Source organism: Cotesia typhae, unplaced genomic scaffold (assembly GCF_013202065.1).
Source record: "Cotesia typhae breed Kobodo isofemale line unplaced genomic scaffold, CoteBio_Ctyphae scaffold_45, whole genome shotgun sequence".
In the NCBI taxonomy this organism is placed as follows: domain Eukaryota; kingdom Metazoa; phylum Arthropoda; class Insecta; order Hymenoptera; family Braconidae; genus Cotesia; species Cotesia typhae.
The window spans coordinates 1,976,979-2,265,336 of record NW_027423777.1 but is presented as its reverse complement, the minus strand read 5'-3'; the positions used below and the strand labels follow the sequence as shown (position 1 = coordinate 2,265,336).

General features: G+C 30.4%; 10 protein-coding genes across 20 annotated transcripts; 5 read left to right on the top strand and 5 right to left on the bottom strand.

Moving 5' to 3' along the window:
* The first annotated feature begins 26,109 nt into the window (after positions 1–26,109).
* Positions 26,110–107,609, top strand: Pdm3 (POU-domain protein pdm3). Of its 3 annotated transcripts, none has more exons than XM_074257774.1 (13): positions 26,110–26,876; positions 36,580–36,881; positions 98,588–98,759; positions 98,836–99,000; positions 99,078–99,269; positions 100,192–100,353; positions 100,575–100,837; positions 100,965–101,184; positions 101,867–102,047; positions 102,564–102,620; positions 103,837–103,920; positions 105,328–105,464; positions 105,558–107,609. In XM_074257774.1, the coding sequence occupies exons 1-13, from the start codon at positions 26,651–26,653 to the stop codon at positions 105,671–105,673; spliced, it is 2,277 nt and encodes a 758-aa protein (XP_074113875.1). In that variant the 5' UTR covers positions 26,110–26,650; the 3' UTR covers positions 105,674–107,609. The 3 variants fall into 3 exon arrangements, with proteins under 3 accessions (XP_074113875.1, XP_074113874.1, XP_074113876.1); XM_074257773.1 differs by having other exon boundaries at positions 105,313–105,464; XM_074257775.1 differs by lacking the exon at positions 102,564–102,620 and having other exon boundaries at positions 105,313–105,464.
* A 790-nt stretch (positions 107,610–108,399) lies between these two features.
* LOC141536955 (UNC93-like protein) lies at positions 108,400–114,520 on the bottom strand. Of its 5 annotated transcripts, none has more exons than XM_074257776.1 (7): positions 114,367–114,520; positions 112,784–113,082; positions 112,234–112,520; positions 111,942–112,155; positions 110,429–110,588; positions 109,947–110,214; positions 108,400–109,791 (listed from the first exon to the last, which is right to left on the bottom strand). In XM_074257776.1, the coding sequence occupies exons 2-7, from the start codon at positions 113,026–113,028 to the stop codon at positions 109,523–109,525; spliced, it is 1,443 nt and encodes a 480-aa protein (XP_074113877.1). In that variant the 5' UTR covers positions 113,029–113,082; positions 114,367–114,520; the 3' UTR covers positions 108,400–109,522. The 5 variants fall into 5 exon arrangements, with proteins under 5 accessions (XP_074113877.1, XP_074113879.1, XP_074113880.1 ...); XM_074257778.1 differs by having other exon boundaries at positions 114,454–114,495; XM_074257779.1 differs by lacking the exon at positions 114,367–114,520 and adding an exon at positions 114,254–114,274.
* Positions 114,521–121,612: 7,092 nt separating this feature from the next.
* Glurb (metabotropic glutamate receptor B) lies at positions 121,613–222,394 on the top strand. 3 transcript variants are annotated; one of them, XM_074257769.1, is made up of 16 exons: positions 121,613–121,799; positions 145,354–147,692; positions 198,273–198,415; positions 207,189–207,359; positions 210,075–210,219; positions 214,003–214,254; positions 214,312–214,486; positions 215,692–215,798; positions 215,873–216,022; positions 216,092–216,225; positions 216,338–216,496; positions 216,584–216,750; positions 216,889–217,265; positions 217,366–217,517; positions 221,492–221,693; positions 221,750–222,392. In XM_074257769.1, the coding sequence occupies exons 2-16, from the start codon at positions 145,382–145,384 to the stop codon at positions 221,938–221,940; spliced, it is 4,836 nt and encodes a 1,611-aa protein (XP_074113870.1). In that variant the 5' UTR covers positions 121,613–121,799; positions 145,354–145,381; the 3' UTR covers positions 221,941–222,392. The 3 variants fall into 3 exon arrangements, with proteins under 3 accessions (XP_074113870.1, XP_074113871.1, XP_074113872.1); XM_074257770.1 differs by lacking the exons at positions 221,492–221,693; positions 221,750–222,392 and adding an exon at positions 217,947–219,051; XM_074257771.1 differs by lacking the exons at positions 121,613–121,799; positions 145,354–147,692 and adding an exon at positions 157,023–157,720 and having other exon boundaries at positions 221,750–222,394.
* Positions 222,395–223,452: 1,058 nt separating this feature from the next.
* Positions 223,453–225,147, bottom strand: Csn7 (COP9 signalosome subunit 7). Its single transcript, XM_074257532.1, has 4 exons — positions 225,039–225,147; positions 224,924–224,965; positions 223,979–224,654; positions 223,453–223,818 (listed from the first exon to the last, which is right to left on the bottom strand). The coding sequence occupies exons 3-4, from the start codon at positions 224,645–224,647 to the stop codon at positions 223,627–223,629; spliced, it is 861 nt and encodes a 286-aa protein (XP_074113633.1). The 5' UTR covers positions 224,648–224,654; positions 224,924–224,965; positions 225,039–225,147; the 3' UTR covers positions 223,453–223,626.
* Positions 225,148–226,747: 1,600 nt separating this feature from the next.
* Positions 226,748–229,076, top strand: LOC141536817 (uncharacterized). 2 transcript variants are annotated; one of them, XM_074257565.1, is made up of 3 exons: positions 226,749–227,046; positions 227,907–228,479; positions 228,669–229,076. In XM_074257565.1, the coding sequence occupies exons 1-2, from the start codon at positions 226,805–226,807 to the stop codon at positions 228,457–228,459; spliced, it is 795 nt and encodes a 264-aa protein (XP_074113666.1). In that variant the 5' UTR covers positions 226,749–226,804; the 3' UTR covers positions 228,460–228,479; positions 228,669–229,076. The 2 variants fall into 2 exon arrangements, with proteins under 2 accessions (XP_074113667.1, XP_074113666.1); XM_074257566.1 differs by lacking the exon at positions 228,669–229,076 and having other exon boundaries at positions 226,748–227,046; positions 227,907–228,525.
* A 2,580-nt stretch (positions 229,077–231,656) lies between these two features.
* Pih1d1 (PIH1 domain containing 1) lies at positions 231,657–232,982 on the top strand. Its single transcript, XM_074257608.1, has 2 exons — positions 231,657–232,624; positions 232,699–232,982. Exons 1-2 carry the CDS (start codon positions 231,773–231,775, stop codon positions 232,732–232,734), a joined length of 888 nt encoding a protein of 295 aa, XP_074113709.1. The 5' UTR covers positions 231,657–231,772; the 3' UTR covers positions 232,735–232,982.
* Positions 232,983–233,548: 566 nt separating this feature from the next.
* LOC141536843 (sphingosine-1-phosphate phosphatase 2) lies at positions 233,549–236,964 on the bottom strand. The gene is made up of 4 exons (XM_074257607.1): positions 236,128–236,964; positions 234,653–234,854; positions 234,317–234,541; positions 233,549–234,238 (listed from the first exon to the last, which is right to left on the bottom strand). The coding sequence occupies exons 1-4, from the start codon at positions 236,573–236,575 to the stop codon at positions 233,818–233,820; spliced, it is 1,296 nt and encodes a 431-aa protein (XP_074113708.1). The 5' UTR covers positions 236,576–236,964; the 3' UTR covers positions 233,549–233,817.
* A 136-nt stretch (positions 236,965–237,100) lies between these two features.
* Positions 237,101–238,840, top strand: LOC141536845 (gustatory receptor 68a-like). Of its 2 annotated transcripts, none has more exons than XM_074257609.1 (4): positions 237,101–237,190; positions 238,440–238,502; positions 238,563–238,652; positions 238,708–238,840. In XM_074257609.1, exons 1-4 carry the CDS (start codon positions 237,134–237,136, stop codon positions 238,771–238,773), a joined length of 276 nt encoding a protein of 91 aa, XP_074113710.1. In that variant the 5' UTR covers positions 237,101–237,133; the 3' UTR covers positions 238,774–238,840. The 2 variants fall into 2 exon arrangements, 1 of the variants encoding a protein (XP_074113710.1); XR_012480803.1 differs by lacking the exon at positions 237,101–237,190 and adding an exon at positions 237,246–237,865.
* A 78-nt stretch (positions 238,841–238,918) lies between these two features.
* Positions 238,919–243,754, bottom strand: Rpa-70 (replication protein A 70). Its single transcript, XM_074257610.1, has 13 exons — positions 243,722–243,754; positions 243,610–243,657; positions 243,327–243,520; positions 242,238–242,437; positions 241,943–242,045; positions 241,699–241,861; positions 241,398–241,602; positions 240,567–240,679; positions 240,324–240,490; positions 239,841–240,061; positions 239,665–239,750; positions 239,399–239,593; positions 238,919–239,324 (listed from the first exon to the last, which is right to left on the bottom strand). Exons 1-13 carry the CDS (start codon positions 243,749–243,751, stop codon positions 239,208–239,210), a joined length of 1,842 nt encoding a protein of 613 aa, XP_074113711.1. The 5' UTR covers positions 243,752–243,754; the 3' UTR covers positions 238,919–239,207.
* A 2,795-nt stretch (positions 243,755–246,549) lies between these two features.
* Positions 246,550–286,139, bottom strand: LOC141536795 (uncharacterized). The gene is made up of 6 exons (XM_074257534.1): positions 284,816–286,139; positions 267,291–267,564; positions 262,174–262,406; positions 249,481–249,686; positions 249,242–249,373; positions 246,550–247,735 (listed from the first exon to the last, which is right to left on the bottom strand). The coding sequence occupies exons 1-6, from the start codon at positions 285,866–285,868 to the stop codon at positions 247,585–247,587; spliced, it is 2,049 nt and encodes a 682-aa protein (XP_074113635.1). The 5' UTR covers positions 285,869–286,139; the 3' UTR covers positions 246,550–247,584.
* Between the last annotated feature and the right edge of the window lie 2,219 nt (positions 286,140–288,358).

The window sequence follows — 288,358 nt, the reverse complement described above, 5'->3', positions numbered from 1 at the left end:
TTTCCGTAAAAGAGAAAATAATAAAAAGAATTATAAAAATATTTGCAAAGCTTAAATTCTAAAACTTGAAAAGAAAAATAATTTGATTGAAAGTGTTAGCACGTGAAGCTTTACATTTAGTAGCAGAACAGGGCGGCCATAGATTATCGAGGAGATATTTCATAAAGATATTTGAATCAGGATTGTCCAATATGAAAGGATGATTTTTAAATGCAATCACTTTCAGATCGATATTGCTTGCAACAAAGCGATGGGGCCATAAAAAAGCTAAAACTCACTGAAAACTTATGATTATTTATTACAGTATCAACGCGGTACTCCTTGATTTTTGTTCGACCGCCTCCCGCCGGTCTTTTGTCAGTGTGTGCTCTCACTTGTGTGTAACCAGTTTTAAAAATCGAACGCTGGGCGTCGCCATTTCTGATTGAATCCAAGCTCGAGCTTATATTTTGTCATTTATCGGCGCCGTTCGGATATACACTGAGAGACAAAGAGGGGGACACTCGAGTGCTCAAAAAAATATTAAAAAAACTGGTTCACTATCGACAAAGACCAAAAGAATCAGGTCCCACCCCGACTGGGCTATTTGCCAAAATAAATTTAAAAATATAAATTCTTTTTGAAAAAGCTTTTACAATCTTCATATCGTTATCGACACATCTCAATTAAATATTAATTTAAATGTAGTCATACACGCCGGGGATGACTCTCTTATTCATTAAAAAAAAATCTCATTTGTTTTTACTTTAAATTTAATAAAATTTTTCATCAATCTATATATATAATATAAAAATAAATATTTTAAACAAGTCGAAAAAAAAAAAAATTGTAATTTTTCGATCGTTCGCAAATATCCAAAAAAATCAAGTAGCAACTTGCATCACATAGAAGGTAAAATAAACAGGCACTTGCCTTTTAATCACTTCATCCTCGGGTGAATTTTAAAGTTAAAACCCATCTCTGGTCTCTTGTAGCGCCCGCGGCACGTGTTGCTCCAAAACGGACAAAAACACAGACAGTACAGGTACATATATATACCCGCGGTATTTCTCTCACTCTCCCTACATACACATAATACCGTATAATACTATACATATCCAGTGAAAATAACTAAACGCGTATGCGAGATCCCGCATAGAGATCTGCATTACGTTAACGTTAAATATTATTTTTACCGGAACACATTTATTTGAAGGTAAAAAATTGAGGTGTCTCGCGAACAAAGTGATCTTGCGAACGTATTTCCGAAAAAAAATTTACACGGAAAAAATTATTGTTCCTATCAATGTACAAAGTATTATTGTGGAAGTTTTCTTATGATAAAAATATCAGTACACAGAAAAAAAAGTCTAGTGTAAATAAATAAATTAATTAAAAATGTTTAGTTATAAAACCATAACATTCTAATCGTTATTGTTATTAAATATTATTATTATTATCAATAAACAAATCATCAGTGAAAGATAAACCATATTGAGTTATTTAATTAATGTTCTTCAGTACCGTAAAATTAAATACCAAACGCACGCGGTGTTATTTGTAAATGGATATACATGCATTTATATTTATATTTATATATATAGAGAGGAGTTCAGGAAACATAACTCACCTAACACTTGCTCGCATTATCAGCCGCAGTCAACTAGCCATATTTATCTCATTTCTCCCGTCCGTTTAACCGATCGTTATTTTATTGCCATTCACCGCAGCCTCATTGAAAAGCTCCTGGGTTCTATGTAGTATACAGTAGACTGGGTAATCTTGTCCCTGGGTCTCGCTACTCTGTAAATTTAAAACAAAATTGAATTAATAACTCTCAATTTAATTTCAATATCTAAATTCGGGCATGCATCATACATTTCGAATTATAAATTTATATGTTAATTAGATTAGATTGAAATCAATATTTTTGGTAACAGTGTTGGGCGGTCATTTGATTCTCATTACTGATATTGCTTGTTTTTTATTCTGAATGCTAATTAATTAAAAATCAGTCAAAAAATTTTTTACAATTAAAAAAAAATCAAAATTCTTTTTAATAAATTTGAAATTTTTTTTTAAAATGTTAGATTGTATTTTCTTACAGATTATAAAATTCCCTTTAAAATGAGTAATTCTTAATTTTTTATATTTTTTTTTTTTTTGATGTAATTAATGAATAGAGATTTAACATAAATTTTGAAAAATAATATATGTAAATCTATTCTACCATATTTTGCAAACATATATTTTTTTGTGGGAATAATAATTTAAATATTTATCAGTTAAATTTACTACCTATAAATAAATAAATAACTTCTTAATTTTCCAATGTCTACCTTGAAAAAAAATCAAAAGAGTATTTCGCGTGTAAAAATTAGCGAATAGTTTATTTAAATAGAGTTTTAAAATTACGAGCTATTTTGTGCCACTTGTAACTTATTAGGGGTGATAGCATTATGAAGTGCCATACCATCTGTATGAATAATAAACTCGGTCTCTGTTGAATGACGACTCCATTTACAATTTACAATTTAACATATACCATTTACCATTACACATTATAACCATCCTCAAATTACTATTATCCTATCATGCGGTTTAACCAAAGCAACTTCTTTAAGCTTATATATACTTACGACATACGCACTGTCTATTCAAAGTGGCCTGTTCATTACTAAATTATCCCACCAAAGCTTAATCTCACCCATTGGCGCCCACTGACAACTCAAATAAAATTATCCTCATATATCTCACATCTCCTTATGATATTTCCATTCTACACATTGAAACTTTTGTGAATGACAAATTCTTAGATTTAACCTGTCAATTTTACGGATATTTTCAATGAGTTTAAATTTTACATGAGACATTTGTGAACCTCATCGTGAATTAATTATCGCGAGTGAGTTAATTTATAGAGACGTCGGAGATCGTTTAAGAATTTATCAAAACTCATTCTCCACCTTATAGCTTATTTTACTTCTATCCAATATTCAGTTTCTCTAAATTTTATTTCTCTTCTGGTTAAAATTATTTCTCCATGCTCATCAAATAATTAAAGTAAAAGCTCCGGTTTGTTATACATATACACCAAGCTAGACATTACGATTTATTTATCGCGTTTAATACTAATACTAGATCAATTGATTGAATGGAGTATCTTATTTTATACAAATGTTCATTTAATAAAACGTTTTTCGCTTAATTAATTATACTTTAACCTTAGTTGCAAATTTTCTATTTAAAATAAAACAAGTTATTTTTTTTTTTTTTGGTAAAGGCTTCTATTATTTAAGAAATGATGTTGTATCTTGTGAAATATTGAGATTTTTTAAGATGTAAGCTCATCCCGGCAATTTAACAAAATTCATTATTTAATTAAGTAAAAAAAATTTTTATTTAAAAGCAAAATTTTTTTAATATAAAATCCGTGGTAATATTTGTTCATACGGCTGTTCTCAAAAGATAACCATTTATAAACTGATATTTATACCTTAAAATCGAGAAATTTTTATCCCGAATTCAGCGTATCGGCGATCGTCCGGCTTTTAATAATATTTTCAAAACTTTTTTTTATTCACAATTTTTTTTTTTTTTAATTTTATTTATTTAGTTTTACCCTACAGAAACGGCTATTGGTGATATTTTTTTTCGCTGTTAATCTCAAAAGTATTGCGTGATTTTCGCTATGCGGATGCAATATAAATAAGCGGGTGATTTGAAATGAATTTTTTTCTCGATATTGCTTGTGTCCAAGCTGAAAAAAAAGGATGAAAAAATTGAAATTATATAACTTTTATTTATTTTACAGCTCAGTGTTTTATATTTGAAATTCGCTTTTTTTTTTCCGTCGCATATTTAAGGTGGCTCAACATTTTTATTTTTATATAATTCAGGATTGATGAGAAAAAAATTTAATTTCCTCCGGGGAAATTATTGCGATTTATTATTATAAAAAAAAATAGTTTAAAAAATTGCCAACAGGTGGCGCACAGTCGCTAAATTTTCTCGCTAGCAAAAAGTTAAATTTAAAAAATAAAAAATTATTTTTTAATTTTTTATTATTCTTACAATTGATTAATAGAGATTTCACATAAATTTTTATTAATAATGATAATAATAAAAATAAAATGAATGAAAAGAAATAATTAAATAATCTTGGAAAATTTTTATCCCGGTTGGACTTAATTAAACGACAAAAATAGATTTTATTATTTGCAATCACAATTGCGGCGGCTTCTCTGCTGACTAGCTTTAATTTTAACGCTTCGTATGGTAAAGGCGTCCATACGAAGCAGGGTTCCCGCAGCCGATGAAAAGGTGGAGGAGTAAGTGAATGAGAATAAAAGAAATAATAATACAAAGTCACGTAATCATATCGGCTTTTTTTACTCACTTTCAAGTATCTGTTTAAGATAATCCAATTGTTTTACTCTTTTAATTTATTTCATCTGTTAATTAAATACGAGGAGTTACCACAAAGGAAATGAGCTTATAAAATTCTACGATATTTCTTTTTTTATTAATTTTTATTTTTGAAAAAAAAGTCAGTGAATTATCGGAAAGATATTTTTTTTAAGGTTTTAATTTTGATTTTTTTTAATTAATAAAAACTAGCCTCGCGATTTCAGACTTTCGCTGGTTATTTTTTAGACTCTGTTCCTCCGGTTGAGCTTCAACAAGAGCTAGATAAATAAATAATTAAGTGAGTAATTAAAACAAATGATACAAAGGCATGAATAAAAATTAACGCCGGCGGTTAAATTCCAAGTGGTCACTTGACAGTACTTGGGTCTCAGTGCATTGCATATACTTTTATATGTAAGCATATATACTTTTCATTTGTTCCTCCGCGAGCTTAAGCTGCTAAACTATTGTCTTGAAACGACAGAGGAGAAGTCAAATGATGTTTCGATAAAAGGAAGTCAGCTTGATATTATTTTTTTTATAGTAAATAAAAATATTATTTAATAATGATTGAATGACACTTTAAAAAAATTTATTAGAAAATGAAAACAAAAATGAATATAATTAATTAGTGAGGTAAAATTTAAATATAAAATATTGAAGTGAAATTTAATATTACAGAAGGGAAGTCAGCGATTGCTGGGTCATGTCAAAGTTCAGCAGGAGGTGAAAAATATTTGAATACGCTTAGAAAAAATTTATATTTAATTGATTATGTGGAGAATAATTGGGTCACAAGGGTCGGTGGCAGTAAAGACAAGTGAAGTTAAAATTTTAGTCGGATAAAAAAATTTTAGTTTGTTGAAAAATTTTTCATTATTTAGTTTAATTTATGTGAGGTCAGTTTTTTTTTTTTTTTTTTTTTTTTTTATTAAAAAAAAATTCTAAAGTCGAAATTTATTCAATAGAAAATTGAAGTGAGAAATTTTGATGAAAATGTCTGATATTTTAAAAATTAAAAAGTATTTTTGTGGGTAAAAAAAAATTTTTTTTTTTCAATAAATTTAAAATTGTCTTTCAAAATTTTCAAAAACTTTTTTAATTTCAAACTTATTAAAAATAATTTTTTTCTTTTTAGTTTTTCAAACTATTATTTATTTGTCGATAATGCGGATTGTAGACTGCAGAGCCCGAGGACTGACGAGGAACGGTGTAATCATTAGATAGTAGACATCAAAATACGATAGATTATTTATTTAATTAATATTTAATTATTTATTATTTATTAAATGTAGCGACGGCGAGGTGCCGTATATTCCAGCGTGCATGAATTTTCGTAATGGGAGCGAACCGTAATTAATAATTTATCATAAACGCATGAGTAGCATATATACGTATATATAAGCGTATATACGTGCACAAAAACGATCGGTGCCTCGGGGGATGTTTGTCATTTCTGAAGCCATGATACAGTGGATTTCAATTGCTAGTATTTAAAACAATCAATTTTAGATTTTTTAATGTTTATTTATCATTTTTTGGCACTTTAATTAATGATTTTCCAGGGATAAATTCCGCCCCTTTAAATTTATTTTGAATGCATTTTTTTAATTACTTTATGAGTTGAAAGATTTTTTTTTGTAATTAAACGCTGAAAACTTTTGAGGGATTAAATTTTAAATTTTAGTTAAAAAAAAAATATTTTTAAAGAATAAATTTCTTTTATTAAAAAATATTCATTAATTTTTAAAATAAAATAGGGTTTTCATTAAATCGTTCTATTGATCGGGATCAATGAATATTCTAATTAGAGTAAAAATATCCAATTTGTAAAGAGCCCAGATTAAACGAATAAAAATGAAGTGTTCGACAATGACGACTATGAGCTAGCGCCACTATAAAGTTGTAGTCAATCTCGTTTGCATGTAAAAGAGAGAGTGGACACGGTTTTTTGGTCGTACCTCGATCTTGAAGTTTAATTCTTAATGAAAATGAGACTCGCTGAGCCAAAAGATTAAAAAAGAAGAAAAGGAGAATGACGATGATGAAGAGGGTGGAACGGCAGGGCTTAACAATGACAAGAGGGCCGTTCCAGTGCCTTTGGCCACGCAAGTGAGGAGCTTGACTATCTTTTTCCTTGTTCCTGCTTTTTGCGAGGAAGCTTTGAAATTGTCAGCTCTTGAAAAATTTTTTTATAGAGCTTCTCGGCTAAAATTTTCAAACTTGCGATATATTAATAATAATAATTGTTAAGACCTAATAATTTTTTGTAATATATTCATAATTGGTAAAAAGAAACTTATTAACAATGGTGTAATTAAATAATTTGTTAAATACTACTCAATATTTATTTTGTGTAAATAAATGAGCTTTAAAAAAAATTTTACAGTAATTGTAACTCAATAAATAATAAATTTGTCAAAGAAGATTTCTTAAAATTTGGACATGTAGCCAGTGGCAAAGCCTCATTATCTCTGACAAAAATAAAACCCTCAAACTAAAAAGACAAAATACAAAAAGAATTAATAAAACACACAAGTCATAGGCCTTATTGTTTTGTCGGAGAGTCAAAGGCTTGGAGCTTTGTCGTGGCTCGACAAAATAGAGGGTGGATCGCTACTGGCCACATGTACGTGGGTTCTTACTGACAAATATAAACATAAGAAGCAAGCAAGCAAGCAAGCAAGCAACTTGGAATAAAAAAATCCGAGGTACCCAGCAGAGACAGAAGACAGCGGGACTGAGCTAGAGGTTGAGGTAGAAACTGAAGAAGAATAAGAATAAGTAGTAAAGGGAAAAAATATACCTACACAGTAGGTACCTAGCTCGTTCATTTTCATCCCCTAAAGCAATTTCAGCATTGTTTTAAAATAGTACTTAGCAGGGTCATTGTATTATGCATACGCCCCTACTCTTTTAGCTTTTTTTAGATTTTTTACCCGGCAGTACACTAGTCGAGGGCAACGTTATGTGAGAACACTTGATTTCTCGCGCACGTGAGTCTCTGTTCTCTCTATTGTTAACCAGCACTGAAGCAGTGCTCCCAGAAGAGGGTTCCATTTTTTATTCTATATATTACCAGTACTGATATTGCTGTGCATGTCCAGTGATTTTTAACAGAACCCCCCCGTACTAAATATACATATCCTTATTAATTATAATAATAATAAGTTTCAGTTATAGTGCCTTATTAATCATAAAATAATTTTTTTTCAAAAAAAATTTTTTTTTTCTTTAAAATTAATAAAAATTTTATTTTAAATTATTATAATTAAAATTTTCTTATTATAAATTTATTAAAAAATTTATCAATTAAACTTTTTTAAAGAACAAACTTAAAAAATTGATAAATAAATTTCTACCCCATCAATTTACAAAAAAAAAATTCCATGGTATAAAAATAAAGCTTTTTACTAAAAAATGACATTAAACCCCCAACAAATTGCCATAAAAAATTATAAAAAAGCAAACTCACTTATTTAAAACAAAATTACCGGGGTCGTAATAATTCACTATGTTTATGCCGCCATAACATTAAACAGTTTATTTAAAACGATAAAAAAAAAAAAAAAAAAAAAAAAATTGGAAACAACGAACGTGAAAAAGCAAAAGGCGAGGTCCCTTGTCCCTTTTGTTGTAAACGTAACGTAATTTTTGAAGTCCGAGTATCGGCGAGGAGAGCAAGAAAATTTGGACACACTATTAAAGCAATTATTCGCCATCAAACATTTTAAATGCCCTCGTCGTCTGTCTCGTCCTTGAAAAAATATTTAAATAGCTTGCCAATAGATTGAATTATAAATAAACAAAGTAAATAGAGTAAAATATATCAAAGTAGTAATTTCGGAGGTAAAATAACAAACATTAACACTCTGCACTGGGCTTACGTAAACACAGCAAGTAGTTTGCCGATAATTAACCTTCGTAAATGAGAGTTGTGTTAAAAGTTTCAAGGGATGCTGATATAATATACTGCAGTATATATTATACATCAAAGTTAATGTATAATGTGTACTATTTAGCTTGTATTTTCTCAACAGTGTTTAAAGTTGTTGTATATTCACTTTCTCGGCGCAAATGCGGTGTTGTATGTAGCGTTAACTTCTATTCCCTTTATAATTGTACTTATATGCCCTATAGGCATAATGTTGATGGCCGTCCTCGCGTGAAACCAATAATCCTCAACTACTGCCAGGGGTAGTAGATTAGAAGGGGATTTAGTTCGTTGCGAATATGCCCACTAATATCTACGGTAATGAGAGTACTTGTACATGTGCATTGTAACAGGGCCCCTGACATGTAATTTCATCTGGTTAAAACCTATTTATTAAAAAATAAATTATAATTAACTTTTTGTATTAAATATTTAACACTTTTATGTGTAAATTTGACATTTATTGTGTGAAATTAATACAAAAAAAGTGTTAAAATTTTAACAAAAAATTTGAAAAAAAAAAAAAAAATTTTTTTTTTAAATAAAAAAAAAATTTTAATGACAAATTTTTATACGAAAAAAAAAAAAGTTCTTGCACGTTATCATAAACACATATCGCGATAAATTCCATCTGTATAAATGTTTAACAATTAACACGAGCCTTAATAAATTACCGCATATGATAATTAATAAGCAGAGCAAATATTGGTTTAAAATATTTTTATTTCGATCATTAGCTCCCGTTAACTGTCATCATGAACACCAGCACACCCCAGTCCAACATCTAGCAGTCGGACGTTCCAGTAATGCCACCGATATACGTATTGATTTCCACAAAGTTTACTATTTACCGTAACGTTAATGAACCATAATTCTGTAAACTCAAATATTGTTTCGATTAAACATTGTTGTGGTACAAAGCCACCTACATAAATTTAAATTAATATTTATATTTATTTTTATTTACGAATTTATGGATGAATATAAATACAAACGTAAATATATAATATTCCACTCGAGAAGCTAATTACACATATATTTATCGATTCCAATTAATATCAGGTATTTACAGCGAAATTATAAAAGCAAACAATCCGTTAGAAAAAAATATACTTATTCGGTCGTATAATTAATCCCGCGTTTTTAAATTCATGATTGATCGCAACACGGGGCTCCGTAATAATAAATATACGCGACTACAATTGAAATAAAAATAAATAATATAAAGCTCGTAAGTGAAATAAGGGCACCAAAGAGTACGCGAGAGTTAGTAATAGCAAGGCGAGTAATTAGTGAGAACGTATCGTAATTAGAGAAAATGCAACGTTTAATTGCTAATTGAGTTTCTGGCCGATGTGAGATCTAATTTTAATCACCTAATTACGTACCTACAGCCTGCGGGCTACGAACAGCCTTCATGCTTTATCCCCACTGCTACTGCGTTACCCCTCTCCCTCCTCGGCTGTACCTTCCCGCGCTAAAGTATACCGTCTGATCACTTTTAGCGGCCTCTAGTGGAGGCGTCTGTAAGCTATAACTATTTTTGAATTCTATAATTGTTAAATCGATTTTTATAGCCATTAATTAACGTCTTGGTTTTAGTTTTGCGTGACTTATGTATAATGTAGTTATTAATTCAAAATTATTATTATTGTTATTAATTTTTTTTTTTTTTGATAAAAAAATTTTTCTTTTTTTTTTTTTCATAAAAATTTTTCTCAATCAAAAAATGTTAAAATATTTTTAATTTAAAACAATTAGTACTCGTAATTTTTAAAATTGGAAATTTTTAATTAAAATTTTTTTAAATAAGTAAATTTTGATTATTTAACAACTAAAAAAAAAGTAGCAATCCCACATTTCATTGCTCATCACAAAAATGATTATTGTTACAATAATTGAAGTTGTTTTTTTATTTTAGTGTAATTTTGTAGCCGGGAAAATAAAATTTTCAATGATACAATTAATGATTGTTAGATGAACAGCTCAACAGTAACTGAAAAGGGTATACTAATGAGTGAGGAAAAAAATCGTTAAAATAATTGGTGCTATCGAATGCTATCGATTCTCGTATCCACCAGATTGAACTATAATAATGAAACTGATTTTCGCGGTTCACATAACCAGCCCTTAGTCGCTGGAATATCATGTACGCGAATTGTTGAATCAAGAGTTCGCGTGTAGTTGAACCGCCGAGTGCCTGAGTCACCTTGTGCCTTATGTTATTTTCATGTGTATACATACACGCACTCTATACACATTACTGATCCTTCAAACTCATCAACAAACTAATTAAAACCTCAATTTTTATTTTAGTCTTATGAAAAATTATTTTAAAAAATTTATGACATCAAAGAGCGATAAAAAAATTTTTTTTCATGTAAATGCAATAAATTATTATCAAAATTTAAATTTAAATAGATGCCTTAAAGTTGCGGCTGGCCCGACAAATGAGACCGTTGTGCATCAGTAGTGAGGGGGTGTGCATGCATGTGTGCTAGGAAACTCGACTGTAGTAGTTAAGTCTAGTCGACTGACATGAGACTATCATCTCGTATTACAATGGAGGACAAAGCACTGCAAGGGTACTTATGTCGACTCGATAAAGGAAGAATAGCTCTGGAGAGAGCGGGAGCGAGAGGACGATAAAGATGAACCGAGACAAACGTACCCGTGATATGATAGTTATTATACGCGTATATTGCAAAGTGCTCGGTAAAACCCAATTGCTATTCAAAACATAAAAACCATTTAAAAATCTAATACCGGGATGGCCAGCTCAACAAAAGTACTCGAAAAAAAAACCAGACAGAAAACCAACAAAACGGTGATCCGACCAGCTCCTGGTGTGACTCTAAGTAAAATATACAGCCAAGTGGAAAGCTTCGGTCAAATAATCGTGATATATTGCTCTAAGATTTTTTAAGCTCATAAAAAATATTCAAAACTTGTATTGCTTAGTTTTACGGGATTATCAAACGCTAATTTTTAGATTCTAGCAGTAGAAGTTGAAAAATTATACTTGAAATAAAATTTTTTGGGTTGAAAAAAAATTTGTTAATTTTTCTTCGCCTAGCGACTGCCGTTTGTTAGTAAGTAATCAAGAGAAAAAATGATTACCTCAAAATCAGAATCATTCGGGTCATTGGTGGGTTTATAAACTCGCGGGGTTCCCATTTAAAATCACAGCGCGCCACAGGGTGTGCAGCGATCACAGAGTGTACAGAGACAGAACAACAGCCGAGGGAATAAACGCGAGCTAATGACACGAGTAAGACGAAGACCGCGAGTATATAATAAAGGGGGTGATGGCGAAGGAGTGTGGGTTCCCCATAAAACAATGCTCCCACATCTGTCAGCCTCTTCTACTTCCTCCCCATGGCCACCCTTCGAGCCCCTAATTATAGCGCCCCCGTTCCCTGAGCCGCCTCTCACGCCCCCCCCCCCCCCCCACCTTCGCCGTATAATGCTAGCACATATAGAGCACTGTTTGTATTATGCGTACGGAGCACTTGGGCACGCACAACTTAGGGGACACACACCCTTCCTGTTCACCCTCTCTCCATCGGTCAGATTTGTAATTTTTATATTACATTTTTAATTAATGTCTTTTATTATTCACCGAAATTTATTTTTGCGAAATTTTTAATCGATTAGACTGCCAATAAATTTGTCAATTATTTATCCAACTCTAATTGATGTTTTTTCGTTAAAAAATTTTTTAATTAAACTTTTAATATTAATTTATTTTTTTTAATGACTATGGCAAAAATTTAATGAATCCGAATAAAAGTAGTATGCATGTATTATATGTAGATGTTTTATGCCGAAAAATTAACCGGGGTATTTTTAATGCAAGGGATATATAATTGTATGGGCGGTGGAATTATAGAGGGGTGCTATCGTGAAAATAGGGTACCTCAGTGACTCTCATTCCTATTTAATGTCACGACATCAGTCCTTTTTTTTTTTTTTATTATTTTATATATTTTTAAGAAACTTTTTTAATTAATTTCAAGACTTTTTTGTAACTTTCAAAATTCTGGGTTAAATATTAGAAAATCATAAGACACTTTTTTTTGTAGAAAATTTAATTTTCTAAACAGAAAAAAAGGTTCAATTGAGCCAAGAAAATATTTTTCTTCTTAATTATTTTCTTGACCAAAAAAAAAATTTTCCTTATCAATTTCTATTTAAAAATTACATTATTATTTCACTGAATTATTCTACTTTTAATTTCTTCATGTGCATTGATAAAAAATTAGTAATATTTGACTGCCAAAAAAATCCTTAGTGGCTCGAAAAAAAAAAAAAAATCAAAGTCAAACTCTATAATTATATTCTTGCCTGTTATTAAATTTGGTAAATTTGGGAGTCCAATTTAAAAGTAGAATAATCAGAAGCGGAGTGCTGCCGAGCAAAAACGTGTTCAGTCACACCTCTCATTAGGTTTTTGACAGCCCTTCATACATACGCGGATCAACCCACTCTGTGCATCCGCCTGAGCTCTAGCAACCCTCTAGCCTGTAGTCGCAGTATGATCACCCCCCGCCAAACTGAAACACATCATCACGGGTCCTTTGTTCTTATTTGAATGCACGGACCCTCTGAATCAAATGTCTCTGAGAACATTTGTCATATTTCGAACGCAAAGTTAATTTATAAATTTATAAATTTATAAACATGCGTTAAGATCTTGATAAATTGTTTCCCGAAATAAATTAAAAACTTCGGGCGATAATTCAACTTTTGGTGAGACCGCACGAGCAATAATTCAATCTTGGCTGAAAAAACTCCAACTAATAAGCAAGGTGTTAATTTATCGCGCAAAAAAGAGTTTATAATAGGCAACAAGGAGCCAAATGACAATGACAAGTCGAGAGTTTGAAAGTGTCTTACTTACCAGCAAGAAAATAACCGCGTCTGCTTCGAATAAGGAGGAGGTCCGTGCAGAAGGGGGACTGCTGAAGAAAATATGGTTTGGATGATGTATATACAAGAACCACGAGCGACTACACCAAGTGCGTAGCTTAATTTCCTGCTAAATTACTACTTTAATAGGAAAGATGAACGCCGTTGATGAGGAGGGTTAGTTGGAATATAAATAGGGAGAACGTCATAGTCACCGAGCAGAGCATTGCCCGAACTGAATATAAACCCTTCCGAATTTTATATCTATCTCATTTCTTACGCTTGTTATTATCGAGCCTCCCCTAGAGTCGAAAACTTAAAACGGCTAAGCACATCATCACTTTTTACTATCACTAAGCACCGATCGAAAAGTCGCCCTTCGATTTCAAATTTAATAAGACCTAAATTTTTATTTCCTTATTACTGTTATTGCGTCAAGTATTAATATTATTATCAGAGAAAAAAATAAGCTGCAGAAATTTTCGAATTTTTTTATAATCACACTAATAGTTTGGAGACTTTTTAAATAAATTGTGAAAATCCCTCTAATTTTCTCTCCATGTAAAATTTTGATTAGAAACAGACGTAAAGTCGATACGTCGATTATGTATCGAGAGACGGCGGAAAAATTACCGGGTAATTTGGTTATCGTTTGTTGAGTAGATTCGAGGAGCTGGGATGGAAAAATCCCGCCACTGAATATGTTGGCAGACAGTAATAGAACGTATCTCGTGGTTGTCCAGTATGACGGGTTTTTATGGGTTTACGATGCGCGGATTCATGATTCGATATATTACAACCACCTACGATGTCATCAAGTTAACTTAACGAGCTCCACCGTCGCGATGTCCTTTTTTATCTGCCGGTATATTTTTATTATTTCATCGAGACAGCGCAGTTTGTAAAAATAATCGTGTATTTATCGATTAACATACTTTATTAGGTTTTTAATAAGGATAAATATTTATTGAGTACTTAAAAAAAATGTTTTTTTTTTTAGTAATTTTTAAACTAAAAAAATTGCAATAAATTTAATAATTTTTTCGTAAAAATAAATTATTTGAAAATAATAAAACTATTTATAAACCATACCAGCATTTTATTTATCTAATTACTGTTTATTTGAGTCTATGTTCTCTTAATTAGTAATGAAATAATAATTAGTCGAGAATCCAAGGACTCAATTAGGGCAAATTAACTTGATAGCGAGCGTATCTGGGTAGCATCGATGATATATATTATACAATTATTAGACATTGACGTAGACTATTTTACTTTTGTTAATCAATACAACACAATAAGAGTAATTAGTTGTACAAGTGGCCTTAATCGACGGAAGACGTTATTATAACCTCATCTACTTTATCCATTTATATAACTCATTATCATCATTATCATTAACGTTATTATTTTTTCAAAAGTCGCTTTATAATTAAAAAAAAAAAAAAAAAAATTATTTACACCATTATTGCAAAATTAAATTTTTTTCCAATAACTCAAAAATATTAAATTGTAAAAATTAAATTTTTTTAATCCAAAAAATTAGCTGCTCGCTAATAATTCATCTAGACGCTGACAGTGTGAAAAAAGTGCCGCCGAATTCCCTTGATCGAAATAAATTAAGTCAGTCGAAATAGATAAAACAAATAATGGGCTGGATGAAAAAGGTTTGGAGAAGTTACACGATCAGTCGAAAAGCGATTGGCAACTGGCGTCAATCACCACCTCCATATACAGATATAGAAATCAACAGCCGCGGAGATGTATCTTGTGCGTTGTATATCTGTATAAATATATATAACTGCGGGATAGAGTCATAGAGAGAGAGAGTTCGTCGACCCTCGCGCTTCGATTCTTATTGAAACCCTCACAAAAGGGCGATTGTAGCTTTATCTGCAGTTTGATTGTAGATTATTGATGTTCCTCCCCGTGTTCGTTCATCCACGCAAGCGAGACCCGTCGCCCGTAAAAAAACCCGAAAAATCGACAGCAAAGGCTCTGAGTTTGGGAGCTCGAGCGGGCACCTCTTTTTTTCCACTCCCAAAACCCCGCTCTGGGTCCTGGCACTCTCGTTATACGGAAAAAAAACGGATAAAAAATTCACATAAAAAATAGGTAATAAAAAAAAAAGTAATAGGTGGTCACACGCCCGAGTTTGTGTTGGAAAAGTGTCGGGCCGCGGGTATATACGCGTCGGCGCGGCCAACTTTTACGCCCTATAGTTATAGAATTCGCTGGCCCTTGTTTTGCACCTGTGTAATCTCCATTCACAATCATTTCACATACTTTTCCCATTAGAACCAAAAACTCACAAGTGAACAAACAAAACCTCTTCTATGGTTTGTTTTTATGTACGGAGATATATTTTTACTTATTTCAATATTGTTTCACTAGTTTGTTATTTTTTATACTAAAATTTTCCGTAAGACAATTGTTTTTTGCAATATAAAATCTTCATATTTAATTTTCCATATTTTTTAATTTAATTTTTTAAGAAAAAAAAAATTTTGCATGGCTTAATTTGTCCCAATTTTACTTAAAATTTGTATGTATGCCCATATTTAATTTTATATTCAATTTAGTTCCAAAAAATTTCGACAGGTGACGCATGGTCGTTAAATTTTCTCGCTAGTGGAAAATTAAAATTAAAAAAAAAATCAAGTAATGAAATAAAAATTGTATTTTAGGGTGTTTTAAGATGATTCTTTTATTTTAATGAAATTTTGAATAAATAATGAAAAAAATACAAGTGTGAGCCAACAAGTGGCTCAAAGAACAAGATTGTTTTAAAAGTTGAGCGACTCCAAAAGGGCTGGAAGTTAAAAGTAGTGTAGCCGTAGTTTGAGAGACTCTTTTGAATTGAGGGTTCCAGGTTCTCTATGGAGACTCAGTTCGACAATTAATGCAGGCGAATCCTTTGCCAGAATGTCAAACCACCCTCTTATTTCGGGTGGGACGTAACGGGGACAGTAACTAACCCGAGTATAACTCTCGAAGACCTAACACAACCCCTTTTACACAACTACTCAGTGATTCGATTCGCGGAACCTTTTCTCCATTTACTTTTCTACTCTCTCTTTCCGCCAGCGAGACTCTGATATGCTTTCCCATTCTTTTGTTAACGTTTGAGTATTTATTATGTAAATGAGATCTGGTGTATGTGTGTGTTTGCAAACCTCGGCTATATAAGGCCGTCGGGGCGAAGGGAGCAGATACTTTGTGCAGAAAGGGGTTATAAGACACGGCATGCAAGACAAAAGATAAAAGACAAGACAAAACTTTTGAGATTAGACGAGAGTGAAGAGTGAAACTTTATCAGCACAAAGGTACAGTCCATTCTTCGACGACGATTCGTAATGCTTCATTACAAATGCTATTTAAATTATAATTTTAAATTTTACGCTTCATTAATTAACGCCCGGAACAAAACAAATTTTAATGCGCTGTTAGTCGACCCTTTTGTTTTTTAACTCGCTGAAATTTTAAATAGGTTCTTGTTTATTTGAGGTAAATATTGTTTGTTAAATTAGAACTTAAAAATTGCACTTTCATTTAAAAGAAAACTTGTTTGAATAATCAAGAATCAAACATCTCGAAAAAAGGGTCAAATTTTCTATAATCTTCAACTTTTTAGAGCATTTTAATGAACCATCGAGTCGAAAAAACAAAATAAAAAAATTTAGACTAAACCGATTAATTTTAATTCATAAGAATTTATACAACTGGGTTTGTTCTCATATTTATAATCCTTTTTGTAATGTAATTTACGTCATATGAGTATAAATATTCACTTGGAACCGATGTAAATAATACAAAGCAAACAAACAAATATATAAAACAGATTAAATGGATTGAAATACAAATCAGTTAAGTGTATAAATAAATGAGCAATAGGGAGTTAAATCAAGTGGATTTAACATTTTCGAATTCGAAATTACTCAATATTAACGCGAAAATAATGTTTGAGACTTAAATTTAAATTTAACTCCATACAACTCCAGAATCTATAACATTATATTATTATTGTCCATACATTTTTAGTGTAATGCGAACTGCTATGGAATAAAAATGTGGATGTAGTGATGTAGCGTAAATGATTGCCGATATTCCCAATTCAGAGTTCGGCAAAAAGTGTTATTTTTATTTTTAATTTTTTTTAAGGACTGTAATAACTAATATTTACTAGTGTCCGATTTCACGAGCGTCAAAAGAGTCACGAGTCCGACGGTTAAATAAAATGTTCACGTTTATATACGCCCAGCGGGAGACACAGTTGAGAGTTCAGAGTACAGAGTTGGAGTATGCAGTTGAGAGTGTACTCAACTCATGTTCGTTTCGGAAGTCAGACATTGTAAATTTTGCGAGCGTATGCACCAGACAATAACGCTTGGACTCGGATTCCGAGACAAAAAAAGATCGATTTGATGCATATCTCATATTTTTATCCAGTTGTCACCGTGTCGTTGAAATATATAACACTTTTTTTATGTAATTATTATTATTAACATCGTAATTCATTAAATATATGGTAGAAAAATTTTCTATGCTCATATAAAGCAACAGAAAAATAATTTCTTATCAAAAAAAAATTTTATTTAATTATTTAATGCCAAAAAAATAATATATTAACAATAAATAAATTTTTTTAAATCTTATAAGTCCCTAAAAAAATTATTTTTATTTTATTAGTCAATTTATAAAAGTGAACCGTCTGCTAGTGAGAAAATTTAGCGATCGTGCGCCGCCTAGCGGAATTTTTTAGAATTATTTTTTAAAAAATTTTGTAGGTGGGTTTTAAGATACATATGGCTTTGTATGGCGAATTTTGTATGCAAAAAATCACATATTAATATGTTGGAAATTTATGATGACCTGTACATCAAACTGTTATGCCGGCATTAAACTAAAATAAACATAACAATGCAATCTAAAGCGTAATTTACGAGGTTTTATAGTCAAAACTGTAATTCCGAAGTAACGACCGCGAGGTTTATTTCTTAGCCACGCATAGATATTACACCGATTTTTTCTCCGTAATATGAAATAGTAAAGTAACAAAATATCGTCGTTAAAATTTAGAATTACATCGAAAGTTAAATAACGCGGAAGTAGCCGGGTAAAAGGGTGCAAAAATGAGTGTCTATCGTCTTTATTGCCCATTGTGCTCGAAATATTTTAAAAATCTTCTCTGCAAATGATGAATCCAGAGTCGCAAGACCAGAAGCCTTCTGAGATAAAGTTACTCATAATTTCTCGCTCATAAAGGCATAAATGCAGTTCTGTTTTATGCATTATCCTTAAAAGTCGATGGGAATTCTCAAAAGTGAAGTTGTAAAAAACTTTACTTGAAGATAGAGTAATTTTATGAAATAAAAGTTGGTGAAAAAAATAATTATGAACCTTGAAGAACATCAAACCGATTGTAATCGTTGAAAAGCTAAGTTGTAACTAATTTAACAGCAAAATAGGACAACAAAAGACCAGAGATGATCATGGGTGTCGTAACAACGTGGTTATCAAATTGATCAACCCAAAATAATCTAGACGAGCGGCTGGTGTCGCGGGTTATGTCCCATAAACGCTGAATATGAGCTTTATATCCTTCCACTCCCGCTTTCGATCTACACACATATTATTTTGGATTTAATGTGTCGTCACAACTAGAAAACTTGTGACTCCTTTTTGGAATTTAGTTTCATTTAATAAGATTTAGTAATAGTTACTAAATCATTTATTACATCTTATAGCTTTAGTGGTAGTTATTTATTAAATTATGTAAAAATAAAAATGAATGTTTGGAAAAATCGTAAAATTTTAGAGCTCCAATGGAGTTTTGAGAAATTAAAAATCTAAAGAGTAATTTACTGAAAAGCGGTCACTGATATCTTCTTTAGCTAACTCGGATAAAATTTACGAGCGAGCGTAAACTATATTGAGTGGACAGGTGTTTCTTTGGAGAAAAACTATTTAGAGTCTGGCCTCACACTCCCAGTAACTTTTGGTACCGCATTATATCGAGAGGTACCAGCACACCAGCAAAGTGCCGAACAATGGAGTTGAGAGGATACTAGTAACTAGAAAGCAGACCGGTATAAAACGTGTATCCTGGCTCGTATATGGAGACAGGCGTGAAGGGTGAGCTCGAAGGTGGTGTGGAACTATGTCGATAAAGTTAGAACCCGCACCGGTGAACGATATGCAGCAGGGGCCGCGTAATGACAACGCACCGCGTCGTAAACGCGTTTATGTCCAGAGTTGCATTACAGTAATACCTGCCAGCACCCAATGGAAATCCAGAGCTTCCTATACTCTCGCTGTTACACTGTCGCTCATTTACGACCATAAGCGTTTTGCTCCCATATTATGCTCATGCACTTATTCCCACTCTCTCCAGCTCTTCAGCTCTTTCTCCGTTTCATTTTTCGGGGACTAATAAATACGGATCATAAAAGTACCACGGGTATTTTTAAATATTTTTTAAGGATAAAGACCACCTTAACATTAACATTAAATGATGCTTGATCTATAATTACACTTTACCGCCCAGTTTATATTATTTTATGGTTTGAACGGCGTAATGACTTGATTTTGGAGCTGCTGCTGCTGCTGCTGCTACACTGATAGAAGGATTTAGTACGGAGTACTAAAATAATTTAGTAACAAAATTTTTAGTCATTTATTTGGAAGAAAAAATTATTTTTATCAGTGTATAATATTAAAAAAATAATTTTAAACACAAGTTAATTTACATCAGCATATAAAATGACTGAATTTTAGGTTTAGGGTTAATAAATCTCCGAGCACAACAATGTCGAATCGTTAAATCCCTGGTCGCAATAACACTCAAGCTGTTGGATATGGAGTGCGGGATGTGTGTAAATAGCTAAGGACAGAGAAATTAATCAATTCTAGTGATCCTAGCAGTTACTATGACGACCTTAGGTGTCAAGAATAAGTAGAAGAGCGAGGGAGATAGACAAGTTACGCTTGGAACTGTCAAGGGGCAGTTAAACGTTAACTGAGCTATATAATCCGGGGAAAAGTATACTGAAGCAGACTACGAGGAGTAAACTCTTATTACAGTTGTACTCTATCCACAATAGCGAGCAGAAACAACTGGAGGAAACAGAGAAGCTAGAGGGTGGTCTCGATATTATATGGAGTTTGCTGGCGGAAGCACGTGATAAAATAGTAACAGTGGTTGAATTTCCCAACAATATGATATGTTTTGTGTTACACCGTATATACCTTGACCGTGTGTTTTCAATGCGCGATGATAGTATCAACTCGCGGATTGTCACATTGTCAATATTGGAACTCGGTTTTATGGTTTCACGGTATTGCGATCCATTTCCGAGAAACGTTATGTTGCGTGTGGATTATTCTAGCTTCTAGCTTTCTGCCTTCTGTTGGTGGTCATTACAAGTTAACAAAGTAGTTGTTGCCAATCAAATGCTATTTATGAGGACATCTGCCCTGAGACCGCGGGTTGTCGATTACACTAGTGGACTAGTGTATGTAATTATCCTTCGCTTTTTGATCTTGATTGCCGTTCAAAGTCACTATTTGGTCAACTATAAATTAGGTTGCAGAATTTTTTTTGTTTAATAATAACTTAGCAACCTTGCAGTCACTTTGTGACTGCCGTGACTTGTAAACTAAAATTTTGCTTTGTTAAATAATTAATTTTGTTAAATTGTACTTCTTAAATATTGACGTTTTTTAAAATATAAGCTCGTCCCGATCTTACACTCATCAAGAGCTTTTATCTCATTACCCACATGTGTTTTTGATATATTTTTCATATATACATATATATAAAATATATAAATATATGAAAAATTGATGTGGGTACTCAAATGAAAGGTTTCGATGAGTATAATATCGGGGTGAGCTTATATTTTTAAAAATGTCAATAGTTCTCAAGATACAAGGTCATTTCTTAATTATATCTCTAGAGATAATTTTTGAATGTACCCTAAATACTTATCATAATAAATTAATTCTCTTAATAATATAGAATTGATTGCCTTTTTTTTTTTTACTACAAAAATTACTTCAAATATTGCTATTAATAAGTTTTGACAGTATTAGAATTAACTTAAAGGCAAGTTTCTCCCCCTGGGAAGAAACTGATCACTTTTAGTCGGACAAGTTTCATCATATAGCTTAATATTTGCACAATATTATTATTATTATCTCAAAAAATGAAATTATGTAATTTGAGCAATAATTTTTTCGACTATATAAAAATATTGACCAATAAAAAATCATTATGTCATTAAAAAAAATATTACATTGGAAGATTGAGAGAAAAATTGTTGACCTCCGACGAAAATTATTGTGATTATCGTGAAAATAAAATATAAAAAAAGAAATAATCTAAATTATCGCATGTCCGAGTTGACGTGACAAAAATTGACGAATTGTCATTGAGAATAAATTTGAAAACAAAATACGTTGTTGAGTGACATGAAAAAAATAGCCAGTTTAATGGATAAAAAAGTAAATACTAAGTTTCATTTATGAAAAATATATTTATGTCGTATGCATAATAAAACTTCAGAATGACACGCATTATTATTACTCTAATATTATGCATAAAATTTGCATAAGTAATATTTTTGATTTCGGTTTTAAAAAATATGCAAGCGGTGGAATATTTTTTTTTATTTTTTTTTTTTGACAAAAAATCTCAACAATGTGGTATCTCTCGAAATTATAGGCTCGCGAATTCTTGAGATTTTTATTTTTGGGTGTTTTGTTCACTCACGGTTAGACTGTCGCTTGTATTGACCGCACATATAATAATTTTGTGATGAGCAACATCCGGATATGCATTATTGTGTTATTTTTCGAACTCAATTTCCGAATGAATAGAAAACGATCGCGTGTTACAGAGGAATTTATTTAAAAACAAATTCCTTAAAATTGCCGAAAAAAATTGTTATACGCTACTTTTTGCTTTTTTTTTTTTTTAATATATCTTTATGTCCTTTCATTTGGTTGTTAAATTAAAGTTATAAATAACTACACGAAAATTTATGCAGACAATTATAGTTGTTCGATAAAAATATCGTTTATTTATATAAATACGAATTTACTTTTTAAAAAAATTCAAAGATAAAATTTTTTTCAAGTTAATAAAATTTTATAACATCTTAAGAACAAATTGTTATTTTTTTTTAGGCCATATATTTATAACAATAATAATAAACAACGCTTGAAAGTCTTAAAAAAAAATTTTTATCACCATTTATAAGGTTTTTATAAAAATTAGTACTGAAAATTCCCGATAAGTGGCGCATGGTCGCTAAACTTTCTCACTAGTAGAGAGTTCACTTTTATAAAATGATTATTAAAATAAAAAATCGGTGTTTTATATTTTTTAACGAGTATATCTGTTATAAATTATGAATTTTCTCTATTTTTGTCTTGTAAAATACAATAATTGCGATCCATTTTTTATAAAATAAATTTTTTATTCGCGTATAAAGCCATATATAATTAACTTAACCCATATCAGAAATTTTTTGACTAACGAAGGCAACAATTATAAAAATCAAAGTTTTGATGAACTCGAAAACTTTCGATATCGCAACTTAAAGATCCTAAAGGAATTTCAGTAATTTATCTTACTCAATTATTTAAATAACAGTATTTAAAACAAGATAATAATAACGATTAAAAGTATAAATAAAAATAATAATAGAATTTAAATGTTGATGTTTCTAGAGCTGGGGCAAGGCCCGAAGGCGATCAGCCGCGTGTTTTAGGGCTAATAACAGACCGAATAAAGTCAAAACGTCTTTACGATCTCGGTTCTCAGAAGTATAAACCCACGGAACTAAATGACTCTGGTTTGTTATATTCGCGGGTTCAAATTATGGCGATCCGAATTTATAAATTATAATATTTACGCTTGCAATCAGTAATTAGTTGAGTTGTACGAGGGTACTTATTTAGTTTCGGGGCTCTGTTGCGTGCAGTAACCTTAGACTTAACTCGGAACTTTGTTGCTAATTAATGCTACAAAGTAGCCGCACTTTTTAAAAAAGTAAGTGCTCTTATTGGCACCCGATCCGCGTGTTCACCGCACACCGGACCGCGGCTACTCTTGCACGTGTAACGTGCATAATGAAGTGCTGGAGTTTTTTACGGGCAAAAAATGTGAGGCTAACCGCGGTATCGGCCCGGAGGTGCGAAGAAAAAATTTATAAAATTCTAGAGAGCCAACAAAAAGAAGAGCGAGAAGGTAAATTAAATGCCGGGTGTAAAAGTGGATATATTTGATAAATTCTGGTATTTTTGTCTAGAAATTTGAAAAAATTGATTTTATAGAATTAATTTAAAAAATTATTTTAAAAAATTTATATAAGACAATATATAAAAATTTATAGGGTTTTTAAAAAATTAGTATTAAAAATTTCCGATAGGTGGCGTATGGTCGCTTAATTTTTTCACTAGCAGAGAATTCATTTTTACAAATTAAGTAATAAAATAAAAAAATCATTATTTTATCTTTTTTAACAAGCTTATTTGTAATATTTATTAATTTTCTAAATTTTTGACATAAAAAGAAGCCAATAAAATCCAACAAAAGCTTCAATACAATCGAAAGAAGAACACAATCGCAAACTGGACAGCAGAAATCTATCCTGGACATCCATCCTCGTTTGTCGAATGTTTGTGAGTGAAAGATAAGATCGCTTATCTCTTACCTCCACATGTGGTGTCTTTCTCACCACAAATATGTGTCCCAGCAAGAGAAGCGGAGCAGAGAAGAGTAAGAGTGAGAGTGAGGGGAAATAAAGACACGGGAATAGCAGTTGAGACTGGATGTACAGCATGAAGCTGAATGAATGACTACACCATCTAACCATAGAACAGACGCAGAGGGTTGCCGTCGAGAGCCAGGATAGAGGTGGAAGCTGCTCCAGATACTACGGCACTATACACGCTGTATGGCACCCAAAAGGAGTAAAAGCTCGCAGAGAAGGAGGAAGAGCAGAGCAAGAGAAAGAAGAGGGGGATTCGATGTTGCTTTTTGAAGCTGCGACTCTTTTCAAAGAGTGGGACCAAAACGACCCGAACATGGAACCGGAGAAAAGGGGCAAGACACCTAACCCACATCTCGCACTCGTGTTATATATATAATCCCTCTGTGGAGAGGCTGCTCTTGATTCCTGCAAGTTTCAGCCAGCTGGTTCGCCCTCTCTTTCCTCCCCTCGCGTGTCATGGGGGTGAACCATCCTCTACAGGGTAGACGCTAGACGTAGAAAGAGAATCTTTATATTCCCGTCGGAAAAGGACGGAGAGAGTTCATTCATTCATTCATTCCTTTTCGTGGCACCACGCACACCTAACCGACCTAAGCTAGTTATTCGACACCCACACCATACTCCTTTTTATGTCCTTTCTGATATAAGGTGCTCAATGAACTTTAATAGCTGGGTGCTGATTAATTTACGAGCTCCTAATTTCGGCCACTGATCATGATTGACTATTTTTGGATCCTCAGTAATTGGAATTGTAGCTTTTATTGTCACCAAAGCTATTTTGGGGAGGTTATTTTTGGATTCAAGGGGTTAAATTTACTTTATATGGTGACTTAAATGTAATACTTGGAAAAAATTTCTTCAAATTATTTTTAACTCAATTTATCAGCTCGGAAACTTGAGAAGTTTAATAAAAAAAATTTATTTAATCTTAATTTTAGTAAATTTAGTATTTAAAAATTTGCTTAAAAAAATTATATAAAAATTTTCTAGGAGGTAATTGCTTACTACTGAGAAGATTTAGCGACCATGCGCCACCTATCGGATTTTTTTTAATATTAATTTTTATAAAAACCTTATAAATGGTCATATATGATTTTATTAGGATAGACATGAGCTAAGGTAATATTATTTTTGTATAAATATAAAATTTTGAACTATTGAAAAGTTCAAAAATTCAAAAATTAACCTAATAATAACAAAATATCTAAAAATGATATTTTTGACGAAATTGTCTTCAAAATTAAATATTTTCTTCGTATAAATTTTCAAATAAAAAATTTTTTACCTAATCCAATAAAATTTATGAAAATAATATTTTTTCAAGATTTTTAAAAATAAATTTCTCAATTTTTAAAAACAAACAACAAAATTTCTAAATAAAAAAAAAAAAAAAAAAAACATTTATCACAATACTCTAAAGCCTTGTAAAAACTGAAAATTTCGATCAACCTAAGCCGAATCGCAAAATAAAAACAACCCCCTAAGACCCCCCACCCGTTTAAATATCAGGAAATTCCGGGTATTGTAATAATAAAACAATCTAATAAAATAAACAAGAGAAAAAAATTTTATTGACATTTCGGGCGTTGGCTAAACATCCGGCCATTCGTATTTTTTTCCAATTTCATTTGTTACTTTTTTTTTATTATTTTCTATTCCTCCCCCACTATTTCTCCACCAGGGAGCTCATCTTGTTCCCCAAACATTTGGGCGTTAAATTAAAATCGCGCGGGAACTAAAAAGTTCTGTTCTTTGTCTCTAAACTTTTCACAGTTTTCTCGCCCTCTCCCTTCTGGTGTAATTTTTTAAATAATTTTTCTTCCCGACTTTCTTACGGGATTTTTGGCCTAAAAAATCTCAATAATTTCTCCGAAACATCCTCAAAAGTGATAACATCTCTCAATAATGATAACAAGAATTCGCGAGTAGATTTCGCGAACAAACAGGACCACCTCCGCGCATCGTCCCGCCTTCGACACGCCTTTTGATCCCCCACCAATTTATAATCAAGAGTGCGCAGCTTGAGTCGCGATTTTCCTGGCCGCCTACCCGCTAACCGTGTTTAAGCCGAGCCGGCGACGACACAACGCAGCCAGACTGCGATACGCGAGGTTCTAACTGACCGATAAGAGTTTGCGCGGTATTTTTTAAATATTTTACCGCGCACGTTGCCGGCTCACTCACGTTTTATCTTTAACAAAATAAAAACAAATTTTCCGGCAAAATAATTAATAGAAAAAAGTGATTGTTGATAATTAAATAATTTAATTAATTAATTAAGAATTGTTAAGACTTTACGTGAAGAATTTTGTGTTGTGTTAATTTTTATTTATGTTTAAAATTTATCAATAATTACTGATAAGGATTGATTAATTTTTTGAACAGTTGAAATAATAATTAAGTGCGCTGATTTATTTTTTAATTGAATTTGTGTGAAAGTGACATTTTAGAAAATTTTTGAATAAAAAGACGGTGAATTGTGCGATTTTTGAGGATTTTAGCGCTAGCTCTGATGAGCTGAACCAAGGTGGAGGTTTGTTGGAAAAAATTTTTAAAAACGGAGCCCGTTAAACCGGACCGGGGGTTCTCCTATTGGAGCGATGACGTGACTAGTGAAACGTGCAGAAATTTGTTTATGTTTGGAACGTACAATAGTAATAATCATAGTAGTATTGTTGAGGGCAGTAATAATAATAATATTGATAGGGTTAATAATAATAATAGTACTATTACGGATAGTGGTAATAATATAGATAGTGGTGGTAATTTAGATAGAGAATCTGATGCTGGGGGGCCGAACGACGGCGAAACAAGAGAGCCACACATCGAGGACACCAAGAAATTGCTAGGCATTCAAACAGGTAATTTTCCGGGTTTTCTTTTTATTTTTTGTGGAAATTTTGTAGTTTTAAAAAATTTTAGGATTTTAAATTTTAGTTAAAATTCAAAATTTTTTTTTTTCACTCGACAAAATTTGTTTTTCTTAATTTTAAAGAAAAGTTTAAACCCAAAATAAATTATTAAATGTTTGAATAAATTTTAAACCGTGAAAAAAATTTTTAATAAAAAAAAATTAAATAATTTCCACAAAAATTTGTATTAAGAAATTTTTCAAAATATTTAAATAAAGTTTTGATAATTTTAAAAACTAAAAAAATAAATCAATCTTTGACTTTTTTTAATAAAAATTTTAACAATAAAATTAAAAGAAAAAAAATCAAATAAATTTCTTAAAAATGATGAATTCAATCAACCCGCGAATATGTTTGTAGAGAAATGACAGCGCCTCTAATATCCTAATTATCAGAATAATTACATCGCGCACGTGACCGTAGTGATACAAAACCACTCGGCTAGGAATTCTTGGAGTCTCTCGGCAAAACCGCCTCCACACGCAAACACACAGACAAACTTAGAGATACAGAGTGTTTTTCAGCTGAAATTATACGTTTCAACGCCAGCCGAGACAGTCTCGGTAAACATTAACCGAGCTCAGGCAAATAGAATAATTAAAAGTGTATTATAAAGCGGTCTTATTATATACATCGTTATCTCAGACCGCAGAATAACTCGCAAATAAACAAACCGGAAAAAGATTTTCTTATATTGCATTATGCATTTTAATAAACACTAAGTGCTAAATTCACTCGCTCTCACTGAATGTAATTTCAATTCAATTATTTTCCAAGACTCTATAAAAAAAATTTTAAAAAAACAATTTTTTTCAATTTTATTTTCAGTCAAAAATAATTAAAAAAAAAATAAAAAGACATTTTAAAAGTAATTAAAAAAATTTCTAAAATTGGTAACGCCAAAAATCGCCGCCAGGTAGCGCAAAAAATAAACATAATTTTTATTGAATCATTCAAATGATTTTTTGATTATTTTTAAGAAAAATGATTTAAATATTAAATATTAATTATTGTTTTTAATATTAATGCATTTTGATATATTTTTGAAAATATATTATATATAAGCTCATTCCGATGTTAGCCTTATCAAGAGCTTTCATTTGAGTACCTACTTGCATTTTTAATATTTAATAATTTTTTTTAATTTAGAATTTTTCTGGTCAGTATTTTCTATTGATTTTTTTAAGGTAAAAAAAGTCGATGGCTTTTAAATAAACCAACATCTGGCTGATATATATTAATATATTTATACATTGGTAGAATTATATATACAGAATAAATGTATATGCAAAGAAACAAAGAGCTACGTCATTGAAACGCCCCAGTTACATCAGTCACTTTTCGAATGGAATCAGTTAACTATTGGATTAATCAAACATTATTATTGTTCGCGTTATTGTCACCATCGGGTTATTACGGAGCTAATATTGATAATTGATAGGTCATTTTCAGCTAGGAAATAACTCAAGTCCATAAATAATATAGTACTTATATGTCAAAGTAAAATTAATATCGCGACTAATATCAAATATTTAAATTTATATCCATATCTAAGTTCATGTTTAATATTACCGTCTAGAATATTAAATTCGTCTCAATCTCGATTATTGTTAATGTTTAATTAACACTTATCTTATTTTGAGAATATCAGAATGAAGAATGCTTGAATCAGAGATTATGTTTATTTATATTAATTCATCATTCATGATTCATTATTCAGTTTTTAATGTGTGAATCTTTATTTATTTTTACTTAAAAGCTTTTTGGTGTTAAGCGGAAATTATCACTTTAAAATATTAATCTGTTAAGTCGCGAGTATAATTAATTGTTTAATGATTCTGTAATGTGTTGAAAATTTTAGTCAATTTTATTTAACAAAATTTTTTATAGAAATTGACTTTTGTTCAATTGCACTGTACTTTCTTAAATATTGACGTTTTCAAAGATATAAGCTTATCTTGATGTTACACTCATCAAGAGCTTTTATTTGAGTACCCACATGCATTTTTGATATATTCTTCATATATACATATATATAAATATATAAAATATATGAAAAATTGATGTGGGTACTCAAATGAAAGGTCTCGATGAGTGTAATATCAAGATGAGCTTATATATTTAAAAACGTCAATAGTTAAGAAAGTACAGTGAAATTTAACAAAAGTAATTATTTAATAAAAAATAATTTTATTCATTGGTACGAAATATCTCCGGAACAAATAGTAGTTACACCGATAATTTAGCTCCGTTTAGCAGCCTCTCAGTAATTAGCCGATAATAATGCACCGCCGGATAAGTGTATAATGAGTATAAGTCGAGCTGTTTAATTGTAACAACCGTAAAGCGGTAGTAGTGTGACCTGGGAATAAAATGGTAATTGAAGAATTGGAACTCCGGTAAATATGGCTCTCGGTCACGAGTCACCAGTTTCTTAATTTGTGTCAAAAGTTTTCTGGTAAACTATCGATTAATCGGAATTAACGTCTTAAATATTGTATAAATTCTCACGAGAGTACAAATCAAAGAATTTTAAATACAAATGTTACTACACCGTAATAATTAATTTGTAAAATCAATCGGATATTTTTACACTGACCTCACCTACTTTTTCCGGCTGCACGTGAATCACGAAAAGATAACAAATTCACGGTAAATTTGAAGAACGAGTTATTGGAAGAAACTCGAGGGTTGTACGTGATCGTGTGTGTGTGTGTGAAGGTATATGTAAGTGTAGGGTATGTGGGGTTGAGGATCGCCGACGGCATAAAATCCCAAAGGCTGGGGCACTCGACTCGCGATATTGTTGGGGTAGGCACTCGAAAAGTGGTCACAAAAGGAAACGACGTTGTGTCAAAGCTTACGAGGGTGAATTTTGCGCGGGAGTTACTCGAGTTGTACTTCAATTTTTACTATCATTTTTTTACTTTGATTTTTTTTTTTTATAGAATACTTTTACTTTATTTTTATTTTTTATCATTTATCTTTGAGTATTAACATTAAAAAAAAATAATAATAATTAAATTTTAATGTTTAAATAATTTTTTTTTTAATTATCACAAAAAAATTTTTCGTTTTTTTTTTTTTTTTTAATTATACCGTAACGAGAAAAAAATTAAAAAAAAAATTTGATTTTTGACGATTTTTGGAACTTAAAAAATTTTTTTTGAGCTGTCCTTTGGAGAGGGGTGTGAGTACTCATTTTAAAAAGAATTTTTTGATCTACATGAAAATATAATTTATCATTTTTTTTTTTTTATAAATTGTTAACTTGAAAGGTAGTGTTGTCTATCGCTGGTTTAAGTGGGCGAGTTCTCGAGCGAAAATGTTATCGTTGGCAGATCGTGAGGGTTGCTGTTGGGGTGGCTTTTGACGCTCGCCGACAAGCTAGAGGATCGGGGGCAGCCAAGGGAGTAAGTCGGTTACAGATTCATCCGATTACCAAAATCATTTTTTAAAAAATATCTTGACCTGGGTTCAATTTGAATAAATTTTCGAAATTTGTCAAAAAAATATTTCCTCCACTATTACTTTAATTAAAATTAAGATAAGAATAAATTAATGATGGTAATGACCTATCAAGTAATTACAATTATAATTATAAAATTTGGACATTGCTCTAGAGTCTTATCGGTCGTTGCCGGTTAAAATACAAGATATATACAATAGTAAAACACAACAGCACGTTTTATTTTATAATGCTAAAGATAATGATCGCTGATAATTAAATATCTTGAGAAATTTTTGTTTATTTCAATTAATAAGCCTATTATGTACGTTATTTCGTTAGGTAATCACTTAATCTAGGTAAAGAGTAATCTTACGATCTATCGATTATTGCAATCTTCAATCTTCAATCTTTCAGTTGTTTACGTGTATTTTTTATTTTAATCTTTTTAAGACTTGAGTTTAATTTATTCAAATTTAAGCGAAATTAATTAAGGTGATATATATTAAAATTTTGTTGGTTAAAAAAATCGATATTTTAACCCTTACTGTTGAAATTTTTTAAAGGACATTTTAATTACAACTATTAAAATATATTCCAAAAAAAAAAAAATAAAATTTTAACTTGTACTCTGAACAATCCCTTATTCTCACACTCGCCTTATTATAACGTACAATACTTATTACAATAATTTGTATAATGACAAAACCTTGATCGCGATAAATTAAAACATGATTCACAATTGAAGGACGTGACACGAAAGCGTGCGCTGTCATTAATTCGAATAATTTATAAAAAAGTACGCACGTGCGTAACGCCCCGGCAGCTTGCGTCTACTGCAGTCCTTACGGTGCTCTTAGAATAGAATAGAAGGGGTTACACTGATTACACTTACAGGACTCACATTTACAAGACCTCCAGCAATATTATATGACTCGAGTGTTTTTTGTACTCATCATGTCTCTAATAGAGGTAATTTGCGTTTAAAAGCACGCTTAGACGCGACACACTCTCTCTTGTCTTGGATAAAGTCCTTAATGACGTCTCAACTTTAAATTCACCCCTCTATGCCCGGTCACGTGTCCTTTCACTGGCTTAGGTCCGATTGATTCTCCGATCATCATTGTGCTTCATTGATTCTACTTCAAATTAAAAACTGACTTTTGGATTTTATTATTAATTTATTAAATTATTCTTTCAAAATTTTTTTTTATTTCTATTAATTTTTTTAAAGAATATATTTTAATAATTATAATTAAAATATCCTCAAAAAAATAAATTTTTAATTTCAAAGCCACAAAATTCTTTAACATTGAGCTTTGATACACAGCATAATACATAAGTTGGGTTGTTGGATTCATGGATGGAGCATAAGTAGAGATAATGCTCGTTTCGTGCGATACCATTATGTCAGAAATCCACAGGGCTTTTGTTCCGAGTCACGAAATACAAGGATTAAACACACAGATGTAATGTCAGTAAGTGTTATATGCTCGCTACGATACTCAACGACTCACACATCTTCACTAACATTAGATCAATGTATAGCACATAATATGTTAGCGGAGAAATAAAGATGTGCGTGCCAACGCCCAATGTACCATATTAATAGAGCCAATAAATTAGGCGAGCAATTAAAAAGTAACTTGGAGTATTGACGGATCTGTATCTAAGAAAAGTAATTGTTGATGTGTGCGCTTGCGGGCTAGAGCTGTAAAATTCAGGAAGAACATTTCATCTTTTATGAGCCGAGACCTTACCAGGGGATGTATGTTTATATTTATATAAATGAGGTTGGGCTAAAAATTGTAATTGCAACTGGACGAGTCACATTATTCATTAGACATTAAAGATTGTACATGTATCGCGAGTGTATGGGTGCATTAAACTTTGAATTACCACAAATAGAACAAATAGAACTTTTAAGCATGCACGCAAGCCATTATAATACTAAAAACTCCCCTACTGTATTTCAGATGCTCGGGCTTATATATAGGACGCATTTAGGTACGCTCCCAACTGCCGGTTTAATATCTCATGCTGTGCTAGAAGCGTGTGTGGTAATTTTACATATGGCTTGATCGTAATTTTTCGATTTCTAAATTAAATAATAATTAATCTAGGTGAAAATTTCTAATACAACTATTGTAATGCTGGACTATTATTGAAAAATAAATGATAACTTAAAAAATAATTTAAAATTGATGTGTTATAAAAATAAACGATCAAAAAAATAGTATCTTACTTGAGAAACTTATTAATTTAGTGATATTAATTACTATACTTAACAATTTAAACCTTCAACTGTCGGGTATAGCATAAATATACACGTATAGGAGAGATAGAGTAGATTTCAGCCTCAAGCAATTGTACAATCGAGCAATCCCGTGAGATATATAATAGCAGTTATTTGGAAACTGGATCAATTAGTAAAGCCGATTTAAATGCAATAATGATTGCGGGGCGTGTGCATGTATGTATGAGAGTATATGAGTATGTATTTCATTATTGTATCAAAAGCGGTCAAGATTTAACAACGCGATGCGTCAGATCTCATCTGATAGCGACTATTAAAAGTGTATCTTAACCATTTATATATATACTTATACATAGACATATGTGAACATAAAATTATACGGTCCATCCGTAGTTAGATAGACCCATGTCAAAGGTGTAAGCTAAATTATAGGAGTGAAAAATGACAATCGAATAAATCTAACGGGTAAATAACAATGTGCAAATATCACCTAATTAAAGTTGTAATTTTTTTTTTTATCAAAAAAAAATTATATTTATTTTTATTTAAAATTCCGGCATTGATAGTTGAAAGGTCACTTTTTTATATTTTACTTGTATTGATTTATTTATTTTTATTTTACCGCGATAGTAATTACGTCAATGTTGAGCGATCGAATTTTTATTTTATAGATATTTTATTTTATTTTAAATGAAGAAAAATTATTCAGATTAAGTTATATATGGCCATATTCTGCCATATATGACCAGATTTTGCCATATACAACCAGATCAGATCACATCAGAAAAAAATCAATTGATTAAAAAATTTTCTAGAGTTTATTTTCATACTTGAAGCTTCAAGCTGCAATTACAAGATAATTAGTACGTTCAAAGGTCATGATACTTTTGTTCTACGGAATTTAATTATTTATGTGGGAGAGAGCTAATACTATTGAAAAAAAATTTTAATTTCACTTTTTTATAGAAAGATAATTAATTTTTTTTTTTTTTTTTTAAATAAATTTAAAATCAAAAATACAACAAAGAAATTTTTGTTACAATTAAAATTTTTTTCCAATAATTCTTGTGTATAAAAAATAAAAAAAAATTAACAAGGGTACTCCTAGTAAAATATAAAATTTAATCTCGTGTAGAGCAACATCGACCGCATCATCGTCAGCAATAGCCGGAGTCGTCTGCAGTACTATATAATTAAGGGGCTTGATTGATGTTAATTCAAAGGGTAATTAAGAATGTTGCGCATAAAAATCCAGTAATTTATGGTCATTGGGGATAATTATATGTTGACCAGCTTGTAAATGCAAGCACTCGATATGGCTCCGACAGAATACTGAACACACTGAATCCTCAGCTCCTCTTATCCATCTGGTATGTTATATAGTGAGTTAATAAATACATAGTAGATACAAAGTCATAGTAGGCCTTTTTAATCCAGCCCTTGAATCTGGCTCTAGGCGCTGCTCTATCGTTATTTATGGGAGCACTCTCCCGACAATCCACTGAATTATTTTTTACGCTCGAGCTGCTTCAAGGTCTAGTCCCGGGCCTTATTATTTACTTCAATGATATTAATTGCGATTATTGGGATGCTATTTAAATATGAATATGTTCTTAGGTTATATATATTGTTAAGTTTTATCCCTACCAGCGGTGAAGCTGAGACGACCAATGAAAGTCACTCAGCAGAAGCAGTTGGCAACCGCCCATTGCGACTTTGTCCACTCCTGGTATTATTCAAGTACTTTTATTATATTGTGTACGGCCACCGGTAATCACTGATGAGAGTTTGGAAATTATTTTCAGGGTTTTAAGACAAATAAATCATTAACAGATGGAGCAAGTCATCTGGAAAACTTTTGTCTTTGTTGTTAGTTATTGTTATTATTATTCATATTTTAATAAAAATTTATGTATGATCAGCTATAAATAATTTTATTAAAAGTAAAAAAAAAAAAATCATTGATTTCAATTTTTTTTTCTAATTCGCGGATTTTCGCGGATTGATATTTTTAAATAAAACTAGGCGTGTGAGTACTCATTTTAAAGGAAATTCTATAATCTATAAGAATGTATAATTTATTGTTATTATTATTCAAAATTTTTTTTAATTAATTAAAAAAAAAATTTTTTTTTTTTAATATCGACTTAAAAATATTTTTTTCAAAAAAAAAAAAAAATATTATATTTAATTCATTATATAAAAATTTAATTTTTTTTTTTAATTAATTTTAAATTTGTATGAAAAATAACAATCCGCAGAAAACCGCGGATCGGAAATAAACTAAAAAATTTTTATATATTTTATCTTTAACATTTTATATATTTTGTCCGCAGGGGTGATCGAATTAATTACCAAATAAAAAAAAATTACAATAAAAATTAACCGATAAAAAGTATCTAATTCGAGGTGAATCAACTAAACGAGTTTTAAATAAATAATAAAGAGAGCCGTTTAGCAGATGAGCCAGACTCTTTGTGCTTCGACTAAACAAGGGAGAATCAAAGCGAGTAAAATTTTTATTATAACCAAAAAATGACGTTGTGTTTCTACTTGATGAAGCGATTAATTGACAGCATTATCAATAGACAGCATTATCAAAAGAATAACGAAATTTATTTAAAAAATAATACACCGAGAAAAAATATAAAAAATTAAAAAAGATTCGATTATCGAGTCGATGAGCCATTTATTTACGTTCTCAAACACAGTCACCGCAATTCGTTTACCTCGGAGCGGTCAATGACGCGGAAGATTTCCTGCCTCGTGTGTGTTTCATCGAGGGTATCCCGCACTATATACGTAGCCATAGTTGTAGTTAAGTATTAGTACTATTTAAATGTCTGGGTGTGTAACTGTGTATGTATACAGTGAGCCGGCAAGCGCCAGCACGAGCAACAACAGGCCAAACACTCGGCTCGACCAGTTGCACTCGTGACCTTTAATTCCCAACACACGCGCAATGATCCATCTGCCTGATGGTATGCTCTGTCTCTAGATTCCATGTGCGAGCATTATTAATAAATTTACGCTTGCATTATGATTATTACCTCTTTTTATTATATTTCATTTAAAAGTTACTAAAATCCTGGCGAACCGCCAGAGTTCGGAGGCTTTAAAACTCCAAAATAGCTCCAGATGCTCTTCCCCGGTGTCCATCCACCCGTTTCCCGTCTCAACATCATCCCAGTCCCGGTTGAGGACTCGTAAAAACCCAAATAAACATCATTTAACGCCAATGAATTACTACTTGCCCTTGAATACAACCTCGCTCTTGCTGAGTCGCTAAATATACGCTTAGAGAGTAGTACTACTGAGATTTAGACATATCAACGGATCGCAAAATTTATAGAAACTGTCAGCTAGGTCCATTAAAAAATTTTTTGGACCGTAAAAAAATTTTTTTTATATGACCTTGTATGAAAATTAGCCATATATACTGTAAATATTTAGATTATGCCATATATGGCCAAATGAGGTCATATTTTTAGGAAACATAAAAATTTTTTATCCTCTTAATTTTTCTCTAACATCAAAGTTATTTTTTTCTTAATCGTTAAAAAACACGTGCCAGTGCAAAAAATCGTGAATCTCAAGACACATAAAAATACAATAAAGTTTTAGACAGAATCCTCAAGCGAACTTGTTTTAGCTTTGAAGTTGACAAAATAAGATTAAGAGGGTGCTTCTGGTCCTTTAACAGCTGCTCGCCGATTTTTATAGCCTCCCCAAAGACATTAGCGATTTAATTACAATCGTTTTATGACTCAAAGTATCTCTCAGTTTTATTTAGTCTCCGGCCATTACGATTGTTTTGTCTGCCTAAATAAGACCCTCCGGGACATTAAGAGCCCGTAGGGTCATTAAATAGACGCCCAAGCATTCGGTTAATAATTATCATTATCGGGCTAATTATTTTTATAAAAAAAATTTTTTTTTTTTTGCAGACCTCGAGTCATCGGGATGCTCGGCTGACATGGCAGAGGGCTCTGCTGAAGAAGAACAAAGCAGTACCGCTGCTCCGGCATCACCTCCCGCGGATTTGCGTACGATAACCACCCACTTGTCGCCATCGCCGTACCGCAGATTGCAGCCGCCCCAACCCCAGCAGACTCACCACCGCCCTTACTCCAACATGTTGGCGACTGCAGCACCCATGAGACATAACTACAACATGCTGTCCCACGTGAAGACCGAGGCCGCGGACATTGAGCCGCCCTGCGACGTTCCGCTGAATCTCAAAAGCGAGGTGAGTCTTTATTTCTTAACTCTCACACAGAAAAAAAAATTACTTTACTGGAGAACAAAATTCTTGACTCAAAGAACTTTTTTTTCTGTGCGCAATTACACCAATAACACTGTCAATAGCTAAGTACGTTGACCTGGTTAATGTGCCATTCATTAATAAAGTCTTTGTATGTCAATGACAATCAATTAGAATATACGAAGTAGCTCAATCCAAATTAATCGCGTCTAATCAATTGGAGTGTGTCTCTCGGGTCAATGACTCCGCTAATTTTTAACTAATTTTATTTCTTACTCCTTTGAGATCGTCTTGATTTTTTAAATCTTTCAAGATTATTAAATGATAATCATTTCCGCAGTCCATCGGTCGTTCTCTTGTCACTGGAAAACCGATCCAACAATTGACACTGATATCTTATGGACAGTTTGATCACCTTCCTATTAAGAAGTTTTATGACCTTGGAATCTTTTATAATTTTTAATAATTACGGAATACAAAAAGATATTTTAAAACCGAGATAACATCAATGAATCAAACAGTTTGTGTAAACAGATAGATTAAGCTCCGTGAATCTCGTAACGGGATGTGTAGTATGCAGCACACATGCGACGATAAGACGAGTGAATAGTAGTTGTTTGCACTCAGCTTAAACGCCCACCTTTGGGACGGGCAACCGAACACAACACGGAGGTTAAACATCAGCTTCTGTGCTTGTTGGCGAGCAAACGCTGGAGCAGAATGAGCAATCAATCGCTCAATATGTTAATTAGTGCTGCAATTTTTGATGCGTTGGAAGATTTTTTGCAAAATTTATCACCTGGGTTGAAAAAAAAGCAAATGTTCGAGTGGTAATCACCTGAAGGGGCTGTCATTCATACTTGACGCGGCTGAAGATCGCCCGGTGTGTAACGAGTCTGACTAATCGCCGCTGCGTGTAGCTTAGCCTGGAGGTAAATTCCTGCTTTGTGGGGTGAGGCACGACGTTGAGCTATAATTGTAAATCCAACTGAGATGTGATTGAAGGTATCGAGGAATAAGGATAAACAAAATACGGCATGCGCGATCTCATTATACCACTCGGAAGAATTATTTTCTCGGTTACAATTACACCAAGATCGTATTTCACAATTATATCATTTTTATTATTATTCGTCGCCTTGTTAGTGGGATGTAGTAAATAAGTAAGGAAATAAAAGGCGGGTTGACTTCGCCTGGCACATTCGGCCATTGGAATCCGGTTACTTTATCGTGCATAATAATTATGTTTGTTTTGTTGTTGTTGTTGTTGTTGTTGTTGTTGTTGTTGTTATTAAAGGGGGGCGATATCGAATTACTGGATCGGCTAGGGACTAATGTTTTATGATGATTGGAGATTGTGTTTAAAAAAAATTCTAAATTTCTCAAAAAAAAAAATTTTATCGATTTAAAAAATAATATTCTTGATCAAAAATAAATTTTTAGTTTTAATTCATGAATTTTTAGATCAACTCTATGCATTCTTGTGTATTATAGCCTAAAAAATAAGAAATTGGCACTTTTTACAGAAATTAGTTCTTGGTTTCACCGATAGGTGGCTACGCTTTCTCGTTAGTAGAAAATTTCTACCAGAGTATATTTAAGGGACTGAATTTTTGTTAAAATTTTTTTTATAGAATTGAATATTTTTGTTGAGTTCGTCCAATAATTAAAATAATAATTCAGCTGGTTGGTTTGTTTCGATAAAATAATAATGCAACAATTGAATTAATCAGGAATGAATCCAATAATATATATGAGGGACAAGAAAATAACGTCAGCGGTGAATAAAAAAAGGAGGGCGATGAGTGAGAATTGATTGCAATTAAAAAAGAATCAATGCGATTGGTGGTTATAATGAAAATCAGGAAAAAAGCAATATTCCTGGGTGTACGTTGGTGAGTGTCCATTTTCATCGACGCCTGATCGTACACCACTACCCGTGTCTGTGTCTGTGTCTGTGTCCGTCTGTGTGTATTATATATAAAAAAGCTATAATACGTCTGATATTCAGTAACCGTACAGCAGTAGTTCTTCATTGAAATTGATATGATAGAAAAATGTTTCCCGATAAATTAATTTCCTAGAAGCACGAAAAAGTTTAAAAACATCATCGTGATCTCTTTGTACGATTAAAATCTCAACATATATATCTATCTGTATAATACCTATCTATCTATCTATCTGCAGATATGTTATACGTTCAATCAGTTATATAAATTCATGGTTGTGTACCGTACCACCTTGTGTGTGGATATGTGTTTTACTCGAATGTACCATCAATAGATTGGGCATTTTTCCATTAGATTGCAACGTGATTAAATTGAAAATCTGTCAATTCGCGAAAAACCCTATCCGACATTTTCTGGGTTATAACCGCTATGGTCTACATCAGAACATTATTTTACTGTCTGAAAATATTACTACCGCTTGTCTGTAGTTTCTTATTCGTGTAATTGCTCAATTGTTAATTGTATATTTGTTTAAAAAAATTTTTTTTGTTAAAATTTTAATAAAAGAATTTACAATTTATTTTCGTAGAAGATCTTACCAACTATTAAATAGAACTAAATCCTTAAAAATCTCCAGACACTATAACTAAAATACATTCCCCAGAATCTGTTACACAGAACAAAAAAATAATAAAACATCAGTACAAATGACAAGGGAATTAGTGAGGTCGTTACCAAGTATGGAATTATTAATAACGATTTAAAAACAAAATGAGCATGTCCATTACTCGTCACCGGATTATGCCTCGGAAATACGTGATCGTTATTAAAAAAAATAAAAATACCGTGTATTGTTAAACGATACGTCCGTCGCAAGTTGTTGGAAATATTTAAAATTACTGCTAATTATGAGTGACGTGAATTTTACCTGTATATGCACCTACACACTTGTATTTGTATATGAGTACCGGTAATGAAAAAAATATAAATTCAGTAATGTACCAGGAATTATTTTCCACGGTGGATAAATATCTGGATACGAGTCGACAGACAACTAGAGCTCGGTTGGTCGTTACTAATTTAATTTCAGTTTGTTTAATCTTAACGAGGTTCCGAGAATTTCATTTTAAAACACGGCAATTAAATGTTCAGTGACTTCGATACTTAGCGAGACTGCTGGGCAACTCGTTACTGGATCAGTATCCAGCTATCCCCCTATCTAGTCTTTTGTCTCTCTCCTGGACTCGGTCCCTCGTTCTCTTAAAGAAGCAAAAAAAGCACCGAAGATTTCAAAATAGAACAGGATAATAAGATTCGATTGAGATTAAGCAATGTCTCTCGATCGCAAAGCATTAGTTAGCTGGTTCAGCATAATCTTGCTCCTTAAAGCTCTTTATTTTATTTAAAATCTTGGGATTAATTACCCGACAGCAAAGACTATTTAATTATCAACTTTATTAACGAGTTTACGACTGATGAATTTGAAGGTTTACACACATTGTTCAGCCACGATAAATACCAGCTGAAGAAGTTTACTGGAACTGGTAGTTCGCAAAAGATATATCCACACTAGACCCACTAGAACCTGTCCCAGGCGGTGTCAAATAACAATGTAGAATCTCATAAACAAGGAGACAAGACAAATACCCGCTGGTCAGTGCTCCTGCTAGAGGAGATGAAGGAGAAGTGCTGCTGGACACTGCTAGACTCCGTTACACTCCCCCTCGCACACTCAACATCCTCCCAAGCATGAGAGAGACTCTACTGGTAATTTCACGGTGTCTTGCATCTCTGAGCTAACCCCTTTCCCAGAAGCCACCCTGGACTTGCGACTGGACCTCAGCAACACTATCATTCAACGCGTACATTCACCCTGTGTGATCTGTTATACGGTCAATAATTCCAAGGAATATCTACATTTGTTAGCAAAAAGCATTCTTGATAAAAGCTTGAAGAGAATCTATAGAAAAATTTTTAATTATTTAAAAAATTATTAATGAGGTTCTTTTGGAGTCCTTTGGCTTGAAAAAATAATTTTTTGGAGAATTTTTGGGTTTACTGCAAGAATAATGGGGAATTGGTAAAAAATTAGTTCTTGGTTTCGCCGCTAGGTGGCTACGCGCTCTCGCTAGTAGAAAAATTTTACTAAAATATATAGAAAGAACCAAATTTTTGCAAATCAATTCTTTAAACGATAAATAACCCAATACTTTTAGAGTCCTTTGTTTTAACCTTTGAGCAAGCTCCAGTCCAATTCATCATGACTTTCTTCCCGCTAAATGGCGACAACGTAAATTTGTCTTGGGTATCGGACAAATAGCGCGGACAGTTTTGAGTCTGGGTTGAAAAGTTTTTCCAGAAGCTAACGTCGAATCATAAATCAAATTACCCGAAGAGATTAGATTTCTGTTTGGTTGCGGAGCATGAACTGGGGAGTAACCAAAGTGCCGTTGGAAAGAGTCCTCAGCGAGGGCTTTAAGGCCTTAATTTCTCAGAAGGTTGTACTTGTACTTGTCCGAGGAGCAGAAGAGCGCCTTCATCGGCGCCTCATCCTTCTTTGGTCATCCTGCCGGTCTCTTCTACTACCAACAGTAGCAGCAGCAGCTCCAACATTAGTTAACGATTAATCAAGGCGCTTGTAGCTCAACATATATCATTAAACTAGTTAGCGAAGTAGGGTCGGCCAAGTGTGCTGACCACTAGCCAGCTCCAACCCCCCGTAATAATCTCCCGGAGGGTGACCGGGTGATACCTTCCCCTGACCCCCCCCCCCCCCCCGTCTAGGTCTACGTGCTCGCGTACCAAACCAAAACTCTTAGACTCACACCCTCGCTTCTACACACTCTTACTGCACTACCCTCGTATCCTGGCGCCCACTGGTCCTTTTGACCCTTGCCAGTTACCACTCTCATGTATATTTCGGGTAGTTTTATACTTCCTCGTTAAATTAGTTGCCGAAAGACTTTGTCACCTCATCTCGGCTCACTTTGACTCAGAATACTTATTTTCCGGGTAAATTAACACCATCATCTTCATTATTTAATGTCACGTGACTGTTCTGATTAATCAAGCTATCGGATTATTTCTGGAGCAAAGTATCAGTTATTAGAGCTTAAACTTTCAGTGTGGAAAGAAAAGAGCGATAAAATAATGTATCAGTTTTTTTAACCAAATTGACTCAATGACTGATCAATAGTGACCCAATTCAGCGTCATCATAAAATGCTGAGAGGAAAGGGAACTATGCAGAGTAACCACTCATTCAACAAATATGTCGCGTTATAAATCCTCCAGAACAACTGGACACTAATGTACGACTGTTTGCGGGCATAACTTGCCCTCAACATGAAGGATACGAAATACTGATAGTGTGGGTTAAGCTCGGACTAAAGGCTTCTGCAGACCAAGCTATTCCTCTTCGGCCTTTAGCAATCTTACACCTCGGGTTCAGCTTGCTGTGTCGGCTTCTTATCCCAGAACACAACTGCGGTTACCGTAACTGGTTGATTTATTGACACATCTCCAGTCTCTAGAATTTTCATTTAAACGGATTCATTTTTACTTTCACTTGAACTACCTACCGACGAAAAGCTTCTGTTAATCATCAAACTATCAATATCAATATCAATACCAGTTTCATTATTTGAGAATAGTTTTATAGAATATCAAAACCAGTGGAGAGTTACTTGAGAACTTATTTGACCACTATTCATCGGGATGTTGGCTAGTATTAAATCTCGTGTTGGTAGTAGTGCTGTAGACAGACTTGTAACCAACCGTCCAGGGCCTGAGAGTTCCAGAGGAGCCACCAGTGTCCGGCGGTGTCGTCGGCAAACGTTTGCTCAACAAACAAACTCCACCTATACATCCACAGATTCACACAATTTCATCGTTTGCCTTCACATTCTATATGTACTCGCCCAGAACCACCACCAGAATCAGAATCAGAATCAGAACCAGAGTACCGGTCTGTTTTCCTATATAAATGAGATGCTGCTGGTAAATACAGAATAAAATACAGATTACCAAGTTGAATCACACGAGTCACTACACAATTCAGGTATTTTTGGGCGCTATTTTCACAGAATCAGTCGCAATAATATGCATCAGAAGTAATTGATAATTACTTATCGCATAAATGCAGTTGTAATATTTATTATTGTGGTTAATTTATTACACTAAAGCAGCAGCAGCAGTAGCAGCAGCTTGCACGAATAAAATATTGAATTGGGTGTAAATGATTAAAACTGTTTGAAAGTTTGAATTGGGACATTTGATACCCATTGGTAAACATTTAAACGAGGGAGACACTTGTCTATTCAGCAGTGTTTGCAGATGGCAGGTGAAGAAGGAGCTCAGCAAAAGAGAAAGCTTGGATGAAGTTGGTAGTGGTGGTGGTGCTCCTCCACCTCCTTTACAGATCTAGCACGGTAGACTGGCGATGTGAATGTTGGGAAAGTTACCAGCGCGTCACACTATCCCAAGAATAAGATAATCCTCGGGTACACAGTGTCCAGTATTCAGTATTAATGTTTGCCCGCGATAGTCGTTACCAGATACTACCACCACTTTATCCGCGGTCCGTCTGGATACAGATGTTGGATGTATATGTGTACAAGCTTTACGGCTGTTTGAATATCAGCTGACCACTGAGATTAGGAACTTAGTTCGGACAGGCTCGCCACCGTCGTCTCGGTAGTCTGCTCCGTGCCATCTAAGTTCATCGGTAATAGAACCAGCCGAGATAGCAGAAAGAGATGGCGATGGGGAAACTGGAGAGGGATTTCAGAAAGCAAATTGCAAGCTGGTGGCCAGCCAATCTGCTGCTACGGTCAGCTAACCCCTTAGACAACCCGGCTCTGCTAAACTCAAAGATTCAAGCAACTAGAATCCCAACGAGTTTTACCCTAAGCTTCCCCCTTTTTTGACCACTTTCTAACTACTTTCTAGGGAGGGTATTGATTGCTTTTTGGCGCTCTGCTAGCACTGATACAACCAGCTGTTGACGGTGTTATCGTTATCTCGTTTATCGCGAGTCATTTACTGCGAGTGATGACACACTATTGTTATCGCTCTTCTATCTACACAGTCATCACACCGCGGCATACGCATGCGTTCCAATCACGCGTGTTGCTCGTGCTTCATTATTTTCACGGTTTATGCTTTCTTGCATTGTTTAAGTTTGATTTCAAATTTCGGAAAAAGAAAGTTAATTGTAATTGAAACTGCTTCTTTCGATTTTCTAAGAACATAAAATCTCTTAGACTCAAATTAATAACTTTTTCGTCCACATGTCTGTCAATAAAGGTTAAACGTCACACACCAAAACTTATGAAGCAATCAAATGAATTGAATAGCAATTCTTGATACTTCAATTAGTCGCTCCATGCATCATTTAATTTACTTCCAGATCTAAATCCTATTGAGAAGTGTTCAACCCAGATCGCAAACAAATTGCTCCTTTCGATCAAAAATATCCTTCTTGAAATGCCAATAAACATCAATAATATCAACAGCTCGAGCTGACGTCATTTGATATAACATTCTTGAAGTTTTTTAAATAAACTACTATCGACAATTATTACGTTTTTTGACGTTAATTAAATACCGTACATATCGATGACTATTTGAGACGCTTCAGTCGTACCTCAGTTTTAAATAAACTACGGCGAATGTGTCATATATGAAATCACACTTCAAAAAAGACACCGATCTCAAAATTCATCTTCGCGACAGATTTGATTACTGTATCGCCTCTTGGCCCACTCTTGTGTCTTTAATAATTTCGAGACCGATTCGAAGGAACTTATCGATTTTTATTTATAAAATAATTAAATAACAGAGTATCTTCGAGATACAATTAGACTATATCATTTTAGGTTCGCGATATTGATTTTGCAGAAAACTCCCGTAATAATTAATGACAAAACTTTTCTTCATATTTTATTTTCGGATCTATCTAGTACTCCAAACTTTTCTTTCATTATTTATCAGCTTGTCAACTTATTGATCTAAATTAGATAAACAACACTTTCTTAATTTGCGAAGTTAAAATTAACAATTTTTCAAAATTTTTTTGAATTTTCTAAATGACGGATTGTGTTTTTATTTATCTAATTAGTTATTTTTGAATTAAAAAATATTGAATCATATAAAATCAGATATGAATGTCATAAAAAAAAATGCATGTTGGTACTTAAATGAAAGCTTTTGATGAGTGTAATATCAGAATGAGCTTATATCTTAAAAAACGTCAATATTTAAGAAAATACAGTGCAATTTAATAAAAAAAAAATCTTTCCATTAATTTTACGACTTGATAAAACAATAGTCAAAGCACTTCTGGGTCCTCAAAGTGCAAGATCTTAGCACCAAGGTCCGTATTTTGGCAGTTTTGTATTTTTTATTAGCATATCCTCCGGAATAGCTCCGGTATTACATAACCTTCGGATCCGTATGTATGTATAGGTATATAGAGCGAACACCCTCCGATTTAACAGAGCTCTGGTATGAAGTTAGTTGAATGTTAGTATTGCTGCAGTACCAGAGAGTTTAGTATATAGCTTTAGTATGAGCAGAAGTGCGTATTTACGAGCGTTCCCGTCCATAAAGCAACCTCGCGCCTGATTTTGATACATTCTCCATCCTGGGTACTATCTCACGCGCGAATACGAGCTACGTAGCCATACCCCAGGATTTATGGAGATACCATCGTTGTACCGTTGCAGAACCTCGAATAGCATATCACCATCACCGTCAGTAGTTTTGTTTCCTCCAATACCTCAGCTGGCCTCTACCCGCCTCGCAATTGCCATTGCCATCACCAGGAGCTGAATGCCGAAAAGATTAAACACCCAGATACTTTAAAAAACCATTTTGAAAGGCCAAACAACTTATTTGCATACTCATTTTTCCTTTATTTACTTCCAGTCACTTTCGACATTACACCTCCCCGGATGTATATTTACGGCCGCTTCGCAATCCAATATATTTTTAGTCACAAAAAAAAAATCAAAGATTATTATCTCAAATTATTAAAACTTCTAAATAATACACATTTTAATTTATCCCGGCAATTTACTGAACAGACTGATCTCGGAAAATAAAATACTAAACGTTAAATTGAATTTACGTCCTTGGATTAAGTATCAGAATAATATCCGTCGTAAAAAGTCCCTCGTAAAGAGTGCGTACGTGAATAATACAGGGACAGTCCTGATCAGACGTTAGCCAGTATAACCCATTACCATTATACTGCACTCAATCCCTACTCTCTTATTTTAACGCCAAATATGTGAGGATAAAATACGAGGCATAAAACCGCATTAGCTTGCTAAGCTTAAAATTTTTTTTCATTTTTTAATGTAACTCGATATAAGTTTCATTAAACACTTCTCTTTTTATACTCAATCAACAATTTAAATGTCTTGATTAAAAGGAATATGAGTTAGGTGTGTGTACTGGTGAAAAAAATTTTTTATATGGCTTTATATGAAAATTTTGCTTATCAGACTAAATAAAATGCTTGATATGACCATATCTGATCTTATGTGGTTCAATATGTCAATATAAAATTTTTTATATTTTTTTATAAGACTTATTAAATTTTTTTATGACTTTGATATGATGATCACATAAAAAAATATTAAAATATTTGGTACTAAAAATTGATTAATACATTGTTGTATATAATATCAGAACGTTATGAGTGATGAGGAACATAATTATCAGGCTTGTCGATTCCAATAATTGGTTTTGTGGCGACGACGTGACCGCCGTCGAAATGAATTGTGGGAATGCAATTTCACATTAAGTACAATGTATCTTTAATAATTATACCGTCGAAATGTATCGACTTAGAAAAGGGGAAGGGGGATGAGAATTAAATAGGAAAAATTAATAAAAATAGTTTTAATTGAAGAAGAAAAGCTATATTGAAGACGGGTAGTATTGATTGAATTTGAGTTAATTAACTTTTGGGGAGAGGGTAAGGTGGTATGCGATGTTAAATAGGTTGTATGCGAAAGTGATTACGACTCTTCGGTAAGATGTTTCTTGTGAAAGCGACACTCAAGATGAAGTGCCTGGTAAAAGAGGAGAGAAGCTTAGTGCGGTATATAATGCTGGTGGTAGTTGGTACTCCTGGATTTAAATAAGTTTGTAACAACTTTGGCAATTATGACGATAATTGCAACATACATTATGCTAATGCAACCCGGGCCCATTCATTTAGACTCAGCATTATAACACCCGGCATCTACAGCGAGAAGAAACCTTCAGGAGCTTTTATGCGCTGTTCAGAGTTTCTCAAGCACACGCCTGCTTAAACTCCCTTTTATTTATTGCTTATTATTATTTAATTAACCATTCAGCTGGTAATTAATTACTAGTGGGGCACTTGGGTGATTAATTGAATAAAATGACAGCAAAAGTCACTGAGAAAAATTTTCTGACGTGACTATTTTGAGAACTGGACGAGAATAAGAGGAGATAAAGAGTGATGTGTATTACATATTCACCCACGATTGCTGTGCAGATGAGTGCGGTCATTAACGATGCCAAGAGGGCTACTAATCGTCATCAGAGTCGCATTCATTCGTTGTCGGAGAGCAATATTGTGTGTATATGTGTGTATGTGTGTATGGTTATAGATAGAGGAGGTAAAATTGCGCCCTCGACATTCAATGCCACTGTAATGATTATTTTTTCTGCTATATAATGAGTTGCGGTGGTGGTACATATCCACGTGTACATCATATAAAACCAAGCTGCATGTCTACCGATTTACCGCAACTTGCAACTCATATGCATCATCTGTCCTCTGTAATAATAATTCCTAAATAATAATGACAATAATCACGGCTATGATAATAGTAATAGTAATGGTAATGGTAATGGTTATGATAATCCGGTTCATTGCGAAGATACGTCAGACTCAGACGAATGATACATTCAGGTCAATGGTGGTTTAATGAGCGGGAATTCATCAAGGATTTATATCCGAGTTTATTTCAATATAAATATAAAGAAAATCAGTAATAATACTGTTTGGTTTAATTAAATAGTATCGAGGATATACGTGTGTCTTCTGCGCTCCCTTTTAACGCTCATCGAACAATGCCGTAATAAATATGTCATTTGCAGCGATTAATTGTGTGGATCTTTCCGAGATATTTTGTTGCGAGATTCAGAAGGAATTTTTAGGTCTTCAAACGATTTATGAGTCGTAAGGCCAATTTAAAAGGAGCTAATGCCTAAAATAGATATTTTTTGTAGACTTCATCCAGAAAATTTTAATCGAGCTTCTGTTGGAAAAAATTAGAGTCTCCAGGTGTCTGCTTTGAAATTGATGTTCAATTTGATAGAGTGTAACTTAAATTGATTATTGCAAACGGTTCTTTGTTTCCAAGGTAAATTCAATTAGCTGAAGGCATTTTACAATCTTTCTTTATTTTTAAAGAATTCGATTGTATTTAAATTAGGAATTCACGATAATTGGACCGTCAGCTGTCTAAATGAAGCTGAAGAAAAAGAAGCATAGGTATGTTGCTTTGATGATGGAGCACTAGTGGATACTTAACGTTTTTATAAAACTCTTAATCGCAGCTAAAGACTCAGCTGAAAAGAGATAAAATGCGTGGGAAGGAAGAGAGAATAATCGGTGGTTGTCGAGCTGTCGTCAACTCTGGTAGTTTCTACTCCATCACTCGGCTCGAACCGGAGCACCCGGTGAATTTGTCCGTCCACTCGTAGACTTTACTTCTATACTTTACTACTATAGCGCAGTTACTGCCGAGAAAAGAGAAGCCAACAAAATAGACCGACTGACAGGAATTTACATCCTCTCGCGAGCAATCTGCGTGAGTGAATTGTGTCGTGTTACCAACGCTCGGAGAATTAGATCCGGAAAATCCGTAATAATTACTCGAGCAACGGTTACCCAAGTACCCTCCCCTTTTCCCTCACTTTTTTCCATCACTCTCCGCGAGGTAAACTTTTATTTTATTATTTTTCAGTTGTCTATTCTTTTTAGTCGGCTCCACTCATTGCTCACTCCTCGTCTGGTTGTTCACGCTTGCTTGTCACCCCTTGCTTTTTATTTTCCCGTTCCATTCTTCCGCATCTCGCCAGTGTATTCTCCAGTAAAGTAAACCCCGGTAAAGCTTAAAAACACTAAAATAAACAATGATTCATGAATCCAGATAGACGTATGCCGACGACCAGTAAAATGCATCATCCTCTTTTCGCCCCATCTCTCGTAATCCTTCTTTTTTTTTTTTAGATTTCCATTTTACGGCGATATGCATTGACAGAATACTAATTCATGTTAACATACGTTTATGGATTTAGCTTCAATTTATTTTTAAAATTCGTAGAAAATTTTATGATGGGTCTCCAAACCTTGATAAGTCCCCACTTGACTCAATATGGCCATAAATGACTTTTAAAAAAATTTAGTTCCAAAAAAATCCGATAGGTGGCGCACGGTCGCTAAATATTCTCACTAGTGGAAAGTTAATTCTAAGATTTTTAGCTCTAAATTAAAAATAATTTTTCCGGAGCTCATTAAAAGGCTTTCTGTCATTAATTTTTAAAACCATAGAAAAAAATTTTCCTGATTGAGAACAACAATTGAGCATGAAAACTTATAACCTCGGATTCGCATCGAAAATTGATGATTCAATTTCGAGAGAACGATAATGAAGCGCAGATATTACTGGGACATAATGTGAGCTGATGAATAACGAAGTAGCGAGACAAATAGTGAAGCTCGTGAACAAGCATGTCGATGAAAGCTGCCTAGAGGAAGAGAGACATCGAAGGATTAAGGGGATAGTCATTTCTGCTCATGTGTGTGTATCTTTGATTCCTTGGTTCATCCCTCTCATCATTGTGCAAACAATGCTGGGTATCATCTCCATAATGAATGCTTTTCTCCCTTATCCGCCCGCCTTGCACATCTACCATCTAGCGGATACATATGCCTGGCTAGGTATCCTCTTCTAGAATAGAGCAAGTCCTAGTAATGAGCACGCAGATTATGCGTAGTGATTGTTGCTCGATCCATACAGCCCCAGGGTTATGTACATCAGCACACAAGAAGAACTGGATAATCATGATAAAAATTATGATGATGATGACGATGATGATCAATGCATACGTTGCAGAAACAATCATTAGGATTGTTGTCGGGTGATTTTCTGAGGCTTCAATGTTTGATATGGCTTCATCCTAAGTCTGTCAAGCTCATCACTAATTATGATTACAATTTTTAATCAAACTTATCAAAAATTTTTCAGCAATGTCTCTGCTTTGGACAGCCACTCGATAATCCCTCGGATTCGCACACGCGCCTCGAGCAGATATCCATTCTTGCTGCTGCTATTGTTGATTCAGTTCTGAGTATACACCCTATGCATCTTGTTGATGTACATGCGTGTGTACATTTACATTGGCAAACATTATCCCAGGGTCCAGATCTATTCCTGGAAGATTGCATTTGGAATGACTCAAAATTGAAGATTTGCTATTAAGTATTGAACATTGATGATAAGTTCAGCCAATTAAAATATCGAAATCATCGAGAATCTAATCAAAATCAGTTTGATTTTAAAATACGACAGATGCAAGGGGAGTTAATTGTCCAGTGGATGATAATTATCCTGTAATTGGAACACGTGTACGGAAGTACGTGACGATCCCAGAGCTGGGTTGTTGTACATTGTGATTGTGATCGACGCGATGATAATCGCAATCAGCACGGAGTTTTTATGTACTTACCACCCGAAACATCAGACGAGCTACGGAAATCTTAGAATGTGTTACACGCACTTGAACGGGTGGTGAGGGATTTTTCAATCATTTTTTATTTAATATTTTAAATAATCAGATAATCAGTCAAATGCAGGATTTTTTTCTGAATCAAATAAATCTTCTAGATTCTTTAAATTGATAAATAGTCCTTGGAGTAAAGGTTAAAAGCAAAGTTAAAAGTCTTGTAAGTACGACTTATTATCAATTATTCATTAGCGGATAAATATAAATGTGGAAACATGTGGATCTAAAACGAGCTTGGTGTAGCGCTAATTGCAGGGAAATTTAGTCCTTACAAGTGTATATTCCAGTAGTGGTGTGTCGGATTTGCAATTTGGCGACGTGAGGGTGTAAGGCGGTCTTGGGTTCGCAGTATGTATATTTATTGTTGTGTACCGCATCTACCGGTCCGGGCTTGGGATGGGTGTTATAGAAGGGTGTATAACACCCGCTGACGACGGACAATAATGAACGGCCTCGATCTCTCTCTCTCTCTCTCTCTCTCTCTCTCTCTCTCTCTCTCTTTCTCTTGGTGAGTATCGCGATGCAATCTGTGCATACTTAACGATGAAAACTGCATATTCATGTAGTGCAGAGCCGCGAACGATGGTCGTACGAGGCGCGACTACCATTCGCGTTTTTTCCTTTTTAATTTAAAAAAAACTCCAGGAGGAGGAGGAGGACTTTAGAGCTGTCATCCCGCAACGATACGTAGTACGTACTACTATGTAGACTGCAGTCCGGAACTCAGCCCAGGGTAAATATTTCATGTCCCACTTGGTTTGCCACCTCCACCAAACTTCTGTTTAATATTTGCATTTATATCGTTTACCGCGGGGTTTTAGAGGAAGTTAAGGCGCCCAAGTACTCGTTTTGAGTGACTTTTTATATTTCACTTTTTTCACCCCTGTCCTGTATGCTCGCCTGTTTTTGTTAAGTATTTACACTTTTTTATGACAACTAAATGGACATTTGAATTTAGGGTTGTTGTCCTTTGGTTATTTACAAGCTTTGCGATAATAAGCTATTGATTTTTTTAAAGAGATGTTTGTTGGGGAAAGTTTGTAAAGTTTGTAAAGTTTGTAAAAGGTACAACTCACTTAGCATAAATTACTTGATAAATTTTTTATTTTGATTTTTAAGAATTAAATTTGTTTTGAAAAAAATGTAAATTTTACATTTAATAAAATTTCCTCCAATAATAACGCAAATTAATACGGATGTTTACCCAAAACATTGCATCGAAAAGCTTTTAACGGTTGATCGAGTGTGACATTCTGAAAATACTTAGAGTTGTTACTTAAAGCTCGACTGTTGAACATTTGTTAGTCGTTTAACCCAGTGATTCTTCGGATGATAGTCTAGCCTCAGTAAAGCTTTGAGAATGTCTCGCTCGGATGAGGACCAACCGCCGCGTTTTCTTCCAACTACACACAAACATCCATTCGACTCTTAAATACATACATACACATAAATTTGTACGACTACTTAACTCTTACGACGCGCGGAAGAAAAGGGGTGAACAGCGTGGCTTTAAATAGACGACCGGCAAGCTCTGGTGGGGCTTTCACTCTCGACGACGCGACCCGACGCGACGCCGTATTTCCAACAAGAAAACTTTCGACTTGTCGGCCAAGTTCAACTCGTTTTCATTCACCAGTGACTCTCACGATTACTTTACTCCGTCACTAAAAATACCTACTGATCATACTTTTTATTTTTAAAAGAAAAAACTATCACAGTAGTTACAACTAGCAACCTTGCAGTTACTATGTGACTACCGTGACTTTTAAAGTGTAAATAAATAAAATTTTGCTTTAGTAAATAAGCTTATATCTTTAAAAATGTCAACAGTTCACAAGATACAAGGTCATTTTTTAATTACCTATGTACCTAGAGATCATTTTAAAATGCAACCTAAATGCTTATCATAATAAATTGACTATCGCGAGAATTATTGAAACAAAAATTATGACAGAAGGGAAATTAAAAATATAAAATACGACAACACAATGCGGACAGCTTGACGTATTTTTCATGTATCGCTTATTGATTACCCATATCACGTGTCAATAAACTCGAAAAAAAGGATATTTTGTTGATATGATTAAAGGGCGTACCAAAAAAATAAACACGGGTGAATCACTCACTCACTCTCGATAATTATCCATTCTCAGCGGACTCATTGACCTCGTAAGTATTGATTTTTTGTCGAGACACCCTCGGTGGCAAGGCATCCGCATTTAAATCGATTGTACCTACGCGTAACACCAAAGAGTATCAAGTAGTTTAAACAATGTTGTGTATCTGTTACAACCTACTGATATTCCACTATATATAGACATAAATTTGCCATCTAAGCCGTTCCTTTATCCATCCGTTTGCTACCGCGTCTTACAGCCGACTGGCGCTCTCGTTTCCCCCACTGCTGACTCTCTACTACGTTACAAATCCCCACTCCGCGCCTCTTGAGCGGTTCCCCCTCCACCAATTGCTAGTCCCAGTCTTTAATAACTATTTCTTTCTCCGTGCTTATGTTATATTTGTATCACATATGTGATAATGTAAATGCAAATTTTTGTATTGAGAAGAGAGCTTTATAAAAAGCACAGTGCAATGGAATGCATGGAACGCTGGTCCTCTCGTGAATTGAAATCGCATTCTTTTGTTGTGTACTACAATCGTGACATTTTTTTCCGTTTCTTTCTTCGCTTAAGCTGGGGTGAACATTTTCTCTTCTATTGAGTTGTGCTCTCGTGTTTTCTGTTTACAAATAGAAAATCAGAGTATTTTCTAAACAATACCGGGGAAAATGATCATACGATTACGGGAATTTTTTTAAAACTTGGAATTATAATTTGCTTTAATTGCTTCTTTATTGAACGAGAAAATTCGCTTAATTAGGGCATTTTAGGTCAAAAATGTCCCATTTTGACGGAATAAAATAAACGGGAGATCGAAAAGTGTTGAATGAACGAGCAACCGGACGAAACTTGATTGAGACTCGCGATTGCAGTTCGAATAAATCAGACGCTTATCGCGCTTTCACCGTGGGCTCCCCTACTACCGGTTAAACATTGTGATGTAATATTTTCCGTTCTTAGCAAAAGTGTTTAAAAAATAAATAAATAAAAGGGTACTCTAATGAAAGCTCTTGATAAGTATATAACTTTAAAAACGTCAATATTTAAGAAATTACAATGCAATTTAACCAAATTGATTTTTTTTTTTTTTAATTAATTATGGTTGCTAAATTTTTGAAAAATAATTTTTTGTTCTCAGTAAGTTTGAAACAGCTCGTAAAAATAATGTTTAAATAAATAAATTTTTTTTGCAATATGTCGGAAAGTTTTTAATGAGAATGAGGGCGTATAAAAAAATTGAGTCAATAAAATTTACATGAAAAAGAGTTGAGTGTGTGGATGGAAAAAAGAGGTGAGAAGCAATAATATACATGTAGATGTTGAATGTACGTAGTAAGTGCGATTAATTGACAGAATTCAAGCGACGTAGTCGGGCTCGACGGATAAACACATATATATATAGTGTGTTTGCGCGTATAAATGAGACAAAAAATTAAAAAAGCTAGGTCTATGGTCTATGCGCTGTGGTGCAACGGTGTCGGTGTTTGCTCGACATATCAATCTCTGCCAACTCTGAAGCTCTACTTCATCGTTGCAACTAAATTGCTCGGGCCTTTAATTGAAAATAGATTAAAAAAAAAAAAAATAAATAAAAAAAATAAAACTGAGTGGAGAAAAAAATTCTAAAACTTGCAGGTCCGACCTAATCCAATTGTCGGATTTCAATTTAACATTTTTAGTTTATATTATTTCAATTTTTTATTTTTTAATTAATTTTAGTTCTAATTAATTTTGTCGGGAGTTATTGTCGCGGATTAGATGTAATTTAGACGTGATATGATATGATTAATGTAAGCATATGGAGTCAAAGTATCAGAGTTTAAGCGCGTGTGGCATGTGCGTGGCAAGCTTTCGCGCCGTTCGACTTACCGCGTGCGCAAATTAGAGTTAACTCAGATGAGTGTACACATTTGTTCTCTCTGCGTATGTGTGTGGTTTTGTAGGTGAGGGAGTAGCGAGAACGGACGAAATTAAAGAGAGGGTTGATTGAAACGACGCGGCACCGTGAAACGAAGATGAGTGGAGCAATGACAGACATGCTTAAATTGCGTTAAATCCATGACTCAGCTTTTAATTATTTAGTTTTTTACTTTGTGATTTTTTTGAATAAATTATTTTTATCATAAAGATTTAAATTACATTTTTACATACTAAAAAAGTTTGTTATTTATTTAAATAACATTTTTTGGGGTTTTAATATTTAATAGTTCATTTTCGACATTTTTTTTTCTTTTTTTTACAAAGAAAATTACATTATTTTTTTAATTATTATTATTACTATAAAAAATTACTTTTTATGGATGTAATAACGTGAAAATATAAATTTTTTAACTGTATTTTTGTCTTTCTTTTTTATAAATAAATTTGAACAAAATCTTCAAAATATGACTAATTTTTTAATGAATAAAGATTTTGAATAATTTTTAATAAAAATTTTGACTAATTTTTAATATAATAAAAAACTATTAAATTCCAACAAGGCTTCGACCTGTTTGTATCTTATAGAATTCACGAAAATGAGCTTAAAATTTTTCATTGATTAATTCGGGGGAGTATCAAGGCCGTGGGGACGTCAGTAAAATACTGGTAGGTGTGTAAGTACTCGGTAGCAGAGCTGGGAGGATGAGGATGAGAATGAGGATGGAGTTGTTGATGGAGGATGAAGAGCGAGGGTTGGTAAATGTAATTAATTATCCCAGTAATGACTCTGACTGATGAGCGGCTGGACAAGTCCACCCAGGTTGAAATAGCCTGGCGGTGATGCTTCGAATCGATCTAATTTTCCACCGCTAATTTTTCTGGCTGGTTTCTATGTAAAATTCAGAAAGTCAAGTACCAATTATCATAATGATAATCGTAATCGGAGGAAATTTGAATAAAAGAGTTGTATATTAAACACTTGTTCCGCGGAATGAAATTTCTGGATAGAATGTGTTTAGTTGGGCTGATGGTTGATGGTACAGTATACAGTAGACAACGAGAGTGTCGCGATGATAGTCAGGGCCTGTGCATGACAAGGTAGATTTATTTTTTTCACACCCCACGCTACTCGGACTCCCCAGGGCTGGATGAGGTGTTTTAATATTTTAATAGGACGATGGAATGGCCGGTTTCGTGACTCGCCGTTTTATAATGATATTCTCTCGGGCGTTTCCGCTTCCATCCCAACACACGCCACACGTGCTCGCTCTATGTATTTATATTTATGTCTAAAGTATATACTGGTCTTTCGTGCTCTATGCTGCCCAGAAAATCATCACCTCCGAATGTATAATATTTTGTTTTGTTATCTCACACTATCTTACTTTTATTTTCGCTTTTACGACTATCTATATCTTTAATTTATTTCTCGCATCAATCATTTTATTAAACACGTAATTTTTTAATATTTAAATTATACGAGGTATTTTTTATTCCTACAAAAATTATTTATAGCCAAAAAATTTTTTTTTATATTTTTTTGTCATTATATCAATAAGAAGTATTTTAAAAACCATTTTTAATAAAAATAGAATTTTTTTATAAATTTTTTAAATAATTGTAAATTTATAAAAAAAATCCCTTAATGACATAGTTCAAGGTATACATTACACTCTATTGCATTAGAGTCTCTGGGAGGTGGACAGAGCAAAAACGGTTAAATAATTCCGTGAAAAAGGATTCGGTAACAAAATGAACCCATCCATCAGACATCTTGACTCTCTGGAAGTTCTGTTTAAAAGCAACAATTAGACAAAATAAAAAAGCGACCCTCGGTTAAAAGACTCTGTTGGTTTCCGAGCATCATTTCCTTTCTCATTAGGCGGGAAAAAAATAACGCTGTGTATCGTGTTACTAATTAGAAAAGAAATGAGGCCTTGATGTCGTTTGCAAACTATTAAAATATTCCTTAAAAAAAAAAATTTTATTTTTCGGATTAATTTAAAAAGTGCAATTAAAAATTTCGTAATTGTCAATGTTTTATATTTAAATCGGAGCATTTATACTTAATAAAGTACTGGTGTAATTGCCTGAAGTTTTTAAAAGTTTAAATTTACCCGAAGTTTTCTTTACACTGATATAAAATTGAATATGTTATGAATTTAAAGATAGAATTTATAAAGAGCGATGGGTACGCCACCTGGCACTCACAAGAAAGGGGCTAGTTTTGTCGTCTATAATCTACTTGATATCACATACATGTAATGATCGAGTAGCTTAACAATGGGTAAAGTGTAATTATATCTGCTGGTAAGACTGGAGTTGTAAACCACGGCAACCTCCGTATCTACACTGGACTGGCACAACCATGTCATTGACAATTCAGTTTTAATCACCGAGCAGCAATTTCAAAGAAAATTGCCCTCCTTCTATCTTTGTCCTCGAGTATAAAAGACTAAAAAGGGTTTTTGATGTTAAATTACACTTCGAAACACGGACAAGACCCGTAAATTCACCTCAAGCAAACGGACTCATCAAAATATTCCCTTTATTATTTAAACAGAGAAAGTGTCTACTTGTTGGACTTTCCAAGAAGAGTTCAAGCTATTATCTATTCTATCTTATGTCTTATTTTATCCTATTTGCCGCGAGACACACGATCGAATAGAGTAATAATTTTTTTCTCTTTAATTCATATTTTAGGAGTCATTTTTGTAGAAATCAGATAGTGAACGTTTCAAATTAGTATATCTCCTAAAATATTGAAAATAACTCCATAAAATAATAACGTTTTTTGTAGGAAATTTTATAAGCTACAATTTTAATCTCTTATGGTTTTTTCCTAAAATCAATATTTGAGGAGTTATAACCAATTTTTGAGTGACTAAACAATAATTTAGTAATTGATTTAAAATTTATCTTTTAGATTATCATAATTAAAAAATTATTATTAATGTCCAAGTATCTAGACTTTTAAAAACAATAATCACAATTTTTTCAATGTTTAATAATGATTATTATTAAATTAATTGAACAAGGATAAATTTTAACACAATGTTATCGTAAGTGGTTGTGCAATAGATAATTAAAAAAATAATAATAATATTTAAATCACGTGCAAAGCTCGTAAACCTGATCTACAATCACCTACTTCGAGACTCGATACACTTAATAGAAGTCATGGGCGTCTGTACGGAGTATTTAAATTTCTACGTTGCATCTATTACATGCCCATTTCAATTAAATAAATATGCAACCTCTAAGGTTAATAAATTTCAAATATCAAATTTTTTTTTCACAAATAAAATAAAATTTAGACATCTTTAATTTATTGAGAATTAAATTTCTAATGATTAAAATAAATCATTTTCTGTTAATAATAAAATTATATTCAATAAAATAAATGTGAAATAAATAAAAAAAACTTCTTCCGACGCCTATGCACACTTAAACTCATTACACGGTTAACCAGTCACAAGATCTAAAAAAAATTAAATCATAATTAAGTTCACCTATGAGTTTAATCGTGCATATAAAACTTCATTAATTTTCTAATCTTTAATTACTGATAAAAAGTTAACGGTTGCTTTACGAGTTATTTATTAAATTTTTAATTATTATTACTAATCTAATTTTTTTTTCGATATCATTATAATTATTTTAATTGCTGATAAGCGAAAACATATGGCTTTATATCAAATTAAAACTAAATGACATTTTTATAATTTATTATTTTTTAAATTAATTATATAATTAAAAAAATAATAATAACAATTAAATACTTTCTTAAATTTGGAATTTTTAAAGAGGTGAGAATAATATATTAAAATTCAAATGATTGGGTAATAATAAAATAAATATATAAAATATTATTATTATGATAATCAAAAAAATAAATATGAAGAATGTTTTATTCATTAAAAATTATAATGAGCATTGATGCAACTTGCTGGATGATAGAGAATAAGAATCTCTTCCTCCTTGAAGGAAGAGATTGGTATTCTAAACGCAGGGCGTCGCATCGGGGATAGGAGCAGCATCAGCAGTGGTAATTGTAATAATTGTTATTATTCGGTGTATAATTAACGCAGCAGAGTCTCACCAAGTAGCCGAATGAAGAAAGCGAGATGCGGGATTAAACGCCGGTAGGAAGCGAGACACCTGAGAAAATACAAGTCCAAGATCTCTCTCCGAGGAAGAGAACCCCAGAGCTGAGGTTACAACTGTTGAAGGATAAGAAAGAGAAGGACGAGATATACATTTGCGGGAGTGAAACGAATAAGGTCTCAAACGAAAAGTTTAAGCATGGAAGCCCGGGGCCATTTGCATAATTAATTAAAGAAGGAGCCGAGTTTTCAACAGATTTTCATTCTACACCGTGACCTCTCGCTACTGAATCCTTTCAAGGAATTCAACGGCTATGGATATAATACTCTGAGAATATTCTCCGAGTAAAGTGCTAAAGTCCTGCTTTGATTGTTTCTTTTTATGGTTAATTTTTTGGAAATGCTTGCTATTTTATTTTTTTGATCTTTGATTCAATTTTCAATAAAAAATTATTTTTTTTAAGATTAAATTACAAATTAATTAATTAATTAAAATTTAGTAAAATTTTTTGTTTCTGCTTAAAAATTCAAAGAAACAAAATAAAAAACTGAAATGATTATCATATCATGACTCCCGCAATTCCCTGCTGCGTTTTCCCATCAAGTTGGTAACTAAAATCGAGGGAGTGGAAAAAATGCCGTATCACAATCTCGTATCGACGCTCAATCACATTTGGAATGCAGTAATTTTTTTTATTTTATCCGTTTTTTTATTTCCATAAAGCTGGATTATAATTGCACCGCGAGTTTGAGTCGCGATCTATAAAAAACGAATGGACGTAGGTGGTGGATTGGTGTTAGTGCGCCGATAGCTGGAACGGAGCAGGGGAATACGAGAGGGATGAATCACAGCAAGGGGAACTTAAAAAAAAACTGATCAAGTTTGGAGCCGGTTGATTGGTAGATTCCGGATACCAGAAAAGGTACCTTCATGCCGCGCTGCCGATCCACGTGCATTTATATTAAAACTAAAACCTAAACCAATCCATACCACTCTATGTCCATCTCGGACGTTCCGATTCTATTCTACCAATAAAATCCGCGGATTCATAACCCCCGACCCAACTCCCCGGTCGCTAGTTCGATAAATGCATCGTTAATCACTCGGACAGTTACCAAATTATCTCCAACTTTTCGTCCGTCGTCTCATTACTGTCCAACTGACCCTGCCTTACACAAAAAAAAAACAAAAATTTCATGATAATAAAAAATCATCAACTGCGTTGGAATTCTGTCCCAACTCTCGAAAAGTCATCGGTTATTGGTAATCGGTGACCGATTGTTGGCCCGCTGGATTTTTACAGGGGTGGGTGGATGTTTGCACACACGAACGTCAAAAATCCAGTTATGACATACAAACATCAGGGACAATCGGACATTCACACGTATGCATTGTTGGTGATCGGATTGTATGGATTTTTTCCGGAGGCATCTCCCACCCTTTAGACGAAAATTGGCACCCCGTTGGACGCGAACCGCTTCCATCATGTTACTTCAACCCATACTTATAATTTTTACCAATGCTACTTTGCATACTTGTGAAAATAATTGTTATATTGGACCTAAAATGGCAATAAAGCCATATAAAAAATTTTATATTTTTAAAAGTATAATGCAATAAAAAAATTAATTCTTTTTACAAGATCTGTATTTGATCCGGTAAATTAGAGGGCTCAACAACTACCGATTATTTATTGAAATATTGACTCAAAAAAATTATTAAATCAAAGACACTCGTGTCTGAAATTCCCAGTTCTGAATAAATAAATATCAGTCGGCCATATTACACAAAGGATCGTTGGAAATAGTTCACCCCTTTTCCTCCTCGACCTCCCCCTGTTTTCGATCCCCCAGAATTTTTTCACTGTCCTCTTACCACTGCCCTACCACCGGCGATGGCTCAATGGAATTCATAACGTTTGCGCAGATAAAAAAAACCTCGGAATATAAAAAAATAAAAATAAAAAAAAAAAAAACAGGTATAGTATAGTAAAGCGTAGTACAGTGTAGTATGGGACTGGATGAAAAAAAAGTTTGCTCGGCTACCAATAGGGTGGATCGTCCTCCACATCGGGACATTACTCATAGTCCGGTGTTCGCGCAATTTTTCGCTGGAAAATAAATTATCATTATTGCAAAGGGATACGCATTATAGAGTGGACCGTCGGCATCCAGCTTGCTAGATTATCGCACACTCACATACGACACGTACTTTATTTATTAATGAAAAAATCCATGGAATCCATGGAACATGTCCCTGGGTATCGAGCAAACAAATATATTAATAGAATTTTTGTATGGTTCTTTGTTTCAGGTGAGTACACAATCGATGACTGGAAGTTGAATTGGTTTCGCAGATGAAAGCCAGGAGAGAGGAGTAGAATAGCGAGAGGAAAAGAGAGGGTTGAGTGAGTGAGTACCGCTAGTGGTAGTAGCATGCTAGCATTAACAATTGATCTTGATCGAAAAGCTCGTTTCCTAGATTTCACGACATCCGAGCGCGACGTTGAAGCCCCATCAGACGTATAGTTGAATTAGGAGCTTAATGAGGAAGGAGCTACATAGCACATCCTACCTCCCCTCCATAAAGAGGGAGGGATTGTTGTGTTGGTTACTAAGTACGGGGTAGCATCATTAACGTGATTAATGCCGAAATAAATCAGAAACTGTGCTACGGCACTCGATAAATCCCGTAATTGCTGGATTATCATAAGTAAATAGCTAAAATCGATGCGATGACATATCCGGCTATTCGAGCACCTGTTATTAGATATACTCTTCTATACCATGTAAATATACATATATATTTCATCAAGTAGAAGCTCTACATTTCCCACACAAATATTTAATGATTCAACACCTTGCATAAGCTAACAGTTTTATCGATTTAAGCTTTTGTTTTTCAAATTCATTTATTATTTAATAAGCTTGCAGTCTTGGACATTGTTTTCGGTTAAATTTTTAAATTTCATGTTCTTAAATTTAGCCTCATATAGCAAGCTATTACATTAAAATCACATTAAGACATATCTGGCTTGATATGGCCGCAAGAAATAAAAAATGCTCCCCTAATTTGAAATTAAACAGACAATGATACCCACATTGAGATTTCGAGGTATTCAAACCGCGTTTGATGATGATGAGCAATGGAAGGAAGTGACATAATAGCAATTCGGTGTCATTGAAATCCAGTGCTCGAAATAGGAGACAGTGGGGTGGGACCGATCGGCATCTAAATTCCTCCTGACCTCCCATGGCCGGTATTCCGCCCCCCTTAACGCTTATTCATCCCCTCGTCCTCACCCTCCACCCTAAAATTCGACGTCAAATGATGATGCCTCCTGAAGCGAGAAGCTGGCAAGCCTAATATACCATGATCAGAAGCCTAACGGTGTATTGGTAGTAGAGAAGCATTTCGCCGCGTCTAATCCGATCGTTGCTTACGCGAGCATTATGCGGCTATAGAAATTTCGTGGTGCTATTCATATATATGTAGATTGTACGGGTGTGGCGGCGGCGGCAGTACTCCTCCTGGTACTACTAGCGGGCTGGAGCTGGTAGTGTTGCATGTCCAATGCAAGTTTAACACGTACAGCAACACTGAGCAAAGCTCCCTGGACACCTAGACGACGTGTCCGATGGCAAGTTGTTGCACGGACAATGACGCTATAATGACTAATGATCATATCATTTAATTAACATCGTACTCAACTAGCCCGGCTTCATTAGCTCGCACGGCGAGGCTTCCACTAATGGTAGAACTCGGTAAAGCTAGACAACGCGATCGCATGGACTAACATTAAGCCTCCAGACGTTCGCGCATCATCATCACCATCATCATCATCGTCATCGTCATCCTACTTATCGTTTATACTCCAGAACAGAGTGTACTACGCTTATTATGTATCATCCAATGGTGGTTGTCTCGCCGGTGTGTTTAAAGGACAGTGTTAGTTGACACGGTGTGATACTCCCTGTTGTTGAGGCTCATCCTCTCTGAGGGTAATGCCCACACGGGACACGTTAAATTCCATATAATTCGGTATGCACATACTCATGCCAAGACTCATACATACCAGGGATAAGTTCGGGATGTTTTGATGCTCTTCAAGAGCTACTACCTACAATGTCCGGTTCTCTCGCCACAATCTATATCATTGATCTTCTTAATTTAAAAGAATCTGATACCACTTAATCTGATCATACGGCCATGGTAAGCCATGTATAATGATAGAGTCCTTTATAGAATCCTTTATAAAACATCATTTTTTCACTTAGTTCCTTAAAACTAACTCTATGGTAGCGAGAAAATTTAACAATCATGCGCCATCTCTTGGAAATTTCCAAAACCTCGAAAAATATTTTTTTTTTAATAGAGTTTCTCAAAACTAACTGTTTGGTAGTGAGAAAATTTAACGATCATGCGACTCGTTGAGAATTTAAAAAATTAAATACAAATATTATTTTTTTACTTAGTTTTTTAAAATGAACTATTTAGTAGTGAAAAAATTTAGCGATCATGCGACACCTGTTAAAAATTTTAGAAACTAAATACAAAGATTCTTTTCTTACTTAGTTTCTTAAAATTAACTCTCATGCATTGAAAAAAATTTAGCGATCATGCGCCACCTATTGAGAATTTTCAAAACTAAATAAAAAAATGATGTGTTAACGTAAAGGAAAATTTAGAACGTTATCGATGTATCATGATTAAATTTGATGAACCACATTTTAGACCATTAGATCGTTGTCATCATAGGTGTCGGCAATATATAATAATTAATTGGGAACAATCTAGGGCATTTAATAATTGCGATAATGTAGAACATAATGAGCCCGCACTTGGGTACTTAGATGGCTTCGGTAATTAATTAACCATTACACTACACTAATCAGCAGTGGTATTCCATGTCTCGGCTATATAATATCAAACTAGTTATTTTTTATTTCCCGGGCTTACAGCACAAAGAATCAGCGAATCGTCGCCCGACAATGAGAAAATTTCCGAGCATGACACAGTCACTTAGAATACGTACAGACGGATAATCCTCTTCGAACATATAGTCGGTAATGTAGTGGTAGTGGTGGTGGTGGTATAACGACCCTCCAACATCGTTTCGCTGTTCTGTAATTTAATACACGCACGGAACTGGAGACAGTAATGACTCGTACGGTTTCAGGCTTAAAATTAAATGCGACTATCCGAGTTAGTAAAATTCCTAATTCGTCCCTGCGTACTCTCTATATCCCGAAGGTAAAATGAAAGGAGCAACCAATGGCATTTCCGTAAGCATACATTTTTCGTGTGATCTTTCAAGGCTTCCTACTCTAGGTCCCAACTTCTGGAGCTGGACAACTTCCAAATTAAAATTAAAATATAAAAAGAGTGAATTACCTTCCGTACCGCGAAACAAATTGATATCTCTTTTTTCCTTTTTGCAAGTCCTCTTATCCTGTCCTCTGTGATTCTTTGTCGTCCTAAATCTCTAAGCCCTGAAATAAGAATTTACAGAGAAAATTAAATAATTGCAGTTACTATCTAGTTTTGGTAAAAATCATCTAGGTAGTAGATTTCTTAGATATGTATCTAGAGATTTAAAAAATTGGAATTACAAATTTAGTATAATAAATCCGATAATTTAATATTCTCCGTGTGCAAATTAAACCCTTACCCGCATGGCTTGCTTCCTTCAGAAGGTTGCAGGATGCGGGTGGCTATTCTTTTTTCGAAAGCATCTGGACCAACAGGTCCTTCAAGCCCACTATTGATCAATTTAAAAAAAAAAAAATAGTCCTCGAAACTGAACAAGACAATGCTATTAAATTAATACAGACATTTGATAGAATAGCAAGTGTTTGTTTTCATACATCAAGTCCATCATACAGCTTGGAACTTCAGCAGTCGGAGATGGACTAAACTATGTGGTTAAGTAGTCAAGGCAGCATTATGAAGCCCCTTGAGCATTGTACCTCGCATATTTCCCGGTACATACTGTCTAAGGTTTCAATAACCTAATGAACTCAACACACACATACTCGAGCTGGTGCTTGAACAGAAACTACTCTGCTATTTCGACTGTGTACTGAGTCCTCTGGTCCTATGGTTCTCTGGATTTTTCTAGCCAACTTCTCCATCAAAGCTCTTTATTTATCATGATTAAAATATTTGATTGGGCGAAGCCCAAATGCGTAGGTCGTTAATCCACATCTTAGGTTTGGATATAAGTAGGCCCGTGGAGAACCTCCTATTCAGCATGATGTTTACTACATTAAATGTCGTATCGCTGGTTTAATTTAAAATGCTAAATAGCAAATACGCCTAATGAACACGTACATTCGACGCGCGATCGTGTATATCTTCATTTGTAACCAACGATCCGAACATTTATCATTTGTGGTACTTCAAGCCTCTAAAGATTCGACGATTTTAATTGCTCCGTCGCTGAATTAGCTAAGTTATTTATTTTTTTTATTCTAAGGAGAGTAATTAAGTTATTTAAGGCTCACGATTAGAGATACGGAGAAAAACCTTTTTTGTAGAAGATTAAAGGTTTATTATATTTTTAGAATTTACCCCAGAATTTTTAATTAAAATCTTTAGAACCGAATTTTTGCCGAAAATATTATAAAAAAATATTCACTTGAGCCAAGAAAATATTTTTTTTCTTAATTATTTTTTTGACAAGAAATTTCACTTATTCCAATAAAATTAATTTTATTACTTTAAAAAATAAGTATCTTGATCCAAGAAAATTTATTTAAGTCAAGAATTTTGTTCTCCAGTCAAAAAATTTTCTTTCTATGTATTTTTCTAGTTTTTTATTTTGAATGATTTTGATCATTAAAAAGAACTGATTGATATTGAAAAGTGACTATCATTGAATAAAAAAGCCCTCGACAAATAATTAAAAACTAAGTATTTTCCAGGCCTTCAAGTGCGTTTCCCAAGTATAATATATTTCGCGTGATACCCGGGAAAGAGTACGAATGTTATGCATGAAATGCTGAGGCCATAACGTTAATCAAGTGTATAAATTGATCAAAATATTGTAATATTAATGTTAATTATCAAAATCAATGATGTAATCATGGAGAGTAAAATGTTAATTAATGTGATTATATTCAAAACGGGAAATATTTCGGTTTGAGAGAGTAGATATATAAAATTACCATTGAAATGCGATTAAATGCTTTTGTGGATACTAGAAAGAGAGGCTGAAAGAGTGGAATGGAGGACTGGGTTGATAAACTATCGATAGCGTAATCATCAACACCATTATCATCATCATGATTGAGCTTGGTTGTATTTATGCTGGCATGTATGTATTAAATATATCGAGGGTGGTTGGTATACAGACGTAGCAGGTATTCACGTCACCGCGGAATCCCCTGGAGCTTTCTTCTTCCCCTTTTACCATTGGAAAATGCTTTGCATTTTGTTGATCGCCCACATCCTTTAGTGGTACGACGGGGCTCGCGTTTTTACAGGAAGCATCAATATTTATATTGCATAATGCATCTGTAATTGCCAAGCATGTACACTCTATTTGTTTTGATTTTGTAATTCCATTAAAATTTATGAACCAATAGATGCTATTATTAGGAGTTAAATGCAAAATAAGAGTCAGCCTCCAACAGCTCTCTTAAATATTTAACGTTACCCGAAAAAAAATTTTCTTTAAAATTTACTGTTAAAAATTGTATCAAATGTTGCTTTATTAAATTATGACTTTCTAGAGATATTTTTGAATGCAGCCTAAATACTTATCATAATAAATTGACTATCGTTGAGAATAAAACAAAGCCTTGTATTACATTTTTAAAAGAGATGAAAAATTTTCAAAAAGTGTTTAACAGCTGAACAATTTAGAACATCAAGTGTCTCGTCAGACAGCGAGCGAGAATTGCAAGAGCACAACTTGAGAATTGGTTGATCAAGGAAGGAGAAGGGGAAATCAAACTCACTAGTATTTCTGGATGAGAAATCGCCGGTTGGATTCAAAGGCACTCGCCCGCTGGTTGAATTTATCGACAACCTGTATACACAAGTATAACCACTACTAGTTTAGTCCACTGGAGACTAATGTAAGAGCCCAACAGCACCATCGGAACCGAGGATGGATGGAGGGAATTTCGGGAATGGAGAAGGAGATGCTTTTGGGTAATCCCGTGTAACACAAGGTCGAGGAGCCAGAATGACCGCTTGCCAGCTATTTCAACCAGACACCCTTCTTCAATCCACGGAGGGTTGAAAAGCTTCACTGCCTTCCAACCTCACTCTCCTTACGAGGGTCCGAATAAGTTATCTTCACTGAACAACCCCTTCTTCACCTCCTTCTTCTTCTTCTTCTTCTTCTTCTTCTTCTTCTTCTTCTCCTTCTTCTTTGGAGTATCAAGTGGACAGCTGCCCAAGTGAGACGCCTACAACTCGTACCATCGATCGCTTACATACTTTCAGGCGTCGGTAAATCAAAGAGTATCCACTTTCTTGTTAAAAAATTTTCTTGTATGATCTTATATGATTTTTTATATGATTTGACATAAAAATTTACAATATCTGTCGTGATATGATCTTATAAGTTCATATATGGCCATGAAAAAAATTTAGCAAGCCCACATCTGATCTAATATAATAGAATATGGTCATATATGATTTTTTATATGACATAATATGGTTTAAATATCAAACTTAACAATATCTGACGTGATATGATATGTCTATATGTCTATATATGGCCTTGAAAAAATTTGATAGGTTTATATCTGACTTGATATTAAGCCATATGACAATATATGAACATATAAAGCCATATTAGGTCAGATATGAAGATATCAGATCATGTAAATAATTTTTTTTTTTTCAAAGATTCTTTTTAACCGACCATTAAAATCGTAGCGAGTTAAAGGACAAAATACCGAGATTATACATCGATAAAGTTCTCATTCAGAGGGTTAGTTTCTGGGTAGAACCTATTGCCTCTGGGAATAAGCGTACTAAGAGGAGGCTGAGACCGAGGGAGGCAGGGAGGCCGGGTGATAGTTGTAGTCGTCGTATCCGGTGTCTCGGGTGCGACGGTAGGGTGATTGTGGCCAGTCACGAGGGGGTACTAGCCAAGGGTGAAGAGAAACGGGCTGTGAGCTCTGAGAAGAGAAGTGGACTCGGGTGGTGTATAGTTTAGTCTCTTGTACACGAGCCTGGAACTTGAGAGATCAATAAACGACCCTCCTGGACATCCTCGTCAAGGACCTTCGTCTGTTCATTAGCAACTTTGGCAATTCCGAGCAGAATATTCGTAGAATATTCCTAATATTCTTTAATTCTGACTCTTATTTCGTTGAAAAGTGGGTCGTGGTTTTATTCGATACCCAGTTTTGGAGGAATCGAGGGCGCAAGAAGAGACAAGGAGGGTAAGCGAGGGTAAGAGAGACTCGTAAAGAAAGAGAAGATAATAGCGACACACTAGATCGGGAGTTTGGGACTTTTACGGTCTGTGTTCGCGGCGGCTGCTATAGAGTATCAGCAAAGAGGGTGAGGAAGCAAACAAGCAGCAAGGTTTGCGGATGCCGCGAGCAACTGGTGGTGGAAAAACACCCTCGTTCGCGCTGAACTCTCCCCACACCTACCAACGACTACGACTACGACGACTATCACCATCACCATCACCAGCCAGGAACATACCAGCATCTCCTTCTCTCCCTTATCCATTGAACAATTCTTTCTCCTAGCAGCACACTCTCAACGACACCCCGTGTATATGTGTGTGTTGTTGAAAGCTTGTCTGTATCTGGTGCGCTCTCTGTCGCGCCGCCGCATTCAACCACTGCAATTCTTCGAGCTTTATGAACACATAAATGCCAAAGGATATAATACGCGTTTATACAGAAAGGGAAAGTTAAACGTTTTCTTCTCTCCCCTTTTACGCCTCGATTCCATCTAGTTAGCCACTTGTCAACCGTCAACTCTTTTTTATTCCTTTTAAAACCTTTTTTATCTTTCAATTTAACGTCCACTGTTTATTCAATCCTTTTTATTAACAGATGTTTTATTTAGAAAAGGAAACTATTGAGCTTATCCGGCTACTGGACTGATGTGTCAAAGACAATCGATTCAAATAACAAATTAAAATAACATTTGGATTACTAGATTTTCTGATTCTTTCGGAAATGAAAATCCAGACGAGCGCCTAATTCCCGGCTGTTCATTAGACCTCGCAATATTCACGGCCTAATCCCTCAGATCAGTGCCCCGAAGCTTAAGCCATCATTAAGACTCGAATAATTCAAGTTAACAGCCAGCACCAACCTCGGATAATCTGAATTTGCATTTTCCTGTTTGTGAATTAGATTTTTTTAACAATGATGTGTATTATAAAGTAGAGCAGATGTCAATTTTTGAAATTAAATTCAAATTTTTATTGTTGTACACATTAAAATAATGTGTTGGAGCCAATAAAAAAATTATCTAGTGAACGATAGACATTTTTAAAGATATAAGCTCACTCTGACATTACACTCATCGAGACCTTTCATTTAAGTACCCACATCATTTTTTGATATATTTATAAATATGTATAAATGAAAAATATATCAAAAATTCATGTGGGTACTCAAATGAAAGCTCTTGATGAGTCTGACATCGGGATGAGCTTATATTTTTAAAAAAGTCAATTTTTAAGAAAGTACAATGCAATTTAACAAAATTCATCATGTAATAAAGTTTTAATTTTTTTAATTTCACATAGTGACTGCAAGGTTGCTAGTTTATAATTAAAAATACAATTATTGGAAAAAAAAAAAAAAAAAAAAAAAAGTCTCTTAAATAATTTTATTTTGTACGTTGAATATTTATCTGTTCTGATAAATAACAAATTGCCGAGATGAAAGGACCGTTGTAGTTAAAAAAGGCCGGGAAACAGTGAAAAAAAGTATCACAATCTAGTATTACTACTAAGCATCCTTTACATCCATCGGAATCGGATGAAACGTCTGGCCAAATGCATTTTGTAAATCGAATAGAGTCGACGGCGCTATCAGCCGTAACAACTATTCACCGGTAACGTGACGGCAGGGGGTGCCACCAGGCAAGGGTAGATCACCAGCTCGAGCTTTGAAAAATCACCCTTTCCCAATTCACGAGCCCCCTTCGATCGCTCGTCATTACTTCCATGCGTTTCATTCTCTCCGGTACAACGCGAGCGGTAACAAAAAAAAAAATAAATAAAAATACGCTAAAAAAAAATGGGAATGCTAAAAAAGAGAAGTAATTCCAATAAAAGGTTTCCTATCGTGTGTTTGTTTCAAAGGTCATGTTATACTTTTGTTGCTTTTTAATGCACACATCACACATGTCTGTGTTTTGCCGTGTTCCATCAGGCAGAATAATATTCTTCAACAATTATGTCAATATTATCAAAGCAGAGTTGAAAAATAAATAATTGCTCTGGATATTGGATCCAGACTAGTGTGTGAAGAATTACAGAAGCAACTTTAACATTCCCCTTCTCTAGTCAATCTGCAGAATGATGGCAGAATCTTAGATAATACACTGATAGAAGGATTTTTGAAAAAATAGTATATTACACCCCTTGGGAAGGAAAATAAGAAAAGCCTCAGATCACATGTAATTGTTGGCCGAGGCGAAGCCGAGGTCGACAAACATGTGATCTGAGGTTTTCTTTTTTACTTTCCAAGGGCTGTATACTATTTTTTTGTCCGACGAAGGCGGAAAGCGGCAACTTTGTTTAGCGTAGCGGGACGAAAGTTGCCACTTTCCGCCCGGAGGGCAAAAAAAATATTTTTCACCCATCAATATTATTTTTTACAGTTTAATAAATTATTTTTTTACCCTAAATAAATTATATTAATACAAACAAAGCTGTAAATATTTGTTTCTAAATTAGTAGTTACTAAATAATTATTTAATAAAAATAAATAGGCTCTAATAAATAAATTATTTATTTTTATCACCGAAATTTTCTCGAAATAAAAAATATACAATTTAAATGTCTCTAATAAAATTTTCCTCTTATTTATAAATTTATTTATCAAGTTATTGATTCAGTATATTTATAAATTTAAATCAAATATAAAAGTGAAATACCCTGACACTTCTATTGTGGTATGTATCTAAAGCCACAAAACTAATTTCTGTAAATGAATTATCATTTGACACAGTTATATCGGTTCTTTTTTAGTCTTCTAAAGATCACCAAGCTCGGCATAATCCATCCTTACAATCAAAACCCCCTTGACTCTTAAACGTCTGCAATAAATCGCGGAAATATATTCAAGCCTTAAAAGCATAATTTGATGATAAACGTAAAATTATACAAAAGTAAAATGTATGATAAGGGCTATTGGAATGTATAGATTAACTCTGAACAGAAACAGAAGCATCTATATAGTATAGATTGGGTAAAGCATGTCGATACTTTAGTCCCAGGAGACATTGATGGACAGCTCGTATGCTTATATGAGTATTCAATATAAGAGGGAAGAGCCTGTACGTCAATGTACGTTTACATATTTATGTTATGACCGTCCTTAGCTCGCTTTCGATTTAATTGACGGAATAGCCATAAATTTACGATTGCGTTCATTTAAAGCATGTTTACTGAGAATACTTCTGGCTAACGATTACTTAAAGATGACATTTTAAAAATTTTACATAAAAAATTCCTAACGGATGAAAAATAAGACAATGATAGAAGGATTTATTAACTATTAATAATTTAATTTATTTAATTTATTAAATATTTTTTAATATTCAATAAATATTTATGATGTTAAAAAATCACTTATTAACAGTTAATAAAACTTATTAAATCTAAACAAATCCTTCTATCAGTGGAGGACAATAAAACCTTGTCAGGATGATGTAGACGCGTATAAACTGGACAAACGTAGTTCTTTTTGTTCATCAGATCAGGTTTTTGAGAAAAATGGAAAAGAGTCTAGTTTATTCGAGGGATAATCCAAATAAATGCACTCGGCGGCTCAAGAGTAAATAACATGCAAATACCGTAATGCTGCTTGACTGATGACTCTCTTGTTCTCTCTTTTCGGTCCAGTCTCTCCATAAAGCTTCTAAAAACGGACTTTGGCGCATCAGAATGATTTTGAAGACATATTGACCACCGTTTAGCCGAATGTTAACATAGAATAGCTTGACAGTGATAACTATTGGTTGAGAGAGGCTTTTTCGCGCAATGGGCTGGTACTAAGACGGTCAATAAGAAGGAGGTGTTGCTGGGCATGCTAGGCACCTCCAGATGGATCCCGTCTTAGCTCGGGTACTTCAACCACAGCTTGGTTAGCATCCCGGGTACTTGTAATACAGTTCTACGCCGATAGTCGAGAATCTCATCACATTTTGGGCTGGGGGAGACCTCCCCGTCTATTCGACTGCCTCTTGGCTATTTCTCCCGGTTGACCACCACCTCCTTCTAGTCTGCGATCACTAATACCAGCGAAAGCTCCTATTGGAGTTTCCTGGGAAGGTAGATCGATTGTTATGCATAGTCAGTATTTGCCCGCTCAGAATTCGCCCAGCTACGACTGACCGATCCAGGACCGGGCTTCGCTTGAGCTATTGGACCGGTCCTTAGCTAACAACTGTATCTAAGATTCTGTCATCATTCTAGCGAATAAGAGGAGGGGGATTGTTAAAGTTGCTTCTGTAACTCTTCACACACTAGTCCGGATCCAATATCCAGAGCAATTATTTATTTTACAGCTTTGGTAATATTGATATAATTGTTGGTCAAGAGTATTATTCTGTCTGAAGACTTTTTTTTTTAATTACTAAAATAATTACAACTCTCGAAAAAATATATTAATTTTAATATGTATTAAAATTAGAAAAAAAAATTTTTTTTTCCAATGTTTTTGTTTTTAATCGCGAATTTTTGCGGTTATCCATGGCTTAATATTTTTAGATGAATCTAGACGTGTGTTTACTCATTTTAAAGGACATTTTATTATCTAAATGATAATTTGACTTAAATCTATTAATATTATTTTTTTTAATAGATATAAAAATATTCCATTTTATAAAAAAATTGATTTTTAGCCTCAACATTAATTTTCTACAAAATTATTATAGTTTTGGCAATTTTTTGATTAAATAAAATAACTATAATTAAAGAAAAAAAAATATGTTAATTTTAAAATGTTTGAAAATTAATAAAAAAAAAATTTATTAATTAATTTAACTTTCCTAATCAATAAACAAATGATAATTTCCCGAATTTAGAACCGAAGACGTCCGGATATGACTCTAGCAATGCGAGTGGGGTAAACCAGCGTTATAAAGTTTATAGCGGGCCAGGGGAGAGTACCACGAGAATTGAAAAGCCAATTTTGTCTCTATACAATCGACTTGCTTCTGTACTGTAAGACAAACTTTGTGAATGTGTCTCATTAACACTCGACAAACCTCTTCTCCAGTGGGTGTTTAAATGTGTGTGTGTGTGTGTGTGTGTGTGTGTGTGTGTGTGTGTGTGTGTGTGTGTGTGTGTGTGTGTGTGTGTGTGTGTGTGTGTGTGTGTGTGTGTGTGTGTGTGTGTGTGTGTGTGTGTGTGTGTGTGTGTGTGTGTGTGTGTGTGTGTGCAGAAATATCCAGGCAGGTTGTGCAGATGGGTTGAAGATAAGAGACGGTGTAAATAAAGATAAAGCGAATAAAGAGAAGGGATGAAGGGATCAAAAGAGAGGAGTGAATGTACATAAGGCATCTGGAGAATGGATACTTTCTCTATATATATTTCTACATCGCGAATAGCGAGTAAAAGTTGCGACAAGAACGGCTAATCTAAATAATGAAATACAGTTAATCAAAGGATTAATGAGCACCAAAGAAGCATAATGAATTATGAATGACATTTATTATTCGAGAAAAGGAGTACTGAGCTGGGTAATAACGAAAATTATAGCTGCAATAATATTATTATTTGATAATAACAATCATAATGAGCATTATTATTACTATTCCAAAGATTATTATAATAATAATGATAATGGCGCTGATACCGAATGGACGGCCAGACAAAGGAGCAGAAAGAGACAAGAGTCTAAGTTATTAGATTGTTAGAAAGAGATAGGGTGGTTGGGGTTAAAACTTTCGGTCTCGCTTCTATTTGCATTTAATTCCTCTCCTCGCAGAAGATAATTAAATGAAACTAAACAAATAATGTTGATGCTAAACATTAATTACATTCGACTAAGTGCTTCCCACTGCTTGCTGGATCAGCGAGAGTTGAATTAAAATAACATACGATATTGTTGGAATTATTATGGGCGGGTGTGTGTTTGATTGGTTTTTTTTTTTTTTTTTTTTGGAGAGAAAAAATGTTTTTTTTAATTAGTTACTTGAAAAATTTTTTTTTATGATAATCAATTTTTTTGAATAAAAATTAATGATGATATGATCAATAAAATTACCATGATCATCGTTGAATAAATTTGAGTGAAAGCAATCTTTGATGTATTCGTATTTGTTATCTCACTAACAGATGCATATAATTATATCATCGGAATAGAATCTCAAGAAGCTCAAATACCTCGAATATAGCTCTTGAAATCAGATGAGTACAAGAGGTAGGTCTTGCATTATTCATTATCGATTGACAGACGTGCATTAATTGTCTTACAATTTCTTTGACAAGTTTTCAATGTAACTGATGGTAATGGTAACGGTGATGCTGATGGGAAAATATTTCAAGAATTCACCTCAATCAATTGATTACTTGAATTTACCATGATCATTAACAACCACACATGTATCAACATATAAATTCACAATCAGTTGATTTAAATTGACCCGAGATTTAGTGAATAGTTACTCGTAAATTTACAATAAATAAATAATTTTATAAACTTGTAATTTTTATCGATTTAAATTGAATGCACTGGCACCCCCCCAATCCCACTAAGTCATTTAAATTTATGCGGGAGCGGTAGTGTGTGTACTTGCATACAGTATCTTTCACTTTTCATTACTGGATCATTTGTCATACACCCGTAGATCCCTTATCACTCTCGGATCATAAACAACCCAAGCATAAATTCAAACTTTAAAGCACAACCTGACGCAGAGCATCGAGAGAGAAAGACCCGTGTCAATAATTCATTATTTCAAAACGACCAACACATCACACCTCCCCAGTAACTAAATCTCCGTTCTAACTACTCACCATTAAATCTTTATCATTATACGCATTTCATTCTTGTATACACGTTCAAAAATTTTTGATATCGTTTAAAAAATAAAATAAAATGATTAAATTAAATCATTGAAAAATGTACCGAGTATCGTCAAGCGGTCTCGGTGTATTTAAACAAAAAACGAAAGAAAATATAATAAAGAGTTGAGGGAGAATAAAGCCTGGCAAAACTAGAAAGTAAAATTGAAAAAGTACTTTAGCGGCGGGTAACGCGGAGTGTGTATAAGAGGGTTAGCTATTTTTATTATGATCATCCGGGTTTAATTTAAGCGGCGTTAGTCGGTTCCGTCATGGCTCCAGGTGTGAATTAAGCGTCGAGTTCGCGTATACTCTTATGGTAACAATGCACAGCATAATTAAATGTGTGTTATAATAAATGCCCCCATGAGTAAAAGCGGTTGCTGAGTTGTAGTTACAGTCCCTCCTTCTATTCCTTCTATTCTCTCTCACTCTTGGAAGAAAATGATGCTCTATTTTAACCAGTAGTGGTTATTATATTATTATATTACTAACAAACCTACACTGCGACAAAACTTCCCGTCTCTGCCAAGAAATCCCTCCCCGGAGCATTTAAATATAAATATTTAAACTTTATCTAAGTAATTTTGAGATAACTTAATCATCGATTGTCTCGACGGTTTATAATTCACTTCTTAAATATTTCCGTCGAAAAAAAAAAAAAATAAAAAATCAATTGTCAGATTTATTCAACAATTATTCGTATTCAATTTTCTTAAGTTATTTCTGGTAAAATTGTCCTAGTTATTAATGAAATTGTACTGCTGTAAAAATATGTATGACTTTTTTGTTAATGCTCTCAGTCTTTAAATATTTAAATTGAACTTTATTAATATCTTATGGATATCTTCTTACCACAGTTTTGTCACGGTTAAATATTTATGTGACCTAGCCCCTGATAAACTCGAACATATAAGAGTTAAAAGAAACTGATCAATGTTCAGTTTTTAAATATTTCAATCAAAAGTATTTAATTTAAGATTTTATCATTTTTCTTAAGAATAATGGTAAAAAAAATTTTTACAGAAAATTTTTAATTTATTAAAAAAAATTTTTATTTTTTTTAATTTTAAGAAAAAAAATTTTTTTTTTATTGATTTGAATTTTTATATAATTATTTTATTGAAATTTTCATCAAAAAATAATAAATCATAATAATGAGGACAAAAACAGTGATAGAAAAAAAGAAAGGGCTCTTATATCACAACAAACCGCGCAATTATAAAATAAAGACTCGGATTTGGGCAGTAGTAGTAGTAAAATAAGCTCCGGGCATTTGTAATTACTTCGAAGTGAGCTGCTTTCGACTTCTAAAGCCGTCGAAACTTTCGAATAAATAGGGTTTCCTTTTACAGGGGCTTTATACATTTAAAATGAGATAACAAATGTTAACGTACGATAATTATTTCCATTGTTGTTTTTTTTTTTTGCTATCATTATCATAATTATTATTTATAATTTCAGGGGCCTTTAATATTTGAGGAACGTTTAATTTAATTTTTTATTTTCCATCACTTTGAATAATTCAGTTCATTATACCTTTCGTTTGGTTTTTTTTTGTGTGAGAATGTAATTAAAAGACAAGATGGAAAGTTATAATTATAGAATATAATTAGTATTATACTGTAAGAAGGAAAATTTATATATCTATATACGTATTACAAAGAGAGATAGATGAAGGAGGGAAACAAAGAGAATGAGAAAGACCAGTGAGTACGGCTCCAAAGGAACCTACTCAAGAAGGTTAATTAACTTCTTAAAATAACTTATTCTCGTACAACCTCTGAGCTATTGACTATTCTTTATAAATTTATCAACATATATTTATATTTATATATATTCTTTTATGTTTATCCATCGACCTTCGGTACATTTATTTGTTATATTTTTAGGTCAATTTATTTTACCCCCGATAAATAACGTAATAGCTTTATTAAAATGATGGAGTTATAGTTTGTCATTTCCTGCTGTTTATACTCTCTGTCTTTCATACACTAGATTCATTACCACGCAGAATTGAATTAATGCTTTCAATTAATTTATTTCCAGACCTATACTAACTATGTTTTATTATAAGTACGGAGATAAGTTTTCATTACTTTTAGATATTTATTTTTTTATTAATAACACATGTTTTTTTTTTTAGAGAAATTTATTTTTAGTTATTGTTTAAGTACGTAGTCACTTTATTATTGTTATTGATAAAAATCGAAGTAAAAAAAATTTTAATTTGTTGAAAAAAAATTAAACTTATGAAAATTAAAAAAAAAATTTTTTTTTAAGAAATTTTTTAATTCGCGGATTTTCGCATACTTATGAAACAATACTAAAGAAAAATAAATAATAATCACGATGAAACATAAAATAACTCCGTGAATCTGGTGATTCTAGTGAATGGATTTTAATGAGCCAGTTATACATTACAAATTCGCTTTGTTCGGCACTTAACATCACCTTTTTTCGGTATTACGGTATAATAAATACACTTGAAAAATTAAAGAGCGATATTACAATCACAATAATGATAATACGATGGTAATAATTATTAATAAAGCAATAAAGAGACGATGAATAATAAAAGGAGCCGTTGATTTCTGGGAAAACCTTGAAATGTATATAATTTCTTAAGAAACGTAGCCAAGTTATTAACGAATGCCTGGGTGTTAATGAGCGTAATTTCACATATTCCAATGACGTTCGAGCGCTTATGTATCATACATGTACATACATATTTTATACACCAGCTCAGCCGCGAGCGTACCATCAAGGACGGTTTACTTAAGATAATCAAGTCGCTGTAAGACCTTAATTTCATATAATTATCAATAATAATAACATGCATTAACACAAAGGAGTACAGTTTTTAAATTAATTGTAACGGTTATTAATTTTTTTAATACACCCGACATTAATTACACATTAAAATATTTTTTTAGCGTAATAAATTTCAGCCATTAAATCGCGCTATTTATTAATTAAAAATAAACAATTTTTATAGTTAACTTTTAATAAATTAAACTTTGAGCATAAGATTAAATATTAAATTAACAAGAGCCCTGTTGTGACTCGCAGAGCTCTTTACGTCTCAACATTGACTAATAACCAGCCTTTTGAGTGAGCTAATTTCCATCTCTTTGATTTTTGGCATTCCAGAGATATGATTTAGCACAGCACACCTTTGCAGTATTATAATAGGCATTTACTGTTTAGAGGAACACCAGACAAACAGAAGAGTCGGTTTTAAACGGCGGGGGTGTCACAGCTCGAGGCCTAGATGCTAAAAGACTGTATCAGTGAGCGCTAAAAGGGAAAATAGGCGACGTGAGAAAACCGAGAGGGTGAGGAAGATAGAGAGATTGATGAGGCCAAGAAGAGCACTTTGCTGAATTTTACACAGCATCGTCAAGGTTATAGCACCCGATCTAATAAAGAGACCCTCTTAATATATACCATTTGCTCTTTGATGTTCTTCGGATAGATATACTTTTTAATTATAATAATAAAAATCATGGACATTTCCCGGATGGATGGAAAAAATTTTTTTAATTTTTTATTATAGTAGCTAAAGCGATAGAGCAACCAACATGCCTTCAGAAGGTACAGGGTTCGATCCTAGTTCGAGCTATCCAAATTTTTTTTCACAAAAATATTATTGAGAAAATAAGCGAAAAAGTACTTGGAAGAAATTTTATAAAAACCTAAAGAAGAAAAGTAACCAGTGTTGAAATTAACCCTTGTAATAACAAAAATGTTAATAGAGAACCGCTGAATGATCGCGTGCTTAGAGCCATATAAATTCTAATTCTGCAATGAACGGGTATATATAATCGGAAGATAGTTCTAGGCCGATCCTAGACCACTAATTCCAACTACCGGCGCCCAGCCCTACCCTGCTTCTTACATATATTTACCCGACAGTTGATAATGGGCATAATCAATGGTTATAGCAGCCCGCGATAATAATTACGTAAAACTGAATGGTGATAATGGGTGTACATAATAGCTGAATTTGCGAGCGAGCCGCAGGTGTCATATCACGAATCCACCCGCTGACGGGCTGTTGGCTGTTGGCCGTAGTAACCCGGGCATAATCGCCGTTAAATTAACCGGAAATCATGCATCACAACAAAGCTGTAATGAGTCCGTCCAAGTTTGCTAATTATCGGGCAAAGCGATACTTAGTACTCGCGAGCAGCAGTTGTTTTTAATTGGAGCAAAGGCCTTACCGGGTGTGTGTGTGTGTGTGTGTGTGTGTGTGTGTGTGTGTGTGTGTGTATGTGTGTGTGTGTGTGTGTGTGTGTGTCAGGGTTGGTCGCTCGGCTTGCTTATGTTATGATAAAACGTGTGTTTAAGTTATAATCAATAGCAGATAATTATCCGGATGTACCTGCTAATGCCAGGAAAATCAATTCGCCGTTGATGGAAGGGGTCTCCAGCCAGGAAAGCAGACGCTCAAGTCGTGAGAGCTTCAGTAGCAGTTCCACCAAGGGTATAGGGTATAGAGGTATAGAGTATAGTGTGTGATAATTATATCAGAGACTAATGGATATAGTTAATTGCTAATTATGAGGCCTGCCAAATGATCGATAGTACGGGCGCTAGGTAGCAAGGCACGAGGATCCCTCGTTGGAAACGACGGGCGAATTACCAAGAGTGTCACTCGGGCCGTCTCTCCTCCTCTCTACCCAGTTCTATCCACCCTTTTCCCAGCTCTCAACCCCCTCGAGGTCATATTAAAGCTGTGATTAGTAATTAGAGATTATGAGTTATTAATAACGACTTGCTCAAAATCAGCATCAATTGTCAATTAACTTTTTCGTAATAGCCTTTCCATGTCGTCGAACTCTATGCTAATTGTCCAGTCATTTGTCTGCGAGGTCATTTTTCACCGTAAGAATATGTTCAGTAATTTTTAGTAATTTTTTTTGGGAAAAAAAATATTTTTTATACATTAATGTTATTTACTACAGTTATAAATGTCTTAAATAAAAAATGATAATTTAATGAGATTATTTTTTTTAAATCTTATTAAATAGAAGAAAATTCTTTTACTATTGTATTGCCGGAGGCAATGTCAAAAAGTCCGATCCAAAATCAGCGACTCAATTAAATCAATTACCATCACCGATAATGTCTCCCGTAAATTAGAGTCCTTGAAATGACAGCGGAATATTGGGATCGAGGGGAGCAGAAAACAAGATATTAAAGTCTACAAAAGGGAAAAATGTTTCTGGCATAACCCAGCGGATATGTTGAGACTGGACCGCGATACTGATAGAAGCAGTGGTGGTGGTGGATGTGCCAATACACATACGAATGTAATGAGATTTTACAGTGCAGTTCACATAAAGCATGGATGTGCAATGTAAAAAGAGGAGGGTGCCAGCCAAAAGGGTGGCTAAAAACGGTCGCGGGTGTACGATAAAAAACGCTTGCGCCTGAACGCATTACTTTTAGCCCCTCACCTATGTATCTGTCTCTGTATAGAGTCCCCCTCAGTTGGTAGTGCTCCACATGGAGGCTGTAATGTCCGCCATTCGCGTCCTGTCCATACGATAATCGTACTTTCCACCTACACTACTCCCGACTGTGCTTCTCTGTTGGCATTGTTCCTCTGCTGTATGATCCCCGAGAACCGTCAGAGCTGGAACTATAACAAACTACAACTACGATCGAGTGGATGCCAACTCTGTAATATTTTTGAACCCTATTAGAGGTGGAGCGAGGCGGTTAATTCCAGACCATCAGACACTGTCGATTATAAAAAAATTTTATTTCGTTCTTCTATCGACTGGCAACTACCGAGTCCGTATTGAACCCGGCTGTGATAAAAATGAAGAGCTGAAGGGACACAACACCGACAATATGTCTGATGACAGCAAATTTAGACAAAGTCCATTCAAGTGAGGGATTTTGTTTAAATAAACCTGTCGTGTGATGAGAGTTTTACGGGCAAATAAACGTCGTCAAATGACTATCTGCAAATTTGTAAATGCACCTGGATTTATACCTATAGCTACCTATGTTGCTACCTATCATATCTATTGGATTACTGATCCAGTGGTATAATGATCAAAAAATTATAAACAAAAGATTCCACGGATGGCGAGTCTTTTTCGTGGGTCAGCGAGGCGAACCTTTTTGTCCAAGCTTTGATGGTAGTTTAACCAATCTCTCTAGAGATATATATGTTTAAACATAACGTCATGATGAGCGTACCGGTTGTTTCACTCTATTTTCTCGATACCGCTGATGGAATACCCAAACTAATGTGGCTATATTTAAATATTCGAACCACTCTTCTGGAAAGTTTATGCTCAAAGAGGTTACAACCAGTTTCCAGTTTATTTCAATTCTCTTACTCCATTTTCTGTTATTATAATCGGCTAGGTTTTTTATAATGCGGTCAAATAACCGTGAAATTATTTTTAATAGACCTCATATGCCTACATCTAGCTTTATACACTCATATCAGACCATATATGGCCCAATATTAATTTTTTATAAAATTTAGTTCTGAAATTTACCGACAGGGGGCGCACGGTCGTTAAATTTTCTCGCTTCTACAGAGTTAAATTTTGAATTCTAAGTTTTTTTAACTATTCTAGAGGTCTTATTTACTAGAAATTTTTCAATTACTCAACAACTAAATTGATTTTTATTTAAAAATACAATAATTAATTTTTTATCTCAAAATGAAAATTCTGAAGTGTAAAAAATATTCCCGTTATTTTAATTTTCATAATGAATGAATGAATTAAATATATATTGTAATGGAAAAATTTTCAATTGAATGAGGGTAGCGATGAGGGATTAAATTTAACGCATGAAAAGAAACCGGGGCTGTTCAAAATATATTGATCATCATTTTTTGCCGTCACTTGTGGCTGATGCTTTTTTTGTTTGATGATTTCTAGGTCGAAAAATAAAATTTTTTTTTTATAAAAAATTGCAGGGGTGGAGAGTGGGGGGGGGGAGATAAGTAAATTTAGTATAAATAATGGAATAATATTTAATTATGATGAGGCGTTTAAAATAAAAGGGAGGTTATTAATGAAAGTCGAAGGATGTGGCGAAAGAGGAAACAACTGAGAAGACAAATTGTCGTGTGTAATAAAGACGGGCAAGTGTGTAATGAGTGGGAAGGAGAGAAGCTAGCTGGCAGTAAAGGAGTAAAAAGTTAAATAAAATAAAATAAAAAGAAAGCGTAAGAGAGAAAAGTAGCGGACGCGTCGGCACGATATGAAACGCCTTTGTCTTGCAAAAACCCGCTGACGTATATCACACGAGTCCACAAGTACTGGCATTGTTTTACCCCGCATAATTATCGTACCTCACAATTTAAAAGTTTAAATTTACCAAAAATAAAGTTTTATGTATTATCATGTAGTCAAGTATTATGCGCTGGAGGGTAACACCGCTTTTTCTTTTTTTTTTTTTTAACTTATAACCACCATTTAAATTTACTTTTTTATTTTACAGATTAAAAATAGACAATACAAGATTAGATAAATGTCTAAGGGGGCAAAATAAAATATAATGCATAAAAATGTGACATTTGTGATTGCGGAAAAAGAGAATAACTAAAATTACTATTTTTATTGCCTGATTTCGGTAAAAAAAAAAAAAAAAAATAAAAATGGTTATTTGTGTGCGTAACTATTCTGCGGTTCGATGGGGCTAGAAAAAGAGTTTACTGGAAACGATCGGCCTCGCTCGAGGATTATCAAAAAAATAATACTTTTTGCCCCAATATCGTTTGTACCAAAAAAAAATAAATAAAATTGTACACACAGACCGTACGATTTCTTCTTTAATATTTACCAATAAATATGTGTAATAAATGTTTCATGAACTACTCGATAATCATGATATATTCCAAAGCAGCTGGATTTTTAATAATAAATTTTTATTAAAATTTTTTTTAGTTACATCTAGAAACCTTGCAATCACTTTGTGACTGCTGAGACTTGTAAAATATAGATAAATAAAATTTTGCTTTAAATACTTATCATAATAAATTTTCCAAAACAACGAAAATGATAACAACAGAAGCCAAAAAATCAATCCTTTTTTTATCCGAAATATTAAAAAGCCTCGAGTGACATCGGCGTTAATCCTCCGGCAAAAATGAAACAATCAAGACGTTAATTTAACGTAATAGAAATAATTTTCAATAGCAATTGAAACCGTATGATTCTCACAATCGGAATAACCACCCAATTCGTCTGGAGCGTTCACCAGCAGGAATAGTAGCAGCAGCATTACCGAGAGCAGCACCAGCAGCAGGCATTCCTAGAACAGTAATCTTATTAAATTTACATATTAATCAACGGATTTTAATTATCCCCAGCCCCTGCTGGGAGGGGCCGAGAAGCGTGGTGAGGAAGCTTGTCGGGAAGGGGGAGGTAGTTGGTAGGGGGAAGGATGAACAGGGAGTACGAGAAAGGTTTGTGCCAGCGGTGTGGCGAAGAGGTGAGATAGGTAAAGCGAGTGGGTACGATTAGTCGGTACTAAGAGAGAAACCAGGAGAGAGAGAGTGAATAACCGAGTTTCACCCTTGTGCAGTGGTGCCGGTGGTAGCGGTGCCGGAGACCGAGCCCAGCTCTCGTAATTTACATTAATCCAATAATTGCATGGAGGTTTCCTAATTAGAAATTCAAATGAGGTGGTGGCAGCCAGCCTGGAAGGGCTACCAACTCAGCGGTGCGAGTACCATCGCTACTGAGCAAGGTCCAAGGCCTCCTTTCACCCATCCTTTGAAACCACCCCCGGTTTTGCTGGAGCTGCTGCTGGTGATAGTGGATTTCAACTCTCCTGTCTCCACTGTCCTGTTTACCGTTCTTATATACACACTTGGTTTGCCTGTGGAGCTCAACACACCACCAACGGTAAGTAATATCTCCGTGGAACGTCAAACGGCTACAAAATGACCGAAATCTGCATTAGTCTACGATGATCCCCTCCGCTTCATAAAGACCTAGACCTGCAAGAGCTACGGATCATCAGCAGCTTCAACATCAGCAGCTATTTGGTTGAGATAATACAAACTACTCGAACAACTCACAACGTCCTACTCTCTGAGCTCTCAATCCCTCCTCGCCCACCAGACATTGTAGACTTATTCACTGGCTTGAACTTTTCCAAGAGATAACTCAAGGGATTTGCCTACTGGAGATATATTTACTACGGAAACTACTCGCCGGCTGATGCTTATTAATTAACTCGAGATCATGAATAGAAGTATTGAGGGTTATTATTTTTACGCGGATGAATTCAAGAGTTTGCTGGAAGTTTTATTGATTTTTGGAACCAACCAAGCTATTTTTCATCAATCCGATGTCCAGTAAATGCAAACAGAGGAAAAAAGAGGGATAAATTGTTTTACAAAAGCAATTTCCTAGGTGACAAAGGATGTCCAGTGACACGGTACCTGCGGTCTTCTTGTTGTCTCTGTTGGAGGTACTACAACCCTAACATGTCCCTAATATTCTGTGAGCAACCCCTCTTGCAGTGTATCACATTGAATCACCGCTGAATTCTCCCCAGAAGACGACAAGTCTCACAGAGAAGCAGACTCCGATTAGTGGTGAGCGAATCTGTGAAAGTGATATTACAGAGACGCCCCACCAGATTGAGATTCATCAAACTCGAGGATATTATAAATTACAAGGAACTTTTATGAAAAACTGGATTCTGAAGCTGTCGAAACATTAACCAATGCGGTTTCCAACAGAGTTTAAGTCCAGTTTACACGAACTTTGGTAACTTTATTCGTGCACAATGTGGATTTATAAGGCAGCAGTACAGGGTAATAATGATAACACGGATGACTGTGTGTGTGTGTGTGTGTGTGTGTGTGTGTGTGTGTGTGTGTGTGTGTGTGTGTGTGTGTGTGTGTGTGTGTGTGTGTGTGTGTGTGTGTGTGTGTGTGTGTGTGTGTGTGTGTGTGTGTGTGTGTGTGTGTGTGTGTGTGTGTGTGTGTGTGTGTGTGTGTGTGTGTGTGTGTGTGTGTGTGTGTGTGTGTGTGTGTGTGTGTGTGTCGAGAAGAGGTTATGTGGGCAACCTCGACAGCTTCGTGCATTTGTTCGGTTAGTTCTGATATCGTCTGTGTTTAAACAGCAAGTCAACTATGGCAGAACCCTTCCCTTTCTCGACAGAGTTCAGGGTGTAGCTAGTCTGGGTTTTGAGATAGAAATGGACTCAAAGATGAAGAAGAAGAAGAAAATGAAGAAGAGGAGGATGACTGTGGCTGGGACGAAGACGCACCAGCGGAAGGAGAAATGGAGAAACGTGAGAAGACCGACGCCACGGAGGAAATCTGCATAATATAACCAACTATTGTTCAAATAGACAACGTTCCGCAGATTCAATTACCATTGTGATACAATTAATGTTGGAAATTTCATCAATTCGGATACACTGGGCTAGTCTTTTATGCATATGCATAAGAAAATATCGAACGTTAAAATTATTATTATCAACCAAGGTTAAATATTTGGTAAATAAATATTTAATTATTATAATTTTAGAATGTTTTATCAAATCAGTGCTGAAGGTTTATACGAAAAAATATTTTTTTTAATGAGTCAAAAAAAAAAGTCCCTTCAGTTTGATCAAGCCCTCTTAAAAACTGCAAGAGTTATCGATGTTAAAGTCTGACAAATTGTCCTCAAAACTGGCAACAAATTTTGACTATGCACCGGATGATCCAGTAAAGACCAATGATAATCGAACGGCTCGCGGAAACGACAGCATAAAATCCCTGGTACGATATCTCTTTATCGTTAACTAGAGCTAGGACGTTCATTCAAAGCGATCCATCTCTTTCCCTCCTCTCCTATGGCATACTTTACGCCGTGGAGTAAAGAGAGACGGACAAACGGTTTAAGCTCAGGTTGGCAACGCGACCGAGAGGTTAATGGCGCGTCGTTGCGTATTCCAGCGGTGTTTGTTTGCCCCGCAGTTGGCAATAAACTAAGATAAATGAATGTTGGGTAGGCCGGGCCACTATTATTCCTTCGGCCACTGCCTACATTAAGTCGCATTAAGGCCACGAAACGGTCCACACCCTATCCACCCACCGGTACCTATCTACCTATCTACCTAGTGCTACCTATTGCATCAATTAATGGATCGAACACTCGTCCGCACATCTACACAACCCTAGGCCATGATATTAACAACTTTAAGCCCTGCTGTGTATTCTCTCCCAACAGTTATTTACAAAAGACCTATTTCCATTTAATTCGCGTCTAATCCGCTCTACCCTCCGGCTTAAATCTCTGAAATTCAGGATGGAGAAAAAAACTGATCAATTTAATGACAAACGTTTTTGAATCTAGATTTCGAATGGGTCAACTGGGTAAATTTTGGTAACTTTTGGTGATCTCAATACAAGGTGCTTATATATGTACAGTGGCATAAAATCCAGTGAGGTCGTATCAAATTCAAGTAGAGAAGGATCAGCTCTGGTGTGGAAAGCACAGGAAGATGCACAACGGGATATTAAGGCCATTATCGCCGTTGCATATTCATGCGGTATTATAATGAAAATACAGTTTATTACTCAAGATTAACAGCTTCTTACGCAGCGTTGGGAAGAGATAGTACCTCTTATGCTCTAGCACCAGCATCCCCTTCAACTAGCTCGGCGATACCACCAACAACCTCGATTATAAAGTGGGCGTACTCTGCTCCGATAATTTTAGTTCGCGGACTAACGATTTCTCCAGACGCCCGTCTTGTTTCTGACAATCCGTCCTCACCCTCACATTTATAATTACAACCATTACGCAGTGAACAGTTAACTGTCTGTTTTAACGTAAACTCTGGTTGAGAGTAATGAAGCTTGCATTTTTAACATCCAGAGAAACTTTTTAACAGCCCTAGCTCGGTCAGGAAATTTTTTGGAATGACAGGTCGGGAATAAAAAGTTCCCGGGTGTTTACGGGCTGTAAATAAGTAAATAATTCAAAGCTCAAGACAGGCTAGAGCTTCTGCTTTAAGTGCTGTGGTAGAAGCTCGTAAATGTGGATCGGGAAAATAGTTAAGAAGTGACGAGGCCAAAATCTGCATAATATCTGTAATGCTGAGAAATTAAAACCGTTTAGGTTTCCTGTTGGAAGTTTCCCGTGATCTACAACTATGACTACGTCAACAGTAACTTAATTATAATTAATTAACGCTGGTAACTAAGTCCAGAAACAACTATTGCTTGCGAATTATGTTACCAAGTCTTAAACACCAGCCCCGGGAATTCAATAATTATTGATCGCCGGATTTATAATTAATTCACATCTTGTATTTTAAGAATTTAAATTCAAACTAACCTCTCTATTCAATATTTATAAAAGAAAATAACTAGCTTTGTTAATTATTACTTTACTTACTTTTTTTTTTAATTTACAATTATTGTTTTTAGGTTATTACTTTTCACCTCGATAAATATTCACTTGAGGCTGTTAATAATAATAATAATAATTAGAGCTTTTGTTATTTAAAGTTGCGGAATTATAAAAGACATTACTTTTCAAATTAAATTAGTAATAATATTTTGGTTATTATCGATGCATCGGTTTCATTTATTTAAATCGGTTTCAATTATGATTCCGCTTAAATAGAAATCTTAGTTATTATAATAAAATTAATTTCTGATAAGATATATCATAAGAATAAGATGTTATTATTTATTTTAGGGGATTAAATCTATCTATTTTTGATAATTTACAAGTTGAATAATAAATTTTTTATTAATTTAGTAATAATGCGGATTAAAAAAAAAAAAAGGTCTGAATAAAATAATTTTTTAGTTTGCTTTTTAAAAAATTATTTATCAAGAAATTTATTTTATTTTAAATTTTAAAGAGAAACAGCAAGCTTAAAAAATATCAAATTAATATTTTGTGCCCAAAAATCCAGCTAAGACCTTGGCGCATCTAATAAAAGAATGTCCCAACAAAATCTTTAGAGAGAAGATCTCTAAAGAGCTTTTTTTTCGCTGTAGCACCCTCGGCCATTATTTCTCTAATTCACACTATCCGTTTCAGTCGCCCGAGACCAGAGAGATCCTCTGGCTGCGGGTATACAGCTCTGGTTAACTTGTTTTAGTCTATTCCGGATTCTCGGTTTTCAGTCGACCCTACTCCAATCCAAACAGAACCCCATCAGCCTCGCTAGAAACACATCACGTGGTAGTAAGCGCTAATTACCTTCACCACCTGGTTGGCATCACTTGTTAATATGTTTTACAGGATGATAAAGAGCTAAGATATATATCATTATATCTATTATAATTATGATTATTACTCTGGCAGTGGCACTGGTGGTGTTGCTGTTATTTCAATTATACTCTTGCTGCAACTGCGAGTTCCGATCCATTCCCCAATGCTTTGCTTTGCAGTTACTTGACGTATTTCAATTAACCTTATTGCTGTGGGCAGTTTGTATGCCCGTCAAATTATATCATGTATGCTAAGTTCGGTCACAGAGATAAAATTATCGAAATAGCTTCTGTGGGCCCTCGGGAAAACTCCACGGTGTAATCTAAGAATTATTTGGGCTTCTGGGAATTTATCCTATTAATTATGGAGACCGTTTTCGGTGTTATGCTATCATTTTCAGCTTTGACATGTGCATGTGTAGATCATAAATATTAATCCGCAAAACTTTTAATAAAAATTAATTTTTAATAAACAAATAATATTATTGATATCAAACTATTCCTAAATTTAAATTTAAAGAGATAATTATAATTGCTGGTATTTAAATATTTTATAAAAAACATTTAAAAAAAAAATTTATTTTTAAAATAAAAAGTTTAATAAACGCCGATGCGGTCAGAGACAAATTTAAAGCTTCGGTCCCGATAATTCTTGGTGACATTTGACTATTTCTTCTTTATATATCCAGGCGGATTCCTTCTCTTATTCGCAGTCACCAAGTGCCTGACTGGGGTATATTTTTAATTAATCGAATTATTGAACTGTATCACAATTGGATTGAATTAAGTGCAAAGCGTAGTGTATAAGCTACTGCACCAGCAAGTGGGCAATTTTATGTCATTACTGTTGCCGAGTACGCTCACACCCGCCTCCGTATACTCACTCGAGTAACGTCACGTGCATACCCAAATACACATAAGAACCGTTTGATAAAGCAAGATTAAAAAATAATTAATATTATAGATTCCATTTAATCGCCTCCATAAATTATTTGCTATTTATTTTAATATTACTTTACTTTTTTTCTGTTTGATCTTTACTTTGAATTTTTACTTGGAATAAAAAATAGAAAATTATTTTTAATTAGTTTTAAATAAAAACAGTTTATTGTAATTAAACTGTAAAAAAAATTTTTTTCCCCAAATAAATAACTAAAAATTAAATTACTCCGTATTAAATCCTTCTATCAGTGTAAGAGATTTAAAATCGGCTTTAATTATAATTAAACTTTTTGATGGTAATTATATATTTAAATATCTTAATAATGTTTAAGTGTTTGTTCGAGCTGCGGTTGCAATGTTTTAGCTCGATTGGGTTCTATATATATATATATATATATATATATATATATATATATATATATATATATATATATATATATATAAAGGGAGTAGAAGATCCGCGCCGCCGAGACTCAAGTTCTACGGGCAATTACAATATGAAAGGCGTATAAATCAGATGGTTTAATTAACGCGTTCATTATTATCACAACACCGGTATGATACCAGAGAGCTGCGAAAGCCCGCTAATATAAGAGTAGTCAGTATAAGAGTTGGCGAGCGTACCAGCCAGTGGAAAAAGGGTTGACAAATAAAAAAAAAAAAAAAAAAAAATGCTTGAGATAAATAAAAGTAAGTAAGGACATTATAATATCGAATGAATGATTCGTAAATAAGCGTGTTTATCATTCTATTTTATTTTTGTTCCGATGCGACAAGTCGAATCGGATATCTGAAGGCCGAGGTATTGGATAGAACGATTGGACGGGACGATATTATTATTCATGAAGCCACTCTGTGGTGTCTCTCGCACGCTGGATGTGTGTTTGTAAGACGGGTTGAGTTGAGCTCAAATCTTCGGTGCGAATAAAACCCGAGAGCACTCAGACTACAAAACAAATCGTCCATTCACTCGATTTATTATTGCCCGATTATTATTTTACACGAGCTTCGGATCACCGAGGATTACGCTAATTCTACTTAATCTTATTAACGACTACTTGTTTTTCTTTTCGAACGTTTTAGGAGAAAATTTTTAGGGATTTTATTTATTCTGCTGGATGTTTAAACTATTAGATTGGGAGTGATTATTGTTATTTTAATTAATTTTAGAGAGGTAGATCATGATTGATGATAAGTAAAAAATTTTTTTAATGATGAATTTTGTTAAATTGCACTGTACTTTTTCAAATATTGACATTTTTAAAGATATGAGTTCATCCCGATGTTAAACTCATCAAGAGCTTTCATTTGAGTACCCACATGCATAATTGATATATTTTTCATATATATGTAATATATATAAATATATAAAAAATTGATGTGGGTACTCAAATGAAAGGTCTCGATGATTGTAATGTCGATGTAAGCTTATATCTTTAAAAATATCAATATTTTACAAGATACAAGGTCATTTCTTAAAAAAATTTTTTTTATTCTCTTAATAATATAGATCAATTCATATAAAGTCAGATACGGTCATTAATTATATTAAACTACATAAGAACCGATAAAAAATTATACAAGAACCATATAAGGTCTTATAAAATTAATTTACAGATGAAAATCATTAAAATGAATTAATAAAGTAAGTTTAATGAGTTTCTTGGAATGAAAATGAATAGAGTTACAGCTTAAATCTATTCGTGCTTTCCAGTCGGTTGTTTAGGGGCTGGTTGAGCTCCAAAGCTTGATAGAGAGTGGAAAGGGATGGGGGTTGAGGGGGTGAATAAAGAAGAATAGGGTGCCGGTGATGTTAAAGCGTGGGGGATGACGGGATGACGAAGGAAGAGAAGGCCTGCCCGATGTATGAATATACATGACCTTACTGCACAACCCTTACACCACAACGGAGCTCTGCTTACATTATTGTATATCTAATTCCGCGGACGGTTCTCAAATTCTCAGTGGAGTGACTCGCTTTAGTAGGAGGGCCGGGTGTCGCCCGAGCAAAGTGTCGAACCCCGGAGTCCTGACAACCACTGTCCTTCTATTCTGCGATATTATGCAAGCAGTCTACATATTATACATTCGGACTGGGATTCAATTAAGTTCGGTTAGACCATTCCCTCCAGAACTGTATCCATGGCTGGAACGCCCTCTGGTAGGGGAAATGGTACTACAGTCCTGTTTCAAATCATGTCCGAGCTACTAACAATACACACATTAAGTTTTGGAGCCTGTGGCATTAACTACCGGGCAATCCTGCAAGATGATCGCTTACCCTTTTGCTTTTATTTTATATTCTCACTTAATATAAATTTTTTTACTCTTGTTTTCTTTTTTCTTTCGCTTTCTATTCGGTTCTTATTCCGTTCTACTGTGTCATAACTAATTCATGGGGTTTAATTTATTTCTTCGAGTTTTATTATTTTTAAATTCATTAAATTAAAGGCAAAGGTGCCAAGATATTTTGTTCTTTATTTTTAATCAACTCCGATTTGAATTCCGTCTTCAGCTTGTTTTTTTTTTTTTTTTTGCTTTTTTGTTTAAATATTAATGAGGTTAATAAATTAGGGGCGAGGTCATCTTAACTAGAAATGAACCAGTTATTATTTACCGAATATAATGTTGTTTTATATATTTGCAATGTAATTATAAAGCTTTAGAGCGAATGAATGCGCTTCATTACAGACCGGGAAAAGACATTACATTCATGCGTTAAATTAAATATTATCCTCAATGGTAACATTCGCCGTATGTATACTTTCATTAATATTGTTCTCGAGGTTTCTTTTATTTTATTAATTCGCTTTTTGATCCAAGAAAGGAGTTAGATGGTTTATACGGGCAATATTTTTTTTAAGATATCGTAGTTGAAAAAAATTTTAGTAATTTTTTTTCAAAAATTTTTAATAATTTATTTTTTTATAATTTGATAAATAAATTATATAATTTGATAAATTTTTTTCTTTTTTTTTTTTTATAAACGACAACAATGTTAAAATCTGACCCTAGAAACAAGTCCAAGTTGGTCAAATAGGTGATAATAATGATAAAAAACGAGCTCCGTAACATACAAAGGAAGATTCTTGCGTGCAAACTGACAAGTCCAGCTAATTAACAGACAACGGCTGTTAAGAATAGATCGAATATTCTAAATGGAGGAGGGTGTAGGGTGTGCTGTTAACCATCCATACATATGTATAGAGTGAGTCTTGGCATGTAGGCGGTATTGGGTGCTCAAAGAACCCGCTCCAGATATAACAGCACCCACACGGGGTGATGCTAGAAGAGAAGGAGAAGGTACGAGTACAAAGTACAATAGAGTGTACTCACTACTCTGTATAATGCTGTGCGGCCTACTACAGATAATGACCGATTTATCGCAACGAGGAGAGCGTAGCAGCGAGTAGACAGACCCCCATCAACCTACAGGGGTAAATTAACAACAGACAAGCCACTTGAAACATTACCGAGCGTTCGTATACCGGTGGCCCGCCACCAGCCACCAGGAGCTCAAGCAACACGGCTCAGGGAGGTGGGTGGTTTTAGGGAGGAATCGGCGCGTACGCTCAAGGAGTTCCTGTTTGCTGTGGCTGTGGTTATACCTTCGCCAGGGAAAGGGAGCTTTTCGCCTGTTACCTTACTCAACATAAATTAGAACCGATAGAAAGGGTAGATTGTACAATGTTAACTGTATAACAACCTCCACTGACTGGTGGGGTGGAGGCGGAGGCCCGAGGTGCTGCCTGTGCTCTCTATGAGACAATATTTATGTACGTCGGCTCTCTTCATTTCATATCAACCGTGAATTATCCGCTTACTGATACTTAACTCACGAGTTGCCTGTCACACTGCTGACTCACTCACTCCTAAGGGTTCTATTTGCTTGAGGATTTTTTCCTGATTTCTGGGTCAAATTAAATTTTTTTCACAAAAACCGCGGATTAAATTAAAACTTTGCATACTTATATTTTTGTCTAAATTTTATAATAATTACTTAGCCTTAAAGAAAAAAGTCTCAATTTTTTAGTTAGAAATTTTTAAATTGTATTTACCTGACAGTATTTTGAGCGGAAAAAAAAAACAGTAACAATAGAGAGTAGACCTGATAAGTAAAAACGAAGCTTAAAAGGTTGATCACGGCGGTAAAAAAATATCCAGTTGATCTCACTAATGCGAAAAAGTCCGGAATCGGAATAGCGGGAAAAGGCATTAAAAAAATTTCAGCTGGAAAAAACGCCGGGATGAATGTGTCGAGGGTAGGTGAGACCGAATGCTGGAAATGTAACAATAAACATTACTTATCGGTGTTGGCCTTTAACAACGCCGGGGAGGGCCGGTAGGTACCAAACTCATACTCGTAGTGATCCTCATCCAGAAAAACGCAACTTTGCCTTTCTGGTGTTTATTTTTAATCCTCTCCCATTCTCTCTCTCTCTCTCTCTCTCTCTCTCTTACTCCGTCAGCCGTTTTTTTTAGCAATAAAGTAATTTAACTGTTTGAGTTATGGGTAATTCCTATGGTGTCCCGAGTCTGTCCATTGATTAGTATTAATGACTTAGCTGGACTCATTTCGTTCGAATAAAAGTAATTGGATTTGGCTTAAAACCGTGTATTCTCTTCGCCTGGATGTGTGTTCCCTCGTTTATTTATTTATTTATTAGCTTTTTTTAATACTTTTTCCATATCACCCACCGCCTACATCACTGTGTATAACTGTGTGCGAAAAAATACATTAATATCCGTTTACGTTTAATAAACGATACCGGCATTGTATCTCAGACTTAATGGCCTTATACCAGTCCACGTTCAATCGATAATTTACACGTTTTATCACCTGCAACTTGATAATATTTTAACCAAACAGTTGGAATGTTTTTAATATCAGCTTGTAAATATTTTTCGCGGTCAGAGTTTTTGTAAATGCGTAATGAGATCAACTTCCAATAGTTAATTTTTATTTTTTAACCAGTTAAATAAGCGGAGAGCTTTGTAATTAAAGCTCTTTATTTTTGGTAATTTTAGAAGTTATATTTAATTTATTTAAATTATTACCATTACGGACTACTGTAATTATTTCAATTGATTACGTTTTTAGTAAAATAATTATTTGGCTAAAAATTTTATTGATTGAAAAAAAGAACAAAGATTATCATAATAATGATTATTAAAAGCATTTGTTCTTTGTTTCTTGGTAAAAGTAATATTTTAATTTGATTATTATTTCACTCGCGCTTTTAATCTGTACGACTACCAGCTGAGGAGTTTATTTTAATGTTGCATTTACATAAAATGGATATTGAAATTAATGACTGTCGCCCTATTAAGAATACGAATCAGTTGGAAGAAATAAAGAGAATTACGAATAATGAACTTTCAAGTTGAATTTAACTTTTAAATCTTTCTTTCTCTCATTATTATATTTCAAACATCTCGTTATTTTAATCAGCCATAATTTATAAACTACAATAATATTAAGTACTACGAATTTTTTATTTATTTTTTCAACGATAAAATCATTATTATTAGCTATTATTCAATGAATAATATACTATCTGCAAGTTATACTTGAGTAATTGTTCAGCGCCGGGCGATTATAATTATAAAATATATATAAATACTCTAAATAATAAAACTGATGATCAATAAATGTCTGGAAGGTTATATTGTTGTGTATTAACTGTGTTGAGCATTAAAAAAAAAAAAATTTAACCTCGGGGTAGGTTAATTACAAATGAAACCTAATAATAAATTTCTCTGTAAAAATAATATCCAGAGGTGAGAGCACTACTAGTATTATGTACACACTGTTGGGGTGGTTCACTTGGCAATTATCGCGTGGTCATTGCAAACCAGTGTTATCGGTAGGAGCAAGTGCGAATAACCCTGGCCTGTCCTGTGTACAACTCCGGAGCTTTGTCTGTAAGTGTAATTAGTCGGAGCGTCTGCACGGTTAATGGGGAACGGGGGTGAAGAAAAGGAAGAGCCAGAAGAACCCAAAGAAGGGTTCCATTCCATCCTCATGCACACACTTTGCTTTATACAAGTGTGTGTGTGTGTATGTGTGGTTCATCTAGATCTCGCTCCCCGGTTGTCCTCGACAGAGCGCCATTGCTCTTACATCCCCTTTCGTTTAAAACTCGTCCACCACCGCACCAGTATTCCCCACCTTATTTATATGCAAATGAGCTTCATTTCGCGATATTAATGTTTCACCCGGGCCACCGGCGACTTCCCGCAACACCATCAGACTTTCGACTACTCTTGTAAGCAAAAGCTTAAATTCTTTTTTTTTTTTTTTTTTTTTTTTTTTTTTTTAAGGTAGTACATCAACTAAAGAGTTAAAATGATATATTTACTTTGTTGTTAGATTTTTTGTAACTATTAAATTTCTGTTTAAATTATTTTCTTAGTATAAATATATATATTTATAATATAAATAATTGACTAATGTGATATTCCCATACGAAGTCACCGATGCTCGGAAAAAACCGATGATCGGCCAAGACTAGGCTACTTATGCTAGGCCGAGCATCGGTACTCTATCATCGCCCTATGGCTGGGACACCATTGGCCACCGATTGATACTCTTACTAACGACATACGATCATCAGACGTTGCTTGGCCGATATGATAAATTTTCTGCTATGCATCTCCTCTAAATATCACATCAGCTGTTTCTTAAATTTTATTTACTAGCATTATTGAATATATATGGGAGATAACAAACATTTTCAAACAAATAAGTTAGGTGATAAATTTACCCTTTTTATTAGAGAAAATTTTTCAATTAGTTATTCATTAATTACTCATAAAAATTGAGAAAATAAAGTACCTATAAAGCGAATTATTGGTATGCATTGGAATAAAATACTTGTTGATCATTTAAATAACTAAACTAAATTCTTTCTGTTAACTACGGCATGCAGCGCAGTTGGTAATGTTCGAGACTTCCACGCAGACGGACCAGGTTCGATTCCCATCGCATTTTAATCTTAAAATTTTTGAAGTTATACTTCTTTAGGCGCGTTATGAAAAATTGATGAGAGTGAAATTTTACGATGCGCGCGCACACCGTGACACAAAATTAACAGAAATGAAGTTGCCCACTAAATCGCTCATTAAGTTGAGGAAAAAATGCTACCAACAAAACAGAAATAGAACCTTTATTAGTGGCGCATGTTGGCACGCACGCCGCTTGTGTTCACTGTGTATTTATATTTATATTATTTATCCACATGCTTTGAGTTTCTACATTTAAAACACGTGTTATAATCAGAAGTGATTTGAATTAAATATTTAAATCAATACTAATTAATATTAGAAAATATTTGTGAAAAAACTGTGCTCATCAACCTTCCTAAGTGCTCCAATACAATTTAGATTAACTCTATCTGTATTATTTAGTAATATAAATGACAAAATTATTATTTAATATAATTCATACTAAATATTATTAAATTATTAACGTTAAATATTTATTATTAATTATTTAATATTTAAAAAAAAAAAAAAGAAATAAATTTAATAAAACATTAAGTGAAAAATTTGTGATAAAAAATTAAAATTGAACATCAAATTTAAATATTAATTTCTAATATTTATTATTAAATTGAGTGAATAATATAATAAAATAATTAATAATTAATAATAATAAACATAATTTAAAAACAACATTCGAATAATAATAGAATTTATGTTACACTTAATGTAAGAGAATAATAATAAATATTTATTTATTTAATTTTTCAAATGTAAACTGAACTTTATTGACTATAATAACTCCTTTTCCAGTCTTGGATTATTTTATTGTAATTAATTATTTGCATACAATCAAAAACTATTTTTTTTTAAATGTTAAAAGTATTAAAAAACTATTAAAATTATTATGCCAAAGAAGTATAACTTCTTACACGTGTACATAAGTACACGCACCCTTTTTTTTTTTCAAGGAACATCGAAAAGCTCGCCGCTTCGGTGCAACCTGGGGACGAAATTAAAAATCTACATAACAATACGACTGAAAAAAATCAATAATTTCGCGATACTTCAGCCTGATTTAAAAATTATTTTTCCGTTTGAATATGCTCAGCCGATGATCAGCCGATGCTCGGTTACTATGCTCGGCCTATGCTTAGTTGCCAGTCTTGGGACGATGTTAACATCCGATACCCAGCCAGCCTTGGCCCAATGAAAAATCCGATTCTCGGCCGATCATCAAGGATCGGATGCCTATCATCGTCCAATGATCGACCGATCCTTATTCTTTGTATGGGTTTTTAAACTGAATAGAATTTTTAGACAAAAGTTAAAATAATCGTTCTAAATAATATTACTCCCAGGATTTATCCTTGCAAGTAAATTACAATTAAATAAATTATTTTTTCACGAATAAATAGCAAAAAAAAAGGCATTCAAAGACCAAAGCTATGCTGATGAATTCCAGCGAATCGTAAAATTTATTTCATCCGATCAGATAATTATTTTATTTGCTCATTTATACACCACCACATTATTTTAATATGGATAATAATAAAACAGTTTAAAAAAGAAAAAAAAAAAAATAGCTGGTACGTTTGAGCTAATCCCCCTTTGCCTGGCCATTTAATATGCAGTATACACAGTGCACACTATACCCATATCGTCGGACATCGTTTACGAATTTACGCGGAAAAAATTCAACTGCTCCTCTTTTCTGTTGTCCGTTTAGTTCTATAGCCGATTTTCATTCGTTAGCTATTGACCGGGCTTTATCGTTTTTTTATTATTACTATCGCGACTATTATTATTATCATTTATTTTTCACAAGTTTTTGTTTCATCCGATCGAGCGTCACATCGGACAAAGCCCGGACGGGTCGCGAACCTCGATAAGAACGCATCCTCCCGTGCATAGGCAGTTCCACGCTATCTAAATGATTAAAACGAAAATATTTACAAAAACAAGAAAATCCTTTTTTTACCCGACTCATAATTCAGTTTAACGTCACACGTCTATCACCGATTGATTTATTTGCACAAAAAATTTGTTAAAAAATAAAAAATATAAAATAATCTAATCCACGCCAAGATAAATCGTTAATTTATATTACTTAGAGTAATATTGAGAAATGTGTGAAATTAATCGGCGAAAGTGGGTCACTCGCAAAGCTCTTGGAGCTAACCCCAATTTCCTCGATCGATTTGTCCTAATTAGGATCATCCGCTCCCCACCCGATCAAATTCTTTGTTCTTATCAATTATTATTATTAATAGGATAACAAGATTAATCTGATATCTGTTTCCAATGTCGCGTTTAATGATAATTCGACATAATTAATTGATTATTTATTTTTTATTAATTATTTTGTTGTAGGAGAGCGATCGCAGCAGCACTGGAAGTCCCGAACCAGCCTCCGGAGTCCTTCATGAGCACCACATGCTCATGGAGGGGCTCAAAAACTCTCGGAAGAGGCGACGTAGCACCTCTCCTGAGAATATGACCCATTCCAAGTTTCCGAGATCGGACTCGCATTTAAATGGAACTAGTAAGTTTATAAATTCTCTTATAACAAGTAGATAAATAAGGACTAACTATTAGATAAAAATTAATTTTTTAAATAGTGGCAGGTATGGTGACGCTTCAAAACTTACAAAACCTAGCAAACTTGCAACAAAACCTCCCGCAAGTGACATCTCTGGCAGCAGGACTCCAGGCTGGAATGTCCAGTGGACTATCAAACAATCAAATGATCAACACGCCGCTGAATCTAACAGTCAGCGCATCGGGTAAGTAAACTAAAAAATTTCTAATAATTTTTTATGGATGTTTAAGAAAAATAAATTTTTATTGTAAATTCTTAAAGGAGGAACAGCGCCCACTCCATCAAGCACGACGTCATCGCCACACCTCTTGCCCTCAAGCTCAGCACCGATGGCCACGCTACCCCAATTACTGTCGCAGCATCAGCCAGTGTCAATGCCTCAATTTATTTTAACCTCAGGTCAACTGGTCCAGGGGATCCAGGGCGCTCAGCTATTCATTCCGACCTCCCAAGGCAAGCACGACATCCTTCATCCTTATTTTCAGATCGCCTTAACCCAAATAATTATGTTACATTGTATCACATCAATTTGGACTCCTCTAATCGAGACATAACTCGATTCTTCCTCAAAGTTACTGGGTCCATTTGTCCATTAGCTTCCAAAACTTGTTTACAAGACAATTGAATCGAGCGCTATGAGAAATAACGGGACGCGACGGCGAGCTGTCCAATCGTAATTGGATAACCAACTTCAATGCCACAATTTGAAAGAGAGTTTTTGCAAGATCTTAGATCGGGTTAGATTGAAAGCTAAAATAAAATTTTTTGAGTATTTTAGAACAATTTCGGTGATTCAAAAATGGTTGAGAAGCATTGAAAAATACTTGAAAATTAAACAATTTTGAATAAACAATTCCAAACTAAAATCCAACCAATAGATATCCTCGGAAGCTGTCAGATTCGCTTAGCCAAGCTATTAAGTATATCCACATAGGCAGTGAAGATCAGTAATCATATTAAGCTTATGTATAAGATAATCTGATTAGGGACTAGGAGGTAATCTCGAAACTATTCTAAGTATGATTAGCCAGCTCAGTCTTTCTCTTGCGGCAGTTCAAGTCCGGTAGCTCTCACTAGTTTCTATTATATCTTGGGTATATTATATATAATAATATAGCTGGTGAGACTTAGTGCACCAGCATGTACTATTCCTCCCTGGTTTAGACACCCTTTAAAGATGGCGATAATAGTTTCGAAACTATATATAAACTAGCTGTCCAAGTAACCTGCCCTATAGGTTGCTTAATAATCCCTCTATGAGACTTGAGTAACTTTGAGAGCGATCCGGATGAGGAGTCAACGATACACCCCCGCTGATTGTCAATTTTTGGTTTGATAGATCTTCTAACGACCAAGTTTATCATCTTTTTTACAGGGCTCGTCACGCAGACGATATTGACCATCCCTGTTAACCACGTGACGAATAATCAGATGGTTAATTTGGCTCTTAGCAATGGCCAAGTTGTCTCTACTACCCTTGCAAATCTTCAATCAATAGCACAACCACAGAACCTCATGAACACCCCAGCGAGTAACGGTAGAGTTATATTTTTTATTTTATTAATTATAATTATTGCAAAGAAAAAAAGAAAAAAAATGTAAATTTTAAATGGGAAGATGTAAACTAAACATGGGGAAAAAATGTTTATTTATGAGGAAAAATGTAAATTTACATGGAAAATGTAAATGATCTCAGTAATGATTACAACCAATAAAATAAAACAAAATAACAAAACTGATATTCTGAATTTAAAACAGTACCAACGAGTCAAAGCCTGGCATCGGGATTGGGTCTGAATCCGGCGTCACTGCCGCACTTGCTGGGCAATAATTCAGCAAGTCAACAGTTACTCAATGCCATGCAACCGCAACAGCTTCTTCAAGCAGCACAAGCGGCTCAAGCCCAAGCTCAAGCTGCTCAGGCAGCCCAAGCTGCTCAAGCATCGCAACAACCTCTGCTTGCTACGTCGCCGCAACACCAGCACACCCATCGGCATACCTCGCACCTCAACCACTACCAGGTATACCAACAATTCTACAGCCGTTTAAATCCCACTCCATTTCCTTACCAATTCTCCGTTCTCCATTCTTGAATATCATGCTAGCCAGTAAGTCACGCTAACCGTGAATCTTTGATATCCTGAGCAGCAACCCTCTGATAAACATCATCGGGAGAGGCTGGAGCAGTCGTCACCCTTGAATAATCCAGCGGTTTCGACAGCATCCGCGCTTAATAGACTGGCTGCTACTAATGGGGAAATCACTATTACTACCACCCATGGACCAGGTAATCCTGGGATGAAATTATCACCTGGAAGTAGGCTTAGTCCCAAGGAAGATGATGATGATTTGCTCAGTGATTCTCCAAGTGAGTCTTTTAATTTATTTTGACCAAATTTTAAGTCAATTTTTCAATAAAATCATTAATTTCAATGTTTTTTTTTAATTCGCGGTTTTTCGCGGATTTATATTTTTAAATTAATATAGGCGTGTGAGTACTCATTTTAAAGGGAATTTTATGACCTAAATAATAAAATGTAATTATTATTACTTTTCAAAAATTTTTTTCAAAAATTTTGTTTTTAAGGAAAAATTTTGCCCTCTCTAAAATACTAAAATTTATATTTATTATTATCATTATGATCATTAAAAAACAACCTGTCAATGTTGATAAATCAGAATCACCATAATCAGGTTTAGAAACATTCTAAAGACAAACCTCGTAACTCAAGGCGTAGTTTATAGCTCTCCAGAAACGCACAGCATTTGCAATATAATAAGTCACATGGGTACTAAAACTCTGTTATTTATATATATATATATATATATATATATATATATATATATATATATATATATATATATATATATATATATTCAAAACGGTGTGTTCATTCTGTTAAAGTTGATAGATTTACGACAGAAATCCCGTATATCACAATCTTTATTAGAATAAAATAAATTTAGATTTTTATTTCTCCACAACCTAGCCATAAGAAAAAATATAAATTTATTTCTTAACTTTTATAACCGAAAATTTGATTAACTAGATCAACCGACAATCAATGAAGCTACGAATAACGTTGTGGATGGAATCAATTTAGACGAGATTAAGGAGTTTGCAAAGGCATTTAAACTTCGACGATTGTCTCTGGGATTGACGCAAACTCAAGTTGGACAAGCGCTGAGCATAACCGAAGGACCCGCGTACAGCCAGAGCGCAATATGCAGGTGAGCGTTGTTCGCCTCCCTTAATATAATAATTCCACATATTTTTACTCTTAAATTATCAATTTATTATTATTTTAATTTATTTGAGAGATTTAAATAGTTTCTGCCAGGCCACTGGAAATGGCATTTAAATATTAGCAGATATTTATACTTCTGTCCATTATTTATCGAGTCGGTTTTTAACCGATAGTGGAATAGAGTCAGGATTATTTATTATTATTCGCCTACATCTGTATAAATATATAAAGACAGAAATATATAGTGTATGGCTGCTGTTAAAGCCCAAGGTTTCATTTCAATTGGTAAACTCAGTAAGACTTTATGTAATTATTATTATTATTATTATTATTGTTATTGTTATAAATAATAATTGGATGACAAAGTAAATAGAGTTTATTATCAAGAACAGTTGGAATCAAACCTTGTGTTGCTCTGACAATATATATGAGCACCAACAACAAACAACTTAGATTATTATCGTTTCGACTAACTTAAGCATTGGTGATTGTTCCCCAGTGCCCTGGCTACCCAGATGTACGCTGCCTCGCAGATTGCCTCTCAGCAGCAAGCTATGTACGTTCACCCCTTATTCATGCTACATACTTTATTTAACCTAACTATATATAGTACAAATCTTACAAATTTTAAATTTTAAATCTTAGCAGCTACACCCACTTATTTTTTTTTTTTGTTACTGATCATTGGTTGCCGATTATTCTGCATGATTTTACGGAGAGTGGGTTTAGCTGTAGGATACGCTTTCGAGATTTTTTAAGGAGCACTCAAACAACTTAGGCTCTACTTCCTCTGTATTTTTATGTTTCATTACTGTTTTGTCTTCTTATACATTGTTTATATGTATCATTTTATATATATATATATATATATACCAGCGATGGATATGTGTGTATTAGGGTGGCTTGAGAAGGGATTGTTCGGAATTAATTCTTTTTTTTTTTTAACGTAAGCCGTTCGAAAAAATTTTTGAAACTTAATTTTAAGAAAGATTTTATTTTTAATAAATTTAATAATTAATAAAGAAATTTTTTTGTCAATTTTATAAAAAAAAAAAAAAAAAAAAAAGGATTTTAAAAAAAAAAAAATTCACATGAAAAATAATTTAATATTATTTTACTTTTTATAAACTTAAAAAAAAAAATAATTAAAACTCTTTCGCGGGATAAAAATAAAAAAATAAATAATAAGTAGCTTGGCCACCCTAATATGCATATATAAATATATAAGTATAATAATTAACTATGTATTTAATATTATTATATCTTGGAGCCAGGGCATTGGCAAGCTTGGGCATGGTGTCGCCAACACGCGATAAATTTATAAATTTATATCAATTAACGTCCATCGGTAATTCCAGATGACTCTCAACAATAGTTGTTGTTGTGATTATTATCAATATTAATATTAGCATCAATGTTAATGTTAATAATATAACTGCCTCTAGTACTGCTATTTTTATTAATTGATAACTATTGTTGTTACTGTAATTACAACTGTAACTAATCCAATTCGTAAAGAGGGATATATATCAACCCGTTGGCAACATCATACGCGGCATCACCAAACCTACACGCATGCACGCATTGTCAATGTCCTGTTTTATTGTAAATTTTATTAAATTACACATTAATTATATGCATGACTCTTCACACTAGTTTTAGTGCTCCTTTATTAATTTTGCCTTTTTTTCTTTACAATTTTTTAATTGACAAAAATGTCAGTTGTAAAATATATTAACTTCAAAGATAAGGAACGATTTTTTGGGCTCTAGGTTCGAGAAATTGGACATTACGCCGAAGAGCGCGCAGAAAATTAAGCCGGTGCTCGCGAGGTGGATGAAAGAAGCAGAAGAGAGGTGAGTTTTATCTAATTTATCCAATAAATATTTTTCTATTTAGTTTTTATCTAACCTCGAGATTAGAACCGCTTATTACGCCACGCTTTATTCAGACGCCGCGTTACTGACCACGTGCTTGCTAATTGGTAATCCGCTAATTGAATTTACCTGATTAATTGCGTATTCTAATGAACGGAATGTTAATTAGAGGTTAAATATTTTCTTCCTGGTAATTATCAATTGTTAAAAAAAAATTTTTTTTAAGTCAAAGCTATTTTGATATTTTAAAAAATTGATAAAATTTGACAATAAATAAACATGATAAATATTTAAGACTATTTTATATTTTTTTTAATTTTTTATGACATCTAAAAAAACATAATAAAAATCCCAAAAATTTACCCTTCTCCTTAAAAAAAAAAAAAAAAAAAAAATCAGTAACCCATCTCTTTCTCATAAAACAAGTAAAATTATAATTGTGCCCCGTCGTCACCACTCAGGACTATTTACCTCCATAAATATATACTTACTCTTTTTACCAACATACCTTTTCTCGAAAGAGTATACGGAAAAATGAAAGCTAGTTTATGCGGTGCACGTGCACGATTTATCGGATTAGTAATTAAACTGTGGACTAATTAAAATCAGGTTTTCTGATGTACTCTCCCCTGTCCCCTCCTCGTCGCCCCCACAGTACACCTTTACTTAGTCTTTAATTATTTTCTTTGTCTTTTCTTACGCCCGCATGTAAAGCTTTTTCTCTCCAGTTGTTATTGTTCTAAATAAACTTTATATAAAATTAATATTCTTCGGCATACTCCGCGGTCCATAAATTCTTCGGTTACTTTAGCGGTAATTATTCCCGCCCGGTCAATTGATGGCACACTTGAATAATAATAGCCCGATTGAGAAAACGGTCAATATTAATACCGGAGCTCAAAAACTCCATTAGCATATTGTTTAAATGCGCGATAAACTATGACCAATATCATTTTTTTTTTTTTTTTATTATTATTTTTGTTTTTTGTTTTCCCGGGCTTTGTTTTTTATTTCCCGGTGCCTTTCGATGCTTTGGTCATTCGACGTTAAATTAAAAACATAAATTTATCTCAATGTCCAAACTGTGCGTGTATATAGGTATATATCGGTTTATTCTAACAACGAAAAGTTTGAGCTGTTGCCAGTTGTTTTTCGTTTCATTTATTTCCACGACTCTTTTTCATTAATTTTATTTATTTTATTTATTTGTGTATCTATTGTAATTTTTTACACTAGAATAAATATTTTTAAATGAAGATTAAAGTGTAGAAAAATTCAGCTGTTTATTTGTTTTTTTATCTCTGTCTTTATAATTGATAAATATAATAAAACAATTGGGATAAATAGTTGCCAGAATTTTAGTGAGAGTAGTGTTTATGATTATAGGTATAAAAGCGGTGCCAATAATCTTACGGAATTTATTGGAGTCGAGCCAAGCAAAAAACGAAAACGACGGACATCGTTTACTCCACAAGCTTTGGAACTTCTCAATGCACACTTTGATAAAAATACACATCCTACTGGTGAGTATTTTTATTTTAATTTTGAACTTTGTTTGGTTGAAAAAAATTTTTTTGAACAATTTTTAATAAATAAATAAAATTTTCTAATTTCAGGTAACGAAATAACAACACTAGCGCAACAATTAGGCTACGAAAGAGAAGTAATAAGAATTTGGTTCTGCAACAAGCGGCAGGCTCTAAAAAATACAGTGAGGATGATGTCTAAATAAATGACTCTAAAGACTGCAAAATAATGAATAAATAACAATAATTACAATAAATCTAATCCCGATCCCAAAAGTAATTTAAAAAAATTAAAAAAATCCTTGACAAGATACCAGACAACTAATGAAGAAAAAAAAATGGTGAATTAAATGCGTGGGACAATTGACAGTTGACATTAAATGTTAATCAATAAATATAAAATATCGGGACTCATTACGCCGAGGCTGTGGCATGTCAGATGTCAGCAATCTTAACGTTTTTAGTTTCAACGTTTCGAACTTGACTTCTTTGCGTCTAAGTATTTGCCTATGCTGAACAAATAAAATAATCATAATTACTATTAATTATAACACAATTATTATTAAATATTGCATAATTATTGAAATAACAATAATCATAAAATAAAGATCACAAATAACTGTATTGACTTTTGACAGCAATTGTGATTATGAAACGTATACGCGTGTATTATGTGTAAATAGTTAATGACTTACGACTTGTGATTCGTATGAGTAGAGCTAGAATTTAATTATGTTTACTATTAAATAAAATAATATTAAATTTAATGATGATGCAGATGACAAGTATTTATTAACAACTTGTTGCTTCGGTGATACCAAATGACGGATTGCGTTTTTATTTATTTTTTAGTAGAAAATATTATTTTTAAAGTAAAAATTAAATCATTTTTTTAGAAAGATATTTATCGAAAAATGTATTAATATTAAAAAAAAAAAAAAAAATAACAATTTTAGTGATATTTATTTTGACCAAAATTGCTCTCAAAATTTATGGTAAGAATTTTTTTAACAATTTTAAATTAATCAAAAATTTTTATTAATTTTAATTTAGTAAAAAAATTAAATTAACAAAATTAATTGAATAATGTTTGTTAGGCTTTAAATAATTTTAAAAATTAAAAAAAAAATTCCAGGGTATTAGACTTTATTAGTTTATAAAAGTAAAAATATTAGCACTGAGTGTTTATTAATAAAAATAATAATAAATGCAATGCGTCCGCTGGGTATCAATTTGACTCGACGTCCAGGCTCAAAGACTCTCTAGGATAATTACGCCAACATAAGAGTAAATATAATATAATATTAAATAAAAATTAAAAGATTAATAATATTAATATTAATATTAATAACACTTAAGTGTCGATTTAAATCTAAATCGTAAGGTATAAAGCGCAATAACTTCTGTGAAAGTATATATTACTATATTTAAAATGAACTTTTCATGCACTATTAATCATCTATAAATCTCGACTCAGCATATGAACTAAGGACGATGATATGTGAACAAATATAAATAAATTTACGAAGCTAGTCCAAAACTACTATCTGCCATACGATTTAATTATTCATTAATTTTTATTTACCTCTATTTTATTGTTATTACCTAATTGTATTTTGAGAAAGTGTAAGAGTAGGTTTACTTTATTTTTATATTTTAGATTTAATTATTTTTTTTTTAATCCATTTTTTCGGAGGATTTTTCACGGATTTTTTGGTAGCTATTAAACATTCCAGTGTAATAATTTTAAGAATTTTTTTAAATATTTTATCAAAAATAAATTTTTGTTGGGTTGCAAATCATTTTATTTAATTTAAATAATGAATTTATTGGAAAATTTGTTAATCAAATGTTTAGAAAAATTAATTTTAAAAAATTGAAAAAATGATCAAAATCGAGTGTAACATAGTTTGCAACCCTACAAAAAAATTTTTTATAATTTTAATTTAAAAAAAAAAAATAATAATAAACTGGCTGAAAAAATGTTACCAAATAAATTCCGAGTAAATAAACCGATTATGGCGATAAAAAATCACTGATAAGTGTAATCCTTTGTATATAATAAAAACTAGGTATTGTAATAAAAGTACCTTTAATATATTATAAATATAAATAATAAAAAAATATATTGGAGCTATAAAATAGCAAGACATATGCAAAGAAAATTTACATGGTTGATAAAGTCACTGAGGACTTAATTAGTGTAACCTAAATAAAAATAAAAGCAGCGTGTATAATAAATATATAAATGAAAAATTCAAAATTCAAAATTTGGATCTTTACCAGAGAGTTATTTTGGCTTTTTGATAAACAAAAAAAAAATAAACGTTTGTACAGAGATGTTCTGGTTATTAAATTTTGTTATGCGACTAAAATGTATGTAGATCATGTGTATTTTCTTCGTAAAAAATTAACTTGTAGGCTCATTATAAGATAATGATATGAGTATTAAAAATTATAAATTCAACTCACGTATTTATGAGTGTCATACTTCTAGGAGAAATATTAAGAAAAAAATAAAAAACAAAATTATTATTATTATTATTATTATTAATTATTAAAGTAATAATTAAAGTTTCGTAACAATTTTCAGCGGCAGAAATTGTAATATTAATAATAATAATAAATAATACAATCGTCAATAATTCATCAAATCACTTACATACACATTGTACATAAATATATATTTAAATAGACTGTTACACAATATTATAAAATTAATTTAAAAATTATAAAAAACAAATCCTCTCTTTACTATGTTATAGTTCCTTATTCATTTTTTTATTTTATTTTATTACTTATACATAAATTAATATTATGGATGATAATATAAAGAATAATTAATTCATTAACTCATAGTTATAATTATTATTAATTACCCTTTTTATTTATTTTCCTTTTAAAAGAAGCTAAAAATCAATTCTTTATTTTTTTACTTTAAATTTAAATTTTGGGGAAAAAAATGGAAATTGCTCAAAATTAATAGGAATATTTCTCGTAAAAAATTTAATTTTTTATAAAAAAAAATATCTGCTTCTTTTATTGAAAGTATAAATTTTATCATTTAAAATAATAAAAATAAATGTATATATCTTAAAATTGTAATGATTTTTGAGAAATTTGGAACACTAGATCTGAATAGTTAATGAAAAAATACAATTTTAGCTAGTTCGATTCAGATAAATATTAATATTCACTAAAAAATGCATCAGCAAGAATCAAACGGTGATAATAATTTTATCAGGTGAATTATAAATTACTTTTCAATTGAGAAAATTATTGGGTATTATTTAAAGGCATTTATAAAATTCAAATTTATTATTTATAGCGGTTTAAAAGTTTTATTAAATCAAGGTAAGTTGGTTTTATTGGAACGCGATGAATTATTAATGGATCCCTTTATTCACGATAATAATTGTTCGATTCTTGCGAGGTTTTAAGGAAGTAAAAATTTCAGTTGCATAATTTACGGTTCATATGAAACAACTTGGAATAATGCTTATTCAACGTACGGATGTCTATTAATTACGTTATTAATACGGAAAATTTACAAATTGAGTGCATTATTTAGAGCAGCTCAACGAGTCTTATTAATTAAACTTCGCGATTGTTGATTAATAAAGTACGAAGTTTATTTTAATGGTGGCATGGTAATTTTATAATTAAAGCCGTTTATTGAGAGGATTTTTAAATTTAAATATCAATTTTTTTGTCAGCACCTTTTGAGTAATTTTAAATCATATTTATGAACACTGGGGTAAGTATACAGGGGTAAGTATACTCATTTTTTAAAGAACTATACTACTTATTAATGATTTAGAGCTTTCAAAAAAAATTGAAAAAAATTTTTTGTATCTTTATAAATTATTTTTTCTTCATTTTCTAAATTTCCGAATTTTTTTTTTAGTCTAAAATTTTTTACTTTAATCTCACCAATTTTTTTTATTAAATCCGCCCACAAGTCAATCAAAATTATTCCGACATATCAAAAACATATATTTATTTCTCCATCCTAAATAATAATCACAAAAAATTTCCACCTAAAGTTTTCCTAATTATTTATCATGCCCATTTTCCCTATTATCAACGAGCTCAAAGTCAGTTTTAGGATCGACCAATCTAACTTTCGAAACTTTTCCCGAAAATTCAATGACTCCATAGCAAACAACGCCCACTATCAAAATTCCAATGAGTACGTACAACTTAGTGCTGGTACACAAGTAAGAGCTGTAGGAATAAGCAACAACAGAGCCGGTGGCTTCCCACAGCCGGAAATTCGAGTAAGCTGCTTCTTCCATCCCAGGAAAGAGGATTCCGCTTAAAGCTTCAACAGATCAAGGAAATTACCAACAAATCTATATCTTACCGACGTTCTATCTTATCATCAGCCGGTACAAAGTCTAACTACTTCCTTGTCCGACTGTTTGATAAAGCAGAACTCTAAAAGTAGATAAATTAATGTTGCTATTTAAAAGTTACCATTAACTTGGACCAGCCAGATCGCATCGCAAATTCCCCACAGTCCCGACATCAGGAAAAATATCAACCCTTGCTCTGGCGTCGGCTTCCAGTAGAGAAGAGCGACTATTATCAGCAAGTGGAGCAGGAATGCAAAGGCAACCACTGGAATTCTGCCTGTTAATTTTACGATTGACCCTGTCGCTAAAGCTGCGATTGCATTCGCGACTCCGTAACAAATCATGACGTAGCCTATGTTGCTTATTCCGTAGGCACATGACACGAACGACTAATTAGTTTTTTTTTATCATTAAAAATATAATTATTGATTTGAAAAGAAATTTAAAATTTTAAACAATTTTTATTTTTTAACAGAAAAAATAAAAAATTTTTTTTTATCAAAAAAATTCCTGAGAAAATTGTTTAAAATTTAAAACATATTTTTTGTTAAAAAAAAACAAGTTTTTTTAATGTAAAAAAAATTTTTTTAAGTAAAAACTCACAGCATTGTAATCAGCAAATAAAAAAGCTTGTTCAGCGCCGATGAACATCGTGATAGGCAAGATAAGCAATTGTCGCTTTTCTTTGAGCAACTTAAGCGTAACTGCCAGTAATTTAAGCCCCGATTGTCCAGTAGCTGAGCCAGTTCTCCCTTTATCATACCTGAAACATAAAACAATTGTTTTAATTAATTAATTTTTTCTTTAGCAACAAATTAATGTTTTGATTAATAATTTTGATTGTTTTTATGAATATCTATTTTTATTTGTTCGTCGGATGAGCAGCTCCGCGAGTAGAGACTTGAGGTGATGCTAGGATTATTTATGAGCCTGATTAACATGCGCTTCGGCGGACGCTAATACTAATACTCATAAATTAGTGATGAATAATGCCGGATGATGATAATGATTGATTGTATTATTCTTAGAGATAAATTAGCAACTGTGTGTTCGGTTATATAATGGCAATGCTAATTACTTTGGAATTAGCTTCCTTCTTTGCTAATTGAGTTTTTTATTTATTAAAAATTATTAAAAAATAATAAGTGGAAAATATAATGTTAAATGAAGGGTCCTTTTTCTTGATCTGAGCGTTGAATTTATTATCGGTTTTATTTCAATGAGGATAATAAAATAAATTTTTAGATTTTAGATCCGATTCAAAGTACTTACTTTGAGATTAAGGCAAAAATTTTATTTTTATTTAAATTATTACAGATCCTAATTTATGAAAAAATTATATTTAACCTTTTTATAGAAAATTTTATTGCCTAAAAAAAAATTTGCAATTTAATTTTGTCTTATTTTACTTTCTTTCTTCAAAATATTCAAAATACTAATTTTAAAGAGAATCCTTTAGTCTACAAGATGAAATAAAATTTTCTCATCATTATAATTGTTTTAAAAATTCTTCTATCATTAATTACAACATCTAAAAAAAATTAAAATATCAAGACAGACGTCGTTAAACATCAAATTTCAAAATAATAAAATATCTAAAATTCCAATCAATAATTACACTAATAAATTACTTTATCAATGTCAGTGTTATCAATGTGGTGAATGACCCGTACACGGAAAAAAGAAAACTCGAAAAATTAGATTATAAATAGTAATAAAAGTGTCCCGTCTTCTTTTTTCCATGTAGTTTGAAAATAAAATAAATAATCATATAGATAAATTATTTTTAATTAAACATTTCATCTATCTGCAATAAATTAAAGTAAACTTCGATCCACATGAATTAATTTACTGTAAATAAATAATTTATCAACACAATTACTCTAAAAATCAATAAACCTACGTTTAACGCTCCTGTATTCATAATTCGGGCTATCAATAAATCTCAAGGCAGTAAATGGAAATTTATTGAAAAAATTTATAAAAATTTATTCGAGCAATTTAAATAAATCTAACAATTGACTGAGTATGTATTATATTACATCGAAAAGCTCTGCAAAAGACAAATCGAGTGCTTAAAACAGTCAATGTTTCAAATTGCATAATAAATTTGTACCTTGATAAAGAGTCGACTCCAAAAGCGACAATCAAAGACGCCAGGACCATGCAGCCAAGATAAATTCCGGAAATTAAATGAATTCGTTCGGGAGCTGGCGGAGCTAAATTTGGATTTTCCTCAACTATTTGGCAGAAATTAGCTCCGCAAATTTCCGATACTTTTGTGCTGTTCAATTCTACTATTGGAAGGTCTTCCTTTCCATATGACAAGACTTGAAAAAATTATTATTGTTATTTATTATTTATTATTTATTATAAAAAAGTTAAAGATAAAAATAGAGAATAAAAACCTGCGGAAGATATTAAATTTCCCCAAACCTGTGCCATTTGATAAAACATAAAAAATAGCCCGAAAAATCGGGTTACAAGAACATCAGCCCTTAGCTCAGATACTGTTGCATAAGCCTCAGCAACCACCGTTAAATATGTGCATTTAGCGCACCACAATGGCCCACCGCCCAAACCAACGGCTAGACCAGCTGGAATCATTGTCATGAACTTCGGGTAAAATTGTGCCGCTATAAACGGAATATATGCGATAAATGACAATGAAATCGTCCATTTACATCCTAACCAACTGCAAAGTACAACATTATCACCTCTAAATATTAATTGTTTAATTATTCTCATCCTCGTAATTATTATTTATCATTATCATTATCTAATAGTAATATTAATTTAATGGAATTTTAATCAAATTAGTTTGAGATCAAATTCTGGCAATAAATTAAAAAAATTTAGCCTTTCAAGAGGACACAACCCCTTGAGGCAGTTGAAAAATAGAAACAAAGATAGCACGACGGAGATTTCTTTTTAAAAACTAAAATTTACAATGCATACCTTATCATGAGTACAGGTAGGAAAATATTACTAAATATGAGGCTGCCATAGATAGAAGCGAGCGTGAATGTCCCTAATGAATCATCAGCGTTTATCGAGCTCTGGAGATTGCTGGCGCCCATGAACGCCGTGAAGTGAATCATGAATGCAATACCGATCATAAGGATGTTTTTTAATATTCTCCATCGCTCTTTTGAATTGAAATTGCTCCTCGTGGCAGCTGCTGTTGCTACTATGTTCGCCATTGTACTCAAGCAATTAACTTTTCACCTTCTGGGAAGATTTTAGTTAAAGAATATCTGGAATATATTTATAAATATATAAACCATAAGCCGGCAGCTAATTAAATGCAAATATTGAGAATTTTATCCGCTAGAGCTTTAATTAAAAATAATAATTAGCTGCTTTAATTTCCGAGAAATTAGGTCACTTCATTTTGATATCCAGGATTTGTAATTTAGCTTCAAGTTAATTATTGTGCAATTTACTATTGCTATTTTCCAACTGAAAAATTTTCCGATCGTTTTATTGTAGCGCTATAATAAAAAATTTATATAAAATTTGATGGACTTTTAATTAATTACACCTAGATAGTATTTCAATTGAAATTTCAACATTTAAATCAATTTGATCTTTAAATTGTTTGAAAATAAATTGATAATATTTTTTTTATTGTTTTAAAAATTTGTTTAAACTTTGAAATTTTATATCTCCTTCCAGAAGCATTTTATCTTAATAATATAGATAATTCAAAAGTTTGAATATTTATAACTTAAAAAAAAAGTACACTTAAATCCATTGAAGTATCATGATATAAAACTGTCCAGGAAGTATCTCATTACACTTGACCCTTTTATATATAACACTTTATACTTATTGAAGATAACTTGTCCCGAAAACCCAGCATTTCAATGTAACTGTAGCTCCAAGTATTCTCTTGGATTATTAATATCTAAATCCACTGTTATAAATAAATATAATAATAATAATAATTGTTGAATTCATTTACGATGAATCTGGTAAGCGTTATAAAACTAATTAATGATACAGAACAATGCAGTAAAAAATTTAATGGCTGTACTAAAGGAAATACAAAAATTTTACCCGCCATAAAAAATTTTACTAGTGAGTTATTTTTTTAAAAACTGCTCAAGCCCGAGAACATTAAATACTTATAACTCAAACTTAAAGCTGTTTGACAATAAAAAAATTTTCTATGAAAATTTGTGATATAATATTTTTAATTAAAATAACGTTCGAGATTGATGCTAATTAAAGAACTTCAAGTTTGAAAATAACCTTCTTTGGTAAATTTCACTGTTTTAAAAATGCAAAATAAAATTTTAATATTATTATTACTATTATTAATTAATATATGTACCAACAAACGAATGAAAGTACATTATAGCCATAATAAAAAAAAAAAATGAAAGTGCAGTAAGCCCTCATAAAAGTAATCCTATTACATACGTATTTATAGTTTTAAAAATAAATACTCTCACTTAATATAGTCTTTTGACATATGAAAATATATTACACTATATATTTTATAATTATTACAAAGTTGCAAGATTTTTCATTACCAGTCACTAAAAATCCCACATTCAATCAATCAACAATAAATAAATAAAAAATAAAACCAGTAAATAAAAACAAAGTTTTTCAATTACATATCAGACTCCATTACAAACATGTCCTCAAGTTTTAACGGCTTAAGTAGCAACTGATCTCGCGAGTTGAATTATTACTGCTGGTGCAGTTAATAAAATTCATGTGGTTATCTCTCCTTGGACATCTATGATCTAGCGTGGCGTGGAGCATACCTTTCACGTCTACAGATAACTTATTATAACATACATTTATTTACATACCAATAATATTTTCTAGACCAATCTCACTTTAAATTGTCCGGTTTATCATATGAATATCCTGGATACAATATTTTTCTTATTCTCTTAATAATATAAATAACTAGACTTTTTATTTAGATAAATCCGCATAACTCTCGGTCACATTTATTTGCATTATTTATCAAGCTATCAGCTTTGCCATCTCAAGACTGAATAATTAAGAATAATTATTAAGATACAATCAACATTTTAATTGTTTAATTTTTTTTTCAAGCGTCTTTAAAAAATAAAATTATTTTTTTCCAGTCAGAGAATTGATTTTTAAACACATCCAATGCCACAAATTGCAAGTACAAATATTTAATCGTCTCCTTGTAAACTTGATCCTAAATAAACTAAGCTACGTCACTATAGATAAACTTTACTCAATCCGTCTACGAACAGTTACATCTAATAAAATTGTCTCGTTAAATTACCATCAATTGTTTGTACTTATTTATCATAATAAATGAAAAAAAAATTTTTTTTTAAATAAACAAATTTTTCAAAAATTAAAAATTGTCCCTTGAGTTTTAAATAATTTTCTATAAAATCCGATAACGATCAGTCAATTATTTAAAACGTAATAATGGAATGTCAATACTCTACATCTGGACATTCGTCATTACAATCATAAATTACTCAATTGTCAATTTATCTCAATTATCTCACTTGCAGCGATTTATTATCGAATACTTCTACTGATAAATATATGATACGGTAATTACTTGTTTAGAGCTCATCACACTAATACGTTCTGGCATTATCTTTCGTAGCTTCGGGATACGATAAACGATTCAAAATGCTATTTCAAAATTTTTTTGAACACTTTTGACGCAAATTAAAATTTTTCAGGTATATCCTACAGTAAATACGGCATCTACAGTATTAGAAATAGATCTCTAGAACCCCAGGATATAAAAGTAAGACTTTTTTTTGGGTAGTCAGTTCAACATAAAATTTCTTCAAGAACACTTGGTTGTGTCTTAAAAGTTAAATTTTTATAATTTAAATCAGTTTTAAAATGAACCACACACTTTTTGTTCTTTTTGTCCTCTGCTGCGTCTTCGCTGTTGTAAGTTTATTAATTATTATTTTTATAGTTGAGCTTTAAAAGTTTTTTTTAAGTGAAAAGTTATGAAATTCTTAATTAAATTTAGTTTTTTTTTTAAAACAAATTTTTAATTATAAATATTCTAGTTATCATTTTTTATTATCTATTTTTTCTATTCGGTGTATTTATAAGACAAAATGATTTTTTTAAATATAATATATATTATAAATAAAAATTTGAATATTTTAAGGATGTTGCGCACCAGCCGCCGATAATTCAGACGATGATTTCATAATGAGTATCTTTCATTGGGTCCAAGGCTTATTCGCAGCGATAGGAAAGGACTTAAATACTGCCTGGAACGCAACTATCGAATTCCTTACCGGCGCGGAGGAACCACAGATGATGCCAGAAATGAGTATTCAATAATCAATATTATCTTTGTAAAATAATAAAACTTAAGACTGCCAATAATTGCACTATTGTAAAGTTTTTTATTTATGTATATTTATTTTAATACAATTGCTCTATATAACTAACACTCGCATCGATTTCATTAATTGCATATACACGTACACCTCAAAGGCGACTTATAAAAGGAGTTATTATTAAATTAGAGAGCACACCCTCGAGTACAAACGTAAAACGTAAACCGGTTATTTAATCAGATGTATTTCTTATTCTTGACAGGAATTACCAAAGTTTATGAGCAGTAACCTTCATATTACTGTTCAGATATATTATATCGAGAGAGGTAGAATCAGTGTTACATGTCACTGGGAGTGTGTGATCAGATTACATAATCATTCCTTTTATTGTTTGAGTTTAAGATAACTTTTTTGTTACTTTTAATTATAATTTTAATTAAAAATCAATCAAATTATTAGAATTAATTCATTTAAAAATTTTTAATTGACTTTTATTTCTGAAAATTTAATTTTACAGTCATTTTTTTTTTTTTACGTAAAAATTTCAAAAATTAAAAAAATTTTTTTTTTCAAAATTAAAATTTTTTTTTTTTATGGTACGAAAAAAAAAATATAAATTGCATGAGGTTGTCGGGCAGTAAATTTCCTTTGAAATAAATACCCACACGCCTAGACTGTCTTAAAAATATCTAGCCGCGAAAAATCGCGAAATAAAAGAAAAGGTAAAAAAAATTTTTTTTTTTTTTTTTTCAATTCTTTTTATGTACTGTTGTTATTATCTCGACAAAAAGTATTTTTAGATACATTTGCAAAGATAATAATAATATTAATCTAAAAAAATAAATTACAAGGTTTTGTAAAAATTAATTGCATTACATGGATATAATAAGGATTTGCTTGAAGCAATTAATAAATGCATTGCTATCTGAATCTCATAAATGATTTATTTCTGATGACTCGATAAATGCCAACAGACATAAAAAAAAAATCGATAAAATAGAAAAACATTAGAAACGATTAGGTTGGTTATTTATAGAACGAATTGTCGGTGCAAACTTGGCGATAGAAAAATCCATAGCAATTTATCAAGTCCTACCGGAATTAATAGTATCGATACAACTATTCAATTGCTTTTTGTTATTGTTTTTTATGGTGTAAAAGTTTCAGAGTTGGTAGAAAAATTTAATTCATCATTCATTTAAATTATTTTAGTTGAGAAATTTTTTAATTATTAAAAAAAAAGAAATAATCATTATTATTATGATTATAATTATATACCAGAGAAATTTATCGTAGGTATAGACAGTAGCATTGAAACAGAACTTTAATGTCACCGATTCTACAAACAGCTTTGAGCAAAGAAACTTTAAGTCGTCGGTTTCCGGAAGATTAAGGAATATTTATCTTTCGACGAATGTCGGAGTTCCTGTGTAAATACCCGTTTCTTATTTGCAATACTATTATTTCTGGTTCAATGAATATCAATATGTTTACGTAATATACATATAATTTTTGTAGTCAGTTCTTAGTTTTGTTAAAGTCATATTTGATTTTATAAAATTGTTTAAATTTTTTTATTTTTTATAAAATCTATATTATTAAGAGAATAAGAAAACTTTTGTGTCCACGATATCTAAAGATATATTTATTATAAAAATATTATTTAATAAATTTAAAGCTTCTCATTAAAACTGCATTACAATTTGAATTGATAAAAAATTGATGTTATGTCACAGTAAGATCAAATCAAGACTTATATTAATAAATGTAAAGTCTTTTAAAAAATTTTTAAAGCGAGTAAAAAATATCAAACTCGTTAAATTCGAGATTCCCGCAGTAATTCTATCTAAAACATTGCTTTAATTGAAATATGATACCTCTTTTTTTTTGTTCTGACAATCGACAGTATTTTAATCCAGCTCTGTCGAGAATGTCGTCCAGAGATTTCCTTGAGAAGTGAAACTCAAATAGAAACAATAAAAAACAAGATGATATTAATTTCTTGTGAATATTGTAGGAAGCTTTTAGTGCCAGTAAATCACATCAAGATTGTCAGGGTAGTGTGCTAGTGCCAAGGAACGATTAAGTACGAATTAACCAGTGTGTCCATCTTCCTTTTATGAGCTGAGATAAAAGCTACGGTCAGAGTAGTAACTATAAATGTAACTATAAATTGATGGTTTATTTTCTGACAGCTTTAGTTTTGTCCCGAGAGCCTACACGAAGAAGTTTTGGTGAAATTACAGAAAAATCTGGTGAACTTATAGTTTTAGTCTTGATAAGATGTAATTGATAAATTTTTAATATTATTATTGTTAGAAATTTTTAAACTAAAAATTTTGAATTTAAATCAAAATTACATCAAAGAAAATGTAAATTTAATACTGAGCTTTGCAACAAATAAATTAACCAAAATTGTTCAATGAAGAGATATTAATATAAAATTAAAAAAGCCACGACTACATTAAATGTATAAAGTATTTACAAAGCGCTCAAACTATTCCGTAGCGAATTTACATTTATTTATACATGCTTCCTTGATGTTGTGTTCCACATGTTAAACTTTTATGGACTTTGATAACACTCATACTCAGTTCATCAAATAGCTTAATGTTCCGCCTTCAGAGCTTGTTTCTCTTTCCTATCATGGTCATGAATTTATACAAAAAACATTTCAATGAAACTACCGCAAAAAGTAAACAGAAGAATTTTTTATGGAAATTTAATAATTGCACTGATAAGTATCATAAAGTAAATACTTTTGTTAATTTCAAAAGATCAAAGAAAAATTTTTAACTCGAATAAAATTAAACATTTAAAAAAATCTTAATTAAATTTTAGTAAACAAATTCAAAAAATTTAATGACAATTTTTATCAAGCAAAATTTTATTTATTTATCGTTCACAAGTCACACAGTGACTGCAAGGTTGCTAGTTTTTTATTAAATTATTAATTTTGAAGAGAAAATTAGATGAAAAATGAATAAAGTGTTGAAACAAAAAATTTCCATGTGAAGAATTTAGCAAATTAATGTTGTATGTTGTATGTTGAGTGTTGTATGCTCAGTACTTCCCTGGGGGGACATAAGTTTGAAGAACTTTAGTGTCCACTAAAAACAAGGGTCTCGGAACGCAGACGGGTAAATTTTTTTTAATGCCCTCAGGAGGAATCCTTTTATAACAGCGATCCTTACATTGAGTCGCGATTCGCGAGGACTTCTCTAGCACAAACTTTTATTGTTGTTTTCCAGCAACACAAAAAGACAAGTGGAAATTATTTCAGTGTATCAAAATTTAATACTTTTAAAATTTAGCGTTGTTTGCACCGAACAACTTCTTAGGAGCGTTATTTCACAAATGGTTAGATTAAATTACTATTTACCGGCAAACTTTTCTGTTTCTCTTCTCTTATTTTATTTCAAAATCTCCCAAAATTTATTTATGATAGACTAAGTTTTCACCCGTAAGCTCTTTCATTAATGGAAGACTTTTAAATCTCCCCGATATTTTACCCGCAAACTTGCTAGTTATAGCGAGAACATGCGCTATAATTTCATTTGCTAATTAAGAACGTTGGTGTTTATTAAAGCGAGTGCAGCAGGTAGTTAAAATCCTTTAAATATGTGTTACCTTTATATTATCTCTTTTGCGGTGCAATCATTTTAATTTTCCTCCTCATTTTTATCGGCGTTATAATTTAAATTTTTCTTACTTTCGTCGACATTGGAGATTGTACTTGTTACTTAGAATAAGCATTAGCATTTTTATTCGACATTTAACTCAAAGTCGCTACCTAACTCTCGTTTTCTATCAATTTTCATAGAAAATTATTTAGTCAGTTGCGTCGACAAATACACTTGCACAAATTATCTAATTCTATTAAACCTTTTTTGTATACTACAAAAAAATGTCATCCTTCAATTCTAATTTTTTAAATAAATGAATCACTATGTTTTTAATAAAAAAATTAAAATAATTGTCTCATTATCAAGAATTTTCACTCAATAAATATCAATTATTCACCCAACATAAATACATTAATAATAATGATCTCATGAGAGCATCTTAAAGCAAATATGTCCTTTTTACTCCTTGAATTCTGACAAGGCATTACTTCGAGAGTAATTCTCATTATCATTATCATTCTACATTACTAAACTCTAAAATTCAGGATGCCGGAGATTAAGTTGATAGCGCAGACATTTAAGATAACGGTGTCCCAGAAAAAAGCTAAATATTAAATATACAATATTACATTGCAAAGTTCTCAAACGAGGTAATTCAATATCATGAAATTAAATGGAAAAACGTAAATTAAGGGCCATCTTGCCTTCTAAACGCATCCCGATTGACGGGTTATGAAAATTAGCTCTTACTTTGAGAAATAACAAGCCCGCAGAGGAAAATGAGTCAGTTTTTCATGAAATAAAAGTTAATGATGCATAATCATGCACGCGAGGAAAATTTTTTCTCCAGGACTTACTTTGCTTTTATTACCCCTATACTTCCTTTTGAATTGTCCTTTTGACCTTTCTAGCATCCGAGCACAGATATATTTAAATTTAAAAGTTTATAAAACTTTACTCCACGCGGGATAAACAAGTTTTATTTTCATTGCATGCATTATAATTTTTTTTGCATCAAAATTTAATTGAATACATTGGAAATAAAATAGATTTTGAATTTTAATTTATTTGCGCCTTGTTAAAATAATTTTCCATTAATTTTTAATTTTTTTAATTACTTAAAAAAATATTATTAATTAAAAATGAATAATTTCTGTGATTTTTAATTGAAAATTCTAATTTTTGAGTCACTATAACATATACAAATTCCTTCTCAATGAAATTTGATGCAAAATAATTTTTTTTCGACTAAAGTTTCAAAATTTTTCAACAGGTGGCGCTTGGTCGCTACATTTTCTCAATACTAGAGACTTAAATTATGAAATAAATTTTCTTTGACTCTTTTAAAGAGATTTATTTTGAATTTAATAATTTTTTAACCTAATTTTGGTAAAAAATTTAATTTTTAATTAAAATTTATAATTTTAGATTGATAATAATATGTAAAAAATTCCTTAATTAAATTTTATTAAAAAAAATATTTTAGCAGAGAATTCTGTCCTCTAAAGGTCTATTAAATTCCATATTAATTTAATACTGCTACCAATCGAACAATATTAAATATCAGTAATAAATCTGATTCAGTAAATTTGATTCAAGTTATTAAATTTCTGACAAAAGCACGAATTTAAACAATAACGCATTGTTTGAATAAATATACCAAACATGTACATTTACGAAGCTGAAAATAATATACCGAAGCGATTTGGAGCGAATGCGCGGTGTAAGGATTCCGTCCTTGCGAAATAAAAGAGGGGTGCTGGGAAACCGCTTCTAACCGATACGGGAAAACTTAGTTTTAGTATACGCGCGTCAGCATATCGTGCCGGACATTTGACGATACATTTTAGAATATTTTGCGTTTTGCGGGAGATTTATTGTTGCAACTTTTTGATTTTATTTCAGAGAATTGGTTATTATTATTATATTAGTTTTAATTAGTTAAGTTCAGTGATTTTGTGATATTAATTGAGGATTTTCATTTTTTTGTTTGTTAAAAAAAAGGTTTACTCATTTTTGGTGAGTAAATTAATTTTTAAAAAATTTTATCATCTATATTATTAACAGAATAAGAAAAATTTTGTGTCCAAGATAGTCATATGATAGAATTTTATTCATCTAAATTTCACAAGTTACGGCAGTCACATAGTAACTGTAAGGTTGCTAGTTTTTTTTTTTATTTTTGGTAATTTAATTAATTTTAAAAAAAATTTCATTTTTATTTTGTATTTTTTTTTTTTTTTTAAATTAAAAAACGAAATTTATAAGAGCAATTTGAAAATAATAGCTTGCAAAATTGAACTAAAAAAATTTTTTTCAATAGTTTATTTGTCGAAATGAAAGTAATAAAATTTCTTTTGTATGAAACAAGAAATACCTAACGAGTCATAAACAATATATATACTTTATGAAATGATACCACCATCAAATTCTGGTATTAAACTATTCATGATAAAACTTTTACAATATATCTCCGTCCTGTTTACACAAAAAAATTATATATAGATATACATATATATTTCCAATTATTTTTTGTCATTTCTTTCATAAAGATCAATACTCTTGAATGAAATTATATTTTATTATGTCTTGTAAAATGAAATGAAAACAAATTCTCTTTCAATTTAAATTTCGATAATTGTCTTGAATATTTCAATATTAAAAACCTCGACAGCCACTTTTTGTTTTCTCTTTACATAAATGGCTGTTATTTATTCTGTCGGACTGTTAATAATTTATCAATTTGTTAATTAAACATCCGAATGCATAATTGAATAAATCCGAACAAAAACAGTTTCACTGTAAAAAAATCGCGCCAAGTCCACGTTCATAAGCCTATTAAGAAAAAAAAATTTTATTTTCTTACAAAAAGATATAAAATAAACAATTAAAAAATCCAAGTAACCGATATGGTTGTATATGATTTTCGAAAATTAAAAAAAATTTTTTTGTAAATTTAAAAATTAAAAGAAACAATTTTGGAACGTATTTAGTGTGCGTAGTTACGAAATATTTCACTTTTTATGAAATTCCTAAAATGTATCTACTAGGACACTTAAAAAAAATTCAAGTACACAATAACGCACACCAAGTACGTAATAAAAAGCATGAACTACTGTTATAAAATATCATATAAAAAAAAATCAAATTAAATTTGAAAAAAAACTTGTAACCTCAAAAAACCGTTCTGCTTACGGTATATACACACTCGGTAGTCTAGCTTGAGAACGGAACTTGGTGCCAGATTCTACCGAATCTGTTGATGTCGAGTTGTAGCTGATAAAACAAAAATAAAATGGAATATTGTCTATCTCTGGAGCTTTTTGAATAATTTATAACATTTTCTGATTGAACGATTTGAATTTTTATTTATTTTGAATTTACAATTATTAATTTATCCAATCATTAAACTAACAAAAAGAATACATTAAAATAAATCCTTCTATCAGCGCCACCTATCGCAAGATGACTTATCTAACTTATAGAACCCGAACTTCTATTAGAAAAAATAGAAGATGAAGTTAATGCTTTAATAGAAACACAATATCTTAATATATACAACTAGTTTCAATAAAACCGATAATTTACCTAACGATAACTATCATAACTCAATTACAGATCTTGATCCAATATCGGAAAAGATGGTACCGAACTCTCCGGAGGAATCTTATTCTTGCCGTATCCAATATGTATAAATTTATCGGACGTGAAGAATAATAATATAGAACAATATATATTTCCTTTTATTTCGTCATTTCTAGCTTCTCGTTTTCTCTATAATAGTTTATTCAACCAATATAATTCCCATTATTGGTTTGCTCATTTATTCTCATGCCGTAGACAGTTTCTTGTAAAATATGTCTCACTTATTTACATATTTATCATATGTATTACATATGTATTTACATATTAATATCATCACACAAAACCGCATAAAGATCGAAATCATCGCTCCAGTACTGTTGAATTTTCTTACGAGCTTTCCTACTTTTTTTTTTATGTATGCAATTGCTTTAAATTATTTACGACAAGTCGTAACTTGTGCCAAGTTGTTCGGACGAGCTGAAAACTGCAACAGAGCTTTCATCTGAGAAGATATTTTCTTTCCAAAAAATAACAGACAATGAAACTATAAAAATCACTTTTGACAGGGAGTTTATACTTTTTATTCAGTCATAAAAATTATGAGCTTTTAATTGATGTTTGTTCATCATCTCAAGGCTATAATTTTGCTCGATTTATTCCATAAATTATTTTTTAAATGGTTTAATATGACCAAAAACGATTTTTTGACTAAAGTTTAAAAAATTTCCAACAGGTGGCGCATGATCGCTTTATTTTCTCAATACTAGAGATTCAATTTACGAAATAATTTTTTTTGATACTTTTAAAGAGATTTATCTTTAATTTAATAATTTCTTATCCAATTTTCGTAAAAAAATTTATAGACATTTAATTTTTAATGTCATATTTAGCCTCAGGCGTTTTAGGAAAATATTTTTACAAAAATTAAGGTCGTAGATTATGACGTTAAAATTGTTATTAAATTATTCTTTGTTCTCTTCTACTATTATTTTACCGCAGATGACTGCTTTGAGAACAAATAGCGACTAAATTTAATTATTTGTAATTTTTAATTCCGAGTTTCCTTGGCTGAACTGTAACAATTGTTCAAAACAGTAGATTCATTTACATTTGGAATATTTAATATGAGCATTATACATACAAATACATTATACCAAGTAAGCTTGTTTTATAAATGTATGAAGAGCTTTGTCTCTCATTAATAAGCAGTACAAATACATCCGGTGTTACCGAAGAATTTTAATTAAAATTGTTATTAAATTTTAATTCAATAAAAAATAAATTCTCCGGTGAAACTCGCAGTTTCTTTAAGCAAATAGAAAAAAAAATTACTGTAGGTACTAATTTAAGTAATAAAGACAGTAATAAAGAAAACCACAAAGAATTTTCCGATGATAATACTCTAAAACTCAATTAACATTTCATCGTCAACTTAATTATACCGTAATCTTATCTTAAGCACTTTAATCACGATACACCGAGCAAATTACAAATTTTTGGTGCTTACGATAATAACTCCCAGCGAACTTTACCAAATGAATTACAGATATTAAATATTATATTATGATGGTGATGGAAAATAAAGTTTATACGCAAATGAATCGAGAGATATTGATCGCTCGTGATCGTAATTTATAATTCGTAATGGAACTTTTATGAAATCGCTTTCTGACTCTCGTTTTTAATGAAAGTCTGGTACTTATCCAAATATTTGCATTGTTCATAATGGTATTAAAATTTTATTCATTTTTCAAGCTACGGTTGTTGAAATAAAAAAATTATCGGTTGCGACTACTGACTAACAATTATTAGAAACGACTAATTGTTTGGCCCAAAATTTCATAAAGTTAAATAATTTTTTTTAAAAAAAAAATTTCCACTTCATTCAAATATTTCAATTCCTAAAAAAAATTCTAATTATTGTCCCGCGATAACATTTCCGTCACAGTATATTAATAAAATAAATCCTAAAGGAAGAAAAAACGAAAAATCCATTACTCTATCCCAAGCAGATGCTAGAGTTAGAATCACCGGTCTCAGTCTGATTGTTGATTAAATCCCTCAGCAGGTCCCTCAGCTCCGTAGACACTAACACCCTTGAGGAAATGAGAGGGTTGGAGTTAGCAACGGGGAAGGTGTAAATGGGTCAAAAACCTATTGCTGTTCAACAATTATTCTCCTTTCATCAAGCTCGTCCTTCCAACCTAATACCTTCATTCATTATTCACCAACAATTAAGGAGCAAATATAAATAAAAATAATGTGAGAACAGGAATTTAATGGCGTACTTGTTGATCATATTCGACGGTTAATTGTCTGGAGATTGCCCGGATGTTAACTGCCAAATTCTGTTTGGTGGTTCAACAAACAAACAGTCGTTACTGTATGAATGATGGATATGCCCATCAAGGCTTACTGGTTCAATATAAAGCTGTCGAAACTAATCACGCATCTAGTGCATTATAAATCGCTAATTAGAGCTTTTTATCCGCAATTAACGACGCTTAAATATTTAGCCGGGTTTAATTAATTGCAAAAAAAAAATATTGCAAATTTGCATTGATTTTTTTTTTTTACAAATCCAATCATAATATCGCGAGTAAATTTTAAATCGAACTTCCGACCCCAGGAAAGTTATAATCGAAGTGTGTGACAAAAAGTTCTCAAACTATTTCATTTTATTTAAATAATTCCGGGGAGCGAATAGAAATGAAACTTAAAATAACAAAAATAGTGTTCTCAAGACTTTTTTCATTTCACAAGCGGGTACATGGAAATACTCTTATCGTTATTAATCATACGTAACTCGATCAATATTTTTTTGTTCTACTTCACTCTAAGTTTAACATCATCAGTGGAGGAATATTAAAAACATTTATGCGTTTTATTCTATTAAAGTAATCCAATTATAATGAAAGCTTTCATTGTTTCGTTAAATACTGAAACAATAAATACCAGAGTGTAAAATAATAAAATGGTATTTTTTTTTTTTTTTATGTATCTTTTTTTGGTGTAACATGTATAGAATTACTCCCGGTTTTGTTTGTATAAATAGCAGACATTTTATTATTCTGAGGCGCAAAATGTTCAGCTGTTATCGGCGCGGTTGACTTTTTTCACCGAGTTTGAATTACCAAAAGGTTTTCCTCATTTTTTATTTCTGTTGTTATTTATTGTCCTTGTATTTTCGCAGCGCGCTTTTGCTTGCTGTTTTTTGCTTTTCTTCTGGTTGAAATAACGTCTTATTACACTTTCCGGTTGGATACGCGCATACTCAAGAAATCTTACGAATCCCGCGGGCTTTCTTAAATTATTTATTTTATTGTAGTTTGTTGGAAAATCCTGGAAATTTAATGGTAATTAGAAATTACCATTAGATTGCGGTCTTGTTTAGATCAATGGGTTTGAAAATTCTAAATTGCACAACTTAAATGATTTTAAGTGATTTTATCATATAAATACACTAGCCACAAAATTTTGTTTATTATTTTAATAATATATATTATATGTATCAATTTTTTAAATAAATGTCCTGTTGTATGTACTAAGCTCCGGATTTTCTACTTATTACGCATGAATTTTGTCGAGTTGCCGGACGGCTTGCTATCGTATGCATATGTGTAAATACATAAATTTAAATGAAATAGAAATTTAAAGATAAAAATATTTTTACATTCAAATATGAAAAATTAACTGAGGAATTTTTTGTTTTTTATATCCGAAAATTATATTTAAATATTTAAAAAAGAGAATTAACGCCCATTACTCCAATTAAATTATTTAGTCAAGGATTATAATTTGTTTGGCTTGAAAAAAATATTTTTACCGACAGTAGATCGTTCTTTTAAATTAAAAGTACTTACCGACTGTAGATAAAAAATTTTTAATCAAGAATAACAATGTAAAAACATAGAGAGTAATTGGAGCGAAATTTAATATTATGAATATTTTTTAACAAGTTCAGGAAGCTGGTTAAATTAATAGAGTCTTAAGTAACATCCGGTGTTAATTTCAGAGCACTTTAATGAGGGTAATGAGTCAGAAAAGTTTATGAAGAGATTCAATACTGAATTTAATGAATGCTAAGAAAGTTCCTTAATGCTTAAGAACTTTAATACGTTATGCATCTCATTCATTTCCATATATATGTATAGCGGGTAGTACAATAAGTACGTGGAGAGTCTGAGCGCAAACAGGTCTCATGAGAAATTTATTATGCATGACATGCTTGAAAGCAGCGCCAGTTCCTCACAGCACATTTGTAAGCTTGTTTATCTATTCAAACATGGATATTTCCTATTGTGAAATATACTATCATAATCAGCACAAATTTTTTTTTATTTAATTTCTTTTTTTATGTGAACTAAAAATAAATAAAATATTTCTATAATTTCTATAATTTAAAAAATTTATAACAAATAAATAATGGTAAAAAATAAAAAAAAATAAAATATCTCTAAAGTCATGGCAGTTACATAGTTGCTCGTTAAAAGTAAATAAATAATTTCCTCCTCTGTAATTGAAACAATAATTTCTTTATTTCGAAAAAGAACAACATCGATTTAACTACGAAGCACACTGTGGAAAAATGAAACCATTTTCTCGTTTTATACACATACCAGTTTCTTTTCTCCATTCCTGTTCAATTTCCACTCTTGATTTTATTATTTTATCAAACTCTCTCTTTATTTCTTTCCCGGAACGGTTTATAAAAGAAAACAAAATGCATACAACTATTTTCTCCTGCAAGTGTCTGGAAAATGTATCGGAATTATTTTTATTGCGAATATATGCATCGAAAAAACTCTGTGTATATATATGATCGAATTGTCGCGCTATTTGTTTTACATCGATTGAAGAAATTTGATTTTTAAACTTTATGTAAATTTCTAATTAATATTTTGAGATAATCAAAAATTAATTAATCAGAAATTTAAATAAAGTTTAAAAAATTAAATATGCCCATATGATGCCAGATTAGAACTAAAAATGAACTAGAGGTTAGAAAAATTTTTTTTTAAGAACAGAAAAAAAATTGTTTAATTTTTTTTTATTTAAAATTGTAAACTAACTTCATTTAAGAAAAACTTCTGAGTAACTAAGGGCAATTATGTTAACAAAAAACTTCATTTGATAATAAAGATAAGTTATCTGAAAGTCTGTCCAACTGTGAGGTTGCGACATCTTGACGCAATACTTTTTAGTGCGAACATCTTCGAACTAGCACAATGAAAGATACAATATATAATTTATGTATTAAAGAAAGTTTTAAATCGCGAAAAGTTTATAAATCACACTGAGACAATTTAACTCGGAGAAATTATTCGTGTAATTTATTTCTGTTTCTAGCGTTGTTTAAACTCTGCGATTTTGAATCTCGAGAAACGTTTTTTCACACTCTATATGCCCTGAGTCCTTACACTTAACAATACTCTATATACTTGCACGATATTTTCTTGAATTACTCAAGACACTTGGCGCCTTACACGTTTATTTTTCTGCCTCCAGTCTGCACTCAGCTTCGCTTTACATTAGCACAATTTTTATCTCGCACTCACATTTCCTCTTATCTATTTTTTTTTATTCTTCTAGTACATAGTCACATATTTCCGCACTCATCTCTTCGAAGTTTCTGTTGTTAGTTTTAACTTTTTTTCAGTTCGGAGAATTTTTTTTATAAAAATGTATGCCTTCTATTATATTTTATCGGTTCCAATTTCGTTATTTAAATTAGTTCATCATTGCTGGGAATATTTGATTGGTCCAACTAATTAAACTCCATGAAAATTTAATTTACTTTATAGATGTTTGAATTTTATAAATTAAAAAAAATATTTTTACAATATAATTGATCATGTTAAAAATTTAGTTCGTAAATTGAACTTTTTTACCCCGAGGGACTTCATGTATGATGTTTGTTAAATAATACTCTTAAATAAACTGTTCTTTATTTATTTCCGGCAGTATTGTACTTTTTTTTGTTATTTTTATTGCTTTTTTACTTGAATAATTCTTCTTAGTGACTATTGTACGTTTTATAGTTTTTTTATGTACATGAAAATTTGTAAAAATTTTTTTAAATTATGTAAAAATTTTTTTTTTCTGAAAATTTGACATATTTTTTATAATTTTAACTTTTTTTTTGCATCGAAAAAATATGCTGAAATTGCAAATTTTAATATTAAGCCTTATAATGACATATCAAAATATATATTAACGTCAGAAAAATTTTTCTACGTACGAAGAATATAAAACCGAAGAAAAAAATAAACTGACATTCTCAGAACTATATTTAATATCAATTCCCGTATCAGTAAAATAAAACTAATTCTCAGACACCATTGATCCTTTTTCCCACTGACAAAACTAGGATATCCAATTGAATTTCTAGGGTCAGGTGTTGAACATATATCCTTATTCACCTTTCAATGCATTCTCGATGAGCTGCAGATATTACATTTTCTATTTCTCCATTATTGCATTACCTATACGTATTATATCTTACATTTCATGCATTGTATGTAATAAAAATTCATCATAACCCTTGTCCTTTTCTACTTGACACACCTTGAATACATATGACAAATCTATATATATATATATATATATATATATATATATATATATATATATATATATATATATATATATATATATATATATATATAATTCATAACACAAGACGTTACTTTCATACAGTTACACACGATAGACATTTATCTCTAACTTCAATTTCAATCTATACATGCCAATGCACATTTATGGAACTCGAGGATGAGGCTGTTGAGTATTCATGAAGCCACGAAATTCAAATCTGCTTGCCAGCGAAAGCCTGGACATTTATACCGCCGAGGAGGCATTATGTCCAATTTAATACCCCTGACAAATCCCCCGAGTTTTATTACTTTTTTTAACAATACTTTTTTTTTTTTTTTAACGATTTAACTTTCCGCTCGAAAAAAAAAAAAAAAAAAACATCGAATAATTTTATGCAATTTTTACGAGCAAATTTTAGCGTCATGTTTTTGGTTAATATAAATTTATACTGATCATAAAAACAATTGATAAAAAGTTTGTCGCTGTTGCAGCACATAACATTTGTGATGACACTTTAACAACTCAGTGTCTTAAATCTATGCGAAAGTTGGGAAGTAAAATGAATAATTTATTTTTGAAAACTCGGAAGATATGTTAGTTTACAATATCACTCGATATTTTCTGGAAAATTTATCTTTTAGCCCTGACAAAGTTTTGTAATTTATAACTCATCTAAATATTTAAAAAAAAATATTTATTAAAATTTAATAAATTAAGTAATCGTTTTTAAATCAATTAAATTATTAATATCGATGCTTATTTAGACACACTATTGGTCGTACAGTCTGCCAATAATATTACTCATCGATTTTCAATATCTATAAAAGTTTGTCTGATGTTTACTGTTTACCTGCCGTATTCCATACTCTACACTCAGCTCGGGAATATATAAGATCTAATTATCGGAAAAATATTAAATATATTTTAAATTCACATTGTTATGTTATTGAAAGAATAAAAATGTCGATAACTTGGCGAAATGTGCTATTAATTGAAGAAAACGACGAAACAGTATATAGATGAACAGATTTTATCGAAAAAATTGCACTAAATTGGTGTTATTTATTTAAATTATTAAATTTTTAATTGCAAAAAGATTATAGAGAATTGTAAAAAGAATAATTCTAGAAATTTTTAAATTGAAAGTTTACTCTTCCGAAGAAACTTGTCATGACTTTTGCAATTGAATTTTCTTTTTTTGACTGAATTCTGCGATGCTTTGGTTGTCAAAGCTTTTTGCGTTGACAATCGATGCACAAACCACCGGTCGCATTGATTTGAAGTTAAAGGGCTGCTTTGGAAATATCCTTTGACAATACAAGCCGGGAACTAGCTTGCTGCAAAATTATTCTTTTAATGTCAAGAATAATATTTCTTTTTGATATTACTCAAGTCTTTGAAGTTTATTTTTCTTTGGATATTAAATTAACAAGAAAATAGATATTTTATATTGTTATTTATTAAATTAAAATTAATTAGAGCTCCAAATATTGATGTGTGCATTCGCTGATAAATTTTAGCGATCAGAAATCCAGTAAACTTTTAAAAGCCTAATAAATATTAATCAATTCTGTAAATTTTATGAGCGACTATAAATTTTGATTTAAAGTATAATAAAAAATAAATAATTACGAAGTATAAAATTAAATTACTATTTTTTAAAATCAAATTGCTGCCTGGTCAATATTTGATTCCTTAAAAAATTTTTATTATATTTTTTAATGATAAAAAACATTAATTAAAATCATCCAACTGTTTTAAATTTACGAAGACGTAATAAATGTTTCTCTGAATTTCATTAGTAAAATAGATTTTACGAACTGGAATAGTTTAGGATACTCTTAGCTAACAGGATAATAAATTATTGAACTTTTTTTCCATTAAATTGGAACCGAATATAAAATCGAGTGAAATGTTGAGTATTCAATAATTTTTCGTTAAAATATTTATTAAATTTCAATTCCTTGGTATCAATAATTCGAATTCCGTTGACACTGCCAAGATCCATTGGCAATCTTGTGAACTCTACAATCCTACTGTGAATGCCCGAGACCAGTGGGAAGATTCCGAGCCCTGTCCATACCTAAGATAACTTCTAATATCTCGAGAGCTTAGATAGAATCTCTGATAATTTAAAAAAATTTTTGATTTTTTTTCATTTAAAAAAAATTAAATAAATAAGACTAAATTCGGCAATATTAGCTATTGAGTTCATTAAAACTTCTGGAAATTTATTTACACCGTAAATATTTATTTTAGCTTAATAACTGTTGGTAGCAATCTATTAAAGTTACAAAAACAACAAAGTTGTAAATTCTATCATCACCTGCCTGACAAGTTTACAGTTTAATGTGTAATTTTCATTGAAAGTATACAAAAGCGCGTATAAAATTGCTACACTGGAGTGTTATCACAATCCTTTCGAATGGAGTACTCTCATTTTCAGAGTACTCTGAGGACAAGTTTTAATGGTGATATAAAACAGTAATGTCTGAATAACTATTGCGGAAAACTATAAAATCATATTGTGATTTAAGATGTAATTAATTTAAAATGAAACATGTTGGACGTATGGCGCGAAATATTAGAATTTATTGTTCTTAAAAAAATTCACCCAAGTTACAATTCATCTGCGGATTTTTTTTTTATGAAAAAAAAAAAAAAAAAATAATAATATTGATTTTATATTATTACAAAATGTCCTAAAAACGTCTCTATAAAATAACTGATAAAAGATCATAGAAATTTTTCACATTATTAATATTTAATTATGTAATTAAATATTAAAATTTTAAACTACTATCGTTGAATAAAAATCTTTTTTCTGGGTTTCAAAATATACGTCGACAAGCTGATAATGTTTTGAGATTTTTTGTTAATGAAAAAAAATAAAAACTCCTGCAGTAAATTTAACTCTGGGGAGCAAATAAATGAAAAATTATTCATCTGCAATCACTCGGTAGTTACTCCACGTTTATCCTGCAAACTCGACGCTGATTAAATAATCTACTGATGAGCTTTTAATTCCAATCTGTGGAAGTGTTTTATTTTTAGAAACGAATCGAAGATTTTATTATTATTATTATTAAAAATACCTATAATTTATATCATAACCATAAAATACAATAAAAAAATTTTTAAAGTAATTTTATTTTGACCTTTTTTCAATTCCGCGGTTCGTTATTTTTAAGACAATCTGGACATGTGAGTATACATTTTAAAAGAAATTTTATTCGCTATAAATTAATAAAATTCTCAATTTATTATGACTATTTTTTTTTCACCAAAAAAAAAAAATACTCCGTTAATTAAAACTTCCTGAATTTAGCTTTAACTAAAATATAATAAAAACACCGTTAGCGAATAAATAAAATGACTTTTGCATGCTTTTGATTAAAGGCTTTAAATAAGTGAAACTGAAAACCCGACGACCGAATGAAGCAATAATAATAAAATAAATCCAGGTGTTATATAAAGTTGGGTACAAAGTGAAAGGATCCCTGTAGTGTGTGCTTTTTTTATTAGAGCTCGAACGTATTTGAAGCTTGCACTTGATTCTAACACGGCACTCAACTCGATTTCACTTGACTCTCTTGAATACACGTTTTCCACATCCTGACACAAGCGCCAAGTCCAGCTCGGTCCAGTAAGTCACTGTTAAGTTTTACGTTGTAGCTTAAAGAGGTTTTAGTGATTTATTTTTAAAGATTAACACGCCGAGCACGTTATTTACTCGAATACATGGAAAAAATGTGTTTGCGAGGATTTAAATCATCCGCCCGTCAATCCTCCAGTTATCCACTTTATTTGAATATTTACTGACGCTGGTTATTATTTATTATTTAATCAATAATAAGCCAAATTATTCGCGTTTATTTATCGCGAAGCGCGGTTGAGTTTAATTAATTAAATCTGATTATTGACAGCGATTTATTGCGCCAATATATATGGTAATTATTCATTAGTACGATAAAGTTTTATCGATCCTTGAAGTAATTAATAATTTTCTTTACATATCAATTTATTTTGTAAACTGTAATTGCATTGACAAGTTAATACGTTGACTAGCAACTTTGCAGTCACTATGTTTCTAGAGATTATTCTCTTAATAATATAGATAACTTCAAACTAGGAGATGTTTTAAAAAACCTTCTGTAACATTATTTGTTAGTTCGACAGGTTTTGCCCCAAGCGCTTTTCATTGGAAGCGTAGTCGGTTATTGTCCGTCTCGGTAATATTTTGCTTTATGTTACCCTAGATATTGGGTAAATATTGTACAATTTCACATTCTGGAGTTTCAAATGATAGTGTTGAATATAATACTTCAAGCATAGCGCTTATTATTACACTGTAAAAAATTTGCGGAGTGAACGCGGAGTAAACGCGGAGTGAACGCGGAGTGAATGATTTTTAATTGATTCACTCCCAGCGGGAGTGATCTTTACTCCGAGAAGGAGTTAATTTTTATTAATAATAAAATTCACTCCGCATTCACTCCCAAAATAAATGAATTTAGAAATAAATAAATTTTTGTAAAGAAAATATTTTTATAAACCCTTTTTATATTTAATTATTAAAAATTTAATTTATTATTTTTAATAACATTTAATTTTAATTATTATTATAATGTTTTTATATTTTTTTTTCATAAATTAATTATAATTAGATAAAATTTTGCTTTATTAAATAATGATTTTTGTTAGAATTGCACTGTACTTTTTTTAACTATTGACGTTGTTAAAGATATATGCTCATCCCGCTGTTATACTCATTAAGAGCTTTCATTTGAGTACCCATATGCATTTTTCATATATTTTTCATATATATATATATATATATATATATATATATATATATATATATATATATATATATATATATATATGAAAAATTGATGTGGGTACTCAAATGAAAGGTCTCGATGAGTGTAATGTCGGGGTGAGCTTATATCTTTAAAAATGTTAATAACTCACGAGATTCAAGGTCATTTCTTAATTATGTATCGAGAGATAGAGTATTTTCGACTGCAGTCTAAATAGTAAATACTTATCATAATAAATTGGCTATTGGTGAGAATAATATGAAACCATGAAAAGGCACAACTCCAAGTCAATACTTTTCCAACGATACCAAATTTAACCATAAAAACCCATTTCATCATATAAATACACTGACCACAAAATTTTACTTATTCTTTTAATAATATAGATTATTATTATTATTATTATTATTATTATTATTATTATTATTTGTTGATTTATAATAAATCATTTATAGTAAATTAATTTTGAAATTTTTTTGTAGAACGAAAATTCATCGTTATTTTATTTTTTTTAAAAACTCCAAACGCGGATGTTTTTCGGAGTGAAATCCGGAATCACTCCGGAATCACTCCGCAAACAAAAACTCCGGATTCACTACCTACGTGGAGTGATTAATTACTTCACTCCGGAACTCCGAGTGATGGGAGTGAAATGGGAGTGAAATTCACTCCCGATTCACTCCGGATTTTTTACAGTATATAGATTAATATTAAAGCAGATTTTCGGACGGATTTTAATGATTATGGACTGTAAACTTTGTGGAGTACACTCTGTGTATTATCATAAAGCTAATTACGGATTATCAACCAGAAAGAGCGCAATAGACTGCTTTTAAGGCAGATATAGTTGTAGAAAATTTAATTTGAAACAAATAATAATAAAATTTAATGATAATATGTTCCGATGCATTCACAAAAGCAATTTTGTATTTAGTTAAGAAGACAGACATAACATAATGGATATTACAGTACGTATGTGTTTATATGTAGATGGAGATATATATAAAAAAAAAATCATGAGTTTAAATCCAGTGCTCCGTCAGTGGATTCCCAAACAAAAGTAACTCTACTTAACTTTCAACACCGAATAGATTAAACTCAATCTCGTTATCAAAAAGAGTTCGTTTATCAGGTTTATACGGCTTTGTTCCAGCATTTTCCGGATTTACATGGTTGTAACAAAGACCGAAATCAGATATGTAAATTAGGTGCTAAAAAAATCCACTACCCTTTTATTATTCTTTTTAAATTTAAAACCAGCCCCGTTAATTTATCGCTCGGAAGCGTGTCAGATTAAGAGTAAAATAAAATGATATATTATTCGGCTCCTCCGTAATTTTATTTAATTACAGGTTTTATTAAAGTTAAGTGAATTGAATAAAGAGTAAACGAAAGACATTTAAAATGCTTAGCCTTTAATAAAGGTAAACTTTAAATAAAGTGAGAATAAATTTAAGTAATTGCTAACTTTTAAGAATAAAATATGTCCTGAATAAATATCTTTTTATTTGCATTAATTTTTTTTTGTCTCACATATTTCGCTCTCCGTTGTAGAGAAATTAATTTATTTTTTTTTTTATTTTAACCCGATAATTATCTGATGACTGATGAGTACTCAAGTCTGATCAAAATAAATTTATATTACTGAAACTTAAATAATTGCAAAAAATTTGAATTAAAATTATTAATAAAAAATTTTCTATCAACTTTTAAAATAAATATCTCTTCTCCGATTAGAATAAATATATTTTAAGAGATTTGTTTATCATACAAATATTATTTACTAAACTTTACATGTAATTAGTTCTCCGCGAATATTTCTGATTCCGTCGACTGGATCAAAAGGTCAAAACTCAAATATTTATTCTACTTCGCTCATCAGTTATTAAAAACTCCAATTACCAGCCGTTGTAATAAATACTCATAGAATTATAAATATAAATATCTATCAAGGATGATATTTCCGGTCGATTTTCATTAGTAACTACCGCGTGTAGAATATTTTTCCCAGTTTATTCATCTTATTTGCTCGAAAATTATGGAGGTTGTTTATTCGCCTCTTCACTGGCGAGCCTGTATGAAAAACTAACATTTTGTAATTTTATTAAAAGGTAGAACTCATTACTCTAACGTTACTTATGAAATGTAAAATTTAAAGTAACTGTCATTCATAAATTATCACGCGCTCGGTTTTTCACGCTCTATAAACAGTAAAATAATATTTTTAGCTGAAACAAAAAAAAATTCATGATGGTTTTTGAATATTTACTGGTAAATCCAACCACGCGAAACGAGAAAATTAACAACACTCTTTTACTAAGAGCTGAATTTTGTGTGCATATTTTTAATTCAATTTATGGTGATAAAACTCTTATAATTTAATTGAATTTTTTTTTTTAATTTTTTTACTACAAAAATTAAAAATTTTTATTAAATTTCATCTGAACTTTTATCGCACCCGACTTAAATCTTCCTTCTCGGACAAATATCCCTTCGGTCCTGGGGCTTTGACTTGGTCATTCCCTAGGCAAGGAGACATCGAGAAACTGGATTTACCTTAACTTGTATTGCCAGCAAGTTGTCCCAATAGTCGAATCCCCACAATGCTCACCCGGAACCCTTGAGCTCTCTGTTATCTCGGTCACCTCAGTATGACGTGCTATGTTTAATGTATTGCCATAGTTACTCTGTTTGATTTTGTTAGCCGTTTGATAAGTAAACTGACGGGATGGTGACATATATATCATTTCATCATAAGAGATACCGCTTTAGTTTCAGAACTTACTGCTCGGATTAAACTTGTCTTATTAATTTGATGTATATATCTAACAGCGAGTAGGGGAGACTTTGTCCAATTGAAACACAAACTTTCAATAACTTAATATTAATATCTTTCTGAAAATATTTTTTTTAAATATTCTTTATAGCAAAAATTTTTCGATTTAAGTAGTAAAGATCTGATTAAGTCAGACGGAAATTTTTTTATAGATATATTGATGTAACTTTGAGTTAAATAGAGTATCTTAAAATAGTCAGACGTAAAAAATTAAAATATTAATATTTCAAAAATCATTAAGAAAAAAATTGGTAAAAAATTCAAATTTTTTGCAATTATTTAAATTTCAGCAGTATAAATTTATTTTGATCAAACTTAAGTACTAATCAGTCATCAGATAATTATCGGATTATGATAAAAAACATTAATATTCTTAATAATATACATTTTTTTATATGATGTCACATAAAAATTGGCTATATCAAACCATATAACAAATAAACACATCAGAAAATTTTTTCGTGAGTATACTTAGTCTAGCAACATTCACAAAAAAAAACTACTAAAAGGTTCTCTTTGAGTTATTACTCTGAATATTTCACAGCATCCTTTTATTTAGATTATTTTTTTTAAGATAAACTCACATGAGAAAGATATATCTAAAGTATACTAAAAATAATAAACACAATTGTATTTTTTTAAAAGTAAGCAAAATATCGGATAAATTAATTTTCCGGTGTTTAAATTAATTTAAAATTGAAAACATTATTTTACCACAAAAAATTGTAAAAAAAATATTTAGCATATAATTCAGAGTACACTTTTTCTTATGAGAGGATCTCAGAAACAAGTAGTTATATTCAGGATCGTGCATTATCTCTTACATTATTTATTCACGCGGGTATTTTCTCGAGTAGAGTGTACCTTTTACTATACTCGATCTTTGATGATGTTTTTTCAAAATTTAAGACGATGGAAATAATAAATACTTATTTTGTCAACAAAAAAGAACGAGTCTGATGCCGTTCTGAAAAGTTCTTTGAAATTTTTTACGCTCTTGAGAACATACTTTATTCGATAAAGGTACTCTGAGGATTCACAGTCAATACCAGGAGTAGCCTCTTCACTTTGGCAATTGAAGCTGTGATCTCTTTCAATAAACATCCATTCATACAGTGCATTTTAAATCCATCAATCTTCTTTTCGGGTCTCTTTTCGACTTCTTTCAAGTATTTTACTTTGCACCGATTAAATCTCTCTTGAGTTATAGTGAAAAACACTTCAAAGCTCACTTTTGCAGTTAATGTTTAATGATAAATAGGAATTTATTAAGAAATATTAAATTTTTTCAAAAATTAAAAGCATAAATCTGAAGCTAAAAAAAATTAAAGTTGATTTATCTAATCCTTCGAAATATATCGCGCTTACAACGTCGAAACAAATTAACAAGCATCTCTTGTTTCCATTGGTCCGGTTTTAATAATTAATTTCTGGTTCCTCGCAACGTAAATTAAGACACTAAGTCTGTGTAGTGTGTGCTTAAAAAAGTGGGTCAAAATGAATTATTAACTATTTTTACGGGCAAGCCAAAATAAAAAGTAAAGCACAAGATGCGAAAAAAATACGCAATACATCCCGAGGAGAATTGGACCGGTAGTTGGCAAAAAAAAATTGGACATCTGTGTAAGTGTACAGCAGGATCATCTGTAACTAGTTGAGCGTGAGAAAACGAAAACGTTTACCTTACTCTGAAACAGACAAATAACACGTCTGAATTTAAAGTCTTACTTTTTTCCACTCATCGATTTCGATTCCGAGTAATGCTCAAGCTTCAGCTCTTTCTATTTATTTTTTACCGCTCTGGTAATTAGCCACAAAAATTAACACCCGTTGATTTATTGACCCTCATGAATCTTAAGTTACGATTATTTTTTTTTTTTTATTAGTGATTAAATTGGAGAGCTTAGATGGAATCTAATAAAAAAGACATTTAGCAGCGGAACTAGAAGCTTAATTCAGTACATTATTAAAATTGATTCAAAGCCATTTGAAAGCAAGTCACGGAGCTGTTTTTTGTTATTTTGAAAATTATGCAGAGGAACCATTGCTACGATAAAATGTTATTTAAATTAACTGCTCAAAAATGCATGGTTTTTTCAATGAGTTAGTGTTTATAAAAGCGAAAAAATTATCAACATATTAAGAAATTTTTTATATTATCAAGAACATATTTTGAAATTCTGAATTTATTATTTAAAAAAAATTTTTTTTAGGTTGCATCGAATATTATCGAGTATATAAATTTAAAAACATGATTTCCTTGGAACGGTATCAGATATCAAACCTAAATTAAATCATCAGCCGTCAAAAAAAAAATATATATATATTTACAAAATATGATATCTTTTAAAGGAAATGACATTTGCTGTCCATAAAAATGTAAATCGAGGATTTTTTCATCACCAATCTCGTCGGATATTAAATTTCCTATGCTGAAACATCGCTTATTATCTCGCTAGAAGTAGCTTTGCTCCAGATTATAATAATTGGATTTTTTGTGATTTTCTGCAGCTTGAGCAAATTTTCTGGTTAAAAGCAATAGAGGTCACTTCCGGAGAATTTTATAATCTGAAGGGCTATCGCGATCGGTATAGGACCGATAGATTAGAGTTTACTAGAGAGATTATGAAATATTTGGTTGAACCCGGCGCAACCGACCCCATTCATCTACCCCCTGCCGGTCTCTCGTGTCACATAAAGTATTTATGCTTGTGGTCTGCCATACAACATGTTACACAGTACAACACTCCCTTCAGATACACATAATAGTCCCTTGCCAATACGATCTATTGATTCCGCACTTTACTTTTCATTATCAGGTTTTCTTTACATTTTTCCTTGTTAAATATTAAGAGCTGTGAGAACTTGCAATTGTAGCAATAATTTTTTTATCATTATTAAAAGAAGCAGCATAACAATTTAATTTAAAAAATCTGGTAATTTAATTTTTTTATTACAAGTCCAATTTGTTGAAGCAAACAACAGTTAGTTGAAGAATGTTTAATTAAATAATGAGTTGATATGAAAGACATTACGATATTTAGCGATAGTTATCAAATAATTAAATGCTCTTGGGAATAATACAAGCGGTTATCATATTATATATCTACCGGGTAGAAATAGTCTTATTCCAGACGTATTAATGGACGGAAAATCCTCTGGGATTCAATTGATTCCAGCTTGGTGAGCATAATAGGAAGCTTAGGTATTCATTAGTCTGATTATATCACTGCGGAAGTTTACTCATTCACGATTGCTTTAGCCTGAATAGTAACTTAATACAATTAATAACAATACAACAATTCGGCAGAGGTATGACGGTATTTGAGAAACCGCATCAAGACTTATAATTTATGTTATTCATGACGTAACTGTTTAATCTGTACTGATCGCGGTTCTATCTATTATGTTAATAGCGATAAGTCTCACAAGATAAACTGAGGACGTAAGATAATATTTTCTCTGCTGATCAACGAATAAAATGAAACGGATTGAGGATAGCAGTTAATAGAGCGCAAATATCAATAGAGTTATTTTCATCTTTTCTGTCAGGGTTTTTATTAAGGATCAATAAATTTATGATTTATCGTTGATACCAAATCAAAAATCAAATTAAAGCCAATAGCTCCCTGAAGCAATGGTCTGTTTAATTCAACCTTGAAAGAAATTTACTAAATAAATCAGTTAATTTTATTCAAGCTCGATTTCTCAAAATAATCTATATTATGAGTGTAACATCGGGATGAGCTTATATCTTTAAAAAAAAAACGTCAATATTTAAGAAATAAAGCAAAATTTTATTTATTTATAATTCACAAGTTACTACAGTCACATGGTTACTGCAAGGTTGCTAGTTATCTGTCCTTATAAAATTAAATATAGCTGTAATTTAAATTAATCTAAAGCACGAGCAATTATTTTGTCTTTCTGCAGTTAAATGTACTTGATCGACAGTATTTTTCGAGGTAAAAAAAAATGAGATTTAGAACAAAAGTAGTTACTTTTCATTATCATTTTCTCTTATTCTTTCATATTTTTATTCAGATGGCTCAGGCTTGCTCTCAAGTACAGGCTCTATTTTACCGTAATTTTATCTCAGGGTACTAAAGAATGGAAAATTATTCTTTATTAATATTTTATATCTATTCTATTTTAATATTCACATCCAAGCTTGTTTCGATTTTAAAATAAATATTTTTTTAGTAATTTTTAATGACAGCAATTTTTAAAAAGTGCAAAATGATTTTAGAATAGATAAAAAATTTTTTTATTTATAAATTTAACTACATAATTTTATTTTTTAAAATATTGCAATCAAATTTATGAATTAGAATTGATATAAAAAATTATTGCTAAAAATAAATATCGACATTCTTGCAGTAAATTACCTAGCTGAGTAAGAATGGAGTCAGTGAACCACAACAAGAATAACAACTCCTCGATTTTCCCTACAATTCTTTGGACCAAAATATATGTAACCTCTAATTAAAAAGTGAATCCGGCTGAACAATTTGCCAACTGCTTCATTACAGTAACAAAAGGACTAAAAAAAAGTGAAAAAATACGATTGATTAAATTGATTCGCATAGGACATGTGAAATTGAACGATATCAATTTTATCTCGCCGGTCGTTACAAACGACAAATTGACGTGAAACGCACTCATAAAAATTCTCAAGCAACAAATAGCTATATTTTTTACTATTTTGTTAAATCAGAGGTTTTATTCTATTTGTTTTCCACTCATGGAGCTACTGCATACAAAGTTATGAATAATCTACGGATTGTTTAATTAAAATTAAATTATTTATTTGAAGTCGTGGATAAAAGTTTACCAGAATTTCTTTGATGGCTGTTGTTAAACTCGAATTGGATATTCGTGGGCATAAACGACTGGTTATATATTTATTCTATGGTGAATCAATATAAGAAGAAGATAGGCGAAGAAATAAAGATATCTTAAAGTTTATTTATCACCGATCCTTGGAAACAATTGAAATTTATACCCGCAACGTTAGAATAAAGTGGGTTCTCGTAAACTCTCTGAGTGCAGGGGCAAGATGCTTTAGCAATTCTGTAATAAATAACGCTGAATTATATTTCTGTTTAAATTCTTTTCAATAATAAGATTTAGTAATAGTTACTAAATAATTTATTGCAGCCCAATTATTTCCATCAAATAAATATTCAGTAGTATTTAATAAATGATTTATTGCTACGCAAATTACAAAATGGTTTGTATTTATCTTAGAGTATTAAGTATCCAGTGATTGCTGAAATTTAAAGAGCTTCTTACATGAAAAATATCACATATCACTCGGTAAAAAACAAGCAATCGACTGAACTTTATTTTATTTATACACGTGTGCTTTTTAGGTTTCTGATTGGCCAATAGTGAATAAAATATTTCCTGCACGCAAAAGTATGCATTTATTTCCGAAATTTTTCATATGAAAATAAAAATTTCAATTGAAATATTTAAATATATAAAGAAATTTTATATTCTGCAGTCAGTTTTATTTTATAACTTATTCAGCTGTTCAAGAAATCCAATCTTGACGATCATTCGTTGAACTTATAAGTTTGTAATTTATAATTTACGCAACTATATCGGAATATTATAAATTAAAATAACTATCGCCCCAGTTGGAATGGAATTTATTAATAAATAATTAATTTCACGTAGATAAATGTCGTAATTTATATGTTTAATTAATTCGCGACTGTTTAGTGTCAATAAAAACAAGAGTAAAGAATAAAACATATTAAAATGTTGTATTTATTCAGGTGTTAGTAATGAAAGGCGTTTCCGAGCCGGTGAACAAGATCAATGGTGATAATATGCAAGCATATACTGGGAATATTGAAATGGATAATCGAAAGCGTCTTAATGGAGTATTGTCAGCCCGTAAGAGAGTCCACTATACGCAAAATCCTACCTTGTTAAATATATTTGATGTTTGTAGCACATGAATAATTCCTGGCTTAAACATCTTCAACCACTTGGCTTTATGAGCTTGAAAAGTTTCTCCCGCATCCGCTGGGACGGAATTCCCATTGTCGGCAATCTGTTAATTTCAATTCTTACTTATTTTCTGTGCCGAAAACGATTCAGGCTTTTTTTTTTTTCCTTCTCGAGTAATGAAAGTTACTTTTCAGATGTTAATGTCATTCATTTATTTACTTTCGTTGAATAAATTTCATCAAATAACTTGATAAGTCCATAAATGATTTTTTTTAATAAAATTTAGTTCCAAAAAATTCCGACAGGCGGCGCATGGTCGCTAAAGTGTCTCGCTAGCGAACTAAATTTTTTTTACTATTTTAAAGCGTTTTATATAACAATTTATTTTTTTTTATTTTAATAAGATCTCTAATTCATAACTTGTAAGAACCTGCGATATCTCATCTATATCCGAAACTACAATTATAGCAAAATACAACAACCAAGGTACATATTCGCAGTCACGTTTCGCCTAATGTAATTGCCTTCTCTTTTTTTCGGATCGATACCTCCTACACGAGTTAATTTATCGCACATTTATACGGCCCCAGAAACAAAATATCACTTCCTTATACTAATTATACACCCGAGCTCTGATCAATTAGGTGGAAGAAATAAAAAAGGAAAGAACAAAGGGCAAAAACAGTAAAGTCGAAGAATAATTTCCGGAAAAACTTATCGCTTGAAGAGAGGAATCGTTTTATTCTTGTCAGTGGTTAATGTAGGCCAACTTAGACGAGTAAGTATTACAGAAAAAAATTTACCGATGACAGTGAAGGTTTTAGAAAAATTCGTGATTGCTTTATATATTTTATCCGAACAGAAAATCTATTAAATATAAAATATAAAAAAATATTTTCACCATCGGAAAATGCGTCGGAGGAAATTATTTGCAAGTGCAAGAGCGAAAAAAAAGCCTATTTTATTCACTCGTAAAATGACGATCTTCCGACAAAAGTGGATTTTTATTTATTCACTTTTTATCTTACTACACTCATATTTTTTTCATTTTATATATCTGATTTTTTTTGTTCTCATTCATTCCAACCGTACGAGGCGGCATAAACACTTTGGCCGTGTCTGAAAAGGATTTTAATGTCAGACTTATTCTGATCACAATTGACAACATATATGTATGCTGTATTAAAATTCACGTGAAAGAGAAGTATTCAATCATCACAGCGATGAATTGATAAAAATTTAACTTACAGTCGTAAATCCACGAAAATTTTTATAAAAAAATGTAAATTGTTCGAGTGATTCTAAAGCAGGGGAGCTAAAAAAAAAATCTAATGAAATTGTATCGCGCGGGTGCATAAAATATAAAACTTATTGACATTAGTTTGACGGTGAATTTCATTAACTAAAAAGCTGGTGTAATGAAATTTATCGTGTGGTTTAAGTATCAGGGTGTCATCGTTTAAATTTTAACTCTCTTTGTCTGTTTATTGCCACGTTTCTATTGTTAGTTAGATTAACCAAACAAAAGTGTTGCGTTTTAATATTCTTCACTTTTTTTAATACAAAAAAATATCGCTTGAAATAAATGGTTTAATAAATTTGATGAAACCCTTTTAAAACGGGAAATTACAAAGATTTATTGTTGAACAAAAAAATTTTTTTTTTAATAAAAAATTTTTTTGAGATTTATAAAGCTATTTTTTAATATTTTTTAAATCATTTTGTAAACAATAAATAGAATTTTTAAATAAAAAATTAATTGTTACAGGAGATGACTCGGATATCATCAAGGTGATATGCAGCAAAATCTGATCTGGACGGCCCTAGCGGGCGTGTGGATTATTTTGATTGTCAGCCAAGCGAAAGAACAATTTTATTACGACAATGGAACGATAGAAACCGCGATAAATTATCCAATAACTCACGATGAATCAGTTTCGCCACCATATGATTTGTCATCCAGTTCGTCGATCACATTAACCAGCTCACCAACTCGGAATTCTATTGCCGTTAAAAGCTACCGTGTTAATATAACTTTGAAAACGCGTAATCAAATTTTCAGCGACACATCAGAAGCGATAAATTCATCCGTTGAAAAAATAGTGAAAAATATCGCGATTAATGGTGGAAACAAAGTGAATCCCAGCGAGGATAGATTAAAAGTATTATCATACCCGCGGTTGAATAAATTTAAAACAATTGACACTATCATCCCAAAAACAACTAGCAATAGTATGACCACGATAAAAACTAATTTTATTGAAGCATCAACGGACATTCCCTCAACTGAGGTTACTGCGTCGATAAAATCTTCCAAGCAACCGCATAACATTCTGATTCAAATTCATGAAAATGTGCTTCAAGTTCCCTCCAACGAAATCACGCATTCAGAAAGTAAACTGAAAAGTAATAAAGATAAAAATAAACCTGAGAATAACAATGGATTGAATCCTACGGATAAACATGTTACGGAAAGTATTGAATTTAGAAAAAGTTCGGAAACGTCAGAAATTCATAACAGTGCATTACTTTCGTTCAAAAATGATGAATCTGGTGATCTGATAGAACATACTGAGGATTTATCACCGGAAACTTACACTGCTTTGCAAAACCCGTCCGCCAGTACTAACAATACCTTAAAAAAGTTTAAGGAGCCGGAAAATGAGCATCAGAAACAGAAAAACAGAGAACTAGGTAGTAAAGTGCTGGGGAATTTGTTTGGAAAGTTGATACGTGATAAACCGCCAACAAGCTCGGCTAATGAAAAGTCTCGAAGTCACTATTTGGAGCCTGGAGTGAAACCATTTGTTACCAGCAAACCGATTCAGTTAATGCCTTTCGATGCTACCATCTGGAAAGTTGATAAAAATAGCTCGATAAAGTCTGTAGCTGATAACCATCGGATATCGAGTTCTGCTAATTATTTTCCGAGCAGTGACATAGATGATGTCCATAATAATGATGCCGCCTACAGACCTCCTGTGACTGATATTCCCTTCACTGCGTCGGAAATCAATGAAGAGACCGAGGGAAGCGATACGATAGAGATCTTCATCACTGTGGATGAAAGTGTAACCAGCCAATCCGAAATCAATAGCTCTTGGCGGATTAGAGCCGCTGATTCTGAGAAACCGATGGAGGGTTTAAGGTACAAGAAATCAGAGAATCTGACGAATGTCGTCCTTGACAAGACAATAATCAGCGAAGCCTTGGGAGCTCGAAATAACAAAGAGACATTGCTACCAAATAACGGAGGAACTATCGGAGTGACTGACGGAAAGCAGCTTCCGGAAGCTAAATGGAATTCCGGCAAACCGCTGTCAGAAGTTTTGAGCTCCGACTTGTTGAATTCGGAGCTAGAATCGCAAACTCGAGCAGAAAATTCGTTACCGGCGAACAAAGCTACTTCGACAGAAGCTTTCAACTCACAAAGCTTAGGAATCAATGCGACTGAAAAGGAAAGTCCTGATGGACATCCTTCACACAATAACGCCTCTGGTACTTTAAAGACCGGTCTTCTTGATCTGGGGTATTATGAGGAAAACGAATTCCAATTGTCCAGCGTTTCAAAGGACTCCCTGTTGGACACCGAAGGAAATGGCGAAGATCTTTTAGTGTTTAACGAGACCAAGAGAAACTGGACCGAAGCTGATCGTGCTGTCCAAGGACAGAATGGAAACGTTGACTCAAAATCACGCGGAAAATTGGCTACAAGGGTTCCAGTGTCCAGCACTGATTTGAGAAAGAGCAACGAAACTAATCTTGGTGCTATCAAGAGCACTCAGACTGCACCAGAAACCGGGAAAATAAAGTCAAATGGAAACCAAAGCCTTGCTGCGGTAAATCAATGGCCGGTGAAGCACAGCGTTATCGTCGAGGGTGATTTGGTGCTGGGAGGCTTAATGATGGTCCACGAAAGAGAAGACACTATCACGTGCGGTCCAGTTATGCCGCAAGGCGGCGTTCAAGCACTTGAAGCTATGCTATTTACGTTGGATTGGCTCAGCAAACAACAATTTATTCCTGGTGTTAAAATTGGCGCACACATTCTCGATGATTGTGATAAGGACACTTATGGCTTGGAAATGGCGGTTGATTTCATCAAAGGTATTTAATCTTGATTTATGTTAGTTTTAGTAGAATTTTTAAAAATTTTATAAATGATAAGTTTTATAATTATGACGGAAAAATTACTAAACTTGTAATAGAAGGATTTAGTAGGAAATTTTGATATTATGACTAAAATATTTATTCTGTAGAAAATTTTCTAAGAACTAAATCTTTCTATCAGTGTAATAAAAAAATCTTGACAGATTGAATTTTAGAGCAGAAAAAGTTTTAATCGATAAAGTTTAGCGTAGATTATTTTTGAATAATAAAATAATTTAACTTCACCATCAGAATTCATAATTAATTGAACATCAGTCAAATAATTGTTCTTTCTCCGGAAATATTTAGCATTTTCTTAAGACCAATTTAGCATCAACCCTCCCCCGTATAGTATTATAAAATATCCCTCAGGGGTAGTTTTAAATTTATTTATAAATTCCAGTAATATTAATATTCTTTTGAAGTACATTCGAGTTAAAAGATATTTATCTGGCTAAAAGCTTTCATCAATATTCCCTTTCTCATTTCCTATCGGTCCTACGATTCTACATGAGTTTGGCCCGGCAGAGTACTTTAAAATAATAAACCTTCGATTTAATCCTTATCTAACGAATTGTTCACTCATTAAACTTCCGATTGCTTTTTTGGTAATGAAACTGAGACGTTTGCTCTCCAGTTAGAATTGATCAGTCAGCGCATCACTTAACTAGATTTTCATTAAGATATATAACATCTCTGTTATATTCTGTCTTTTATAGTGCTCATAAAAAACTACTACCTCGACATTCTGTATTTATAACTTTACACTCCCTTGTGAATTAAAACTACTGCTCCAGAAGAAACGCCAGTTTTATGGCTCCAGTAAAGAAACAGAGAAATTACAATGCTCCATTTATTTTTTTTGATTTTTTTTTTTCAGTGTCTGAATTTATAATCTTATAAAAAATTTTTTCCAATTTTTTTCAAGTGGAAAAATTTTTGCTTAATTTAAATATTAATAATTCGGACAGTTATCTTGTTTGGTAATAGTAAAAAATTTCATTACTCACCGCTGAAAGCTCTCTTGTTATCGACATTATGATATTATTTAGCCGAGGACGGGTAAGAACGGCAGACAGGAGTTGATATTATCGGCAGACGCTGAATAATAGATTTTCCACGGTACTGGCGCTGGAAAATGAAAATATTGATGTTACATTTTAATAATTGTTCTTTTTACTGTCGAGCTTGTAGATGTAAAGAGCGTAAGAAGTAATCATTTTTTCATTGCTCGTAAAATTATCTTTTTACTTTATTACATAGAGCTTGCTCTATTAGTTTTAAGAAAAGGAAAACGAGAAGCTGAGTTACATGCATTTGACAGATGTTTCATCAAATTTTACGACCTAGGGATTCTATTATTTGATATGATCTTTGTAATGAGTAATTAGAATTTAGATTGCTATCTTAAGTTGTTCCTTTGAGGACTTTGAGGAATTATAGTTGTTATTGCTATTAAATAAATAATAAGACTTAATAAAATTTTAAATAAAAAAATATTATAAAAGTAATTAATAATAGTAAGAACACATAAATTTAGAGTAAACAGCAAAGTTAAGACAAGAACTCATTACGCTTGTAGAGAGGTAGTTTATTATTACATAGGGTGTCATAGAAATCGACCGAAATAATGAGATTTTGTGTGGCATTAATAGACGGCAATTTGTCAATCCGTCACTTTGAGCTAACTTACTACAACAACCATTTTTCAATCTTTATCGCCCAACTTCTCACGAACAAATGTAATCTTTTTTTTGTTACAATCAAGCTTTCTTATGATATATAATCAGATAATTACTAAATCGAACATCTTCGTTTCAGCGCAAAAAATTTATATCATCAAACGTTTACTTCCTCTCACAAACACAATCAAATGACAACCACGTCGAAACTGTGAGAGATGGGTGTTTGATAATACAGAAACAAACAATACATTAGCAAGAAATTCCGCATGAGAAAGACAGGAATAATCGTAAGTCCTGAATTCGGATATCAATCGCACCGTACAAAGTGTCAATTGTGGGTGTAATAGGACGATCGATCCAGCATAAATCTATTTCAATGACAAGTCATTAGTCGACACGTCATTTTCATGCTGAATATCATCTTCGTGTGCATTGTTCTGACGTATTTATCACATATCTGTAAATATGTGTATACATCATGTTTGATCAATAATTGTCTTATTTAATCGTATAAAAATAAACATTTTTTTATATAGTTTAAATAATTTTTTATATAGTCAAATAATTTCCATAAATTACAATCCTATTTTTTTTAATATCACTTTTTTGTTAAAGTAAAGCAGCAATAAGGTTATTTCGAACTTGCGTTAATTAACGATGTATATTCCCTATCATATCTGTTCAATGCTCACCAAACGAATTTATCTTCACTGAAGTTTACATCAATAAAGTTCACGTGAAATGGAAGTTGTGAAATTTTCATGGACTTTGACTAAAAATCCAATCAAATTAAATTCTTAACTGGAATTTTGAATCAAAGGATCAAAAAATTAGAAATTATAAAATTTATTAGCGCAAAAAGTATCATAGTAAATAATATTTTCAATAAAAAAAATTTTTTTTATTTTTAGATGTCGGAATAATTATTTTTTCTTTATTATACGCTTTGAATTACTTAACAAGTACTTCTGTTTACAAAGAGAGAATTTCTAAATGAATTTATGCGTTGTGATTAAGAGTAGCGAGCCCGTATCGCGATTGACAGTCAATCATAATGACCAAGGCCTCGAGAATGCATATTGATGCAAAAAAGCGCATATAAATGATACATTAATATAAAAATACCGAGTTGTAATCAAAGAGAATTTATCGGGCGTTATTATTTACAGCACGCCACTTCATAAACGGTCTCGTGTTACTTCTGTTGCGTATTAGCAGGATGTATGTTAGTATTCTGGATTATACCTTTAAGCCTCAGTCGCTACCCTAGTAGGGAGAATTTGGGTATAAATTTTTAGAATCTGCGGTAGTAAAATACCTGCTATAAAGTTACTACGTGACCGGAGATTCCACTTTGTCCTCGTATCCGTGTTGTAGTCGTGTTAAAGTTATTTACTCACCGATGTTTAGTGTGTCATCATTTTTCACCTTCACTCATACCGCCGTTTAATTGAAAAAGTCACTTTATTACTCTGTCATCCTCACTGTTTTTGGCTCAATTATGAGTGATTAAAAGTCATGTCTTGTAATTAAACGGAGTTTATAATTAAGAAGAAATTTTGAATAAGTTTTATATTTTATTATAAATATTTTTTTATATTCAAGAAATATCAAAGTCAAAAATTGAATTTTTTAATCAAAATTTGTTTTTTGTTAAAAAAATAGGAATATTTTATTTAAGCTTAATTAAAGTAAAATTCATTTAAATGGCTTTCACTAAATTAAAAAAAGAGAGAACAGAAGTCCTGGCGTTTACAGAATTTTAATTACCAATCTTATCATTAAATCAGAAAGTGAGACATCAGCGAAAAGATATCATTTGAATAGTGATTTTATTTTAACTTACATATAATCATGATAAAGTTAGTAATAATAATCGATTTATCGGATCTACACTCTACGATTTGAAATGAAAATTTATCCACTGGCAGAGTTGCTACAGATGTATATCGAGGGTAGAAAATCGAATCACTTATTTTAAAGTTTGCTATTTGAAAGGATTCGCAAACGTAGCAACGAATTAAATTTTCATTTTCATCGCTGTTTTAATGTTTGGAGTTTAACAACTTATAGTAAATTATAATTTCTACACTTGTTTTATTTTGTTATTTTGTGGTAAGTTGTATATTTAAAAAACGCCTACGCGCTAAAAATATCGCAAATAAACAACTATTCTTAAATGGAATGCAGTGGAAGCTAACGTGTGGGAAATTTAAAAACCGATTGGTTAGGTGGTATGTGTATTCTGAAATTTATTCGCTGGTTATACTCAAGTCCATTGAATTTTCATTGTAACTGTTTTAATGTCGAGTTATTTGTGGTGACTGGGTTTGAGAAAGTTACAGTTTAAATTTTTTTTGTCGGTTTTAGCATATATTTAACATATATTTAATTTTTTTTTTAATATCATTAATAAACATATAAATAATAGAAAAAAAAATTTTTTTAATGTTGAGTATCGATCATTGATGTTCAGCTTTGTCCGCGCCGGTGAGGAATGCCAAAATTGCGTTCCAGGTAGTATTAAAGTTCGTACGTATCGCTCCGAATAGGCTTTGGAACCAATTATTGATACGCACTATCAAATCATCGTTTGGTTTATCACTGGTTGGTGCGCAACATGCCTAAAAAATTCAAAACTTTACTATAAGTAATAATTTCTAATTTTTAATAATAATCATAATAATGAAATTTCATTTTACGATACAAAATAATTTCTTAAATAATATTAGTTAATTAAAATAAAATAAGATATGAAATAAAAAATTATTTAAGAATTTCATAACTTTCCAATTAAAAAAAAACTCCTAAAGCTCAACTATAAAAATAATATTTAATTAACTTACAACAGCAAAGATGCAGCAGAGCACAAAAAGAGCAGAAAATGTGTGATTCATTTTGAAACTGATTTAAATTCTAAAAATTTTACTTTCAAAATACAGCCAACTTTCCTTGAAGAAATTTTATGTCGAACTGACTACCCGAAAAAAATGTCTTACTTTTATATCCTGGAGTTCACTATATCTATTTTTAATACTATAGATAGATACCGTACTAACTGTAGAACATGCTTGAAAAATTTTAATTTATGTTAAAAGTATTACAAAATTTTAAAATAGTATTTTTAATTGTTCGTCGTTTCTTGAAGTTTAGAAAGATAATGTCACAACGTATTAGTGTAATGAGTTCCAAACGAGTAATTACAGTGTCATATATATCAGCAGAAGTACTAGATAATATATCGATGGAAGAGATAATTGACAATTGAGTAATTTATAAGTGTAATGACGAATCATGTATTGACGTTTCAAAAAAAAATTTTTTTTTATGATAATTAATAAGAAAATTTAACCTTGATAATTTTTTTTAATGACAATAAACAAAATTAGAATATTTTTTAAATAAATGTAATTGAAAAAAAATAATTTTATTTTATAAAGACGCTTGAAAAAATAAATCAATTTATAGTCCCGTCTACCCAAATACAGATTCTACTACTTGATTCTAAATTATTATTCAATTAAAATTCCATTACATATTTTCCTAACATCCCTCGAAAAATAATTAACCAAAATAATTTATCTCTACTACAAAACTCTAATTTCATTTCCTCTAGCTCGTAATATATTTAACCTTTCTCTCCCTGTTGAAGAAGAAGAAAAAAAAAACTCAACTACAGCTCTTGCAACTTTTCCCAGATAATTATCATTTTACGATGATATAATTATAATTAATGAGCAAAACTCATAAATCTCAGTAAAAAGTGAAGACTCTAAATTCAAAGTTCGAAAATAAAGTTTGAGGGTGTGATATCCCGTCGTTAACTTGAATCACGCGACAATAATAGCAGGGAGTTGCGCGGTAGACCCGCTAAATCTATGGGATAGGAATTGAAATGAGCGAGACTAGAACAGGGACAAGGGGGGTTGATGTTGTTTGAGCAAAGGTAGTAGGTAGTAGTAGGTGGAAGTTGAGGTGGTGGATAGAATAGTGGTGGAAGTACCACTAGCGGTAGCTTCATAATATTCAACGGTTACGGTAACAACCTTCAGTGACTGCTCTGGCACAGAGCCGCGCGTTTCCTTCTTACTCACATCTGCCCTCACATGTTATCGTAATATTACGAGACTTCCGCTAAAGATCATCGCTCTCTTAAATTTACTTAAGCTTTTTTTTACGCAATAAAAAATTGTGATTTTTTTTTAGTGATTTTTTTATTTTTTTTAGTGTAAAAAAATTATTTACGGCTTTGAAAATTTTTTTACCACTTTTATTACAAATTCCTATGGTTTGATTGTTTAAAAAAATTTTTTTAAGGTACAAAAAATTAAACCTTAATTTTTAAATTAAATTTCATAAAAAAAAATTTTTTTAATAATTAAAAAAATTAAATTTCATAAAAAAAAAATTTTTTAATAATTAAAAAAATTAAATTTCATAAAAAATTATAAAAGTGATCGTAAATATTTTCTTAAAAAATGACTTAGTGTGTAAAGTACTCGTATTTCCCGGAGAAATGAACTTGCACTCCATAAAGGTCGTTATCATACCCGACGTGAATTCGATCAGCTTTTTTGTTCACCTTCGTGATTCCTTGTAGTATGTAGTACATCACCGGTGAAATTATTTTCATTATGCATATACATATTTAATACATACGGGAACTAAATTATAGTCTCGTATGATTTTGCATACAAAAGGTACAATGTACTTGAAAATTTTATGAATTATTCATTGGCAATTCCAATTACCTATTAGATTTTTTTAAACCTTGATTATGACATTAAATTCCCTACAATTCAGCATCCACACTGTTAGAAGAATTTGTTTATAATAAATGAGCTTTATTACCTGATAATAAATTATTTTTTATTATCATAGGTTTTAATATGTACCAGCAACCTTGCAGTCATTATTTGATTGCCATAAATTGTGAACTATAAATAAATAAAATTTTTGCTTTATTAGATAATGACTTTTGTTAAATTGTACTGTACTTTCTTAAATATTGAAGTTAATAATAAATAATTATTAAGCATTTGTAAAATCGCTTTAACCTCACGAAACCATTAAACAGTTTATTTCCAAAGCAATTAAACTCCTTTCATTATCTTTAATTACAAATGCAAAAAAGTTTCGGCACGATCTAAAAAGTGTATTGCCATGACATATTTGTCTGAGCTATCCAGAGAATTTATCGGCAAAAAATTGTCCCGAGTTTACATTAGGGAGTGTTCAATTGTAAATTAATTAGATTAAATACCAAAGACTGGAGCAACAACTCGGCATTATTAAATTCTATCTAAAATAATTAAGATTGTTAATATTTTCTGCAATACTTTAACTGTTAATTAAACCACGAGAACTAATTACCGTGAAATACCACAAATAGCTCGAAACGTTTAACTCAACGAGGAATACATCTTAATCAACATAAATAAATAAGAATTTTTTTCGTTTTAATTTAAATTGATTTTAAAACTAACAAAAATAAATTAATGATAATAGAGAAGTTATTACTCTCAATAACATTTAAGTAAATTTTAGTTGCCATCGAAACCTCATTATAACTTTATAACTCGGCTATACATCAAGCGTCAACTTGGTAGTTTGTATTACTATCTACGCAATCATCTTAATGCATATTAATTAATAATTATAGTAAAATTAAGTTTAACTTTTGTAAGAGATAATAATTGCCAATACATTTAAAAAAATTAATTTTTGTTGACGTTGCGTTTATTAACTATTGATTAATAAATTTTTATGGTGATTGCGATTACGTAGGAGCGGAGCTCCACCTTCTCTCTTGTAGCATACCCATTTATTATTTTTATGCATTGAAAGCTTATTTTTAGCATTAATTAAGAATTAATAAAATTATTTAAAAAATAAAAATGATTTTTAATTTTTTTTTTTTTTAATATAATAACGTCAGAAAATAAACAAAATAAAATCCAAGCCCGGTAATTTAATTTTTAATTATTTCCCGGTGCATTATTTATTAATTACCATTATTAAATCTTGCTGCTCATCTCTATAATTGAATTTGTCTTAGATAATAAAAGAGAGCTTATTAAAAAGTAACTTTACAAAATATATATCCACTAAAAAATAAAATTACCTTATTATTATCAACTCTGGAGCTTATTTTAGGGTAGTAGATATTCTGATCGCTTTATGTAAATATACAGCAGTTCGATAATCCAGTTGCCATGATAGGGCTGACTCGAAAGATTGTAAAAGCTTTTTAGCATAAAAATCTGATCGCAATTTTTCAGCCTAATTAGAGTTTCAAGTCTCTAAATTGGGTAGTCTGGTATAGAAATTTGAAAAAGTTGATTTTTTTTATATTTTCAAAGCTTTAAGAATGTCTTTAGGAGGATTTTAGAGAATTAAATTTATTTTTAAAATATCCCCTTAAGATTAAGGCTAATCCATTCTGACCAATTGACTGTAAGTTAGGTTACATTAGTAAGGTTCCATAAATTTCATTACTCATGATATGAGATAGTTTCAACTCGAGACAGGATCCATCGGCAATGTAAACCTTTGGGCGGGCATAAACTTGGATGTAGTCCGATAATAATACCCACAAAGCCAAAACAGTTCAGTGATCGCTGCATCAACCCGATAACAATCGGAGGTGGATTGTAACTAACCCCATGAATCTATTAAGGAGCTTCGAGTCCCAACAATTGACCTGACCGCTTGTTAACGTATGTATGCTTCAATTGTCCAAACGTTACATTCCGCCCCCATTGTGAAGAAATTATTAGTAAATCGTTAAAATAAATTATTTAGTAACAATCAATGAAGCTTATTAAATATAAACAAATCCTTCTATCAGTATAGTTTTAGTTTTTGAGAAGTTTTTTCTATATTTCTAACAATTATGAGCAACGTTATAGATATTCATTAGCCCGGAAATATTAATACGCTAGAACGATCAAATAACTTCTCTATAACCGTATTTTTTTTTAAAAACTCAAACTGCATTCAACGATAACGTGATGAAAAACTCTTTTATTTGTCGATATATTAATTCAACAATATGTGATTTGTCGGCTATTCATCCGGATTTTTTTTATTGACAGATGAGTACTTTATTATCAACGAAAGAAAATATTTTGGATCAATGAACATGTGAATAGTTTATCGAAAATGAATTTATTAATTTACTAACTGTAAAAAAAAATTTTTTTAAAGGTCAGAAAATTTTCTATGAAAGATTCGAATATTAAAAAATTCTTAGCATCAACTCGAGAATAAAATATTCTCGAAGTTCGCCAAGATATAAAATATCCGGCCAACTATTTAATCAAAGTAGCGCTGAAATTTATATTCTTATAGTCTCGATCTTATCGGGAAAACAATAATCAAAACTAAAAGTTATGCACCGAAACGAGTAGTTCAATATTTTGCACAATAGATTATCGAACAATAAATAAAGTTGCTCTCGTTAAAAATTTCTAACATTATCTCATTACTGTCAGTGATAGTTTTAATTATTAAAAATTAACTCAATTAACGGAAAAATCAGCGGATTTCCACTAATAGAAGGATTCAGTACAGAGTAATAAGTATTCTAAAATAAAAATGAGAACTCAGACATCAAATCCAGCAACAACAAGAACTAATTCGATAGAAACAAGCCTTAAGGCCTCGGAGTGAACGAATAGTCAAATGAAGCGTCGCGCAACTATGACGTCATGAAGTGTATCCTCCTGGTGTTGTTTTTCGGCTGTGTTTGCCTTCCAAAAGGCTTTTACTGCAGAACAAACAGTTACAAGTCGAGCAATCACAGCAAAGCACTGAACTGGATTTCAAAAATCAAGAGACACAACTTTCTCGGCAATGAGACGCTCCACGCCGAGGACATCTTTGCCGACTACTTTCCGTCGATAATGTCGGAGGGCTTTGAAAGGAGGATCGAAGATGGAAGACACTTCTACCTGGAAAACCCGATAACTCATCACGTTATTCGTCACAGCGAGCGGCTTTTCCGGTCGATAGAGCAGAGTCCTCGAGGGGCGGTCAGCTGGCCCATTAAGAAGGAGGCGGTCGTCGAGGGCGACCTCCTTTTGGGAGGACTGATGATGGTCCACGAGAGAGAGGACTCTATTACGTGCGGACCAGTGATGCCTCAGGGTGGTATACAAGCACTTGAGGCGATGCTTTACACCCTCGACTGGGTTAATAACAACGGGACGGTACCCGGTGTCAAGATTGGCGCTCACATACTAGATGACTGCGATAAAGACACATATGGTCTGGAAATGGCCGTCGATTTTATTAAAGGTCAGTATTCTGCTATCTGTATCTCCGATAAGAGATTGAGATTTTAGATTAAATTGTTTTGTCTTATAGACACTTCATTTGTAAGCCCATAATTGGGTGCCAACTTAGTTATAATTTTTTTTACGATTTTCCGTGGAAAAATTTTCTTATATAGTCATATTTGCTTAAGCATCAGCTAAAAAATTAATTTATAATATAAGTTATAAAAATTAACTCTCCTACAGTGAGAAAATTAAGCGACTATGTGCCACCTGTTGGATATCCGAGACACTATTTTTTAAATTATCTTATTAAAATATTATAAAGCCTCATGAATAATTCCGTAACCAGAAGGCCAGTAAATGAAAATCTAAATAATAAAATCGTTAATCCATATTTTTTCTCCTACATTGCTATATATTTATAGAAGGTTCGCTCTGATAAAGCAATCACTTCTACCCCGAGAACATTTTTTTAATCTATCACATCTCTGAAGCGGTTTGCAGCACAATAGATCGATTTTACAAATAAATTTGCTCCTCCAATAACCGTCAGGAAAAGAGACAACAAAATAAAATTAGAAGCACTATTCCCTTTTGTCGCGGAAAAAAAATCACAAATTATTTTCCCAGACTCGGAAACCTTAAACCTCATCCACTTTACCCACAATAGGTTGTGGAAATCTAAAAGAACTTGTCTTGAACACTCATTCGACGACAAGAGGCTTAAAGTAGTCTCAATTATAACTATTGACCCTTTTAAACAATCATTTAATGAATAAAATACTCCAAATTATTTTATTTGAAAAAAAAAAAAAAAAATTTCTTTTTTTAAATTGCGTTCATGAAATTTTTTAATTAATTTTATATTAAATGTTTTTATTACATTTTTTTAAAATTAATTTAAAAAAAATGTACTGAATAATTTTTTGCAAATATCAATTTGTACAAAATGCACTTATTAAATATTTTCATTAATTTAAAAAAAATTTTATAAAACTCCAAAATACAACTTTTTATAAAATTGCATCGCTTCCAAAGTTTCGCATAAAAATTGAATTAACTAAGAAATAATTTAGATGCGCAGCTAAAATACATCGACCGTGGGATAAATTCTCTAAAATCGAGTATCAAGCATTCAATTATCAAGCTTGGTGTATCAAAGCTAAATAATCATCAAAGGTTTCCGGCATGCGTTCTTAGCAGCGCAACGACACATTATTTTCAGGAATTCCGGGTGTAAATAATCTTGGAGATAGATTTATGCTTTTCGACGGGTGCATTATGATCACATTATTTCCTTACAGTCGGCTGTATATATTGCATTACAAATGTACAATAATTGGTAGCCAATCTGATAATCCGAACGGCGAACAAATATTATTAATGACTTTTCTTAAATTTCACAGTAATTTTTTAAATATTGACGTTTTTAAAAATATAGTTGATAGTTCTATTCTATTACTTATAATTGTATTGCTTATCTCTCTTATTCCTTATCTAAAAGAATCTATAATTTACTATCATTATTATGTCTTCCCTATCTTGTTGACCGCTTCTCGACTCAGACGATACCGACCGAAGATAGAAAATTTTTTGTTATTTTCCTCAGCTCTTGTTTCCTCGAGGTACAGCTTTTATTAGATAAATTATCTTTTACTTTTATTTCAACTCAGTAAAGTGGAAGAGAAAACTAGTTTATAAAAGTTATTAATACATTGTATGAATGTTCGAGCTTGTACCGATCGATTAATAAATGCAACTTTTTATAAAACGAGGTAATAATTAATGATGTGTATCGTGACAAATTGTTCTTGTGTTTAATTTATAACTTTTTTGCTGAAAAAAATAAGTTTAAATTTTATTTTAAAATACCAAAGGGCGAAATAAAATTTTTTTTTTTCAAGATCAACATCTCTAAAGTTTTTTTTGATTAATACTAGCGGTCTTACCTCCGCGGTTTTCTTTAACAGGCACTCGAGGTAGGCGTTACCAAATGTGACCGCTCGAGGTAATAAATGATAATGGAATATTATTGAAATTATTATCATGAAATGCGAACCAATTCAAAATAGTTAATTCGTAATTATCATTCATTAAATTTTACCTAGTAATTAATTTATTTAAACCAATTTAAATTGTAATTCAACGTTACAATTGAATCAAAATATCAGTGCAGTGTTTAATCTCGGAATTGGATTTATTAATTTTGTTTTTAATTAAAATAGATCTGGTTCCATCACATGGGAAATTTAATTACTAACAAAATTATCGATTTATTCGAACCTTATTGACCTCAAATATTTTGTTGTATTCTCTTGTCAGAGATAGTTGATGGTAAAATATCATTTTTCTTCTATTATTTGACGAAAAAAAATAAAATTTGATATCGTAAATTTAGATTTTATTTTTAATTTACTGTTATTTAAATTTTATAAAGGCTTACTATTTCAATCGATAGCTATCAATCAAATATAATCAATTTATCGAGATAAAAAAAAATTGAAATTTGATGCAAATAAAATAATAATAATAATTTATTTAAATTTAAATTTTAGAATTTTTTCACCAAAAAAAAATTCCTATTTGTTTAATTTCCGCGAAACGAACAATCCTCAAGTATCACTTCGGATACATATTTCCGTATCCGAGCAAGTACTTAAAAATATTGATTCTCAGTAGTTAAGTACGTGGTAATTACGCTCCGTATATCACACACAGTAGACTATAGACGATAATATCAGCACTTGCTTTTAAAACGATGATTCGTAGCCTGAACCAGGAGATGCTCACTTAGATTTCAATGAATGCTCTGTACGTACAATACACGGCTCTTGATTCATGATGCCTAGTTCTCCATTCGCTCTTCACTATTTATCAATCACACGAGCGCTCTCCACCCCCGCGGTTCATCTCTTTTACCCTTATCCGTGTTACCGGTAGAATTTGGCATGCATGTACGTATACAATTGTCATTGTTTCGGAACAATGCCTCGTTGAATTTCCGGCTGTTGTATCCTTCAATTGCCACAGACAAAGCTTTGAGGTATTTTTCTCCATCATTTGCAAATCACCTTTCGCTCTAGTTTTTCCAGTTCGGATCGTTCCTAAACAAGAGAATTCCCCGCAGATTTTCCTGCAGCAACTCGCAAGAGTACAACAATTTGATTGATTAATTATTTAACACACGTTTCACTAAAGACAGCTCGACTACAATCGTGTTTACTGAACAATCCGTCTAATGTTTAACGTTAGCGTCGAACTAAGTGAAAACAGAAGATAAAACTTCGCATCTTTTCTGTATTCTATGCTCTATTCTGTTCGTGCTGATCGTGATCGGCACTTGAGTCTTCAGTGATTGCTTTTCTTATCTCCAGAGTGTTTTTCATGCTTTTTATCGATACATCGGAGATATTTTTCTACATGCAGGGCTTCTGTCGCTCCTCGAACAACTCGAGTATTTTGCACACGTAGTTGCTGCATCCTTATGAAAAATATTCTACAATTTTTATAAAGTAACATCTGTCAGCAAAATTTCTTTATGATATTTTTTTCGGTTAATTTATTGTTTTATAAAAAGTTTCAAAGAAATATCAATGGCTGATAGTCACCATTTGTAAAGTTATTTATAGATTTAGTTAAAATTGAAACTCTATCACTATAGTGTAACATTTTTTTATTCCATTTATCCTTACAACTGAGAAATATTAAGTGAGAATCTATAAAAGATCCTTGAACATTTTAACCGAATATCCTCAAAAACTCTCTTTACGAATAAAGTTCTGTGAAGCCAGAATTTTTTTTTTTTTATTGCTCTCTTATTACAGAAAAAAAATTTAGATGTTATTTTATTATCCTAAAGTAGATGGATGTTTAAACCTCAAGTACCGTTCAAGTGATTGATAGTTTCTGTTTAAGCGTCATTGAGCGCCTTTTTTCGCTAATAAATCCTCGGAAATATGTTTAAAAAAAATATAATAATAATAATGATCCGCGGATCACAACATCGAGGATATTGGAGGTTTTCTTACAACGCGGAACGTCATATTGCAATATTGATGTTAAATTTTTCCGTAAGATAAAAAATATTTTGTGGAATATGGAAGGTATTTATTTATATTGAACGAGAAATTTTCTTCAGAATTTAATAACATCCGACAATAATTGCAAAGACTGAAAAGGTTCTAGGTTTCGAATTTCATTGAAAGGATTCAGAATTCTGATAAGAGCAATTGCTTATTTTTTTACAACGAATAAGTAAAATTCAATTGATAAGTTTATGAATTTGAAGCTTGCAGCTTTTAATTATTTTTCCGGACTTTGTATCTACTTTTAATCTATCTATTCTTCTTCTTAATTAATCAATTCGGAAGGAATGAAACTAAAATTAACTGAGAATAATTTTAAATAATATATTATTTGAAAAGATACTGAGATTATTATTATCACAAAAGGCGATTTTCGAATAGTGGGTAAGAATAAAAAGGGATTACGGTTGTCATGATTAAAAAACCGACCCCGCGGGGGCGATAGCAAAAAAAGAGGAAAAAGCTCCCAGTAGTATTATCCTGTAATGTCTCCTAGATCTCTAGAATCTATTGCAGCTAACTGTAATCTACCGATTCAAACTCTTCTTATCCACACGAACTAATGCTATGAGACTTTCTCTTATTTTTTTGCTAAAAAAAATCAATGTTAAACGATAATACAACTTTTTTTTTTTTTAATTTTCGTGACTAGAAAATTTTTTTCACGGGCTTAGTTAGGAATTAATCTTGTAAAGAGATCTGTCACTTGCAAATTTAGTTCACTTGAAAAGGATCTTGCTGAATTTTCACCGAATTTGATGGACATTAAAATTTTGATATTAAATTAAACAGTCATATCTCAGAAAATCACCCTAGTGATGTATTAAAAAGGGTCTCATCGATTTTGCAAGAAATATGTGGGATATTAACGTCCAAAGTTTATCCCCTGTTATATTTATGAGCTTTTTCGGATCAGAGTTATTATTAAGTGATTTTCACTCTCATTATTTATTAATACTCTTGAAAGTTATAAAAATTATCTTCCTTTAGTCAATGAAAGCTCCATAAATAACAATTCCCTATAAATTATAACTTTTTTTTTAGCGAAAACAGTTTCAGTGATTTGTTTTTAATCAAAGTTTAACGACTTGAACGGGGTAGCACTGAGTTCTGGAGGTGATAGAGGTAATATTGTGGTTATAGTATAACATAATATCCATCTTTAGTAAAAATAGTGGAGGGTTATAATTTGTTATCGCTTAACATTTCCCAATTATAGCAAACACGCTATCGTGACCAAGTTCTCGGGTGTCGGTCGTTGCTATTATCGTTGTTGTTGTTGTTTCTGGGCAAAATACAGCTCTGGGAAGCTCTTGCTCTCGACTAACTCATTGTTCAACTTCACCAGACGTTCGTACAACACGCGCGATTTTATAACAAGCCAGAACTAAATAAGTGACGCGTTGTTCGTTCCGGATGGTAACAGCAGTTCTCGGGTTAAATATTTACTACTGATCCCCTTCCCTCTACTAATGTAATGAGAACCACCCGTTGGTACGGTGCAATAACTATCATTTCATTAATAATAATCTTATTAGCTGTATTAAAAATAACAATAATTAAATTCAGACTATAAGCTTTTATGTAAAGCAAAGTCAAATTTATTCTTTAAAATTTTATTTAAATAGCAGTTTTGCAAAAAAAAATTTTTTTTAATTATTAATTTATAAAAAATTAAACAAGTAAAAAAATTTTTATAAGAAGTAATTATAATTTAATTATATTACAAACAAAATTAATTAGTTAATTATTAATGCATTTATCCGATAAAATGAATCTCAAGTTCTAGACTGGACTTACTCCAGTTTCCGCAGATACAATTCTAAATCTAGCGAGAAAAACTTTCGGATCTCTTGGGTACAGAACTTATAATCTCGAATTCCGTCTTGAGACAGGTACGTTTCCAGAAGTGACGTTTTGAGAGATTTCAAATAATTTATAGGTTCTTAAGATTATTTAGACGTGGAGCGACGTTGACAAATTTTGTTTAGATCTCAAAAAAAAAAAAAAAACTCGATATAATTAATCTGACCTATCATTTAATATTATTATTATCGAAGAAGTTATTTCGGAAGAATTTTAGATAACATTTCGCAAAAGAACTCTCACAATACTCTTAAAATGATCTACACAAAATAACAATGCACACATGCACTTTTTGTGCTTTCCATCTTGTGCACTCGTCTTGAAGATATGTACTGAAATAGTAGTTTGAATAATAATGAAAATATTCAGCAAACTTCCCAGGGCACTTTTCAAGACTACATATCCGTCTGTTATTTGCATTTTTTTTCACTTTATGTCTCGGAGCCCTTGGCAATGTTGTCTAAGTATCAAATAACGGTAATAATGGAAATAGCTTCCGTAAAAGTGTTATTAATAATAACACAAACACTTTATAATGATAAATTTGAATTACTGTGACTCGTAGGATATAAAATTTCTTTTAAAATAAATACACACACGTCTATATTCATTAAAAAAAATGTAATTGAAAATAAACATTACCAAAATAGATTTTTTTTAAATATTCATACGTTTAACTTTTCATACAAATAATTATAAAAAATTTTTTATGAATTTTTTCAAATAATAACAACAATAATAAGAGTATTGAGAGTTACAGTATCGATTGTAAATATTAGCATGTATATTAAAATAAATATTTCAACAACAATGTCACCTAGAAAAGCTCTTACTGTTGAACTAATATTTCACTGTCAGTTTTATACGATCGTCTGTTTGATATTGAAAGGATATCACAAGAATATCGTAATTACGATCTGTCTACCTTATCTATAACCACAATATAACAACTGCTTATATATCTTGTCGCTGCTTCCAGAATTGAAAATAATTTCAACTTTTTGTAGATGAAATTGATATTTTATTAAAAAATCAAGTCAATTAAAAATCAAACTACCAAAAGTGAGTTTATTATATTCAACTCAACCGAATAATTCCCCGAAACTGAAACAGTAAATATCAAATTTCATGGAGCAATAAGAACCCTATTCGAAAATTAACGCAGCAATTAATATCAGCTTACCTCGCTTTGAATAAATTAATAATCATCTGTTGAACCAAGTGGTGTAGAGCAGAGGTATGTATCGGAAAATGATACGTACAAATGGCGAGAGGTGAAAACAAAGCGAATTTTACGGCATGATCATTTGTTAACGTGGTTATAGATAAATTGGTTTGATATGTTCGAACAGCACAATTGTATTATTAATACCGGCGCTTGCCCATGCTTAATAATTTATATTGATAAATCTGGTATGCAGAGCTCAATAGACCGAAGCTCTTGCCGATTCGTTTTAATGGGCTTATGGAAATAAATCCTCGCTACATTTCTATTCCTATATATATCATATCAACTTCTGGCTCAAGTTCAACTTGTAGTATATACATGGCTTTTTTTCCTTATAAAGTTTTTTACATCGAGACTACTGTCAGTTTAAAAGTTTAAATGAGATTGTTGGAGGAAAAATTTTTTTTCGCGATTTTAAAGCAAAAAAATCTGTAAAATTTAGTTTTAGTCCTGTCAAATTATAACTGGAAAAATTTACATTCTTTAAATATAATTTTTTTGATTTAAAAATTGGAAATTTTACATTCTATAAAATTAAATTTTACACTTAACTATTTTTTTTATTATTAAACACAATTTTTTCTCTGTAAAATTATAAAATTAACAAGTGTGTTAAAACTTGAAATAATTTATGTGCATACCTGCCATTAAATTAATAAATGATAAGATTGATAAGTAAATCTGATTATAAAACTGAGTATAAAAAAAATAACCCGACGAGTAAGAGGTTATATACGTGGGTACGTTATTTAATATTTCCGTGAATCGTGAGTGACGAAGCATTCATCTCGTTAGAATGTTTGAAACGAAGTCTTGCAACGTGAATTAGAACTGATGCTTCTAAAGATATTGTAGATAGAGTTGTACATCGCACAAACATGATATGTGAAGGGTATATGGCGCAAATGTGCAAACATGTATAAAGCCCGGGAGTTGGGGTGAATTCTGAAACTAAACCGACTAATGTATGTAGCCAAGCAGAAACCGTCACTGTGGTGAAACAAAGTACCGGGTTGTCGAGGAAACTCGAGAAAAAAAGGGAAAAGTATTATAATAAAAAGAAAAAAGATAATGAGGATAAAAAGTATGAGAACGACGTGTGTCACAGGCGTATCCTCAAGCGATATCTTTTTGTTATAAATGTTTTCAACTTTTAAAGTTGCTAGTCAAGTATTAAAATTAATCTTGTCGATTATTTAAAAGTTAGTTAATCTGACATCGAGGCGCTGGTGTAGAGAAGCAGCTGGGACCCTCGATATTAGAATATTGAAGAAAAATTATTTATTTTATTGAAAGTTGAGGGGAAGTGTCACGTCGATAAGAAATAGAATATTTAATTAAAAAAGTTGCTAGGATAAATTATTTTTTTACGAATTTATTGTTATTATTATTATCACGACCGCAGTGACCTCAATGATTAGTATCAAGCACGTTTTATTAATTGAATCGCAATTTGATTACTTGTCAGATAAATCGGTAGTTTTAGAATGATATTATAAATATTAAATTGATGCAAAGATTTACTTTCATTGGACGCTCGTTTGATGGAAATAATAAATTTTTTAGTGCTAGTGGTCAGTAAAAAATTTCATCAATGGATTATTCATTTTCGCTCATGTGGAATAGATACGCTCGGTACATGACAAAAAATCTGCCATCGAGTGACTTTGTACATTGAAAGTAATAATAAAAATACGGAATCTACATCTATTGTTCGACATGGAATTATTATTATTTTTACAACAATAGTTTGGTTTTCATTATTCATGAATAGATACAATGATGCATCGGATTTTGATTCGAGCGTGAATTTAGGTACCTGCTTTTAAAAATGATGATAAATTTTTTCGATATTTCTTGTTTACACTGGCAATAAAATGCAGGAAGCCTTACAGCACTTTTAAACTTTAATATTTTTTACGGGTTAACTGGCTTTGAATATATCTTTGTAATTTGATATTTTACTTAAAAAAAAATTAATCCGTCCATAATAAATAATATTATTAGAGTACTGTAAATTTTAATAAGTAGATTACCGTATCTTTTTATATTCCATTGGATTAAACTCAAGTTGCATAATCTAATAAATTCACTATTGAATTTTTAACTTAGATTTATGTTAATAAATATTCAGATTTATATTAAAAATATAAAATAATTTAAGGATTATTTTAAAAAACGTAATGCATATTTGTTAATTTTTTATCAAAAATTTACGAGTAAGATTTTTATGCAACAAGCAACAACTAGTCAAAGTAATTGAATTCGGTGTCATTGAAAGGTCTTTCAATATGTCTGCTCGGCGAAAGTTTAGCAGAACCCTTACAAACTTGCCTGGAGGTGATCAGTATCTCATTCTGGGTGAGTTTCACGAAATTCTGAAAGTTTTTCCGAAGGCGTGCGAAATGTAAACTATGTCAAAGATCGAGTTAAGACTTTCTGCACATCGGATGTCAATTCCGATCATGCATCTTCGATATATTCACTGGAAAGATCTCAAGAAATTTAAATTCTACGATTGGAAAGTTTAATTACATAGTGACTGCAGGTTGCTCGTCATAATTTATCTGACAACTCCATTGATATACTTGATATCAAGCGGAATATTATTTTGCAACCAAATCGACGAATACTCGTAGCTGAACTCTACAAATCAACTTACTGAGTCACTTTGTGCTCTGGTAAACGATAATCACCAATTAAAAATTTAACCAAGACGGAATGAGCTCACTGGATTGGTTAATAGCGAGCAACTCTCGTTGAATATTACAGGACATGTAATCAGTTGAAATATTTGCTCTTTAATATTGATATTTATTTTTTTTTTGTTATTAAAAAAAATCATATGCTGGTACAAAATTGGAATTTTGATTCTTCACTCTGAAATTCAATAACAATATGACATGCGATGCTTGGTGGCCCAGCGCGCCATGACACAGAAATGAATCCGTCAAACATGATTATAATATGGTGGCTGATCGATTGTCATCCGTGATTGTTTCAAATTTTGCCTCTCTGAGAATTTCATTTTGCCCCAGGCTATAAATAATTACTTTAGTAAATTTGATCCAGTATTTTTGGAATATACATCCGATCCTCGAATAATCTTCGGAAAGCACTCGAGAAAAGTTTAACTGGGGAATCTTCTAAGTGCATAGCACGAAGTATTGAACGAACGGTATCCCATAACTCACAGCTCAACAGTAATTGTATTGGACAGGTGATTGAAGGAACTACTAGAGTTGTTCATAGGTCAAGTCCGCGGTGAATTTGAATATTCAATAATTCTCGGTCGTTTTAAAAGTTTTAAAACATGAAATTTAATTATACGAATGCATAAACTCGGGAGAATTATTTTTGCCTCAGGTATCCAGTTTACAGTCTTGGAATCCTGCGATAAATTCTTCGTAAATACTTTTTGCTCTTTCATGAATATTTTATTGGAGAACTAATTGAATAACCTCATTGACTATGAAGTTTGTAAAACGGCTCTAGTTAATAAAATACAGATGAATTTATTAAAAATTCTGTTTACATCTAAATAGTTGTTGAAGTATGTTAATTTTATATTTTTCTAGCTTTGAAAACTAAAAATTTTTTTCATGATTTACATTATAGAAAAATCAAATTGATGAAAAATATTTAACAGACTTTTAAAGTTTACTAGATTTCAGCTCAAAAACTAGTTCAATAAATTTACAAATAATCTATTTATGCTAATTTCATCTAAATTGGTAAATATTTAGAGCCTTTAGCTTACAAATTAACGAAAAATGCCAAATTTTTTGAGCCTTAGGAAATAATCAAGCTTCTTCGAGTAAAATTTTACAATTGTAGAACCTCGAGCATTTATGTCGAACTTAAAAATCGTGGATTGAAAAACGAATTTCTCGAGCGAAAATTCTTTGAAAAATAACAAAACATTTATCCGGAGCGAGTATATATCAATGCTTTACTCCACAAAGTCGGTTAAAGCTTTATTTCTCCGTTGATTTATTGTAATGAATGTTCCATTTACTGAGGCGTCTGTTCTCCCGGGACTATTATGTCAATCAGTTAATGTATCTAACCGAGCTCCAGGAACTTTTCTTTCATCGGTCGATTTAATAATGAAATATATTGTATTATATTCAACAATCAACAAAACAAAGCACTTTAATAATTAGTCTGCTCGTTATCGCGATCAACTTACTGTTCATATTTTTATTACTCCCGCTAAAAGTACTGGATACTATAAGACGGCTGAAAAGCGGTTTTTGACTAACATAGGGCTCGAGTTCATTGATTTCAACCCACTCTCTGCAAAGCATAGCGTATTGTTAGCTGAATTTTGATCTAGAATGGCCTGTTTTGCGCCTAAAGTCATTATTTTCGGAGTAATGGCCACTTTTATGTTTTGGAGTCAAAAATTTGATTTTTCGGTTTTCGAATTTTTTCAGAGTGGTCAGATTGCATTTAAAAAATTATTTTTGGAGTTATGAAACCACTGAAAGTTCCGTAATACAGATTTCAGGACAATTTAGAATGGTCTATTTTGCCCCTAAAGTCATTATTTTCGGAGTTATGGCCACTTTTATGGTTTTGGAGTCAAAAATTTTAATTTTCGGTTTTTCGAATTTTGTTCAAGTCTCTATATCTCTAAAAAAAATTTTTAGACTTCTAAAACGCAATGATTCTTGTAGGAAATTTCCCGAGGAACAATTTAGAGTGGTCAGAATTGCAATTAAAGCATTATTTTTGGAGTTATGGGTACCCAGAGTCAAAAATTTTAATTTTCGATTTCCCGAATTTTCTCCAAGTCCCGATATCTCCGAAAAAAAATTTTTTTAGACTTCTAAAACGATGATTCTTGTAGGAAATTTCCCGAGGAACAATTTAGAGTGGTCAGAATTGCAATTAAAGTCATTATTTTCGGAGTTATGGCCACTTTTAGGTCCGGAGTCAAAAATTTTAATTTTCGGTTTTCCCGAATTTTGTTCAAGTCTCTATATCTCTAAAAAAAATTTTCGATTTTTCCGAATTTTTCTCTATATCTCTAAAAAAATTTTTAGACTTATAAAACGAAATGATTCTTGTAGGAAATTTCCCGAGGAACAATTTAGAGTGGTCAGAATTACAATTAAAGCCATTATTTTTGGAGTTATGGGTACCTTTATGGTCCAGAGTCAAAAATTTTAATTTTCGATTTCCCGAATTTTCTCCAAGTCCCGATATCTCCGAACAAAAATTTTTTAGACTTCTAAAACGAAATGATTCTTGTAGGAAATTTCCCGAGGAACAATTTAGAGTGGTCAGAATTGCATTTAAAGCCATTATTTTTGGAGTTATGACCACTGAAATATCCGGAAATACAGATTTCATTTTTCGACAATTTAGAATGGCCTATTTTGCCCCTAAAGTCATTATTTTCGGAGTTATGGCCACTTTTAGGTTTTGGAGTCAAAAATTCGAATTTTCGGTTTTTCGAATTTTGTTCAAGTCTCTATATCTCTAAAAAAAAATTTTTTAGACTTCTAAAACGAAATGATTCTTGTAGGAAATTTCCCGAGGAACAATTTAGAGTGGTCAGAATTGCATTTAAAGCCATTATTTTTGGAGTTATGACCACTGAAATATCCGGAAATACAGATTTCATTTTTCGACAATTTAGAATGGCCTATTTTGCCCCTAAAGTCATTATTTTCGGAGTTATGGCCACTTTTAGGTTTTGGAGTCAAAATTCGAATTTTCGGTTTTTCGAATTTTGTTCAAGTCTCTATATCTCTAAAAAAAATTTTTTTAGACTTCTAAAACGAAATGATTCTTGTAGGAAATTTCCCGAGGAACAATTTAGAGTGGTCAGAATTGCATTTAAAGCCATTATTTTTGGAGTTATGACCACTGAAATATCCGGAAATACAGATTTCATTTTTCGACAATTTAGAATGGCCTATTTTGCCCCTAAAGTCATTATTTTCGGAGTTATGGCCACTTTTAGGTTTTGGAGTCAAAAATTCGAATTTTCGGTTTTTCGAATTTTGTTCAAGTCTCTATATCTCTAAAAAAAAATTTTTTAGACTTCTAAAACGAAATGATTCTTGTAGGAAATTTCCCGAGGAACAATTTAGAGTGGTCAGAATTGCATTTAAAGCCATTATTTTTGGAGTTATGACCACTGAAAGATCCGGAAATACAGATTTCATTTTTCGACAATTTAGAATGGCCTATTTTGCCCCTAAAGTCATTATTTTCGGAGTTATGGCCACTTTTAGGTTTTGGAGTCAAAAATTCAAATTTTCGGTTTTTCGAATTTTGTTCAAGTCTCTATATCTCTAAAAAAAAATTTTTTAGACTTCTAAAACGAAATGATTCTTGTAGGAAATTTCCCGAGGAACAATTTAGAGTGGTCAGAATTACAATTAAAGCCATTATTTTTGGAGTTATGGGTACTTTTATGGTCCAGAGTCAAAAATTTTAATTTTCGATTTCCCGAATTTTCTCCAAGTCCCGATATCTCCGAACAAAAAATTTTTTAGACTTCTAAAACGAAATGATTCTTGTAGGAAATTTCCCGAGGAACAATTTAGAGTGGTCAGAATTGCAATTAAAGACATTATTTTTGGAGTTATGGGTACCTTTTATGGTCCAGAGTCAAAAATTTTAATTTTTCCAAGTCCCGATATTCCCGAATTTTCTCAAGTCCCGATATCTCCGAACAAAAAATTTTTAGACTTCTAAAACGAAATGATTCTTGTAGAAATTTCCCGAGGAACAATTTAGAGTGGTCAGAATTGCATTTTAAAGCCATTATTTTTGGAGTTATGACCACTGAAATATCCGGAAATACAGATTTCATTTTTCGACAATTTAGAATGGCCTATTTTGCCCCTAAAGTCATTATTTTCGGAGTTATGGCCACTTTTATGGCCACTTTTAGGTTTTGGAGTCAAAAATTCGAATTTTCGGTTTTTCGAATTTTGTTCAAGTCTCTATATCTCTCAAAAAAAATTTTTTAGACTTCTAAAACGAAATGATTCTTGTAGGAAATTTCCCGAGGAACAATTTAGAGTGGTCAGAATTGCAATTAAAGACATTATTTTTGGAGTTATGGGTACCTTTATGGTCCAGAGTCAAAAATTTTAATTTTTTCGATTTCCCGAATTTTCTCCAAGTCCCGATATCTCCGAACAAAAATTTTTTAGACTTCTAAAACGAAATGATTCTTGTAGGAAATTTCCCGAGGAACAATTTAGAGTGGTCAGAATTGCATTTAAAGCCATTATTTTTGGAGTTATGACCACTGAAATATCCGGAAATACAGATTTCATTTTTCGACAATTTAGAATGGCCTATTTTGCCCCTAAAGTCATTATTTTCGGAGTTATGGCCACTTTTAGGTTTTGGAGTCAAAAATTCGAATTTTCGGTTTTTCGAATTTTGTTCAAGTCTCTATATCTCTAAAAAAATTTTTTAGACTTCTATAACGAAATGATTCTTGTAGGAAATTTCCCGAGGAACAAATTTTCGGTTTTTCGAATTTTGTTCAAGTCTCTATATCTCTAAAAAAATTTTTTAGACTTCTAAAACGAAATGATTCTTGTAGGAAATTTCCCGAGGAACAATTTAGAGTGGTCAGAATTGCAATTAAAGACATTATTTTTGGAGTTATGGGTACCTTTTGGTCCAGAGTCAAAAATTTTAATTTTCGATTTCCCGAATTTTCTCCAAGTCCCGATATCTCCGAACAAAAATTTTTAGACTTCTAAAACGAAATGATTCTTGTAGGAAATTTCCCGAGGAACAATTTAGAGTGGTCAGAATTGCATTTAAAGCCATTATTTTTGGAGTTATGACCACTGAAATATCCGGAAATACAGATTTCATTTTTCGACAATTTAGAATGGCCTATTTTGCCCCTAAAGTCATTATTTTCGGAGTTATGGCCACTTTTAGGTTTTGGAGTCAAAAATTCGAATTTTCGGTTTTTCGAATTTTGTTCAAGTCTCTATATCTCTAAAAAAAAATTTTTTAGACTTCTAAAACGAAATGATTCTTGTAGGAAATTTCCCGCGGAACAATTTAGAGTGGTCAGAATTGCATTTAAAGCCATTATTTTTGGAGTTATGGGTACCTTTATGGTCCAGAGTCAAAAATTTTAATTTTCGATTTCCCGAATTTTCTCCAAGTCCCGATATCTCCGAACAAAAAATTTTTAGACTTCTAAAACGAAATGATTCTTGTAGGAAATTTCCCGAGGAACAATTTAGAGTGGTCAGAATTGCATTTAAAGCCATTATTTTTGGAGTTATGACCACTGAAATATCCGGAAATACAGATTTCATTTTTCGACAATTTAGAATGGCCTATTTTGCCCCTAAAGTCATTATTTTCGGAGTTATGGCCACTTTTAGGTTTTGGAGTCAAAAATTCGAATTTTCGGTTTTTCGAATTTTGTTCAAGTCTCTATATCTCTAAAAAAAAATTTTTTAGACTTCTAAAACGAAATGATTCTTGTAGGAAATTTCCCGAGGAACAATTTAGAGTGGTCAGAATTGCAATTAAAGACATTATTTTTAGAGTTATGGGTACCTTTATGGTCCAGAGTCAAAAATTTTAATTTTCGATTTCCCGAATTTTCTCCAAGTCCCGATATCTCCGAACAAAAAATTTTTTAGACTTCTAAAACGAAATGATTCTTGTAGGAAATTTCCCGAGGAACAATTTAGAGTGGTCAGAATTGCATTTAAAGCCATTATTTTTGGAGTTATGACCACTGAAATATCCGGAAATACAGATTTCATTTTTCGACAATTTAGAATGGCCTATTTTGCCCCTAAAGTCATTATTTTCGGAGTTATGGCCACTTTTAGGTTTTGGAGTCAAAAATTCGAATTTTCGGTTTTTCGAATTTTGTTCAAGTCTCTATATCTCTAAAAAAATTTTTAGACTTCTAAAACGAAATGATTCTTGTAGGAAATTTCCCGAGGAACAATTTAGAGTGGTCAGAATTGCAATTAAAGACATTATTTTTGGATTATTTTCCGGAGTTATGACAAGTCCCGATATCTCCGAACAAAAATTTTTTAGACTTCTAAAACGAAATGATTCTTGTAGTCAAAATTTCCGAGGAACAATTTAGAGTGGTCAGAATTGCATTTAAAGAATTTTTGGAGTTATGACCACTGAATATTTTGTTCTCTCTATAAAAAAAAATTTTTAGACTTCTAAAACGAAATGATTCTTGTAGGAAATTTCCCGAGGAACAATTTAGAATGGTCAGAATTTGCAATTAAAGTCATTATTTTCGGAGTTATGGCCACTTTTAGGTTTTGGAGTCAAAAATTCGAATTTTCGATTTCCGAATTTTGTCCAAGTCCTATATCTCTAAAAAAAATTTTTAGACTTCTAAAACGAAATGATTCTTGTAGGAAATTTCCCGAGGAACAATTTAGAGTGGTCAGAATTGCAATTAAAGACATTATTTTTCGGAGTTAGGCCATTATATTTTGGAGTTTGAATTTTCGACTTCCCGAATTTTCCCAAGTCCCGATATCTCTACAGAAAAATTTCATTTCCCGAGGAACAATTTAGAGTGGTCAAATTACAATTAAAGACATTATTTTCGGAGTTAAAGGTTTTTATGGTCCAGGAGTCAAAAATTTTAATTTTCGATTTCCCGAATTTTGTCCAAGTCCTATCTCTAAAAAAATTTTTTAGACTTCTAAAACGAAATGATTCTTGTAGGAAATTTCCCGAGGAACAATTTAGAGTGGTCAGAATTGCAATTAAAGACATTATTTTTGAGTTATGGGTACTTTATGGTCCAGAGTCAAAAATTTTAATTTTCGATTTCCCGAATTTTCTCCAAGTCCCGATATCTCCGAACAAAAATTTTTAGACTTCTAAAACGCAATGATTCTTGTAGGAAATTTCCCGAGGAACAATTTAGAGTGGTCAGAATTGCATTTAAAGCCATTATTTTTGGAGTTATGACCACTGAAATATCCGGAAATACAGATTTCATTTTTCGACAATTTAGAATGGCCTATTTTGCCCCTAAAGTCATTATTTTCGGAGTTATGGCCACTTTTAGGTTTTGGAGTCAAAAATTCGAATTTTCGGTTTTTCGAATTTTGTTCAAGTCTCTATATCTCTAAAAAAAAATTTTTTAGACTTCTAAAACGAAATGATTCTTGTAGGAAATTTCCCGAGGAACAATTTAGAGTGGTCAGAATTGCATTTAAAGCCATTATTTTTGGAGTTATGACCACTGAAATATCCGGAAATACAGATTTCATTTTTCGACAATTTAGAATGGCCTATTTTGCCCCTAAAGTCATTATTTTCGGAGTTATGGCCACTTTTAGGTTTTGGAGTCAAAATTCGAATTTTCGGTTTTTCGAATTTTGTTCAAGTCTCTATATCTCTAAAAAAAAATTTTTTAGACTTCTAAAACGAAATGATTCTTGTAGGAAATTTCCCGAGGAACAATTTAGAGTGGTCAGAATTGCAATTAAAGACATTATTTTTGGAGTTATGGGTACTTTTATGGTCCAGAGTCAAAAATTTTAATTTTCGATTTCCCGAATTTTCTCCAAGTCCCGATATCTCCGAACAAAAAATTTTTTAGACTTCTAAAACGAAATGATTCTTGTAGGAAATTTCCCGAGGAACAATTTAGAGTGGTCAGAATTGCAATTAAAGCATTATTTTTGGAGTTATGGCCAGATTTCAAAATTTTAATTTTCGATTTCCCGAAATTTTCTCCAAGTCCCGATATCTCCGAACAAAATTCTTTTTTCGAATTTGGCCGATTTTATGGTCCGGAGTCAAAAATTGATTTCCCCTGTTTTTCGAATTTTGTTCAAGTCCCTATATCTCTAAAAAAAATTTTTGAGTTAGACTTCAAAACTGAAATGATTCTTGTAGGAAATTTCATTTTTCGAACAATTTAGAATGGCCAGATTTTGCCCCTAAAGTCATTATTTTCGGAGTTATGGCCACTTTTAGGTTTTGGAGTCAAAAATTTTAATTTTCGATTTCCCGAATTTTGTCAAGTCTCTATATCTCTAAAAAAATTTTTAGACTTCTAAAACGAAATGATTCTTGTAGGAAATTTCCCGAGGAACAATTTAGAGTGGTCAGAATTGCAATTAAAGACATTATTATTAGAGTTATGGGTACCTTTATGGTCCAGAGTCAAAAATTTTAATTTTCGATTTCCCGAATTTTCTCCAAGTCCCGATATCTCCGAACAAAAATTTTTAGACTTCTAAAACGCAATGATTCTTGTAGGAAATTTCCCGAGGAACAATTTAGAGTGGTCAGAATTGCATTTAAAGCGATTATTTTTGGAGTTATGACCACTGAAAGATCCGGAAATACAGATTTCATTTTTCGACAATTTAGAATGGCCTATTTTGCCCCTAAAGTCATTATTTTCGGAGTTATGGCCACTTTTAGGTTTTGGAGTCAAAAATTCGAATTTTCGGTTTTTCGAATTTTGTTCAAGTCTCTATATCTCTAAAAAAAAATTTTTTAGACTTCTAAAACGAAATGATTCTTGTAGGAAATTTCCCGAGGAACAATTTAGAGTGGTCAGAATTGCATTTAAAGCCATTATTTTTGGAGTTATGACCACTGAAAGATCCGGAAATACAGATTTCATTTTTCGACAATTTAGAATGGCCTATTTTGCCCCTAAAGTCATTATTTTCGGAGTTATGGCCACTTTTAGGTTTTGGAGTCAAAAATTCGAATTTTCGGTTTTTCGAATTTTGTTCAAGTCTCTATATCTCTAAAAAAATTTTTAGACTTCTAAAACGAAATGATTCTTGTAGGAAATTTCCCGAGGAACAATTTAGAGTGGTCAGAATTTATCGACAATTAAAGACATTATTTTCGGAGTTATGGCCACTTTTAGGTTTTGGAGTCAAAAATTCAGAATTTTCGGTTTTTCGAATTTTGTTCAAGTCTCTATATCTCTAAAAAGAAATTTTTTAGACTTCTAAAACGAAATGATTCTTGTAGGAAATTTCCCGAGGAACAATTTAGAGTGGTCAGAATTGCATTTAAAGCCATTATTTTTGGAGTTATGACCACTGAAAGATCCGGAAATACAGATTTCATTTTTCGACAATTTAGAATGGCCTATTTTGCCCCTAAAGTCATTATTTTCGGAGTTATGGCCACTTTTAGGTTTTGGAGTCAAAATTCGAATTTTCGGTTTTTCGAATTTTGTTCAAGTCTCTATATCTCTAAAAAAAAATTTTTTAGACTTCTAAAACGAAATGATTCTTGTAGGAAATTTCCCGAGGAACAATTTAGAGTGGTCAGAATTGCATTTAAAGCCATTATTTTTGGAGTTATGACCACTGAAAGATCCGGAAATACAGATTTCATTTTTCGACAATTTAGAATGGCCTATTTTGCCCCTAAAGTCATTATTTTCGGAGTTATGGCCACTTTTAGGTTTTGGAGTCAAAAATTCGAATTTTCGGTTTTTCGAATTTTGTTCAAGTCTCTATATCTCTAAAAAAAAATTTTTTAGACTTCTAAAACGAAATGATTCTTGTAGGAAATTTCCCGAGGAACAATTTAGAGTGGTCAGAATTGCAATTAAAGCCATTATTTTTGGAGTTATGACCACTGAAAGATCCGGAAATACAGATTTCATTTTTCGACAATTTAGAATGAGTATTTTGCCCAAAGTCATTATTTTCGAATTTTAGGTTTTGGAGTCAAAATTCGAATTTTCGGTTTTTCGAATTTTGTTCAAGTCTCTATATCTCTAAAAAAATTTTTTTAGACTTCTAAAACGAAATGATTCTTGTAGGAAATTTCCCGAGGAACAATTTACAGTGGTCAGAATTGCAATTAAAGACATTATTTTCGGAGTTATGGCCAGTTTTATGGTCCGGAGTCAAAAATTTTAATTTTCGATTTCCCGAATTTTGTTCAAGTCCCTATATCTACTAAAAAAAATTTTTTAGACTTCTAAAACGAAATGATTCTTGTAGGAAATTTCCCGAGGAACAATTTAGAGTGGTCAGAATTACAATTAAAGACATTATTTTTGGAGTTATGGGTACTTTTATGGTCCAGAGTCAAAAATTTTAATTTTCGATTTCCCGAATTTTCTCCAAGTCCCGATATCTCCGAACAAAAATTTTTAGACTTCTAAAACGAAATGATTCTTGTAGGAAATTTCCCGAGGAACAATTTAGAGTGGTCAGAATTGCATTTAAAGCCATTATTTTTGGAGTTATGACCACTGAAAGATCCGGAAATACAGATTTCATTTTTCGACAATTTAGAATGGCCTATTTTGCCCCTAAAGTCATTATTTTCGGAGTTATGGCCACTTTTAGGTTTTGGAGTCAAAAATTCGAATTTTCGGTTTTTCGAATTTTGTTCAAGTCTCTATATCTCTAAAAAAAATTTTTTAGACTTCTAAAACGAAATGATTCTTGTAGGAAATTTCCCGAGGAACAATTTAGAGTGGTCAGAATTACAATTAAAGGCATTATTTTTGGAGTTATGGGTACTTTTATGGTCCAGAGTCAAAAATTTTAATTTTCGATTTCCCGAATTTTCTCCAAGTCCCGATATCTCCGAACAAAAAATTTTTTAGACTTCTAAAACGAAATGATTCTTGTAGGAAATTTCCCGCGGAACAATTTAGAGTGGTCAGAATTGCATTTAAAGCCATTATTTTTGGAGTTATGACCACTGAAATATCCGGAAATACAGATTTCATTTTTCGACAATTTAGAATGGCCTATTTTGCCCCTAAAGTCATTATTTTCGGAGTTATGGCCACTTTTAGGTTTTGGAGTCAAAAATTCGAATTTTCGGTTTTTCGAATTTTGTTCAAGTCTCTATATCTCTAAAAAAATTTTTTAGACTTCTAAAACGAAATGATTCTTGTAGGAAATTTCCCGAGGAACAATTTAGAGTGGTCAGAATTGCAATTAAAGACATTACTTTCGGAGTTATGGCCACTTTTACGGTCCAGGAGTCAAAAATTTTAATTTTCGGTTTTTCGAATTTTGTTCAAGTCCTATATCTCTAAAAAAAATTTTTAGACTTCTAAAACGAAATGATTCTTGTAGGAAATTTCCCGAGGAACAATTTAGAAGTGAATTGTCATTATTTTTGGAGTTATGACCACAATTAAAGACATTATTTTCGGAGTTTAGAATGGCCTATTTTGTTTTATGGTCCAGGTTTTTCGAATTTTGTTCAGTCAAAAAAAATTTTTTAATTTTCGATTTCTTGTAGGAAATTTCCAATTTAGAGTGGTCAGAATTTTGTCAAGTCCCGATATCTTTTCGAATTTTGTTCTAAAAAAAAAATTTTTTAGACTTCTAAAACGAAATGATTCTTGTAGGAAATTTCCCGAGGAACAATTTAGAGTGGTCAGAATTGCAATTAAAGACATTATTTTTGGAGTTATGGAAATTTTCTCAAGTACTTTTTTCCGAACAATTTAGTCCAGAGTCAAAAATTTTTTAAGTTTTCGATTTCCCGAATTTTGTCCAAGTCCCGATATCTCTAAAAAAATTTTTTAGACTTCTAAAACGAAATGATTCTTGTAGGAAATTTCCCGAGGAACAATTTAGAGTGGTCAGAATTACAATTAAAGACATTATTTTCGGAGTTATGGCCACTTTTATGGTCCAGAGTCAAAAATTTTAATTTTCGATTTCCCGAATTTTCTCCAAGTCCCGATATCTCCGAACAAAAAATTTTTAGACTTCTAAAACGAATGATTCTTGTAGGAAATTTCCCGAGGAACAATTTAGAGTGGTCAGAATTGCATTTAAAGCCATTATTTTTGGAGTTATGACCACTGAAAGATCCGGAAATACAGATTTCATTTTTCGACAATTTAGAATGGCCTATTTTGCCCCTAAAGTCATTATTTTCGGAGTTATGGCCACTTTTAGGTTTTGGAGTCAAAAATTCGAATTTTCGGTTTTTCGAATTTTGTTCAAGTCTCTATATCTCTAAAAAAAAATTTTTTAGACATATAAAACGAAATGATTCTTGTAGGAAATTTCCCGAGGAACAATTTAGAGTGGTCAGAATTACAATTAAAGACATTATTTTTGGAGTTATGGGTAGTCAAAAATTTATGGTCCAGAGTCAAAAATTTTAATTTTCGATTTCCCGAATTTTCTCCAAGTCCCGATATCTCCGAACAAAAATTTTTTTAGACTTCTAAAACGCAAATGATTCTTGTAGGAAATTTCCCGAGGAACAATTTAGAGTGGTCAGAATTGCATTTAAAGCCATTATTTTTGGAGTTATGACCACTGAAAGATCCGGAAATACAGATTTCATTTTTCGACAATTTAGAATGGCCTATTTTGCCCCTAAAGTCATTATTTTCGGAGTTATGGCCACTTTTAGGTTTTGGAGTCAAAATTCGAATTTTCGGTTTTTCGAATTTTGTTCAAGTCTCTATATCTCTAAAAAAAAATTTTTTAGACTTCTAAAACGAAATGATTCTTGTAGGAAATTTCCCGAGGAACAATTTAGAGTGGTCAGAATTGCAATTAAAGACATTATTTTCGGAGTTATGGCCACTTTTATGGTTTTGGAGTCAAAAATTTTAATTTTCGATTTCGAATTTTGTCAAGTCTCTATATCTCTAAAAAAAATTTTTTAGACTTCTAAAACGAAATGATTCTTGTAGGAAATTTCCCGAGGAGTGGTCAAATTGCAATTAAAGCCATTATTTTTGGAGTTATGAGTGGTCAGAATTTTCGACAATTAAAGCCTATTTTGCCCCTAAAGTTATTTTTTCGGAGTTATGGCCACTTTATGGTCCATAGTCAAAAATTTTAATTTTCGATTTCCCGAATTTTGTCCAAGTCCCGATATCTACTAAAAAAAATTTTTTAGACTTCTAAAACGAAATGATTCTTGTAGGAAATTTCCCGAGGAACAATTTAGAGTGGTCAGAATTGCATTTAAAGCCATTATTTTTGGAGTTATGACCACTGAAAGATCCGGAAATACAGATTTCATTTTTCGACAATTTAGAATGGCCTATTTTGCCCCTAAAGTCATTATTTTCGGAGTTATGGCCACTTTTAGGTTTTGGAGTCAAAAATTTTAATTTTCGATTTCCCGAATTTTCTCCAAGTCCCGATATCTCCGAACAAAAAATTTTTTAGACTTCTAAAACGCAATGATTCTTGTAGGAAATTTCCCGAGGAACAATTTAGAGTGGTCAGAATTGCATTTAAAGCCATTATTTTTGGAGTTATGGCCAGTTTTATGGTCCGGAGTCAAAAATTTTAATTTTCGATTTCCCGAATTTTGTCCAAGTCCCGATATCTACTAAAAAAAATTTTTAGACTTCTAAAACGAAATGATTCTTGTAGGAAATTTCCCGAGGAACAATTTAGAGTGGTCAGAATTACAATTAAAGCCATTATTTTTGGAGTTATGGGTACTTTTATGGTCCAGAGTCAAAAATTTTAATTTTCGATTTCCCGAATTTTCTCCAAGTCCCGATATCTCTAAAAAAATTTTTTTAGACTTCTAAAACGAAATGATTCTTGTAGGAAATTTCCCGAGGAACAATTTAGAGTGGTCAGAATTACAATTAAAGCCATTATTTTTGGAGTTATGGCCAGTTTTATGGTCCGGAGTCAAAAATTTTAATTTTCGATTTCCCGAATTTTCTCCAAGTCCCGATATCTCCGAACAAAAAATTTTTAGACTTCTAAAACGCAATGATTCTTGTAGGAAATTTCCCGAGGAACAATTTAGAGTGGTCAGAATTGCATTTAAAGCCATTATTTTTGGAGTTATGACCACTGAAATATCCGGAAATACAGATTTCATTTTTCGACAATTTAGAATGGCCTATTTTGCCCCTAAAGTCATTATTTTCGGAGTTATGGCCACTTTTAGGTTTTGGAGTCAAAAATTCGAATTTTCGGTTTTTCGAATTTTGTTCAAGTCTCTATATCTCTAAAAAAAAAATTTTTAGACTTCTAAAACGAAATGATTCTTGTAGGAAATTTCCCGAGGAACAATTTAGAGTGGTCAGAATTACAATTAAAGACATTATTTTTGGAGTTATGGGTACCTTTATGGTCCAGAGTCAAAAATTTTAATTTTCGATTTCCCGAATTTTCTCCAAGTCCCGATATCTCCGAACAAAAAATTTTTTAGACTTCTAAAACGCAATGATTCTTGTAGGAAATTTCCCGAGGAACAATTTAGAGTGGTCAGAATTGCATTTAAAGCCATTATTTTTGGAGTTATGACCACTGAAAGATCCGGAAATACAGATTTCATTTTTCGACAATTTAGAATGGCCTATTTTGCCCCTAAAGTCATTATTTTCGGAGTTATGGCCACTTTTAGGTTTTGGAGTCAAAAATTCGAATTTTCGGTTTTTCGAATTTTGTTCAAGTCTCTATATCTCTAAAAAAAATTTTTTAGACTTCTAAAACGAAATGATTCTTGTAGGAAATTTCCCGAGGAACAATTTAGAGTGGTCAGAATTGCAATTAAAGATTTCATTACTTTCCTATTTTGCCCCTAAAGGATTTTCGGGTTATGGCCACTTTTAGGTTTTGGAGTCAAAAATTCGAATTTTCGGTTTTTCGAATTTTGTTCAAGTCTCTATATCTCTAAAAAAAAATTTTTTAGACTTCTAAAACGAAATGATTCTTGTAGGAAATTTCCCGAGGAACAATTTAGAGTGGTCAGAATTACAATTAAAGACATTATTTTCGGAGTTTCCCGATGGCCATATCTCCGTTTTTTATGGTCCCCGAGAGTCAAAAATTTTAATTTTCGATTTTCCCGAATTTTGTCCAAGTCCCGATATCTACTATATCTCTAAAAAAATTTTTTAGACTTCTAAAACGAAATGATTCTTGTAGGAAATTTCCCGAGGAACAATTTAGAGTGGTCAGAATTGCAATTAAAGACATTACTTTCGAGTTATGGGTACTTTAGAATATGGTCCAGAGTCAAAAATTTTAATTTTCGATTTTTCCCGAATTTTGTTCAAGTCCCGATATCTCTAAAAAAAAATTTTTAGACTTCTAAAACGAAATGATTCTTGTAGGAAATTTCCCGAGGAACAATTTAGAGTGGTCAGAATTACAATTAAAGACATTATTTTGAGTTATGGGTACCAGTTTTATGGTCCAGAGTCAAAAATTTTAATTTTCGATTTCCCGAATTTTCTCCAAGTCCCGATATCTCCGAACAAAAATTTTTTAGACTTCTAAAACGCAATGATTCTTGTAGGAAATTTCCCGAGGAACAATTTAGAGTGGTCAGAATTGCATTTAAAGCCATTATTTTTGGAGTTATGACCACTGAAAGATCCGGAAATACAGATTTCATTTTTCGACAATTTAGAATGGCCTATTTTGCCCCTAAAGTCATTATTTTCGGAGTTATGGCCACTTTTAGGTTTTGGAGTCAAAATTCGAATTTTCGGTTTTTCGAATTTTGTTCAAGTCTCTATATCTCTAAAAAAAAATTTTTTAGACTTCTAAAACGAAATGATTCTTGTAGGAAATTTCCCGAGGAACAATTTAGAGTGGTCAGAATTACAATTAAAGCCATTATTTTTGGAGTTATGGGTACCTTTTATGGTCCAGAGTCAAAAATTTTAATTTTCGATTTCCCGAATTTTCTCCAAGTCCCGATATCTCCGAACAAAAAATTTTTTAGACTTCTAAAACGCAATGATTCTTGTAGGAAATTTCCCGAGGAACAATTTAGAGTGGTCAGAATTGCATTTAAAGCCATTATTTTTGGAGTTATGACCACTGAAAGATCCGGAAATACAGATTTCATTTTTCGACAATTTAGAATGGCCTATTTTGCCCCTAAAGTCATTATTTTCGGAGTTATGGCCACTTTTAGGTTTTGGAGTCAAAAATTCGAATTTTCGGTTTTTCGAATTTTGTTCAAGTCTCTATATCTCTAAAAAAAAATTTTTTAGACTTCTATAACGAAATGATTCTTGTAGGAAATTTCCCGAGGAACAATTTAGAGTGGTCAGAATTGCATTTAAAGCCATTATTTTTGGAGTTATGACCACTGAAAGATCCGGAAATACAGATTTCATTTTTCGACAATTTAGAATGGCCTATTTTGCCCCTAAAGTCATTATTTTCGGAGGAGTTATGGCCACTTTTAGGTTTTGGAGTCAAAAATTCGAATTTTCGGTTTTTCGAATTTTGTTCAAGTCTCTATATCTCTAAAAAAAAATTTTTTAGACTTCTAAAACGAAATGATTCTTGTAGGAAATTTCCCGAGGAACAATTTAGAGTGGTCAGAATTACAATTAAAGACATTATTTTCGGAGTTATGGCCAGTTTTATGGTCCGGAGTCAAAAATTTTAATTTTCGATTTCCCGAATTTTGTCCAAGTCCCGATATCTACTAAAAAAATTTTTTTAGACTTCTAAAACGAAATGATTCTTGTAGGAAATTTCCCGAGGAACAATTTAGAGTGGTCAGAATTGCAATTAAAGACATTATTTTTGGAGTTATGGGTACCTTTATGGTCCAGAGTCAAAAATTTTAATTTTCGATTTCCCGAATTTTCTCCAAGTCCCGATATCTACTAAAAAAAATTTTTTAGACTTCTAAAACGAAATGATTCTTGTAGGAAATTTCCCGAGGAACAATTTAAAGTGGTCAGAATTACAATTAAAGACATTATTTTCGGAGTTATGGCCAGTTTTATGGTCCAGAGTCAAAAATTTTAATTTTCGATTTCCCGAATTTTCTCCAAGTCCCGATATCTCCGAACAAAAAATTTTTAGACTTCTAAAACGCAATGATTCTTGTAGGAAATTTCCCGAGGAACAATTTAGAGTGGTCAGAATTGCATTTAAAGCCATTATTTTTGGAGTTATGACCACTGAAAGATCCGGAAATACAGATTTCATTTTTCGACAATTTAGAATGGCCTATTTTGCCCCTAAAGTCATTATTTTCGGAGTTATGGCCACTTTTAGGTTTTGGAGTCAAAAATTCGAATTTTCGGTTTTTCGAATTTTGTTCAAGTCTCTATATCTCTAAAAAAAAATTTTTTAGACTTCTAAAACGAAATGATTCTTGTAGGAAATTTCCCGAGGAACAATTTAAAGTGGTCAGAATTGCAATTAAAGACATTATTTTTGGAGTTATGGCCAGTTTTATGGTCCGGAGTCAAAAATTTTAATTTTCGATTTCCCGAATTTTCTCCAAGTCCCGATATCTCCGAACAAAAAATTTTTTAGACTTCTAAAACGCAATGATTCTTGTAGGAAATTTCCCGAGGAACAATTTAGAACAATTATAGTTAGTGGTCAGAATTGCAATTAAAGACATTATTTTCGGAGTTATGGCCACTTTTAGGTTTTGGAGTCAAAAATTCGAATTTTCGGTTTTTCGAATTTTGTTCAAGTCTCTATATCTCTAAAAAAAAATTTTAGACTTCTAAAACGAAATGATTCTTGTAGGAAATTTCCCGAGGAACAATTTAGAGTGGTCAGAATTACAATTAAAGACATTATTTTCGGAGTTATGGCCAGTTTTATGGTCCGGAGTCAAAAATTCGAATTTTCGGTTTTTCGAATTTTGTTCAAGTCTCTATATCTCTAAAAAAAATTTTTAGACTTCTAAAACGCAATGATTCTTGTAGGAAATTTCCCGAGGAACAATTTAGAGGAACAATTTAAAGTGGTCAGAATTACAATTAAAGACATTATTTTCGAGAGTTATGGCCAGTTTTTCGATGGTCCAGAGTCAAAAATTTTAATTTTCGATTTCCGAATTTTCTCCAAGTCCTATATCTCTAAAAAAAAAATTTTTTAGACTTCTAAAACGAAATGATTCTTGTAGGAAATTTCCCGAGGAACAATTTAGAGTGGTCAGAATTACAATTAAAGACATTATTTTTGGAGTTATGGGTACCTTTATGGTCCAGAGTCAAAAATTTTAATTTTCGATTTCCCGAATTTTCTCCAAGTCCCGATATCTCCGAACAAAAAATTTTTTTAGACTTCTAAAACGCAATGATTCTTGTAGGAAATTTCCCGAGGAACAATTTAGAGTGGTCAGAATTGCATTTAAAGCCATTATTTTTGGAGTTATGACCACTGAAAGATCCGGAAATACAGATTTCATTTTTCGACAATTTAGAATGGCCTATTTTGCCCCTAAAGTCATTATTTTCGGAGTTATGGCCACTTTTAGGTTTTGGAGTCAAAAATTCGAATTTTCGGTTTTTCGAATTTTGTTCAAGTCTCTATATCTCTAAAAAGAAATTTTTTAGACTTCTAAAACGAAATGATTCTTGTAGGAAATTTCCCGAGGAACAATTTAAAGTGGTCAGAATTACAATTAAAGACATTATTTTCGGAGTTATGGCCAGTTTTATGGTCCAGAGTCAAAAATTTTAATTTTCGATTTCCCGAATTTTGTCCAAGTCCCGATATCTACTAAAAAAAATTTTTTAGACTTCTAAAACGAAATGATTCTTGTAGGAAATTTCCCGAGGAACAATTTAGAGTGGTCAGAATTGCATTTAAAGCCATTATTTTTGGAGTTATGACCACTGAAAGATCCGGAAATACAGATTTCATTTTTCGACAATTTAGAATGGCCTATTTTGCCCCTAAAGTCATTATTTTCGGAGTTATGGCCACTTTTAGGTTTTGGAGTCAAAAATTCGAATTTTCGGTTTTTCGAATTTTGTTCAAGTCTCTATATCTCTAAAAAAATTTTTTAGACTTCTATAACGAAATGATTCTTGTAGGAAATTTCCCGAGGAACAATTTAGAGTGGTCAGAATTGCAATTAAAGACATTACTTTCGGAGTTATGGCCACTTTTACGTTTTGGAGTCAAAAATTCGAATTTTCGGTTTTTCGAATTTTGTTCAAGTCTCTATATCTCTAAAAAGAAATTTTTTAGACTTCTAAAACGAAATGATTCTTGTAGGAAATTTCCCGAGGAACAATTTAAAGTGGTCAGAATTACAATTAAAGACATTATTTTCGGAGTTTTGGCCAGTTTTATGGTCCGGAGTCAAAAATTTTAATTTTCGATTTCCCGAATTTTGTCCAAGTCCCGATATCTACTAAAAAAAATTTTTTAGACTTCTAAAACGAAATGATTCTTGTAGGAAATTTCCCGAGGAACAATTTAAAGTGGTCAGAATTACAATTAAAGACATTATTTTCGGAGTTATGGCCAGTTTTATGGTCCAGAGTCAAAAATTTTAATTTTCGATTTCCCGAATTTTCTCAAGTCCCGATATCTCCGAACAAAAATTTTTAGACTTCTAAAACGCAATGATTCTTGTAGATTCTTGAAATTTCCCGAGGAACAATTTAGAGTGGTCAGAATTACAATTAAAGCATTATTTTTGGAGTTATGGGTACCTTTATGGTCCAGAGTCAAAAATTTTAATTTTCGATTTCCCGAATTTTCTCCAAGTCCCGATATCTCCGAACAAAAAATTTTTAGACTTCTAAAACGCAATGATTCTTGTAGGAAATTTCCCGAGGAACAATTTAGAGTGGTCAGAATTGCAATTAAAGACATTATTTTCGGAGTTTTGGCCAGTTTTATGGTCCGGAGTCAAAAATTTTAATTTTCGATTTCCCGAATTTTGTCCAAGTCCCGATATCTACTAAAAAAAATTTTTTAGACTTCTAAAACGAAATGATTCTTGTAGGAAATTTCCCGAGGAACAATTTAGAGTGGTCAGAATTGCATTTAAAGCCATTATTTTTGGAGTTATGACCACTGAAAGATCCGGAAATACAGATTTCATTTTTCGACAATTTAGAATGGCCTATTTTGCCCCTAAAGTCATTATTTTCGGAGTTATGGCCACTTTTAGGTTTTGTAGTCAAAAATTCGAATTTTCGGTTTTTCGAATTTTGTTCAAGTCTCTATATCTCTAAAAAAAAATTTTTTAGACTTCTATAACGAAATGATTCTTGTAGGAAATTTCCCGAGGAACAATTTAAAGTGGTCAGAATTACAATTAAAGACATTATTTTCGGAGTTATGGCCAGTTTTATGGTCCGGAGTCAAAAATGTTAATTTTCGATTTCCCGAATTTTCTCCAAGTCCCGATATCTACTAAAAAAAATTTTATAGACTTATAAAACACAAAGTTTTTTATGACAATTTCTAAAACGTGTAGACAATTTCTCAAACTTGCCAAAAGAAATCTTAACTGCATTGTATCGAAATCGGAAACTTTCGATCGTTTGACGTGTTAAGTTTGATGAGATTGCTGTCGCAAAAGAGCTGTTCGCGAAATAACGATTAGAATTTAATTTCAATGCTTTGATCTTTAATTTTTGTCAAATTTCGCACTGATATTCTCAGTCTCATTGATGTTTGACGAGATTTTATCGCGCATCTCTTGAATGAAAAAGTAAAATTTAATAAAAATAAAACAAAATTTTGCATACTCTCTAAATTCGGTATTATCATTTTGAGCATCTCGGATAGGAACAACGTTAAAAAGTTATCCGATGAAAGTATGCATGTGACCCAATTAAAAATAAATTCACAAAGTCAATGGAAAGTCAAACTAGAAAAAAATTGCTATGAAAAAAAATCATTTTATTGGATTGTTTTGTGTCAAAGAGAACTGACAAAAGTTTAGAAATTCAAAGATTTTTGTAAAAAAAATCTTTGTTTTAAAATTTAATTTAAAAAAATATTATTCTTGATAGTATCATAATAATAATAATACATATGCAATATTTTCATAGATAGTAGTGTCTTGTGAGCGCGGATTGAATTTAATTGAGATAAAAGTTAAAAGCTTATGAAATGCAATATTCTGCAATATTGCTCCAGGTGTTTGCAAATAATAGATGATGTTTGTAAGCACGGATTTACGAATTGTATGCACGTTACTATAAAGCTAAGTAAAATATTGATACAACTTTGTGATAACACTAATTTGAAATGCTAACCAAGCTTTTACTCCAATAAGAAACTTTCTAATTTCCATCCCATCGACCTATTATTTACTCATGCATAAATAATTGTAAATATTTTCTTGTGTGTTATTTGTTATTATTTATTTTAATTTTTTTATTAACAAAGCTTCAAGAGCAGAGCAAAATTTAATAATTGCAAAACTTATTTTTTATTTATTTTACTAAAAAATCTTTTCAACTTCCCGCTAAGAAAATTGAAAATTTCATATTTTAACTACTCATCGAAGAATGAGAGATACAAAAAAATTGATAAGAACTTTTTTTTAAAGAGAATTAAATTTACTACAAAACGTCTCTTATTATTTTTCGTTATTTTCCTTATTTTACTCACAATATCAATTTATAATTCTAAAGTATTGTTTCTTGAAAATAAATTTAATATTCAATAAAAATCACAAGATGAATATTTATAAAAATTTTATGTAAGAATACCAAAGAGGTTTATTTTGACACAAAGAACAGCCTGCACTAGTTTGCTTAATCAATTCAACAGACATATTACTTGTTGACTGTGTCTGCTCAAGGCTGCGTTAGACAAACGTAAATACTTTGAAATTATTTTTACCTCATTCTATTGCTAATATAAGCACGTTTTTTTTTTTTTTTTTTTTTTTCAACACAAAATTGCTTTGAACAAACAGTTTTTCTATTAATTAATTCCGAGCCAGTCAAATTTAATTACAATATGACTTAATTGCTTCCGACGAAGAAAATACTGGTAACATTTCGAGTTAATTAGAGCTGATGTATTTTGCGGGAGTATTGTCACCTCTTTTGTCTTCTGCTTTATATTTGATGTCATTGTGCTTTGCTAAAGTTTCTTACAGTGTTTCTGCTGAGAAATAATGTGTTGTTTGAGTTTACTCTCCAGCCATTCGCATTAACTCTTATGAAATAACAGTAAAAGAATATAAGAAAAATATTGTCTCAAATTGAAGTGAAGAATTAAAATCAAGATTTATAAATGTCACTCGAAAAAAATCGTGTAAATTTTTCAACGATTTTCTGGACAGATAAAAATATCTGTAGGCTGTCACGTAGGTCCGAAATGGGCGCCGAGAGTTTTAAAAGTTCCCAATTGATAAAACGAACCGAATTTATTATCTAGAATCTCGAAAAACTAATTTAGCGGCGAGCAAGCTTGGAAAAGATTATTAGGTTTTAGGCCAAAAATAATTTAAGGGAGAGCATAATCAGAATCCTTATCAAAGTCAAACATCAGAGTGACGATTCAATTGAAATTCGTCCCGAGAAGAGAATCGTGACAGTTGTATTGATCCCCATATATTTCGAAATGAAAAAAAAAAAAAAAGAATAAGAAAGGCAAAAGGTATATAGGAAATGATTCCATTTATTCTTTCCATCAACTAAAGTCTATAGGGTAGAAAATTTTTTATCTTTTTTAAAAGTTTTCGGGTCGCTCGTATTGTCAATTTTATTTCATAAATGTACTCTACAGAGTATTAAATTTTTGTTTTGCAAAACGTATTTTTTCTATCGCAGAACCATTTTTAGAAAATATATTCAAATATAAACGTTAATATTTTTATAATAAATATCAATTGAAGATTAAATAATTACTAGTAATTTGCAGTCAATTTCAATTTTTTTTTTTTTTTCAAATTTCTTGGAAAATTAATCTCTATGATTGGGAAAATCAAAATTTTTGATTTTGCTTATTTCCTTAATAATATATATTTAAAAGTAAGTTGTTGTCAAGACGTGCCAGCTCTTAAAAAGTTTGACATATTGGTCTACCACAGCTTGGAACAAACCGTTCAATAATTAGAGAATAGAAAGTTCGGGCCTAGTGGACGGAGTGACGTGTCGAGATAGAGGAGAAGGGAGAAATTGAGTGAGCCTCAATGAAAAGACTGCAGTGGTGAGTAATGCGGTGGGAAAGCATGCCATTGCTGATGACATCTAGTCGATTGTACACAGAGTATATGGACTTTGCTTATCGAAATTCAATTAAGTTCCTGGGGGTGTCGTAAGTCTACTACTGATAGGAAATTAATATTGTGTTGTTAATATCGCTTTGGGTCACTTTAAATTATTATTATTGTCCGGAAATTTTGTAGTACATGTCATAGAGCACAAAATTCTCTTTAAAACGAGTACAGACACGCTTATATTCATTTTGAAATATCAATCCGCGGAAAACCGCGAAAATCCGCGAATTAAAAAAAACATTAGAAAAATTATTTTTTTTTTTAAATATTTATACGGTTTATTTTTCCTGCAATTGATGAAGCGTGATTTTATATAAATTTTCATTAATGAAAATAATAATAATCATAATAAATTTAATACTACAAAATTTACCTTTGACGTGATTTACATAAGCAACCATTAAAGCTTTCAGCAATATTAATTATACAGCTTAAATATCAAATAAATCTAACCGTAACTCAATATTCAACCAAGTACTCAACAAATATTTATTCTATCTGTTATGTCCACCCCAAAATTTTTCTTTAAATTTAAATCACCCGCGCAGATGGAAGACTTCTCCATGCGCGAAAGCCACAATAAAATATAAGCTACGCGACTGCTGGTTGACTAGCGGGGACTTCTGCAATCTCAGCACCGCGAGTATTTAAAAAGGCGATCAACAGCCAACGCCTCGTCTTTGAGCAATTAATTCGACTTCCGCGTTTAATTGACGGACCCGTGCCTTGTAAAAGTCCCTTATCTTAATTTGCGCTGCACTTAAGACGAGTTCAGACTCGGTTCAACCGGCAGGCCACGTATTAGTTTTAATTATCTACGAGTCGGGATTCTCCAAGTTCTAATTTGCCCTGCACTTAGGCGAGAATCCGGGCAGTAAGTTTAAATAAAATATCATTAAAAAGCTAAATTTGCGCACTTTACCCTACGGGGGACTGGAGGACGTTAGCTCAACCAAATAATTAAAATTCAGTAAATTAAATTACATAAAAATCAAATTGTGAAAGTGTAAGTTTTAATGTTTATAAAAGTAAATCTAAATAAAAGTGAAATCAGTTTCCAACCAGTTCATTTCACGAAATAAGAAGCCTTTAGAATAAGCAGCCCAAATCCATCCAACTCCATCCGCTGCGAGAACCAACAAAAAGGGCCCAAGTCAGGAAAAGGTGCTAACAGCAGCCCCCCAGAATCACGGATCCAATAACAACTAAAATTCCTGCAGAGAGTAAGTACATCTATTCTCATCAAAATCCGTCAGTCTCAAACGAAGGCGTGGTAAATTCGTACTTCGAAAACGTCCCACATAAATAATTAAAACAACGGAATTAAAACCTCCGTTGTGTATTCTTTAAACTGTTAGTCCAAACCTCCACCGTTTACGCTACCGCTCTAAAAACGCCCTTGGACATAACATATCCAATCAGAGTAATGAACAATCCGTTGAATAATATCTCCTTATCAACTCAATTTCCGAATTTTACATACAAAATAATATCGGCCGGAAAGTGGCATAAAAAAGATGAAAAACGACAACAAAACTGTTTTAAAGTAAAAAAAATTTATGAGACTATTTATCCTCCATTTTATGACTATCAAGTAACGTAATAGCCGCACACTCTCATCTGCAATGTTATTATGTAGGATAAAAAAATAGATTTACGGGATACTGAACCGAAAAATTGATAATAATATCCTTTTTTTTAGTAAATGAGATTCGCAAACTTTTCGAGTTTAAAAATTCATTGAAATTTGTGCATCCGTAAAATAGCGAAAAACTTTCCAACGCGAATTAACTATTAATATATTTATTACGTCGATATTTTTTATCCCTTTTGTTGTATAGAAGAATAATAAAAATAACAGTTTTATAAAATAAAATATTTATGAAGGCTTTAAATAAAAAAGTAATTAATTAATATCGTCATTAACGAAATGAGTTGATCTTTATTAATTTTTAAAATCTCATTAGACAAGAAATTTTTATTCATTCTTTCGAAATAACCAACGAGAGTAATAATATATTATTACGCTAATGATTTTGAGGATAATGCTAGTGTAGGAAATACGCGGTGACGTTCAATGGAATAAATAAATTCATTGGAGCTCTATATATAATACTCGATACAATTTACCGCTCCAGATAATAGATGTCATATGTATTCACGTGTTTTTCACCACGTTCAATTCACAATAAATACATTCAAAGGGCGACAGCTCGAGGATTTATAATTATTTCTCGTGAGATAAAATTCTATATTTATGTTGTGCATACATTTTTTTTTACCTATAAAACTCAGAACAGAGCTTTCTCGACTTAAATAAATTAAATTAACAGTCAATTTTTTTATAATGAAACATCAAACTTTTTTTTCACAGTTAAATCTTGTTAAGCTGATTCAAATCAATTCCCATTCAATTTACAAGTAATTTACGTTTAAATGTCAATAACAAATAGAAGATTGTACGATGACGCGCCATAAGATAGAGTTTGCAAATTAAAGTAGAACACCAAACAGATGTTTACTAAAAAATATTATAATTTTATTTTTTGAACATAACTGTAAAAAATCACTCAACTCTTAAACTTTTTAAACTCTTGTTGAACCTCTTCTGAGGAAGCTAAAGCACTCAACTATTTTTCATAGCTTCAAGAAGGTAGATAAAGAGAACGCCCAGTATTTAAACTTAACTACTACAAAGAATTAACGATCGTTTTATCCGCGAGATTTTACTTTATTTATTATAAATTTAAGAAATTAATTAATTGTTGGTAATTAAATTCAAATTTAGAACATGAACTATTTTATTTTAATTAAAAAATTTCTAAGTAAAATATCGCCAATAACGAAAAATAATAAAAGACCTTTTTTATTTGAGAAGTCGGACCACATTGTTGATTTTAACCACTTACTTCGTAAAGTGCAAGTAATTCTCGATTTTTCCCATTATTATTATCATCTCTACCTCACACATTCTTATAAATTAGTCTAGTGAGTGTGAATAAGTGCGTCAGTTTCCTTGCATCGGTCAAAAAAGGAAGAAAGCTTCTGCAATATACAGCAATATCGAATGGAGTATGTGTAGAAAAAAATGAGCCAGTGGATGAGAAAAGATATTAGAAGCTGGTTGTGGTTGATAAGAAAGTTGAATGTCACGCGTCGTTGCCCAGAAAATTCAAGCTGGCGCTTCTATAAACCACCTTGAAGTTCTTCATAGATATCAACTACGATTTTGTTCGATCTATTATAAACTTTTTCTTCTCCCTTTGTACCGTTGATTTTATGACGGAATGACTATAAAAAATTCAAAGCGTAAACCACTTCGTAGTGAAGTTAAGTAGTGGATATCTGCAGATGTCAGCCGAGTGCGTCAAACACCCGCTATTCATTTAAGTTTATTCATCTGAATAATTATAAAGCTGTTGTTTGTATTGCTTGTAGGAAACTCAATGGCCGAAGATGCTAAACTCATTGTCGATAGTACTTGATTTCATTCGCAAGCCCACTTATTTAATCTCATTAAATAGAACTAAATCCTTCTATCAGTGCATCAAGTAGTGCAAAAATTCCTGTCTTGTTTTTCCTGAACCCGTTTAAAATACAAAATTTAAATATATTCCTTAGCTCTCGGCATGACATTATATTTTACGCATACATAACAAATGGAGCGATTCTCCCGTTAGACTAACTCTAAAACCTTCTCCTTTCGGCACGAACCGACCATTTTTTACCCCAAACGACGGGATTATTGTTACAAAAAAATCAAATTTTTTTCCACTACAGTTTTATATTCATCTTCGATACAAACCTCCGATTACCGGTTCGGTATTTTTTTTATTTTCCCGGGATATTCATGAACTCTACTTTTGTGACCTTTAAAGTTTTCCGAAAAAAAATGATTTTAATATTTAAACTAATTAAAAAGATAAAATATGCGTGAATAAGATAAAATATAAAACGAGGTAAATAAAATTAAACCGAGCAATTCAATTAAACAGCGAAATTAATAACTGGCTCTTAATTATTATTTATTGAATTAAATATACATACGGCAGCCTGTGATGTGGTTATTAACGTTTTATCAAATGAATAATGCAATCAGGAATAACAGATGGCGTGCACACTCTTTGTGGTAACAAATTTATTTTCTCACTGCGTTATAAATTGAAATTTATGACCTCGCGTCCGTATTGCGACTGGCTGATCCACATAAAATACTATTGTTACAAGCTTCATTGTTTCACTGATTAATATTCAATGTCGTGTAATATTATTGATGTCTTCTTAATTACGTTGTTATCTCTCTCGCATTTACTATTTAATGATAACGCAATTGCATATTTAATTTAAAATATAAAATTTTTTTTCCTAAATCTTGAAAATTTTTTCTCAACAAAAAAATTAGTATAAAAAAAATTTATTTTTATAAAAACTGCTCATTTTTTTTTTAAATAAATTTTTTTTTAATGTTTAATTTCTATAAAATCTTAAAGTCCCTTGTTAAAGTTATTAATTATTGAAGTTTATCATAAAAACTTCTAACTGGACATCATAAAGTTATAATTTGCACCAACAACTTATATGTCCACATATTTTTTTATTACTGTTATTTCATCGTGTAATTTTTTTCTAAAAAAAAAAGTACAAGCGTATGCTCTGAGGAGTACGTTGAAAAAATGAAAAGAGTTCTTTTGGTACATGTATGTCGTCTCACCAGAGACGCTACAATATTTTTTATCCCTTTATATACGTCCGTGTATTATTTGTATAACAATGTCCACATGGTACGTACAGCAAATTGTTGCAATCACTATGATAAAAGTTAGGAACAACAAAATGCAACGTTACTTTAAAATAAAATGCAATTTATAACAGAAAGCTCGTTTATTTTTTTTTTTAACTAAATATTTTTTACTTACTTACGAAAGCTCTCTTTTTTATTCTAATTTTTCATTTTTTTCATGGGTCTGAGTCGCTGAGGAAAATCCTGAATAAATATTTGCCAGGAGCTTAACACGGCGATCAAGAGCCGCGGTTTATATAAAATTTACTCTGGGCAAATATCCATCAACTTTGGCTCAACTGGCCCTTTAAATTCTTTCTCAAACTCCGTCTGGCTCATAAAACGTCAAAAAGAGCGGACAAATAAACCTGAACATTATTTAAATAACTAACTCTTGATATCCTTCTCTTCTCATAAGCCGCGTGTTTTTATATCCCAACATCTCTCTTGTTTTATCTTTTTCTAACCAAGATTTTTTCCTCAAATAAGACCGGACATTTTTATAAATAAATTGGACGTAAGTGCGGTATTCTGATTAAACTGAAGAAAACCTGGAAGAACGAGTGCCAGAAAAAATAATGAAACCTTTGAGATAAATAGCGACATTTTGTCCAGAACACCTAACATCTTTCAGATAAAAACAAAGGGTTTATTAAGGTTACGTCTGCGTAAGCCAATCATCATTACAACGTCATTTTTTTAACTTTTCACTGTTGATAATAATATTATATGGAGTAGCTGGAGAGAGAAGGAGAAAAATTATCTTCATAAACCTTCACGGTGGTTGATGATACCTTTTTACCTTTATATTCCGGTCTGTCTCTCTCCGTAACTCCCTGATGTCACGACTGCCCTCATTCTCGAATTATGAGAGCATGTAAGTAAAGATTTGGGTCGCCGGAGTATAAAGAAAGGATGCTCCGTTTATGCCTCCTCCAAGGAATCCTCTGGGGGCTGGCATGTCGCTATGAAGACTACATTTTATAACCACTAAATTTTTTATTTAAATCCTGATTTTCCTCCGTTAGGGAGCCTATAATTTCATTAGAATATTTTTTTAATAATAATCCAAAAAAATTGTCCAAATAATATTTAAATTGTAAATTCTGACCAAAATATCGAAGATAGAAAAAAATGATAAGAAACCTTTTTTAAAGGAAATTTAATTTTTTATAATAAAAGTAATCATCAATTTTATCGTATCTCTCATCTTTTGGCCAGAAACTTCGGATTAAATTTTTTGATTATTTTTTCATAAAGAAAGAAAATGATTTTGTATAAATTTGAAATTAGAATATATAAATTATTCAAATAAGCAACAGGAGAGTAAGAACTAAAAGCAATGTCAATCGAACCCCCTAATCATTGTATCTCCAGTTCCTTTGTGCATTTTCAGTCAAGTTTTTTTTGTAAATTCGAATAACAGGAAAGCAGAGAAGACTTATTTTTATTGAGTTGTAGTAATGTATCGTAGATGCACAAAGACAGTGTACGAAGATCAAAGAAGGAACTCCTGAAGTGTACACTACATTGATAAAAGTCTCCTAAGGCGCTCAGGATCAATGAGTAGTCACTGCCGAGAGGAAATTTTAGAAATATAATAATGTAATAAAGGATAAAACAGTAGAGAAAGAACAAAAGCGGAATTATCGATTATACTATTTGTCCCATGGGATTATTATCATAATTCACGTCGCGGTTGAGGTCCTGGATTTATTTCATTTATTTTTAAGGGGATATTCTGGTCTAGAAGCTTGAATTTAAGGTAATTTTTGAAGTGTCTTAAAAAAAGGCAATTTTATTTACTATTTTTACGAATTTTTAGACCAGAAATTGTTAATTCTAATAAATTTCCAACGATAAATTATTTTTAATTGATAAACACGATAAAAGTTTGCATAAAAGTAAATTTAGCTGCACAATTAACAGTTTAAATTACATCAAAAGTTCCCGGCTGTTGCTGCAGAATACTTTGCAAATTTTTTTTTTTATTACGAATCTTGTTCTTACTCTTCCCATCTATCTTGTTCAACTACTTGATCCTGTTTTTCTCCGGCGAGTTGATCTACCGACGTCTCGCAAACACTGCAATGCTGTTGCGATGCTAACTAACCGAAATATCTCAACTCTAAGTATGAAGTTACTCGTCTTACTGAAATATCATCGGCGTCACAGCGCGCTTCAATTTTTGCACTAAACAAACTACCGCCTCGAGTAAATAAAACTATGTACTAAATATTACGCGAACAAGTTATATTTTATAATTATGTTATAAGATATAGATGGTATATTTCATATTTATGTTTGCGCGAACGATAACATCGTTAAATTAGTTATGCCGTAACAATTCTACGCAAATAAATTTTCTCTTACTGACAACTTTTAACGACTTCACCTCCATAAGTTCAACTCGCTTTCGTTAAATATTAAATTGATAAAAAAAGGTTAAATATATAATAGTATATAGTCCGAGAAATTCAACAGGTGCTAAATGTACTGCTGAAATATCCTTGGATTTAATATATTTGTCAGAAATCGAAGAATAACAATAATTTATTTTATGTTTTAATTTACAAACATTAATTTTTTTTTTTTAAAAAACTTTTTGTCGTAAATTTTGGCGATGGATAAAAAATTCTAAACATAAAATTTTGTCTGATTTCAGGATCTATAAGTAATATTGATGGCGCCGAGTATCACTGCAATAAAAGCACCGTAAGAAAAGTTATCAGTGGTGTTGTCGGAGCAGCTTCCTCAGTAACTTCCATCCAAGTTGCTAATCTTTTACGGCTCTTCCGAATACCACAAGTAAGTTTTTTAGAGAATCCACTAACTTTTAATGGATCATTGTGATAATCTCTTATTAAATAGTATCTGTGAGCATATATTCTTCAAAGAATTTAAAACAAAGATTGTATGGACATAAATGTTTACGTACAAGCTTAATATCAACCGTTTATAACAATGACCTGGAGCCCGCGGCAACAATAGCATAGAATCGCTTTATCTACATTCAGAGTCTTGTTGTATTTTATCTCGTGTATAATATATAATACTATAAAAGTATGAGTGTATTGAGTTCAGTCGAGATACTTTTCTCAATTTTAATACTATTTACGAAATCTCTTTTCATAAAAGTAAATAACTTTAAGAGATAAACGTGCGTAAGTTATATAGTCGCGTATGCCGAGGTTTTTTTTTTTTTTTTTTTTTTTAGAAAATTCACATCTTCTTTAAGATAACGTTTTTTTTTTTGCGTAATGAACAAACGATAAAGAAATCTAAATGATTTGATTAGTTTGGTGGATCCAAATGTGCATGCCTTAAGCGCTCATACTTTCAATTTATCGAAAATTTTTTATCAAGACCATAAAAACAAACAAAGCAATTAATCGATTTAAAAAAATTTTAATAAATTCAGAAATGATGATTTTTCTTTCTGAAAATATGATTTTTACATTAATTTTATGCATAATATGTAACCTTTAATCATATTGTTTCATTAATGACTACCCAGATACTCCTTGCAGATCATAAAGCTAACCTGAAGCTTCGATAATGATGAAATTTACACCAAATAAGTGCACATCATAATTACACTCCATAAACGCTGTAAGGTTCTCCAGAAATTAGATCCAAACGGCACATCAGTGGAGAACGTTGAGCTAGAAGATAGATGCTAGCTGATGACTGCTAATTAAGAAGAGGTTTGCATCTCTACCTACAAATTATCCCCTTCACAGTGTATAACACACGAAAGGAAGCCCGAAATACGTTTTAATCTCTACCCAGATCTTTATCCCGTCATATATAGTTGCGGTCTGGTTCGCTTTCCGAGCTTAGCTTGCTTTCCAAGTGTCTCTTGAGCTCGAGATGAAACGACTCATCGTCCTATATTACGAACCATATATTATTCCAATATACCTGTATATTTATGACCGAGAGGTCCCTTTAAGTGAACAAGATTCATCGTTCAAGATCGGCAGCAGGGAGCTTCTGCATGTTCTAGTTCCTGCTACTAAACCATCCAAAGGTTTACCTCCAATTTCCATTTAATTTTTAAATCCTTTCTGGCTGTTGAATTTATAAAACAATCAGGATACCAAATAAGAGTTTAAACCAACAACTATACACTGGTGTCTCATGAATACAGACTTTCTTAGAGTTTTAACAATTCTTCCCATTGTGGATCAACGAGGACGACAAATAAACTTTTAAATTTGAATATTTTTAATAGGGTGACTCAAATAAATTGGCAACACCCTGGGAAATGTCTTTGTTCCCAACAATAGAGTTCAATAACCTAATTGGAGAGAAACTTTTTGGGGACTCTAAAAAAAAATTAACTTGAATAAAAAGAAAAATTCTTGGACCGAGAAAATAATTTAAAAAAATTTTATTGTCTTTGATTGATTCAAGTTAATTTTGGGGACGATTCTATTTTAAAAAAAATTCTCAAGCTCAAATTTTTCAACTAGTTCAGCTCATAAATCAAATTTTTCTCACGTTAAATTATTTAAATTTAATATCATTCATGGAACTTTCGAAGCTCTTAATAAGAAAAGACCACCAGGTGAAAAATGTCTTCGATATTAATGATGAAACTTTGAATCACTGGCTTGCACTGGCAAACTTTTTATCAATTTGGGTGTAGAGATAAATAATTCATTCGAACCGGTGGATTATGGATGGTATTTACGATTAGAATCTCTGAGTTATCCTACTGGTAAGCCGTTCCCACCAGATATAGTATAATGTAATACACTTTGCATGTACAGCCGGCGGTAATTGTGTATGCAGATGATGAAGAGTAATGACTAGGTTGTTGAGAAAGTAGAGCCGGTCTATCTGAAGCTTTTTCACCCTGCCGGGACTCGAAAGCTCTGTCAACTCCCTCCCAGCATCTTTTACCCTTTTCTCACTCTCCGGGCGAGTGAACCTTTTCCTTCCTTCCTTCCTTCCTCTTTTTTCCTTTTCATTTTATTTTCGACCCACGCTCTGCTCGTGATTGATGTGAATGTCGAGCAGTTTTCCCCCCTAGGGCGGCGGCCTTGCAACTAGAACCGGCAATCGACTAACATGTGAATTTACAATTTAGCCAGATCCTTCCTACTGTACTTTTACATCCGGAACAGTTCAATATTTGTCGGTAAATTTAATTTTTTTAATTAATAAAAATATAGTTAAAACTAATTCAGCTCAAAGACTCTTCCAATAAATTTACAAATCTATTCACGTTCTTTTATTTAAATTAATCAACACTAGGAGCCTTTTTATTTTAGTAAAAAAAATTTTTCATATCATTTTACATAATTAAGAGGAAAAAAAATGACTATGTAATATAGTAATCAAATCAGCTCCATTTAAAAATCCATTAGATGTAGATTTAATATCTCTGAGTGGTATGAATATGAATTCTGCAATCTACTGACTCGAAACTGGCGCTCGTACATTTTTTGTATCAGCTGGTATGTTATTAACACCACTTTTTCCATACAAAGTTCCATTATTTAGTTACATACAGAACAGAGTCGCGATAAAATTTACTTCCTATTCATATAAAAGTATTTTAACCCGGCGGCGGGTATTGGTTACATTGTAACAGCGATAAATAAATAAAACACAATGCAAACGCGGATAACAACAATTATTGATATGATTAAGCGATTATTGGAATTGAGTACATGCAGCAAAGAGTAAATCTAATGCATAATTCATATGTTATGATGTAATTTACGGTCAAAGCGTCCGAAATAAACTGGTCAATATAAAGGGGATTATTTTGTGCTGTTACAATAGGGTGAGCCCTATCAGATATTCTCGAGCGTTATAAATTAATCGTGCAATCGTAAAGCATCTCATTATCCATGCAAATATAGGTAGGTGTTGTGTGCATTCTCAGCGACGTGCAAACCCGAGCCTGCGATACACAAACCCGGATTTGTACTCAATCTATTGTTTCCAACTCTGTAGACGGGCATGAAACACCTGACGTTCATTGACAAACACGTCACTTTTGTGTCTAAGTGTGTACAATAATAATGGTGATATGCAGAGTAATGATTAGATTGTGATAATAGAGATCAATGCTCAGGAACTTGAAGGAAACTTTTTATATTACAACAATTTTATAGTTTTAACTTACAAACTATAATATTTTTGTTAAAAAAAATTTTTTTTAATTTCAACAATTTAAATTCTTGTAAAAAAAAAGTGCTGTTTTTCTAAACAGCATTTTTTTTTTTTTTAAATGAAACTTGATCACACCCATCAGGATAAAGAACAACGGATAAACTGAAATTACTTTATGACTAAGTAAACTTATAACTTTGCATCATGAGAATATGATAAGTTATTATTGAGGACAAAAGGACCGTTTATAGTTTCCTTACTTTATTTTGCCACTGGTTCAAATTAATTGACGTAGAAATTATCATTTAAATTGCAGGAAAAAAATTAAATTTTGAATAATTATAATTTATTTTTAAAATAATATAATATTTAATAAAATTAGTGACCCAATTAAAATGACATTTTATCTTGTGCATATTGAATAAAATATTCTATATATAAAAAAAAATTCTAGTCGAGCGTTAAACGCCAGAAATATTAAATATTTATACACTGCAGAAAAAAAAAACAGAGATTAAGATTAAATGTTTTTAAAATTCAAATCCTGCGTGGTTTATTTTAGTCCGCATTGTTTGTGTTTTAACTAATTTTATTGTTGTTTAATTTTCATATCCGTAGGAAAAATATACGTGAGGAATGCCAAGTACAACAACAGAATACAAAAATGTAAAAATGAAGAGAATTTGGCATAAAAAATAAAAGCGCTGGAAGAAGAGCAAGAGTTCGAGTAATAAATTTCCAATGACGGCTTATCTTAAGCTGGCAATTTTCGTAGCTCTGTAAAATTCTTTGGGCGACTGTATAAAAGAATGGGTGAATACACATATATGAATGCTGATGAGAGTCACGGGAGAAAATAAAAATGCAAATATACATAAAATTGTGCGTACGCTTATTGCACCGCCGGGTTAAATTGAATGCTTAATTTTTTTTTTCCTCAGCAGTTATCGTTAAAACTTTTTTCAGACAATTGTAGTTGATAATAATTATAATAACACCAGTGATAAGAAAATCTGGGTTAATTTTAAGTTCATGTGAGCAACTCTCGTTGAATATAACATGACATGTGATCAGTTTAAATTGATATTTTTTTTATTAGAAAAAATGTGAATGTTCCAGTAAACAACGAACAAGAGATGCAAATGTAAAATGGTTTGCTTCAACATTTAAACGTCTAGAACATTGATTTCGTGTTATATCCATCTGTTTCCACTTGCACGAGTCACAGCTCTGATATTACAAACGTAATTTCTTTTACTTGGCTGTCAGTATTTTTTCCGTCGACAGAAAAAATGTCTGATAATTAGCAATCTTGCAGTCACTATGTGACTGCCTCGACTTGTAAACTATAAATAAATAAAGTTTTACTTTATTAAATTGCACTGTACTTATATCTTTAAAAATGTCAATAGTTCACAAGATACAAGGTCATTTCTCAATTAACATTATCTATTTGATATAAATTAGAACGAAAACGCAACTGTTCAGTGTATTTATCAAATAATTAGATTTGTAAAGGACCAAAATTGTGAAGGTTAACCATGTAATACAATATCACAATATCGGATGTTTATCTCGAATTGACATAGATAGCCTCAACGTACACCGATACTAATTTGAGTATATAATTACAGGAAGTTATTTCGGGCGACCGCTAAATCGATTGAAAGTATATGTTTGTCTATTAGTAATCTATACGTCCAGCAGGATCAATTGTTCAGAAGGTTCGATATCGTATATAGTTGTGTACGTGACATGGTGTATAAATTAACAAGCGTAGGCTGATACTGATGTTGCTGCTGATGTTACTGCCAGCACTGTTCATGTCGTCGGACGAATAGAACGCACAAAGCATCCGTGAGAAACATATCCAACTAGATAATAACCCCGCCACTCGCTGCTCTACAATATAATTGCGCTGGAGACTGGAGGTATACTTGGCATTTATCTGCATCACATCACTACTTCAATTAACATCCAGACCCTCACTTTTTTTCATACCAAGTTTGTGTTCTCATTTGACAGTCACTTTTTTATTTATATTTGTTATTAGCGCTCCACGAGTGTCCTTTTTACGAAACTAATCATTTGTTTTATTCATTTCCGCCGAGTTACATTCGATGTTCAGGTAAAAACATTCGCGACTCTTTTTTTTTTATTTTTATTTTTAATTAAGCCGTCAATTTTTTATAGAAAGCCGTCTACGCTTTTGAGAAATTAAATTTTATGATCCTTTGAAAAATTATTTTTTTATTTATTATTATTTTTTAAAAATTATAAAAAATCACTTCTAATTAATTTTATAGAGTTCTTATTAAATTATTATTATTTAAAATCACTTATACTTTAAAAAGTAAGTAGTTAACATCAACAATACGGTCCGACATTTATAGAATGCAAAAAAATTTTTCTAAAGAACAAAAATTCAAATTTATTATTATTTAAATCGAAAAATAGATACCAAAAAAAATTATAAATTTGAAAGTATACTTTTCCATTTTATCAAGTACTTTTAACTTATAATTTTTTCCCCTTTGTGTTATCTTTGTTATCTCCATTAGATCGCGAACCTAGAACGAATCCTCGTTTTACCGACTCACGTTTTGCATAGAAATGCGTGCGGATGTAATGTATAGCATTAAAAGGAATTACTTTTCGGCAGTAAGAGTAGAGACATCCAATGAGAGAAAAACTCTAATGTATACACTTTTGTCGCTATTGCTACGTTACTTGCTTTCTCAGAAGCTCTGGATAATAATGATATTCCTTAGCATTTTTATAAATTATTGAGATTTGTATTTATCTTTATCTTCATTTTACTTTCTATTATTTCCAACAACAATTCCGGATTATAAATTAACATTAAAAAATATTTTTAAAATTTTACAATTGCAATTAAACTCATTCGTTTTATGACACTTTGATAACAATAGAGTCTGTGTACAGCTTACGTTATAATGAGCCTTTCGTTCGAGACAATGATAGATATAACAATGACAGAGATTAATTATTGAGACGCTATTAAATTTATACTCAAAATATAATCGCTAAGAAAATAAATAAATTTTTATTTCCTTGATTTATTTTTTTCTGTTTAGATTAATTTCAATTATAAAAAATTAATAATTTACATTAAAAGTCAACCTTTCGCTTAATTCACTGTTGAATGAAATACGTGGTTGCTGAAAACACATGTATCAGAGTGAAATACGAACACGCGGTGAAGTTGCAGCACATTACGCGGTTACGGCATTCAGTGGATCGTTTGGTTGAGCAGGGACGTGGAAAGACGGTAATTTAACGAGGACTATTTCCAAAAGGGCAAGAACGATTGCGATAGTCTTTGGAGTGTAGATACACTCTGTACGTGTGATATTAGTTTCTCGGGCACAGTTGGTTCCTTTCTCGGTGGGTGTAACCTTATTTGATGCGGCGGCAGAAACCGATTGGCAATTTAACTTAGGTTTTAGGACACGAAAGACGTTGAAAAGGGCTTGTGTTTTATTTTAAATTTACGATACGACTTTGTCGTTCCGAATACTCAACATCTGCTGAGGATATTATATTGATATTGTCACAGGTTTATGCTACATCCGAATTTATGCGTTCGATACTATTTTTTTTATTTTTATCCCTGCACTGTAAATGGAAATTAAGAATATTTATGAATATTTCGCCGACATTTTACACAAATAGAGTCAATTTATGGTCCGTGACAGTTCCGGGATTTTATTTAAAGAACACCAACTTTTTGCCGAATTTTGTGAGAGTGTTAAGTGCTAATATTCTATGAATTATAATGCACAAGATAAAAATTCACTTGCTTCATTGTTATACGCAAGTAAATGGCCCGAGCTTTTTTAAATTACAAAAAACATGAAGCGCTTCAAAAAAAGCCGCGATGAAATGAGATACTAGCTCGTAAGTGCTCCAGACAGAATGACACAGTTTAGGACAAGAAAAAATAGCTTTAGTGAAAATTTTACGAGGCCAGAGGTGATCAATTTGTTCCTTTCTTTCTCAGGCGTAGATAAACATGTCGGTAAAAAATGTTGTTGGATGTTTCAATTATTCTTTCAAGTGCTAAATAAAAAATTTATTTTAAAAGTTTTATTTAATAAAATAACTAGCAACCTTGTAGTCACTAATGGTAACTATACTTAAAAATTGACAATAGTGTAATTTTATTGCAAAATAAAATTTTTCCAAGAGTCTATATTAATTAATTTTGAAGCACAATGTCAGACAAGGACTACAGTTAATGATAAAAGCATCTGGCGAGTTTTGGCAATATCGTAAACTTGAAACACTATCCAAGACAAGGGTACCCAAGCATGAGATCTAGGTCTTGACTTAGTGGTGTACCGTCAAGATAACATCTATTACATAATTATAATGATATGCTTGAGGATAATGTAGATCATAATATGTATAATATTATGAGCGAGATGTTTGTCACGTTTCTTATTTCAAATGTTGATCTTTGTTCCCTTGACGTGCATACGTAATTCGAAGATGCTAGACTTATTCGCGAGCAAATATGACACTTGATGCAGTAAGACCGATTTGCACTTTCATTCGACAAGCTTTTTACGAGCGCATCTGTTCGCGGCGATTTCTAAATTAAATTAATGCTCTTCGCTTTTTTACCCGACAATAATAAATTCAAGTTATTTTTCCATCTGATATTACCATACGTCAACGGCACATTGTCGAGTGTATATTTCATTAAGCGATGATGGAAATATTCACATTTTTCGCGAGGATATATATATATATATATATATATATATATATATATATATACCGCGGACTTTTCGAAGAAAAATAAATAATCGTTGTTATTATTATTAATGGCCCGAGCCTCGAGATATTATTAACAACTCTGGTTTTTAGTTTATCAGATAAATATTTATGAGCTTATTGACGGTGAAATATTACTTCGAAGTTTTGAGATAAAATTTTGTTTATTATTCACGTTTGCTGTCGATAAATTAAAAAGGTTGCTCGACCGCTAATAAATTTTCACGACCCGTAGATCGAGGTTAATCGATCTTGCTACAAATACTTGCTTTTTATCAGTCTACAAGCGGGAATTTTAAACTATTATGCGCCACCTATTGAGCGCCGCCACGGCTAAACATGTATATTTTTTTTTCTTTCAAAAATTCACTTTAAAACAACCAATTGCTTAAATTTATGTACACTTATTGAATTTTTATCCGGGAAAAAAAGTAAATAAAAAAATATTGTTCAATAAAAAATTATTTCCCCTTTTACCGGACATATTTACTGCCCTGTTATTGGTTCACTCGGAAATAACTCAGGTGTTGTAAAATAAAAATTAATATTTACGATAACGACAGCGATGAAAAAAATATTTATAAAATTTATTAACCGGAAGTATGAAACAAGATGTAAATAACTAGTCTGATTTGTATGATTGCAGGTATCTTTTTTTTCAACGAGCCCCGAGCTGTCAAACAAACAACGATTCGAGTATTTCACTAGAACGATACCCAGCGATCACTATCAGGTCAAGGCCATGGTCGATATTATCAGAAAAATGGGCTGGAGTTACGTTTCGATCGTTTACGAGGAGAGTAATTACGGAATTAAAGTAAGCAAACATATTGTTAGTTGCAATAAAATTTTTTTGTTTCAGTTTGAATAAAATAAATTATTCCATTTGAATTTGATTGCCAGCTCAAATAATACTTTGATTATAAATTAACTCATTACCAATACAAACACGATTTCGTAAATATCAGCATACGCTTAACGATTTTTTGGTAATTGGAGGCCAATAATTAATATTTCAACTCGGTATTTACTCAGTATGACTAATAATAAACTTCAGTCAGGCGAAAGCACCAGTTACTGACAGAGTAACAATTATTGACATCCTTTATTTTGATGTTTATGTTGTATTGTTGACTATGATATTGATAACTGATAACAGTTATTTACTACTAACTTATTTAAAGTTAATAATCCTGGTGTTTAATATTTACTGTTGATTTTTGTCGATATTTCACACAATAATAATAGTAAATTTCTAAAATGATTGCGCAGAAAATCTAGTCTAAAAGTCTCATAGGTTTTATAACTAGACAAGCTTTCGCCATAGCCTTAGTAAATTTAAGATAAAAAATTTCGCCAGTCACCCTCCAACGTCTCAAGATAAAAGCAATCATAATTAACTTTCCTTTTATATAACGAGCTTTTTTTTCCCCAGTTAATCTAAATATAAATAGACGGAAAAAAAAAAGTCGACGAGTGAATAATAAAATAACAATTAATCACGAGTGTTGCGGTCGACCTAAATAAACTAAAGGAATAAATTATAATCAAAGGAATCTGTTGGATTAAATATTCAAAAGTTACTCCCGGTATTTAAATTAAATTTACTAAAAAATTTTGTGTAATCAAGAATAAAAATGTCGCTAAATGCCAGTAATTAACATACGCGATAAAACGTTACTTTTGGTGTTAGCAAACCTGAGGATGAACGATATTTAAACTGTGTAAGCGAGTACAGATGTTAAACTACCGAAATGCAAATGATTTTAATCCAACCAACTCTTCATTCTCACTTTTGGCACACTTTGGAGTAACCCGGCGGCCATCCGAGATCCCAGATCAGTCTGTTCCTTTTCTCTTGCATTTGCACCCTATTATGTATGTATTTTACGAGAACCAACACCAATAACTGCCAAGAGTTCCATTATAATCCAGTGAATATTTAACGCTCTAAAACTACGATCGCGCACCCTGGACGCGGAACTAACTGCGAAACAGAATGGAGTAGTCAACCTAGCTCATAAAACATATATATATATATATAGGGAACATTCATATAAATTTTGGCGGTGATGGAAGGCTCGAGCCTTTTCTCGGTAGAACACCAGCTACCTTTTCTAATCAAATTTACAACACAACACTAATCTTATTTATCTCACGTATGTCATTCGCATTATTCACACCCCAGTTATACTCGCAGACATGCTTTATGTACCTTCTTAATCAAATACTTTTTTTAACTCAATAAGCCTTAACTCAAGCTTTCCCGTAGGTCTTTTCTTTATTTAATAAATCTATAAATTTTTTACGCTGATAATAAAAATATTTATTACGCAAAATACTAATTTATAATTTAATGCCTCGAATTTAATTCAGCAAAAAACATAATTAATAAAAATATTTTTTTTCAATTCCTTACATTTGACATTTGTCATTAATTCAATAAAATATTTATTATAAACTGATGCCTGCTCTATTTAAAATTTACATTACTTAGATCCAATCCAAAGTTTATAATTCAAAGTTCGGATAGTTTCGATTAGATATATTAAGCTCGTCTAATGCATTGTAAGCTCTTTAAGCTTAAGTCGGTGTAAGCTCCTTAAGCTAACACAAGTTTAATGTTAATTTATTATTTTTACGCTATTAATATCAGATAGTCTAACAATTTTAAAAGTCTAAATTTTATTAACATTAAAAATTTTTTTTACGAGATTAAATTAAAATTTTCTCCCTTTGGATGACTCCACTTTTGTGAATTAAATTCATATCTCGCTCGCGTGAAAAGTAGGTTAATTTTTTATAACATTAAGGCTAGATTTTAATTATTTAAAAATTTTTAGACACAGTTTATTCGTCTTACAAAATTGAAACTAAGTACTTGAATAAAATAATTTCTAATAATTTTAAAAATTATTCAAATAAAAAACTAATTAGTAATTTAATTAAAAAAATAAATAAATAAAAGTAGAGCTGAATTGACCGAGCTCTTTGGGAGTAAGCACAAAAAGTAAAATACATGAATGCTAATACACATTTTTTAATTAAACTTCAGAAAAAATCTTTTGGATGAGTGGGTATAAAGTTTTTGCGGAAACCAGGATAAACATTTGCTAAGTACAAAAAATAGCTGAATTAAGAAAATATACAAGTAAATAACGATCCAGGTTGCATTAGTGCACTCGTGCCTCAAAAAAGCGCAGCAATGTGAATTTAAATAAATAAGTGCCCGGTAAAAGTCTTAGCGTTGATTTAACTACGGTCTTTCGTCTTGATACTATTTTTTTGGTCATATATATGTATGTGTAAATGTAGGTTTTTCGTTTTTGTTTTTATCCCTTCCTTCTCTTGCATCGTTCGTCGCCTGTTGAACTTTTTCGGCAAATAACGTGTGTAAGCTCGAGAAAATAGATACCGCGATAAAATTTGTCAAAAAAATTTCTCTAAAACTTTCCTAATAATAAACTTTTTTTTAACATTTAGTACCTTGCATGAAAATTTAAAATATATTAAATAAATTTTTCTTGTTTAGGCTTACGAAGAATTGGAAGAACTTCTCGCAAAACACCAAATTTGCATTGCAATAAAGGAAAAACTAGTTAAAGATTCAGGAGTTGCCGAAGAAATAGCTTACGACAATATAGTGCAGAAATTGTTGACTAAGCCGCGAGCTCGAGGTAAGAAAATAATGATAATAACAACCTTTTTCAATTATTCCTCAACATTTAATTATATAAATTGTTTATTACTGAAAATGAGGTCTTAAAAGTTTCATGAATAGACATTAAATCTCGTTGGAAAGTCTTAGCGCTTTTGAATTAAAAGTTTGTCACTTAATACGCCATCAAGTCCTCGACTGACAAAAGAATAAATACTCTTAACTCTTTATGCTCGGTATGAACGAAAGAACCTAAATAATCGTTTGTATTAAGAGGTTTAGTTTCAAACGTAAATTATAAACAATAAATCTAAAATAATTATTTCTAAAATTAAGGATTTGAAAATGAATCAATTTATCCAGAACGCGATGAAAAAGAAATCTATTAAAAGTCTCTCAATAATAATAATAATAATAATAATAAGTATTTATAATCAATAGCAAAAGAAACGAGTCTCGTTATATTGAAAATTAATTAAACAAAACAAAGTCCTCGAACTGAAAGAAATAATAAAATGAAATAGAGGTGATTAAAAGTCTGAGTGAAAGAAAGTCTTAGTGCAGAAATGATTTAAAGAAATAAAAAAATCAGCCGAGCTCTTTCAGATGAAAACGTGAATAATGACAACTAGCAATAATGTTCTCTTATAAAAAAAGTACCGAGTGTTTATGAGAAAAAAAAATTTTTTAAATCAGCCGGTGTCTTTCATACTTTGTATAAAGAAGAAACGCTTTTTATCGTGAAAATTAAAAAAAACACGTTCTTTTATATCTAGGTGGTTGTTTGCTTCTTTTGTCAAAAACAACTATTTCTTTCTTTGTGACTTTAGAAACTTTCAATTATGTTTTATTTAAACATTCTACTCCGTCATTAAGACGTTGTCAATGTTAGAAAATATTTTTTTTCGTTACAAAAAATCGCTCAATTAATTTATTTTATTTTTTTTTTTTTACTAATTTGGAAAATTACAATTTTTTTATTTTCTAAAATTTTAAAAACAATAGTTCAATAGTTCAACAAGATACAAAGTCATTTCTTAATTATGAAAGAAAAAAAAATTTTTTTTTTAAAAAAAGTCTAGATGAATTTTTTAACCAAACAAAACTTTTTCAATCTAAAAAATTGAAATACCTTGTCTATTTTTTGCAAGTCCTCAGATTCTTTTTAAATAATTCCCAGTTTTAAAACTTTTAACTGACACAACTAGATTCAAAACATTGCTCGAATTCTAGCGTTCATCTTTCCTTTGACATAAAAGTCCGTATCTTGCTAGTCGAGCAAATTACACAAGTTTCACTTAAAATAACTGTTGTATTTAATTAAAAATTTTTTTATTGCTTTTAAAGATCGATAGCAAATGCAAGCAAGCTCGTCAAAGAAATCTTACGTATTGGTATCAAATGTCAATTTATTGCTGAAATGACAGGATTTTTATCAAATTAATTGAGTTAAGCATTGAAACATTGACAGAAAATGAAGCTATTAAAAATAAGGGCTTGCAATCATTTGTGACCTCGATCTTAGATTATAATCTGTCAATATATTTAACAATAAATCTTTTATTTGATAAGAGTTTTATTTAAAGAGTTGAGAATGTTCTTAAAGTAATGTTCCGTTAAGTAGGATTTATGAAAAAAATAATTATTATAAAAAAATTAATACCAAAAAGCCCAAAAGCTCATTTACTTTGAAATTAAACCTTCCTCGACTCTTAGTGTAAGTGTAATTAAGATCTCGTCGAGCTGACACAAAAAAGTAAAAGGAAGTCGAGTAAAAGCAGACGAAAAAATTGTCTAATGATCTCACTTTTTTTCCCACGGTATTCTTTACTACAGTACGAGCATAACAATAACAGAACAATGATTTATTTGCCCATCTGAAATGTCGCATTATTGTATAGTGTAAGGGGAGCTTGCCCGAGACAAAACCTAAAAATTAGCCGACCGAGACGAAATGGAATAGGACACTACATTATATTAAGAGAGCAAAAATTTGTGGATAAATTTACTGCCTGCCCTACTCATATTGTATAATACTATCCCACATCGTAACTTACAGCCACCATATATTACTATAATTAAATAGTTAATTGCCCGTACACGTAAATTTATTTTTTGCCAAAACAAATTCACTTTTAATTAGAGAAATAATAATCAAGATAAAAGAATTAAATGTGGAAGTACTTTCGGCAATATTTTATTTTGTAATTATGCCCAATTTAAAGTAATGTTTCTTAAACCATTAAGAATTACTAAAAAATTTTAATTTCCTCAGCTGTAACTTGAATTAAAAGTGACATCGAACTACTGAAAAAAAATTTAAATTTACTTTTAAATGTTTTAATGTAATTTAAAAGTAATTCCGGCAAGTTACTGGAGAAAATCCTTGAATTTTTGTAGCTACCTTTTTTTCCGTGAGTTATAATTAGATAACTAGATTTAAGGTTATTTGTGAGATATATAAAAAGAAAAATAAAATAAAATATCCTTCGAAGGATGAGAATAAATCTGAGGACAGTAATAAAATGCTATTATTCAGGCCTTATGGGAAAAAACAAGTCTCATGACGCTTTATCGTTTTATTCGGAACACAAACTTTGAAATAATGAAAAAATTAAATAAACTTTTTATCAAAGGATTATTTTGGTAAGAATATTTTTTATTGTTTAGAGAATAAAAGTAATAAATAATCTTTCGAAGAAGAATCATTACAACAAAACCGCGGTATTGCGAAAATTTAATATGACAGACCTTTTCATACATGAGTAATCGTGGATGCATCGAACATTGGTGATAAAATATCACCAATATGTCTATTTATACATACCAATTTATTTACATTTCATTCCTTTGGTTTGAACACACGATCGAACAGTGACAAAAAAATAATGAAAAAGAGCGAAAGCGTAAATGCAGAAGGGAGATGGAAAAAAGCTGGATAACAAGTGCAAATAGTCCAGCTGAACATTCAGAGAAACACGGTAGTTTCAACTGGAGATAGAGAGCGAAAAATCCATGACACTGAATCTCTGGATCTGCACCGCTTTAAGAGACTTTTAAAATTTTTTTTTTTTTTTTTTTTTTTTTCGACAGCGATTGTATTTTTCGCTGAAAAAGTGAAGAGACTATTGATGCTCGGTAGAAACACCGATTTTGGAACTCGGACAAATATCAAGCTCTAATTTTATTCGGATGAATCGAGTGTTGGAACTAGTTGATTAAATTTTTTGTGAAATTCAATAACTCGGGAATTATCTTTGTATTGCGTTGACGATTATATGGACGATGGACAAAAAAATATTATTGCGGAAAAAAGTTACAAGTCTAATCAGGCCAAGGGAAGTTAATTTTTTTTGACTGTAAATTTTGCCAAACTTTTAATAAAAAAAATCACATGTCTTTCAATTTAATAACAAATTTTCAATAAAATTAATCAACCCATCTTTAAAAATTCGGTCAATTAAATGGCAACTACAAAATATCAATATCACCGAATATATAAAAGTAAAAACTAAAATAAAACAGCGAATAAAAGTTTACAGTTAATTGGTACAAAGCTTTAAAGGCTGATCGTAAAACTCTTCTATAAACCAATAAAGTCTATAAACGATATCGTTAATTCAATTTTAATCGAGTATAAACTACTTTGTAGATCGGAGATTAAAAGCCTACAGATTAAATAAAAATAAAAATAACTTGAATTACTCGCGAGTATTTAATCCGATTTCCGGGCTTACATTCCAGGGCTGTAAATTGATTCAATTATTCTTTAGAAAAAGGTGGAATAATTTTCCTTTTTCAGGATGCATTATCTTCGGGTCTGACCAGGAAGTGGCTGAAATGATGAGAGCAGTCCGGCGTAATAATGCAACTGGTGCATTTTACTGGATAGGGAGCGATGGTTGGAGCGCCCGCGGGCTCGTTAGCAATAAAAATGAACCCGAGGTTGAAGGTACTTTGTCAGTACAGCCACAAGCTAACCCCGTTGTGGGATTCGAAGAGTATTTTCTGAATCTCACTGTCGAAAATAACAGACGCAATCCTTGGTTTGTTGGTAAGTTTTTCGCTTTGTATTTTAAATTTCCGATTTATCATTTTTTTTATGCTACAGAATTTTGGGAAGATCACTTTCAATGTCGCTACCCGAATTCTTCGCGTACGCCTTACAATAAAAAATACAAAACAGCTTGTACGACCAAAGAAAGACTCACTAAAGAGAACACAGCTTTTGAAGATCAACTGCAGTTTGTTTCTGATGCAGTTATGGCATTCGCTTTTGCATTTAGGTATTTAAATTTACTCAGAAAAATTTTTTTAAAGGGTAAAAGAACAAAATATTGACCAGCTAAAATTTTCCTTATAATAAACTTTCATTTAATTATTTTTATCTTGAAGAAAAATAAAGAACTAACTTAATTATATTTTGTTATCTTCCGTATTGATAAAATTAATTTATTAAAACCTTAATATCTTTAATTATATTCATGAAATTTTTTTTTCTAAGGAGCGCAATATTATCTTAATTAAAAAATATCTCAAACTATTTTTAGCTTCTTTTTTTTTTTTACAATATTTTGATATTATTAAATTCTGTAGACTTGAGAATTTTTCTTTTAACATTTAGTACCTTACGTAAAAATTTATTAAAGCAAATTTGTGCTGCAGCCTTATGACTTTTTCCGATAGTCTATCAAATAAATTCACTTGGAGAGAAAATTTATAGTCGCTCGTGAAATTTACTGAGTTGATTAATATTTATTAGACTTTTAAAAGTTTACTAGATTTCCGATCTCTAAAATTTATCAGCGAATACACAAGTTAGTGCACTGCTTAAAATACTAGATGGTACAGTCAACATAAAATTTTTTGAAACAAAAAAAAAAACTTATAAAAAATTCTTTGAAAAGTACAAATTAAATAATGCTAATTTGCAAACTTTTCAATCCACCTACATTTTTAAAAAAATTTTTAAGTACTAAATTATTGAATGAAAAAACTTATAAATTTATATTACTGATTTCAGCCCAATAATTCTTCCAATAAATTTACAATTAATCTAAACTGGTCAATATCTGGAGCCTTTACTCTAAAAATATATAATTATTTTTTGAATAATAATGAAGCCAACTGATGGATTCATAAATCTAATATTATACATAGCGAATTGTTATTTATAAATTGTTACTCCGGTAATCCCAAAGGTTAAAGTCTCCTCAATTTATCCTCCCTTTGGTAATTGGATTTAATGGAGAACAATCACAAGAGAAAGTAAGACGTGGGGTTGGAGGATAAATAAAGGACGCTTCAGGACGGATGAAATATTTTGTAAATAACAAAGGCCAAGTGTAGTTGAATTTAATTTATAAATCAAACTCTAATGAAAATTTTAGAATATTTCTCCAGTAATCAGTTTTTAAAGTTTTTTAATTAAAAAATAATTATTGAATTTTTTTGTGGATCATTTTGAGTTATTGTTATTGTTAACTTTAAGGGATATGCATAAAGATCTTTGTCAAGGAGAATCGGGCCTTTGTGAAGCTATGAAACCAACAAAAGGGACCGAGCTGCTGAAATATTTACGCAAAGTTAAATTTCAAGGTACTTTTAAATCAATTTGTCGCTAATTAAGTGACAGAGTAATTAAATTTTATCAAATAAAATAATTAAATTAGGTCTCAGTGGAGATCAATTTCACTTTGACAAAAACGGCGATGGACCCGCCAGATACAATATTATACATTTCAAACAAGTTTCACCCGGCGAGTACAAGTGGGTTCGCGTTGGAAAATATTTGGAAGGCGAACTACGGTTGAACATGTCCGGTAAATTGATTCATTAATTGAAGTATGTCAAAAAATTTTTTTTTATAAATTTAAATAATTATTTTTCAGAAATAAAATTCCGTCTTGACAATTCAGAACCTCCAGAAAGCGTGTGTTCATTACCCTGCAGAATAGGCCAGGCTAAAAAGTACGTCGAAGGAGAAAGCTGCTGCTGGCATTGTTTTGATTGTACCCAGTATCAAGTAATACCTCTCTAATAGACACACTATCTAATTATCTATAATAATTATAACAACCTTATCATAATTATAATTTCCTATTGTGATGCTGCAATAATAAACTAATTAATAATAGATCCGGCACGCAACCGATCACACTCGCTGTGTTGAATGTCCTCAAGGAACAGTTCCCGACGAAAAGCACTCCTCTTGCCGCGACATACCCGAAGAGTTTTTGAAATTCGATAGCGGATGGGCCATCGGCGCAATGACATTTTCCGCCAGCGGAATTCTCGTGAGTTTAATTCCGCTAAAATTCAAACAATCATTAAATAGTCTATCCAGTGCTTTATACTCCCTGCAATAATGGGATAATTGTTAGGTAACTCTGTTCGTCGGTGGAGTATTTCTTAAACACAATGACACCCCAATTGTCCGAGCTTCTGGACGAGAACTCTCCTACGTCCTTTTAACTGGGATATTATTGTGCTACTTGGTAACATTCACCCTCATTCTAAAACCCACGGACATTGTATGCGGAATTCAGAGGTAATTACAATTTCAATTATTTTTTTTTTTTTTTTTTTTTTTTTTCCAAAAAAATAAACTACAAAAAAGTTCCAAACCAGACTATTCAAAAATAAATCTACTTAAAAAATAAAATTAAACAAAAAATAAAAATTTCAGGTTCGCAGCTGGATTTTGCTTCACAGTAGTCTACGCAGCTTTGCTGACAAAGACCAACAGGATATCCCGTATCTTTAATAAAAGCAAGAAGAGCGCAAAAAGGCCGTCCTTTATATCACCGCGATCACAGCTGATAATCTGCTCGCTTCTTGTCGGAGTGCAAATTCTAATAAACATCGTATGGATGGCGATAGATCCTGCCCGGGCTAAGCATCATTATCCGACTCGCGAAGACAATCTCCTTGTGTGCAACAGCCATATTGACGCCAGCTACATGATAGCCTTTACCTACCCGATTATTTTGATTATCGTTTGCACGGTCTATGCAGTCTTGACTCGCAAGATTCCCGAAGACTTTAACGAAAGCAAGCACATTGGTAATTCAATACTATCCATTTTATTTTTTTTTTTATAACATTAATTAAATTCTCTATCTTAATTTATATGATAATTTTCGTGTTGTAAATTATGTTTCAGGGTTTACAATGTATACAACATGTGTTATTTGGCTGGCGTTCGTACCGCTGTTCTTCGGGACTGGCAATCATGTTGCGCTTAGAATAACATCAATGTCCGTTACGATAAGCCTTTCAGCATCAGTTACCATAGCTTGTTTATTCAGCCCCAAGGTACGGTATTATTTAATATTAATTTAATTGTACTTGACCATTTTTTAATTTAATTTTTAATGAAAATTAATTATGAAACTGAAGTTAGCCGACAGCTGTCAATTTTTAGAAATTTTTTTTTTTTTTTTTTTTTAATAAATAAATTACAATAAAAAATTAAAAAAAAATTACACTAATAGTTTTTATAAATTTCTTAATGTAAAATTAAAAAAAAAAAAAAGTTGTCATTGAAAAAATTCTAAAATTTGACATCAGTTAGCTAATTTCACTATCATAAATTAATTTAGCAGATATTTGATAATTTAATTGGTAATTTTAAAGTCAACGCCAAAAATATAAGACTAATTTAAACAGATTAATATTTTCTAGCCATAAATTTTTAATGACTAATAAAAAATAGAAGCTTCATCATAGTAAATAAATTTTCAGATTATATTCGAGTCATTTCAATATGTTAACAAAATTATAACAAACTCACCATTTCAGCAGTTAGACGCAATCAGCTGGCAAGGAGAAGCAAGCAGGAAAAATTCTGGAGAAAAAAAAATTTAACATTCAAAACATTGAATAAAAATTAAAATGTAGTAGACAAAACAATTTTTATTTTTGTTTATAAAAATTGCTGAATGTCTGCTATAATTTTTCATACGTATATGGTTCATCTTACCTGACGATGATAATTTAAGCATCTCCAACACAACACACACTCACTACACTTTACTTAAATAAACTTTGATACACTAAAACTAGGTTTAAAAATACTTCACTTATTAATTAAACAACATACACTAGAACTAGTTTTAAAAAATACTTCACTAATTAATCGAACAATACACACTAAAACTATTTTTAAAAACACTTTACTAATTAATCAAGCACCATACACTAAAACTATTTTTAAAAATACATCACTTATTAATCAAACACTATACACTAAAATTATTTTTCAAAATACTTTACTAATTAATCGAACACCATACACTAAAACTATTTTTCGAAATACTTCACTGATTAATCAAACAACATATACTAAAACTATTTTTTACTTCACTTTTTAATGGAACAACGAAACCGAAACTTTCGACCGAGTTTTAAATATTACAACTTTGAGTCCGCAAGTCAACGTTTTTTCATTAAATTTTTGTAAATTTTATCAATTTTTATAATTGTGAAGCTAATAATACACAGAAATAAAAATGTTTTGACTGAAAAAAAAAAATTCTAGGCTCGAGAAAATTTTTGGGTGCCGGAAGGAAGACTAAAGTTAAAATTTTTCTTTAAATTCTATTTTTGGTAGGTCATTTTTTTTTTTAATTCAAAATATCATAAATACTTTATCCTATAAATTTATATATTTGATCGAGATTTAAAAATACTTTACGGAAGCAGCGCCACCTACTTTAGCTGAGAAAAAAATTTTCTCACATAAAGAAATTTTTCTCTGGAATATTTTATACCCGTTTAATATTATTTTAGCGCGCAATTATACATTTTCAATAAAAAAAAAAATAATGAAAAATTATTAAATCTTCCCATTTGACACGTTAATTAATAAAAATATTAAAAAAATTTATTAAAATATTATATCTATTATTTATAAAAAAAAACAATTGACAGATGATTTGGCGACTACGCATTATTTGAAAAAAAAAAAAAAAAAAAATGTATATAATAAATTCTCCTATTTAATATTTAATTATACTATTGTTGAATTAAATTAAGCTGATAATCAATCAATGGCTGCGTTCAGGTTTACTAAGTACTGAACAGGTCTGACTTTATCTGACACAAAGTTTCATTGTTTTATTATAGATTTTTTAAAATTTTTTTAAGAAATAGTATAATTGCTTCAAATTTTTAATACAAGATCTGCTAAGACCTGCTGAGGACTTACTAAACCTGAACGCGGCCATTATTACTTGATGTCTAACTTATCAATTGAAAAACAAAAGAAACCCGGAAGCTTCAAGAGGGCTCCACAGTGCGAGAATTTTATTTTTAATAAATAATAATCTTACCATGAATATTTTTCTGAAATTATTACTTTTATAGCAAAAGGGCTTTTAGTAGACTGTATTAGCTATAAATAATTATTAAATCATACAAATATTATCGCATTATCATAATAAATACTCGGGAGATGTCAATGAGAAAGCGTTGGCTGCTGGCGCGATGACTGAACTAACTTACCGGCTCGCGCGATCGTTAAGAAGTTGCAAGTCATTTCTTCTGCGCAGGTTTCGAAGCCGCGCGCATGTGCGCTACTTTTTTACAACTGCGTCATTTACTTTTACAGAAAATTTAAATTATTTTTTTATCAAATAAATTCCCGTAAAAAAAATAATTTTTTTATAGAAAAAATAATATATTTTTTATAGAAAAAAAAGTATATTTTTTTTATAGAAAAAACAATTTTTTTTAATGTAAAAAAAAAAATTTAATGTAAAAAAAAAATTTTTTATTTTTATTTTTATAAATTATAATTTATATTTTAAATAATTTATCATTTTTAATTTATATAAATCTTTGACCACACTAAAATTATCCTCAGAAATAGATATCTAACTATATCAATTGAAAAACAAAAGAAACCCGGAAGTTACGAGAGGGCTCTACTACGAGAATTTTATTTTTAATAAATAATTATCTTACCATGAATATTTTTCTAAAATTATTATTTTTATAGCAAAAGGGCTTTTAGTAGACTGTATTAGCTATGAATTATTATTAAATCATACAATTATTACTGCATTATCATGCTGAATACTCGGAAGATGACAATGAGAAAGCGTTGGCTGCTGGCTCGGCGACTAAACTGGTGTCATGGCGTACCGGCTCGCGCGACCGTTAAAAAGTTGCAAGTCATTTCTTTTGCGCGGCTTATCCGCGCAGATTTCGAAGCCGCACGCATGCGCGCTGCTTTTTTACAACTGCGTCATTTACTTTTGCAGAAAATTTAAATTATTTTTTAACAAATAAATTCTATCAAAAAAATTTGTTACAAGAGCTCATTTAAAAAAAAAAATAATTTTTTTATGAAAGAAAAATTAATTTTTTTTAGAAAAAAAAAATATTTTTTTCTTTTTTAAATAATTTTTTTATTGAAAAAAAATAATTTCCTTATGTAAAAAAAATAATTTTTTTTTTAATTCAATATTTTCAATTATTAAATAAAAGAATGACCATGCATTATTTGCAAAAAAATGTATTTAATAAATTTTTTTAATATTTAATATTTAATAATACTATTATTGAATTAAATTGAGCTAATAATTAATCAACATTGCTTGATATCTAACATCAATTGAGAAACAAAAGAAACCCGGAAGTTCCGAGAGGGCTCTACAATGCGAGAATTTTATTTTTAATAAATAATTATCTTACCATGAATATTTTTCTGAAATTATTATTTCTATAGCAAAAGGGCTTTTAGTAGACTGTATTAGCTATGAATTATTATTAAATCATACAATTATTACTGCATAATCATGCTAAATACTCGGGAGATGACAATGAGAAAGCGTTGGCTGCGGGCTCGGTGACTGAACTAGTGTCATGGCGTACCGGCTCGAGCGACCGTTAAAAAGTTGCAAGTCATTCCTTCTGCGCAGCTTACCGGCGCAGATTTCGAGGCCGCGCGCATGCGCGCTGCTTCTTTACAACTGCGTTGGTTACTTTTACATAAAATTTAAATAATTTTATTAACAAATAAATTAAGAAAAAAAATTATATTTGATTTTAATATTTAAAATTTTAATAATGAAAAATATTAAATTTTATAGATACAAATTCAAATTTAATAAATTGTTAAATTTTAGGTAATTTAAAATAAATTCTTCAAGATTAATTTTTTATTAAATATTTTTGAAGATAATTTTACTGTGATGAAGAAGTTATATAAATTATAATTTATAAAAAAAAATTTTTTTATTGCATAAAAAAATTATTTTAAGTAACTTTGCTTTAAATTCCAGCTGTACATAATCCTAATCCATCCTGAAAGAAACATCAGACGAGGCAGAGGACCTTTCGCAGCTCCGAAGCATTCAACAATTGGTAGAACGAACGCTTCCAGCATGATCTCCACAGTAACGCTGACTGCTGTAACCTGTGATCAAAATAAAGCCGTCAAAGGGCACACCGTCACCACCAATGACTCTTCGACCCAAAGTGAGAGTAAGTGCTTTAACCCAAGTGATTTTACTAAAACTGACATGTTGATTATATTACAGTGCACGAAATAGAGCTGAAGGACTGCAAGAATGGGAGAGTCCTTGCTTCTGGGGTGACTAGGTCAACCCAGACTTCTCTCAACAACAATGAAACCGTCAATGACGATAAGTTAAACGAACTGGGAAGTGCTAAGTCGCTTAATGTTAAAATAGGAAACGGACCCGCGGTTAAGAAGGATGTGGCTTTATAGCAGAGCACCGGCTCCTTGATAAGTCGGAGCGAACTGCCCAACATCCTTCTTAAAGCCAATCTTGTACCTATTTCTAAGGAACCGGTTCAAGTCTAAAAAAAAGATTAGGTGTAATTATTATTAATTATCTGTTAATCACATATCTGATTGAATACTCGTTAAAAGATCTGTCTTAACGCTCAAACGTAATTTTATCTATCGACCGTTTGATCTTTTATTTATATCAATTTTAGGACCATAAAGAAAATTTTTTAAAATTTGTTTTTTTTTTTTTTTAATCAATTTTTTTGTATGATAATTTTTGTTGTCTATTTTTTTATAAAAAAAAAATTTTTTCAATCAATTTTTTGTACGAAAATGTTTTTTAAATTGATTTTTTTTTTCTAATTAATTCTTAGCACAACAATTTTTTAAAATTAATTTTTGGTAAACAATTGCTTTTTAAATAATTTTAAATTAGTCAAAAAAAAAAATTCTCTAATCATCGAATTGTAAAAACAAAAAAGTAGAATTTTAATTGAAAAAAAAAATTTATGACAAATTGTCGGTAAAATGGTTGTTATAAAAATTTGGATTAATTCCAAGTGTTCTATATATAAATTTAAAAATTTAAGGTGTAATTATTGAGTTATACTGTGATCATATTATAATATAATAAATAATAAAAAGTAAAAAATAGAAGGTATATATATCAACCAAAAATAAAATTTTTATACTTACCTCGACATGGTGGTTTAAATAATATTAATTATGTAAATATCAGACGTTATATATTATTTAAGTGGCCAAATTTATTGTAAAAAAAAAGCTTTCTTCTATAAATCTATAAAAAATTTAGCAAAGCATTAATGTGATTATATATATTGTGTACAAAGAATACTAATAATTATTATTTATTAATCTAAGCAATATGTAAATATTTAAAGTTTATAATTAGCTTAAAATAAAATTTATGTGTGCATGCTGTAAATATTATAAACCTCTGTACAGTTTTTCTTTTAATTGTATAGTAATCTCTTTTTAAAAAAATTAATTTACAAGCTTAAGGAATTGCTTATATAAATTGTCTATTGATAGTAAATTTAAATGAGAAAGAATCCGAATTATGTAGTGCAATTATTTAAAATAATTAGAGTATACGATTTTTGTTAAATTAATTTTAAATTTTTTATTTTTTTATCAAGTTTTTTAATTTTAATGCTAAGCAAAAAAATATTACTGAGCCCAATATTTTTTTGACTAGCTTATTTTTTTTTTAATAAAGTCAAAATATTATTTATTAAATTTGAAATTATAATTTTTTTGATAAAAAATTTTTAATTTATAAATTTTAGGAAATTATTTAAATATTTTTGTCTCAAATAAAAAATATAAATAATTTTAATAATTTTGTTAAAAATGCAATGCAAAACAATGTCAAAATAATGTAAAAAAAAAATAATTAAGGTGTAAAATAAAAATAAATGTAACTAAAAAAAAAAAAATTTTTTTAACCTGGAATAATTACCAAAATTTCATAATAAATGACATTATTTTTATTTCTATAGTTATAAATACATCTTTAAATATTTATACTAATGAATTTATAAAATTAAATGAAAAAAAGTAGTTTTAATAATTTTTTAAAGAAAATTATAATTGATAAATTAACTTAGTAGAGATATTTGTTTAGAAAAAAAAAAGGAGTTAGGTCTTCCAGAACTTACTACGGTCGCGGATGCCTTTTGACTTGGGGGCCTTTTTTTTTAAGTCCGTGGAAATAGACATGGCCTCTCGGGTCGATTCGCTTCCAGCAGCAGAACTGCCTCCAGCTACATCTGCTTCTTGGACACCTCCACCTCCAGCTTGGGCCAGCAAGGATTTTTTTATATTTGTGATCTGTTGAATCAATTATTCATAAAAAAATTGACAAAATATTAAATAGTTAATTTTTATAAATAATGAAAATAAAAATTTTTTTTAATTAAAATTTACAAGCAAAATTTATTTTTTAATTAAAATTTATCAGAAAATAATTAATAAGAAAAAAAAAACTTACATCTTGTTGAATACGTTCCTTATGACTAGTAGCATTACGCTTATTGATATTAGCACTGTTAACTTGCTGTTCAATGCAAGCCAAGATAGTTTCACAAGTTTCGCCCCAAGCTTCAAGAGTCTGCATAACAGCTCCAGTCTCTCCAGGCTTAACATCGCGCCCGAGTCCAGCATAGTCGACTTCCAGCTGGGAGTTCTTGTGATCAAGCTTACCATTAATGATATCCGCGTAGACAGCTTCAATAATAAGGTCCTCGAGCTCCCTTACATTATCAATCCCGAGCTCCGTAAGCAGAACCGAGTACGGAATGCACTTGGACTTTTCAGCCAAAGTCACGATGGTCAAATGCTGGAGCTTCTTCTTCTGCGTCGGAGTAAGCTCCAGCAAGTTGTCCTTGTTCTCCAGGTACTCTTTGTACGTCCCATACGCGAATAAATTTAAAGTGTTCCAGTACGCGCTGTGTGGCCCGTTCTTCAGCTCTATTATGTTCGGCATGTCCAGCAACTCTCCAAAGACGTTAACTCCTGGAGCCTCGATCGCCTGCTTGACCAGCTGCAGAGCTGCTGCACCTTTTGCTGATTTTGCCAGAAGGACGAATTGCTCCAGTGGATTGTTTGACGACTTTTCAGTCGACACCAATGGCTCCGTCATGTTACTGCTTCCAGTCATTTTAATCCTGGAATTTTTTTTTTTTTAATTAAATTTTGTTTTTAATAATTTAATTGCTTTAAGACTCTAAAAAATTTTTTAATGTCTGTCAACTTCAGTGTTATTGCTGAATTACTAAAAATCAAAAAATTGTCAAGTGTCTGCTAACTTTAGCCTCATAAAAAATCAGCTTAAACTTGACATTTTTAAATTTTGTCATCAAAAATATTTTAATTCAAAATTTTTCTATCATTAATTGTTAGTTATATATACCATGATAATAAATAAAACACTCACTTGTATTTTTTGAGGTTAAGATCGGTAACAAAAATTTATTATCTGCGAAAAAATAAATAATGGTCAAAATTAATTAATAATTCAATTAAAATTATAGTAAATAACAAAGGCTTACAAATATTTTTTTAATAATAATTTATATATAAATTTACGTCATCTGTTCGAGCAAAAAAATTTTTCTCTCAGCACAAAACTCACTTAGCTCGGGTATGGCGCAAATTACCCAATGAAAATAGTGTAAAATAAAAAGTTAAGTTGGCAACATGAAAATAAAATTAATTCGAAGTAACAATCTTACCATCCGTCGAAAAAATGAAACCCTCTAATCTCACATGTGATATTAGCACAAATCTTAGCACTAACCTCACATGTGTAATGTCATCAGCGGAATCCGTAAGATGACGCTGCAATCAGGAGGCGCGAATTTAAATTGTCCGATAATATGTAAAACTATAATTGTTAATAACAAATACAACATCCGGTTAAATCAACGTCCAAAAAGAAATCTTTATGGCTCATAAATTTTGGGTAACACTCTTTTGGAGTAAACAATAAATAAATAAATCCTTGTAAACCTCTTCAAAACGAAAAAATATACACTTGAATATTATGACCCACACGTGTCGCCTAACAATTAGACCTTTGTGGAAACACATAAAAAGAAAACACATGTTGAACCTTTCAAGGGATTCCCTTAACCATTTAGATATCCTACAACAACATTTCCCAAAAGCAATAAAATATAAATACAAAATAAGAAAACTTAAAATTATAAAATTCAAATAACAATGGCACGGTTGTTACATGAATAATTAAGGAAATATTAAAATAACTTTTAAATATTCATCGTAAATTGGAAATTGTATTTCTATAATAAGTAATATATTTTTATAATCGATTCATTTTTATATATATATATGTATCGACATGGGTTTTCTCTGTGGTTTCCCCGTGTCACTGTTCCAAGAGCCTGAGAGAAAGGGGTGAAGAGCAGGGCAAATGCGATACACCATGCACAAGTCGGACCACAGCCACAACAATAGAAATTAATTAATGAATAATTATGTTATTATAATAATATCACTGTTGATAAGTAAATGATAGTATTCAAAATTAACTTAATAATAATAATAATAATAATAATAATAAGTTAGTATAATAGTATTATAATGTTAACAATAATAGTAATTACAAAATAGAAACTTAAGGTATAAGAAACTTGGTGTAATAAGACAACCCCTACCCTAATATATATATACATATATTTTCAGTTTCTTATATTGTAGATATACATGTAAAAAGCAAAAAGTATAAGTGTATTTCGAGATAAGTTTAGTTGTATGTATTAGTGTAAGCGTCAAGCGAAGTACGAATTATAATAGTTTGAGTATATATGTGTGACGTATTGAGGGGCGACGTGAGGTCGGAGGTTTCGAGCCGACATTTTTGTAACTCACTTCTCCTTGAAAGCCCACAGAACTGTATAATCTACCCTCTGTAATTCAAATCATAATCTTATATTTAAATGTTTAGTCAATAAATGAAATAAGTACATTTTACACGATTTAATAACCAAATAACAAGTCGTTCAGTATAATTAATTTAAATTCAAATTTCCTTTTCCCGCACTGGAACCGAGTATTTTAATACTCCCGGGCGAAAAAACGACGGTAGGTAACGCTCGAGTCAATAAAACAATTCGCAACTAGATGGAGGCATAACACATGTGAGGTTAGAGGTTACTTCGAATTAATTTTATTTTCATGTTGCCAACTTAACTTTTTATTTTACACTATTTTCAACCTCCCTGGGTAATTTGCGCCATACCCAGAAAAGTGAAACAAAAAACAAATAATAAAAAATAATGGCAAGTGTTGAATAATGGAAATAATTGAAAAATGTGCAAAGACTAGTAAACGTAGAAAAAGGTTAAATAAAAGTCGAAGGAAAAACAGAAACAAGTATTATAATAAATGTGAACTAAAAAATAATTACAATAAACAATTTAATGATCGTCAGTCATATAATAATGTGAATAACAAACATATGATCGATATAATGGGATTTCAAGTACCTGACTCTTTTTGGGAGACTTATAAATTTGCTCAGGATTGGCAACAGAAGTATGTATCATTTTTTATTATTATTATGTTTAACAAAATTATTATTGTTAAATAAAAAATTATTTCATTTAGCAAAATTTTAATTTTTCAGGTTCAAATTCAAAATTCTTGGTCAAGTATTGAAATACAAATAAATCATGAAAATTAAGTTAGCCAACATCTAAAAATTTTTAGAATTTTTTTTTATTGAAAAATTATTTTTAAAAAAATAAAAGAAAAAATTTTTAAAATTACACATGCAATTTTTTTTAAATATTTTTTTTTTCTAATTTAATTATTTAAAAAAAAATCAAAACATTAAAAACGTCGGCTAATTTTATTATGATAAAAAAATTATAACAAAACTTTTTTATAAAAAATTTAACTCTACAAAAAAAGTCCGTCAATTTGGATCTATCTCGCTTTTTTCTGTCCAAAATTAGAATTTAAAGTTATAAAACTTATCCGTAGTTTTCAAAAGTTTCAAGTAATTTTATTTTAATTAAATAAAAAATTTAATTAAAAAAAAAAAAAAATTAAAAAATTGATTTTTAGAATCAAATAAATTAAAAATGCAATTTTTTTTAAATAATTTTTAGAACAAATTTTTTTGTTGAAGAAAATTAAAAAATTGTCAAGTGACAGCTAACTTTAATGTCATGAAGATAAAAATAATTTTTGATAAAGAATTAAATTTTCTACAAAAAAAGTCATTTTTTTGGGATTTTTTTGTAAAGACCAATGAAGAGATAGAACTGTGAACTTTTTACTATTCATTGATACATATTTTAAGAGTATAAAATTAAATTTTGAGTAAAGTTAAGCATCTTTTAAATTTATTATTATTAAATTTTGATTTTTAATAAATTATCAATTTTCAGGCATCAAGTTGCGTGGTGGAGATCCAAGTGCATAGCATTAGAGCACAAAAATCTGGTTCTAAAAAATAAAATCCGTGAGATCATCAATAATTGCAATCACAATCATGTCAATTATCAGCATCAACAAGTTCATAATCATGAAAATAGATTAGGAGAGCTAGAAGATGCTGGACGTCCAGAGCCCAATCAAGAACTATATCAGTATCAAAATCAGAATAATTTTTATCAACAAGCTGAAGAAGAAGCAGAAGAAAATAATGAAGAGCTAGAGCTAGAGTTTGAGATTGACGAAGGAATGATGAAATTCCTGGAGCAAAGTGCTCGGCATAAAGAGGAGCTGAAGCGAAAACGGGAGCTGGAAGCTGAGGAAGCCCAGGTCACTTGGGTGTCTCATGAAAACGACGATAAGATCAAGTTAGAAGAAACTACGCTGCTGTACGGAAAAGACAAGTCCAAAATCATTGCTATTGAAACGAGGATGCAAGTGGAGGTTGATCAGTACAAAACTCAACACCAGCCGGAATACTGGCCCATTATTCCTCTTAAGTTGTAATTAAATAATTAATTAAATTTGTAAGTGATGATTTTTTTCAGAACAATAAAATATCTGAATTTATAAGATTTGTTTTATTAAAATTGTAATTTATTTTAATTATTAAAAAAAATTGTCAATTTTTTTAATTCAAGTCTCCGGTAAAATTTCTAAGTTGTTCTTTTTTTGTAATTTTACTCATTTATTTAAATAACAATTCATTTTTTCAGAGTTGCAGATGGATTATCAACCGTGCAATTCAAGAACTGAGAAATCATAAAAATCTTTTTTGCATTGACTGACATGGATGCATTTCTTTCGAATTTTATCTCTGACAAATCCTCTGTTAATATCGCATATACATTTTTTTTCGCCAGTCTGAAAAAAAAAACTTTGTCATTTTTTAATTTAATTTGTCAATTAAATACTAATTTTTTTATCTTTTGTTCTAGACACTTTGAAAAGTCGAGTGGATGATTTTTAATTGATTTAATCTCTCCGATGAGATTAAAAATTATTTTTTAATTGAAAAAAACCCATGCGGAGAATTTTTTTTTTTAATTTAGAAACATGAAATATGATTATTCATTAAAAAATTTTAAAATATGAAAATTTTTGCTTTCTTTGAAATAACAAGTTTAAATATTGTAAAAAAAATTGCATCGAATTTTTTTGTAATTTCTACAAATGCATTTTTTTTTTTTTTTTTCAATTCTCTCTTAAATTATTTTTTTTTTTTTTTTAAATCAAAAGATGGTCAGTTAAAATTTAATTTTAATAATATTAATGTTAATAATTTATGATTTTTAATTTTTTACGGATTTATTAACAAGAGAAAATAAAAAATAATTTTTATAAAAATTTAGTAATAATTTTTAGAAAAATAAACAGTTATTATTCTGAAAATTTAAATAAATTTTTTGAAGTATTTGTTACTAATTTGACATTTGAAATTTGTTTCAGCTAAAATAAAAATAATTTTTATCTTTCTTCTTATTTCAGAAATTTTTCTTCGAACTTCAAAAAATTTTCATATTAATTAAAGTAATAATTATAAATTTTTTTCACCAGAATTAAACAAATGGATCTAACATACTGCACCATACAAGTTCCTTCACAATGTTCTCCACCATACCCGGCAACCGTACCTGCTGTCTCTGTACATTTAAGTTTGTCCATTGTTTCCTTTGTACTGGCGTCACTTTGCCACCCTTGGAAATCTAAAACTCATTTTATAAAATTAGTCCCAACTTATTAAATAATAGCATCACAAATAATTTTCTAATATTATAATGACTTCTCACATAAAATTCCCACAAAAATAATAATTAAGAATTTCATTAAAATTTTTTTTCACTTGCTAAAGTAAGAAAAACAAAAAAGAAACTGGTTAAAAAAAATAGATTTATTTTGACGAAGGAACCTGTATTTATACTTAAAAAAAATGCGTATTGGAATATTTTTCGGTGAAAGTCGAGGACAAAGTTTTAATTTGAATTTCAAATACAAATTTATTTATCCCAAAAAATGCGTCTGATGTTTTTAAATTCTCACGTAGTTGATGAAGTTGTTACGCAACTTGATTTGATAAAAAGTGGAATTTAATTTAATTGAAATTAAATAAATTAGAACCAGATTTTCGTGCTCTAATGCTACGCACTTTCTCCATCCTGAAAATTTTTAGAAGCATTTTTTTATTGTAATTAATTTGTTCAAAAAATTTTTAAAATTGACAGCTGACCGCTAACTTCAGTATTATAATTATAAATAAATCGTACTTGAGCTTTTGAATTAAAAAAAATTGTTTCTTGTAATTGAAATCTTCAAGAAAATATTTGCATAGTAGTTTTACACCTACAACAATTATTCAATTTGTTATTAATAAATTAAAATTAACTGGCTAACAGGTAGTAAACTATAGCTTTTTTGTGAGTTTCTGTACGAAAAGAGGTGCTACTAAAAGATCTTTTTCTTTACATAAAATGCTTCAAATTTAAAATTTTTTGCATATAAAAATAAGATAATCCTTCTTTAATATCAGTTATGCATTAAAAATTGAATTTTGATCAATTAATATTATTTATTTAAGGACGCAGTAATTGGTACCAAAAAAATGAACATGCTTGTATTATCGCGAATGTTTTCAATAATCCGCAGTAATAGAAGCACCTCTATTTGTATGCATCTGTACCAATTACTGCGGGTGTAAAATGCATATATTTTAAATTAAAAAGAAAATATTGCCCGTCAATTGACAGTTCAAGTTGCCTTAAAATTGCTCTTAGTTAAAAATAAATTATAAACAGAAATTGATAAAAAATAAAACAAATAAATCAAAGTTGATAAAAAATACAAGCGGTCATCATAATAAAGAATTTGTTGTGTTAAATTAAGCAGAAAAACTTTCAAACCAAGAAATTTTCATTAAATTAAGTGAATGTAACTTTATTCAAAATTTTTTCTGATTGATTTAAAAAAATTCAAAATGATTTTTTTAAAATCAAGATTTGTGTTTCTTCGATAAAGCTAATTTTTTTGATTACTATAAAAACTCTGCTTGTTATGTTATATATACATCATTATTCCGATCATTATTATTAATTGATATGAATTCAAATTATTTCAGGAATACGTTTTTCTAATCCATTCATTTTATTAAACAAATAATTATCTTTCAAACGTATTTGATTAATTTCTTATATGATCCCGAAGTTGTTTATCATTGAATTTCATCCGCAGTGATAGACACGCAGTAATTGGGTCATTCGCAGTAATTGGCACGCAGTAATAGAGACAAACTCTTTTATGCCCGCAGTAATACATGCATATGAACTTTTTTTTTTAAATGCTTATTATTTGAAGAAAATATTAGTTTATCGCACTCTTGATTTTTTTTGAGTCAATAATGAGTCAAACTTTGGTTTAAAAAAAAAAATTATTGTTATTTTTTAATAATTTAAGAACAATGCTTTTGAAGTAAGACTTACCGAAAAAACCGCAGTAATACTCACAATTACTCTGTAGATGGCGCAGCAGTATAATTTTACAATCACAACATAACCTTTATTAATAGAAATTAGACACACTGAAAAATTTTAAATTACTAGAATTCAAATTTGCGCGCGCATGAATTTAAGGTTCTGCGCATATTTTGATGCTTTGATATATTTGACCAATCACGTTACGAATAGTTTTTTTTTCATTTAAATTATAAAAGTGGAATGTAACCTATAACTTAATAACAACACAAAAGTATTGAACAAATAAGTTTATCGACAGCCTCAATAATAAAAAAATTAAAAGCTAGCAACAACAAATCCAAAGCAAGATAAAAATGTCGAACGTACTAGAAGTCGACGAGTCAATAATAACTAACAATTTATTGCTACCAGAGAACAAACAACAAGACGAAGATTTAAACAGTCTTTTAAAAAGTTTCGAGTCTCCAGCGTCAGTGACTTTTAAACCGCATCCAGGAGTTTGCATCAAGGCAAAAACTGACAAAAATGAAAAGGTATTTATAAACTTGTGTCACACTAAAGAAATTCCTGCCCCGGAAGATTTGACAGATATTGAGTTCGAGAACATGCTGAAAGAAGAACCTCCGTCTTGGTCGATTCCCATGAGCGTCGGCTACGAGAGATTCGAGTCCGCGAAAGACGGGACCAAGTGTCCGACCTACGACATCGCGATCAACAGTGAGTACTTCCAGAAGTGCGAGAGCAAGTTCCACTTCATGCAGTTCACCATTTGGACCATTCTGTCCGCGATTGAGGCAAAATACGACAAGGTCCTCAGTGCTGATAACTTTGTCATCTTCAAGAACCGCAAGGTCAATGGAACTCTCCACGAGCACCGGGTCGAGAAGCGCAAGCCCAAGAAACCCAAGGAGCTGCTCCAGGAACGCAAGCCGCTGATTCAAGAAATTAATTCTGCGGTTAAAGATGCTGCGGTCAAACAGGATTCTTATGTGCTGCTGAGGGAACCCAAGGAAGGACAGATGCTGAAGAGTATTGGCTACTTCAGACTTCCTAATAAGCTGGTCAATGATAAGGACATCAAGGTCCAAGTCAACCAGGAGAGGGTTGTTGTTAATGTTGATAAATTACACTACCTTGTTGATCTCTTCGTGCCTTTTAGTATTAAAACTGACAAAGTTGCTGCTCATTATGATCCTAATTTACAAGTATTTATTTATTTATTTATTCATTTATTTATTTTTTTTTTTTTTTAAATATATTAATATAATTTTTGTTTCAGGTCTTGAGACTCGATATGCCAGTACTTTTGGGATAGGAATAATTAAGAAATTATTGATTCGATTTAAGACATAGCTTGTAGAGTTTATAAACTATTTTTTTATAAATTAATTATATCAAATTTGAAAATGCCAAATTTCTTTAAAAATAATACTTTAAATTTAAATTGAGAAATTTGACTATTTTTTTTTTTTTTTGACAAATGAAAATTTTTTTAACTTCGTTTTTAAAAATTTGCAATTTTTTAAATTTTGTTTGTAAAAATTTGAAATTAACGAACAAAAATTTTATTTGTCAAAAAAAAAAAAATTATAAAAATAGTCAAATAAGTAAATACTTGATTTAAAACTAAAATTAAGACATCTGATAATTTTTTAAGATTTTTTTTTACAAATAAATTATTATAAAAACGAAATTTTTTTAATTTCGTTTGTAAAAATTTGAAATTAACAAGCAAAAATTTTATTTATTAAAAAAAAAAATCATAAAAATAATCAAATAAGTAAATACTTGATTTAAAACTAAAATTAAGACATCTGAAAATTTTTTACAAATAAATTATTATAAAATTTGTTAATTTCATTTCTAAAACTTTAAAATTAACTATGAAAAAAATTTTTTTTATTTCTCTAATAATAATTTATTAATTGAATAAAATAAAAAAAATAAATAAATAGTTAAAAATTAAAATTAACAAACTTGACAATTAAAAAAATTTTTTTTGACCTATAAATCATAAAGAAAATTTTTTTTAAATTTTACTTGTAAAAATAACGAATTTTTCTTTTAGTAATTTATTTGTTGAATAAAGTAAAAAAAAGTCAGATGAATAAAATACTATTAGTTTATGACCGTATAAAAAAAAAAGCACATAAGGTAATTATTGTCATTATTAAGTTACTATTTATTGTTATAATTATTTTTCTATGTCTCAAATTTTCTGGTAAAAAAAAGGAAAAAAAATGGAAATTTTTTTTTTTTTTTTTTTTTTTTTTTCCAAACGAATTACAGAAAAATTAAGTATCGACTTGAAATTTTTTGTAATTAAAAGTTTATAAAAAATGATAAGAAAGATAAATTTTAAATAAAAAAAAATAATTTAAATAAATTATTTCTTCACTCATAAGAATTCAGTGTAGAATTCCTTACGTTCAAGGCCTATGAGTGCGAAAAACTGTGGCAAGAAGTAAACTGTGAGTACACCAAACAGAAAACAGAACAAGAATTTATAAGTCAAGTCGCAGATGATTTTAGCCCGGTTTTCCAGGGAGTTTTCGCTGTTGATCAATGCCTGAGAATCTAAGTGCATAATGGCACTAACTACTCTGTAAGTGATATGCTTAATAATTGCTTTGTTGGGGATGATGCAGCTGAACCCGATGATAAATCTCAAAAAAATGCAAAGAAGACCCCAGCAAGAGGGTAAAATAATTTCATAGGGTGGAGACTCCAGTGCAGGTATCAATAACCCAGTCTTGTAATTAAGCCACGCTCCAAAGTGGATTCCTGCTGTCACTGAGACGACCATCGCAGTGTCACCCCTGAAAAATGGTGAGTTTTAAAAAAAATAATTTTTTTTTTTTAAATTATGTATGTTGAAAATTAATTTTTAAAATTACCTTGTAGGTGTCCACCGATCACTGCAGGGATAATAAACGATAGTGAGAACACTGATGATGAGAAATGTCAGAAGAATCCATAAATTGGTGAATAAATAAATATCAATTAGACTAATTATTGGTATTAGGACAACCATGAGGACTACGGCGAGTAATAAACCCGCGACAATATCCAGTATCGTGTGCATGCCGAGATAAAGACGGCTTATACAAATTAATGTACACCTAAATAGACAATTAAAGATAATTAATTTTTTTAGGTACATTGAACTCTCGTCAGTGGGTTCTTTAATTAATTTGTGTAGACAGATGAAGAGTTTAATCTAATGTAATTACCATGTCGTAACGAATATTAATCCTAGTGGTACGGAGTAATTGTAACGGTTAATTGTAAATATTATAATGCTAAATGGAATTGCAACACCTATTGCTGCGTGTGTTGATGGCATTCCATATTCCTGAGACCATTTCTTTTGGAGTCTTATTGCTGGAGGACATTCTGGTCGAGGCCATCGGATTATATCTTTTAGTATTTGACCTGAAAATTTTAATTACAATTTTAATTTTTTATTTTTTTGAATTTAATTAAAAGAAATCGACATCTGTTGTCGATTTTATGGATTTTTACAACTAAATTATTGTGAAAAAATTTTAATAAAAAAAATTCCACTTCTAGAAATTAGAAAAAAAATTGTCAGGTGTCTGCTGATTTCAGTATTATATTTTTTATCACAAATCAAGAATTTTACTGCTTATGTCAGTATCATAATTTTTATGACAAATAAAGAAATCTAAATAAAAAAATTTATGACACTGAAATCAGCAGACATCTGACAATTTTTTAAAAATTTTTCTTATAAAAAAATTTGCTTGTGTAAACTTTTTTTTTAATTTTTACCAGTGAATTTTTTTATTGAAATTTTTTACAATAATTTATTTGTTATAAAAAATTATATTAAAGTTAGCAGTCGACAATTTTTTATTTTTTTTTAACAAATAAATTTGTTCTGAAAAATTATTTAAAAAAAATTATAATTTTAATTTTTTTTAATTTTTATGTCAATTTTTTTATGACATTAAAGTTAGCTGGCGCTTGACAATTTTTTCATTTTTTTTAACAGTAAAATTTATAATAAAAAATTATTTAAAAAAAATTGCATTTGTAATTTTTTAAAATCTCTAAATGTCATTTTTTTTTCTCATTTATTTTTGCCATAATTTATTTGTTAAAAAATTTTTTAAATTAATAAATATATGCTAAATTAAATAAAAATAAATTTTGTAGATATTTAATAATTTTTATAATTTTTTTTAACAAATAAATTATGGCAAAAAAAATTGACATTTAGAAATTTAGAAAAATTAAAAAATCCAATTTTTTGGCACTAATTTTTTTGTTAAATAAAATTTAAAAATTCTCTAGTGACTGCTAATTTTAATGAAAATAAATTTAGCAGATATTAAATAATTTTTAGAATTTTTTTTTAACAAATAAATTATGGCAAAAAAAATTGACTTTTAGAAATTTAAAATAATTAAAAATCTAATTTTTTTAAAAATATTTTTTTGGAACAAATTCTTCTGTTAAAAAAAATTTTTTAAATGATTGTGACTGATAATTTTAATGAGAATAAATTTAGCAGATATTTAATAATTTTTAGAATTTTTTTTAACAAAAAAATTAGAAAAAAAAATTGACATTTAGAAGTTTAAAAAAATTAAAAAATTCTCTAGTGACTGCTAACTTTAATGTCATCTAAATTAATTCTTATTAAAAATTGTAATTAAAAAAAAAAAAAAAAATAGCTTACCTATTGTCATAATAATACCCCAGACCAAAATGACTCTCCGTGCAACAACCGCATCAATATTCCAAAACAGAAAGGGAATAAACGTAGTATAAAAAATCTCATCACCCAACTGAGTGCTGAACAAAAACAAATAATACCAATAATAATTACTAATAATCGGCGACTTGAACTCTTTAGCTTTAACTTTGGTGATTTCATTATTGTCATCACAATTACAATCTGTAGAATTGACTTGTGCTTTACCACTTTGATTACTTCGATGATTATGACATAAATTACTATTATTTATAGATAAACAACCATTTTTATTTTTTCTAGATCCATTTTTGGGACACAGACCACTTGTTTCTCCATTTTTATCAACCACAATCTCGGAATAATAAACACCAAAAAATTTTTGAATTTTTGCAACCAATTCGGCATCTTTTAAGTAATTTATTACATCCATTACTAACAATTAATAATTAACATATATTATTTAAATAACACTTAATAAATTTTTTTTAAATTTAACACTTAACACCCGCGAAAATACACAACATTTTTTTAAAAATATTTTTGCATCAAGGATGCGAATTAAAAAAGAACTTTGAATCTATAGATAAGCGCGAATATTAAATACCGATGATAGATTTGAATATTATCTGAGTACGTGTAATGCAATTGAGGTTTTTAGTGTCGATAAAAAAATAATTTAAATAAATAATTGTTTATGAGCACTCAGAAGTCGGGTAATGCTTGGTTTGTATATTTATATTTAAATATAGTAATATGTAGCAAGAGTTGCCAATATTTTTTGCCGCATTAGCCATCGGAATTACTTTACAGGTATGAACAGTGTGGTACGATAATAATAATCAACCGCATTGAATATCGAGTGTGAGGCTTAAGAATGGATGTGAGTGTACTGGTTACAAAGCCGTAAATTGATTGTGTTTTCAGTGTGTTTATTATTGATGGTGAACTTTGTACTTGTACCAAGTTTAGAAGAGAATATTTTTCCCAGATGGCTATTAGTGGTTCTTTAGATCGTCATTTTTTGTCGGTAATGTCACTTTTGTTGGTAAGTAGAAATTACACTAAAGTTGGCAGACACATGAGTGTGAACTAGTCGACATCTGATAATTTTTTAATAATTTATAAACAATTCCCTGATAGCCACCTTACCTATAACTTACTGTCAATCTACGTCCGCAATTTGAAGCAAACTTGACGGAAAGAGTTGGCAAAGCGAGCGATTACCTATTAGTTACCTATAACTTACTCTGCAAATAGACGTCAAAACTTGCTATACAAGTATTTCCTTCAAATTGTAGTAAAGTTGAAAGGAAATTTAACTACAAGTTTGATTGTTAACTTGTATTCAAGTTGCGGCCGTAGATTTCCGTCAATTTGCTTACAAGTGTTGTTGAAAGAAGAATTACCGCCCACTTGATGTATAAATTAACCGTAACTGCTGGAAGTCAACACTTACTGAGAAAGCGCTGGCTATCAGGGTTAATTTGTTACAGAAAAAAATGGTATCAAAAAATGCATATGGAAATTTTCACAAGTTTTTTCTATGCAATTTTTTATGACACTGAAGTTAGCCGTCAGCTGTCAATTTGAAAAATTTTAATAATAAATCAATTACAATAAAAAAATGCTTCTAAAAATTTTTATTAATTTTCTCATGTGAAACTTTTTAATTAATTTTTTATTTAATAATTTTTGTTGCGTCACTTCTGTCCTAAAAGAGGTAAGATAAATGTAGTACACAGGGAAAAAAATTGAGATTTTTCCTATTTTTGCATAGGAAAAATTCCTATGGACATAGGGTAACATAGGAATTTTTTCTTTATTAACATGACAGAAATATCCATGTGACTTAGGAAAAATTCATTTATGACATGAAAAAAAATTTTTTTTTCAATTGAAAAAAAATAGAAATCGAAAAAACACCCCGTGTAAAAAAAAATTTTCCTAAAAAAGTCATAAGCTTAGGATCTTAAACGTGACACAATTTAGGATATTTTTAGGACAAATTTATGACACAAAACCGAAATGAAATTTCGATTTTAGAAAAATATTGTCGCAATTACTCAGAGAAAAAAATGTTGTAAAAAGTACTTTTATGACAATTTTAGGACACTTATGACTACTTTAGGATACTTTTATGACAATTTTAAAATACTTTTATGACTATTTTAGGACACTTATGAAAAATTTTAAATTTTTAATTCCTATACTAAAATAGGAAAAATCCCTATGTTTTTTTCGCCGCGTAGCATTTCTTCTTAATAAAAAATTATTAATTCCATTTTATTCACCAGATCAAAAGAACAAAAAACTTGATATGCAAAGCACATTCCGCTAAAGGAAGAATAAAATATAAGGTAAGTTTTTGTATGAACAATGAATTACATTACAAATTGTACTTATCTAATTTTTTACAGTTAGATCAATTTTCCACGGAAATTTTGCATCAAGGCGTATTGTTTACACTTGTCGGGGAAGTTTCACTTGATAATCATTTACTATTTTCGGTAAGTTAATATCATTGAAATGTTGGCAAGTTTATTAATTTATCTTTTATTACAGATATTCAAGACTGTGACCACTTACATGTTTCTTTTCTTCCTATTTGAAGACAAAACTAAGACTTGAAAACAAACTTTCACAATAATCTAGTTACAAAAATGCTATATTTTAATGTCAATTTTATAACACAAATATAACTGAGTTAACACTAAAAAGTTATATTCTATGTTTTATATCAAATGTAAGATTTTAAAATAAGTCATTCCTAAAATTCAGTTTGATGGATGTTTATTATCAAAAAATTGCAATTACAAAATATCTCCAGACTTCATTCCAACGAAGTAACAAGTAATAAATAATTTGAGGATGTTAGAATAATTAAAAATCTGTGAGAATTTCTATATTGTGTCATTAAACAGTGTTGTTCAGATATCTATTATAATGATTAATAATTTAGAATTATTAAAACGATTAAAGAAAAAAACAGGAAGTACTTTTTGGATTTTCTGAATGCTTCAAAACAGAAAATTTTTGTAAAAAAAATGAGATTAAAGAGGAAGTTATTTAACATCGTGAATATTAGCGCATTTTTTAATTTCGCTGATCAATCGCTTGTTGTAAGTTAGGTAATTGATCGATTTGATGTCCATGACATTTGATTTCATCCGTTGTTCATCCTGAAATAAATTAAAAATTTTTTTTTAATATTCATCGTTAAATCTAATTTACAAAAAAATAAATTAATAATTACATTGTAAGTTTCCATCTTCATTTTAACTTCAAAAATATAAGAATCGAATGTAATTTCAGCAAATTTATCATTGTAAGCCTCTGATTGGTTTACACAAAGTTCTCCGATCTCTGCAGCGTTGGTACCGAGGATTTTTTCAGCGCCGTCGTTAAATACCGTGACCCACATATTACCAGACCAATCCGTGATAGCCATCTAGAAATTTATAAATTTTAGTCAATCAATTTAATTTAATTTAATTTAATTTTTTTTTTTTTTTAACTTACACTTCCTATTAAACGCCAACGGAAATTAGGGAAATCTTTGTTACATTTCTCACATCGGAACATGGTAGTGCCTAAATCAACAATCTGACGAAAAAAATTTTTATTACAATAAAAATATTAAAATAAAAATTGAGGAATTTTTTTACTAAAAATTCTAGAATGGAATTAAAATTACTTTTTGTTACAACCATCAGTGGGACAAGCTTTGTACAAAGCACGCTCGGAGCGAATTATACTGATAGCTGCTTTACACGTGAAATTAACTGGAACCGTTCCTGCTGATTGAGCTTTTGTTTCAGCGTCTTGTATTGATAGCCATGGGGCTGGACCACTTGAGACTTTAGATATTGACTTAGCTTCAGTAGTTTGTCCTTCGTTGAGGAACCAGGAACGCAGTCTGGAATAAATAAATATATATTAAAATCAAGAATTATAAATATTAAATATTTTACAATATGAGAGAATTAATTTTGTATAAATAATTGATATTTTTATTATTTTTATAATTTTTTCCTTATATTATTTTGTATATAAAATTTTTCTGTATTTAATATCTTGCCATTCGGCCTGTGCCTTGGCATTTAATATCAATAAATAAATAAAAAAAAAAAAAAAAAAAAAAAAAAAAAAATTCAATTTCAAATTTGATTCATCATTACCTATGAGCTTCAGGAATATCAGGGTCTATTTGCATCGCTGTTGATGAAATAGTTGACAAAGATTTCCCATTCTGATACTCTCCAATACGAGCACCTTTCAATGCAATAACTGGATTGTTTGACCCGTCAAAATTTTCAGCTTGAGTTCCCCAGAGTGTAAGAGTAACCTAAATAAAATTTGAAAATATTAAAAATAATCTAAGAAATCTATTTTACTTTCTTTTTAGATTTTATAATAATTACACAAGTGTTTGTGGTATCTACGAGAAAGACGTCCCGTTTCTTCAATTCTCGGCCAGTCTGTTTTGCAGTAAAACTCTGGACATTATCAGTCGACTTTACGACGGCAATTATATCTAAAAAAAAAAAATTATACAAATTTAAATCTTAAAAAAAAAAAAAAAAATAGTAATTATTTACATGTGGAGTCAACCCTATTTTAGCCCATAACTAGGTGAAAAATTAACATTTTCAAATTTTTTTTAATTCAGCTTTTTTGCCTTCAAAAGTTGAAAAAAAATTTTGGCTTTCATGTTTTTAGATAAAATTTCTATTTTATCTTTTTTTGATGTATTTTTTTTGAAAAGTACATAAAAAAATGAATTTGAAAAAAAAAAAATTGAACATCCCATTTTTCTAAAAAATTTATAAATTTTTTTGAAAATTTGTTAAAATTGTGATAATCAACATTTTTTTTAAATTGTTCATTTTTTATGAATTAAAAAAAAAATAAATATCAATAAAATTAAATAGAAATTTCGTTAAAAACAATGAAAATGAAAATGGTTAATTTACTATCTTAAGAACTCCGCCGCCCATCTTACGGCTTAAAACAAATTTTATTTTGTTTAAAAAATTTTTTATTTAAAATGAATTTTTTTTTACTAAATTAATTATTTCTCTTTATTAAATTAATTATTTTTTTTATTAAATTAATTATTTCTCTTTATTAAATTAATTTTTTTTTTATTAAATTTATTATTTTTTTTTATTAAATTATTATTTTTTTTTTTTTTTAAATTTGACCCCACTTAAAAATATTTATCAAAATAATTTCAATTTTTTATTACGTACCAACAATGGCATCTTTATTCAGGCGCTCAATTTCATCAATAGAAACAAAATTGAAATTCATCATTGGTATCTCTTCGCAAGTTTCATGACAAGGGACAATTTCGCTGTCATTGTTTAGAGTCATTTCGTAATCATTGTTCGTGGTATTGTAATTTTTATTCGCCACTTTCAAAGTACCGCGTGATATATAATAAATTTTTCCCGTCTGTAAATAATATAATTTAATTAAGTCAAATAATTTTACTATATTTTTTATAAATGAAAAAAAAAAAAAAAAAAAAAAAAAAAATGAAATAATTACTTCAACAATATTGTAGAACTTATCAACAGAATCAGTGAATCCAGTGCATCTAATTTCACCGCTTTCATCAACCAGTGTCATGTTGAACAGTTTTCCTTCTCCGCGAGAGTTACTCCATGTTCTGATATCGGATTTATTAGCAACCCTAGCTTTGATCACCCACCTAATTACATAATAAATATAATTAAAGACTTATTAAAGCAAGAAAAATAACTGCTAGCTTTAAATAAAAATTTAAACTTACTTATTTTGGTACGGACTCAACGCAGCGATAGGACTAGTCATGATAGAAGCTCCAGAGTTCAAAGATTCGTTCAAACGGCGTTTTTGAGCAGCAGCTGCAGCATCTGCCAATAAATTAATATTTAATTATTAAATTGAACATTAAAACAAGCGTATGCTTTTGTTCTTTGATAATATTTAATATCTCATCAATTTTATAAGCTCTAGATTATTCTACAAGCATTTTAATAGTGATAAAATAATCTACAGACATTTTGCTGCTAAATGTGATTACGGAATGAATCATCAAAGCTTACTCGGTTGTACAGTGTTTGCAGCAGGTCTCTTATTTTGGTTTTGTTCAAAGCTATCATTCGGAGAGTTCGTGACTGGCTGAGTGGGTCTAATGTCTCCACTGGAAGCACCGTCTTTTCCTTGTTGTGTTGGGTTTCCAATTTTTCCAGGAACTTGATGACCGGGTACTTTCACTTCGATTCCCAGGATTACCATAATTTTTCTGTTAAGTCGAGATAAAAAATAGAATTAGTTCTCTTAATAATTTTAATTATAGAAAAAATCATTATAAAATTAGCAGACACATGAAAAAATTTTTTAAAATTTTATTTAATTAAATAAACTAGTACGAAAAAAATATTTATTAAAATTTATCAAAATTTTCTAAATAGTTGACTTGTTAAAGAAATTATGAAAATGAAGTTAGCCGACATCAACAAATTTTTATAATTTTTTTTATTAAAAAAATTATTTCAAAAAATTTTTTTTTAATTTTTTAATTTTGAAAAAAATTTAGAAAACTATAATTGCAATTTTTTTAAAATATTTTTTAGTTTTAATTTAATAAATTAAGCAAAATTAAAAATATCGGCTAACTTTATTAATATCATTGAATTTAGCAGACACTTAACAATTTTTTGACTTTTTTGAATAATAAACTATCTAGAAAAATATTTTTAAAAAATTGCACTTGTGATTTTTTAGAGACTCTGAAGATGGAATTTTTAAAATTGAGTTTTTTTTATGAAAATTAATTTAGCCAATATTTGATAATTTTTTTAGAATTTTTGTAAAAAATAAATTATAGCAAAAAAAAAAATTAGAAAAAAAAATTGACATGTAGAAATTAAAAAAAATTAAAAATCCAATTTCTTAATTAATTTTTTGAAGAAAATTTGATAGTTAAATCAAATAAAAAAATAGTTTAGTAACTGTTAATTTTAATGTCACATTTTTCTTACTACAATTTATTAAATTAAAAAATTATTAGATGTTTCTCAATTTTAGTATCATAAAAAATGATCAAAAATTTTTAATCATCTAATAGCAATATTCAACTAATAATTATTCAGCACTTGTGACATTAAACTCTTATCACAAAATAAAATTACCTCATTTTTCCGGCATTATTGGCATTGGTCAATGCGTAGCGAGTAATCTCAATGATGGAGAAATCCGACAATTCATTATTTGTAACCATACCATTGAGCTGGGTAGCCAGCATTGTAAATGAATTGCTTGTAACTCCATCGGACAAAAGCAATCTGTAGCGTTCACTCTCAGTGCTTGCTAATCTCTTGGTCCCCTAAAAGACACATAACCAAACAATAATAAATTTATTTTTCAGTTTTTTACTACAAAATTTAATTTAATTTATAAAAATAAAATTTTTACCAGTATCTGAAAAACGGGCTTGTCAACTTCAATCCCCTGGGCGATTTCCTGAAAAAAATCAATTGATTATTTTATAAGATAATTATTAGCATGTAAAATAAAGATTACTTACATTTAATGCTCCTTGAGTCAATGGAATCATTTTTATTGATTATTAAATCATTCACAAATTATTAAATATAAAATTAACAAAAAAGTTAATGATATATCAAAAGAACATCATCAACTACCAGCTGCGTAATTCACTTGATAATTTTTCTTAGTGTCGCGTACACATATACTTTGTTATTGCGAGCAATCTGAACAATGGCGCAAATATTCCCGCGCAATTTAGCGTTCTTTAGTTAAAGGCGCGCTTTTCATGAAAATTATTTATTTCATAAATTAAAGGTTTAAAACTGAGGCGCCATCTACAGAAAATTTTTTTTTTTCACATTTCTAATAACTGCTAAATTCAAATTTTTCCCGCTCAAATGTGGTGGCGGGGGTAAGAATTCACGGAGCCATCTATATGTGAAAAAGAGAACTTGTTATTTTTGTAGTCTCATTGTTTTTGCTAGTCATCGCCTCAGTATCTGGCGGCAAATATTTACGATGACATTAAATATAGCTGTCATGTCACAATTGTTTTAATTTTTTTTAATAAATAAATTATAGCAAAAAAAAAATGATTGAAAAAATAAACTTGTAGAAATTTTAATAAATGAAAAATTCAATTTTTTATTAATAATTTTTTTGTCGAAGAAAATTAAAAAATTGTCAAGTGACAGATAATTTTAATGTCATATATTTATGTGTCCAGTTTGGCATAAGTATTGCTCTCTAACTTGTTATCGCGGTGAACATTATATTACTTTTTTTATAGTTTTAATTGTGAATTAGTTAATTGTGTCATATAATCAGAAGCGTCACTGTTTAGGTTCTGATGAGCAGTTTTGAAAAGCAACTGATGGATTTTTTTATTCGGTAGAACATTCAATACTTTAATTAACATTCAACTTTATGATACTGGAATTAGCATGATACTGAAGAAAAATTTTTTTAGAATTTTATAGCAATTTAATTATTACAAAAAAATATTATTAAAAAGTTTCACATGTGAAAATTAAAAAAAATTACAAGTGAAAATTTTTAGAAGCATTTTTTTATTCTAATTGATTTGTTAAAAAATTTTTAAAATTAACAGCTGATAGCTAACTTCACTATTATTAATTAGCTGTAATTAGAGCAGTTTTTAATTCTAATGAAAATAAAGTTAGCCGACAAAAAAAAAATTTTTAGAAATTTTTTATTGAAAAAATTTTGATTAAGAAATTAAAAAAAAAAATGTCACATGTAAAAAACTTGAAAAACTAGAAATGCAATTTTTTGAAAATATTTCTTTGTTTTAATTTATTATTAAAAAAAATCTAAAAATTTAGAACGTCAACTAACTTTAATGACATTTAATTCTATTTTACAAAAATATATTTTTAAAAATTTACATCAATTGTCCAGTAAAATTTTTATGCTTGGAATTTTGAAAAAAATTTATAAGGTAAAAGACCTAGTTATTGACACTTGCAATTTTATTTTAATTAAAAAAAATAAATCAACTATAATAAATTAATAAATTAATAAATTCAAAAATACAATTTTTGAACTGTAAATTTTAAAATAATTGGTTTTTTGAGAACATTTTATTTTTTTAATTGAAATAAAATTACAAGTATCAAACAACTAGGCCAGTGTCAATAACTGGGTCTTTTACCTTAATAATAATTTATATATTATACTAATTATTTTAAAATTGTCAGATCTTAGCTAATGTCAGTGTCATTTAGTATTACTATCTTAGTTTTTTTTTTTTTTTATTCATGTGCATCTTCTTTTCATGTAATTAATTTCTCTAATCAAAAAAATTTATAAAAATTAAGTTAGCCGGTGTTGAAAAATTTTTATAGCTTTTTTTTTATTGAAATAATGATTAAAAAATAATAAAAAAAATTTTTCATTTGTAAAAAACTTGATAAACTGTGAGTGCAATTTTTAAATAATATTTTTTAGTTCTAATTTTATAATTAAAAAAAAATTTAAAACGTCGGCTAATTTTAGTGCGATAAAAACTTTAATTGTCCCCACTATGATTTTTTTTTTTTTTTGACTAATTCGAGTAATTTTATTTTATTTAATTTTCGTAATATTAATCTCAACTTCAAAAAATCATAATATAATGAATTAAAAAATATATGCTATTCTCTGGGAGTAAAATACTTAGTTTTCTAAAATCAATTTGTGATTTGTGTCCTTGAATTATATTAAATATTTTGTCAACATTTTTTTTTAGGTGCCACCGGCTAGGAAAAAAAAATCTCCGATCCCTTGCCTGCAGACCAGCCACAATCGTCGAATCTTCGGGATGTACGCTGTAATTTTAATAATTTAAACAATCGCAATTTGGGTGGTAAGTACAATTGCTAATTATTTTACAAACCAATTACTATTATTCTTTAACTTTCATTAAAATTGTTTTTATACGTCCAAGGAAATTTAATTAAATTTAAATCTAATTATTTAAACGTTTACGCGTTCTAGAAAAATATAATTTTCTTAATTTATCGGTTTAAGTAATTTCTAAACAAGATTTAAAGATATTAAACCTTCTTTTTGATCACAATGCTGACATTAATATTCCTGATTTATATTGTTACTACTCTTCATTTTGCTCACACTCGTTTAGATTAATTTTTAAATTCTTCATTTTGGAAAAAATATAATTAACAAACAGTCAAAGCTTTAATCTGTCAAATTACGATTTTTTTCCATCACTATGATTAGAAAAAATCCGAAGAAAAGTGATAATTATTTGGCATTATATTTAAAGAATTTTTATTTTCGGATCCAGTTCTTGATTTTCAATTAGGAGTAAGGAAAAAACTTCTATTAGAAGAAAGCATGCAGTTTTTTCAAAATAATTGCGCTTACACTTAATTTGTTCTCAAATTATTTAGATTATATTTTCAAGAATTTAAATAACAATGATTTACATGAATTTTTGTGAATGTTCCAATAAGAAAATCGATGATAAAACGTCTACATATAAAAAAAAAAAAAAATGATTTAAAAAACAAATTTTAATACAGAATTTTTTCATTATTAATGCAATAGTACATCAGATAAAATATCAAATACGAAAAAAATTTCAAAAAAAATTTGTCTAGGATTAAATAAAATCCCTTTAAGTATTTAGCAACTTAGTTAATTTAAATGACAGTAATTACTAAAATTTTTTTTTAATACTAAAGACTTTGTTAGATTGAATATAATTGTAAGCGTATTGTTTAAAACATACAATATAAAATAATAATCAATACGAAAGTGCGCTTATTACTAAAGTTATATTAAACTTCCTTAAATAATTTTTTTCTCACTTATTCTACAATTGATATTATTAATATTTATCATATTTAATTGATAAACTTATAAATAATAATATTAATTACTAAATCATGGAAAATATTTGATTTTTAACCTCAGACTAGGCACGTGTCCTTAATATCCATTATTAATAAAAAATAGGACACTATCATAATTATTGATACTAAAATAATAATAAAAAATAATAATAATTAATTAATTAATTAAAATATATATATTTATATAGAAAACATGCCCTTACAGATCTAGTAATTTATTTTTAATCTCATAACTAATTTTTTAATTAATTAACGCATACTTATAAACACACGTGTACAAATTTATGTACAATTAATTAACTTAGTAACATATAAACGCAATTAGTCCCTTAATAAAAATTATTTATAATATATTGAGTTGATTTTTTGACAAGGCACTCAAAATGCTTTGCATTACGTTTCACTATACGGTCAATAGTCTTTGTGATTAAACAATTTGGCACGTATTTAATATTTTATCTTTTTTTTTTTACTATAATATTTTTCACTCAAGTGTTTTATTTTTTAATTACGACGATTTTCAACTTCTATGCCGGTTGTGATAATTCATGTGATTTGGGTAGTTTGCGATTTCGTCAAATTTTTCTTTTTTCCGAGGACACCTTCCCTGTCGCTTTATGTAGTCGCCGAATTCGCAGGATGGCACTGCACACTCTTCATTTTGTATACATCTGAAAAAAAAAATTAGGTAATAATTGATTTAGAAATTTAGAAAATATTAAGAAAAATTTTTTTTAAACTAAAAAAAAGTACCGATTTGTAAAAAAGTATATTTATGATAAAATCAAAAGTATTCAATTTAATTAATCAGTTTTTATGTAAATTTTCGGTAATTATTTACAAGTGGGATCAACCCACGCTCTAGCCCATGTAAAAAAAAATTGTCCTAAAAAAGTTATAAGCTTAGGATCCTAAACGTGACACAATTTAGGACATTTTTAAGACAAATTTATGACACCAAACCGAAATGAAATTTCGATTTTAGAAAAATATTGTCGCAATTACTCAGAGAAAAAATGTTGTAAAAAGTACTTCTATGACAATTTTAGGATACTTTTATGAAAATTTAAAAATTTTTTTAAAGTTTTTTTTTTTTTTTTCCAAATCTACAATAAGGTTTTTTTTTTTTTACTGGAGCTGAATAATTTGGAACTAATTTAAATAATTAAATATCTTGTACTACAGTTTAAAAAGCTTCAATATTCAAGACCAATATTCTCATCATTAATTTGGAAGTAATTAAAACGATTATCGTTCTCAAATATGTTAAATGCACTGATGAAAAAATTAACTTGATTGAACAAAAAAAATTATTTTGAAAAGATTATCTTAAATCAAGAAGAAAAATTCTTAGATAAAATTTATTTGAACTAAGAGCGATTCCTTCATTCAAGAATTTTTCCTTTACTACAGCTATTTATTTTGTTTTTATTTATAGTAAAGACGACCATTTTTTTTTATCATCTTATAGAAAGTATTTTTAAATAATAATTAACATCTAAATTTATGGACATTAAGGTAAAAGATCTAGTTATTGACACTGGCTTAGTTATTGTCACTTGCAATTTTATTTTAATTAAAAAAAACAAACTTTAATAAATTTTAATAATAATAAACATACTTTAATAAATAAATAATAATAAACTTTAATAAATTAATAAATAGAATTTTTAAATTATAAATTTCAAATATTTTCTTTTTTTAATTAGAATAAAATTGCAATTGTAAAACAAATAGGCCAATGGCGATAAGTGGGTCTTTTAACTTCAGATGTTAAAAAAAAAAAAAAAAAAGGAACTGGAAAATTTTAGTTTAAAATTTTAATTAAATTTCAACAAATTCTGTAAGAATTAGAATTAAAAAAAATTTTCAATTTTATTAGAAACATTCGAAATAATAATAATAATCTTTATGTAGCAAATTGTTATCATTTTTTTTTGTTTATCTATAGTTTTTCAAGTTTTTTACAAATGAAAATTTTGTAAGAAAATTAAATCAGCAGATATTTGATAATTTTAAGAATTTTAAGAATTTTAAGAATTGTCAAACAATTAGGCCTTTCTTAATAACTGGGTCTTTTACCTTAATTTTCTTTTTATCACAAAAATCTTTCAACTATATTATTATTATGATTATTAGACTTGTATATTTTAATGAAAAAGTATATAAAAACTTACAATCGATCGCGATATGAAAAATATCCTTTGCCCCTCCTAGCGCGGAAGCAGTTTTGATCGTTTTCGAAGCAATCGCAGACGCATTCTCCATCAAAATTCATCCTCGGCGTGAATTCAGACGGACATCGACACCTAGAAACCGACGTAACGATTTTACAGTTATAACTTACGAAATAAAAATAAAATAAAATTTCCAAAAAAAAAAAAAAATACAAAAAAAAAAAAACGAGAAAGCTTACGGTTTTTTCGTAACAGGTTTTCTGATATTCTGCGGAACCAAAGATTGATGCTGCCTACCGGAGTTGACGTGAGATTTGAATTCATTGCTCTCTTGTAATTTATTATCATTTTGCATTCCGTACTCGGTTTTTTCGCGGCACTCGCATTCCGTGTGATTGTAAAACGATAGTTTCTCCACGACACTGCCACCTCCGATGCTGGTTGTCTGCAAAGCAATAAAATAAACATATACATAATATAACAGACAATAATAAATAATTATAATCTTTCGAATTGACGTAGCAGTAATGCATTAACGTCACATGTTCATTAAAAATATTTTTAAAAATGATTGTAATCGCGCTTTGGGTGCGGTAAATGCATCAGGTGACTCATATATTAACGTAGAAATTTATATATGTATATTTAATATATCAATGCTACTGTCAGCATTAAACACACAATCTTCTATATCATCGTTGCAACACAGTCCCCGTGAGATCTTTACTTTCTTACAAACTTAACGACACAAAAGCCTTTCAATCATAACTCTTTTTTAATTTTTTATATTTATCGCTCGATTTTATTTAATATCTGTATTATATGTTTTATGTTATATCCCATGTCGATCTTAAATGTCAAAATTTGCATTAACACATATTTTTTGCTTCAGGCTAGACTTAGTGTAATCGGAATCGCTTAATCCGTTTTATTAATCGTAAATGTAGTAAAGCTTGGATTTTATTACTTTTATTTCAAATTTTAACTGATTCATTATCGTGAAGAATATTAACGCTGATAATTTGTTTAAAAAAATTTTTTAAAGTTTGAGGTCTCTGATTTTTTATCAAGTTTTATTACACAAAAAAAAGCTGGTAATTGTTTTGTTTCATGGTCCACAATATTACAGCTCATAAAATTTTTTTTATCAATTCTGTATTTTTTTTTAAAGTTTATCGAAACAGAATAATTAAAAAATGTCAATTTTAAGGTTTTTCATACAAAAAAAAAATCTACCGAAAAGTTTTTTTTTTTATTTTGTAATTTAAGTTCATGATAAATTTTTTTTTAACTCTCTACAATGATTTAGCAATTAGTAGTAATTTAAAAGTTGATTGCAACCTGAATTACGAGTTATGAATAAAAAAACTTTGGTTTACTTGCATGGAAATTATGAAAAAAAAAAATATGCGGGATTTATGGGCACGGAAAAAATATGTTGTAAAATTTATAGAAAAGTTTGTAAAATTTACAAAATTCTATCTATAAGTCGACTCATGTAATATTTACAGTACTATGTTATTTTTACATGGTAAATTCTGTTATTATAAATCTCTAAATTTAATAAATTCAGTCTGTAATTATAATATAACTTTTTCTGTTATTATTACTGTAAATTTATTGTAATGAATTAAAAAGCATTACTTGAGTCAGCATCATTGCAAACTAATTTATATCACGGTTTTGAATTTTTTCAAAAATTTTAATTTTTCTGATTTTTTACAGTGTACTTCAAGACAAATTATTTTTTTATAATCAGTAAAAAAAAATTTCTTCACATATGATAAAAATTTTAAATTTACTATTAACAGATTATTATTTAGATTTTTAATCAATAATCAAACATAATTTTAATTCAAGAAGTTACTCTGCAACGATCACATAATATTTTTATAGCCCTGAATAAAAAAAAGTATTGAGATAAAGAAAAAAGTATCGAAAAGTATCGGATTGACTAGAAAACCAATACTTTTTTCTTTGTCTCAATACTTTTTTTTTAATCAGGGAGATTTCATAGAATTTATCTGTAAATTTTACAAAAAAAATACGTAGTTTTCACGTAAACTCACAAGTAATAATTACATATTTTTTCTGTAAATTTTAAAGAATATATACCATGGAAATTTTAAAGATTATTTTCTGTAAATTTTACTTAGTCGTTTTTTCCGTCTTGATCCAAGCAATGAAATTGTTCAAAATTATTTTCTTGGTTCAAGAATTTTTCTCTTGATTCAAGTTAATTTTTTTTTCTGTGTAGTTGCGTCATATGCTAAATAGAATCTAAATTAAATTAATAATAAAGTAAATAAACTGAAACAAATCTATTATAAGCCTAATCTAGACTGACGGGTGTTAATGCTCGTATGTTAATTTCCAGATCAAATCTTAGGTGTATAGACTGAACCTGTAAATTTGTTTTCTTGTTTCTGCAGCCTGCATACTATTATAATACCTTGGATTGCTTGCTGTAGATATGCCGTGGTCTGATATTACTACATACACGAGTTCCTTAGAATCTCAATCACTGATATGACCTAGTCTCTCGAGACACTGATTTATGTGTGTGCTTATTATTATTTTATCATTATCAGTGACCAGAAATTACAGTACTTATGGATATAAGTGATGGGTGGTTATTGCTACCTGTCATCGATAGAAGCTTAATGCCCTTCAGCAGCTTTTTGAATAAGTCATATGTCATATGTCATGCATCACATGTCTCATGTCTTAGATATTATTATCACCGAGTATGTAAATTGATAACCAATTTTATAAGCTCATAAATAAACACGCGAATTGTTTCTGTTAGTATATATATACACACTGGATTTCTCTTTACTTGGATCGGTACTTAACTCGGTGATTTAAATGAGGATTTTTGTCAGTTAGTTTGAGAACAAGGACAAATTTGAATAGAATAATTTAAACTGGACGATGATGTTTTAGCGCCTGGAGTTAAATGCATTAATGTTACTCATAACTCACAACGTTACAACTTTAAATCGGTGAAAGCTTGACGGAAATTGTATATATGTATATGGAAACTATGCCCGTCAGCTCGTCACTTGCCTCGAATACCAAAGATCTTTACTTAATATTATCTTGGGCTCTTTACTCTTTATAACCGGTAATCCCCGACTGATACTTGCAAACTCTCAGTACAGAGAAAAGTTAGCTTAACTTAACTTTAAATTTAAAGTCTACGGTGTCACGCAACGTAAATGCTAAGTATTAAATTGTTATCACCCGGGGCTAGAATAATCCGGGCTGAACATCGTCATGGAGGATCGAGACATCTGAGACTAAACAGATAAAATCCAGACAAAATATATGTAATTTAATCTAGATCTTAAACTACACGGTTTATTTTATTCAATTATTTTATTTGAGTTACTTATGTGTGAATAATTTTGTATAGAAGCTCTCACAGTAATTAAGATTTTTATTTATGAATTTTTAGCGAAGATTTAAAATACTTGAGAATTTTTTTTCGGCAGATAAGAGTCAAATTTTGCAAACTTTTTACAAATTTCGAATGTTTAATGTTCAATTAAGAAAAAAAAATCACTTAATTGGAAAATTAAGATCAAAAATAATAATTTAAGACTTTAATTCCACATTTTGAAAATTTATTATGTTTATTTTTACCGAATAAAAAATTGTGATTTCAAGAACTGATTTATGATACGTCAAAAAAGTTTTTTTGTTGTCTTCTAAATATTTATTTTTAGAAATTAATGTCCCTAGAGACCAAAATCTTGACAAACTTAATAATTAATTTTGATAATTCGTTAAAAATTTTTTTGTAAATCTTACAAACTTTTCTATAAATTTTACAACGTATTTTTTCCGTGTAAAAATCTTGATAAAATATAAAAATTAATTGTATCAAGTATTTATGATGATTTGAATTAAGAAAAAATTATTTCCACCAAGAATAGAATTTCAAGAAAAATTTTTACTTCCGCGAACACAACTTCGGTCTTCCTTCCGGCACCTGCAAATTTTTTTGAGTCAAGAATTTGATTCTCCAGTCGAGAAATTTTTCTTTCTGTGTACTAATTAGTTTTTTTTTTAGTTTATTCCTCGTCTTTGTATAAATTTTCTAATTAATTTTTTAGTCTTTTATTTTGTAATCGTAGCTAAGTCGGTAATTTTATTTTATTCCGGGATCTTGAGAAGCCCACGTGTACCCACGCAAACTGATGGCTGATTACGAAGATGCATTGCCCTCGTGGATCGAACACACTGCTATTTTTACGATCGATAGCAATTGTTGCCGTAAAGTTAACTGGCTTTTTAATTGTTTATGTTGAAAGAGTTTCTTTTGACGTGAATAATAAATATTAAACATTGCAATGTATTCCAAGATTTAAATAACAAATTTTAAATAAAATCTTGAACGAACAAATAAAAGCTACTCGATTAATTAAAAATCAAAACGTCTACTGATTGAGAAATTAGCAATAGTCCTATTTTCTCAGATAAATTGATCGTTAAGGACATTTATCATGACTCGGCATAATAATAATAGTAACAAAACCCGAAGTAAGTAAACTAGACATATAACAATGAAGTTGCTAATAATGTAAACAGACAAACAGACGTGCATTGTTTCCCTAAGAGCCAAGGCCGCGTTACAAAATTTATTACTATAATTACTATTTATTTATTTAGTTATGAATAATTAACAAATGGAAAGCAGGCTTTCAGTCGGTAATAAATATTGATATATAAGTCAGTTATTAAATAAAAATAATTAATTACACGGCAGAGCCTGCAATTAAACTTACGGACTGTGTGGTCCGAAAGTTCAAAAGTATAAAGTAGGAAGCTAAAATCTCTAACTATCATTAACTAGCTAGTAGTTAGTGGTAATTTTCACTGAATTTTTAATAATCATTATTATTATTTATATAAAATAATACAATCAAATTATGGATACATTTTTTATAATAATAATGATGATAATTATTATTTTTTGAGAGACAAATAAATTGACGGACTAACAATTACAACGCCTACGACTGCATAGTAATTAGAAACTAATCTTAAAAATTTTTTGCAATTACTTTGCAAATATATCCTACACGGAAAAAACGACTGTGTAAAATTTACAGAAAATAATTTTTAAAATTTCCACAGTATATATTTTTTTAAAATTTACAGAAAAAATATGTAATTATTACTTGTGAGTTTACGTGAAAACTACGTATTTTTTTTGTAAAATTTACAGATAAATTCTATGAAATCTCCCTGATTAAAAAAAAAGTATTGAAACAAAGAAAAAAGTATTGGTTTTCTAGTCAATCCGATACTTTTCAATACTTTTTTCTTTGTCTCAATACTTTTTTTTATTCAGGGCTATAAAAATATTATGTGATCGTTGCAGAGTAACTTCTTGAATTAAAATTATGTTTGATTATTGATTAAAAATCTAAATAATAATCTGTTAATAGTAAATTAAACATTTTTATCATATGTGAAGAAATTTTTTTTTACTGATTATAAAAAAATAATTTGTCTTGGAGTACACTGTAAAAAATCAGAAAAATTAAAATTTTTGAAAAAATTCAAAACCGTGATATAAATTAGTTTGCAATGATGCTGACTCAAGTAATGCTTTTTAATTAATTACAATAAATTTCCAGTAATAATAACAGAAAAAGTTATATTATAATTACAGACTGAATTTATTAAATTTATAGATTTATAATAATAGAATTTACCACGTAAAAATAATCTATTAAGTTCTGTAAATATTACATGAGTCGACTTATAGATAGAATTTTGAAAATTTTACAAACTTATCTATAAATTTTACAACGTATTTTTTCTGTGTAAAAATGATGATTTTACAGAAAACATAAAATATAAATCCTTTAAAATAAAAAATTTTCTATATGGATAAAGAAGCGCGATTTTATACAGGTTGCTAATATGCGAGATATATCATTAGGAGCTTATGCAAATGCTTCTGTCGTGAAGCCAGTTGTCGTGTTTATTTTTATTACGAAATTTATTTACAAAGATCGAATAAATATAACGTTTAATGACGTATTGGATATTAATGATTAATTGTAGAAAATAATGATAATGATGGTGATGACAATTATGCTTTTCGAGATGATCTACTTAAAAGTGTCACTCATAAATAGCGAGCATTCTTTTTACAACTGATATTTTTTAGCGATTGCGATTATGATTATTATGATTATGATCATAGTTGTGAAGGTGAGCACAATTGCGGCACAAAAGTTTAGAGCAAGAGAGATAAATTTTACTAGACAGTGAACGACTAGTTCTAGACGCTGTAAAAATAGAAATAGTGCTCGCGAAGTAGAGGATTGTAGTGTCTCTTTACATCATGGTTGATCTTTAAGTATACTCGGTCAGTCGACCTGGTCAGTGCGTAGGAAGCCACTTTTTGCTTACTTTTTTTTATTTGTAATCGATCGTATTACGATTACTATTATTTACATAGAGATCTGTCACAAAAATCAAATATGTCGTGTAACGGCACGCTCTGGTTACTGAACACGTTTTTAGTTGGCTGTTATCATTTTTTTATTATTATTTTTTAGGGTTAGTACCGTAAATAATTTATTTTTTATTTTATTCACTCGTGATCTACTTGATAAGAATTATTTCATTGTTATTTTTTTTACTAGATGTATTTAAAAATTCAAAATGAGGTATTAGCTCTCATTTTGCATTCGAATATTATTAACTCGGTATTTTTTATTTTAAAATTAGTTTTCAAACGAATTAAAAATAAAAATTTATTAATTATTATTTATTCACTTTTTTTCTACTAAAAAAAAATGATTTTGTACTTATTTCGTAATTTTTTTACAAACTTCAGCCATTTAAAAGAAATAGTAAGTCAAAGATTATTGTCAAAAGTTTTGAATCAACTTTTTAGAATTATAAAATTAATTCACGAACAAATTAATTATTAATTTATCGTTAAAAAAAATTATTAAGCTATAATTTTTCTAAATTCAACATATTTGACCACCGGAGGTGTTTCTAGGGCGTCACAACGCGACGAAAGCTAATTAATTTTTTTCACCGAAACTAGCATCGTCAAAAATATCTAGCAAAAACTTGAGAATCCTTCCGCGTTCCGAAAATATAATTTTTCATTAACTATCGTGAATTTGAGCACACCGCGATCTTAAGACTTAACTTAAAAGCAAAAGTAAGTGAGATCGGAGTAACTTAACTTGTTTTATCTTTTCTTATTAATAATATAAGTCGTTACGAAAATAGAAGCATGTCTAGGGTTGCCTTCATTCCCTTGTGTTCGGATTCACATCGTTAAAATATCCATACGTATGTACGCATACTTAGTCATACATACATGCATACAGATTCTTCCTCCTTCGTCTTTAAAGTCAAGTGTTGATCGCGGTTGTCTGGAATTTACATTTAAACCACACCGCACTAACAAGTTACCAAGAACAATGCTTAAAATCAACTACATTCCGTAAGTTCAATGGATTATTTCTTAAAGCAGCTGGCTTGTTACTCTTTTCATTAAAATAGTTCTTATTATATTGTTTTTTATTTTTATTTTAGAAGGATATTCATTTCAGTTTAAGACGAGGGTTTATTCAAACTAGTGCCAATTACTCATTCAAGATATTTCATCTTCAATGAGAATTAAATTACACTGAAAAAAAAAAAATTTCTTTTGAAGAAATTAGTAATATAATGAGAAATTAATTTATTAAAAATTTTTAACAATTTTATTTCTTAGCTGAAGAAAATTTTTCTCACAGTAACTTTTTTGTTGATTTGGAAATAAAAAATTTTAAATAGACAATTTGCTGATTTTCATTCAAAATTTTTTTTTTGTCAAATCTAGAAAAGTTTTTTTCATCAAAAAAATTACGGTGAGAAAAAATTTAATTTTGTCGGCTAAAAAATAAAATTTTTTATTACATTATTCATTAAAAAAAAATTTTTTTTTATTCAATTTATAAAAAATTTAATTTATCAAATCTTAAAATAGAATTTTAAAAAATTTATCGATCAAAAAAAATTTTTAATTTCACTTTCAACTTTTCATTTTAAGCTAGAAAAAAAAATTTTTTTTTCAATCATTTTTACAATTATAAACTTTCAAAGTGAAAAAAAAATCATTTTTTTGAAATATTAATATTCAAAAATTATTTTTTATTTCCAATCTTCATGTTAAAATATTAAAAATTTTTTTTACATGTTTAATGGACACTTTCAAATTACCAAAAAAATTTTTGGGGTAAAATGAGCAGTCAAAAAATTTCTTAATATTTTAAAAATTATTTTTGTATAATAAATTTTTTTCCTTTCATTCAAACGAGCTGTCATTTTTTTCTGCGACCAATAAATAAAAATAAATCCAGTGAGCTTGAAAGATTAAGTTGTTTTAAACGGAGAAGTCAAACCACTGTCGGGTTAGATAAACAAAATTAATAAATTATCGTTTAGCTTTAAAAGCATTGACTTCAAACTTAAGTTAAATTAACTGAGTTCAGTGACAGTTAAGAAAATCTCTTTGACTATGATATGACAAATATTTTCTTAGAACATGAGCCCCAAAATGAAATCCCGTCTGGTATGTCTCTCTATTTAAAATACTAGGCCCGATAACGTTGAACGCTTTTGCGATAACTAATGGCCGGGTCTTAAATACAACTATCGAGACATTAGATATAGCAAGTGGTTTTATGTACTACTCTCTTCTTATTAAGAAGAAAGTTTCGGATATATTAGTCTTTTATCGGTCGGTAAAACGTTTTTTATTATTTAATTCTTTTTCTTTCATAAATTAGACTTTTTATTTACACAAATCATTTATTATAAATAATTATTAATAAACCATTAATTAAAAGTCAACAAATCTTAATAAAGATTCACAATTTTCATCCAATGTCTAAAAAATGACTAAATAAAAAATTAAAAATTAAAAAAAAAAAAAAATTTATGGGTGGTTCAAAATAGGAATCGAACCTGCGCCTTTCTCTCCGCGTCAATTGTTTCACTACTATAGTAATAAATAGAAGCCATTAATTTTAGTGACTCAATACTCAGAGTTTATTACCCAGTAAGAAGGTTTAATCTGCGGAATGCGGTGAATAAATCAGTAATATTTCGGTAATACGGAAGCTTAATATAATGTATTATATACGAGTTAACTGTAATTTTATTTTAGACTAGACGAGAGGTGTTTTATGCGAGTGACATTATTCGCGTTTTCTCTCAGCATTCGGCGCAATGACAACTTTGACACGCCGCCAAGTATCATAACATTCTAATAATATATTATTTTTTTATTAGTAATTTCACTTTACTTATATATTTATAAATTTAAATAACAAATTTTTAAGGAAATTGTCTTTTAATCATCGGTGTCGCGGCTCTTAGAGATAACGTCGCTATGGGTGGCCATTAGATCAAGTATTTACAGGTTTCGTGACTATCCAAATTTTTTTCGAGGGGTTTTTGAGATAAAGTCCTTAGGAATGTGTGATTTTAAATTATAAGGAATTTGTCTTTGATTAAAAAAAAAAAAAAAATTAAAATTTCTTTACAACAAAAAATACAAGGAAAATTTTCCAAGTTTTTGATTTTCACTCTGAACAAATTTAGTTTTTAAAACTTCTCTTTAGTATCTCATAGCTTATAGCTAAGATTTCAAATTACATAAGTTCAAATTTTTTTATGGTTATTCTATCTCAAGTAACAGCAATTTTAAGTTTAATAATTATGAGCTCAAAAATTCTAAAATAAAAATTTTCTTCGAAATTTTGATCTCTTAATTTCAAAAAAAAAATTTTGACAATATTTTGAAATTTTATTGTAACAAACATTTATTTTTCATAAATTTTTTTGATAATTAACATCACAAATTCATTTTAAATAAGAGCAATTATAATTTTAAAAACATGCCCAAAATTTACAAAATTTTAATTTTAATTTTAAACTTCCCGCTAATAAAATTGAAAATTTTCAAAAATCGGGAAGTTATTGTTTTTACCCCGTTTTCCAAAAATCGAGTTTTTATCAGATCTTGACGTTTTGAGCAATAATTTGTGTGTTATCAAATAGATAATTTAATAAAAAATTACATTTCTATTTAAAAAATTTTATTTAGTGTAATAAAATAGAGAAAATCATTAAAATAAACGAATAAATTTGTATGGATAATACAAGCTAATTTTAGCATAATAAACAGAATTTTAATAATTATTCTAAATTTGACTCCTAACAAATTAACCACGCTTTCAAATTACTCAAAAGACGTACATATTCATCTTTATAACCATATTTAGACATTGCACAAGATATCGCCCTTCAAACTTTTATAAACCAACAAAAATGTCTTAATCCCAAAGCATAATTCTAAAAAAATAAATAATTAATAAACCGTAAATAGGATCGGATATTAACTGCAATAACCTTTCACTTAAAATAAGACGCGTGTCTAATTCACCCTAAATACTAGTCCGCGTATCCACACACGCTTCAATAAATCATAATTTACGGTAAAACATTTTAATAGCCACTTAATAATTGCGATGTGCGATTCAGTCATGTATTAGTTATTCAGCAAAGCTCATTCAGTAATTGCATAAATTCTAATAATAATCGATTTCTTTCTTGACAATTTCGAAATCAGATATTAAAAATTAATCGATTAGTAAATAATTAAAACATTGTATAATTAACAATTTAAAATGTATCAAGTATATATTTATATTTATACATAATCTATTATATTAATAATCAATCGGGCGATCAATTAAGTCCTACATTGACAAGAAGAATTAATTAGAATCGATTACAGAGGATCGTTAAATAGAGCGAAACTGTCATTGAGGATTTAACGCATTCCTTGCTATTATTTATATTGTTGTTATTTGTGTTTATTGATAGTATTGATTGTTAGCTTGAGCTTGTCTTATCGCTGTTCATTGTATTATTATATTATACGGAGGTATGGTATGCAATTAAATAAAAAATCGATATATACCAGCCGGAATAGGAAGGAGTGGAAGATAATCGACACTATTTCGATGGGAATTACTGTTTACAATTACAATGAGGTACTTGTATCACTCTATCACTGTTGTGATTTATTTAATCAGCTGATAGTAAATAATGACTTGGTTAGTTGAGCGTTAACTACTGCTATCGATACTGCCAATACGCCCACTATTTTATTTATTATTTATATCTTTAGAAATTTTTATTCTATTTTTTTGGCAGTTCGGAGAAGCTAATTTGCTTTATATTTAGCATCATCTTTGTTGGTGTTATTACTGAGTCATTCATTAGACATTAAGCTCAATCAAATGATAGTTGCAATAAAAAGTTATTTGAAATCTTCTTTTTGATTGTGTGAAGAAATTCTTTGAAGTTCAAAATTTTTAAAAGATAAAAGTAAAAAAACAATTTAATGTAAAAAATTTGAATATTTTTATTAAAGTGGAATTTTTTAATAAATTTAAAAAATAAATAAATAAACTTAAGGATTAAATTGAAAAGAAAATTAGGAAAACGGTTGACCCTGGCAACTTCCCGCTCAAAATTGCGCTTATTACGTTTTTGAACTCGAAGAATTCAAAAATATGAGTTCGATGTAGTTTTGAGCTCTCCGAGCTCAAAACTCTGATAGAAGTTTAATAAAACACTATTTTTTGAATTTTCAAACCGCAATAACTTTTGAATGAATGAACCGATTTTCACGCGATTGGCGGCATTCGACGCAGTTTTTCAAATTCTATGATACATTGTTAAACACAAATTGATAAGACCGAAAATTTCTGTGTAATTCGAAAAAAACGCTTTTATTCGATTTCTTTCGTCAACGATAACTCACGAACGAATCAACCGATTTTGACTGGCTTGGTGGCGATCGACGTGGTTTTTCGATGTTAACAGCTGATTAGTTTTTGGAATTGATCGATCGAGCCGTTTAAAAGTTATTCAAAAAAAAACTTGATTTGAAAAAATTTTTTTTCGTAGTTTTTTTAAGATTCCTCAAAATCTACCGGTCGGAATCGGTCCAAATTATATTCAAAATCTAAGTTTGGTCAAGCTCTTTCAAATGACACCAACCGGCATTTTTTTTGTAAAATTACATAAAAAGTATTATTTTTTATAAGACTTAATGTTTAATCTGAAATTTTAAAAGCTCAATATTTTTTGACTGATTTTTTTGAGCTTTTCAAAAATTTAGTGGGCTTATTATCTGACCATAATTTACTAAAATGTTAAATTTTATCAAATTCTGAATGATAAATCTCTCATTTAAATTCACCAAATTTTTTTTTTTCTATTTTTGCGAAAAGTACATTGCGATTTGTCATAAAATGAAAAACGAGTGATAAAAAAAAAAAAAAAAAAAAAACAAGTTGATTATCTTGTAAAGTAAAAGACAAACGACGGATCAAAATACATAAATAAATTATTAGTTTAAATAAATCGAGCGGGGAAAAAAAAATAGTAATCTGTACAGACTATTAAATAGTAACACATGTGTAACCAGTCACGTGAAAATCTAAGATAAAATGTATGTATATCAGTAGCGGATCAGTAAAGCAATCATCCGCACTATTGAACCTCGAGAGATAGGATTTATCGGATACCTGAGATCCGAGAAATGTCTTCCGCAATCTTAGAGGGGATCTATGAGATTGTAAGTAACCGATCACTGATTGTAACGTCCGCTTTACTTGTATAGTGTCTATATGTGTTTATCTGTTTATGTACTGGGCGCTGGGCTTTATTTAACGCATCGATAGATTTATGCGCGCTGAATTTAAAGATATCTTTGGTGTGCTCTGCTCATTTGCGATAAAAATCAAATTGATAAATTGATCAGGCAAATTAATAACTAAAAATTTTTTTTTTTTTTAATAAATGATCAAAATACTTACGTAAAAGTACAGTTCAACTTTGTGGAACTGTTTGGGTACACATGTAAGCGATTCGGATCTACAGCATCCAGTGTCGTCGGAGCATCTGTGAAGAATCGCGCAATGTGGAATGTAAGTCGTCGAGGGGCTTGGATAGACATCTCTCACGGGTATAACTCTCGCACGTGGCCACTGACAGCTACCTTCCCGTGATACTTTCATCGCGTGCTGAAGGGCTTCTCTTATTTCAGCAGCTGCAATCATCGCCAATTAAATATTTATCTTATTCATACTTATTTGTCTTTTTTTTGAAATTTTATTTTGGACGCTATGGTAAAAAGAACAAAATATTTTTTTAGGTTGAACTTATATAAATTGGATTGAGAGGTTTATATTTACTGAGCTCAATATTTATGCCTGTCTTGTCATATTGTTTGAAGTTTAAATTGTTGAGCAGTGATGGGAAAACTTTTATTGTAATTAAGCTTTAAAGATTTCATTAGTTGACCTGATTTTGTCATATTTGTCCATTTTTTTATGATAAATAGCATGAAATATAAGTGAAATCTTAGAATTTTTGTATAAACAAGATAAATTTTTAAAGGAATGTTTTATAGAGAAAAGAAAATAGCAATATGCATCAACATTCTGTAGAAAACCCAGTTTCATTTTTTATAAAATTATGATACTTTCTACACTGGAAGAAAAAATTTCTTTTTAAAAAAATTAACGATGTTCACGGAAAAAATACGTTGTAAAATTTATAGATAAGTTTGTAAAATTTACAAAATTCTATCAACAAGTCGACTTATGTAATATTTACAGAACTATGTTATTTTTACGTGGTAAATTCTGTTATTATAAATCTCTAAATTTAATAAATTTAGTCTGTAATAATAATATAACTTTTCCTGTTATTATTACTGGAAGATTATTGTAATTAATTAAAAAGCATTACTTGAGTCAGCATCATTGCAAACTAATCTATATCACGGTTTTGAATTTTTTCAAAAATTTTAATTTTTCTGATTTTTTACAGTGTACTTCAAGACAAATTATTTTTTTATAATCAGTAAAAAAAAATTTCTTCACATATGATAAAAATTTTAAATTTACTATTAACAGATTATTATATAGATTTTTAATCAATAATCAAACATAATTTTAATTCAAGAAGTTACTCTCCAACGATCACATAATATTCTTATAGCCCTGAATAAAAAAAAAAGTATTGAGACAAAGAAAAAAGTATTGAAAAGTATCGGATTTACTAGAAAACCAATACTTTTTTCTTTGTCTTAATACTTTTTTATTAATTCGGAAGATTTCATAGAATTAATCTGTAAATTTTACAAAAAAAATACGTAGTTTTCACGTAAACTCACAAGTAATAATTACATATTTTTTCTGTAAATTTTAAAGAATATATACTGTGGAAATTTTGAAGAATATTTTCTGTAAATTTTACACAGCCGTTTCTTCCGTGTGGAAAATTAAAGATTAGAAAAATAAAAATTTAGATTGTTAACTAATTATTATTAAAAATATCGAAAATTGATGGAATTTGAAACATAAGTAAATTATGGTAGACAATAATTTTACTGTCAAAAAATTATTCTATTGCAATTTTCAAAATATATTATTAAAAGATTGATTCGAATATAAAGTTTCACTTTCTTGCTAATGTCATGACTAGTAACTACTATCTGTAATCTATATAATTAAGAGAATAAAGAAAATTTTGCCCCTGGCATATGTAAATGTCAAAATAGATTTTTATTAGTCAAAATTATTATAACTCGAAAGATCAACCTAACTTGTACTTTTTCAATAGCTTTTCATCAATAGTTCATTTATTACAATAGTCCAGTCAAATTAAACTAAAAATTAGGGGTGAGGTTACAAATTTACACACGGAAAAAACGACCGTATAAAATTTACAGAAAATAATCTTCAAAATTTTCACAGTATATATTTTTTAAAATTAACAGAAAAAATATGTAGTTATTACTTGTGAGTTTACGTGAAAACTACGTATTTTTTTGTAAAATTTACAGATAAATTCTATGAAATCTCTCTGATTAAAAAAAAGTATTGAGACAAAGAAAAGAGTATTGGTTTTCTAGTCAATCCGATACTTTTCAATACTTTTTTCTTTGTCTCAATACTTTTTTTTATTCAGGGCTATAAGAATATTATGTGATCGTTGCAGAGTAACTTCTTGAATTAAAATTATGTTTGATTATTGATTAAAAATGTAAATAATAATCTGTTAATAGTAAATTTAAAATTTTTATCATATGTGAAGAAATTTTTTTTTACTGACTATAAAATAATAATTTGTCTTGAAGTACACTGTAAAAAATCAGAAAAATTAAAATTTTTGAAAAAATTCAAAACCGTGATATAAATTAGTTTACAATGATGCTGACTCAAGTAATGCTTTTTAATTAATTACAATAAATTTCCAGTAATAATAACAGAAAAAGTTATATTATAATTACAGACTGAATTTATTAAATTTAGAGATTTATAATAACAGAATTTACCACGTAAAAATAACATCGTACTGTAAATATTACATGAGTCGACTTATAGATAGAATTTTGTAAATTTTACATACTTTTCTATAAATTTTACAACGTATTTTTTCCGTGCAATAGTAAAATCTTTAAAATTTTTTTCTACAAAACTACAATTGACATCTCAACATATAATTTAATTTTTGAAAAGCAACCCATTAAAATCAACTTATTAATTTGATCTTTACTGAGTAATAAGTCATGAAAAATCACTTAAGCAAATTGTTAACTGTAAAAAATGTCAGTAGGTGTAGGCAGTGCATTCAGATGTTGATAATATATTCTTGTCTATATTGTTGATTTCTTGATATGATGAAAGTTCACGAGGGCAATGACTATTGCCGTAATAATAATAACATAACCAACACAAGTATGTAATATGACTAGTTGCAGTCACAATTTATAATACATAGTAAAAGATAGGTCTGTCTCTCTATTATCTACCTCTGACTGTGACTCTCTGATGTTATACACTAGTACAACTAATGAAATAGCTGTTATTAATTTAACAGTACTTGTACATGATGGTGAGCATAAGCCAAGTTATGGGAACCATCATTTATACTTTTAAACTTTTAATTTTCAATTCAACTTGTAACTTGTGGTGTAATGTATAGAACTGCACGCTTAACTCTCACAACATTAAATATTGCTCAAAGTGGAGAAAGAGGGTTGGGTGAAATAGAAGCTGTAAGCTGCAGTAAGTCTTTAGCAGTACGTGTCAATCATCCTGTGAGATCAGACGGGTCAGATAAGCGGAATGGTTATGAGTTATGATACAATCGCTATAAATGTGATATGCTGTTACACTCAATCTGCAATCTACACATTCATTCATTCATAATAATACAATATAACATATATACGTATATATGTGTAATGTAACCAAAGATTAAATGTAATTTAATGTTGTTTATTGTAACGCTTTGTACTTTTTCAAATTATCATTGTTTGAAGAGATTACTCTTTTTATCTTGGATCTTATCTTTTTATTAACTAGGAAAATGCCGCGTAAGTTATTAATTTTTTTTTGTTTTACCCATTTAATCTTAGTGAGTAAAACAACATTTTTTTAAATATAACTCTAAGTTTGTAAATTGAGACTCTGAATTATTATTTTCTTAGATTCATTTTTTTTAACTTCCCGCTAAGAAAATTGAAAATTTTCAAAAATCGGGAAGTTGTTGTTTTTACCCCGTTTTCCGAAAATCGAGTTTTCATCAGATCTTGACGTTTTGAGGTCCTAGGAAGCTTCCCTGAATATTCCCGCGATGGTGTCTGTATGTCTGTATGTATGTATGTGTGTGTGTGTATGTATGTAAACCTCTCATAACTTTTGAACGGCTTAGCCGATTTGATCGCGGTTAGTGTCATTTGAAAGGGCTTGACCAAACTTAGATTTTGAATACAATTTGGACCGATTTCGACTGGTAGATTTTGAGGAATCTTAAAAAAACTACGAAAAAAAATTTTTTCAAATCAAGTTTTTTTTTAATAACTTTTAAACGGCTTGATCGATCAATTCCAAACACGAATTAGCTCTTAACATCGAAAAACCACGTCGATCGCCACCAAGCCGGTCAAAATCGTTTGATTCGTTCGTGAGTTATCGTTGACGAAAGAAATCGAATAAAAGCGTTTTTTTCGAATTACACCGAAACTTCCGGTCTTATCAATTTGTGTTTAAAAATGTATCATAGAATTTGAAAAACTGCGTCGAATGCCGCCAACCGCGTGAAAATCGGTTCATTCATTCAAAAGTTATTGCGGTTTGAAAATTCAAAAAATAGTGTTTTATTAAACTTCTATTAGAGTTTTGAGCTCGGAGAGCTCAAAACTACATCGAACTCATATTTTTGAGCTCTTTGAGTTCAAAAACGTAATAAGCGCAATTTTGAGAGCTTAATTACGGAAGTTGTGGGAAGTTGCCGGGATGGCCTTCAGGGTCAACCGTTTTTTTAATTTTTTTTAAGTATAAAAAAGATAAGATCTAGAAAGTTTCTGTCAATTCTTTAAAAAAATTGTCTCCAATTTTTAACCCGATAGTAGTTTCTTATAATTGCAAATCTGTACATTAAATAAAATGATCTTGACATCATTATAAAGAAATTATTTGGATTTGATAAAAATAATCTACATTGTATAATTATAACTACATCTAATCTTTAATATTTGTAAACAAAAATTGTTATTAATAGATGTTTTTAATTTCACCACCAAGATTTCATAAGAGTATTGTTGATATTTACTGACTAATTAAAGAAAAATATATTTTTTGAACCTAGTAAAATAATAATCTGATTAAAAAAATTTTTTTAATTTGTCAAAATTGTGAGTTTGAATCTTACCATCAATAAAATTCCACATACATATTTTTATACAAGTTATAAAAATATTTTCCTTGAGTCGATTGCGTTTAACATTAAAACAATTCCAACTTTCCCAAAAAAATAAAATATTTTGACAAGTAATTATAAAAAGTGACTGATTTATTTGTCCGAAAGTATAAAAAACGGATCATTAGTAAATAATAGAGTAAATGATTAGGAAACTTACATTTACCACTTTTATTGGCATTGTTGTTACCCGGCAAACTTTTAATCTCTTTAACCGGAACTTTGTGAGTGCCATGGGATGTAGTACTGGAGCTGGAGCTCGTGGGATCCGAGAATCGTGAATCTCTGCGCTCGTAAGTCTGCCCGGTAATGACAGGCCTTGAAGCTGAAGCTAAAGCGGTAGTGCTAACAGCTGCCGTGCTCATCATTGTGGTACTTTTAGGTGCAGAAATTGTAATCGGAGCGGATGTTTCTTCCTCCTCCTCCGGCTCCTCCTTCAAATAAATTACAAACGAATACGTTAATTTAAACAATCTTATTCATTCGCGTCACAACTTTTAAATCTGTTACCCCTTGTATCAACATCCTCAATACTAAAGTGTTCATAAATAATGACAGTAACATCGGTAATTGTTTCATTTCACTGTCTTTAGTATTTTAACCTTGAAAATGGTATTTTAAATTTTTATTAACAGTCATGGATTATTTTTCTTGAAGTTGATTTAAAATGCAAGGATTGAGAAAAAAATTGTCAAAAATATCTACACAGAAAAAAATGTTTACTTGAAACAAGAAAATATTTTTCTTCCTAATTATTTTCCTGAGCAAAAAATAATTTTTTTTTGCCACAAGAAATTTCACTTATTCCAACAAAATTAATTTTCTTGCTTTAAGAAATACGTGTCTTGATCCAAGAAAATTTATTTAAGTCAAGAAAATTTTTTTGTTTTGAGAAAATTCAGCCTCTTGTTTCAAAAAATTTAGTTCGTGATAGAAGTAAATTTTCTTGCCTTGAGAAAATTTCTCTCTTGCTTCAAAAAATTAAATATAAAGATAGAAATAAATTTTCATTAATATTTTTATTGATTAACATGTCAAATGGGAAGATCAAATAATATTGAATCATTTTTTTTATTCAATATTTATAATTGCACGCTAAAATAATATGAAATGGGTATCAAATATTAAAAAGAAAAATTTTCTCGAGGTGAGAAAATTTTTTTCTCAGCTGAAGTAGGTGGCACTGCTTCCCTAAAGTATCTAAAAACCTTGATCAAACAAAAATTTATTGTATCAAGTATTGATGATAATTTGAATTTAAAAAAAATTACTTCCACCAAGAATAGAATTTCAGGCACCCGAAAATTTTCTTGAGCCAAGAATTTTGTTCTTCACTCAAGAAATTTTTCTTTTTCTGAAATAACGAAAATTCATTTTGTAGTATGAAAATAAGACTAGTATTTATTTCTACTCTTAAAAAAAGATATCTTTTATTGATAAATATTTGAACTCACTCATTTTATCACGATAATGTATAATTTTTTTGGAAATATTTCGACACCCTCCTTTTGATCATTCCTGTGATCTAAATAGCTCTTCTACTTAAAAAACGACGTTGAAAAAAATTTCGAAAGTAGTTTTTCAAAATAACTTTTAGAAAAATTAATTATTTTGTAACAAATTTCTTCTTGAGCTTAAAAAACTCCATCGATTGCTGTAAATTGCATCGAAATCGTTTGATTTATTTGAAAGACATCTACTTATTAAAAAATTAACAAAACTTGGTTTTTTATAATTTAATTTAAATAATAAAATTAATTTTTTTGTCAATCATTCTATACTTATTTCAAATTAATTGAAATTTATTTTTACTTTCTACTTTCTTTTTTTATGAAATCTTGTTTTTGAGTATTTAAAACTATTATTTATTATTATGATGATCCTGGGCAGGAAAAAGTTATCAAACAATTGAATTGTCATCAATGTAACATGTGTGTAAATTTTTAAAGCAATCAGTCGATAAAAAGGACGTCGAAAGATTCTGCGATAGATACATACAAGTCAAGTTAATAAAAGCGTGTTAGTAGAAAAAAAATGATAAGAAAAAAACCTTGTTACACATAAATGAATTTTTACGACAGATTTGTTAATAAAATAATGACTAATATCTTAATAAAAAATAAAAGTCAGTAAAATTTTTTTCTGATGGTAGTAATAAATAAAACAAACACAAGACGGATGATTGGATGATTTATTAATAAATAGAATAAAGAAAAAAATGTATATTTACATTAGACTGACAGTTGTAATGATAAAGGAGAGAAGAAAAGCCTTAGAATGAAATGAATGAGTCATACATTGTAAATTTATAATTCGATAATTTATCGGAGGCGTCTGGCGATTGCGAAAAAAAAACCCAAGTGTCGTCAACCAAAGCAAAAGACACTATTAGTATTAAATTAAAATAGTATCTTGTGTGTATAGTAGCATTATACATAACAGTAATTATAGAGATTTTATTCGAGCGATTAAAGGTCAAGTGTGACACCAGATACTGCCCGAGAAGAATAAAGAGTGTTTGAGTTTGCATGATACGAGCAAAAAAGCTCTCGAGTCAATTTAAAACTTTGAACCCTCTACTATGCTCGCAAACTCCCATTATACATCTGTATACTTAATAATATGAAGGAGTGACTTTTAAAATGGCCGATTGATTCACTGATTTACGAGGTAGGACTTATTCCGCGGCGAGTCAAAGGCTCACAGATGTCAGCGGATTATTATTCTGCGGGCTCTGATTGAGATTTAGTTTTTGTTAATGAATTCATTTTAATGAATGAATGCTTACTTCTTTTTTTATAGTGCAGTTTTGTGGGCGATATTTTTATGGGTCGATTAACGATAATTTATTATGTAATTTTCTGTTACTTAAATTTATGGAATACTTTACTCATGTCATAAAAATTAAAAATAAAATAAAAAAAAAGGGTCTGAATTCTCACAGAATCTGAAAACTACCGCGCTCAGGAATCGAACCCACTTTCTTACACTCCATTTGTCACACTACCTAATTCAATAATGTTTGATTAAAATCTACATCCAAGAGAATTTATAATTATCAATCTTTAATTGTAAAATGAACGATTCATTTTTCTGCTTCATTATCAATAATATAGATGTTAATGATTTTTTATACGAAATGGAGTAACATCCAAAATTTGAAGCTTTCTTTAGCAAAATAAAGCTTAAAACTTCTATTATAGTATTAACAAACACTGATAGAAAAGTTAACTTGATTCAAGAAAAAAAATCAAGAGAGGCAAGAAATTTTTCTTGAGCCGAGAATTTTTTCTTTTCAAGGAAAAAATACGTTGTAAAATTTATAGAAAAGTATGTAAAATTTACAAAATTTTATCTATAAGTCGACTCATGTAATATTTACAGAACTTAATAGATTATTTTTACGTGGTAAATTCTGTTATTATAAATCTGTAAATTTAATAAATTGAGTCTGTAATTATAATATAACTTTTTCTGTCATTATTACTGGAAATTTATTGTAATGAATTAAAAAGCATTACTTGAGTCAGCATCATTGCAAACTAATTTATATCACGGTTTTGAATTTTTTCAAAAATTTTAATTTTTCTGATTTTTTACAGTGTACTTCAAGACAAATTATTTTTTTATAATCAGTAAAAAAAAATTTCTTCACATATTATAAAAATTTTAAATTTACTATTAACAGATTATTATTTACATTTTTAATCAATGAATTTTTTTTTTCTGTGCACCATCAAATACAAAAAATTTTCAAGCCTGAAGAACCAAGATCAAAGAACGTTCAATAAATTGCAGAAAAAATTTCTTAATGCTTCATTTTTCTCAACAGCCATAAATTCATATTCATATATGTGTTGAAGTACACGTGTGTAGTTGCAGTTGGCAACGGGTAAAATATCAAGAGGCATATTAGTTGGTTAAACAGACAGGTCTTGATACTTTTTTATTTAGAGTTCTTCATGACGGAACGAGAACGAGAGTAAATGGACCACCCAATCTGTCTTTTTTTATTGTCAAAAATTATAAAGTTTTTTGGTGCATGAGTACTCGAAATTAAGGGGCCAATTTGGGGATTTTCGGAACTCCAGTGACAACGGAGGGTATGTTAATGGTTACAAGTTAATTTTCATATTCAAAATCAGTAATCAGATAAATTTTTAAATGAAGAATAAGACTAAGATTAAGGATGAGTATAAGGTCGGGGTTACACTTTTATTTAGGCTTATAAGTATACTAGCCATTGCATCTCTGTCAGGACGAGGATGAGGATGAGAAGGAAGATAGTCTGGATCTTTGTACTTGTCTTGAGGCGTACCGATTGCAACCTGGATAGTATGTACGATTATGGCCCACCCACGAAGTTCAGAGTACGTTACACGATTTTATATCTGTTTTATTTTTAAATAAGTTTATTGGGTTCAACTAATGGGTAGTTTTTTTTTCTTAGAAATTTTAACCAATTGAGATTATTTTCACGGAATTTTAATTAGATCAAGTCTTATGATTTTTAGGAGTTTTTAGATAAAATTGAAATCTCAATTAAAATCTAACTATTGCATTTGTCCTCTTGATGAAATTTTTGCTGTTTTCCGACTTTGGTCGAAAGATCGCAAAATGTACGATATTATTCGTCTTGTTACATAAATACCGTTCATCCGACAATTGTTCCAAAGTTGTCCCAAAAATGTCCTAAAATTGTCCCAAAAATGGTCAATAAATGTTTTATCCATCAATTCCTAGCCAAATTTACAGCTGTGCAAAAATAAATTTTTTTTTCTTAAAAATTGTCGTAAAATTGAAGAATTATTCTGAAAATTTTTTAAAAAATACTTAAAATTGACAAAAATTACTTAAAGGCACTATTTTAAAATTTCTGTTTATTTCTAAGATGTCCCAAAATTGTCCCAAATTGTGTCACGTTTGGATGTCCCAAGCTTGGGACAATTTTTTTTACACGGTTATCTAGGATTCAAGAGTTCAAATTTTGAAGAAAAAAAGTTTCTTGAATCAAGATTGTTTTTCTATCAGTGTAGAAATAACTAATCAATTGTTATTTAAACGATTAATAGTCACATATTTATTTTCTATAGGGAGCTTTTTAATTAATTGTAGAAAGCTGATAAAAAATAATCAGGTCATTAGATTATGTTTTGTAAAAGTTATCGTGTCACCAAGTTTTGTATAGCAGAAAAGTGACATGACAGGTTTTTTGGATCTATACATTTATTTATTGTTATTTAATAATGCCAAAGTTCTTATCAAAAAGGAATAAACATAAAATTTTATAAAAAAAATTGATTTAAATTCAAAGATGAACAAAATCGGTCAATTACTTTAGAAGCAATAAAAATAATGAATTCACTTGATGCATAGAATTTTTGCTAGTGTTTAAATTCAAATTGTCGGCAAACAGACACTAGACTAGAATCTAAATTATAATTTTTTATTAACATAAATTTGATAGAAGATTCAGTAAATTGTTTTCAAAAAGTAGTATAAATTTTATAGTTAAATATATAACTACCATGCGGTCGTAGCAGTTGTAATTTTTAGTCTAGTGATTTATTGATCCCACAAAAAGTAGCAGTAATAATAATCAATATTATTAATATTTAAAAACGTATCCATAAAAACTTATACAAAGAACAATCACAATTATAATAATATAAGAATTGTCTATTTGTCGTCGTTTGATATGTCGTTGGATTAGTTATGGTCACCGTGCCACTGTAAATTCTCTATTGCATGTTACTATTCCATCCTGCTCTTTAACCTTCTTAACTCTATCCTCTTTTTCCTCCTACACACTACATCTCTTTGTTTTTCCTCTTCCTTTTATTCTATATTCTATTCCACCGCAGAAGTATTATAGTATGAGTACAAGTAGACGCGCCTCGATCATAGCAAGTAGCAAATATAGCAGACAGCCTGGCAGCACCAGGGACCAAATGCAGTCTCATTCTTGGAATAACTTACATTTTCGTACTTCCAGATCACACACGAAGAAACCTTTTTGCGGGTAGAATATTCAGACAATGAAAAACGTTTTATTATTCCGACGGTGATGACACCTTGGTGAGTTTTTTTCTAGTGACTGTTTGCCGACAATTTAAATTTAAACACTTGCAAAAATTCTATACATCAAGTGAATTCATTATTTTTATTACTTCTAAAGTAATTGACCGATTTTTTTCATCTTTGAATTTAAATCAATTTTTTTATAAAATTTTATGTTTATTACTTTTTGATAAGAACTTTGTGACACGATACCTTTTATACAAAACTTGGTGACACGATAACTTTTACAAAACATGATCTAATGACCTACAAATTTAATTAAAACGCGATTAAATGTAGTTATTTGATAATTCATTGCTTTAGCTCAGTTCATATTAAATCTTGTTATATTTATGAATTTTGTTATTTATGGCGTCTTGATTTTCTTGGATTGATTTTGATAAAAAATTTTGATGTTTGACGCACTTTTGAACAAAATCTAAAAGATGAAAAATAATTAATCATGATAATTATCTTTAAGCGGCTACTTTAGGGGCTTAACATATTGTTTCTCCTTTTCTGATATTTTTGGTATAATTAAAAATTGTTTTTGTATTTTTAAAAATAATTTCTCTAATCATTTTTTTATAATTTGTTGATAAAAACCTACACGATTTTCCTTTATTAATAAATAATTAACTATTAATAAATAATTAACAATTTGATTGTCATCATTGATTTTTCAATAATGAAAATCAACGTCATTGATTGTTTGATTAATATCAAATTATCTTTAATGTCACTGAAAGAACAAATTTCTTTTGAAAAAAATGAGCAATTTTGTAATAAAAAATTAATTTGTTGAAAATTTTAAACAATTTTGATTTTTTTCAGCTGAAAATAACAACGCCCATTTTTTTTTAAATAAATTTTATTGTCTCGGTATACTTCAGAAAATATCAAAGAAATATTTTTTGATATTTTCTCAAAAATAACTGAATTTAGATAGGTTTTTTTAAATTTGTTTGATCGAGTTAGCTTATTAATAGTATATATAATTTCACAATTATATCGTGACGCCAAACTTGTGTTAAACACTCATTGCAATAATAATAATTATTATTATATATTCCTAATACAGACTAAGCTGTACTACTAAAAATGTAAGATGTAAGATGGGTTTATTGCCGTTTCTTAGAACCAACATTATACGCACTAGCACCCATCGACATGCAAAGCTGTCAGAAGCTCACCACATTCACATTTCATTTCTATCCGCTCACTCGTATTGTTCAATACGGGCACAGTGTAGTCAATGTAATGAAATATATAATAACGTATTGCAATGGAACTCCAATGCATACAATACCCAGTAGTCAGAGTACAGAGTTAAAGTTGAGAGACGCATCAGTGCAGCGGAATGCGATTATTCAGCGTCTCGTTAAATTAAGGACAGCCGATTGATTGTTTATCATTTTTTTTATTTTCTTTAATTATTTATATTTTCACGATTTATAACCAAGTACATCTATTTTTAGGGCTCTATTTAATACGCCCAATTGAGAGTGTTTTTGATAGAGACATACAGAGGTCGAGGGTTAATGCTAATTTTATTTTTATCGTGTATATATGCTATGAATCACTAAATACCATCTACAGTTTCCTTCTTATTCGGAGAAATTTATATTTATGGATGATATGATTTCATTACTAACAAGTGGGGGATTTTTCTATGAAGTATATGTATAAAAACTTTTTCAAAATTTCTTCAAAATTTCAAAATTTTTTCAAAAGATTATTCAGGGATGGTAATAGTTACAATCCTGATTTTAGTCAACAACAACTGAATAATAATTAAATTATTATATAAAATGGTAATCACACGGAAAAAACAACTGTGTAAAATTTACAAAAAACAATCTTCAAAATTTCCACAGTATATATTCATTAAAATTTACAGAAAAAATATGTAATTATTACTTGTGAGTTTACGTGAAATCTACGTATTTTTTTGTAAAATTTACAGATAAATTCTATGAAATCTCCCTGATTAGAAAAAAAAGTATTGAGACAAAGAAAAAAGTATTGGTTTTCTAGTCAATCCGATACTTTTCAATACTTTTTTCTTTGTTTCAATACTTTTTTTTTATTCAGGGCTATAAGAATATTATGTGATCGTTGCAGAGTAACTTCTTGAATTAAAATTATGTTTGATTATTGATTAAAAATCTAAATAATAATCTGTTAATAGTAAATTTAAAATTTTTATCATATGTGAAGAAATTTTTTTTTACTGATTATAAAAAAATAATTTGTCTTGAAGTACACTGTAAAAAATCAGAAAAATTAAAATTTTTGAAAAAATTCAAAACCGTGATATAAATTAGTTTGCAATGATGCTGACTCAAGTAATGCTTTTTAATTAATTACAATAAATTTCCAGTAATAATAACAGAAAAGGTTATATTATAATTACAGACTGAATTTATTAAATTTAGAGATTTATAATAACAGAATTTACCACGTAAAAATAATCTATTAAGTTCTGTAAATATTACATAAGTCGACTTATAGATAGAATTTTGTAAATTTTACAAACTTTTCTATAAATTTTACAACGTATTTTTTCCGTGTGTATTTATGTAAAATATTTTCTTGCAGGTCACTTATAAATATTAATTCTATAAACTTTCATTACATATACATAGATTTTTTTCGGCTTATTTCTTTGGGTAATTACAGAAAAGCGATCGGTATTCACAACGTCGATACTCAACGAAATGTGCGAGGTATATTCAACATAGACTATAGAATCAAGCGTGTGGGCACGTATGCATCATTCATGACTCCGGTGCAGTTGAATAAAAAAGCACCCCGACGAAAATGAATAAGAAATATAAAATATAAAATGTAGACTCGTAAGAATAAGAATAAGAATAAGAATAAGAATGAGAAGATTAACAAAACAATTTGTCCGCCCGCTCTTTTTAACAATGTGTCAAAGATATGCAATCAGCATTTCAGTTAAGATATTTTTTATCCACCATAATAATATTGTCGTATATATAAATATATATTTTAAAAAATTTACAACTTTACGTTTATTGTGTTTATAAATATAAAATATAAACACAAATGTTAATTATTTCCGTATCCATATTTATTGATGCGTAGGTCGTCTAGGCGCCGTAATTATTCTAATTTATCATTGCCTTTTATTTTTATTTATTTTATCAATGTCGACATCTAAGCGATTACAATTAATAGAATAATCAGTTTTTTTAATTTATCTGATTCTTGGAAATAATTATAATATTTTAAAGGCAATTATTCATTTTTAACTCCGTGAATATTTTAAATGCAATTTGGTTGTATTTGATCATAATTTATCATAAAAATATATTTTTTCATAATATCGTATTTGAATTTATGGAAAATTGTTTTTTTTTTTAATTTAAAACGATTAATCTTAGGTTTTGAATTAATAATCGAAAATTTTTAATTTTATTCTTTGATGAAATATTTTTCTAAGAAATAGAAAATGTTGCAACTGTACCCGTGTAAAAAAAAATTGTCCCAAGCTTCGGACATCTAAACGTGACACAATTTGGGACAATTTTGGGACATCTTAGAAATAAACAGAAATTTTAATATAGTGCCTTTACGTAATTTTTCGTCGATTTTAAGTATATTTTTGAAAATTTTCGGAATACTTCAATTTTATGACAATTTTACTATAATTTTAAACGTTTATTGAATGATTTAAGAAAAAATAATTTATTTTTGCACAGCTGTAGATTTGTCTAGAAATTGATGGATAAAACATTTATTGACCATTTTTGGGACAGTTTAAGTACAATTTTGGGAAAATTTTAGGACATTTTTGGGACATTTCAAAAATATTTTTAGAACTTTTTAAAAATATTTTTAAGACAATTTTAAACGTTTTTCAAATGATTTTAAGAAAGACAATTTATTTTTGCATGGTTATATATTTATCGTAAGATTAATGGATGAAAATTTTTAGGACAATTTTGGGACTTTTTTGGAATAAATTTAGGACATTTTTGGGATTTTCCGTCCATGGATATTTTTTCCGAGGATATAAAATCATAGAACCAAAATTACAGGTGAAATGTTGAAGATACAAAAAAATGATAAAAATTTTTTTATAGAAAATTTTATTTTCTACAAAAAAGGTCATCAATTTTCTCAAATCTCTACTAATTTACGGTATAAAACTTTTTTTTTTAAAAAAAAAAGTTTCGATAAAAAATTCTTGATTCAAAACACGTGATTCTCTTAAAAATAATTTTTCTTAATTCAATTATTTTTTTTTCCCCATCAAATTATCAACTCTTAATAATCAATAGCTAATCGACATTAATTAATTAAAAAAAATCTCAAATAAATTAATTAAATTTTTTTTTGAAAGAGATAAACCTGTAACTAATAATTACCAAACATAAATACCGTATATCCCAACCAGTTTGAGCTAAAAACTAAAAACATAAATTCAGCACATAGATAATAATTAATGTAATTATTTTCGCATGATTAAATCCAAATACACTTATCCAGACTCTACACACCGACATAAACATATAAAAGTGTAAAAGTCATACACTGTCCGGGAGTAATGGAGCAAAGCTGGGGAATTTTGCTCTAATTGATTTCGCAATCGCCTCTGGTATGGGTATTTTGAGATAGCAGCTAATACATGCCACATTTATATTAATTAAACAGCCGAAGTTAAGTCGATCCGCGTCCACGTGGCAATTGATTTAAATAAATAATCAATCGCTTAATTTTAATTTAATCGATTTTATTTTAATTGACTTTTTAACTATTTTTGAAAAAATAAAATAAATGTCGGAATTATTGAATACGTCAAAATTGTGTGAATAATTTGTAAACTGGTGTTATTTAAGCTGTAATTTAACAACAGCACATTAGATACATTCGAATCCCATAAATATCCATCAGCGGGATGAATGCTAATGCTTAGACTCATTAAAATTAATCTCTGCTCGTAAACGTCGTACCGCCTGATGCCCTAAGGCCACTTCTTCTCGCATAGTATTTATTTATTCCTTACATACATATATACATGTTTAACACGATATCTGTTGTTACGCAGAGCTTAGTTTTTTCAAAATACTTAAACTTGTACACATACAAGCCAATAGACCAATTTAAGTTCCCGCTAAGTACTATACGGCAATTTAAATACATGCTCGTTCTATTTAATATTTAGCAAAGTGCCAAATGTTAATTTATAAATATATGCTTTTTTTTTGGGACATTAAAAATAGTTTATGGTTTCGGATATTTTTTTATTTTAATGGTGACTGTATTTGGAGTTACGATTAAATTTACCTGAGTGGAGAGAAATTGTTTTTTATTAGTTAGTTCAGCTAGGCGATATGGGAGGTCAAAGAAATTAAATTGCTATTGATTTATAGCCAAAGAAATTTGACGATTTTATTTTGCACGCCGCTAGCGTGAATTTTAAATTTCTGAATGATGCATGTTTTGATTGCTTGTTGATAATTTATTTTATTATGATTATAAACTGATTTTTTGACTGTAAATTTTGTAGAAATCTTTGCAAGCTTGATAACTTTAAACTCATATTTACAATTTATTAAATTATTTTTTTATTAGGTTCGTAATATCCAGAAAGAGAATTCTAATAGAAATTATGGTCTAAATTAACTACGTAAAATTGTGATCAATGAAAAAAAATTTTTTTTTTAATCTTTAGAATTCGAAGTTAATTTTTTAGATATTCAAAAAACTCAGAGCTATTGTTAAGAATTTGCAGAATCGTTGAAATAAATGAAACGGTAAAATTTTATCAAATAAATGAAAAAAATGTGTAATTTTTGGTCTAAAAGACTAAAACACAATTAGATACAAAAATTAAAGCTTATTTCTATGAGCTTTAAAGTGCATTTTGCATCAGAAATTCGATTTCATTACATTAAAAAGATAGTTCAAAAAGAACTAATAAAATTCTAGAGTTTGTATTTTTTTTTTAATTTCTTTGACAATTTTACATTTAAAAATTTATGATGTTACATTTTAAAAATGCCTAAAAAAGCAGAAATGATCTGAAGTTTTACGGTGTCACATTGCAAATTTGAAAATCTAGAATTATCAAATTGAAGACGTTGAAAGTCTGGTCTTGCTAAGAGAAAAAAATTTTTTTTTTTTTAAATGAGCGATATTGTAATAAAAAATCAATTTGTTTAAAATTTTAAACAATTTTATTTTTTTAGCAGAAGAAATTAAATTTTTCTTACAATAATTTTTGTGGTGAAAAAAAGTTATCTAGATTTGGAAAAACATAATTTCGGATGAAGATTAGCAAGTTGTCTATCTAAAATTGTTTTTTTTTTTTAATCAAAAAAATTGTAAGAAAATTTTCTATTTCCTCTAATTTTTACCAAATTTATTTCTTGTCATAACATTGCCCATTTTTTTAAACGAAATTTTTTATCTCAATATGGATTAATATATTATAATTGTAATTTTTTTCTATCAAATTCTTTAAAAACACATTTTTTTTCATATAAAACCTATTTTAATGGTAATATTTGTTGTTATAATTTACTATAACGTTATTGCAAGATGGAGTACGATAATATGATGTAATAATCGCAGTTTTTAGATTCTCTAACTTTTAAAATCTACATTCGTTCTTACGTATTTAATATTGACTGATTATTTATAACGAAGCAAAGTGAAAATTCTCAACAAATTTATAGAATGTGTAGTATTTATATTAACAATTTGATAGCTAATAAATTATCTACGATTACTTAAAGTATTTATTAGTTGTTACATAAACTAACGGCTTGAATAATTGCAGACTGTAGTGTGTTGATGTGAAACTTGATGTTTTTTAAATTATTTGCAGGGACAATCGTTTTTAAAATTTTTTTAAACATAAATAATCTAAATTCTAAGAAAAGGGTCAACGCTTCCTTGTTAATAAAAAAATAAGTAGTCAATGAAACATACAAATATTTTATTTAATAGCAATCAGAATAAGTATCTTCTAACTGATTAATTAATAACAAAAATACTAAATTCGTAGAAGTCAATATGATAAAAGGTTGATTATTTTTGTTTACCAAATATGAATATCTGTGTTTATATTTTATATTTAATAATGATGTAATTATTAAAATTAATAACGTTAATATTCAAATTGATAAAAATTATCTATCAGCTTTCGGCTTCTATGCATACACGCATATATTATGAGATAAATTAATATTTTTAATTTTTTGGATTAGAATAAGTAATAATACCCGTCATCGAAGATGTGAAAGTTTCTTTGAAATATAAATAATATATTTATTATTTTAAACTTCCCGCTAAGAAAATTGAAAATTTTCAAAAATCGGGAAGTTATTGTTTTTACCCCGTTTTCTGAAAATCGAGTTTTCATCAGATCTTGCGTTTTGAGGTCCTAGGAAGCTTCCCTGATTATTCCCGCGATGGTGTCTGTATGTCTGTATGTATGTATGTGTGTGTGTATGTATGTAAACCTCTCATAACTTTTGAACGGCTTGGCCGATTTGATCGCGGTTGGTGTCATTTGAAAGGGCTTGACCAAACTTAGATTTTGAATACAATTTGGACCGATTTCGACCGGTAGATTTTGAGGAATCTTAAAAAAACTACGAAAAAAAATTTTTTCAAATCAAGTTTTTTTTTAATAACTTTTAAACGGCTCGATCGATCAATTTCAAACACGAATCAGCTCTTAACATCAAAAAACCACGTCGATCGCCACCAAGCCGGTCAAAATCGGTTGATTCGTTCGTGAGTTATCGTTGACGAAAGAAATCGAATAAAAGCGTTTTTTTTTAATTACACCGAAACTTCCGGTCTTATAAATTTGTGTTTAAAAATGTATCATAGAATTTGAAAAACTGCGTCGAATGCCACCAACCGCGTGAAAATCGGTTCATTTATTCAAAAGTTATTGCGGTTTGAAAATTCAAAAAATAGTGTTTTATTAAACTTCTATCAGACTTTTGAGCTCGGAGAGCTCAAAACTACATGAAAATTATATTTTTGAGTTCTTTGAGTTCAAAAACGTATTAAGCGCAATTTTGAGCAGGGATAGCCTTCAGGGTCAACCGTTTTCCTTATTTTTTTTTTCTAAATAATAATGACAATGCGTAAAATGGTAGTTTAAATTTGCCAAATAATAAAAATTTCGTTTTAATGTCAAAAATGTCCCAAAGTAAATTTACCATGAAATTTATTACTTTTTATTGTAAAAGTTCCCGTCAAATTCAAAACGTGACAATATCTCGAACTCTATAAAAATTTACGACCGATATTATGTTTAATACAAATAAAAAAAAATTGACAAATAGAGAAAAAGTAAAAGTTAATTCTGTGAAAAAATTTAACATAGTCGACTATTGTCGACGCAGTAGGTCCTAAATCCCTCGGGAGATTGCCGAGTCATGCGTTTTAAATTTGATTTGCATCAAATCGAATTTCAAATCTAACTTATAATGTTATATATGTTTTACTATTTTGGTATTTAATTTTATATTCGTTTTAGCGTAACTAATTGATTAATTTTTCGATGTACAAGTATAAAATTCAAGACGATTTACTTTTATGAATTAAAATTATTAAGCCCTAAAATTTTATAATAAAAAGAGATATTTTTTAAATTAAATTATACTATTTCGAAAAATTTTATTTTTAATGTCCAAAAAGAACTTTTGATCGTTGTATTAAAAATTAATTTTTTTTCTAGTTAGGCACAATAAGTCAAGTCGTAAAATTAATGTTAAAAATTTTTAAATTATAAATTTTGACATTAATTTTAAAGCTTTCAATGGTAACAAAAAATATAAAATTGCCAAAAATCATTAACAAAAAAAAAAGTTTGATTTTCTAAAAAATGTCAAATTTTTAATAAAAATTTTTTCTATTAAAAAATTGACATAAAAAAAAATTTTTTTATTTGTTCTATTTTTAATAAACTTTTTAAATTTTTTCTCACTAAAATATTTTTGATTAAAAAAAAATAATGTTCAAAAATTGAAGTTCAAATTAACGATGAGCCACAGTTATAAAAACAATTATTAAAAGAGTAGTATAAATATCTCAATAAAAGATTAAAAGGTTAATAATATAAAATTGAGTATAAAGTATATCGTATTCCATAAATCTGGAATTTAAAATATCAAAACATATAATAATAATATTAAAGTAACTTTAAAATGTTATCACGGAGTCACAGTGTCTGAAGAACACATCTGGTGTGGCTTGTTGTCTTGTCGGCACGTCTTTATCCAAAAGAGGTTTAAAAAACGTCTAAAACAGCAACAAAATAAAAATAATAACAGCTAAAGCGAGCGAGGGAGGGCAAATTTTTTAGCAGACGCGTAATGAGTCGGATCCTTTGACGATAAAATTGAAATAAGACATCCATCAGCCAGAATTGGATGAAAGTAAGTATAAGGGGAGATTAAAATTCAAATAATATTTTTTATTCCTTTTCTTAATCAACGAATTTGTTTTATCTAACGCTTATTGCTTCTTGCGTTTTACTTTTGATATATTTATAGTTATTTTATTATATTTATATTTTATATTTTATACATTTATACATCTACACATTGATACGTTGCACTGAGTGGAGGCGCGAGTTATCTTTACCGAAGCTTTTAAAAAAGCATTTATAAATTTTTATAACCGTGAATATGTCGTGATCGCGTGTCACGAGTGCATTTCACCCGAAACCAGACATATATCTTTTTGGACATCCAATTTGCTAACACGTCACGCTCAAGGTGTTGGATTTTTATTTTCTCCAGCTTGTAAAATAGTCCAAAATATTAGAAATTTTTTTTCTTATTTTTTATTTATGAATTATTTATTTTTTTTTTTTTAGTCTTAAAGAGCCTACAGTCATTTACAGATAATAGAGTTGTCGTTTATGGATTTTATACCAGCCATTATCGTTACTTTGACATTATGATATGGTAACGAGCTGAGAAAATTTTTCCTTTTATTAAAAACCACTTTGACATTATTTTTATTAGCTGATAGTCCAACTAGAAATGTACTTTAGATGTTTTTTTTATTTTAATTTTACTACTTTTTGTAAAATAATCCATTTTTTTCTCATAAAAATCATTTTAATTTTCTTTAGAAAATTCTCAAAGTTTAGTACATGTTTTTATTGATTTTCCACTTGGATCTATGTTTAATTTGGAAAAATTTATTGTTTGAAAAATTAAAAAATCTCCACTATTAACTTCAAAATTTTTAATCAGAATTCTAAAGAAAACTCTAAAAACTTTTTTATTCTTTCTTTATTTAAAAAAAAAAAAAAATTTTATTATCAACGAAATTTCTAATTAAATTTCTAAAAAAAAACCCCCGAAATTTTTTTTACTTTTTTTCAACACAGAAAAAAAAATTTCTTGAACCAAGGAAATTATAAGGAAGACTGAAATTATTTTGGAGCAAGAAGAAATTTTCTGAGCATACAAAAATTTAACTTCGTTCGAAAATTTTCAGTCTTTCTTAAGATTTTCTTGGTTTAAAAAAATTTACGCTTGACTCAAGACTCTTTTTGTGTAGTTGAATTTCTATCAAATTTTTTAAAACTACATTTTTTTTCATATAAAACCTACTTTAATGGCGTTCAGAAGTTATTTTAATAAGAACCAGTACAGGTTTAATAGTTTTTATTTTTTTTAATTTTTAAATTCAATTTTTTTCCAATAATGTAAATTTTTTTTCGTAAGTAAACGTTTTTTGCAATAATAATATCAAAAAATTATAAACTTTTCATAGCAAAAAATTCATTACTATATTATTTTATATTTATTACTATAGTTTAATATGAATTTTGAATTATCAGATTTTTTTTATAAATTACTTCTTTTTATTGCTTTAATTTTTATTCTGTCATTATAGTAAAGCTTAAGATATATTCTATTTCGTCTATAAAAAAACTCCACAAAGATCAATTTACTTTTTTTTTCTGTCATTAATTTTTGTTAAAAAATTAAAAAATTTTGATAATAAATTTATTAGAAAATCAAAAAAAAAAAAACAATTTCAAGGATCAAAGTCGTGAGACAAAAATTTTTTTGTACGAGATTAGAAGTCTCTAATTTTTTTTTTTTTTTTTTTCAAATAAATTATAAAAAATTGCATTAAAATTTTTTTTTTTAATTTCTGCAAGTTAGAGTCTTTGTTTAGTCTTCTACTATCAAATTTTTTTATTAATTTAAATTAATGACAGTACACTTGATTAATCTATAAAAAAAAAAAAAAGTCTTAAAAATTTTCTAATGTCTGTAAATTTCAGTTCCATTAATTTCCCAAAATTACCACAACAAAACCATATTCAAGCCTAACATCACCAACTTAAACTCTCCGATCGAAACCACAAAAATTTCCAATCCCAAAAAAATTTCCCGTGAATCACCTCCAAGATTTACAACCTGAAGCACATCCTGTTGACTCCAACCCAGAACTAACTCTTCACCCCTGTGCCACCTTTCCCCCCACAACTATATAAATCCAAATACCCTGAAGATATCGTCTGTGGCCATAAAACCCGCGACCTCTTGGTAACCCGAGCCGTCTCTCAATAATCCGAAAGGAAATAAATCCACTTACCCCATTATCTGATTGTAAATTCCTCCTATCGTAATCCTCATCGCGCACTCGAATTTTCAAGGGCTTTTCCCTGAAATTCGAATTTTTGAATCCTTTTTCCCTTCTAAACTCTTCACTGGAACTGACACTCCTCACCTCCTTTCTCACCACCCCCCTGCTCCCATTAACATTAATATTTCTATAGTCGCGCTTAGCACCCTTGTAAAAATAATTATCATCCATTTTGATAAAATCTTTATCATCAAAACTTTTCTCCTCTTCATCGTCATCTTCTTCTTCATCATCGGCGTCATCAGCCTCCTTCCAAATATCTTCTTCCTCGTTATCCTCCTCCTCCTTGTCAACCTCCTTATCCTTATCATGGACAAAATTAACATTATTGTTATTACCCGTTAGATTGTGCTTCTTTTTGTGCTCCCTGTCAAACTCGAACTCCTCTTCGGAGTCATAGTCCGCGAATTTCCTCCCAGTCTGTCTCCGCACCGCGTAACCCTTTCTGAAACCAAAAGAAGGCCTCCTCTTTACGAAATCTTTCCTGTGCCTTCTAGGAATCTCCAATTCCTCTACTTTAAAATTACGATTACGATTATGATTATGATTACGATTATAATTGTAATCCTCGTCGTAATAATCCGGCTCGAAATTCCTCTCGCGGACAAAAAATCTCCTACGATTCAACCTTGAACCGCGATAATTCGCGAACCGCGAATGATCCCGGAACCGGCGACGTCGCGGTCTCACTTCGTAATCTTCGTAGTTGTAATCTTCTTCTAAGGAATCGTAGTCCTCTGGATAGTCGGAGTCCTCGTAGAGCTCCTCGTAGGCGAGAGTGTCCTCGTAGAGAGGAGGAGATTTTTTTCCCTCGTGTTGTGAGTTCGCATTGTGCCGGTGGGAGACCGAATTAAAGGAGGAGGAAGAGGGTGAGTAGTGCCGATGACGGTGACGCCGGGGAAGGACCTCGGTGTGATGATACCGAGCGTGGGTGTCGATTATCACGGAGGAGAGGAGGACTATTAAGAGTGATATTATTGGTGATAGCCGATAATTATTCATGGCGAGTTTAACCTTATCATTTATGAGTTTTTAGTGTCTAGGTTACATCCTAGTAATTTTTTAATGATTTTTTTTTATTACAATTTTTTTTTTGAAAATTTAGTTGCGCGGGAAATTTATAAAATTGGTATTTTTTAATTTTATATTATTCACTGCACTGATTTTTGAAACGAGAATTTACGTAGCACTTTTGTGATAAAATTGATATGGATGAAGACTTGTACTCTTACTCAAGACACTTGGAGTGTGTTATGGATGTGTGGATGTGTTAACGCGGACTGAATGTCGCGGGTGACTGAATCCGCGTCGAGTCTCAAGCTCTCTGGACACCGCGAATAACATCGCGCATGCGTGGTAGAGCATCCTCCTCCCTCTTAACCAACCCTGTCATTGTCTAGTTTGGAAATTTTTTTAAATAAAATTTTTAGAAAAGAATATAGAATTTTTGAGGTAATCGAGTTTTTTCTAGAATTCATTTGGGGCAGAAAAAATTCAAAAAATTTGAAAAATTCCAAGCGAAATTTTTTTTTTAAATAAATTTCATTTACTTTAAAATTTAACCAAGTTAACATTTTTTTTTTATAGTTTAAATTGGTAAATGTTTAATTTTACAGTCACCTGATTTTTTTTTTTTTTGAGTAAAAAATCAAAAAATTTATATTTTAAATCAATTTTCTTTTATTTTAATTTATGAAGGATTTTAAATACTACTCATGAAAATTTATAAAATATTTATTTTAAATCGATAAATTAATTTTGAAGTTTTTAATTTTGATCAAAATTGTATTCCGAAAATTATTGATAAAATTTGTCTATAAGTTTACTGATTTTTGACTTGTTTTTTCACTAATTTTACGGGTAAAAAAAAAAATTTAGAAAAAAAATGATCGAAAACAGTTGTTTTATCTTAACTACTTTTAAAAAAATTTTTTTAATTGAAAAATTCACATTTTTGAATTTTTTTTTTTTTTAATTATTGTATTATACTTTGTAAGATATCTGAAAAAAAAGACATGTAATTATTATTCAAGAAAAATTCCAATTATATGGGTTGAATTGTTATGAACCGTGGAAATTATCAATACCAATACTAAAATTATTTAATTATAAAATAATTTTGAAAACTTATTAAAATTACATTTTATTTTACTACACGGAAAGAATAAGATGACACTGGATATCATCCCAGATTATACTGAGTGAAAAAAATTTTTAAATAGTAGCTAGAATAATCCAGATTATAATGAATATAATCCAGATTATAATGAGTATAATCCAGATTATAATGAGTGCAATCCAGATTATAATGAGTATAATCCAGATATCACACACTATAATCTAGATTTTTCTAGCTACTATCTGAAATTTTTTTCACCACAGATATCACTGAGTATAATCTGGGATGATATCTAGTGTCATCTTGTACTTTCCGTGTACTATCAATCAAAATTTCTATAAAAAATATTCACTAAATTTATAAACTTGAAAAAAAATTTTTTTGGTTATTGAATTTTATGTCTCGGTTGTATTAACTCTAGTTATTTACCAAAATTTTTTTATTAAATTTCAAAATTTACAAATTTATTGTACTATCTCCAATATTTAAACATGTTTAAAGTTATTAAGTTTTCTATCATAATTATTAAAAGTTCACGAAAGATTAAAATTTTTTATGAATAGTTTTATGATTTTCTTAACCAAAATTTTAAATAAGTTGGAAATTTCTTATTCGAAGAAAAATGCAGTCTCCAATAATTAAATAATGGTAATCTTCATAAATAATATTAAAATATATCACTTTACGGAAATTTCAAATTTCTAATTTATTAAATAACTTTGTTATTAAAATTTCATTTTTCAAATCATTAAAAAATTTTTTTTTCTACTAATAATACTTATTTTCAATAAAATGTTTATAAATTTATAAAATTCCGAATTTTTCTTAATACTTCGTACTAAAGAAAGCTCTAATTTCTTTTTTATCAATCTATAGTCAAAAATTTTTCAAATCTCTACATGATTTACTAAATAAATAATTACATTCTTAAAAAATCCGATTCAGAATTTTAAGACCGAATATGAGTCATAATTTCTTCTCCTGATAATTCATAATAAAAAAAAAAAAAAAAAAAAAATAATAATAATAACTAGACTAATCCAATTAAAAAACTTAATCTCACGATAAAGACGTTGAATCGGATGAATATTTACTCTGACCTTCGACATTTCTGGCTGACCTCGTATCCTAGCGGCTAAGAATAATAACCTAGTAATATAACATTGTATATTTTTAATTGCACTTTTTGTAGCATAAATTCAGAAATAAATTCTGAAGTTAACTGCAAGAATAACATATATAAAAATAAATAATAAATTATTTTATCAAATGCAATTGAACGACATGAAATTTGTCAGAGTAAATATTTTTTACAAATAATTGGCGTATTATTATTCTTATTGGACATGAGCATGATGTGATTTATAAAACAA

Coding starts and splice junctions, on each gene's coding strand:
- LOC141536843 (XM_074257607.1), bottom strand. CDS start 236,575: ATGGATGTAATAAATTACTTAAAAGATGCCGAATTGGTTGCAAAAATT. Junction 234,542..234,652: donor TTAATATTCGTTACGACATG/GTAATTACATTA, acceptor TTGTCTATTTAG/GTGTACATTAATTTGTATAA. Junction 234,239..234,316: donor GATCGGTGGACACCTACAAG/GTAATTTTAAAA, acceptor ACCATTTTTCAG/GGGTGACACTGCGATGGTCG.
- LOC141536795 (XM_074257534.1), bottom strand. CDS start 285,868: ATGAATAATTATCGGCTATCACCAATAATATCACTCTTAATAGTCCTC. Junction 267,565..284,815: donor ATTTACAATCAGATAATGGG/GTAAGTGGATTT, acceptor ATTTATTTGAAG/GAGGAGCCGGAGGAGGAGGA. Junction 249,374..249,480: donor AAACCTGTTACGAAAAAACC/GTAAGCTTTCTC, acceptor GTCGGTTTCTAG/GTGTCGATGTCCGTCTGAAT.
- LOC141536845 (XM_074257609.1), top strand. CDS start 237,134: ATGGCTATTAGTGGTTCTTTAGATCGTCATTTTTTGTCGGTAATGTCA. Junction 237,191..238,439: donor CGGTAATGTCACTTTTGTTG/GTAAGTAGAAAT, acceptor TTTATTCACCAG/ATCAAAAGAACAAAAAACTT. Junction 238,503..238,562: donor AAGGAAGAATAAAATATAAG/GTAAGTTTTTGT, acceptor AATTTTTTACAG/TTAGATCAATTTTCCACGGA.
- Glurb (XM_074257769.1), top strand. CDS start 145,382: ATGCAGCAAAATCTGATCTGGACGGCCCTAGCGGGCGTGTGGATTATT. Junction 214,255..214,311: donor ACGCAATCCTTGGTTTGTTG/GTAAGTTTTTCG, acceptor TTTATGCTACAG/AATTTTGGGAAGATCACTTT. Junction 216,226..216,337: donor TTGATTGTACCCAGTATCAA/GTAATACCTCTC, acceptor AATTAATAATAG/ATCCGGCACGCAACCGATCA.
- LOC141536817 (XM_074257565.1), top strand. CDS start 226,805: ATGGAAATAATTGAAAAATGTGCAAAGACTAGTAAACGTAGAAAAAGG. Junction 227,047..227,906: donor GCTCAGGATTGGCAACAGAA/GTATGTATCATT, acceptor ATCAATTTTCAG/GCATCAAGTTGCGTGGTGGA.
- Rpa-70 (XM_074257610.1), bottom strand. CDS start 243,751: ATGATTCCATTGACTCAAGGAGCATTAAAT. Junction 243,521..243,609: donor AGCCCGTTTTTCAGATACTG/GTAAAAATTTTA, acceptor TGTGTCTTTTAG/GGGACCAAGAGATTAGCAAG. Junction 239,594..239,664: donor GTTGGCGTTTAATAGGAAGT/GTAAGTTAAAAA, acceptor ATAAATTTCTAG/ATGGCTATCACGGATTGGTC.
- Pdm3 (XM_074257773.1), top strand. CDS start 26,651: ATGTTTGGAACGTACAATAGTAATAATCATAGTAGTATTGTTGAGGGC. Junction 100,354..100,574: donor GAACACCCCAGCGAGTAACG/GTAGAGTTATAT, acceptor AATTTAAAACAG/TACCAACGAGTCAAAGCCTG. Junction 103,921..105,312: donor ATGAAAGAAGCAGAAGAGAG/GTGAGTTTTATC, acceptor TAGTGAGAGTAG/TGTTTATGATTATAGGTATA.
- LOC141536955 (XM_074257776.1), bottom strand. CDS start 113,028: ATGGCGAACATAGTAGCAACAGCAGCTGCCACGAGGAGCAATTTCAAT. Junction 112,521..112,783: donor CTACCTGTACTCATGATAAG/GTATGCATTGTA, acceptor TGTACTTTGCAG/TTGGTTAGGATGTAAATGGA. Junction 109,792..109,946: donor CTGGCTGGTCCAAGTTAATG/GTAACTTTTAAA, acceptor GATCTGTTGAAG/CTTTAAGCGGAATCCTCTTT.
- Pih1d1 (XM_074257608.1), top strand. CDS start 231,773: ATGTCGAACGTACTAGAAGTCGACGAGTCAATAATAACTAACAATTTA. Junction 232,625..232,698: donor ATTATGATCCTAATTTACAA/GTATTTATTTAT, acceptor TTTTTGTTTCAG/GTCTTGAGACTCGATATGCC.
- Csn7 (XM_074257532.1), bottom strand. CDS start 224,647: ATGACTGGAAGCAGTAACATGACGGAGCCATTGGTGTCGACTGAAAAG. Junction 223,819..223,978: donor AGGAACGTATTCAACAAGAT/GTAAGTTTTTTT, acceptor TTGATTCAACAG/ATCACAAATATAAAAAAATC.